We start from the raw sequence: 288,358 nt of genomic DNA on the forward strand, positions 1-288,358 counted from the left end.
AAGCCACCTCTTTGGTCTCTTCAGATGGCTCAGGAGTTAAGACAAGCTGCCCACTAATGCATTTGGTTCTCTTTCTGAGAGAGCTCTGATACACTTCAGTTTCTATTGTACATAGATATATATTATCTTACAAAACCGCTAAGCATGCGGTAATAAATTGGAATTTATTTCAATCATTGAGTGATTTCATTTTTTAATAATTGAGTGATTTTGTTATATGCATTCTTTAAAAGAAATTTCTTTATTTTGACTAAACAAACCCAGAAGTGGTCTGTTTCTTATTCTCGGCTGTGTCTCCATGTCTTTTTCAAATACCCAAATGCACAGTGACTTTGGAGCACCAGTCTTAGGAGCATGAATGAGGATGCCTCAGCATCATCGGCAACAACAAGGGAGCCTAGAAATTTCTTTAATGAGCATAAAAGGAACAAGTTATGATTTCTCGCCCTTTCACGTAATGAGACGCTGCTCAGTGGGGAACCATGTATGCTGAATTATTGTTACAACCAGGAACACTTTCTTCAATGAAAACCTAAAGCAGGTTATCTTGCAGCAGCTCCCATCCATCACCTTAATTTAAAATGGGATGCCAGCTGTGGGCGGTGGGCAAGGACTCTGCATCCTCTCAGATGGACCCTCAGTGGTGGACAGGGGTTCTCCACCCTCTCAGATGGACTCTCGGTGGTGCACAGGGGCTCTCCACTCTCTCAGATGAACTCTCCTACTGGGTTCTCCCAGTTGTCCATTCTCATGTTGATAAAAGTCTCAGTAATGTTTTTCTATATTTCTGACATGGCCACGTGTTCAGCTGATCACATCACTTACCTGTTATCACAAACACTCCCATTGACTGAATTAATTACACGTATATATCATTTTTTGTTCTCTAGCCCAGTAAGATATCTACTGTGCTGTTCATCTTAATGTTCGTGCTAGAAGACACAGGCTTGTTAACCATCACATGCATTAATTATTTGAGATTGAAGACAGGAAGGAGGCTTCTAGATAATAAAGACAAAAACATGACCAGTTATGATGTGTGTTTCAACAAAATGGTGGAATTTTCCAAACAATTGTTGAACTGAGAAGTTTCTCCACATTCTGAGCAGTAATCACTAGCTTGTGGTGACCGCCACAACACTTAGAGAAGGAGGCTCACATTCAGTGTAAGGAATTTCCATGGCAGTGGGTTTGCTCATGCCATCACTCATATGGTATTATGAAGAATTTTGAAGCAAACCCTTCATTTGGTTTTTCCCATAAGTGTGACATTAAAAAATAAGATTCTAGTTTCCATCATGTAGTTTTATATTTATTTACAGAAAATGACAGCTTCATGTAGTTTTTTTTTTTAATTAAATGCTAGCTTGACTAAGAGGGGTACACATACATAACATTGCTTATTGTTTATCTAGGCAAAGGCACACATACGTGTGTGTGTGTTATAAACATGATTATGTATATATACATGAAGATGATCATAGATAATACAAGTGAAAAACTAAAAACAAGAGGTTTATATAAAAGACAAGAAAGGATGAATATCTTAGGGGAGTGAAAACAACTTAAAATTAAGCTTTCAGGGGCTGGAGAGATGTCTCAGTGGTTAAGGCTCATGCTGAGACCTGCATTTGGTTCCCAGCAAAACTGTGGAGCACAACTGTTTTCAGCTCTAGTTCCAGGTGATCTGATGCTCTCTTCTTGCCTTCCTGGGCACTACATTCACATGGTACACATAATACACATACATACATGTAGGCAAACATTTCATAAAAATTACAAAAAATATTTATTTTAAATTAAGCTTACAAAAGACATGTAGCTGCACTTCTGGGTAGGATTCTCTGTAAGGAACTTCCTGTGTTCTGAAGCAAGAGCCAGCAAGGGATAATATGTGGAAAGATTGGTTCCTTCTTCCTGTCTTTATAAATAAAGTTTTATTGGAACATGGTCATATTCAGTTGGTCACATTTTTTTGTTGCACCATGAAAGCAACAATAACAATATAATCAAATTTCAAATTCCAAAATATTAATATCTTGTTGTTTATATAAAAATATTAAGTTTAATCTCAGACTACAGCCTGACCATGGGCCTCTTCTCAACACAAATTAAAGAAGCAGTTTAACTTTGACTCATCTGACAAACTTACTAGAATCTTAAGAAAAATAACACTTTATAAAAAGCAAGATTAATAACATGGGCCACAGAAAGTATGAATCTCAACTTGACAAACAAGAATGTACACGTTCTGAGATGGGTACCAATAGGCAGGTTGATTTGATATATAGACATCAGAAAAGACAAAAACAAAATTCATGTACAAGTTATATAGTTGAAACATTTGTTACTGGCTTAGTTAGAGTTACTGTTGCTGTGTCGAAACACCATGCCCAAAGCAACTAAGGGAGGAAATGATGCATTTGCTTTATACTTCCACATCCCTGTTCATCGCTGAAGGAAGTCAGGGCAGGAACTCAAACAGGGCTGGATCCCGGAGGCAGGAGCTGATGCAGAGGCCATGGATGGGTGCTGCTTACTGGCTTGCTCCTCATGACTTGCTCAACCTGTTTTCTTATAGAACCCACAGCCACCTGTCCAGGTATGGCCCCACCAACAATGGGCTGGACTCTTCCCTGTCACTCACTGATTAAGGAAATGCTCAAGACCTTATGGAAGTGTTTTCTCATTTGAGGTTCCCTCCTCTCAGATGACTTTAGCTTGTGTCAAGTTGATGTAAAAGTAGCCAGGACAGCCGGGCGGTGGTGGCGCACACCTTTAATCCCAGCACTCGGGAGGCAGAGGCAGGCGGATCTCTGTGAGTTCGAGGCCAGCCTGGGCTACCAAGTGAGTCCCAGGAAAGGCGCAAAGCTACACAGAGAAACCCTGTCTCGAAAAACCAAAAAAAAAAAAAAAAAAGTAGCCAGGACAGTTATGAAAAAAATGAGTTGAAATGAAACATTAGTCAGTATTTAGCTGGATATTCCTCAGGAATGAGCTAGCCGCCTGAGCAAAGGAATTAAGGGATTTTCCCTAAGACAGAGGAAATTTTCCCAAAGACAGAGGGAATGCTAGACAGCTGTGGATGACAGATCAATACCAAAGGGTACAGTCATCCCTGAAGAAAAGAAAGTCAGAAAAAGGAAAGGATTTGAAGAAACAATAGTGATAGCCCTTCCTGACCAGGAATACATCGAGCTGCTATTTTATCACTTAACTTAAATTACAGTTTTATAATATTTCTTAAAAGATCCAAGAGCTGGCTCCATACCAGCATTTACTGTATGAAGTCTGGAAAAGAATGAGGCCTCAGAGAGGTTAGCTGAGTTCCAAGGTAGTCCTGCAGGGATACTTTCTTTTCAACTGGCAAACCTGGTCCTCCCTTCAAGGTGCCTTTGGATGTGAGAGCAAAGAGCTCCACAGAGGAACAGACCCTAGTAGGAAAGGAAAGGCCTCTTTCTACCACAGCCCAGGCCTAAGTCCTTAGATAACTAGACAGACCGACTTACTCACCCTGCCTTCTCCACAGGGAGAGAAACAGATGGTCATGCAGGACTAGGCTGGGAGAGGGTTTGTGTGTGTGTGTGTGTGTGTGTGTGTGTGTGTGTGTGTGTGTGTGAGTGTGGGTGGGTGGCTGGGGGTGGGGGGGCAGCAGTGAACAGTCGAAGCCACAAATGGTTCTGAAGACCACATAACTAGGATGGTATGGTAGAGATAAAAGCAGATTCAAGTCACAAATTACCATGTTTTTTGCTTTTTTTATTAAATAAAAATCACTTTATGGTAAAGACTCATTTACTTTTGACTCCATCTTGCTAATAATGTTTACAGTCCAGATATATATTATATTTGCTGAATGTCACATGGTCCTTATGACTCAGTAGTAACAGAAAATGGTTATCAGACAAACAGTGTCAGTGTGTTAGAGAAAAGCAGGAAACCTGGTGGGATATTTTGTGATAAGAAAATCTAATTACCCTGGTTTATAGTTTTCTTCCTGTAAATAAACAAGCATAACACTATTTTAAATGACAGTTTAAAAGGTTTTAAAATAAAATTTAAATGGAGGAAAATTAGATTTTGCTCTACCCCCCCACTCCCCCACCTCCCAGTGTCTCATGTAGCCCAGGCTGGCTACAAACTCCCCATCATCCTGCCTGCACATTTTTTTTTTACAGATCCTCTTGTGTCTGAGGTTGGCCTTGTACTCTTGATTGTCCTGTCTCAACTTCCCAAGTGCTGGAGTTAGAGGTGTGAACCACAAGGTCAGCATGAGAATAAGTATGTTTGTAGTTTTGGGAAATTATATAGCATTTCATAAAGTCCTGTTTTGTCATGGTGAATATTTCAGTTTCAAGGAAACAAGTGGTTTCAGATAAAATGATAACCCAACAGGATGGTTGTATTTAATTGTCAACTTGATACAGCCTAGACTAACCTGGAAAGAGAGTTTCAGTGAGGAATTGTCTAGACCAGGTACCCTGTGGGCCTGTTTATGAAGGGTTGTCTTGGTTAGGTTCACTGAGGTGGGAAAACTCACCTACTGTGGGTGGCACAATTCCCTAGGCAGGAGATCCTGAACTGTGTAAGTGGAGAGAGCTAGCTGGACAAACCAAGCAGGCATTCATTCTCTCTGTTCCTGGCTATGGTTGTGGTGTGGCCAGCTGCTTCCGGTTCCTGCTACCCTCACTTCTCTGCAGTGATGAGCTGTGACTTGGAACTGTAAGCAAAAACAAATCCTTTGCTCTTGTCAGGGTATTTTTTTAAAGTCAAAAAGCAGAAAACAAAGCTAAGACAACCAGTGACACCTAATCAAAGAATTATCAGATTTTCTTCACAAAAGCAAGAAAATCCCAGGACTCAAATATCAGCCACTAAAGGTTTTAAATGAAAGTGAGCATCTCTGTCCCAGCAAGACCGGCTACATGACCAAATAACCTACTATAAAATAGTATTGGGAAAGCAGAGAAAGCTAAATATTTGCGATATTGACATTGTCAGGCACAACTTTAGCGGAACATTGAAACTGTGCTTAGTTTGTTCACAGAAGTAGCAAACAGTCCTGCCAGTGTTGTTAGAGTCCCGGCATCTGTGAAACAGCACAGCAGAGTAGTCACATGGAAACAGTTACCAATTTAACCCAAAACTAAGTGGACATATTTAGAAGTACATTAGACAGAGCTGAAGACAAGGTTTTTAAACTGAAAGATGAGTCAAAAATATTCAGAATTAAACAGAGAAAAAATAAAATTAAAATTATTAAGATGAGACATAGACATTACCATGAGACATAGAAAAATGAACATTATGTTACATACCACTTTTTAAAATAAAAAATTGTACATTTGTGTGGCTATGGTGTGTGTGGGGGGGAGCACACATGTGCCACGTGGAGGTAAGACAGCAACCCGTGGAAGCTGCATGTCTCCTCCCACCATACTGATCTCAGGAATCAAACTCAGATCCTTGGGTTAGGTGGCAAGTGCACTTATTCACTGAGCCATCCCACCAGCTCTCATATATGTTATTGCATTTTATTTATTCTGTGGTGTGTGTGTGTGTGTGTGTGTGTGTGTGTGTGTGTGTGTGTGTGTGTATTCTCACATGCCACAGCCCTTATGTGCATGTCAGAGAACTGTTTTCAGAAGTTTGTGTGATCTTTCCAACTTGTGGGTCCTTCGTGGATCAAATTCAAATTGTCAGGTTTGGCAGCAAATGCCAGCTGCAACGTAAAACTTCTGAAAAAATAAAGTAAATAAAATAAAACAGAAGAGTTAGAACCATGAAGGACACATGGCAGTTTGAATGAAAACTATACTCAAAGGTTCATGTATTTGAACACTTGAGCCCCAGCTCATGGTGCAGTTTGGGGAGGGTATGGAGCCTTTAGGAGGTATGGCTGTGCTGACAGAAGTATGTCACAGAAGGTGGGCTTGGAGAGTTTATAACTGGCTCCACTTCCTTTTCTCAGCTTCCCATGTGTAGTTAAAGACGTGATCAGCTGGCTGCCAGCTTCTGACGCCATGCCTCCTTGCCATTATAGACTCTCTCAGAAGCTACAAGTCAAAATAGACTCTTTTCTAAGTTGCATTGATCATGGTATTTATCCCAGAGTCAGAAAAGCATCGTACACAGTATACAAACACAAACATAACTGACCATACTAAATAGGAACAGACTGAAAGTTCTAGGTAAGATATAATTATTTTTTAAGCAGTTGAAAAATCCAACAAACAAAGGCAAATGATAACACCATGACAAACAGAGTATTAAATTGTCAGGATGCAGAAAATAAGATGGGGAAAAAAAGACAGGAGAAAACTCCACCATGATGGATTCAAGAAGACTGACTTTGTGTGTAGGAGCCGATTTCCAGGACAAACACACTGTTTGGGAACAAGAGAGTCTTAAAAAGGCTTTGTATATCCTTATAAACCAGATATGGAAGTGGATGGGGACATCTCTGCAGAATAAGGTGTCATAGGGAGGGACTCCTTATCAATGCAGGAAGCTCATAGCTGAGTAAGAGGCTTGCTAGATAAGAGCTGTGTTGGTGGGAAATGAGATTTTTTTTTGTGGGGGAGCCTTTCAGAAGTAGGAGTAGCTTTGCTAACTTCTTCCTGGGGAATTGAAGTTTCACAGAATTGAATTTAGTAGAACTTGAACTCAAATTTGATCTAGAAGATATTTAAATTCCTTTAATAATTAGTTCTTAGTCATATCTGCACAGGAGGACACAATTTTTGTCTTCAGCTGTGTTAGTTTCTTTGTTCTCATTTGCATAAAGTGCTTGTCTAATTATGGGTAGGCCAATGCAGCACCTTGAGGAAAATTAATAGCTTTCAATGTGCATATGAGAAAATGTAAAAAAATCATGAAAAACTGAACTAAACATTGAGAATATACCAAAAAGGAAACAAACACAGACAAAAAAATTGCAGAGTTCTTTGTGATGCTAGGGACCTGGAAGTGAGCTGTTGTCTGACTGCACAATGGGGTGGCTTGGCCACTGTAGGTACAGACAGAGCAAAGTGCCAAAGTCAGAGCAGCAGTGAAGGGATGAATAGAAACGTGGGGGTGTGGTACAACAGGCAGCAGGGTGAATGTCACGTGCCTCAGCTAAAATGCAGCACAGCTAAAGTGGACTTTTGCAAGACCACTTTTGCACTCAGGAATAGTCTTTCACTGAGGCGGCTGCCTCTGGGGAGTGAGGTGTGGTGAGCATGAAGGAGATAAGGAGGAGTGCAGAGTGAAAGAGCAGAGTAAGGATTGCAGCGGCCACTGTGGAGGGAAGGGGAGAGAGGGCACGGTGGGCCTGGAGGTTGAGAGCGGACGGGCAGTCAGTGTGTTGGTTACTTTTCATGTTGCTGTGACCAAATGCTTGACAAGGAGTAACGAGGTGATTGTTCAATGAAGGTGGGAAGGTATGACGGTAGGAGCCAGAGACTGGCTGCATCCACACTCGGGAAGCTGAGAGGGAATATGTGCAGGGGGTTATAAAGCCCCAGGGACTGCCCCTAGTGACCCACTTCATCCATCAAGACTCCACTTCCTAAATTTCCACATCTTTCTCAAACAGAGGGAGCACCATGTGCTCGAACACTTGGGCACATTTTGGACATTTAAACCAGAATAGAAAAGAACAGAAATTAGAGGAGAGAAAGAGAAGAAATGATGGGTGTGGGGGGGAGGGGCTTCATCTTAGTCACTTTTCTTGTTGCTGTGGGAAACTGGCTTGTTGCTATGGGATAATGCTGTTTAAGGGAGAGTTTAATTTGGCTCCCAGTCTGAGGACCAGACTCATCCCAGCCACAGGAGTAGGAGGCAGCAGGTCACGCCAGACAGCAGAGCAGCTAGGGATGATGTTCAGCTGAGTTCTTCATTCTATTTGGTCCAGAAGCCCAGCTCATGAGATGGTGCCCCCCACACTCAGGGTGGGTTTTCCCACCTCAGTTAAACCAGAAATTCCTCACAGACGTGCTCAGAGATTTCTCTCACCAATAATTCTAGATCCAGCCTAGTTGATGGTCTTCACCAGAGGAAGACTGGATTCAGAGAGGAAATCTAAAAGAAGGGACGAGAAGAGGAGAAAGAGAATTGGAGGAAGGTAGGAAGAGATTTAGCCCCAGCTACAGATGTGTTAGAAACTGAGGAGCGTGGTCCAACTAATTGTTGTCACTTCTGGCCAAAAAACATAGAAAAACATTGCGGATACTGAATTAAATGGTTGCAAGAGTGTGTTCATAGCATAGCAGAGCACCACAAAATCACTCGTCTCAATATATCTATGAAGTTCAGTGACTTGTATTCTCTGATTCCTCACATGCTTGGGCACAAATGTATGTCCTTATTACCCACTGACACTGGTGAATGACTTCTCCCCCATAACCATATGTTCCAGTCAGTCACTTATTCTGATGAAGCAGAGACCAAAACTGAATTGGGGAGGAAAGTGTTTATTTGGTTTGCACATCCCCATCACAGTCCATCACTGATGCAGGTTGGGGCAGGAACCTAAACAGGACCACGGATAGGAATCAGAGGGGGATGCTGCTTACCGGCTTGTTCCCACAGCTTGCTCAGCCTGCTTTCTTACATAGCCCAGGACCACCTGCCCAGGAGTGGCCCAACTTATGCATCAAATATTTATCGAGAAACTGACCCACAGACATGGCATAGACCCACTCGAAGGAGGCAACCCTCCTTCCTCAGCAACTCAAGCTTGTGTCCAGTTGACAAAAGCTAACCTGCATGGTTCCTAGTTGGCTTCTAATTTCATTTTTGTTAAAAACTCCAACTTTAACACCATTTTCATAAATAATTAAGGTAGGAAAAATAATTAAGGTGGGTAGAAAAAATAAACTATATTTGTTTGGGTTTGCTGGAATACAAGAGAAAATGTACAGCTAGGAATATTCCTTATATCTTCCTTCTCTGGCTGCATTACATTTGACAGCTACTTGTGAGTGTGTTCCATGGTTTTAAAATATATTTCATGTATACAACGACTTTGTGTCTTTCTTTCACTTTTACAAGAAGAATAATGGTTTTTTGTATGTATGTATGTTAGAGCGATGTGCTTGTGTGTGCTTGTGTATGGATGCAGGAGGTCATAGGACATGTGGGTGCCTGTCCACTCTTCCCACCTTGCGAGGTCAGAGGATGTCCTGGGGTGCCTGTCCACTCTTCCCACCTTGGGAGGTCAGACGACATCCTGGGGTGCCTGCATACTCCGCCCACCTTGGGAAGTCAGAGAATGTCCTGGGGTGCCTGCCTACGCTTCCCTCCTTGGGAGGTCAGAGAATATCATCCTGGGTGCCTGTCCACTCTTCCCACCTTGTTCCAGCCTGCTTCTTTAAAAACACTGCATCCTTCAAGGTGCTTGGCCTGGTTTCCAGGGATTCTCCTGTGTATGCCTCCTATCTCCCGCTAGGGGTCGCCAGGGTTACAGACAACTGTGCTGCTCGGCCTGGCTTTTAAATGGGTTCTGGGGATAGAATGGAGGTGGTCAAGCTTCCCTGGCAATGCCTTTACCCAGTGAGCCATCTTCCCACCAGGAGGAAGAGAAATTGTACACATATATTAATGATAGTGTACTATGTTAACACAGCTCTAGCAATCTAAGGGAGACAATGAAAATAAAACGTAACAAAAGCTTCATTTCATGTTTTATACTAGACATTCTCTATATTTCTTTTTAAATTACATACTAAGCATACAAAATTGTAGTTTTGTGTAGAATTATCTACAAATGAGTAGATTGTATCATTACGTAAAGTTAGTTTAACTAACCATATCATTGCTTAAATAATTTGTGGAAATCTTCTCTCGGAATTTTCCAAACAAATATTTTGGGTCTGAATATGACCCATTTTTTTGTATTGCTTTATTTTGTAAAATGAAGACTATACACTTATTTCACAGATTAAACAGTTCATTTCACAGAATGAATTAAATTACCTGTTTTCCCAAACTAAATTCACCGGCAAAAGATGTTAATTCCATCCTGTCGAGCTGTGAAGGCATCTCACATGTTCTCCAAACAGACGCCAGGCAAACCAGCAAAACCCTACCATCTCCCCTAAATATATCCGCGTGCTTTCTTTCCGTTCTTATGTGTCCAAGTATTGAACCGCACAGGATTAGAAAACAAAACAAAACAAAGTCTTCTACAATCTTCGCACTCACAACCACGACTTGTATTAACTTGTAGATCCAACTTTAATCTACAAATATCTCTTGGCTGAATTACAACAAAATAATGGCATTAAGGGGCAAGTAGTTGGCAGTGATAAAATAATTTTGACGGGGCTTAAAAGCGTTTCTTTTTTTCTTTTTTTTAGTGGAGGTTAATGATAGGCGTTCAATAGTTATGTAGTCTGAAAAATGCAGCAATAGAGATAACTAACTCTCTGGTCTGCGTCCAATTCACCCTTCACGCTATAGGTGTGGAAGAGGCAGGAGCCAATGTTCTAACTAAACAAAGGAATTCGCGATGGTTTTAGAATCAGGCTCCATCCTTCCTCCGTTTAGGTTTCAGGCGGTTTGCATTCAAGACTTGAGTGTGCTGTCTTCTCTATCGCTTTTGATTGTTTTCTGACCTCACACAAGGAAAGGCAGTAGGGGATCCTTGCAGATCCTTTTCTTTGCCCCCATCCCTTGGCAAGAAGGAGGAATCAGCTCTGTAACCAGATCCCCCAGTCTGCGTTTAATTTAAAGCACGAAACCAGCGACTGTCGCTGCAAGACTAGCTGTAACCAGCAGGGGGCAGTGTTGGCCCGCGCTTAAACAATCTCCGGGCGCAGAAAGTTTGAGGTTTGGAGGGATTCCTGTGGCAAAATTGTATGACATATGCCCTATATTTGCATTGTTTGGCTTCAATTCATATTTTGCAAGTTGGTTCCCTTAAAGGGGAAAATTATTGACCCGATTCCTAGTCACGTTTTATTTTTCTTTTAAAGAAACCTCGCGTGCACCACACAAATAAGATGAGGCAGGGGAATCATCTGAGCGCAGTCAGTGATGTGTGACACTTAAAAAAATTAAATTTAAACTTCATTTCATTTATTTCTATTTTCTTACAGCTATTCTCCCCCCTCCTCCCGCCCCCCAGACCAAAACCGAAACCAAACGTTATTAGATTTCCTTTGACTAGAAAATGTCGGGCGGGGGAGCCCACCGGGGGTCAAAATTCCAAACTGGGTTTGTAAGAGGAAACTGTCCCCGCAGAAGCTGCCATTGTTTCAGCTGAAGCCTCAGGACTGATCTGTGGACTGGATTCCAGTTGTGAGACTAACCAAGCTGCGGGTACAGGCGTGCCCCTCTCTTCCTTTGAGAAGTTGGAGGGCTGCAGGCATCGAGGCCTTGATGTTCCCTAGTCTCGAGAGACAGCAGCTTGGGGCCCAGGTTCACGAGTAGGGAAGAGCTGGGGTTCTGCGGGGTCCCGTGGGCAGAAGCTCGCTCGGACACTGCCCCTGGCTAGGGCACGAAATGGTTAAAGCTCAGCAGCGGCGCGCATTCCCAGACAGGCTTTGCCTAATCCTTCCTCCCGCGTTAACAGACCCTCGCCCCCAGCCTTTCTTTCATTTCCCTCGACCCCCTCCACCGAGTTATTACCAGCCTAACAGCCTAATGGCACCCCCAGCTCCGGCCACTAAACTTATTTATTTCCGAACCTGACCCCACCCCCATCTATTCCCCGGCTGCCTCTTGCTGTGATTGCGCCGACACCAGCCAAGGTTTGACCAAAAGGGAAAATAAATAAATAGAAAGGAGTTGGGGGGTGGTCGCCCCTTCTTTGCGCCTCTGCCGCGGGGCTCGCCCACCGCCCGCCCACAGCCTCGGAGGCCGCGGTGACGAGCGTCGCCCCAGCCAGTGGCGGCAGGAGGCGAGGGCGGCGGGGACGCCGGGCGGGGCTGTGGCCAATGGGCTGTAGCGGGGCAGGGCCCGCGGGTGACAGGACCAGAACAGGGGAGTGGCGGCCACTGGAGTCCGGGAGCATCGAGGGGCCAGCAAAGTTTCTCAGTCTTGCTCGCGATCGCGGACAGCCCTCCCCCCTCCGTGTGTGCGCGCGTGTGTGTGAGTGCGTGTGTGCGCGCAGCGGGGAAGGGGCGGGGAGAGTGCGAGGGACCCGGAGAGGCAGCGGGGGACTCGCCGGGCTCCAGATCCGCCGTGGTGCCACCTCTGAGCCCTGGCTGTGGAGGAGCGCGCCCACCCGGCGCCCCGTGCAGCTGCACCGCACCTCCGAGTCCCCGTCGTCCTCGGGGACCGCGAAGGAGGGACCCACCCCTCCCCAAACACAAAGCCTAGCGGATTACAAAGTGAAACTGACCCGGGACAATAAAAGCACAGATCCCAGGACAAGGGCGAGGCGCTCCCGGGGGCTCTGGTGCCCGCTAACGCCCGGGGAAGAGCCCCTGGCATGGTGAGGGGAGGGGACTCGGGGAACCAGCGCTGCTGCTGCCGCCGCCGCTGCTGCTGCCCGACCCCCGCGACGCGGAGGGGGAAGGGGAACCCGCGCTCTGTGGATGTACTATCGATGCCGGCGCGGAGGTGAAAGATGCCGAGCAGTGCCTGCAGCAGCTTGGGCTGGACCTCGGGCTCCAAGCAGCGGCTGGCTCAAAGGCAGCCTGGGCAGCCTGGGATACCAGCGAGGGGACGGAGCTGAGCGCTGTTGGAGACGCGGTGCCCCTGCTGCCTCCGCGAGGGTGCCCGATCCAGAGACGACCTCCCCAGCTCCCCCGGAGCGAAATCCGAGAAGAGTCTGCACCTCCACTTTCGGGTTCTCCCGGCGTCCCCGCTCTGTCTCCGGGGTGCAGGGGCTTACGGCCCTTGGCTCTGTCCTGTTCGGCGTCACGCTCTGGGTAAGTTCTAAAGTTTTTGGAGAGACGTGCGTGCAGTGAGTGACTCCTCAGGTCCTGAAATCCAGGCCGCCTCTCGCAACTCCTATCCGCGGTCAGGACGCTCAGACTCGGGATTCCAATCCAAGTGTCTGGAGGCCTGGAAACTTTCTCGGGAGAGCCCAGGGATGCCCCGCCGCTTGTCGCCTCATCCTCCCCTGCGCTGCGCGTCTCCCTGGCCACCAGGAGCCTTCTCCTGGGCAACTGCCCCTTGCTCACTCTTCTAAACTGCAGAGATCTCCGGCCAAACTGGCTTTTTACTGGCGCCACTCAGAAGCCCTCCGGATCAGCCCGTTTCCTTCACCTTGTTTCTCTTCCTCTCGCGGTTCCTGGAAACCAGGACCATGAACTTGGCCGCAGACCCGGCTCCCGGCCGCAGGCGGCTCCCGCTACTCTCTCCATCCCTGTGCCAGCTGCTGCGAGTCTGGGGGTTGTTGTCTCTGCTCCCGGGCCCGGCCCGGGTCCAAGCGGCAGAACAGCGTCAGGTGTTCCAGGTGATGGAAGAGCAGCCCCCAGGGACTCTGGTGGGCACCATCCCAACGCGCCCAGGCTTCACCTACCGGCTCAGCGAAAGCCACGCCCTGTTCGCTATTAACAGCAGCACCGGAGCGCTGTACACCACAGCCACCATCGACCGCGAGAGCCTGCCCAGCGACGTGGTCAACCTGGTGGTCCTTTCCAGCGCGCCCACCTACCCTACCGAGGTGCGGGTGTTGGTGCGTGACCTCAACGACAATGCCCCAGTCTTCCCAGATCCCTCGATCGTGGTCACCTTCAAGGAGGACAGTGGCAGCGGGCGTCAGGTCATTCTGGACACCGCCACGGACTCTGACATCGGCTCCAACGGCGTGGACCACCGCTCCTACCGCATCGTCCGCGGCAACGAGGCGGGTCGCTTTCGCCTGGACATTACCTTGAACCCCAGTGGCGAGGGAGCGTTCCTGCACCTGGTCTCCAAGGGCGGGCTGGACCGCGAGGTCACGCCTCAGTACCAGCTCCTGGTGGAGGTGGAGGACAAGGGTGAGCCAAAGCGGCGGGGTTACCTTCAGGTCAATGTGACTGTACAGGACATAAACGACAATCCCCCGGTGTTTGGCAGTTCCCATTACCAGGCGGGGGTGCCTGAGGACGCGGCTGTGGGCTCGAGTGTCCTGCAGGTGGCGGCGGCGGACGCAGACGAGGGCACCAATGCGGACATCCGTTACCGGCTGCAGGACGAGGGAACCCCCTTCCAGATGGACCCGGAGACGGGGCTCATCACCGTGCGAGAGCCGCTAGACTTTGAGGCCCGGCGACAGTATTCGCTGACAGTGCAGGCCACGGACCGGGGCGTGCCCTCGCTCACCGGGCGCGCGGAAGCGATCATCCAGCTGCTGGATGTCAATGACAACGACCCTGTAGTGAAGTTTCGCTACTTCCCCGCCACCTCGCGCTACGCTTCGGTGGATGAGAACGCGCAGGTGGGTACCGTGGTGGCTCTGCTCACCGTGACCGACGCGGACTCCCCGGAAGCCAATGGAAACATCTCAGTGCAGATTCTCGGGGGCAATGAGCAACGCCACTTTGAGGTACAGAGGAGCAAGGTGCCCAACCTGAGTCTCATCAAGGTGGCCAGCGCCCTGGACCGCGAGCGAATTCCTTCCTACAACCTCACAGTCTCCGTCTCGGATAACTCCGGGGCGCCCCCTACCGCCGAGGTTCAGGCGCGCTCCTCCGTGGCCAGCTTGGTGATTTTTGTCAATGACATCAATGATCACCCTCCGGTCTTTGCGCAGCAAGTGTACAGAGTGAACCTGAGCGAGGAGGCGCCTCCGGGGAGCTATGTGAGTGGGGTGTCTGCCACCGACGGTGACTCTGGTCTCAATGCTAACCTGCGCTACAGCATCGTCTCTGGAAATGGGTTGGGCTGGTTCCACATTAGTGAGCACAGTGGTCTAGTGACCACCAGTGCTGCGGGGGGCCTTGACCGTGAACTCGCCTCCCAGATTGTACTGAATATCAGTGCCCGAGACCAGGGGGTCCACCCCAAGGTGTCCTATGCCCAGCTTGTGGTAACTGTCTTGGATGTCAATGATGAAAAGCCCGTGTTTAGCCAGCCTGAAGGCTATGAGGTGTCTGTAGTTGAGAACGCTCCAGCTGGGACTGAGCTGTTGATTCTAGGGGCAACCGATGGGGATCTGAGCGACAACGGGACAGTGCGCTTCTCCCTGCAAGAGGCTGAGAGTGACCAAAGGCTCTTCCGCCTGGATCCTGTATCTGGGAGGCTGAGTACTATCTCCTCCCTAGACAGAGAGGAACAAGCTTTCTACTGTCTATTGGTTCTAGCGACAGACTTGGGCTCCCCTCCCCAGTCATCCACAGCTCAGGTGAATGTCAGTCTTCTGGACATCAATGACAACAGTCCTGTGTTCTACCCAGTCCAATACTTCGCTCATATTCAGGAGAATGAGCCTGGAGGTAGCTATGTCACCACAGTGTCTGCTACCGACCCAGACATGGGTCCCAATGGAACTGTTCAGTATAGTATATCAGCTGGGGACAGGTCGAGGTTTCAGATTAATGCTAAGAGCGGGGTTATTTCTACAAGAATGGCCCTAGACAGAGAAGAGAAAACAGCCTACCAGCTGCAAATAGTGGCCACTGATGGGGGCAATTTACAGTCTCCTAACCAGGCCATAGTAACAGTCACGGTGTTAGATACACAAGACAACCCACCTGTATTCAGCCAGGCTGCTTACAGCTTCGTGGTCTTTGAGAATGTGGCCCTAGGGTACCACGTGGGCAGTGTTTCTGCCACCACCATGGACCTCAATGCTAACATTAGCTATCTCATCACTACTGGGGACCAGAGAGGTATGTTTGTTATGAATCCTGTCACAGGGCAGCTGACCACAGCAAGTGTGATTGATAGGGAAGAGCAGTCTTTTTATCAGCTGAGAGTCGTGGCCAGTGGGGGAGCAATAACGGGAGACACTGTGGTTAACATCACAGTTAAAGACTTGAATGATAACGCTCCCCACTTCCTCCAGGCAGTAGAAAGCATAAACGCAGTGGAGAACTGGCAGGCAGGGCATAGCATCTTCCAGGCCAAAGCCGTGGACCCTGATGAGGGTGTCAATGGCAGGGTGCTCTACAGCCTGAAGCAGAACCCCAAGAACCTGTTTGCTATCAATGAGCAGAATGGTAACATCAGTCTGCTGGCTCCGCTGGATGTCCACGCTGGCTCATACCAGGTAGAAATCTTGGCCTCTGATATGGGTGTCCCCCAGCTCTCCTCCAGCATCATTTTAACAGTTTATGTCCATGACGTAAATGACAACCCTCCAGTGTTTGACCAGATTTCCTATGAGGTCACACTTTCTGAGTCGGAGCCTGTGAATTCTCGATTCTTTAAAGTGCAAGCTTCCGATAAAGATTCTGGGGCAAATGGGGAAATAGCATACACTATCACAGATGGGAACACTGGAGATGCCTTTGGCATATTCCCAGATGGCCAGTTGTACATCAAAAGTGAATTGGACCGTGAACTTCAGGAGAGATATGTGTTATTGGTTGTTGCCTCTGACCGGGCAGTGGAGCCCCTAAGTGCTACTGTGAATGTCACTGTGATTTTAGAAGATGTGAATGACAATAGGCCTTTGTTTAATAGTACCAATTACACATTCTACTTCGAAGAGGAGCAGAGGGCCGGGTCATTCGTCGGCAAGGTCAGTGCGGTGGACAAAGACTTCGGGCCTAATGGGGAAGTAAGGTATGCTTTTGAGGTGGCACAGCCTGACTTTGAGTTGCATGCTGTCACTGGGGAAATCACCAACACTCACAAGTTTGACAGGGAGTCACTCATGAGGAGACGGGGGACAGCAGTCTTCAGCTTCACAGTGATAGCCACAGATCAGGGCCTCCCTCAGCCTCTGAAGGACCAGGCCACCGTGCATGTCTACATGAAGGACATCAATGACAATGCCCCCAAGTTTCTAAAAGACTTTTACCAAGCTACAGTGTCAGAGACGGCGACCAATCTGACCCAGGTCTTACGGGTGTCTGCCTCCGATGTGGATGAAGGAAATAACGGCCTCATTCACTACTCTATCCTCAAAGGAAACGAAGAAAGACAGTTTACCATAGACAAGTTCTCTGGTCAGGTGACTCTTATAGGTAAGTTAGACTATGAGGCGACCCCGGCCTATTCCCTCCTCATCCAGGCAGTGGATTCAGGGGCCATCTCCCTCAACTCAACCTGTACTCTAAGTATTGACATTTTGGATGAAAATGACAACACGCCCTCGTTCCCGAAGTCAACACTATTTGTGGATGTCTTGGAAAACATGAGGATTGGTGAACTGGTGTCCTCTATTACTGCCACTGATTCTGACTCAGGTGTCAATGCAGACTTACACTACACCATCACAGGATCAAACAACCATGGGACTTTTAGTATTAGTCCAAACACTGGGAGTATCTTTCTTGCCAAGAAGTTGGACTTTGAGACACAGTCTTTATATAAATTAAACATCACAGCAAAAGACCAAGGGCGACCTCCTCGGTCATCCACAATGTCAGTGGTGATTCATGTGAGGGACTTCAATGACAACCCCCCAAGCTTTCCTCCGGGAGACATTTTTAAGTCTATAGTGGAGAACATCCCTCTTGGTACATCTGTCATTTCTGTGACAGCGCATGACCCAGATGCGGATATCAATGGGCAGCTGTCTTACGCCATCATCCAACAGATGCCCCGAGGCAACCACTTCAGCATAGATGAAGTCAAAGGAACCATCTACACCAGTGCTGAGATCGACCGGGAATTTGCCAATCTCTTTGAGTTAACAGTGAAAGCCAATGATCAAGCTGTGCCTATAGAAAGTAGGAGGTATGCTTTGAAAAATGTAACCATTTTGGTGACAGACCTCAATGACAATGTCCCAATGTTTATATCACAAAACGCCCTGGCTGCAGATCCTTCAGCCATGATCGGTTCTGTCTTGACTACCATCATGGCTGCAGACCCCGATGAAGGCGCTAATGGAGAGGTGGAGTATGAAATAGTCAATGGAGACACAGAAACCTTCACTGTGGATCGCTACAGTGGAGACCTTCGTGTGGCTTCTGCATTAGTGCCTTCACAGCTTATCTATAACCTCATAGTATCAGCCACAGACCTGGGCCCAGAGAGGAGGAAGTCAACCACGGAGTTGACCGTCATCCTCCAGGGCCTTGATGGGCCTGTTTTCACACAGAACAAATACATAACCATCTTGAAGGAAGGGGAGCCCATTGGTACGAATGTCATATCCATAGAAGCAGCTAGCCCCAGGGGGTCAGAGGCTCCAGTGGAATATTACATCGTTTCCGTTCACTGTGAAGAAAAGACTGTTGGACGTCTCTTTACCATTGGACGGCAGACTGGGGTCATTCAAACTGCAGCCATTTTGGACCGGGAGCAGGGAGCATGTCTCTACCTGGTGGATGTTTATGCCATAGAGAAGTCATCTGCCTTTCCCAGGACACAGAGAGCAGAGGTGAGAGCTTGTATTCCTTTATTATCTACTCTGGGTGGACTTTTTCTAAATGACTTTGTTGTTGTGATTACTCTCTATGATTTAACTGTGTTTTCATGGCTATGTTTATAAACAGGGACAATTTAGAAAATATTGTCACACACTGACAGTTTCAGAAAAATGCACCTATAATCCAGGTTACAATAAATAATGAACTTTTTTTAAAAAAATGAATGTTCCTTAATTGCAACCATGAGTGTTAGGCTACTGACAGAGCATTTGCATTTGCAGAAGTAATTAAAGCCCATTTGTGTGAGCAGAGGCACTGTACTCACATAGAACTCTCTCAGTAAGGAAATCAGCTGGGGGATGGGCGGTCTCAGAGTTAGGAGATCCCTGTTCCAAGGTGAAGAGTTTTCCTAGATCCCTGAGTGGGTTAGATTTCTGAGCTGGGTTGTGCTGGAGCCTGCGTGGCAGTTTACATCAGAACAGCATTGACCTCCCCATCCTCAGCAAGCTTGGCAGATTCTTTATAGACAGTGAGTAATCTCAACGTGGTGAGCCAAGTTTGTGGAGATTTCTCATTTCTTCTGCCTGAGGAGCTTACAAACTACCTCCTGGCATGGAGCAAAGGCTTCTCTTTCTTCCTAAACTAACTCAGGTAGCTGTGAACAGTTAGATCTGAAGTTCCACTCCGACTCTTGGGATGAAAGTGTGCTGTTATGCGATGATGCAGGCGCTTGTCCTGTCTCCAGGTGGGAAAGGTTACTCTGGGCACAAATCAGTACCATGCCCATCCCCCAGAAGGCGCAGGCTGGATTGTGGCCTGGCCCATCTTACTATCCCTGATTGACATCTTCTCGGTTAGGCTCCTCCCTTCCTGGGCTGTGTGAAAATCGCCAAGAACTGATTCCGCTATCTTCTAGAATGCTTGATGGATGTTTTCTGAGTCCTCCCTCCTGCTTCCCACTCCCCTCAGAGATGTCCTAGCTTCTGCCCCTCAGCCAAAAACTCAAAAGATCAAGTGTGGTTTCTGATGCGTGGCAGAGGTCCAAACACAACACGGTGGTGAAATAGGGGCTGCTATGTTTATTTGCTTGCTTTCTCCTCGGGGGAGACCAAGGATGCTTTCATTTTGAGGGCTTGTTTTTATTGTTATCTTTTGAAATTCTCCGTGATTTTATTTTTTCTGATTGCTAGCTGTTGCATCCTGTGGCTGGGATCAGAGGGCATGAGTGCTCATTAGAAATATAATTCCCAATGGTGATGTCATTGTAAATGGATTTCAATTTTTCCTTGCACATCTTTGCCCGAGAGGCTTCAGAGTTAAATTGTCTCCTTATGTCTACTTCTTTAGAGGTCTTGACATGAGAGGTCTTTGGCTTGGATCAGGTCATGATTTATGCCTAAATCATTATTTGATTAGAGCTTATTCCATCTTTCACTTTCTTCTCTGTAGTTATTTCTGAGATGAACAGCTTTGATTAGTTTGAAAACCAAAATATTTACTGAAGGCTGGCAATTAAGTCTCTCAGATAATGGCTGAATTTGTTAAGCAGATGACCTGATTAGGTGTTTATTTCACTCAACTGCTTTTATTAGAGGAGTGCAGAGCATGGGAAGGAATGCTCATGGGTGCCATTAGAAGATCCATTACGCCTGTGATTTATCTATTCAATAGGGGAAGATTGACTTGCCATAAATGTGCCGGACAGTGATGTCTCTGAAACAGGCATGAAGTCTAAAAATAATTATTATTACAAATAACTTTTGTTAGGAATGGGAGCAATATGCCCACTATGTCTTTACTCTAACCTCAGTTAATATGAGTATGAAACATATTCTTTCAGACTTCTAGGGTCCTCTGTATTGACAAACCAAGGGAGAATTGATCTGAAGACTTGTGTGTGTTTGTGTGTGTGTGTGTGTGTGTGTGTGTGTGTGTGTGTGTGTACCTGTATGACCGTACTTGTTTCTCTCTCTCTTGTACACACACACACACACACACACACACACACACACACACACACACACACAGAGAGAGAGAGAGAGAGAGAGAGAGAGAGAGAGAGAGAGAGAGAGAGAGAAAGACAGAGACAGAGAGACAGAGACAGAGATGGAGAGACAGAGACAGAGAGAGACATAGAGACAAAGAGAGTGAGAGAGCACACTCACCCATGGATCAGGATACCCTCTGTATACTAAAGTGCAGAAATTGTAAACCAACTTTGAGTTCCCAAGTTACAGCCACTCCTGAAATTTAAAAACAAATATTTTATTTGTTATGCCCAAAGAATACTGAAAGCAGTAGTTTGGAGGTAAAATTCCATGTTATTCTTGATTGTGTTTTTCCAATATGTAAAGTAAGCTAGTTTTTTTCTTTTGCTCAGTTGGTTTATTATGATTCTGCAATGAGAAGACATAAAGCGTCAACGGCAGAGGTGACTTGTACATTGTTCCATTCCAGGTTCAGACTTCTGAAAGTATTTGAAAACATGCATTTGTCTGACCTGATAGGTGTCTGGGCTGCTTGCTTGGGACTCAGGCCAGTGTCACAATGTCACGCATTCTATGTGATGAGAGGGTTGGACGATTGGTCTGCATTCTTTTGGGATGGGCATGGGAGATGTACCTTTGATATTGGTCACTCTGGACACTTGCCCAAAGGACACATTCTCTCAATCTGCCTGTCAAAACTGAAGCTTGACAGGGCAGGAATGCCTCCAAAGGCTGTCTTCTGTAATATGTCAATTATTTAATGAATTTTAATTAAAATTTAGAAATCTGTTTTATTTGCAAACTTTCAGTGTAGAGCCTCAGTTAGACCTCATGATGACCAGGGACTTGGTTATATTGGTCCTTTTTATTTCAGTCTCATTTATTACCCAGCATGCAGTAGGTGCTGCAAACTTGTTACACTGAGTAACATGGTAGACGAACCAAGATCAGAACACAACTCCTTTGAGGAGTGAGTCTAAGAAAAGCCGTGGGAAGGGAGGGTGTAAATTTGACGACCCATCAGTTGAATAAGGACAGAGAATAGTAATTACTTCTGCTCTACAAATGAAATGAGGATCGTCAGAAATGGGAAGGAACAGAGGGAATAAAGGGTGGTCTGACATAGGGCGACTGTGTGAGGGGAAGGGGGACTGCACCTAACCAGGGTCACATAGGCTGCTTTCCAGGCCACTGGCTTCTGGATCCCCTTATGTTCCTCTGAGACTCCTTAAGGGCCTCCTGGTTAAGGGTGCACCTTAACTAGTTTTCTTTATTAGTTGTGGTGATTTGCATGAGAAATGTCCCCCACAGGCTTCCATACTTTGGAAATTTTAGGAGGTGGAGCTTTGGTAGAAGAGTCTTTGGGGAAGGCTTAGAGAGTTTGTAGCCGTGACCCACTTTTAGTTTGCATCTCCGCTTCCTGTTTGCAGTAGAGATGTGATCTCTCAGCTTGCTGCTCCTGTGGCTCGCTGCCATGCCTGTCCATCATGGTGGACTTTGATCCCTCTAGATCCATAAGCCAAGGCAGACGCTTTGTCTGTAAGTTGCTTTCAGTCTTGGTATTATATCTCAGGCACAGAGAAGTAACTGAGGTGCTAGTTTTACCAAAACAACAGAAAAATAGAGGATACTGGCTTGTTAACATCACATGGGACATGATGTTCTTTTTTGTCTAAAGATGCTACATGTTCAAACTTGAAAATCTGAAGTAATGATATCTTGAATTTAAAAACTCTCTTTGACTCATGACTTACAGAATACAGTAGGCATCTCAAACCTTTTTTTCCTGGTAGATTGCACAGTGGTGTTTTGTTTTGTTTTATTTTTCAGTTAAAATATCTGAGATTACTCCATTCTCAAATGGGTAGGTTGAGTAGAGTACTGGAAAAGCATTTTGGTTTAGTCCTGTCAGGTAATTATTGATTTTACCAACCCAGGAAGGACATTGCCTTGGGACTTACAGGAAACACAGCAGGATATTGATCAGCAGTTGTACCCATGTAGTTACGTGAAAATCTGCGGTCTGTGCTGCCTTCCAAGTGGGTCTCTGCCTCTTTAAGATGTATCTGTCAGCCATTTGTAATTCAGAAAATACTGGTATAAATGATGGAGACTCTCTCAGACAGGATTTTTTTTTGGTAGTTTATTTCATAAATTTCAAATATGCTTGTTTTAAATGATGGATAAATGAAGGTTCTGAAAAATATGTTTGTATGTGTATGAGTGTGTTTGTGTGTGTGCATGCATGTCTCTGTATGTGCGTGTGTTTATATGTGTGATAGTGTGTGATTTATGTATGTATGTGTGTATGCATGTATGTATGTGCCTTTATATGTATGCATGCACGTATGTGTGTATGTATGTTTATTATGATGTAGTCAAACCTTGCTACTCTGTCACTTTATTACACAACACAGTTATTTTGTTATGAGAGTCCATAGCTCACAGCTCCTTTACATGTTTCACAAATATACTGTATCATCAGCCATTGTGGTTGCCTTGCTGTGTGTTAAGTCTCTTGAAATACTTTCCTCTTAATGGCAGTGGTGTAGTTGTGACACAGATCTGACCATCTCCCCTCCAAGTACACCTGACTCTGTGAATCCCACTGTACTCTCGTCTTACGCCATCAACTCTCAGGTCTGAGTGAGGCACACAGATCATGTGGCATCAGCATGTGCTTGGTGAGTTCACTCAGCCACACACCCTCAAGGCTCATCCATGAAACTGCAGATTTCAGGTCTCACTATTCTGACAACCATGTAGTATCACTGTACATGTGTCATGTGTACCTTAACCACTTAGCTCCTGATGCTCCCAGGGGCTGGTTGGCTTTGTATCCTGGCTGCTATACAGTGCTCAGTCAACAAGGATGTGGACTTGTCTCTCCAAGGTCTGCATTTCCTCTGTCTGGACACATCCAGTGATGGGTTACTGTAACCAATGGCACTTCTCTCTTTAATGTTTGTACATAAATTCTTGTGTTTTCCATGATAGAGCCACCAGTTCGCATTCCACTGCTGCAGTTCAGATTTTGTTAGCTTGGTCCCTGTGGTGTCACTACTGAGGTATGGTGGAATCCTAGAGAGCTGCAGCTTTGTGGGGGGCATTTAGGATATTCAGAATGTCCTTAGAGGAGGCCAGTACCCATGATTCCTTCCACTTCCTTTTTGTTCTCTGGCTCACGGTATAGCCAGTTCACTCTACCTTGCACTTCTAACCCGATCTGTTGCCTCACCACTGGCCCAAATCAAGGATGCCAATGGGTCATAAACTGCAGCCTCCAAAACTGTAATCCACAATCAACCCTTTATCCTCATAAATTGATCAAGGGATTTCGTTATAATCATGGGGAAGCTGTTTAACCCACCAACTAATGGTCATGTGAGTAAATTCTTACAGCCTGCAGCTCTAATCTTGTCTTTAGATGGCAGCCATTCTAATTGGAGTGGAGTGTCACTGGAGTGGAGTGTCATAGCCTGGGCTCATGTTTGCCTGGAGCTCTTCGATGTTAAACATTCTTTACAGACTTGGCCATCTGTCTGTGCATCTTCTTCTGGAACTGTCTGGTCTTCTGCCCACGATTTAACTGTGTTGCTCCTTTTGATGCTATTGATGTGTTTCAGTTCCTTGTATATTTTCATCACTAACCCCTGTCAGATCCATCCTTTGTGCCTGTTTTCTAATCGATAGGTCTTTCTCTCACTGTGTTGGTTGTTTCTGTCATTCTGAAGCTTTCTTAGTCTGATTTGTATTTGCCTATTTGTTGTTTTATTTCATTGTCAGTATTTTTGAGCTTTTAATTAAAAAAAATGGACAATCACTATTTTGGAAGGAAGTGCACCAGGCGAAGTGATTTATTCTAATGCTCACTTGAAGGTCTGGCCTTTCGTCTTCAGTCCGTTTTTACATGACAAAGAATGATGGTCTCGCCTGATTCACACTGCACATGAACAAGGCTTCCCCCAGCACCATCGACTTTTCCTTCCCCATGGTGTGTTCTTGCAGACCTTGGTTACTGCACGTCAGTCCACTGGCAGCCTGTGACTTTGTCTCTGCACTTGCTGTCCTCCTTCAGTGATATGTGCATCTGTTTTTATGGTGACACATGACATTTGGCTTTCAGAAAACTCTTTGCATGTATTAACTCTCAACTCCCCGGGGATGATCAAAAATTATTCACAATTCAAAGTTTTGCTTGTTAGCTCAAATCTTACCACTAACATCGTCGGTTATTTTGCCTGAAGTGCCAGGCTCCCTTCACTCATTATACAAGTGAGCAGCTTCTTTTAGTGGCTCTTTGTGGTGGAAATGGGCTTCCCCAGACAGCGGCTTCTGAGGCTCATGGCACAGACAGTCCTTATCGGGGTACAGAGCACTGCTTCTCTGTGTAATCCCGTGTAACACAGAACACTGATAAGACATTGAGACACAATGGATAATTGTACTGTATTCTAAAGAACATTTTTCAATTTTTAGTGAAACTAGCATTCAGGTTTACTGTGAGTACTGGTGTGAACCTGATGTTGACCTCTGACCTCACACAGGTGAAAATATCCAGATAAACACCTATGTACATGGTTGGACTGTGTTTAATTAAGACTACAAGGAGCTTTAGCAATTGGATAATCTATTAATTTTCACAACAAAGCCATACTGATTACCAAGAGAAGGTGGAGATGCTGGGTGCTGGACAGTAAGTTAAAAAATGATTTTATTCTAGGCAGTTTAGAATTAGAGTTGGTTAGTGTTAGATGAGATGGCTAAATTTGCCAGGCATGGACTTGCCTAAGAACTAAGGCAGCTAGACAGTGTATTAATGGGGCAGGTGTTACAGTCTGGCTTTTCTAAGTTTTAGTGACTAACAGATGTAGAATCCTCATTCAGGACAGTAATAACTGGCAAATGACTGAGGCCAATGTACATTTGAATGTTCCTTAAAGTATCCATAAAATAGAATATGATGATATTTCCATATTTGGAGAGTCGTTTTAAGACAAGGGTTCTCTGTGTAGCTCTGGCTGTTCTGGAACTCACTTTGTAAACCATATTGGCCTGGAACTCACTGGACCTCATCTGCTTGCCTCTGCCTCCTGAGTGCTGGGATTAAAGGTATGCACCACCACCACCCATGATGGTATTTCCTAATGCCAGACTTTCAGTAGTCTGAATAAGAGCATCCCACAGAAGGAGAGTGGGATACAAAAGACAAGGGGAAATTAATTATTACATCAACCTTCATTATAAGATAGACACAATGAGACATTAGGGTGACTCAGTAGGTTAAAGTCCTTGCTCCTTACCCCATGACCCGAATTAGATCCCACGGAAGGTAAAGAGAACCAGCTCCAAGGTTGTCTTCCGACTCCTACACACACTGTGGCTCGCTCCCAACTAATAATAATAATTACAATAATAACAACGATGATACATATGTAATGATCTATTAGCAATATGCTCCTATTGTACAAAGGGTGGACTCCCCCCGCCCCACACACATGACAGATTAGATAATGAAGTCATGTTGATTAAACAGGAATCTGATTGGCAGATAATTTACATAAGGCCAAGAACTGGCTCTAGGTCTTCTTCACAAATTTAAGAAACACATTGAGTGAAAAATCAAAGAAGTCTCTGGTTTAAGGAGATGTCAGGAGCCACTTAGGAACCTGCTGGTGTGACTGCAGCCACATAGGCATTTGTTCCCAGCAGCCCGCATCCCTGCTACTTGTTTTAAGAATGACATATTCTTTCTCACTTTTCTAGATATAGGGTTCTAACTGTGTAAAGCATTTCCATTGTTCTAAAAGTTTCCACACTGCTGAAGGAGAAAAATCACAGGGTTGCACCTGGGTGCTGCTCCAGGGGCAGGGATGTAGGGATCTGACAGTCTTGCTAAGGTTCATTATGACCTCTTCTGGTCTTATTAAACTCAAGCAGGAGTGACTTCCGTGCTTCCGGTTCACACACTCAGTTTTCCAAAGGAATCACTTGTTTTTATTTTATATCTGTAAGTTTTTTGCCTGGAGACATGTGTTTGTAAAAAGTGCATGTAGTATATATGGAGGCCAGAGAGGACAAAGGATCCCCTAGAACAGGAGTTATAGGTGATTGTGTACCTCCATGTGGGAGCTGGGGACTGAACAAAGGATCTCCATGAGAGGAGCAAGTAACAGCTAAGCCACCTCTGCAGGCCTATGACTCCTTACACATTTTTATTAGATTGTATTTACTCATGTGTGTATGTGTCTGTCTCTCTGTCTGTGTGTGTGTGTGTGTGTGTGTGTGTGTGTGTGTGTGTGTGTGTATGTGTGTCCATCCATATGCATCTCTGTCTGTATAGTCTGTATATCAGTGGGCAATCTTCAGATGTTACTCACTCTTTTTTTTTTTTTTTTTTTTTTTTTAAATCATGTGGATTCCAAGTTTGAATTCAGGTCACTAGTCTTGGCAACAAATGCCTTTACCCACTGAGACATCTCAATGTCTGCTGACTCATTTCTTAAATGTCCTTTTGAGAACACACTTTGAATGAGTTATCTATACTGCCCACTTGTGTTCTGTCTACCTCCAATGTCATTTCTACCAGACCTGAACAGTGAACAAGCTCTGATGAAATTTTTCTCACCTAGGCAGCCATGATGAGCATGCCATTTTTCACGTTGGCATTGCAGATGCTTGTCAGATTTAATCTCCTCAAAGTATATAGTCCTAGTCATTCACATCTGTTAAATGCCTCCTTCACTCAGCTTCCATGTCACTAATACCTGTGACTTTTTATTTTATCCCCTTTTTATTTCTTAGACTACCCCCCCTCCCCCACAGCTTCTCTCCATCTTCCCACACCATGAACATGGTAAATTATGGAAGTGAAATCTGGCAGCCGATTTGTGAATGGGAAGAGATTCCAGGGGCTCTCCTGGGGGAATTCTCTCTCTGTACCTGGAGAAGGTCCTGTTGGTGTTTTCCAGTGGCTCTCCAGATTGTCACAGGAAACCTGACGAAGGAGCTTTTCAGAAAAACTGTAGCTTAACCTACAGGGGACCATTTCTTTTTTGTAAAGCATTACGCAGTGGTTAAAATACTTGATATTGTCTCTAGTCATCTGTGGCCTAGAGTGTCTCCACTCATTAAGAAATAGAAACCGCTAGAGCTGTAAGCTAAGAGAACCACTGAAGAGAGGATGCTGCTTTAGATATGTGACACGGTTTCAAACATTACAAATGACTCAGAATGACTGTTATATCCACTCATCCCCTGGAGAACGTCTGACCTACCGGGGCAGAGTGACAGTTTAGAGAAAGGGGCTGAGGATGGGAGTGAGGCCCAGGCTTTGAGTGTTACCAGGACTTTGCAGCCTCAGTTGGAAATGATAGCAAGATGGGCAGTGATTGGCAGTCTGCTCACCTGACAGATGTCAGTGGCAGAGATGGCACAGAGTGGAAATCACCCACTTCCCAGCCTCCACTCAGGGCTGACCCCAAGCTTCAGCCTGAGACTCCAGCAGGCCAATGAGCCCCACAAAGACGTCTCAAATGAACACTGAGTTGAACTTGAAGCTGGAAGTTTGACTGTGAAAATTCGGCTCACAGACAATACTTCTCATCACCTCTCCCCACTCTATGAAACTGTCACGGTTCCAACCAGATCGCTGCTCCCAAGACATCATTTAAACTGAAAAAAAATGGATGTAACCCTCTTTTTATACTATAACACCTCTGAATTTTCCAAAGAATCCTCAGAAATTTACATTTAGTGTTCTGGAGAAGCTGTGTGTCTTTAAATTTAAAAGTATATTAAATATTGTCCTGATTATTTTAAATTTATAGCAATTTTCAGATTTGTGACATTTTTACTGGAGGTAGTATATAAAATGAGTCCTGTACTTTATCCATTGCTTTAATGATAGTTTTAAGTGTGATTATGTCAAACTGTGTAATAATGGAGCTTTGAACCATAATTGCCACTAAATGTTACTGAACTGCTTCTGTTTCTCTGTCAGAGTGATTTTTTTCCTCAGTAGGAGCCACTCAGAGTCCTGCTATTGCTACAAAAAGTTGAGTCATTGTCTATTTTTTAAGATAGTGTATTAAATCACGCACTAAAGCCATTAAAATAGCCGCTCATGTTTGTGTCTATGTGGGCCAGGGCTGCCAGTGTTGCAAAGCCAGCTTACTGTTTTATTACTCTGCATAATAAAAGACAGAAGTTATCTTTCCATTGAGGTTGGAATTAGTTGGAAGTAAGTAATGAATCTTTAGTGTCCTGAGCCCAGGGCCAGGCAAACTGAGAGCACCACTTGACCTCTGACTTATTGAGAAATGAAGGATGTGGGAGAGGAGTTTTCCTTTGTGGGATAAGATGGCTTTGGACAGGAGGGTCAATCTGGCTTTCCAAGAACTTGGGTCAAACCAGCACAGACAGCTGATGAGAAAGAGGTGGCCATCCCTGTGTCCTCCGCTCTGTGTATAAGCACAGACAGCTGATGAGAAAGAGGTGGCCATCCCTGTGTCCTCCGCTCTGTGTATAAGCACAGACAGCTGATGAGAAAGAGGTGGCCATCCCTGTGTCCTCTGCTCTGTGTATAAGCACAGACAGCTGATGAGAAAGAGGTGGCCATCCCTGTGTCCTCTGCTCTGTTCATAAGCACAGACAGCTGATGTGATAGAGATCCTGTGTCCTCTGCCCTGCATATCTGTGGGGGTCCATCGATGCCTTTATACCCATGAAGAATATTTGTCACTGAGCACCCAAGATACACATTAGACACACTAAATGAATCCTCTTTTGCTGTGGATATCGCTATATGTAAATAAACTCTGATTGGCCAATAGCCAGACAGGAAGGATAGGCGGAACTAACAGAGAGGAGAATTGAGAAAGGAGGAAGGAAGGGAGACTGCCTGGAGCCGCTGCCAGGACAAGGAAGATGTAAAGTACCGGTAAGCCATGAGCCACGTGGCAAAGTAAAGATTAATAGAAATGGGCTAAATATAAGAGTAAGAGCTAGACAATGACAGGCCTGAGCTAATGGCCAAGCAGTTTAAATAATGTAAGAGTCTGTGTGTTTATTTTATAAGTGGGCTCTGGGACTGGTGGGACTTGGTGGCGGGAGCTGGAGAGAAATTCTCCAGCTACACTCTTTGTTTAAGAACGGTGGTGAATGCTGGATTGGGGGGTGGTGCTGGGGGTGAGCTGTAGCAACACAGGAAAGAGTGATTGTGTGGGACAGGACTTTGGCATGCTTGCTTGGGGTTAACTTCATCACGTTACACACTTATTTCTTAGGGCATTTCATCCTCCTGTCTTAGGCGTTGTCTGTAGGAGACACCCCAAGCAGACTCCTGGAGGTCACCAGCCAGGCTTCCCAGCCTCTTAACTCCAGTCTAAATATGAAAGTCTATCTCAAAAACTCAAAGTGGATAGCAACTGAGAAACAAAGCTGAAATTGACCTCTGACCTCCATACCTCTTAAATATGAATGGGCACCCATAAACACACACATACACACACACACATAAATGAAAAGTATTTTTAAAAAGTGCTCTAAACACATTCTATTGGTTGATATAACATGAGACAAAGTGTAAACAACTGGAGAAATAAAACACAATTTAAATTTTATCTCTTTAAGTTTGGGATTTCCTAAAGTCAATTTTTCCATTCTCCATTAATGAACTTGATATACATTTCAATTTTGGGGGGGGGCCTCTCTATTGTTTTTGATATTAGGTACGGAGGCACACTGCATGGTGAAGTGTTATAGTCAACAGAATTTGAGGTTTATTTCTTTATATATTTTATATATACATGAGTACTCTGTTTTCACATACATCTACGTGCCCCAAGAGGGCTGTGGATCCCATTATAGATAGTTCTATGTCACCATATGGTTGCTGGGATTTGAACTCATGAACTTCTAGGGGAGCAATCAATGCTCTTAACCTTTGAGCTATCTCTCCAGTTTCCTGGTCAACACATTTAAAAAGGGAAGTAGCTTGTCCAAAGCCCTACCTGCCGCGGGAACTTCAGGCTGATGCCCAGCCTCTTTAAGCCTTGTGCCTTTGTCTGATAAAGGGAAGACAATGTAGCCTTTCAGTGAGGCTTGGGAGGAGAATGTGCCGCACAGCAGTATAGACTGGGCTTGAAGGTTGCTCGGCCCACAGTCGAGGCTCCTGCATTCGACTATTTACTCCTTGTGTGGTCCAGAAGGCAATGATTTCACAAAAATGTAAACAACTACTGGTCAAGGAAATAGCTACTGTTCACACAGGGATGGTGGCGACACGTCTAAGGACACTGTGTGGACGGGAATAAACCAAGCATTTAAATGTAAGGGAATTATTAAGGATGCACATCAGAGTATCTTCATGGTAATTTTCTTCATTACTTGAAATCTAGCACAAAAAAAAATACAATTTAAATGACAGCAAATGTCCAGCGAGCTGGAAGGCAAAGCTCAGAACAGAAAGGATTTTAGCTAAAAGAGGGAAATGACTCCTGGTTTTGAAATATTATTTTTTGCAAACATTTACTTTAGGTAATTAACAAAATTTGTCTTGTATTTTTTGTAATGCAAACTCAGATGGGCATTCTTTAGTTCATAGTCTGTGTGGATACCTGTTTGGCACTGAAGCCATCTTTAAGTTATATTCCATCTAGGGGTTGCTATGAAATACTGAAAGGGACATTGAAATTTCAGCGACTATGTCATAAAGGAGACTTCAGGCCATGTTCAGGCTGTAAGGACCTTTGCTTTAATTTAATCACTTATAGGGAATATTTCCTAATGGTAACCTTTGAACACCCTCGCCTGATGGCTGCACACTGCAATTTCTGAGTTGTGTATTTATGAAGAATTATGGTGGAAAGTGCCCATTCTGTTTACAGTTGTCTCACTCCCGTGCTCTTTTTTGGTGCTGTAGTGGAAGAAATAAAGCAAGAGTCTTCTTTTCTATTTGCTTTTTTTTTTTGTCCAAACAACGTCTCTCGAAATAAAAATGTTACATTTGCAGTGACCCTGAAGGCAGAGCTGGACGCCTACTGTCCTGAACAGACTTTATGGCTGACTTGACACAACCTGGAGTCACCAGGGTAAAGGGAACCTTTCCTGAAGAGTTTATGAGATTGGCCTATGGGCCTGTCTGGAGGGCACTGTCTTGGTTGATGATTGATGGGGGAGGGCCCAGTCCACTGTGGGTGGCACCATCCTTAGGCAGAAGGTCTTGGGTTATGTAAGAAAGTCAGCTAGCTGAGGATGAGCCAGGAAGCAAGGCAGTAGGTACTTTTCCTCCATAGCTTCTGTTTGAATTCCTGCTATGACTCACTCAGTATTCTTCACTCAATAATGGACTGGGACCTGGAAGTGTAAGATGAATAAACCTTTCCCTTTCAATGTTGCTTTTGTTTATGGTGTTTTATCACACCAATAAAAAAGGAACTAATGTACCCTACTTCACACAGAGGTTATGAGCAACCATGACCACGGGAGCACATTGTTTTGGATAGACTTGGATTCAAGTTCATTTGTTTCCAAAGCTTTTGCTTTCTAATACACCCCTCTGCTCTTACTATACATCGTCTTAAGTCATCACATGACAATAAGATGAAAAGATGAAGCTTCAAAAAATGTTCTTCACAGCACTCGGGCTGGCCCGTGTTGTAAATCCAACTTCCCATTTCCTTTGTAGTTGAGTGAAGATTCGCCCGTTTTTAAGTCAGAAAATATATTAAACCAACATTTCTGTGAAAGAGTTAATAGTGCTCACTTTCAGAGAACGTGAATATATCACATTCAATGAAGCATTAATTAGTTGCAAAGGGAAGTATAAAGTATAAATCAACACGATGAGGGAGGATGGCCAGCTCAAGGCTTGCCTGGGCTTCAAAGGGAGACTGTGGGAACAAAGTAAAACAAAGGGAGAAGAGGAAGGACATGCTTAGGGAACAGAAAATGTGTCTTTTCTCTGGGTCGCATTTATAGTTAGCTAAATTAAATTTGGATGTGAAGCTGACTTTGAAGGGGCCGTCTCTACCATGAATATAACTAAGTATGTCTCCTAATCAAATGCTCAGACATGAATGAGTTGGTTTTTGCTTTCTAGTAGTGGTTGTGGGGAAGAAAAATCCACCTTCTGTAGGCTAACTGTTAATGAACACAGACCTGTTAGTGGTGGAAGAGATGATAAGGAGCCTAACTGTAACTGGGATTTGTATCATGCCGACATGTTGCAGAGGCACATGCCCATCACACCAACAAAGGCCTGTGACAACAAACCCAGACAATGTGAGGGCACAAACATGTAGCTGCAGAGAGGCCTGCCTATGGATGATTGGTCAGTAGCTTTTGGGTATGCTTGGTAGGCATGGCAGCAGGAAGCACAGAGTGTAGTGGAATGCTCACCTCAGAGCGACCAAGAAATGGATAGAAGGAAGAGGGGACCATGTCCCCTCATAGTGACCAGGGAACAAAGACGGGGATGAGGGGACCACTTCCCCTCATAGTGACCAGGGAACAAAGGAAGGGATGAGGGGACCATGTCCCCTCATAGTGACCAGGGAACAAAGACAGGGATGAGGGGACTACTTCCCCTCATAGTGACCAGGGAACAAAGCAAGGAATGAGGGGAACCACTTCCCCTCATAGTGACCAGAGAACAAAGCAAGGAATGAGGGGAACCACTTCCCCTCATAGTGACCAGGGAACAAAGCAAGGAATGAGGGGACCACTTCCCCTCATAGTGACCAGAGAACAAAGCAAGGAATGAGGAGAACCACTTCCCCTCATAGTGACCAGGGAACAAAGCAAGGCATGAGGGGACCACTTCCCCTCATAGTGATCAGGGAACAAAGCAAGGGATGAGAGGACCACTTCCCCTCATAGTGACCAGGGAGCAAACAGAGAGAAGAGGTGGGCCTATTTCTCCATATTCCCTTAGAACACTCAGTCAATACCTGAGACTCCCTACTGGGCTTATTTCTTACACTTTCCTCTATTTTCTCATATCCTCGAGCTGAGGACCAAGAGTTAGATGGTTGACTTCAGACCTGGGAAATCTCGACGAGAAACAAAGACTGTCTGAGGCTATGCAGAGTAATGAGGAAAGGAAGTGTTGGTATCTTTTTGCATCTGGGCAGGGATGCCTTTGTGCAGTCCATAACTTATCAGTTGGTTCCTTTTGGAAGTTTGTTCCATATCGCTGCTTTGAGATAAAAGGTGAGCACAGCCATGGGAGTCAACTGAAACAGATTTCATCATCTCAGCCTTTAGACAGAGCCAGTGTCGAAGAGTTTCCTTGGGTTTTTTCAGCCGAGGGTGGAAACCACTTAGCATTTCCAGTTTCATAGTGAGATGGAAGACAGAGACAGGAGGATACTGGCTATACTCCCAACCCTGGCCTTGGGTTGGAGTCTGCTTGTCTGTAAGCAATAGTCAGAGACTTCAGAACCAGAGGGGTTGCATTAGAGTCTTATTCTCATTTTTATTGTGAACAGTTTGCTGTGACCTCCTGGTCCTCAATCTCACCCCATTGTTCACTCCCTGGAATACTGTTGAGTACTGTGGCATCAATCAGCTCCACTTCAAATCCACACCTGCAGCATACAGTAAGTCTATTGTAAAGACCCTAGTCTCTTGTCAGAAAACCTAGAAGACTGCACATTGAGCGGTGTTTCCAGTTGATTTCACTGACTCATTATTTATCCCACACAGGCTTTTAGTGTTTATGGTAGATAATCTTAGTTGTCAACTTGACCCAAGTGGGAAGAGGGACCTTTCCTGAGGAACTACCTGTAGCATGAATCTTAAAAGTTCTTATCAATAAAATCAAACCTGAGGCCAGTTATTTGGGTGAATGTTGGAAGATCAGAGGAGCAGAACAAGCCACAGCTACCTCATCTTGCCAATTCCTCAGCTCATCCTGTTTCCTCAGACTGGATGCCTCTGAGTCCTCATCCAGAATGAATCTCAGCTGAACTGCTGCTCTAAAGCCTGAAAGCTTAACCAGCCAAAACGCTTCTAGTTTCTGGTCCTCGCTCTTATATATCTTTTTGCTTTCTGCCATCACTCCCTGGGATTAAGTGCTCACTTTCTGGGATTAAAGGTGTGAATCACCATGCCTGGCTGTTTCCAATGTGGCCTTGAACTTACAGAGATCCAGAGGGATTTCTGCCTCTGGAATGCTAGGATTAAAGGCATGTGCTACCACTGCCTATCCTCTATGTTTAGTATTGTGACTGTTCTCTTCTCTGACCTCAGATAAGTTTATTAGCATGCACAATATTTTGGGGAACACAATACCACCACAACTACCTTCATCAGATTGGCCCTTGGGTATATCTGTGGGTCATTTTCTTAACTGCTAACCTATGTAGGAGGGCCCAGCCCACTGTGGGAGGTGCTAACCCCTAGCCAGGCCATCCTGGCCTGTATAAAAAAGGCAGCTGAGCAAGCAGGAGGGAGTAAGCCAGTCAGCATTTTTCCTACATGGTCTCTGCTTCAGCTACTGCTGACCTGCCTCAGTGATGACCTGTTCCTGCAAGTGTAAACCAAATAAACCCTTTCTCCCCAAGTTGCTTTTATTTGAGATCACAGAAGCAGAAAGCAAACTAGGGCAGTGTTAGATTTAGAGAGGGATTTCTTGGATTATTTGACCTGAGTGAAATGAAATTGATTTCTTGGTCTCCATAATGTGACATCTGCTAGAAGATGCCTATCTTTGTTCTTTCCTGTTTTTCAATAATTTAATATGCAACATCATTATGTAATTAAGTGGACACCAGCTTCATTCAAGAGGTTCTCTCCTGCACCCAGGTCTAGGTTGCAGTCACTTCGAATGCCTGTGTTTCCTTCTTGCTTGGGTCCAGGCCCACTCTGTGCTACTGTGATCACTGCCTTTTTCCTTTCCTTCCTGTTTGAAACCAGGTCCACCCTGTGAGAGTATAATCTCTGCTCTCCAGAAACTCTTCTTCCCCCAGAGGCCCTGGCCATTTGCCTACTTAGATACCATATTTGTAGAGCTCACTCAGGAAATGCAATTAGTCATTGGTTTTTAGCATCGTTTCTAGTTATACTAGTAGTTAGTAAGCAGTTACTATGCACTTATTGAACAAGATCATTGAGCAATAATATGCTACTATTCCTGAGAAAATAAAAACTAGCATTCAGTAACAACAGATGGCTACTTATCCTCTTTCATTCAAACTTAAAGTGATGCTTAGAAATAAGTTCTGTTGCTGGCATCATCTTGCAGATGGTGAAATGGAGACACAGAGAGAAAAAAGTAACTGCCTTGAGCATACGCTAGAAAGGGGCGGGGCTAGGCTTGAGCTGTCACTCTAGACAACTGCACATTCTGACTGCAATTTTTTGTTGTTTTTTTTCTTTTTAATAACTATGTCAGGAAAATGCTTAACTGCTATTTTCATTTATTTGTCATACATTGCTATTACTTTTTATTGTATGTGTTTGTAGCATAGATTACAAATATCACTTGAAGTTCTTTTAGAATGAGTTACAATCAAAAATGATTTAAACACAGAAGTATGATTTTAGTCAAGTGTATGAGGAACGCAATTGCTAAAATCCTGACTTATAAAAAGTACTGAAACTTAACAAAATATTTTTCTCAAATTTTTTTTTAAGTCAAGGCCTCTTATTCTTTAATCTATATGTTTTTTAGTAGATATATTCAATTTAAACAAAGTCAAATTTAAAGTTTAGAAAAATATTTGACTTTTGTGTGCAAATGTTTTAATTTGATTCATTCTCAAATGTTACTATACATGAGAATCCCTTATGTGGACATCTATTTATAATGTAAATTATTCTCAAAAGTTTAAGGAAAATCCTTGGGGGAAAAATGTGAATCAGAACTTAAGCGGTGATGATGAAGTAGCACCCAGGGCATCTTAGCAAAGATCCTCTTAGGAAAGGACTCTTGCTTATTAAACAGGAGGAAAGCACACACTTGCATATTTGGAAGAGCAGCTCAGAGAGCAGCCAGCCTGGCTCTGAAACAGCATTTGGGGTAGAAATGGAAGCGGTTGGGGCACCAGTAACATCTGCACCAGCGGTGTGGGGCAGCAACACCAGCTGAACCAGTGGTGTGGGGGCAGCATCAACAGCTGCACCAGCGGTGTGGGGCAGCAGCAACAGCTGCACAGCTGTGTGGCAGAGGAATTCCAGTGGTGCTGGAGCAGTAATGATACTCGGAGCTACTGCAGAAGGAGCAGCCCCAGTACCATTAGGGATATGGCAGCAGCAATTGCAGCAGGTGCTCCAGCACATGAAGAACAGCCAAAGCAGAAGCACTGGGGCTGGAGCAGCATTTGCAGAAGCTTCCACAGGGAGGCAGGCAGGAAGCTTGACCATGGCAGGAGCACAGAGAGCATGAGCATGAAGATATCAATGGGAAGTTGTTTTTTCTGATGTAAATGCTTTTCACAACTCCCGCATTATTTCGGCATTAGCTGACCAGCTATTACAAGTGTCTGTTGTCACAATTGTTTTTGATGTCTAAGGGGAGCTTAGCTGATGAAAGGAGAGAAGAAGAGGTGAGGAGAGTGCTTTGTTTCAAGTACAGGGAACAAGGCCCTGTAAGATGCCTGAGGTAAGCATGTAAGATGGACTGAAATCAGAGCTTTTCTTAGCACTCATTAAAAATGCCACTTTAACTCCTTTCGGAATGAGCTAATGTATGCAAATGGTTTCACTGTGTGGGATGTACGAATTGTTTTAAAAAGCACATGAGGTGCCCTGAGAAAGTCACGATCTGGATTTTTTTCTAAGATTACAATTGGAAATGGACGTGGTAGATGGAGGACTGAACCAGCAAACCCATGAGAAGACAGTAAGGTCCATTTAAAAGGAAGTTGGTTGATGATGGACGAGAACTTAGACCTTATCAGAATCGATCACATCCTCAGATGTGTTTTAAAGTCTGTACCAATGTGTTGTTAAGGCTTTGGGTTCCCTTATGTTCTTCCCTATCTAAAGAATACCCACATTTACATATAAGAATATAGTAGCCTGCAACCGTCAATGCACAAGCAGTGGTTTTTAATGTAAAGTCTGTGTGTGCAGGGGAAAAGAACACTTGAGGAGAAGCAGAATTCAGCATAATTGAAACGTGGTTAGCCATCTGGAGCACTCGGTGCAATACAAAGACATTTGGTGTTTTAAGTAGAGGATTTAGAATTAAAGCTGAGTTCTTTTGTGTCTTTCAAGAGCATTGATTTATTGAGACGATGCATGGCTTTCCATCATACATGAAAGATTAATGGTGCTCTAAATTCCTTTCATTCAGTTTATAAAATGTTCAATACAATTAAGCAAAACCAAATCTTTGAGGGTGTGTAAACCAAAGAGACAGGAAATATCCAAAATATTTTGTTCCAAGAATTCACTAAATGGTATAAAACGTAAGTTTTTCTCTAGAAAAACAAAACAAAAAATCCTAAAAACCAAAAAATCCTGGGTATTGTGAATGTTGGCCAAACAATGAATAAATAGATTTATGATTTGTCAATATTACACTGATTTTATGAAATAAATTTCTTTTGTTGTTTTTCGAGACAGAGTTTTTAGTAAATCTAATGATTAGTCTATGAACTTCAACAATTTCATAATAGTAACTGGAGTTGAAGAACTTAAGGCATAGAGTTGACATGATTTTAAGTGAATTAATCCATTTCAGTAAGACATTTCATGAATAAAAATTTTTCTAGGCTCAAACAATTCTGAATCACATTCCCGATGATTCTAAACTAAATTTTATAGAATATGATTATCTAGAGGTGTCATTATCCTAGTCTTTGGCATTTCAATTATTGAGTTATTTTAATTTGCAGCAGAGTTTCATTGCTGAAATTACAAATGTATTATTTACATGTTTTACTTAAGTCAAAGTGGAAACCTGGCCACTTCTTCAGTGATCCACTATTATTCAAAATTTACATGTAGTTACTCTACATGTAGAAGTAAGATTTTGTTATTTCTTCTTATAAACACATGAACCTCCACCATATTTAAATTGATGTGGCTTCCTATGGCACCATGAACGTAAGATAAGATCGGCACCAAAAAAATAGGGAGAATAATTTAAAGACATCAATTCCCAGAAAACTCACTTCAGGGTGACTGAATTTACTCATCTCTTTAAAACAATTGTTGTTGTTGTTATTGTTCATCATCAATCTCAATGACCAATAATAAAATAATCTGAATCAATAATTACATTTTTTTTAGAATTTACAGCTAATGGTTTTATTTGTTTATTCATAACTAAAACAAAACACTACAAGACTTTAATCTCCTTGTTTATGTTGTATGGTAAGCATATTGATTTGCTAGAGTAGTAAAAATTATTTTTGAAAATAACCAAAAATGCATAATTTTAACTCATTCTTAGGAGAATAAGTGAATTGTAAGGGCATGGTTTGAAGGTTGTATTTATGTAAGTGAGTACATTTGTACATGATGTATTTTCTTTACTTTTATAACATTTTAGTGGTTGTGATAGGAATGTGTGTAATTGAGTCTGAGGTGTGTTGTATATACTCAAAGCAGTGCTCTTTAGTGCTCCATGGCACTCTGTTCCTAATGTATGAAATGTTGCTTTGCGGTTTTCTTCATATTGGAGTCAAATGTCAGAGCTTATGCTTTCTAAGTGGCCTCCTATTTTGGGATGCTAAGGATTACTTCTCTCTGTTGGAATTTGAAACGTCCTCATTGGAAGGGAAAGATGGCCACATTACCTGGTTTGATTTTCTGCATTCTCTATCAGACAGCACACATGATAAAATACCTCATTATACTTGCAAAATATTTTTTTTTCTAAGACTTGGGGCTTAGGCTGCTGTTCCCACTAGCAAGAGCAGTGTCCAGATCTGCTAGGAGAGCTGTTTCCCTGCATCTATCTAGCAGATACAATTGTGTACATAAACGCAGACACACATCACATCTATCCCATAGTTCAAAAACTTGTGGACGGACACACACAAACACACACACACACACACACACACACACACACACACACACACACACAGAAGGTTTTTCACCAGCTAGTGTTGCTGTTTGGAAGATTGTAGAAACTTTTTGAGGTGCGTTCCTGGTGGGGTAGACCTGAAGGATTAAAATCTGAGTTTGTTGTCTGCTAGAGGAACTTTCGTGCTCTGTGATAGAAATTGAAAGTGTCACATATGTGGAGAGAAGCTGCTACAGTACAGAAAGACCCATCCGGCGCATGTGATTAAGGTCAGTGAGTGAATATATGAAGAACAAGTTAGATAGACTCTAAAGTCTATTAAATTGAAATCTCCTACAAAGAAGTTTTGTCTTGTGATAATATCAATGTCATGTAAAGAGACAAAGTATGAGGCATCTTTAAAGGTGAACTCAGCCCAAAATAATGTAAAAGAAAGCAAAAGCAGACAAGACAAAACCATCCACCAGAAACTGAGCTGGTCGGTCCTCCAGTCACGCCCTGAAACAGAACTGGCAAAGACTTAGTTCGTTATATGAATTAGGAGTGCCAGAAAAAGGTATTTGGGTAGGTTTCCTTGAAAAACTGATCAACTTAAATTTTTGCAGTTCTGGGAACTTGTAGCTCAACTGCTATAATGTAAATTTTTCTGACAGCTATCAAGCAGTGCTGTAAGTTTGGGCAGAACATGCCCAAAACATGCCCTGGAGTAAGGCGAGCTGCTTTGGAGGGTTATCCTTTCACTGCACTGTGTGCATCCTTGGTTCTGTTTCCTGTGCTAAATGGATTTCTGAAGCACTTGGGGAAAATGTAGGTGAAAATTGGTTAGGTAAATGACTTTCATAAAGTACTCAGCCATACACCAAGAGAAGGAGCCTTTTGCCATCTAAGCCCTCCTCCTGTGAGCTTGCTGAGGAAGACTGGTCAGTAGACCCCAAATTTTCATTTACTAGAAAATCCCAGAACATGCCCCAAACAGATGTTTCATGGGTAATTTTTATTTTTCCCTTGCTCGTGATGGCCAATCTCATTAACCTTCCTGTCTGGAGGATTCCTTCTACTCTTTGAGTAGGTCAAGGGTGCAGCTTTGGGGGAAAGTGTCCTTGGTTGCCATTCAGATAGAATCATTTGCCCCTCAGTTCAAATCTCCTTAGTTCAAATCATTTTGTTAGCACCACAAATGTTGTGAATTACACTATCTGTCTCTACCACCACCCCCTCCAGATTACGGTCTCTTTGACCTAGTGTCCTTCTCCATCCCTGGGTCCTTCACATCCATCCACAGTGTTGACTGCCAAGTAGATGCAAAGAGACAAACACATTGAAGTCAATTGTGTACATGTGAGCAGGCCTAGCTGTCTTTCTGCAGCCTGTAGAAGACCCATGTTGCGTGTATGTATGGATAGGCATTTCTCCTGTGCGGTCTGCATGCAGTTTGGTCATGGTGCAGATTGCTTGCAGCAAGGAGCACCACACTGTAGCCCAGGAGTAGCAGGCTCTTGCCTAACACTTTATGGGTGACCAGTATGTGTTTACAGTTGCTGAGCTGAAAAAAAAAAAAAGTCCTGGAGGGAACATCAGATGTATGAACCATCTTCTGCTTAATTGTGTGGATGTAACTGACTGTGGTGAAGAATGGAAAAAAAAAAAAAAAAAAAAAAAACTAAGAAGAAAAGTACTGGGCATTTCAGGTGCTGAGTTTGCCCTGTCTGAGATTGCAGTTTGGGGCATTTCATGTTTCTTCCCCTGCTGATCCACAGATCCACAATTTTAGGCCAGAGAGAATCATACCAGAAGTACTTGCAAATGACTGAGAAGGAAGGAGGAAGATGGTGGTGACGTGTAGTATTTTCTTTTAAGTAAATTGTTTTCCTTTCATTTTTTTCTTTCTGGGATTCAGAACTGTCCCCAAAGCTAGCACTTAAATAAAGGTCACTTTTCTCATTACTCCTGGTGGCACCTCTCAGCTTTCTCAGCCTGTGTACCTCCTCTCTTCCTTGCATTATTTATGAACTTGCCTTCACATTTGCATGCTGGGATTTGTTCAGCCTCTGGTTCGGCTCCAATGGGGTGTATAGACCTGACCTAGACATTTAGCTATAGTTTTTTCTCCAAAGTCTGCCCTGTGTGTGCTGAGCAAACCTCTAGAGACCAGGCCTCTGATGTTAACCAGGTAGATTTTTCTCTGCTAGAGGTGCCAGACTGCAGGCACTCTCTGGTCTATGGCACTCTCTGGTCTGTCCTTGCTCAATGAGATCAGTTTTTGGAAGAAGGCAAAGGGGATTTTCTTAGTTAATTTGCTTCCAGCGAGCTCCCCTCACCCCTTTTCTTATATTTGAAGTAATGCTTTCTTAGTTGGTCATTAGACTTCGGGAGTTACTCACTTTGTTGGCTCAGACACTAAAACCTTCTGTCTTTTAACTCTGATTAGTGACACTTTAATAAAGTCATTTGAAGTTCAGTGGACTGAATTTTCTAACTTTTCTGATGTTTCTATGGTCACAGCAAAGCGACCTGCATTGAAGCCTGTGTGCAATCTTTTACATGCAAATTTTGCAAAACCATGCATAATTTTGTATATCTGACTTCCACCCTACTGCAGACTGTGAGGGATTTGAATAAAAGTAGCTGCAATGCTTCCTGCCTTTGTTGTTTCTCCAGTTGGGGTGCAGCAGGCTGGGAAATAGAGGGGCTGTCAATTTGCTGTCAGCTGTCTGAATTTGGGTCTTTCAGGATCAGCAGTCTGCTGATAAAGACTTTTATGGTTATACTTTAGGTTTTCTTAACAAACCAATGTTGACACCACCTCATTTTCTCCCCCTTGATTGGATAATCCTGGTAATGCATGCTATTGAAGGAAGTATTTCTCGGAGTAAGGTCAATGAATTTTTGGTCGAAGAGGTAAAGAGAGTTTTGTCCGATGGCTGTAATTAAATCATGCATGGTGAACTGGTTTTGGGGGAATTGACGTGTTTTGTATTGCATTACAACCTGAGTGAACACTGACAACACTTGAGAACGGAACGGATGAAAAATTATGGTTGTTTTTTGGTTCCCAAGAAGCCAGCGAGTCAGGTCATTGACTTGATTTTCATGGGAAGCCTAGCTCTGCCCTGCTCGCATATTCAGGGTCCCAGCAACCTGTATTGAGTTTGGGAGGGAGCAGGCGGCAGCATTGTGCCAGGGTTTGTTGAGGAGAAACAAGGCAAGATTTAAAACAAAGCCCTGAATAGGAACAGTAGGCCTGTGTCTTGCAGCTGACCGACTTTTCCTCGGTGCTGTTTCATGCAAGTGCCCCCTCCTTCTCTAAATAAGGCCACACTGTAGTAAGAGGAATATTTCAGATATAATCCAGTGATCTGTCAGAGTCGGAGCAAACACTACAAAAGGAAAAAGTAAGTTGGAAGTTGTGGACTACAGATGTCCCAGAGTGTGAGCCTGAGAGGGTATCTCAGAGCCAGGCAAAGACAGAAGACAGCAGATCTAACTAAATGAATAATGAATGGACCTTGAGCATGTTATCTTTTTCTAACTCATAGTAAATTTATGCATCTAATCACATAGAAAAGACAAGTCAACATTTAGTTATTGCCTCCATCAATTTTAGAGAGCTCTGTTAATCTCTGATATTCTGTATAGATTAATTTAATAGAAACAAAATCAATGTTATCATAGACAGGATCTTGGCAGCAGTATCAGTGGAATCACTGGGGATCTGTGGCCTTTGCTTCCCTGAGTGGGAATGTCAGTGAATTATGATGGGGCAATGGTGGAGGACAGTGGCTCTTGGGAGCTGTGCTGTATTTTCAATAAATAATAGGAGAAATTAGGCAATGATGGAAACGAGTATTTGTAATTAATGGCCTTCTGAAAGCTTGCAAAAGCAAAAATGTTGTTTTTGAATTTTTAGAATTTTTTTTGCATCAAATAATATTTGTGTGTATTCATGAAGCACAATGGAGTGTTTTGTTTTATGAGTCACTGGTTAATCAGGGCAAATGGTAACTCTAGCCCCTTAAACCTTTATTATTTTCTTGTAATCAATACTCAATTCTTATTTTTTTGTTTCTTTTGAGAGTCTCATGTTATAGATCACTCTGGCCTCAAATTCAATGAAGTACTTCTGCCTCAGCTTCTCAAATGTTGTAATTATAGGTAAGCATCAATATGCTTGCCTTACATTACTAATTGTTAAGATTCATTGTGAGGAATAGCTGTATAAGAAATTCTTCATTTTTGGTTTCCATGGTTTTAATTAACGATCAACCAATGGTATGCATTATCAACAATATTGTATAAACTCTTTATTATCATGATATGTAGTTGTCATAGTTTGAGCTTCTTTTGCTGTGAAGAGACACCATGACCTCAGCAACTCTTATAAAAGAAAGTGTTTAACTGGGGCTGGCTTAAAGACTCAGAGGTTTAGTTCATTATTGTCATGGCAGGAAGCATGGTGGTATGCAGGCAGACATGGTGCTGGGGAGGTAGCTGAGAATTCTACATCTGGATCTTTGGGCAGCAGGAAGAAAGAGCCACTGGGCCTGGCTTGAGCTCTTGAAACTGCAAAGCCCACCCCCAGTGACATACTTCCCCCAACGAGGCCATGACTACTCCAACAAAGCTACACCTCCTAATAGTGCCACTCCCTATGAGCCTATGGGGGCCATTTTCATTCACACCACCACAATAGTATTGTGTATATTTTATTTCTATGTCTCCTTCAATCTTAAGACTAATTCAGAAAATTTATAGAGAGACATAGAGGTACAATGGATGCTACTGAAAAATGGAATGATGGCAAAAAAAGGGAGAAAAAACAAAATCGTGCCATCCACAGGGTTCTTTAAAAGCAAACATCAAGGGACCGGTAGGATGGCTCAGAGGGTAAAGGAACTTGCTACCAAGCTGACACTCTTACTTTCGTCCCCACGACCCACCTGTTAGAAGGGGAGAACTGACTCCTGCAACCTCTACATATACACTATAGCAGGAGTGCCACCCCTCAATAAAATAGATAAAAATGCTATTAAATAGTTAAGCAAATGCCAAAAGAATGTCTGGAAAACTTTTTTTTGTTGGTAATTCTATAGTTTGTTGGTATATATGAACAATAGTTGTTAATACTAAAGCAATAACAGTCATTTCAGAAAAGAAAAAAAAAACTTAATTGGTATGTTTAGATGTATTTTCAATATATAATTTGGACTATATATACAAAATGCATAGACTAAATACAATCCTTGGAGATATATATATATGTATATACATATATATATATATATGTATATATATATATACAGCACACTGTACCTTGTAATTATATTGAATTCCTGTTGAGGAAAACCCATTATTCATCAGAACCATGTAAGAACCAGTTGTTTGATATCACTGTGGATCTGAGTACACATTTCCTAAAATTTTGACCTTTGAAAAGACTGAGACTTCATAGTTTTGATTTGAGGTCACGTGATTGGATATTATTGGACATTTGGATGTGGTGCGTGACTGACTCACTTGTTCACTGCTGCACTAGGGATTTTCAGTGTACTCACTCTGATGTTTAGGAACTTATCTATCCACCATTTGGGATGTCCAGAAATTGAAAAAAAAAAAAAAACCACAATATAACTCTGAAAAGCTAGGAAAATGCTGGATCTGGGAATCAGAGGGTATGAGTTCAAACTTCAGATCACAAACTCTGTGGACTGGGTCAATGATATTGAGAAAGTTGCTAAATATTTTTTCATCTTAATTTCTGTATCAATAAAACAAAGATGTTGCTATCTGTTTTTATTTAGTTCTAGTCCTAATTATTAATAGTTAACCATCCCAAACACCCAACCAGGGAGTTTCCATATAAGCATCATACTCAAGGGAAGATCTGTTTGTTGTACACATTAGAATGTGTCTCTGGTGTGTAAAATAACATTTACCTCACCATCTTCAATTTTAGAGGACATTGGAGCCATGCTCTCCTCAGCCATGGAATGAGGCTCTTTGTATGATGTGTTCTCTATCAAGTAGAATTCTGGTTTCTCCTGCTCCTTACCATGATCCCAGGGCTGAGCCCACACCTAATGCATAGAGCAATCTATCATGCTTTATTAAGACAAGGAAGTGGAGTGGAAGGAAGTTAATAAGAAAATTGTGCTTGTAATCAAGTTTATAGCCTAAAAGGCCTTCTGTGCCTGTGTGTGCTATGTGTATATGTATGTATATATGTACATGTATGTGGTGTGTGTGTGTGTGTGTGTGTGTGTGTGTGTGTGTGTGGAGAGAGAGAGAGAGAGAGAGAGAGAGAGAGAGAGAGAGAGAGAGAGATTAAATACAGTATGTGTCTGTGTTAAGATTAACCAAGACTACAGTTCAATTTATACTATAATATTCTGTCAGTGAGGATAATCTCCATGATGATACTGATAATGGTGATTGAGCTTATTATAAAATAAGCTCAGGGAAACTTGCAAACACACACACACACACACACACACACACACACACCCCATATACATGTACATATATCACATCTACAAGAAAACTGAAGGAATACTTTTTGTTGCCAAAGAGGGTGGAGGAATGTAGGAGTTGGTAGGCAATTCTCTAAAGACAGTGAGCTGTTACATCTCCAATATCCAACCAAGGCAGAAAGATTAGAAACTGAATAAATCAACTAACAGTAAGGACTCTATGTAATGGGAACTAAAGGCAGTTGGCATTAAGCTTGATGACTAAAGTTGGATCTCTGACTTCCAAACCAGTAAGAGGGGGCCAACTCCTGAAAGCTGTCTTATGACTTCCACATGTGTGTAGCATGGCATGTGTGTGACCACACTCACAAAAGCACATAAACAATAATGACAAATAAAAATAAAGTAAGATAAATAAAAATTTGGATTCTTAATTCTGCAGATTGAAATATAAATGACAAAGTCACTGAAGATTTTTTAAATATTGCTTTATGTTACTAAAATGATGAGCAAATTATACATAGTGGCTACACCTTGTAGCTTGTACCAGATGTGGTAGAAGTGTAGCACATTTATGTCTTTGTTATAAGAGATGAAATGTGTTGAAAATCTAAGTTTACAGGAGGTTTAACTTAGTTGTGAATGGTTTTGACAGCCATCTACAAATGGCAACATGTTTCCCCCATCAGTGGATGAATACTGAAGCAAATGTCTTATGAAATCTGAAGTTCTTCTGTCCCAATGTCAAAGTCCATGCTTCGAGAGAATTACAGTGACTTACACAGGGAAACAGCCTAATGGAATTATACGTTATATCTATAGCATGTGCTACATGTTTCCTGTGTGTGTATTTGTATACACACACAGGAATCCTCTGGGGCATCTACCACGATTGTTTTCTAGAGTTCAACAATGAAATAATTTGGATTATGATTTTGCTTGCCTTTTATGTAACATTGGTTAGACTTACACATTATAAAGATGCCCTGAAGTATTCCACAAACAGAACTTTCATTAAGTGTCATTAAGTGATTGCATGCGATCACCACTCTAGTCTGACTAGACACTGTTCAGGGCACGAGCTCAATGGGAAACCAAAGACACATCCTACGTCTAAACTTGCTGACGCCATTAAAACTGCTGTCAATTTGTGTGTGTGTGTGTGTGTAGACTGATTAATTTCAGTTAAATGTGAATGCAGAGACTTCTATCCAGTAAAGCTTGATTACTTGGTATTTAAGGAAAAAAATTGTACGTTTTGCATCGTGAGTGAAAATTTTCTTTAAGGTTTTTTTTTGGGAGAGAAGAGGAGGGCAGCTTTTTGCAGAAACACAAAGGATCATAAATTTGGATTCTAGCAGTTTCTGGTACTTTACAGCCGTTAAATGCACGTGTAGCTTGGTAATGTTTCTCTGTGGTCAGTCGGTGTTTTCTTTCTTTAACCTCACTATGATGAGACATTTGGAGTTTTATCCCTGTGTGGGTCAGGCCAATTAAGAAAAACATGGGAAAGTCATAGAGTTGGACTTGACTTTACTCATGTCATTTTATTTTTGTTACCCAAATATAAAAACCCAAACTCCATTGTCCATGCTTGATGACCATTTTAAAGTCCTGTCCTTTAACACTGATTTACCCAAAGTGCTTCTCCCTGACTTGGGTTTTTTGTGTCCAGCAGGAAGAATGCATTGTAAGTGTGAAAGCATAGGAAGGAAGTGTGCCTTGTGCAGCCAGCATTTCCAGTTGGGAGTTTTCGCTTTGTTTACTGTGTTTCTCATTCAGGTCGAATGTTCCTATCTCTAATGAGCTTTGGAGCAGCACCTTTGTCCAGCGCTGGCCTCCAGGAAGGCTTGGAACCTCAAAAGCTGGGAGAATGAGTCCTGGCTGCCATCCACAGGAAAACAGTTTTACAGATCTCCTGCTGCTTTCCTTGAAAGTCCTCAGCCCTGCAGAGAGCCATTTAGTGTTACTGGGGAGGTGGGGGAAGGACTGAGCAGAAAGGTTGCTGAGCTGGCCCCTCAGCCTTGCCAGTCACGTCCCCCAATGCATTTGCTAAGTGTCCAACCTCCAAGGTTGCTGTCCTGTTGCATTCCCTTTGGATATTATGGAAGGAAAGAATCCCACGTTATCATGGCTGTTGGATTAAAGGCAATAGAATGTCCCTACAGGACTTCCGACTTAGTCCTGCATCATGTAGTCTAGATCCACTCCAGGGGTTAAACTATAGGTCAGGTTGCCTAAAACCTCATCTCTAGTTTTCTAAATTCTGTGCCGATTCATCTTTACACAGCAAAGTTACATTTTAAGGCACTGGATCTTAAGACCGTCTGAATTTTAGGATTTAAATCTGCATGACTGTAAATTTCATGCCACTGACTTAGAATTAATGCACTTATTAAATCCAAGAACCGACCATCTCTTACCAGTCACCAGGGCTCACTTTGAAAAGTGTCACAAGTTTCACTTTGGTGTGGAGTTTGATCAGTACACTTTTGTCCATTTAGTTGCAGAGCAGTTAGTTCCAGAAGTATCTATTGCTCATAGATCAGCAGACAGTGCTCCACTATCCTTTGGAACCATGAGTGTCATAGTGTGTTTCCCTTGGCTGTCCTCTGCTGGTGCACCAAGAGTTCTCTTTGTCTGTCAATTCCTGTTTCATTACCATTGAGATTGCTTCAGCATATTTGCTACACTGTGGATCTACCTTTTTATTTTCTTTATTAAGAGAAATTTGATCTTAGTGTGTGCTAAAGAGAGCTGTTCAAAGTTCAAGCTTCTTGGGTAGTACTGATTCCTTGGCTGGGTCTATCCAACTGAAGTGCATATGATTGTGGGGTTAGGCATATCACAGATGGAGTGAGGAATCTGCTGTGACTTTGCAATTTTTATTAATGGATGTTGAATTGGTTTTAAACTCTTCCATTTGAGTATGACCCCATTAACCACATTCTCATAGTCGAACTCTTCTGATCATTATGTGTTCTCTGTTTTAAGCTAGATTCTTCAGAATTTCACCATTTGTTACTAAAGTCTGGACTTTCCTAACTTGGGGTGAAATTGGCTTTAAGGAACCCAGGCTTTATGGACCAGAATTAACACTGTAATGTCTCTCATTTCAGAAAAGGAGACAGTTAGTGTTGGTTATGCCGCCGAGCTGCCCCTCCGGGCTGGTCACCGCCCGTGGCGGCCATGCCTGCGGAGGAGTGTGCTGATTAAAAGAATCATAGCCATGGTTACCTTTTTAGAGCTTTATTGGGGGGGGGGAGACAGAGAAAGAGAGAGAGAGAGAGAGAGAGAGAGAGAGAGAGAGAGAGAGAGAGAGAGAGAAGGGGGGAGAGGGAGAGAGGGGGACCAACAGGGGGAAGGAGCGCAAAGGAGAGGGGACAGAGAGAGCCCACAGAGGGCTCAACCACCTTTTTAGGCTGGGAAGCCGGCGAAGGCTGATGACGTAATTAAAGGACGTAAATAAGGACCAAATCCTTACATCCCAGACTTTCCCTTATTATAAAAAAGCAGGTAGATGGGACTAGGGGCGTCGTTCCTCTCAAAAACTGCTTCCAGCTGACTTTTGGACATTGGTTGGCTCTTGGGGGAATGGAGAAGGGGAGTCTTCCGAGGTAGACAGGCGTTGTGGGATGCTGTCTGTCATCCGTTTGCTCTGGAGACATGTATCCCTCTTGGCTGTGGCTGAGAACTTTCTGTTTGACAAGATGCTGGTGACACAGAAAAAACTTAGAGAGATAAAAGAATCATTATTTTTTTGGAGTTGGCATTTATCTGAGGTAGATCCGGCCTGTCCCTACGGATTTTGAAACATGTTAAGCTTTATCAGAGACAGATTATTTTAAAGTACCTGTTTCCTTTACTGGTTCAGCATCTAGGAGACAGGTGATCAATTGTTAAAAGCATCTCATAGTAATAGATGTTTACATTAAAGTCTTTTTGTAGCGCCCAGACGCTTTTGGGTCTGGGGGTGCAAATACCTTTTAGCTGTTACAGTTTCTTATTTGATGTTCTCTGGACTCCGGTTCTGTGGTGGTCCTGTACCATTAGCTGAACAGTGAGTTAGAACAGGGAACTGGGAAGAGAAAAGCTTGTGGTGTATGAGAATTTTTTTTTTTAATTAGTGACAAGGCAAAGATCAGGGCCCTGTCTGTATGCACATGAGAAACACAGGCAGTGGATCTGGAATGAAGCAATGTGCTCTTATTTTAGGTGGAAATCTTTTTTTATTAAGTAACTATGAAAGTGCAATTAAATCAGATGAGGTGGTAAGGCTGTCTTCTGTACCCAACAATAAAGGAGAGGTGGCATCCCAAAACTCCCAGTACTGAGTCAGTGGCTCTGGTGTCCAGAAGGAAAGAATCGGATCACTTCCCTGCTGCGTTCTGGGTTCCCTGCCATGTCTGTAGCCAAGCCTAGGTCTGCTGGAGGTCTTAGCTTGATGTACCCATGCGTCTTGGCGCCTGGGGGCAGTCAGCTGACTCTGTCTTTCTAGGTGGCACTTTTAACAAGGTTGTCGATGGCCTGGCAGGGCATTTGCTAGCCCGTGGCCTTTTCCTCACTTAAAACAGGGACCCAACAGCTTTTGGGAGTCAGCGAGTGCCAGCACTTGGCAATTTTGTTTTCGGACTTTTATCTCTTGCCTGGCACACCTTAAATGCCACAGATGACTCTTTTGCCTGTGGGGTCAGGAGCCTTGCTCTCCAGATGCTTAAGATTAGTCGGGGAGATCTGGGGAACAAGAGACGGATTTTACTCTACGTCCTGAATTTTTTTTTCCTGCTGATTGATGGCTTAAGGACAGCTTTTGGAAGATCTGCCAGTAGGCAGACTATAAACCAATCCTTTCTGGAAGACTTGTCTGAGGCTATAAGCAGTTTTTTTGGCTTAAGAGCCATCCTGACTACTGTAAACTTATTTGTATGGATCTTAGCCGCTTTTAGACCGGTCTGTGCTTCTCTAGGCAATTTGAGAATGAGTGGGTGGAGTTCAGGTGAGTTAGGGCGAGTCCTAGAAGCCGCCCAAGCCCGCCCATTTGAGCCCGCCCACTGCCCGCGGAAGTCAGACAGAAAAGGTTGCACGTGGCAGATGCAGAAGTGGGGAAGGAGAAGGGTTTCAGAACTTTAGCAGAAAGCTTGGAGATAAAGGAACTCTTATTTGCCCATTCTCTGGCAGAAGTTCCCACGACTCTGTTATGCGGCCAGATTTACGCTGTTATGAGGCCAGGTTTACCGGTGCCCGCCCCTATCCACCAATATATCCGCCCTTTTGTCGCATGGCTGTAGCCGAGAGAAAAAAAAAAAATTAAAATAATAAACCGGGATCAGACTACAATCTTGGGCATCCCCAAAGAGTGGAGAGAGATCCATGAATCAGCTCAAGTTCACCATCCTCTTCGTCAAGGGATGTGAAGGGCTGCAGCTGCACCACAGTTGATCCACCCGGTAGACCAAGACAGCATTTACTTTCTTGTCAGAAACAAAAATGTGCCGTTGCTGGTGCAGCTCGAGGACAACCCCCGGGGTGTCTGTAGCAAATAATATAGCTCAGACTACAAACGCGCGAGAACGGCGGACTTACTGTGGTGAAGAATCATGGCGGTGGTGGTGTGGGGGTCCAGCGGAGGTGGCGAGGAACGCGAGCTCGCGGTCTCGCTGGATGGGGGAAGAGGCGGCAAGCAGCAGCAATCAGCAGGTCCTCCGTGTTCGGTGGTGTATCCCAGTCTGAATGGCACCAATGTTGGTTATGCTGCCGAGCTGCCCCTCGTGGCTAGTCACCGCCTGCGGCGGCCATGCCCACCGAGGAGCATGCTGATTAAAAGAATCATAGCCATGGTTACCTTTTTAGAGCTTTATTGGGGGAGGAGAGACAGAGAGAGAGAGAGAGAGAGAGAGAGAGAGAGAGAGAGAGAGAGAGAGAGAAGGGGGGGAGAGGGAGAGAGGGGGACCGACGGGGGGAAGGAGCGCAAAGGAGAGGGGACAGAGAGAGCCCACAGAGTGCTCAACCACTTTTTTAGGCTGGGAAGCCGGCGAAGGCTGATGACGTAATTAAAGGACATAAATAAGGACCAAATCCTTACAGTTAGTCCATATGCAACATTTTTTTTGCAGTGGCATTTCCACAAGCAACAGGTGTTTCAGCTTTTAGATTTGCTACAATCCAAATCTTCTGCCTTCTAATAAATGAAGAGTTTATTTGAGGCTTACAATTCCAGAGGGACAGAGTCCATCACCATCATGGTAGGGAGCATGGCAGCAGGCAGACAGGCATGGTGTTGGAGCAATATCTGAGAGCTCACATCCCCATTCACAAGCAGGCAGCAGAGAAAGTTAACTCAAGATGGTGGAAATGGTGTGAGTCTTTTGAAAACTCAAAGCCTACCCCAAGTGACACACCTCCTCTAACAAGGCCACACTCCTAAGCCTTCCCAAACTGTTCCTACCAAACAAGGACAAAGTTTTCAAGTAAATCAGTCTATGGGGGCCATTATCATTCAAACCACCACACAAGCCATTTTCTGAAATGAAATTGGGGTTATCTGCCTTTTATTCCCCCAATTTTGGCACAGAAGGACAAAATGCCAGCTCCAAGGTCTAGGAAATAAGACTATGTGAAAGCTTATGCTGTTGTAGCAGAATTAGAAGAAAGTTTCTTTTCCATATTGCTCTACCCCCAGGCAGAGTGCCCTGCACACAGCTGAAGAATATGTTTTTAATTCCAATTCACTGTCTTCATACCGAATTGTTAAAATATGAGTCCACTCTAACTTGAAGATGTTTTCCAATCCTTCTAAGATTTTAGAAGGACTCAAGGGTGAATTCTTAACGACTAATAAAGATTTCAAATGAACCAAACCAGATTTTATTTCTCAAGAAATGTCTAGTTCCATAGAAAGTTTGGCATTTAGTCAAAATGACATTTTTTTCTTCAAGCAGTTTTACAGCAATTCAAAATGAAACCCAGCGGTGTCTAGTGACAGTCATCTACAGAAGCCATACCAACTCAAATCCAACATGAAGATGCTGTTCCTGCCCTGCAGGCATCATCACACATCTGTCCCCTGTTGATTTGCCTGGTTTGATGTTGTTTAAGAAGATGTTATGAATTAAAACATTTCTTTATTTACCCTCCAGTTTACAACTATGTCCCAGATTGGAATTGACTCAGAAGTGAGATAATTGTGCTTTAAAGCAAACACTTTTCAGATATATTTACAATCCTTTGTCAGTCTTGGTTAATTTAAGGCTTGGCACCAGGTTTAAGACTGAAATTGGCCTATTATAATAGAGCAATGCTGTGTCAGATCTTAGAATTATGGAGAGTCTCAATGCTGCTATGGTCATAAAGGAGGCCTGTTGATTCTATTGTGTGGTTAATCCAACTTTACTCTATTAAAAATAGATGTTTGTCTTACTGTTTAGAGTAAACTGTATGGTCTCAAAATTCAAAATGAAGATTAGGCAGGATATGCATTGGGTGGACCATTGTGTTTGAAAATTTACAAAGCCATCATTACAGACTTTATCTACCCAAAGGCCTTATAAATATCCGATCATCAAGCATTGCTCCCCAGGACAGATTAACACTTAATCTTCATATCTGCAATCTTACTAAAACTTTCCAAAATGAGTAAAATTCACAAGATAAACAAGGAAGTCTTCAAAATAGGGTATGCTTATAAGATAAAGGCGAGAAATGAGATTATAGTTTAGGTTAGAAAAAGAATCTCAAAGTGTTATTACTAAGAGGTTTTATAAGATTTGTGATAAGTGGGAAATGACCAGTTTAATCTCATCCACTGACGTCAAAATTAACTGCACTTTATTTTAAGGTATTTGTGAATAATGGACATTTTTGTTTGTGATACTGAGTTCATATTGATTGGGTTTGGAACTTCTGTTCTCGTTATGAAGAAAGGAATATTTAGGATTCTCCAGGTTGTCTTTGCAAATGAAGTCAACTTTCATGATTTTCATAACTTTTTAAATGTGGTTGGCTGAAAATGGGCTGGATTATCTCTTGATGGTGGGCTATGAGAGAATTATCTTTCTTTCTCATGTGGTGTACAACACAGTCAATAGCTACATACCTAACACAACTTCTAGGCCAACAAATTTATCCAGGAAGAGAAACTAAACCATCTTTATCAAGGCCAAACTCAGTGCCTAGGAAACCACACCAAGCCTCAAACCCAACCGGGAAAATCTGTGGAAACCGAAGACAGGGGACTGTTGAATACAAGCTGTCAAGTCAGCCATGCCAAGTTCAAGGACAGCTACTGCCTGACCGCTGTGGGAGCTAAAGGATGAATCTAAAAGCTCAGTCTTCTCTCTTTTATTTTCTTGTGTAGCTGTCTGTGTGGTGCATACGTTTACGCATGTTTGCATGTGTGTGAACACTTATGTGCTTTTGTTCTCATACAGAGGCCAGAGCTCGACTGTAACTGTCGCCCTTTCTTGCTGTTTGCCTTACATATGGAGGCAGAGCCTCTCACTTGAATCTAGAGCTCAGTGATGCCACCCATCTATCCAGTCAACTTATGACATGTCAGTGATACTAGACAGGAGAGTTAAAGAAATTTTGAAGAAATATTCATTTCTGCTGGGTGGTGGTGGCGCATGCCTTTAGTCCGAGCACTGGGGAAGCAGAGCCAGGTCGATCTCTGTGAGTTCGACGTCAGCCTGGTCTACAGAGCGAGATCCAGGACAGGAACCAAAACTACACAAAGAAACCTTGTCTCAAAAAACCAAAAAAAAAAAAAAAAAAAAAGAAGAAGAAGAAGAAGAAGAAAAGAAATATTCATTTCCAAGCAAATGGCTTATAAATTATTTTTAAAACTAATTCTAAAAGGTGCTTGCTTCTCTACAGGAAAAATGAAGTCTCTTTTGAGGAATGTATTACTGCTGCCCAATCATAACAGTAGATTTGGAGGGTACACTTAGTATATTGATATTCTCTATTTTTTTAAAGTGCAAATTATTCTGCCTTTTCTCAGAGTACATTTCAGTTGAGACCACAAATGTGTTCAAAAGTTGGAATGCAAGTGGCCCTGTACCAACTGGGAAGAATGATACACAAACTTCGTTTAAGCCTCTTTTTGGTGTGATTTTTCAACTTTTTTAAAAATCTGCATGTGGGAAACACCTGTGTTCAGGATTTGACATGGCCAGCATGTTGCTATACAACTTTCATTATACAGGTGAAAAACCTTACATTTATCTCATTTGTTCTACGATGTGGAGACAGCGTTTCAAATCTGGTTCCTCCTCTCCCAGCTAATCAATGAACTCAAAAGAAGTAGAACCAGGGGTGCCTTGTGGAAGAGAAAAACATGAACAATTACAGTGAGGACAGCAAAGGTGATTTCTAGTGATTTTCAAAGCATATCTTCCTGCAGGGTCAGCTTAGATACAATCCACAGACCCACGACACCTCCCTCCCTCTAGACTGTCTGCACCAGGGCCTTCACCTAGGGCAGCTGTGCTCTTTGATTGGCATTATTACATCTCCGAGGAGCACCCGCTGCTAGGACCTTGTTTGGTTTTCTGTCAGCAGAGTGTTTTCCCTGCAGTGGTCAGAACTGCTTCTGAGTGGGAGTCTGTGCAAAGCAACATACCGAGCAACTTCAAAGAGCAACGACACAACCCTGATCTTGTTCATGGGAGCCACTCGGGTGGTCTCATCACATAACAGTGTCTCCTGGCTCACATTCCCCAGCTCAGAGAGCAAAGTCACCCAACAGCCATACAGCCTCAAAATGTCGGCATGTCTTCAAGCTGGATCTGAGATAGAGGGACTGACATCTCTACTTCCTTAGGGACTTTGTCTTCAAAGGCAGGATAGACGGGTACTCTACAGATTTATGACATGCCTGAGCCAATATTTATTTTACACAGTCACTTGAATGAATCATATATAACGTTGGTATTACAGAAGCAGCTGAAGTTTCTTTGTTTTGCTACTCAAGCAGAGGGGCCTGACAGGGATGCTGCTCTGCTTGGAGATCTAGGTCTGCTTATTTCTCCATGCTTTTTATGGGTTGTGAAATAAACTTACGCATTTCAACAGATGCTATACAAATCAAGTGAAAAAGTGATTTGGGGGGTTTGAGGGATTGCTCACTGGTTAAGATCACTCACTGCTCTTGAAGAGGACCTGTGCTTGGTTCTCAGCACCACTCAGAGGCTCACAACTCTGTAACTCCAGTTACAGGGGATCAAACTGCCTCTTCTGGCCTCCACAGACACTTGCATGCATGTGGTGACATATATATGTCCAGGCACACACATTCTTTTGTAGTACAGGTGACTAGACTGATACTATAAAAAAGTTGGATATAATTGAGTCACAGAATATTCTAATAATTCAGTCAAATATTGAGTCATGCAATATTCTAATAGTTTAGTCAAATGTCAGGCACATTAGATTAATATTGTTTGGGTAAATAGGAATACATGTCTATCATTTATTTCTGTTGACACCATAGATACAGAGAAAATGTAATAATCATATAATATATCACAATGATTTGATTGATACTGTGATAGCTGCAGTGTAGACATTTACCAATTAAGTGATAAGACATTCTGATAGATGGTGACATTACCTTATACCTACAGGAGTTTTATGACAGACATTCATGAATGTGACACTGTGGAATTAGATTTTCTGTGGACATGACTATGTCTGTGTGTTTCTTATATTTTATTTCATCATAGATGCCTCTTAATGAATAAGTAAGAGGTGAATGTATCCCATGATGTTTATAAAACACCAATGCATTTTTTATGAACAAAATTGAACTTACTTATGCTCAGCTACAAATAACTGTGTCTCTGGACATATGCAACACAAAATAATTATTAAGATCATCTTATAAGCCATAAGATCATAGACTGAAGTGCCAAAATTGTTTCCAGAGAATGAAAATGTCTGAATAAGGTCTTCTAATTTTGTGATGACTTTAGGCAGAGACTCAACTTCTTGACCCAGAGTCAAAATCGTCATCTGTTCTCTCACATTGATAAGATTCATATGAGCAAAGGATTTGCTCAGCAAAGCTTAGAATAAATGTTTCTTAACCCAGAAAATATGTAGATGATTTGGCCCTAACAGTACCAATAGCAAAAAGAAGAGAATCGAGGGGAACTTTGATGATCGTTATTTTACTAATATGTTCGTAGTATTGGCTAAATGAAGTCTGTTACCTACCTCAGCTGTTCTGACAGTACTGGTCTCTCCATTTGGACCAGTCTTCAATAAGAACTTTACTCTTTCTCCTAAGTGGAGAGAAAATGATGTCTTTCCTTATTGTAGCTCAGATTGAAAGGCCTGGTGGTATGTTTGATTCAAGGGTTTGTGCAAAGGCTCAGTCCTTCCTCTTAGGGGGTTGTCACTGACTGTCGAGCATTCTGGTCACTGTGCTGAGTGGCTCCAGGTTGCATCATTCCTGCTTATTGTAGTTTAATGATGCAATGGCCACTTCTGAGGGGAAAGCCTCACTCCTTCCCAGGGTTCATGAAGATTCCCTTGACACTTGGCGTTAGTTTCCTTTGTAGTCACTTACCATTTACGTAAACCTAACCAGCCTTTCTAATGAGTCAAGGGAGCTAGGCGTGGGGTATTCCTACCATGACAGGGTGCATCTAAGAAAAGGCATGGCCCTTCACCCTGATTGTATTCATCGTTTATGAAGAGAAAAATGTGTGTTTAGGCATGTTGCCTTTTACGATGTGAGAGGTGTTAGCTTCTGTTACCATAAACTTCTGTAGTCTCCTGTTTTGGGGGTGTAGGTTACAGGCTTGGGGGCCAACACTCCTATCCTTTGGAAGGGAGAAGGAAAAGTCATCTTAAGGGAAAAAAATGCTGATTCTGCTTTCCAGATTCTGTGTCCCAGGCATCACAGATCCTCAAGTGTCCAATGGACCAAGATGACTAAGTCCCACTCCTGATCCATTGGGAAACCGAAGTGTCAGAGATGGTCACTATTGCAGATTGGCTCCTATTAGCATTACTGTCAGAGTTGGACTCACGTGTTCACGAGATAACAGGTCATATCCATCCTTTGAATCTTTCATCATTGTACACCAAAGTACATTGGGTGAATGCATGAAATCTTCAAAAAATAAATAAAAATATTTTAAAAATCATTCTTTAAAATGACAAGGAAAATGGAAAAAATATTCAGCTTTGTAAATATAATTGTTAGTAAAAATAAAATTAACAAAATAAATATTTTGCTTATAAAATATTACATATAAAAACATTTCACCTTGCAGTTTGCACTCTGGATAACTACACTGAGATTTAGATAGAATTTTAAACACTGAATGGTCATGCAGAAGATAGAAATAAAAACATTAAAATTATGATAATTTGTCTTAGAAACAAGCATAATAGAAACAGCATAAATGGCCAGGAAGCATTTCCTGCAGTCTGTCCTGCACACAATGTGCTCCTTGCTCCTGGGATTTCTGTCCTGCACACAGTGTGCTCCATGCTCCTGGAATTCTGTTCTCCCCATTTCCCTAGAAAATAAATGAATGAGAGGCAGGTGGGGAAAATCACCCAGTGTTACTGAGGCCAAATGTGAAACTCCTACTCTGGTACTCACTGGGCACTCGTCAATCCTTCCTGGTACATGAGTTTCCTATTAACAGAACCCTAAATTAGCCATGCATACTAAAGGCAGGTTATCCCCCAGGCATCTCCGCTAAAGGAACTTTTATATGCACACACATAGGCACACATGCAAGCATACACATCTACTTCAAATGTAAATCTTCCAGTGCAAACAATCTTCTAGACAGGTGGGTAGGTAATCTAAGATCTATAACACTTAAGAATGTAGCTCACTTACTGTTAAACTGGAGAGATGGGTCAGCACTTAGAAGCACTATTTTTCCAGAGGTCCTGAGTTCAATTCCTTGCCCTCACCTGCCTGCTCACTACTGCTTGTAACTCCAGGTCCAAGAACTCTGATGCCCTCTTCTGATCTCTGTAGCATCAAGCATGCACACAGACCAAACCCTCATACACATAAAAAAACTTAAAAATATTGGAAAGTGATTAAGTATCTTCAGCCCATTGTAAGAAAACTTAATCAGTGTTTGATTCCCCCCCCCCCCTTTTTTTGGTAGAACTGGGAACCAAGCACAGAGCTTTTTTTTTTTTTTTTTTTTTGCTAGGCAAGCACTCTGTCACTGTGATATATCTTCAGCCCTTTACATTTTCTTTCAAATGAAAAGCATGAGCCGTCTTCCTTTTGGCATGAATACAGTCTCAAATGAAGATGCTTCACAGGGAAAATTGAAAGACAGGAGAGTAATTGTCACAGAAAACCAGGCTCAACTGAAATCACAATGAAATGTCACATCAGCATTCAGGGGATGAGGGCTCTGTGGATTTGTCTATTTGTATGTTTCTGTTTGTTTCATTTCCTTGACCATTTATCTTGTATGTGTGTGTGGAAACCATAGGTTGATGTCCCCCTTTCTCTCGGTCTCCCTCCATGTTCCTTTTTGAGATGGATTCTCTTACTGACCTGGAACTCTCCAATAGGCTAGTCTTGCTGTCCACAGAGCCCCAGGGATCCTTCTGTCTCCACACAACCAGCACTGGCTGTCTCGTGGGTTCTGGTGACCAAGTCAGGTCCTCATGTGTAGATGGCAAGGACTTGACTGAGTCCCCAATCTGCATGACCATCTTCTGCTTACAGGTTCAAACCTGGAGCTTCAAGGAGCAGTTCCAAGTTCAGACCTTTTACTCTCATTCTCAAAGCACTGTGCTCCCCTTGGGTGGAGAGCTGCCTGTCTACTGGGGTGCTCTATCCGACTCCCCTGAGAGGATTGCTGTCTTTCCACTAGACAACTGTTCCTCACATCACCTCACACAGGTGTGCTGAGGTCCCACTGTCTCCCTTTCATCTTGGCATTACCTTGGTCCCTGTGTATCCAGAGTGTTCGCCACATGCCTTGTCACAGTCTTCTCCTAGTCTTTCTCTGGCTCCAGTTCTCCCACTGCCTGGGGAGTTCTTACCTCCTTCCCCTGTCCTGAGTCACCATGTCTGGTTCGCATCCCACTTACCATAATCCACTCTCTCTCTCTCTCTCCATGACTTTAGTCAACTCCCTCTCCATCAACTCCCTCTGATCTTCCATTTCTCCTGCTCCAAAGTATGGATGGGAGAGATATAAAGCCATGTAGTGACCTCAGTGCCTTATCAAGGAATTTGGAATACAGATTGAATATTAGCTGTTCTTACTTCTTCACTACAACACACTTTGAAGTCATGAGTTCTCAGCTAATTATGAATTGAGGAGCAATTTAATCAGACTTGTCATGTCCAAGGACCCAAGGGATAGCACCTGTCTTCCAGGAGCTCCTTCACAATCTGCATGTGAAGATGTGCAAGAAGGACATCTGGACTGTTTGCATGGCACACAGGGCATGGACATTTCAGTTAGTCCTTGTCTTTCAGGTGTTGAGGGGAATCTAAGCATGGTGAATGTGTCTCTATTCTTCAGGATTTTGTCCATTCTTAGCCAAGCTTCTAGGGAAGTTCTACATACGAAGCCGTTCAGGGTGGTGAAACCACAGAAGCATAAAGCACAGGAGAAATAAAGGAATGGGCCTGGCACCTTCCTCTGAGGAATGGCATGGGTAGATCAGCCCTGGACAATCAGCAGGATTGCTCTTGCAGCAGAGTCAGGAGAGGCTGGAGAAATAGAATGTCATCGTGTACTTAGGAAAGATGCTGTGCAGTTGGAAATATGGGAAGCAACTGGCATGCTCACTCAACACCTGTGAAATAATTTAAAGAGAAATGCAAACAGAGGGGACAGGTAACTCAACCGTTACTATAAAGTTTTCTTTTCTTTTTTGACTAAATTTGAGTTATTGGTAGTTGCAGAAACTGTCCAGGGAAAGGGCAACTCACTCTGTTGATAGGTCGCACAGGATCTGACATGCCTGACTCTTCTGTCTGTGGTATCATAGATGATGTATATTAATATAGATTTAATTTAAGGAAGAAGAGGTGAGATGTGGGCAGAGAAGGTTTTCCATACAGAAAACTGAGTCTTCTTGTTCTTTTGTGTTTTCCAATCACTTAAGTCATGAGTGGGCATATCATTTCAAGGGTGAGAGATCCAAAGTTTGGTGAATTTTAGAAGAGAAATGGTTCCTCATTTGATAAGATGGAGAAAATGGATAACATTTTTTTTTTTAAATATACGAATGCAAAACTGGCCAGAGGTTTTCTTCAGTTAGGAAGCTGACTACAGAGACAGATGTCCAGCCAATTCCATGAATGAGTACAGAATGGGTTTATGAGCAAAATATTCAAAATTACTATTGATAGAGAATGTATTTGTCTGTTTGAATTAAATGATTATTAAGTAAAAAAAATAAATAAATAAAAGAGGACATCCTTAAACACACAAAGTTCTTCTGGAGGGATCCAGCTGTGACAGCATCCTCCACAGAGAGGAGGATCGTCTTCTAGTTTGGCATACTTGATTAGTTTATATAAAAGTTGTGAAGCCCTCATAGCTCAATAGGAAAATGCAATTGTCCAATTAGGAAAATGAATTTCTGTTTTAGTTCAAATTATAACCAAATAAATAACACTGAAATCGTCATGGCAGAGGAGGCATTGAGTGCTGTGCATGCAGGTGCGCACTTAGATGGGAATAAGCAAGCTTTCCAAGAGGTGTGACTGGTGCAGCTGGAGAGATTGTTCAGTGGAAAAGAGTACTCAGTGCTCTTGCAGAGGACCGGAGGAGTCTGACCCCCAGCAACTACCCTTGGTAACTGTCAATCACCTGCAGCTCCAGCCCTAGGGTATTTGATACCATCCTCTGGCTTCCAGGGGTACCTTCACTCACAGGCACACAGAAACATAACTAAAAAGATCTTCTTCCTTTTTTTATAAAAAAAATTGTTATTTTCGTATTGGTTGTCATCTCAGATATAATGAAGCAATAGACTGATGATCAGAGAGGAGAAAACAGTGTGTGTGTGTGTGTGTGTGTGTGTGTGTGTGTGTGTGTGTGTGTGTGTATCCATCTTAGGTAGACAGGTATTATGGACAAGAGTGCAAAGGCAGTTTCTTACCTAATGATGTGGAATAATGTAGCCCCGCCAGGCCTATGCTCTGTCTGCTTCTGTTTCATAGGACTTTCCTAGTAGATCTTGTAGTATTTGTTACTAGCATAGAAATTAGCTTTCTGGAGGGAGGATGACATGCTAAGCATTATAGGTAAACACTTTGGCAAAGAAAAGGATTCTGAGGTGACCTTTCACTTTGTTGAAGAACTTGTCCTGTCACTGGTGCAGGTCTGGGAGGAAGGGTTGGGAGGGTTGGGAGGGATGGTAAGCTTGGACCAATACAGGTCTGAGGTGGGGCTGTGCAAGTTCTTAGGGACCAAGGATGCGATTCTGAAGGTCATTCACTCCAGTGCCATTTTGTGATTATTTACCTTGGTTTTTAATGTCACTGGTTAAGAGGAAGACCCCACAACATTGCTAGTAAACCATCTATGTTGCTAAAATATGGAAAAGACAAAAGAAATGCAAACTGGAAAGATATTTTAGAACAGAACTGGAACAGAGCCATTGAGATTGACTTGGTGGAGTCTTTGGAGGGAAGCCAGGGAGTCTATGATATTTCCCTAGAGTACATGCCACACACACACACACACACACACACACACACACACACACACACACACACACACACATGCATATCATTGGATGAAATTTAACTCTTTCCTTGAGGTTGAATTTGAAACTTTCTTGATTTTGAAACTGAAAACTGAGTGCAAATTAAGAATGTTTAAAGTACGAATAAAAATACACCACATGCCCACTTGACTTTTGGCAAAACCTCGAATCTCTCTAGAAAGTCAAGATAGGAAGATATCCAAAGCCTTTCCTTCTTTTTTTAAGGAAAAGTTGGACCATAGCCAAATGCCTGCTGAGGAATTCTTAGGAGAATTTGTGGAAACTTTAGTTTTTAAGGTAATCATATTCTCCATGCTTTTCTGGCCCCAAGTATTACTGGAGTGGTTTTAGAGTCTCATTTATTTGTCTTGTTCATCCTGTAGACTTCGGTGATCAGATTTCACTTTGGCAAGGTGACAGAAGAAGAATGTTGTGCTTGGCCCCATACAGCCTCCAATTTCTTCACAAATGAATGCGCCAAGGAGGGGTATTTTGTACAGCTTTAGCTAGATTTCTTATATTTGATGAGTACGTCTCTTTGTGTTAGATCAACCCAGACCATGCTTTTGCTTTCCCACTAAACTTGAACACATGGCAGACACTGGATACACGTGTGTTATGGTTGGAAGGCACAAGAGAGATGAGATTTCAGGTAAACCAGCTGTGTCTTTATCCCAATTTAATTGTAAAACCCTTTCTTTTGGTTGAGCCTGTGTCTCATGTAGCCTAGGCTGGCCTCAAACTGGCGATGTAGCTCAAGATGGTCTTGAAACTTCCAGCCTCCCATTTCCAAGTGCTGGGGTTGGTGGACAGCAACACTACACTGATTACTGTTCAAAATTGTGTGAGCACAGTTGTCTCAGCATGAAAGAGCATTGCAGTCAGTGATGGCCCAGAGGGAACAAAAGCTCCTGGCTTTCCTGCGACGATTTCCACGTCTACTTCCTTCCTTCCTTCCTCCCTTCCTTCCTGCTTCAAAATAAATGATGGGAATGTGCCATGGCACTTTAAAAAAATTCTGATAAAATACACATAACCTACCACTTTCCATTCTAACCAATGTTAAATATATTGTTCGGTGACATTCAGGACCCTCCCAGGGCTCTGTAGTGGTCATCACTATGTGCTGCCTGTGTGGTTTTGGCTTCTGACACTGAAGTCCTACTCTGATGAGTTTTGACTGATTTGATGACAGGCACAAGGAAGGGGTTTGTTTTATAGTAGGTTAGTAGCTGGATCATGTCACTTGGATAATATCTGTTTTGTGCATATTGTAGCAAATATCAGTTTGGTTTCTCTTTAAAGCTGAGTGACAAGTATTATAATATTATATTATGCACACACAGCACGTATTGTTTAGCTGGAATGGATATTCAGGGTCCTGAATGGTTTGCTGCCATGGCCCTTGAGATCTGAGATCTATGAGTCTAAACCAATGTAGGGCTGAGGTGACAGGACCACACTAGATTTACAGGCATGACGGTAATGTTGGTTCTTTGTGATGTAGGTTTCTACTCTGTATGGTGGAGTTAAAATTGCCTTTCATCTTACCATTATCTTTCCCCCCTATTGAACACTCCCCTATCTCACCACATTCGAGATGCTTCCTTGTCCTTTCCTCCTGCATTCAGATGAGAAGCCCGTGGGCTATCAAAGCCAAATGGCCACGTAAATAAACTGTCCATTGAATCTGTACATTTGTCCTGGTAGTAAGGCCATCTTCACAATGTTGATTCTGCCCATCCAGAAACATGGGGGGGGGGGGGTCTTCCCATCTTCTAGCACCTTCTCTGACTCCCTTTTCAGTGTGCCAAAATGCTCACTGTCCAGTGTTTCTCTTCTTTGGTCAAGTGTATTTAACTTCTTTTGGAGTTTTTATGAATGGATTATTTTTCTTAATTTCTTGCTCTAGGGATACATAGTTGGTGCAAATGAAGGCTGTTTTTTTTATAGTGATTTGCATTCTGCAATGCGATTAATGTGTTTACTATAGTAGATTCTGTAGGGCTCTTAAGTACAGAACCAGGGCATGTGCAGACAGGGATTGTTCTCTCTTCTTTTTATGTCTTTCTCCTGTCTAACTAATATAGCCTGAGACTTTGAGCCCTTTATTAGTAAGAGCATGGAGAATGGGCATCCTTGTCAAGTTCCTGATGTGAGAAGAAGTGCATAAAAGTGTAGCTGACAGTGGAGGTGTAAAACCCTCATTGAAGCTTTATGGCTTCAGAATTTCCATTCTAACTGCAGAGTTCACTGAGATGCCCAGAGTTCAGGACTGAGTATATGATTGAGAGGCAATATTAATCTGTTATGTGGTGTTATTACACCAAAGTGATTTTCAGTTAATTGGCCAAAATAAAGTAAAAAGCTGCCCAGCACTGAACAACATACAGGGTTATTCTCACTCACCACAGAGTGCTGACAGGTGCTGAAGTCCAAGCACTATCCATGAGCCTGGCAATGTCACACAGCCTAGTGGGCTGTGTGAGAACGTGTACCCTGGAGTGAAGAGTAACGTGAACAAGTGCGGAACAGTGAAAGAACAAACGCCTGAGTGGTCTGGGGTCTTAGAGGCTGAGACCTGCAGCTGGCTTTAGTTTCTAACATATGTACAGCGTGCTGGGCTTCCCAGCAGCACTGAAGTCTCAGTGATGGAGAGGATGTTAGCTCTAGTACTAAAGCCTTATGAAACTGACCCAAGTACTGATAAGACCTGAGTTCCCTTATGGATTCAAGCCATGTACACTGTCTAACATTCAGGGCATTCAGATGGACCCCCATTTTCTCTCTGTGCCTCTGTAAGAACATCTAGCCTAATGAATGGTGTGTTGGTGGAAGGCACACCTTCTTACAGTGGAAATACATGAATTCCACTGCATGTATGTAGCACAGTTTCATCAGCCACTCATCAGTTGATGGACATCTAGGCTATTTGCACTTCTGGACTATTGTGAATAGAGCCACAGTGAATAGGAATGTGCAAGAGGGATATATAATTCTTTGGGTATATGTCCTAGAGTAGAATAGCTGACTCATATGAAAGATCTATTTCTAGCTGTGTGGGGACCGCTACACTGACTTCCATAGTGGCCGCATCAATTACATTCCTACCATCAGTGGGTAAGTGTTCTCCTTTCCCCACATCCTGGACAGCTTTTACTGTCCATTGTTTATTTGATGCTAGCCACTCTGAATGGAGTTAAGTGGCTCCTCAGGACAGTTTAAAGTTGCATTTCCCAGGTTAATGGTCTTGATGATATTTTCAATGTGTATTTGCCACTTGTATTCCTTCCTTTGAAAGCACTCTGTTCAGATTCCTGGCCCAGTTTTCAAAATTGTGTTGTTTCCCTATTTTGTAGGTTGTTTCTACACTTGACAGTTTCCTTTGTTGTGTCTAGTCTTGTGAGGTTCCACCTGTTGATTATTACTTGTATCTCCCGAGTTGTTGGGATTCTATTTAGAGCATCCTTACCTATGCCTGGACTGGGAAGCACACGCCCACTCTTTCCTCTATCAATTTCAGCTTCTCAGGTCTGCACTGAATCCTGTGATCCATCTGGAACTGATTTCCAAGCAGAGTGAGAAATAAGGATCTAGTTTCATGCTATGAGCAGCTACCCAGGATTCCAAGGGCCATTTGTTGAAGATGCTGTCTTTTTCTACTGTGTATCTTTGTCATGCATCTAAAAGAATAGGTGGTTGTAGTTGTGTGGCCTTGTGTCCAGGTTCTCGTGTCTATTCCTCTATTCTGTTTTATTACTGAGTCTGCGTTTGTGCCCGTACCATGCTGTTTTTATTCCGATGTCTCTGCAGTGTAAATTGAGATCAGGCATGGGGACACCACTGGCAGCATCCCTTTTGCTCACAATTGCTTTCCTTCTCAGGGCTCTCTTGTGTTTCCATATGATTTTTAAGATTTTCTTCTATTTCCATGAAGAATGTCACTGGAAACTTGATGGGGATTCATGGAATCTGCCCTTGTTTTGGGGGGAGATAGAACTTTCAGGATTTCGATTTCTGTAATCTGTGAGCACGAGAGATCTTTCTGTTTTCTTCAGTTTCTTTGTTCAATGTTTTGTAGTCTTTATCATAGAGGCCGTTCCCTTCCTTGGTTAGGTTTATTACAATGTATTTTTTTTAATCATTTTTCTTTGAGGCTGTTGTAAGTGGAATCGTACACCTGATTTATACTCAAAGTTTTAGATCTAACGTCAAGGTCTTTGATCTATTTGGAGTTAGTTTTTGTCTGGGGTGGGAGATGGGGATTCTAGCTTCATTTCTCTATATGTCATGTCCAGTTTTCTCGCCACCATTTGTTGAAAAAGCTGTCATTTCCAGTGTGCATTTTAGCACCTTTGAGTCACCACTCTATTCTGTGGAAATTGACATTTTAGTTGGTATCATGCTCAACATCAGTGATGTTTATTCAGGTATCCTGGAGCTTTCATCTGGCTGCCCTGGACAGGGGACACGACACATTCACTACTGCCGTACCTCATCCCCACAACAGGCAGCGGAGAGCAGACTGGCATGCTACATATGGCGGTAGAGCTTATCAACAAGCTCAGAGCAATAAAATATACCTCGAGTACCAGGCATACCTCAGGCCATGAGCCACTGGCTTTTTTCTCTTTATTGTGTCTCATCAACCATGACTTAGAACATTAAACTTATGGACACAATTCAGGGAGTAGTTCCCTTCTGTTCCTCCATGCACCTGTTCAGCTTGGCCCAGTATTGTTTCACAGTGAAAAACCCTGTACCTGACAGGGTGACAGGGATGCACTTCCTCGTGCATCTCTGGGTAGTTGTCAGTGTGGCTGCTCTAGGCTATGATTCAGGCAGGAAGCTCTAGTTTGGGCTACAGATTTCTCATCTCTGACAGCTCCACTGAATACGCACCATCCTTTTCCCGGGTACCAGGAGACTAACTGTTCAAGGACATTTCAATCTTCTCCATTTGTGACTACCCTACCATTCAAATGGAGTGTCATAGATGAACTCCTAGTCGGGAGTCATTGGGAGAAATAACAAGGTTAGTGGGAGGGACGCGTAGTTATTTTTGGAGAGGGGTGAAGAGCGGGGGCCAGTCAGCCAATCGGTGAATAACCACAGCTTCTGCTCTTAATACAAGCCTGACATTTCCAGTTTTCAGTAGTGAGCATGTGTGTGTGTAGCTGTGTGTGTGTGTGTGTGTGTGTGTATGTGTGTGTGTGTGTGTGTGTGTGTGTGTGTGTGTGTGTGTGTGTGTGTGTGTGTAGAGGACAACATTGGCTGTTGTTCCTTGGGTGTTATATACTTTTGCCTTTTGTTGGGTCAGTCTCTCTCTGGCTGGAGCACATCACTCAGGCTAGCCTAGCTGGCCAGCAAGTCCCAGGGGCCTCCGTCTCTGCTTCCCAAGCTCTAGCATAACAAGCAAGCACCAGGATGACTGGCTTTCTTTTGCAAGGGTTCTCGGGCTGGAAGCCAGGGTCTCATGCTCATGAAGCAAGCCCTTCATAGGCTGAGCTGTCTCCCACCCCTTCAGGAGTCTGCAGAGACAGTATCACTGCTTCATGATGTCGAGAGCCCACTAAGCAGGGAAAAAGTGGGTTCACAAATCTTGACAGAACTTTTTCATTTGTTTGCCTTTTATTAAAATTTCCCTTTGATATGTGTTTCCGTTATTCAGGTCAACATCTACCAAAAAGAACATTCTGGAATGCCTTTGCAGAGTGTTTGTTTTGAAGAAACATAAAAATTTACTTAAGTTCCACATGAAAACCACACATCTTTTATTCCATCTTTTGCTCTGCATGCGCTTTAGGGCATGTGTAAGAATCTGGGTAAATGTAGAAATTATGCAGTTTTGATTTCAGGAGGAGTTGACGTGGTTGCGTATGGTGGCCTTAGAACTCCTTATTTGGTTCTGACTTAAACAGTATTGAAATTGCCGCAGCCCTGGCTTCTTGTTGTGTCACCACACACTTAGTGAGCTATGGAAAGCACGCTGCCTGCAGAATGGACATAATTGCTTTGTGCCTGCACCCCTGGCCACCCTCATCACCACTGGCTCCTCTCCAAGTCTGTCTGTTACAAGTATTCCTTTCCTATGAGAAATGCATCAAAATTCCAAGAACATATGCTCCCGACTGCTGGGAGAGCTTTAGTGGTGAGAGATTAGCATAATGGCTTTGGTTTGAGAAATTTAATTGGGCATGGTCACATCCGTGTTGCGTATATGGGTAATAAGCTGTGTCTTGAAGCTCTTTATGTGATTTCCAATTTGCTTTTAAAAGTGAAACTAAAGAATTGAAAAGGCACATGTTCCCTCTTCCCTGATATTCAGGAACAACTGGACGAGAACAAGTCACCTTAGTGTGGAGTAATGGACACGTGCCTACCTGAACCTATAATTTCATTTATACTGGACAACGTTTCAAATGCAGAAATGCATAATAGCCTTGCATCCCCAAAGCAATCAACTACTACCTTCATTGTTAGCAGGCAGATTAACTTCTGAATCGCATTTCTTTTACTAAAGTGTTTTCTGTAAAACAATGTATAGATGCAATGACAGTTAACTATTCATTTTCTAGTAAAATCCTAATGCATTTGCATTTTGTATATGAATATGTGTGTTATGTGAAAGTGTGTGTGCAGCTTGCATGTATGGGTATGTTTGTGTGTGAACAGAGGTGTGTGTGTGTGTGTGTGTACGTGTGTGTGCCTACCTGTGTGTGAATGTCAGACAACTTTGGGTGTTGGGTCTCCGAAGTGATTCACTTTTTTAATAGTAATAATAACAATGACAACAATAATAATGATGATAATTATTATTATAAACTACTTGAGACAGGGTCTCTTGCTGGGACTTTGCCCAAAGTCTAGGTTGGCCAGCCAGGGAATTGCAGGAAGCCAGCTATCTTCATCTTCCCAGACCTGAAGTACCCACCACCTTGCCCAGGCTTTTCACACAGATCCTGGGTTGAAGTCAGGCCTTCATGCTCATGAAAAGAAGGTCAGTAACTGAACCATTTTTCCAGTCTCACAGAATTTTCCTCCAGCTGTCTGGTTTAAGATGGGTCTTGTTCTCTAGCCTGGGCTGACCACTCTTTGGGCTGCCACTTGCCTAGGCCTCCCGAATTCGGGAATTATGGTTCTAAACAGCCACGCCTGGCTTTCTTCAGTTCTAAAGTGGAAAAGATACCTCAGGGCTGGAAAGAGCAGTTATGAGAACTCACTGACTGCTCTTACAGAGGACCTGGATTCCATTCCCACCAATGGTTACATTGCAGCTTTCAACTGTTTATAAATCCTGTTCCAGGGGATCTAACACCCTCTTCTGGCCTCCTTGAGCACCAGGCATGCACAAAATGCACACACATATATGCGAGCAACACTCATACACTTAAAAGAAAAAGCAAATGAAATAAATCTTAAGAAAAAAGATGCCTAAATATATAGAATTACTCTTTGGTGCCCCCTGAGACTTCAATAGCTTCTGGTCCTGTAGCAAGTTTCAGATCTCAAGAGTGTGGGGTTCACTGAGGCAGGACATACTTTGTGGCTCCCCTTGGCTTTCCTAACAGCTCACACACAGCCCCTGCCAGGCTCTCACATGGTGGGATGTGAAGTCTTTCCTCCAAAGTCTGATTTCTCCCATCAGGATTCCAGTCAGCCGTCGAAATGAGACACACACTCTTATCACCGCAGACTGTGGAACTAGGTCGGTTCTACACGATAAATAAATAAATACCTGAAAGTATTGCTCATCGACTGACATGACCCTGTGTGCCTCCACAGTCCAAACACCGCGGTCCTGACATTTGGGCATTTAAATGTAAGCTGTTCCTTGTTAAGACCTTCTCATAACTAAAATGTGAGTCACTCGTGAACTGTAATGCATGTTGGCTCTGTAGCACGATGAACTGTTCAGAACACAGGGAAAGCTTCCCCCAGACTCATGGCAACAAAATTCCCAGTGGTCACCCCAAAGAGGGAAAGGATTGAAGAACAAAATCAAAGCAGCTGGGTGGACCCTGGAACCAACCTTTACAGCTGTGCTAGTTTTCGTTTTAAGATGCGAAAGTACGTAGAGCCCAAAGCCACACATTACAGTGTCAACAGGGCTTGGATTTTTGCTCTATTGATGAAGCCATCTGGTTAGTTCATCTATAACCAAAAATGAAAACAAAACTAAAGCAGAATGCCAGAGTTCTGGCTGATAATTAGCACCTGAGGGGAGGGGTATTATAGCAAATGTAGGCTTTCATATGAATTTAATCTTTGCTCCCAGGGGCTCACAGAGCAAAATCAATGAGCCAATCCCATTGAATAATATAAATCACATAGTATCTGGTTCTAGTCGGAGTAGATATTAACACATTACCTCTAAATTTGATTATCTATCTGTGTTTCTAATGAGTCCCCCTGCTGGCTGTGTAATAAACAGTACTCTCTAGTATCCTGGGTAGATGGTCAGGTCCTGTGTCCCAGCAATCCTGGCCTTTCTGCACAGCTGAGCCCAGACATCTTTGGGAAATGTAAAATCCACATGACATTTCAGGTCAGGCAGGAAAAGTGGCGTTTTCCTCTTCAGGGCCAAAGGAAGTGACTGATCATACATGAGGACTGAATAGATCCTGGAGTGGATCAACCGGACCTCAATGTGGAAGAGGGGGTGGGGCCTCCATACAGAAGAGGGGGTGGGGCCTCCATACAGAAGAGGGGGTGGGGCCTCCATACAGAAGAGGGGGTTGGGCCTCCATACAGAAGAGGGGGTGGGACCTCCATACAAAAGAGGGGGTGGGGCCTCCATACAGAAGAGGGGGTTGGGCCTCCATACAGAAGAGGGGGTGGGACCTCCATACAGAAGAGGGGGTGGGGCCTCCATACAGAAGAGGGGGTGGGACCTCCATACAGAAGAGGGGGTGGGGCCTCCATACAGAAGAGGGGGTTGGGCCTCCATACAGAAGAGGGGGTGGGACCTCCATACAAAAGAGGGGGTGGGGCCTCCATACAGAAGAGGGGGTGGGACCTTCATACAGAAGAGGGGTGGGATCTCCATACAGAAGAGGATTGGGATATCCATACAGAAGAGGAGCTGGCAGTTTTCCAGCATCTATATCACTCTAATAAAAATAAAAACTGTGTTCAGAGTAAGACTAGAATATTTTCCTCAGCGATTTTCAGTAGTGCATACCCAGTTTACATGCCTATGACCTAGGTCTCATTTAGCAAAATGTCCCTGGAAGGACAGCCTGATGGCCTGGTGTGGGCCATGCTCACTGTGCTACTCAGCTTGGTTGCACCTGTCGTGGTGCTGGGTCCCGCTGAGGATTCCACATGCTCTCTCAAAGGGAACCCCTTCTGCACAGGTCGCAGTGATGTTTGTCTCAAACTCTGCTAATGTTTCAGCCGTCATTACTGGCATGGTGTCAGTAAATTATCACAGTGCATTTAATGCCACCAGGAAGACACTTGGTGGCCAGAGGAATACAAAGGAGCTAAGAGTGCAGCCGGATTGGGGCGAGTCTCGCTATCATGACTTAGAAGACAGCTTCAATCAGTGTACTCCTCATGTTCCAGTAGGAAGCCCCTGCTGCAGACACCTAAACACAGGTTTGCTTTAAGGACACATCCCTAGAAGAAAGAGGCTGTTAGGAAGGGGTAAGTAGTAAATATGAACAAGCCAGATTCGTCCTCTCCAAATCTCAGAATCTAGAAGTCACTATTTGGAGTGTTACTAACAGTTTTGGGAACTGGAGAGTCTCAGTGACAGGCTAAATGTCTCTACTCTGACAATCTAAAGTACTTCAAAACACACATTTTTTGGAGCTTGGAAATGCTGCCACAAATGGAAAATTCCACACTTGCCTCTGGGAAGCAGTCGAGACACAGGCAAACTGAAAATATGCCATAAAATATATGTGTAGAGGATACTTATGAAACAAAGTGAGTGTGGTATTTAGACTTGAGTTTCTTGCCCCAAGTATGTCATTATAGCCATACAAATATCCCCAGTTCTAGAAGCAGCTGCCCACCAGGAAAGCGCCAACCCTAAGCATTTAGAATAAGCATATCTCCGTCTCTACCAACTTCAGCAGCATATGGATAGATGTAGAAAATTTAGAGCCATAACCTTCTGTTATTGAGATATATTTTAGCAAAAACAATTCATTAAAAGTTGTACTCTTAGGGCTAGGGTGATAGCTCAGAGGTTAAGGGAATACACTTCTCTTTCAAAAGGGCCTGAGTTCAGTTCCCAGCACCCACGCTGAGTAGTGCACAGTCACCTGTAACTCCATTCCTAGCTCTGCAGGTACTGTATCTATGTGCATGCACATGAGTGTGCTCTTCTCTCTCTCTCTCTCTCTCTCTCTCTCTTTCACACACACACACACACACACACACACATACACGCACAATTATAAAATACTTAAAAATTGTACTTTTATATAATCTTGATGTAATCCCTCAACATCCATAGAGGTAGTACATTTGCATGTGAACTCTAATTTTTATTTTTGATGCAATGCTTTCCATAATTTATACAATCCAGGTATCTAAGAGTCCACATGGGATTTAATTAAAGTGTTAGTTCCACAGAGACAAAACGGCCGGGATGTTCTGTCTTATGCTTGCCGCTCAGCCAACGGCCTTTTCTGCCCTGACATAGTGTGGCTCGCTATTTCATAGTGTGTGTACTTTCTGTCTCTCCAACTATTTAGCTGTCAGTAATTTCTGAAATGGTTAAAAGGATCTCAATATTTAGGAAGAAAGCACATCTTTCTGATTTTGAAAAGCAATCAATTATGCCTGTATCTACACTACAGCTCTATTGTATTGTATTGTAATATACACCTCGAACTTCCTACTGAGTGATTGAACTTGAAGACACACCTATCTGAATATCTTTCCACAAGCCACAGATGAAATATCCTAAATTTGGGAAAATTGGATAAAATCCTCTCTCCTCTCCTCTCCTCTCTTTTTTTGTATTCTATTCTCTCCTCCTTCCTTCCCTTCTTTCTTCCCTCCCCCTCCCTTCTTCTCTCTTCCTTTCTTTCTTTTCTCTCTCTATTTCACTTTCTTAACCAATTGGCTCTTCATGCATCTCTTTAGGTATTAACTTCCTCAGACATAATTTTCATGTTATTTTTGAATAAGGACTGTAGCACAAATCCTAAATGGCCTTTTAATAAAAATCCCCAGAGCCAGATATCAGGGTAAATGCTGAAAGATCAGAGAGACAAAGGAACAAGCCACAGCTACTTCTCACCTCACCAACTCCACGAATCCTCTGACTGAATGTCTCTGAATTGGCAGTCAAAAGGGCTACAGCCAAAAAGAATTCTAATTCGTGTCTCCTCATGCCTTATATACCTTTCTCCACTCAGCCATTTCACTTCCTTCTTAGTGCTGGGATTAAAGGTGTGTGCCACCACTGCCTGGCCTCTACCTTTGATCTAATGGCTTGTTCTGTCCTCTCATCTTCAGACAGATTTTATTAGGGTACACAATATATCACCACAAAGGACAAGCTTTGAGTGTAGATTTCTGCTTTAAAACTAAGGGCAGAGACCAGTGGCCTTGGGTACATCATCAAACCAGCTCAGCATTCCAGACTCTACACTCAGCTGAGGAAAATTCAATGGATCCTGGCCCTGTGGCCTCTCATTGTTTTCCTTAGATAAAAGCACTTGACGTTTCAATGCCTTGGCTCACGCTCTCTGTAAAATAAAAGGAAGTGAGCACGATGCTCTTCCAGGTTTCTTAAATGTTAATACATTTTATAAGTGAATAGCTCTCTGAGCTTTCAGTGTGCCACACATTCTATAAGCTTAAAAGGACACAAAACATTTTCTCCACTCATTGAGAATCGTTTTGCAAAGGCTCATGCAGGCAAAGACTTTGAAACAGGCTTCATGATGCCTTAAGTGCATGAACTGGCTAACAGGCTTGTGTATTTTAATAGTTATAACAAACTAGCACACATGCCACACATTGTTTTAGGCTGTGTGTGTGTGTGTGTGTGTGTGTGTGTGTCCCCGCATGCATGTGCACATACACAAGCATGCACAGCCTTCTTCACGGGAGTCAGATCCTGGGCTTAGTAACAATCCAGAACTATGGTGCATGTCAGCTTCAAGTTGTATAGAACAGTGTGTTACTATGAAAACCTGTGTGTATCCAACAAATACAGTGAGTGATATTCAAAAAATATAGCCAAACTATAACCACATTTTCACACATTCACAAATTATTCTCTTCTGGAATCTGGACTGCTTTGCCTGTGGTATGTTCACTCACTCCAACATTTATCATCCAGCGTTTTGGTGTTTATGAAGTGCTGGGCCTGTGTTAGCCATGAACATCACAGGAGAAAATAGGACAAGACACTGTTCATTAAGGGAAAAGGTGAAAGGTGCTTATAGATGGATGTTCAAATTGAGACATTGAAATCCTTCCTCCCCAATTAGAAACCTACTGTTGACAACTTGGGGAAAAGAAATTTGTCTCCTGACCCTGGGGATTTCTCTGAGCTGCCTTTTCACATTGGTGCAGTCATTTCTCTCAGCGAGTACAGAAAGGACTGGGCTTGGCTCACTGTCTTGACTCCTATGTTAACTGTTTTAATCTCCTGCCTGGATGAAGATGTAGAAAGGCTTGTTTTGAACTATCATATAAAACACAGAAATCTATCATTGGAAGTTTTGCAAATATATCCAAAAGCATAATTAACATAAAGATCTCTTTCTTTCTAAATCTGATTGTTTTTTTAGATGGAACAATAATAAATAGTGATTTATCTGGAATGCTAAAATAGTTCATCAGATTCCTGAATGGAGAGAGTACAAGTTGAAAAATACTTTCTGTATTTTCCCTTAAAAGACAAAGGAAGGGCCACTGTGGATCTGAGATCTGTCACTGGCAGCTAATTGTGCTCTAGTTGTTCTGGGGGTTTGAGGAGATATCTCAGGGGGTAGAGAACCTGATGTGCTAGGGTGAAGACCCAAGTCCTAATCCCTAGAAGTAAATTGGGACACTGTAGTACATTTGTAATCCCAATTCCCCAGAACTAGACAGAAAGTGGAGACAGGGGAATCTCCAGGTGAGCTAGCAAGCCTGGAGTATTCAGTGGTGAACCAGGTGGAAAGTCAGGACCAACACCTGAAGCTTTCAGCCATAGGAGACGTCTCTCTCTCTCTCTCTCTCTCTCTCTCTCTGTGTGTGTGTGTGTGTGTGTGTGTGTGTGTGTGTGTGTGTGTGTGTGTGTGTATTTCTAAGTTTTCCTACGTAGACTTGATTTTGGGATGAGGGATAGAGGCCAAGAGACATGAAGTGTTCAAGTTCAATTGGGCGAGGGGCAGAGCCCAATTTGTTTGTAGACCCATGGCATTTATAAGCCTTCAGATGCCTAGCTTCCTCTTACAGCTGCCATGGAGGCAACTGTAATGTTCAGAAGGAGGGTGGAGAGAGCCCTCACTGGTGGAGAGGGAAGCTGCGGGTTCCTGCTGGCCTCTCTTGCCTTTGCCTGGGAGAGGCTGAACTGTTTGCTGGTGAGCAAATCTCTTCCACTAAAGGTAGAGCGAGACTCACAGCAATTATTAGATATTAAACTCTGTATATTGTTTTCTTTTTATCAATTTTTCATCCACTTAGTTGTCTAAATTGTCTGAGTTTTCCCCAACATTTTGGGTCAGAGAGTGACATTGTGCCCACCTAATGCTCTCTTCCCCTTTCCTGTGTCTCTTGAGGAAAAACCATATTCTCTGCTGGCCCCCTTCTCTCCTCAGTTCTCATTTTAACCCCTGGATCTGATAGGGTCTTCACAGGATACCTATGAATAATGACTTCTTACAGAACACTGATTCTGTGAGAAATACTTCCTTGCTGACTGGCTGGGTGAGTTTTTCTCCCTGACTTAATTTGTGATCTTCTCCAAGGAAGCCTTTACTACACTGGCAGCTCTCTTCCCTCTTCTCAGAGGCTCTAATTCTCACACCCAACTCAGATGAGAAACACAGGGACTGGAAGTTATTGTTCAGACTTTGTAGATCTTTACTTTAGAAAATGTCTCTTAGGTAGGGAAATTAGCTCTAAGATCTTTCAAAGACGCACTTCATACTTGTGATGTCTGGAACGTGGCTTTTGAAGGGGGGCTTGATGCATTTTTGTTACTGCAAATGGGAGTCAAGATGGAAAGTGTGTAGTTTTTGTGTTCCCAAATTAGAGGGTTGATGTTACATGGAGAAATTTCAAGAGCTTCCTGAAACAATGTGTTACTGTCTTAACTTCCCACAGGCGTTAGTTAACACTGTGCAAACATTTCTGGCAAAACTGTTTATATCACCTCCAGTGTCACCTGACATCATGGGTTGCAAGACAGATGGTCCCTGGTTTGGGGAGAGCTTTAAAGGAGTTCCAGTGACAACTCTCGGGGACATTTTCCAGTATGAACTCCATTGTGACCATTTAAAATCATTTACCATCAACAAATCAGATGCTGTTTGATTGGCCTTATTTGTCCCTATGAATATTTTATACCCTTCCTTCAAGGAGTCCTGCTTTTTGGGTTGTTTTTGATTCATTTTGGGAAGGATAGTTGCATGGACTCCAGGTCTGCATTTTGGGTAGAGCCCTCATGTATGGTTTTGTTTCCTTTTTCTTTGTAGGTAGAAATAACACTTCAGGATATCAACGACAACCCACCAGTGTTTCCAACAGACACTCTGGACCTCACTGTGGAAGAGAACATTGGAGATGGCTCTAAGATTATGCAGCTGACTGCTGTGGATGCTGATGAGGTAGCTCATGTCTTTAGAATCTATAATAGCAGTGACTTACAGAATCTGAAGTGCATGCTGGGAGCTCTAGTGTGCAGTGTCTAAGGTTACAGATATTGTGTTCTTTCCCAGACAGCATCTATTAGTTTGCTCTAACTGTGATATAAGAATGCAATATGCTCAGTCTGTAAAGTGTATGTTTCACAAACATGAAGACCCAAGTTCAAACCTCTTCACCTTCATAAAACTGCTGGGTGCAGTGGTACTGGCTTGTAAACCCAGCACTGGAGAAGCAGAGGAAGGAGGGTCTCTAGGACAGATTGTCTGGCCCATCTAGACTATTTGGTGGGCCCCAGGTCTCAATGAGAGACTCTGTGGTGAGACTGTAGAGATAGCTCAGCAGTCAAAAGCACTGGCTGCTCTTGTAGAGGACATGGATTCAGTTCCCAAGCCCCACCTTGGGCGGTTCACAGCTGCCTGTAACTCCAGCTCCAGGGAATCTAACATACTCTTTGACCTGCATGGACACTGCACCCATGTGCATGTACACACACACACACACAGACACACACACACACACACACACACACACACACACACACACACACCAAAGAGAGAGAGAGAGAGAGAGAGAGAGAGAGAGAGAGAGAGAGAGAGAGAGAGAGCAGGCAGACAGAGAGATGAAGAGACAGAATTAAAAATTTAAAGTTGGATAACCCCCGAGAAACACCCAAGTTGATCCCTGATCTTCACATGCACTCACACACACCTGCACCCATGTAAGCCCATACCTACCCTCCCAACACAAACAGGAGAAAAAGAATGAGAATATGAGAATAGACAAGGTCGGTTAGGAGGATCTTTCTGATCAACAACTGACAACTCAGTTGTTTTTCCTTTGTGTTTTAGATTTCTTGGTCAAGTCATTTTTTTAAAAAATTAAGACATTGAAATTGGATTTTTATTCTTACCTTTTCTTCATTTCTATTTGCTTTCACAGAACCAAGGATCTATTTTTATTTCATTTGTAATTGAAAAAAAATTAAAACTAACAATATTTAAGGTGACCTTAAAATCTTTATACTTTGAAATAATTGTATATCATATATATATATATTTATGCCTATATAAATTAAAAAATGTGTAATATCTAAGGCTGTCATGCAGAAAAACTAATGAGTTTTTCAATTTATTGTAATAAACAAATTTCATACCTATTGGCAAATGTTAAATTTAGACACAATATAGATTATCATCCTCTATATTTTATTTTAAGTGTAGACACACAATAGCCATGCTACCAATAGCCTGGGAGGTTACAGAGTTAATTTAGTGTTCCCCACATAAAAGCTCCTTGCTTGGTTTCTCCTTTCTTATGCGTGAAAGGATTAATTATTGCTCTGATATCTAGTGGAAAGCCTTCCCAAACACCAGAACATCCTCCCATTATCCCTCAACCAAAGCCCCACCCAGAACTGTCTTTCCTCCTCAACCCCAGGAATGTCTAGACATTTGATTTTTTTAAACTATGATTAAACGGTTTACAGATTTTTTCTTTAACATTGAATAAGTAGGTAGAACAAGAATGCATTTGGTGGTGGACACTTTTAATCTGGAGGCAGACAGAGACAGGTGGATCTCTGTGAGCTGGAGGTCAGCCTGGTCTACCTGGAGAATGCCAGCATCTAGGATTATGCAGTGAGACCATGTTTCAAAAATACATAAATAAAAAGGTAAATAAATGAACAAATAAATAAATAAACAATAGAGTCAGAAATATCATAGCCTAGTCATGATTAATTTCATAAAATTTAGTAAAAGGAAAGAGAATAAAACACAAATTTTTAGATAACTGTAGTTTTCTTTTAGAAAACATTTGATGATTTCTGTTAGTGTCTACTATTTTATTTTCTGTAGAGAAATATTGATATTGATTCCCAGGTCAGTAATCACTGACAGTTGTGAGCATGAACACCTGTACTGATTGATTCTATGTAACATCTGACATGGTTTAGCAAATAGTTCACTTTCTTAAAGCTTGTCACTGATAGAATATATTTAGCTGTATCCATTTATGAAGTTTCATGAACTCCAATTTGAATATAACATCAACATGAATATCATGCGGTTGATGTAAGATAATCAGCACTGAATGGCTGTAATGGCAATTGAGGAGGAGAGAAATGTAACTCATTTGTTTGAAATGTTTTGTTCTAATCACTTCAGAAAAATGAAGCAATAGCTATGCTAATTTTAATAAATATTTTAGTGGTATGGATGTTGACTCTGTGGGATATTATGATTGATATGGGATTGCTCAACCCAAATTAGGGTGGATTGCAAATAAATTGTGTATGGAAATTTGATTGTTTTCATCAGTATATGACTCTCCTAAGAACTGTCCCCTGGGGACTATCAGAGCCATCGTTAACTATTATCTTGAGATGATTATCCTTACACTTCCCTTTCTAGAGCACATGTTATTGACATGAGTGTCATGTTGTATGCATGGTATGCTTCTCTTGGGGCTTTGCTATGCCTGAGAGTGAAGAGTGTATGCAGCTCATGCCCAGCGGCCTTCAAACTCATCTTTAAGATGTAGTCATAGTGACATTTGAGGAGGAGTAGGAGATTCCATATGTCTCTAGTTATTTACACCCAAATTGGTTTTCATACATCTTGTTTTACTTTTGTTGAGAGGTGGTTTTTAGATTTAACACTCAAGTTAGTATGCAGGTATGGTCATGTAGACACCTCACTTTACAAAGACATGGGATGTAAAGATGTGGAGTGGAGCAGCTTGTTCAGGGTCAGGCAGGGTGAAGGTATAGGAGGGTAAAGCAGGAATAAATAGCTTGGGGGCACTTGTCAGCTGGTCAAGGCAGTAGAGGGAAAACATTGGGGAGAAGACTGGGGTGCCACAGACTCTAAGGGCTGTGTGGGAGGTTGTAGAAAAGCATGGTGTCAGGGAGATTGAATCAGCAAACCCACAAGAAATCTGAAGTCTGCATTAGGACTGTTCTTTTCTGGTTTTGTTTTTCAAGACAGGGTTTCTCTGTGTACCAGTCCTGGCTATCCTGGAACTCACTCTGTAGAACAGGCTGGCCTCGAACTCACTGTTCTTTGTTTGAAAAAGATGGAGCCAATTGAGATTCTTTCCTCCTTCAATACATCCTGTTCTTAATAAGGGGAAATTCCCACAGCACCAGCATATTTCAGCTCTTTTGGGGAGCCAGCATTTCTTGGACTGTATAGAGCAGGATAATCCCTCAGTCTATGGGCTTTGCTTTCTCAGCACCTCACCTCTTGGTTGGAATGGAAACAGCTCATGGGAATGTTTCCTGTCCACTGAAGCCCTAGCTGCACTTTGCTTTGTCAGAACAGTCTTGAAATGCAAGATGCCTCTTCTACTCTGTAGGGACACAGGAAGTTGCTGTGTTACCGACTGAGGAGAAATGGGCATCTTCAAGGCACTGAGCATGTAGATGTTGCTGGAAATTTCAATCATCTTATTGATTTTTAATCTATACACTTCTCTTTAATTAATATATTTGTTATATATTATGAAATACTCATGTATAATATGTATACTTAGATATATATTATATGTTATATATATAATATATTACATATAGTAAGACAATATATATGATATGCAGATATTCATGTTTTAGAGAAACCACAGGCCACTGAGTAAAGTGATCCGTGTCAGAAGGCCACATTCTCCAGTTACCAAGTCTGCATGCTAAGAACAGCTCAGATCATTCAAAAGTTCAGTTTTTGAAAACAACACTTCAGGTTGGAAAAGTCAACTGCACGATGTTGTCATTTACCTTGAAATCCTCCCGTGGGGCTCTGCCTCTGGCTACACAGGGGTAGTACTTTAATGGTGTGTCCCCACTTGACAGGACTGAGATGTTAAACAAACAGACTTTACAAAACCCCCACCTTAACCACGAGACATTTCAGCTGTTCATGAGTAAATAGCACCAGCTGATTCTGAAGGGGAACAGATTGCTGTATGGACATGGTCTTCACTTCCTTTCAGGAGAACGATTACCATTTGAAGAACATTGTTTATTATCCTGAGTCATTTTGTAGATGGGGCTTTTCTAAGTATGGAATCATTTGAATAATGGTTTCAAAATGTTCCTGTTTCTTCAAATTCTCTTAGCTTACTAGTCTATCACTTGGATGGTTCAGAATGGAGTGTAGATGTTAACCATGGCCATGGTTCCACTAGAGTGGTGGAATTCTTCGTGGCATGGAACAGTCCAGAATGTGGGTAGATCCACAGCAGAAAATGCTTTTTGAATGCTTTTGTTCACCCATAAAACTACAGTGAATATGTTAGATACAGGTGAATCCACAAAGAGAACGTGTCAAACTCAGGCCTTCTCTTATTAAGTTATGGGAGATTTGGAGGCACTTTCTTTATTAAATTTAAGACTGGCTTTGGAAACACATTGTAAAAAAGCCTATAAAGGACACTGAACATAAGTTTTGAATGAGAGTGTTTTTGCCTCACGCTGTCAAAGATGATCTTTTTACATGAATGGAAAACAGAAACACACACAGTAAAACATCAAAACCTCTGACATAAAAGCTGTCCAGGAGCTTAGGATCTGTAATCCAGTCAGTCTGCTTTTGATCTCCACCTGACACCATTTGCTTCCTAGTATTGCTTGCGAGAGTTCTTTGAATATTTTAATGAATCAATTTCTGGATAGTAACAAATAAGAAAAAAAATTCCTTACAGAATCTGTGTTTAAACCAAACCAGGTTTATAAAACCAAGAACTCCAGCCATACTTACTACCTTGGGGTTCTAGTCAGTGGTTATAACAGGGCATCAGACTTACTTTCTGTAGGAGAACAGGGACTCTTCTCTCCAGTTGCAGACGGCCACATCATCAAATACTTCCCTTAGAAAATGAAGGATATGGTCAACTAGTATTTTCCTACATCCTCTCTCAAGGATCACTCTACCTGTGAAAATGGGTATTATCCAATTTCATCTTTGAAACAGCACTATTTGGCAGGTAGTCATGTGATTCCAATTATGCCTACAAGGATGGCTAGGCAGAGAGAGGACAGTGTGTGGCCCAATGCAGCACAGACGTGCTAGAGCAGGGTTCAGCCTATGACAAGGAGCTCCGAGGATGACACCCCAACCTGCACAGTGTACACTTGGCACTTCTGTCACAAGGCACACAGCTTAGAATTTACAACTTCAATTGCTTTTTAGTTTCCAAGGACAGCAGTGTATTTATGAGACACTCACTGCTGTGAAGCCAGTACCTCCACTAACAAATTGGCATGGTCTTTAACTTTGCACAGTCTCCTTGCACTCGAGCTTTGCTAGCATACCCTCCTCTGAGGCCTCTGCATCGACCTTAGGCAGCCAGCCACCTAACCCTTCTCTCCGGCCCCTCTTCACCTTTTATCCCTCATGGCTCATGACCCCCTGTCTGCTCTTGAGCAGCCAATGCTTAGTCTTGGCCCTGCTCTTTCTCATGTACTCTGATTTAAATTCTCTCATTTGGGGACTCTCACCTCCTACCTCGATCTTCTTAGATGTCATGTCATTCTCAATCTCTGATTGCCAGATTGCCGTTTCTGTGAAGCTGTCCTTGGTTACCACATCACTTCACCAGTTATTGGGTAAAGGAGCAGCAATCTCTTTGGCTACCATTCTACTCACTGTCTTCTCAGCACTTCCCCACTGTAGGCCATCTCCTTGTGTCTACAGTGTACCCGTGTCTGTATCCCCAGCTCCCTCTATCTCTATCTGTCTGTCCATCAACACCTGCTTCCAGGTGAAACAGAATCAGATTTCAGGGCTATGGAATTCAAGCCAATCTGTGCTACATTTGAAATTCTCCAACATATACCCTAATGTTTTTATCAAGACCGTTTGATCCGAGCTCTTTATTTGCCTTGTTTACTTTCTCTCTGTGAATATTTGCTTACACTCAAGACATTTCCCGCACTCTATGATACTCAACACAATTGTCCTCTTTGCATTATATCTTCCTGAAAGCAACCCAGAAGGGCCCCTCTCTCTTCTTTGCCTTTCTATTCTCCAAAGCCCCTCCATTTAGCACTTGGCCTTTAATTGCCATTACAGCACAGCACTGGGGGGACATGAACTGAGTCTGGCTGATGGAGCTTAGGAACCCAAACTGACGCATTCAGTGGAACTGGTGTGTGTCAACTGGATCTCCACCCAGCGTCTTTCTCTCTAAGAATGGGAGGAACTGGCAATTCCTCACTACCTTCCCAGCCCCAGGACACAGCACTGTACTTCCGTCCCTTGACTACTTCAGATGGCTCATGTAACTGATGTCATGTGACCTCCATCCTCTGTGAGTGACATCTTCAAGCTCTTTTGAGTGAAAGGATTTTCTTTTCTGAACTAATAACCCTGCCCGTATAGACCACATCTCTTTTCATGTCATCTCCCAACCTTGACTGTGGAAAACAGTGTTGTGATGAAAAGGAAATTGTCAACCTCTTTCTGAAATACTAATTTTGGTTACTTCGCATAAATACTAGGAGTAGAATTGATGAATCCATTTTCAGGCTCTGTGTGTGTGTGTGTGTGTGTGTGTGTGTGTGTGTGTGTGTGTGTGTGTAGACCCTTCCTATTGTTTCTATTGCATTCCTCCTGACAGACAGTGAGCTTCTTATTTCCGCAATTTCTTGGCATTGCTTGTCTCTTGTGGTGCTCCGATGTAACTGTCCTGTTAGGTCTGAGGTGGCACATCTGTGGACTTTTGCTTGAATCTCCACGGCAGTTAGTGACATTGCACACTTTTTACACACCTGCTGCTGTCCCCCACTTCTTTGGCGAGATGGCTACATGAATCCTTAGTTAGTCATTTGTTTTATTAAAACAAATATTTTGCAGTCTGTGGGTATTTCAGGAATGAACCTTTTGTCACGTGTACAGTTTGCTAACATCTGCTCTTCTCACAACCATCCACCCCTTCACAGAGTAGAAGTCCTTCACTTTGATGCCACCTCCCTTACCTCTCTGTGGTTTTGTCACCTGCATTTTCAGTGTCATGACAGTGACAGAATCACCAGGACCAATGCCACCAAGAAGAGAGTCCTCTGCATCTGGTCTTGGAGACTTAGAGTCTCAGGTCTCATGTTGAGGAGTTCACCTGATATGTGCTGACTTTTGAGCCCTGCTCTTTTCTTTGCCATGTAAACAAACATGTTTCCCCACACCATTTGCTGAATTGCTTATTCTTTCTGAGTGTATAGAGGTCAGCTGACCACCCCCATGGATTTATTTCTGAGTTTTCTGCTCTGCTCTGTTATGAATCTGTCTAGGAATACAGTGTTATCACTGTAGCTTTGAAATATAGTATGCAGTCAGGAGGAGTAATGTCTCCAGCTTTCTTCTTCAACACTGATTTGTCTCATTTAGGTCCTTTGTGTTTCTACGTGAATTTTAAAGTTGTGTTCTTTTCTATTTAATGTTTATTTTTATTTATGTGTATGTGTAAGTGTATATGCACTACATGCATGTAGGAGCCTATGGAAGCCAGAAGAGGGCATCAGCTCTCCTGGGACTACTGGAGTGACAGGCATTTGTGAGCCTCCATGTGGATTCTGGGAATAGAAGCTAGGTCCTCTGCAAGAGCAGTTAGCTCTCTTAACTGCTGAGCTATCTCTCCAATCCTCTGTGTTATTTTCTATTTCTATAAAAAGTGCCATGAGGGTTCTGAAAGAGCCTATATAGACTTTGTAGATTGCTATGGAATGTGTGGACCTGGTAGCCGTATTAGGTCATCCAGTGCACAATATCAGATGAATTTTTGGTCTTTTATTTCATTGATGATTTTTAATTTTTAGGGCACAAATCCTCCCCACCTTAGTTAAATTTCTCTTCCCCGCCGTTTGAAATTATACACTGCTACATGCAGTCGAAGCCCCAAGGTCTTCCTTTGTCAAATTCATGCCCACTGAAAACATCAAGAAGCGACACTCTTGACTCCAGCAGTTCACACGCCTGGTCTTTTTCCTCAGGGTGCAAATGCTCTGGTCACATATGCTCTCATTAGTGGAGCTGATGACAGCTTCCGAATTGACCCCGAATCTGGAGATCTCATAGCCACCAAGAGGCTGGACAGAGAGCACAGGTCCAAGTATTCATTGCTGGTTCGAGCAGATGATGGCCTTCAGTCCTCTGACATGAGGATAAACATCACCATCAGCGATGTGAATGACCACACCCCCAAGTTCTCCAGGCCTGTGTATTCTTTTGACATCCCAGAAGATACAACCCCTGGTAAGTGACATGCCCTGAGAGTGGAGGAACCACTCTTCTGGTTGTTTTAAGCAATAAATAGTGTTTAACACATGTTTACTTCCAGCTGTGAAAATATATACTTCACATTTTGTGATCTTCTGCATAACATCTTGTGTGTAATTCCCAAGAAAATGATTAACAAGTTAGAGCAGATGAGGTGAGCTAAGTTCGTAATTAATAACTACAGACATTTCTGTTTCTGAATGTACCTGTGCCTTAGGTCATCAGCTTTCACAACAGCCAGCTCCATTCTCTTTTTATACTTTAAAAATGGATAAAACCCAAATGAGTGTGTTAAAGACTGTAGTTAGGGGTTCTAGGCCTCATTAGCTGTGTGACCAGGCTACTTAACTCACTTCTCAAGCATCATTTTCTTCTGTAATATGGAGACAATAATTATTAGAATCCACAAAGTGTTAATTTAGAAGATAAATGTGAAGCCGGGTGTGGTACCCTACACCTGTAATCCTAACACTCAGGAGGTGAGGCAGGGAGACAGCTGGGAATTAGAGGCCAGCCTTGACTACAATTTGTTTCTGTCTTCAAAAATCAAAACTCAGCCAGGCATGGTGGCACATGCCTTTAGTCAGCATTTGGGAGGCAGAGGCAGAGGCAGAGGCAGAGGCAGAGGCAGAGGCAGAGGCAGAGGCAGGAATCAGTCTCTGAGTGTGAGGCTAGCCTGTTCTACAGAGAGAGAGAGAGTTCTAGGACAGCGGGGGCTACACAGAAAATTGGATAGAGGTGACTCCCTGGTAATCCCTTTCCCTGACAGTTCCCCCTTCATTTTCTAAGCTGATATGCCCAGTCCTTAATTTCTTAGCACATTTTTTTTCTATATTAATTACAGTAGTGACCACTGGTATCATAGGCTGCCAACTCTAGGACACACACATGATATTGTTTGGAATCCCAGTTCCCCACATTAGCTGTGGACTCCAATGATTATGCATTGACTTATGGATAAGTGTATTGCTTGGTAGCACTGGGTGGAAACAGTGTTAGAAGTAAGATTACTTCTCTGATAACCCTTGCACTACAGCCTGAGCTTCATGGGGTGCTTGCCATGGTCCTTGCATTGTGGTTTAAGGGGATGGGTGTGTCAGTCTAGAAGTCAGCAGAATACCAAGCTCCTTGTTTTACAGAAGCCATCTATTTAAAATCCTTGACTATAAAAACACTTTCTTGGTCAGTCTATACTTTTAGACTTACCTTAGTACCCCTTGTTACACTAACTCTAGACTTGGTTTGTCATTCCGGCAGGTTCTCTGGTGGCAGCTCTTTTAGCCACAGATGACGACTCAGGTGTGAATGGAGAAATCACATATGTCGTGGATGAAGACGATGGGGATGGCGTGTTTTTCCTGAACCCAGTTACTGGTGTCTTCAACTTGACTCGAGCCCTGGATTATGAAACGCAGCAATATTACATACTTACGGTCCGTGCTGAGGATGGTGGGGGACAGTTCAGCACCATCCGAGCCTACTTCAACATCCTTGATGTCAATGACAATCCACCTATCTTCAGCATGAGCTCCTATAGCACATCCTTAATGGAAAATCTGCCTCTTGGATCCACTGTCCTTGTGTTTAACGTCACTGACGCAGACGATGGTATGTCATTTCTGTGGTGTCCTTAAAAATTCCACTAAAGTAGAGTGTATATTTTAATGACTCTAATGTTATTATCTTATTAACTGTTTTATTTATTCATATTTATTTATGAATGATATTCTATAACTATGTATCTAAAGGTGGGAATTTGAGTTTTGATTTAGCTGTAGAGGATTTAAAAAATCAAGCAATTTATAGTGTAATTTTTCATACCAATCATACTATTGATTATAAGTTAATATCCTTAACAAATTTTATCTTTAGTTTTGCTTTAAGTGTTTTAGAAGCATTTTAGTTCAGTAACCTGGTAGTCAAAGATTCATTCTGAGTCTGTGTTAGATAAAAAAAAAATCTCTGTGTGTGTATTGCTCAAACTTTTAAATTTGATTTTTATATTTATTGATTTGCTTTGTGTGTGTCTGGGTATTATGGATGCATGTGCCATGGTGTGTGTGTGTATGTCAGAGGGCAACTTGTCAAAGTAGTTTTCTCCTTCTACTACATGGGTCCTGAGTGCGGACTCAGGCCATCAGTTTTCATAGGAAGCAGCTTACTCTGCTCGGCCATTTGACTGGCCTGTATGTTACTTAGACTTTGAAAGAGTAAAAATACAAAGCAAAAGGAGAAAAAAGTCTTAAAGAAAATATTTTATAGTGAATAACTAAATTATGTATTATTAAATTAAAAGTCTAATAATATTTTGGCAAGCATTTGTGTTTTCATTGACTGGAAAGGATTGTTTAGTTTATAGTATATAATAAAGTTAAGGATTTTAAAAGAGATTATTTTATTTTAATTTGTCTGTCTGTGTGTGTGTGTCTGTGTGTGTCTGTGTCTGTGTCTGTATGTGGATGTTGCACATGTGTGCAAGTGTCTCTGGAGGCTGGAGGCATTGGGTCCCACAGACAATTGTGAGCTGCTGCCCGAGATGGGTGCTAGGATCTGGATTCAAGTCCTTTGCAAACTTACATCACTTTCATTTATTCTAACCATTCCAGAACACAAATATGGAGCATTTGCCATGTCCTGCACACATTCTTGAGTTAATTTTTCTTGTGGCTATGTCCACGTATGCATGTGTTTATGTGGTTACATGTCTGTATGTGTTCACAAGCGTGGAGGACAGAGCTTAGCCTCTGGTGTCATTATGCAGACATGTGCACCTTGTTTTGTGAAACAGAATCTCTCACTGGCTGGAAACTTGGCTTGTCTGTCTGGCCATGGATTCTGAGATTTCAAATGTCTCTGGGTCCCCAGCATGTGAATGACAAGTGTGTACCACCAGGCCTGGCATTTTTATGTTAGTTCTGGAGATCAAACACCGTCTGCATGCTTGCAGGACAAGCTGTTTACTGCTGGAGTCATAACCGAAGTCCTGGGGTCAGCTTTCTATGCTGAACATTTTTCTGCCTGGTGCCTATGTGGGCTGGGGTCTGTTGAAGCCCCAGCTATCCTCTGGAACAAATTTCATTTACCCTCAAAATTAAATGTAAAGGAATGCGAACAAGATTAAAAGGCACCGGTGTATGAATTTTTCAAAAAGTTTCTGGAACGATTCCCGCATGTGCAGTCACAAATCTTTTTTCTTTCTTTTTAAGGGTGTTTCCCCATTTAATTGTGCTGGTTAAAACTGTAAAAGTTTCAAACTGCTTTTAGCCATTGTTCAGCCTGAATACTTTTATCAGAGTCATTTCCTGAACCTTGACTTAAAATAGAGGACACAGTTCCCATTCCTTCTGGATTTGGAGGATAAAGATAAGAGTGACTTTGTTTGTAAGCACACCAGCACAGTTACAGTTGAACACTTCCCGTGTGTCTGCAAACGGGACACTCAGTTTAACAGGTTCAACTTGGCTTCTGTTCAGAAAGTTCCCAGTCGGGGACATTGCTGTCTTCTACAGAGATGAATGCTCTAGGAGAGGGACTTTGACCTTTTGTCTTGTCTGTGTATGTATTCAGAGTTCAAACTTTAACACTTTGGGTTACAGAATCTTATCAATAAGGCAAATCTTACATTGATGTCAATACACAAGTCACAGCTTTATTAATCCCAATGTGTCTATGAATATAGTTAGCAAGTATTATGTGGAACAAAAGTTATAGCTTAAACATCATGACAATATGCAGGTTACTGCTGTTGTATCTTTCTGGAAACCATGCCCACTTGAGGCATCGTGGCCGTTACAGGATATTTGAACAGTGACACACTGTCACTTTTTCTGAATGACTTTGTCCATTTATCTTTGGTGCACAGCTGAACTAATGCCCATCCCATAGTCCAGGTCCCTGATGACCTTGTTAAAAGTGCTCCCTGAAGATGAGTGGTAGCCCTGTCAATACTGTACATCTTTGTCAGGCCACAGGCAAGCAAATATTAGCCCTTCACATACATAGGACAAAATCTATAAATTGTGACTAAATATGTACATTCATAATCCAGCTAATTTTATCATTTCAGAATGTGTTGCATTACTTATATGTATTTATATAATGTTCTATAGTTCTTGGGAATAAACCATATAGCAAATGCCATATCATATGTTCACAATCAAACATGCACACACACTTATCCATATCTATGCACATCTCCCCAAACACAGACACATGTACACACCTTTAGCAGATGCAAAACACTCACACCAACCAATCCCAAGAATATTTATGGAACCACATGACTTCCAGCAAGTTGAACTTGAATGGTTGGAAAAACAGCCCATATTCAGTGTAGTTATCTGCTGGATTGCAAAAGCCCCTAAATAAAAATGTTAAGGTATTACTCAAAATTAAGTATGTATTTATCATCTTATTGTTCAGACACTTGTTGCAAAGAGCAGGGGAATGATGAGATCTTTGATGTTTTCCAGACAGGGCCAGTGTTGGGAGGTTCTGAGTCCCTTTGGGGCCATGTGCTTTGCCAAGGTTGTTGTATTTTAAAAACGGTGGGAAAGAGTCACACCATACAACAAGGCCCCCATGAGAGGTTTATTGAGGGGAGGGGAGAGAAGAGCAGAGAAGGGGCCAGAGACTGGTCTCTGGGGATGAGAGTGAAGGAAGAGAAAGAGATGGGAGGTGGGCAAGGCCTGCCTTTTATAAGGGAAAGTAGTGAATGCACACTGGAGTGCTCTTAGTGGTTGCAGCTGAGGAACTATTTTATTAGGACCCTAAGGGCAAGCCAGTACAGATGCCTAAATGCTAACAAAGGTTACCTGATGAATTAGACTCTTTAAAGGGAAACATCCCTTCTTAAAGTGCAGCTCTCTATTTTCCACTATCCAGTTCTGATTCCAGTTCTGAGATAAGACCTATTTCTCGCCTCACACTATTTAGTATAATAACAGTTACTTTTTGTTTCAAAGATCATAGTTATATGTGGTTTATTTTAAATGGCAATCCTTAATTTATTTGTGATTATAAAGTAAATATAAATGTTTTTATTCTCAGTGATAGTTAAAGGTTCACACTTATGAGTTCCATAGCTGATCCTTCCTGTCATCCTTTCCCTTCGTGAAAGGGCCCTTTCTGCTCTCTGTGGGGCCATGAGACTGTGGCTTGCTCTCTTTCTTCTCCACAGTTTAACACTTACTTAAATGAACACCCATGATGAACAAGGATTCTCAGATCTTTGCTGTACTGGCTACCAGTCCGACTGAGTTGTGCGGCTCCCATGGGTCACCACTGAAGTTGTGTAGAATGTTATTATTGTTCCTAATTTCCATTGATCTTGACTGTGAACCATTTTGTATGTCTGCACAGAACTGAGTTTTTCATGGAGGTTCTTTGGTATTACTTTGACTTCTGTGTTTTGGTGACTGTGGATCTCAAGAAGAACAAAGATTCCACATTTACTTCTGACCTTTGTGTTAGGAGACTCAGAAAATGGACTTATAAAACTACACTTTATGTAAAAAGCACCCCTGACATATTCAATCACACTTTATAGCAGAGTAGGTGGAACCTTTCTCAACCTGGGCAGATGTAAGACTTGGTGAAGCTTTCAGCTGACCTTGTCTGCTCTGGATTTCCCATCCTTTCTTCCCTGCAGATGGATTGATATGTGGCCCCTGAATTGTTTGTATTTTTTCCTGATGTTCAGGCTCCTAAGCTTATAACCTCTGCTTCATTCATCTGGGAAGAGTCTGCTGTAAACTGCACAGATGAATGACCACATGGCATAGTCTGTGTCTCCAGAGATCTGTGCATCAAAGCTCACACAAGAAATTCTAGATCAGTCCCTCCGTGCCCAGATTTGCCTTCTAAATGTGTTTCCTTATTTTTGGCATGTGAGGAAAGATGCTAGAGAGAGATCTTCAGGTCATAGAGACAGAGTAACAGGACCACATTGGAGGAGGAAATTCCATGACTTGGGTAATGTGCCTGAAAGGGAAGATGAGATTGAAAAGAAGTGAAAAGCAAATGTACTCAAGTGTTGGCAGATCGCTGAGGAATAGCTTTCACAACAAGTTAGTAAACTATTCTGGGAGGCTCTTGGCAAAGAGCAAACATTGTTCCTTGTAGGTAGGACTCAGAACGTTAAAACAGTTGAATTTCCTTCAGATGAGATGGGAGAGCCTAGGTAGCATTGTGAGCTAGTTGGGACAACACTGCTCTGAGGCAGAAAATCCAGCCTGTCTTGGATTTCGTTGCTTATGTAGAGTCTACCCTTCAATAACTTATTAAAACATAATGGCAGATATGCTTTCCTCAGTATCTTTGCTATAATTATTTCTGCAACTTTTAAAAGTGAGTATATAGTTTTTAAGTTAAAAAGTTATATATATATATGTGTGTGTGTGTGTGTGTGTGTGTGTGTGTGTGTGTGTGTGTGTGTGTGTGTGTAATCTAAGCATGTGCCAGGGACAGCATGAACCTTTCTGCCTGAAGACTTTCATGTATAACTTTATTGCTAACAGTTCCTTTAAGGGATACTTTTTCAAACGTTTGAATGTACATAAACCTTGAGAGGGGCTATTTCCTTAAAGGATGTTGCTTGGCCAGATGCTTAATAGGAATTAAAAAGTATTTATTAGTTCTGACAAGAAATGTAAAAGGAAACTTTAAGCATCCATGACTAATGTCCAACATCAGAACATTTTATTACCCTTCTCTGAAAACTGGTGTCGGCCTCAATAAATTACTGAAGTTATAAATGTTTAGCTAATAATATAGAGAGTGACATTTGTAGTGTTGGGCCCCAGGGAGTTATGTGATAGAAACCAAGAAAAGTTTAGAAAAATATCTGCTCTCTGGAATGTTTTCTTCCTCTTCACTTTGGTAATTTAACATTTCAACATTGCTCTAAGTAACACACTCTGTTATAGATCATTTGTACACCAGATTGTAAATGCCTTTCAGATCAAAAGCTCAATGGAGAAGAGTCATGTGTGCAGCAGTATTTACTAAGGGTATTTAGCTATAGGTAAATCATTCACAATCACTTTGAGTGATTCATGTGGAATCACTCAGGAAGTCATTATAGTAGGTAATGCATCAGAAATGCTCTAGTACATGTCAGACCATTTGGTGTGGCTTGGACTACAACCATCACCTGTTTAATAAGCTTAACTTTTCCTCTATCACTTCTAGGTGTCAACTCTGAGCTGTCCTACAGCATTGCTTCAGGTGACAGCCTTGGGCAGTTTGCAGTGGATAAGCACGGGGTCCTCAAAACCCTCAAGACTTTGGACCGTGAAAGCCAGTCCTTCTACAACCTGGTCATTCAGGTCCATGACTCCCCCCAGCCTCCTGCCTCCAGGTTCACAAGCACAGCCCAAGTCTCCATCATCTTGTTAGATGTCAATGATAATCCACCCACGTTTCTTTCCCCCAAGTTGACGTATGTTCCAGAAAACACACCTATTGATACTGTTGTCTTCAAGGCTCAAGCGACAGACCCAGACAGTGGCCCCAACAGCTACATTGAGTACACTCTACTGAACCCTTCGGCAAACAAGTTCAGCATTGGGACCATCGACGGTGAGGTGCATCTCACTGGAGAGCTGGACAGAGAGGAAGTTTCCAATTACAGCCTGACAGTGGTGGCCACAGACAAAGGACAACCACCCCTGTCCTCCTCTACAGAGGTTGTGGTTATGGTCCTGGACATCAATGATAACAACCCAGTTTTTGCTCAGGCTGTGTACAGAGTACAGATTAAGGAGAACACCCTCACCGGCACAGATATAATCCAAGTGTCAGCAACAGACAGTGACGAAGGCACCAATGGGCAGGTTCGCTATGGCATCCTGGCTGGAAACACACAGCAGGAGTTCAGGATGGACTCTGTGACGGGCACCATCACAGTGGCTAAGTCTTTGGATCGGGAGACAACCCCTGCTTACACTCTAACTGTTCAGGCTTCGGATCGGGGCAGTAGCCCCAGAACGGATGTTTGCACTGTTACCATCACTTTACTTGACATGAATGATTTCGTCCCTGTATTTGAGCTGTCTCCGTATTCTGTGAATGTCCCTGAAAATTTAGGGACCCTGCCCAGAACCATTCTTCAGGTCAGTATGTTTAAACACAACAGGGCTTACCCTGCCCTAAGACATCAAACCAAAAGACTTCTTGAACTATGTTCAAGACCCCTTCCTCCCTCTCACTGCCAGGGGGAGATAGATGCAGATATAGAAAACCTTGAAAATCAATGCTTACGAACATTGTCCCCGAGATTTAGTAATTTCCTTTGTGTATACTCACTTTGTACCCATTTGTTCATTTGAGGAGGATTTTTCAATTTTGTTTTACGATAAGAATAATATTCATGCATAAAATGATATCAAAATTTGGAAAAGTTCATTAAAATTATTGTTCTACCTTCCTTCTTTACAAAAAAGAAAAACCATACTGTACATTTATGGGAAGCCTTCCTCGAACCCTATGTGTTGGCTTTATGCAAATATGTGTAATAATACGTTACTATTATTTACTACTTTAATTACAAAATCTTTAGATTTAATTTTACTTTATGTGTGTGAGTGTTTAGCCCTCAGGCATGTATTTGCGTGTTACGTGTATGCCACATGTATGCCTAATGCTCAAGGAGGTCAGAAGAGAGTATCAGATCCCCTAGTACTGGAGTTGCTGATGGTTGTGAGCCACCACGTGGTGCTGGGAACTGAACCTGGGCCCTTTGCAAGAGCAGCAAAAGCTCTCTCAGCCACTGAGCTGTCTCTTGAGCCCTCAATTTAGAAATTTGAAACTACAGCCTTGTAGCACTGTCTCGCTTCCCATGCCCTTCCTGTTGTCTTGTGATGACACATTTGTCTCACGTTAGATGGCACATTACAACCATGTGACTATTCGCCCCTGTAGGTGGTGGCAAGAGATGATGATCAAGGGCCGAATAGCCAGCTCTCCTATGTTCTGCTTGGTGGAAATGAAGACAATGCTTTTGCCCTCACGGCCAGTGGGGAGCTTCGGGTGACCCAGAGTCTGGACCGAGAAGCAAGGGATCACTTCGTCCTGGTTGTCACAGCTGCTGATGCAGGTGCGTCCTGACTAGTTTGCTCCATTGTGAGTCAGATCCTCAGGAGCATGAATGTAGTTTAATTTGTAACTGGATCACATTTATTGAAATTTACTAATGCTTGGAATAGTTCCTAAATACATTGAGTACAACTAGTGAGATTTCAGTGTAAAATGGCAAGAGATTTCCCATATCACCACTGAGGGGCAGCTTCTGTGCAGAAAAATTTCCTTGCCGTGAAAGCTACCTGAGCACATATGGGTGTGACCTTCTACTCCTACACACTGAGTAAGGAGGAATTTGAAGCATCTAGATAGTTCTAGGAGATTCTGGAGATGAAAAAGGTCCAGATTTCTATTTCGCTCTTATAGTTTTCTAAACGTCGTCATTATTAAGTGTATTTGCTGATCCCCAGAGTGTCCATGATAGTCTGCCTTGATAAACTCCCACAGAAATACACCTAATAAAAAACAGTATTCTCTAGCCTTCAGTTTTTGAAAATATCTATGACATAAATTGTTTGGCATGTAGCAACAGAATGCCCAAGTTTTACAGATGGTATTGTCTACACTGCCTTGTTTTGCTTGGTAGACGGTTCATACACACAGAACACTTGAAATTAAAATGGAAACAACTAAATTTTCTAAAGAATTTTTATGCCTTGATTGACGGAGTTAGAATTGCTTAAGTATTTATTAAGCAAATGTCTGACTAAACGTTTGAGTTTTCCAAAGATAATGAATTAATTATGGGATGATTGCCTTGTATACAATTTTTTTCCTGAGAATGACTGCCTTATATCCAATGTTTTAATTATGTTGATTCATTTAAGAATAAATATTGGTTGAAATATTCAAGGCAGTTTTGCTGTGACCTCAGATAACTGAAATGATATATGTATATAGCCACATGTGCATATATTAGTGTATGAAGGTATGTATGTTTTTCAGGTGCTATAGATACATAAGTATCATTATGGAATATTGAAAGATTTTGAATGGGCTCTTTTACTGTGAAATTTTTTTATATTAATACAGCATGCTGAAATTCTTGTTGAATATGCTCAGTTCCATGCAATCAGCATACTGGTTAAAAGCCCCACTCAAAAACCAGTGGAGGACTTTGGGATTACAGTTAACAACAAATTCCAAGGACAGTGCCACTCATTTTTAATTGAATACTACCTTCCCTTTTCTTGCTCTGGCCTTCACTTCTAACCTCTTGGGGGAAAAAAGTATTATCCCTTCTATTTTTGGTGTGTATGAATTACCTTGTTACATTGTATCAAAGCTTCAAAACCCCAGGGAGTGAGGAACAGAATTCGGTGTGTCAGCCACATACTTAATCCAAATTAATCTGAGACCTGTTTGTCACGTCCGTGTTCTGTATCCTTTACAGCCCTCAGACTCTAGGTGTGAGCATCCTTCCATAAAACCAACAGAAACTGGCTGTGCAAATCAGCCAAGGTCCCTGGAGAAGAGGGACTGAACTTGGTGGAAACTGGTAGGGAGCTGGATTTTAGAACCAGGGTTTTATTGCTAAGCTAGGCCAGCCCCAGCTGTCTTCACTTGTTAGAGCTGGAAGCATGTGGCCAACCCCAGACACTCACAAACACAAATACAGTTTGTGGAAACAAAGTGGCAGGGAGCAGAAACTAGAGGGAGGAACGTAGCCCCTCAAGGATTCCTCATAAAATTTGCTGTACCAGAAGGGAGTCCAATGATGGTGGACATTCTGGCTGGCGTGTGGGAGGGAAATAGGATTCGGAAGTGCAGTTTGGAGTAATCTGTGATGGGCAGGGCACAGCACACAGAGGGTCCTAGCAGGGGTGTCTGACTTTGAAGTATTCCAAACCAAGAGGCATGGCAGAAAAAGACCTTCCCACGTAGGCCAGAACGCCCTTCCCTCTAAGAACTCCCAGGGATTAGAGAAATCAATGGGCTTGGCAGCAATTGAGGGGATATTGGGTAGGTAAAGGGATGTTGTTTCTTTTTATAGCTACTTGTGACAATAAGTGCAAAGTTTTATAGAGGTTAGCCTTTTCTGCACAGGATTTTTGTTACCATCTCTATTATCCACAAGCAAGTTTAAAGCATTTGATCCTTGCTGAGTGACACATAGCCAGTGAATGACCATGTCAGAATGAAGCATGGCCTCAGAGCTCAGGATATTCGAAGACTTTAATGTTTGGGAAAGGGGTATTCAGATAAAATATTCATACCCAAGTCATCTGGTAGATAGCCAGCCATATCACAGCCAGCACAGGGAAGGGGTGAATGTTTTTTAATTCAAATCATGTTTGTTTGCATTCTGGTTTCTCCATCATCTGGGTGGATTGTATCATCATTCTTGACCTTCTGTGAAATGGTGTAATGGTTTCTGAGTTTTTATTCTTGTGGCTGTGCTAAAATATCCTGAAAGAAACAATGTAGTAGGAAAGGGTTGGTTTGTTTCTTAATTTTAGGTTACAATCCCTCATTGTGAAGAGGTCAAGGTGGCAGGAAATCTGAGCTGTTGGTCACAACACATCCACAGTCCAGAGCAGAGGGCAATGTGTGAACACATGATGCATGGGAGCACTCAGTTTGCTCTCTCCTCTCTCTTCAGTCTACGGCTGAGCCTGTGAAATGGTGTTGCCAACAGACATTGTGGGTGGATCTTTAAATTTCAGTTAGCCCAATTAAGAAAATACCTTACAAGCATGTAGACAAGCCAACCTAATCCAGGTAGTTACTCATTGAAATTCCCTTCACAGGTTATTCTGGATTATGTCAAGTTGACAAAAACAGACCATCACAAAGAGTAAATATAAAAGTCTTCCTGTGAGGTGTAATCATGTGTTATATGTTAAATTGTTCATTTTACTCCTACTCGGCAGTACACACAATAATTTAATAATAATTTCCACTAGAGTCACTGGTAGCAAAATCCCCGATGAAGACTCTGAGCATCACTCACTCCTGTACCCACAGACAGCAAGTAGACATCATGTTGAACATCTGTGCCTAGTAAGCTCAATTGTCAACTTGATATGGACAGTCCAGAGTCATCTGAGGGAATGTCAATTGGGGATCTGCTCAGATCAAATTGCCCTGTGGCCATATCTGTGAGGAATTGTCTCAATTGTTGGTTGATGTGGGAGGGTCCAGACCAAACTTAGACAGTGCCACTCCTAGGCAGGTGGTTCTGGTATAAGAAAGCAGAATGAGCATGACGTAAGGAGCAAGCCACTAAGCAGCATTCCTCTGTGGCCTTGGCTTCTGTTCCTGCCTCCAGGTTCCTGCTCTGAATTTTTACCCTGACTTCCCTCAGCAATAGTCATCTGAAAGTGTAAGCCAAATAAACCCTTTCCTTCCTCAAGTTGCTTCTGGTCATGTTGTTTATCTGGGCAACAAAAAGCAGACTTAAAAGAGTTCACTAGAATATTTTCAAGCCATTGACAGTCATGACCTTAATGACTACACCATGTGCCAAAATCATTTCCACAAATATTTATTTGTATTTTTTTTAGAATTTTATTCTTGAATATTGTATTTACCCCAACCCTTCTTTCCCTAATTCCTCCTGTGCTCCCCTGACTCATTCTCAAACACACAACCTCTTCTTTCAATATTTTTGGCACACAGATGTTTGAATATAACCCACTGGATCCATTTAGTATTGCTCATAAGTGTATGTATTTAGGGCTGAGCCCTCTGGCATCAGATAACCTATAAGGGCCTGGTACCTCTCTCAGCAGCCATTCATTGTCTGTAGCTCTTCATCTAGGGGAGGGGTCCTGTGAGATGTTCCCCATCCATGTTGGAAAATTAACTGTTGTCAGTGTACAGGTCTTGTTTAAATAATTTAAATGAAATTATACCACTTAAGAGTCATAGACTACTAAAAGCCCCTGTGTCAGGCATAGGAATCCCCCTTAGGGCTCTTGGTAAGGAGAGCCTGAGGGACACCCAATACAATACAGGCTTTTGCTGTTGCCCTTGGTTTCCCCCCAGAGTTGAAGGTAAGACCCCAACACATTTGATAGAATGAGTAACCCCACTTTCAAGGAAATATAACCATTGATGATATGAGTTCACTGAATCTACAGTTCACTCATATTTTCCAGGCTTGAGATCTCTGACAAGGGACTAAGATGCATACTGGTTGCTATGATTTAATAGTCAGAACAGTAGGTGACATGAAAAAAATTCAGAAAAAAACGAAGGAGCTGAGATGACATGTTGTCAAATCTGTAGTGTTCAAAGATCAGAAAAAAAAATGTTAGAATACTCTTCTGAAAAATGTCTGACAGTTTCATGTCATATCTTACAAATCACTTTGCTTTATTCTCTTGAAACTTTTACCTGCTGGCAGCCTAGGGTTGACCAGCTGTGGCAATATGCTAGGAATTGACGCCATAGTGTATTAACCAGGCAGAGCTCTAACCCCTGGCTTCTGTCCTTTATTTACTGACTGAGTATCCGCAAGGCATGGAGAACTCCCTATCTAATGTTCCTGGGAAGCACCACTCAACTGAAAAACTAAAGCAGAACAGGCCATATAAAACTTCAAGCTCACCTTTCTTGTACCATTAAAATGCTGAACATGCTGCAGCTTAATTAAATGTGATATTCTGCTTGTTTTCAGTCAAAGATACAGGCATTTTGCTTGCTTTATGTGTTGATTGTTGGCATTTGTGTTATGTGATGCTTAATTTTATTTCTTCTTGAGTGTGTAATACAGCAGAGTAGAGGCCTCCTGAGCCTATGTTGCTTCCTCATAGAGAAATAAAAGCCATCCCGGCTCTTCTGGTTGAGATCATGTTGACACATCTAATGTCCTTCATAGGGCTACATGCCCTGTTTCTAAGTGACCTCCCTTGCAAGGGTTTGCCGACCGTGTTCTCACAGTGCAGTACACAAGATGTCTTAGGTATAATAAACAGCATGAACAGAGAAGTCACCACAGTATACTGAAAAATTTAGTATGGAATGCTAATTTATAAAATGAAAAGCCAATCTTGGAGTTAAATACATAGACCTTAGTGTTCAACCTAGGATTAGAGACTTCTTCCATGTTCTAGCTACAATGCTTTGGACACATTGCCTGTAATTTATTAACAATATTAATGCTGGCATGCATTTTTATTGTACAAAACAGGTAAGAGTCTGGGTTATTAGTTCTTGGTATCAGGTCTCATATTTGATAGACATTTCTTTACTCTTCACATTTACATTTGCTCAGACCAATGGTCTCTGTGTGACCCACGTTTTATTTATAAGACTTCTTAACTTCCTTCACCTCCACATCCTTGTTCATATTCAGAGGGCTGTACCTTCAAAATGGATAGAATTATTAACTATTGCCCAAACAAGGTTTAGAATTCACAGTATCTCAGCATACTGAATATTTTGACATAAAGGAATTTGGGAAGGTGGTGGATCAAAAAAGGAAGGCAGCCTACAAAGTCTTCAGTGTGGGGAGAGGCATGGGCCCTGTCTCTGTAGTCAGACTTGGCTCAAGGAAGATTTTAAGCACTTCAAACAATCAGTTTCCTTTGTAGGTCTTACACAAACTGTCATCATGTCATACAGAGAAGTCTGAACCTCAGATACTCCTCCTTGTTAGTTTGAAGCTAGCCAACATGTCTTCACAGCACAGAACCTGGCAGCTGCATAGCATTTGGGTTCTTTGCATCTCAGGATCAGATTTTAGGGCAGATAATACTCTCAGTGGCCCTCCAGTTCTTGAGAGTAAGATTCTGTTGCTGAAGACACCACATACTTGGATCATGGAACATGGGGAAGTCAAGTTGGTACCGATTAGAAGCTTCATTCCTACTGACTAGCTTCACAGTGCTGGAAGGTGATACAAATACTAAGGAGGAGAAAGTAATCACCAATATCACCCAGCTGTGAACCTTTTGAGCTACAATAATGATTGGACAGACAGTGTTTGACCCCCAGGGAAATAGTGACATGAATTTTATGAGAGTAACCAATCATTTCAGACTGGATTTAGGGCCTGTTCTGTGGAATAAACCCATATCTTGCATTGTTATTTGGGCCAAGAATCTTGGCTAGACAGATCATAGGCCCTAGGGGAGAACCTACTGCTATTATTCTGCTGAGTCCTAAAATAACTCCTATTGACTTCACACTATGCCCAGAAATCAGTGAAATGCTCATCCCTCATCAGAGAAGCTTCCCCTTAGCAGCTGGCACAGATGTCCTTAACTGGTCAGTGTGCAGAGAATAAGAGACCACGGAGCGCTCATCCCTAAACAGGACATCTGTATCACATCCTCTCTCCCTAGGCTCAGGGATTTTCATAGTAGATGGCCAGAATGTGAGGGTCAGAGACGGTGGAGGACTTCAAGGAAACTGTGTTTTCTGGACATAACAGGGCCGTTGCACATATGAATTCACAACAATTGTGACCGCTCAAGCCAGACAAAATCCTAACATAGAAGTGGGGTGTGGGCATGAAAGGAGCTAGAAGCTGTTGACAATTGATGGCTATTGTTAGTTTTCTTTGATGTATGGTAGCTTGTCATACTCCATAGCAGGTCTCACACCTAAGAGTAGTTGGGCACCAGGTATAGCTAAAACAAACAACCAACTAAGCCAACACCAAAACCAAAGGCAAAGTTGGATGGTAAGGGAGGTGAGTGTGGATCTAGGAGGAGTTGAGGGAGGGAAGTACATATGATCGAAATATGTTGTGTGATATTCTCAAATGTTTAATAAAATATTATTTTAGAACAAATATTTTATTAGTGGAGATTATCAAGAATTATTTTAGACATGTTTTATTTGTGATATAATGAGAAATCCAGTTAGATAAGTTAAATGAATGCTGGATGTAAACGTTTATTTCTCAGAGAAGATACTCAGGTAGGTACACCTTGGGGTATGATGACACTTTGTAGGTATGAACTCTGTGTACACCTGGGTGCTTCTAAGAAGAAGACAGCGCATCACCTCCTTTACTCTCACAATAGCTAATTAGTTACATATAATCTTCAAAGTTGGCGATTTAAAAATAAAAGCCCAACCCCTGGCTGATTATCAGTGTCAAGGCCCTTGGGTGAGGTCTTTCTTAGCTACCATTTTGGGCACTTCTGAAGATATCAATGACAAGTTCTTCACTGAGACTGACTGTTTTCACCCATTTGCTTTGTCTACCACATTTCCTTCTACCGAGTATCTATGAGTGTCTTCTTTGGGGACTGACATTTTTATTTAGAAAACACTGACTTAAGAATTAATAAACTATTTGCAATTCTACATCAATAAAATAACTCTTGTGGGAGTCTATTTGTAAATTATAGTCTCGCATTTACCATCCTCACCATATCGGGAAATGTACATTCAAGGGTTTCATACAGTACCTAGTATGTTTATATTTTCTTTTTTTTTTTTTGGTTTTTCGAGACAGGGTTTCTCTGTGTAGCTTTGCGCCTTTCCTGGATCTCGAGCTGTAGACCAGGCTGGCCTCGAACTTACAGAGATCCGCCTGCCTCTGCCTCCCGAGTTATATTTTCTACCATGGTATGACATGTGTGATGAACTTTGTCAGTCTGGTTGTGGCTTTGCATTTAATAAGGGAGTGAGATTAATCTGAGCATAAATAAAGTGCTTCATCTCTGATCTATTTGGAGACTAAGAGAGTGCAATAGTCTGACTGCAGATTTGTCCAGAAAGTTCCTCTTTAGAGTGTCTGTGAGTTGGGATAATTAATAGGTCTGTGGGGACAAGTGCAGTTATCAGCTTTTCTAATTAAGGACATTTATCATCTGGCTGAAAGATGGAATGGGCTGCATTCTGAGACAGGGTGAGAATTGTGGTTTTGGTGGAGGAAAACATGTGTTTGCAAAACTTAACATGAACAACTAAAAGAACCAAACACCATGTGTCATCTTCCACCATTGTGGGAACATGATGACATTTTGAGTTAATAATGTTCATCCCATTGCTTAGTCGAAGGGGAGGTCATTGTGATAGGGAAGATCAAGTGGATCTGCGATAAAAAAAGAGGCTAGGGTGGTTGGTACCACCTTACACATCTGAAGAGAGTTTTATTGAGTATTTTGGAAAGGCTGCATTTTGTTAGCACAACTATGCCTTAGGAAAGATTGCCTTGTGTGGTATGGTGGATTTTTAATGATGAAAATCAAATCCATAAGCCTATGAGTGAAACAGTGTTGGAATTTCCTTTAGTTATCAGCAATCAGTTTCATGGAGCTTCCTTCTACCCTTGAGTCTATTGGGTGACTTTGCTTGTGGCCAAATAATGATTTTTTTTCCTTATTTCTAAAAAACAAGTTTTGATTTTAGCCAGGAACTCAGTAACCAGTACTTTAATGATTTTAATTAATAAATTAAAATCTTAATTTCAAAATGATTGTTTCATTTCCTCTCATTTCTAATGAGGCTTTGTTTCATGTCCCTTAGTAACATAAATATAACAATTGATGTATTTAATTTTTTTATATCACCTAGCCTTTAATATTAAAAATTCTTACCATGGAGAGTTTAATTTTCTGGAGATTTAAAAACAGGCAAAAATTTAACTTGACAAACAGTACTAAATCAGACCTAGGATTTCCATTACATTCCATAAGATGAAAACATAATAAAGCATCCCGTACTGTCACTCTTCTGTGAGCTTTGGAGATGGGGACACAAGAACTCTAACCCTGAAATGAGGAGAGACTGTTCCCAGTGTCAAACAAAACTTACATAAACATTATGCACAGCAGATTGTGGCTTGATTTCTTGATTCTGTGAATCTGTAACTTGGCCTTCCCGTTGAGTGGCGGAGCTGATGGAGTTCAGTATTTGCACATCGCTCTGGTGTTTCATGGTTTTGCTCTCTGGGTTTCTGTTTTCAACTCTACACAGCAATTCCTCACAATGCGCTTTCTGTCAGAAGAAAACTTTTAGCTGACGCTGTTTAATTTTATAATTTTTCAACATTCTTGTAAAACGCACATGCGGCAAGATTTTAACCACTTTGACTGCACAGGCTACGATGCCTAGGGCAATGTATGGCCATTTGCAGAGTATTACTATTCCTTTCTGTTCCCCTTCTCTCTGCAGGATGCAGCTTGTACCGACAATCCTAAAACATGAGCACATGTCAAGTGATTGCCACCTGCATATATTTGGTTTGTTAACGCAGGCTCACAGAATGAGTGACTGGTCAGAACACAGTATTTTATGAAATTAAAAAAAAATAAAAGCAAAGCTGTCAGTCACATTTAAAAAGGCTCGTACATTCCATTTGCTGTGCTTTATGGATTCATGTGTAAATATAACCTGCAAACCTTTGATGTCAACCTGGAGTGGCTGAACTTCTGGCCATTTTCAGGGATGACTTGGTAACAGTGAGAATATTTGGCCAGTATCACAGGGACAAATGCAACATCTAGACTTTATTGCATTCAACACACATGTCATCACACGGATCATCACGTGGAGCACGGGGCACATTGTGTGAGGGCGATCAGGAATGAAGTCAGCTTTGCTGAGAGGCAACAGGACAGAGTGAAATTCTGCTTCTGCTCCAGCTCTTCCCACTGGGGAAAAATGTATGTAATGGTGAGGGGCTTACATCAAAGTTCAGTTTGTGTGAGGTGCAGACTCTAGGGATGTAGTCCCAGTGATTATACTGAATGTATGTTTTGTCGAAGAACACTTTTCGGAACCATCTTGTTTTGAAAGTAGTCCTTTAAACTTATTTGAGCTTCATTTTGATGTGTTGGAGCTTACAATGCCACCAGTCACAAAGACTGTACAAATTTAACTAGTTCCCAAATTCACGACTAGAAAATATGACTCAGAAGCCAGGTGTGGAGAATGTTTGCTACATGTTGTCAAAATCTAGGAGGCATCTTACAAATTTACCCACATTAATACATTTGTGAGCACATACATGTGTATATAAATACACACATGCATGTTTTTATATAATATATATAATTTTACAAATTGAAATCTGAAATTCCTTTATCTTCTGATTGCTGATTGCAATTAGACTTTTGGATTATAATTGTTGTTCCAGCTTCTAATTCAAGGGTCCAACTCTGGTAATTACTGGTTCCTGAGACCTTGCCTTCTGCTAGTTTGTGTACTTGGTCTCTTTCATTAGGCCACATTCCACTGGGGGTGTGTCTCTCTATCTGCCTCTTCCCCTGATTGCTCCTGGTTCTGATCAACGGGTCCAAATGACATGGGACCATCTGGCGTTGTCACAGCACCATTATCACATCTGCTGGGGCTATACTTGGGCTTCTCCCTTTCCTGGGATGGAGACTACATTAGGCCTTCTGTGCAGATCACTTAGAAATCGTGCAACCTTTGACCTTTGTCCCCAGTCTTGCTCTCTGATCCCAGCCTGAGGCTGAAGTCTGCCTTAGAAAACAGTGTCACTAAGGTGTTCGGCTCACTGAGTTCCACCCACAGAGTTAGTCTGTAGCACTGACTTCCACATGGAAAACAAAAGCAATTACATTAATCGGACGGCACATAGATCTTCTCTGTGGACCTTTACAAAGATGAGTAAGTTTCTTCTTCCCACGTTCAGCTTCCAAATTAGAGGAAAGTGACAATGGAGAATGAATATGAGCAGTAGGGATGCCATACTTTGACCTCAGATTAATGAGTGGAGGAAAGGTTGTTGAAAGAATTGATAACTTCCTGCTCTTGTCTGTAGTCTGAATAAAAAAAAAAAGACCTAGTCCTTTAAATTTCAGAGTACCAATAAAACTAAAAACAGCATCTGATTCATGTAATGTGCATTGAAATGAGAATTGTCCACATTAAATAACCTTAGGTCGGATATTAAGAATTCAGGAATAATATTGGGCCTGGAGAGTTGGGTCATCAGATAGGAGCACAGAACTGTAATATTGGGGTGGAGAGTGGCTCAGTGGTGTACTGCTCTTCCAGAGGGCCTGATTTGCATTCCCAGCTCCTATGTCAGGAGGCTTACAACTACTTGCAACGCCTGCTCAGGGGAATCTGATGTTCTTTCTGTCTTCTGCAGACACACACACACACACACACACACACACACACACACACACATACACATACAAGCACACACACATATACACATACAGGCACATACATGCACACACATACACACACATACACAAAGGCACATAGATACACACACATAAACACAGGCACTCCCAGAGGTAATACCCACACATGCATGCTGGCACATAGACATACACACATCATAAATATGCAGGCCCATAGTCACACACATCACACATATAGACACACAGATACTGCTCAAGACAGTCACCACACACACACACACACACACACACACACATACACACACCTCACACACACACTGATTTAATAACCTTAAAATTCTCTGCTTTTTTCCCATCTGCTCCTGAGTAAACAAAAGTTGTGAGGATGGATATATACACATGATAATACAGTGGGCTATATCACTCTGAGTGGAGTCCTCAGCTTGGTACAAGGTTCTATGTGGTTTTGGGATCATCTGCAGGACCACTTGTCAGGCCAGGAATATAATCATTGGTTCTGCTTGATGCTTCTTTAAAACTGTTACAAGAAGGTAATTTGCATGGTGAGGACAGTGGCATCGAATGTGCAGTTTTCATGCTTTCTGTTTTTTACTATCTCGGAAAACAGCAGCAGCAGCTGTAGACAAAGAAAGACCCTGCGCGCACTTGGTGATGACTGTGAGTCATCTGTGGTAGGCTTCCATGCTGTGAATCATCAGGGTCTTTACCGTCTTGAAGACGAACCTTCACTTGTGGATTCCCTAGGTCATTTCTCAGCTCTGGTGGCTCATGCCCTTCTGTAGCTCCAGTGCCAAGAGACACAGTGACCTTTTCTGGTTTCCATGGGCTCTGCACACACACAGTACACATGCATACAGGTGGACAAACACTCAAGAACATAAAATAAATATGTCTGAAGGATGAGAAGAGCAATGAGTAACAAGGAATATATTTAATTCATTGTATTGTTTACTGCCCCATTTAGGGTAAGTTCTATTTTTATTCTCTGTTTAGCAAACAGAGTAAAATAGCAGGAAAAGATGTTGAAATAGGCATTGCAGCCGGGCGGTGGTGGTACACGCCTCTAATCCCAGCACTCAGCACTCGGGAGGCAGAGCCAGGCAGATCTCTGTGAGTTCAAGGCCAGCTTGGGCTTCAGAGTGAGTTCCAGGAAAGGTACCAAAGCTACACAGAGAAACCCTGTCTTGAAAAAAACAAACAAACAAAAAAAGATGTTACTTATTCCCATCTGCTGCTGCTGGGACCTTGATCTACTTTTTTTGCTCACACAGATGCATGGATACTTTCTAGCTGACTAATTTTTAGTGAAGCCAGGCAGAGGACTGTGAACATGAGTGAGACTGTGAACTTGCATTTCAATAAACTGAGTACAATTAAGTATTGGTGAAATTATTAAGGCCACTCCACATAGCTAAAAGGAAGATTTATTTAGTGGGTAACTTACAAATGAAGGGATAGATAGGTTGTGGGGTCTGGAGAAGGTGTATTGCAGTCCAGCGGTGTTTTCTGGAGCTCTGCTGGGTCAACCTCCACCGTCAAGGGTCCAGGAACAGAGAGAGCGCTGGCCCATCCAGATCTCGGGTCTCCAGGTGCCTCCCTTGGGCCCGCCTTGTAGGCGTGACAGTTGCCGAAGTCTCAATGGGGGTTGGAACTTCCAGATCAAAGCTGGAATGACTACCTACTACAATTAAGCATCCAAGAAATGCAGCCCAGATATTAGTCACAAACAGTGCTCCTCAAAATGTTTTAGCTGAATACGTTACTTGTGAGAAATTTTCCACCTGAGTCAAGACTGTTGAGTCAATATGCCTCATGGGTTAAAGCAGCCTTGTTACCTCCTGATTTTTGTTCCCTGAGCTTGGGGAGAGCACTGGTGATTTTCACAGATTACCCAGCCATGTGGCCCTTCCAGCAGTTGGCTCCACCTTAGGCTGAGTTCTAGGCAGACTTCCAGGCAGGGACCCATGTTTCCCATCTTGGCTCTGTTCCCCTCTAGGATCTGGGACTTTAGCTTCGCAAAGGTCCCTTGAGATTTTTAACCTCTGTTTTACTCACATGTAAAAAGGAATTCACAGTAGTGTTCTTTCACAGGATCAGGGACAATCATGATGTCAGCTTTGTAAACACATGCATACACATTGAAGAACCTAGTAGAAGCATTCTGTTTCAGATATCAGTGTGTTCATGAGAGGTTAATGCCATGCTTAGAAATACTTCCTTGGGTATATTCACAATTATTTTTGTGTGTGCAACATTCATAACATAACCTTCCTTCTGCCACTTATACTAAGCAACTATTCAAAAGACAGAGTATAGTTTTAAAGATTACAATGGATTATAGATAGAATATGGTGGGAGCTAATTTTTCTGCCCTGTGTGTAAACCTGGTCTCTGATAGGTAGTATTTCTGTGATCATGAAAATAAATGTAAATGAAATACACAATGTAACATAAAACATCTTATTTAGAAGGACACAGACACATATACAGTTTATTACATTGATTCTCAACATATAGCCCCAATTCAGTGGGTTAAGTTTTTGGGAGGGGCTATGCTTCCCTCCACTGTCTACCTTTTCTGCCTGTGAAGCTTTTTGTATGTGACATATAGTTTAGTACCCACATCCAGGACCCATGTATCAGATCACCAGGACCACTGGGTAATTCTGTAGTCTGATCACTGTGGTTCCTACACATCTGACCATACAGTTGTTTGATCCTATGTCTGAGCAGCCACAAACTTCCAATTGAAAGACATTTAAATTGTGTCAAAATAAATATCAGCAAATCACAAGATGGCAAGAAAAAAAAATAACACAGGAAATCAGGGAACCTCAGCATCACTCTGGTGATAAAGTTACTCCATGAAACTTATTCCAGCAACCAGAAGTGTGGCTTTCATCTCAGAACATGGTGGGATAAACATGAAGACCATGTGAGCTTCCTACAGAGGAAGAAATGTTGTTGGCTGTTTTTGCTCTTTTACTCTTTTGCTCTTTGGGGGCTCTTTGGGGACGTGCCACCCAGTTCCCAAATAAATATACAAAGAGGCTTATTCTTAATTATAAATGCCTGGCTTTAGCTTGGTTTTTTTGCTGGCCAGCTTTTCTTAAATTATCCTGCCTCCCGTTTACCTCTGGGCATTTACCTTTTCTTAACTTCTGTATATCTTACTTTCACTCTTACTCCTTGGCTGGCTGGGTGGCTGGTCTCTAGCATCCTCCTCTCCTTGTTCCCTTGCTTTTTCCCTCTCTCCCTCCCAGATTTCTCCTTCTCTTAATTATCTCTGCCTTCCAGCTCCACCTATCCTTCTTTCCTGTCTCACTATTGGCTGTGCAGCTCTTTATTAGACCATCAGGTGTTTTAGACAGGCACAGTAACAGAGCTTCACAGAGTTAAACAAATGCAACATAAACAAAAGTAACACACCTTAAAATAACATTCTACAACAATAAAGCTTTAGAAGAGACAAGTAACCCTGCAAGGAGAAAAGGAGGGAGTCTGGACTGTGTTTTGTCTTAGATAAAGGCTGTGAATTGCATCGCCTTTGTTTTTATTTGGAAGAGTTTACATTTGAAAAGAGTTTACATTTTGAAAGCACAACAAAAGGAGATGATTTTCTCTTCAGTTATGAGGGCAAACCCACAGCATCCCAACCATTCACCATAAGATGAGTCTGCTGAATTTGAGTAGCACAGACATGGCACTTGGTGCTTTGATTAAGGGTTCAATTTTGACTATATGCTGACAACAGCCGAAACAAAATTAAAATGACTTATTTCAAGCTTATATTAACTAGAAAGGATATACAAAGTGACTTTTATGAAGATTATGCTGGGAAAAATAATCTGCAGAGTTTCTCCTCTTTATACACAAGTATTCATTATACAGAAAAGGGTCTTAAACACTTGAGTCTTATTGGATGTTTGTGTAGTAGTGGTGATGGTCACAGCAGTCATGTCATTTGTAGATCTGTACAGTTAGTGGCCAGATCTTCCACTCCTGCAGGCTGTTCCAAGACTTTGCACTATTGTAACGTAATTTCAGATATATTATGGGTAGTGTCTCTTCTGGGTTATTGTTCCCTGCATTGATGAGTCTATACTTTTGAAACAGAACAGGAGCATGCCAATGTGTTTTTGTGGAGTCAGGAGGAGGCAGTTCAGACCTTAGGTCAAATCACATGTCTTACATGTTTAGAAATTTTGCTTCTGTGTTTTATAACTTTTCTCCCACATTTCTGTCTACAGCTAAGAATGGCTAAATGTATGGTTGTGGCCATCTACAAACATTAAGTCTTTATTTTCTTTTCTTCCCAGGATCCCCAGCCTTGACGGGAACAGGGACAATCAACGTTCTGGTAGATGATATCAATGACAATGTCCCCACTTTTGCCAGTAGCATACACTTTACTGCAATTCCTGAGGATGCCCCGACGGGGACAGATGTCTTGCTGGTGAATGCCTCGGATGCAGATGCTGCGGCAAATGCCATCATCAGGTATGTGCACTGGACTGTGTAAGCTAGTTTTTCACCAGATCTGGTCTTTAAATTAACAGAACATGATATCTAATTGTAAGGGGGATTCCATATTAATACACAATACTCTTCCTGTGTCCTGGAATTGAGAATTAGATAGTAATATGATTGCTTCCTCTAAAGCTGTGCATATTAATCTCCGTTTTATCATTTACGGTGCTTAGTGATTGTGCAGCTATGATTTCTTTTGCTGTTTGTTGTTGATTCCCTCTTTTATGTTCTGTGTTCAGCATGGCAGTGGGAGGTCCTGCACCATGCCGCTGCCTGGTGACACCCAGTGATATTTAGCTGGTGTGAGGATGGCATCACATGCACATGCTTTATCAGGGTGGTGCAGATTAGGCTCAGTTTTTCCCTCTATTCTCTCACAGATCCATGACTTGTCACTGTGCTCCTTATGAGAATAGTTGACGCTTGATATGATGACTATGTGTTTCAAGAGCTTTAGATGAGGGTTACTGGTTGTAGTTAAGGTCAGGCCTACAAGTGTCACATATCACTTTCAGAATGTTCTATGTTCAAAGCAGCATCACCAGTAGGATGATACACCCCAGCCCTGAAGGGAGGAACTTCGAAGCCTTTGGGCATTTATAACCAAGCAATAGCTCCAAAATTAACATTCATGTTTTCTTCATTTAAAATTTCTTTATGTAAATCCTGGCAACATAGAGGACAGCAGTGTGGACATTTGTTCAAGGAGATGAGGAGGTGGTCATGTGTTTTGTTTGGCTAACATAGCCCTGTTCTCTTCTTCCCAACTAGTTCTTAATTGATAAGGAAAAAATTTCCTATTTCCAGGGCCAACCCTTGAAGAGAAATTTTTGCAATTCCATGTGGGCGGTGTGGTTAGGTGGCTAAGAACACAGTGACAGAATCTAAAGAGGTCTGACAGTTGTCATAAAAGGCTAACATATGTATTAATATGGGGATGGCTTCATTAATGATTTATTTTTGTCACTTGCTATTAATTTCTCATGAACAAGGGCCTCTGGGGAAACTGGTCTCTTCCTGCTGGCAGAGATAAGGCATAAGAGGCCCCAGTTAATAAACATTGATTTGCTGGTCTGAGCATGTGTCAGATAAGGCAAGAGGTCTGCTTTCATTGAACTTTCCCCCCTTGTCAGGTAGTCAGTGAAATGTGACGAAATAAGATTGTCTCGTGTATGACGTTACCTCAATACAAAGTGAATGACACAATTAGGGGTGTGTGATAGGTGTACTCTAAAGCTTAAAATTTGTCCTTGTAATGGTGGCCATGTTAGTCCCTGTTTTTACTGTGACAGATACCTTCTAGAAGATGTTTCAAAGAAGGAAGGGTTGATACTGGCCACCGTTGCAGAGGTTTTACCCAGGGATCCATGGCTCTGGGCCTGGGATGAAGGAGATCAGCACAGCTGTGGGAACATGTGATAAAGAGGGTTGCTTAGTTCATGGTAGCCAGGAAACAGGCAGGAGTCACAGAAAGGGTCAGGGCCTCTCAATGCACACCCTAGTGACTCACTTCTCCCTGCAGGTCCCACTGCCTATAGCTCCAACCTCTAGCAGTCTGTTCATATTTTATGCTCAGATCATAGGTTTCTTGATCTCTGAAGACACCCTTGCAGACACACCCAGAGGTATCCTTTCTCAGCCTCCAGTGTCTATGCCCAAACAAGTCACACCATTAACCACCACAGTGTGTGAAGCTATAAAAAATATTTCAAAGCAGGGAGCCGACAAATTGCTTTGGTGTATTGCATGCAATAATAGATGCTGGAAAAGACAGGGTCATGGGGTTATCAAGGCTGCAGTCAAGAGGGGATGGTTTCTATGATGGCTCCTGATGCTACATCCTCTGGAGGGGATGCTGCTGCAGCATCACAGAAGGGATGAGCAGATGCAGATGAACATGTCCCCAAGTCCTGTGGACATCAGAGGCCTCACCAAGCACTTAGCAGATAGCCGCTGTCAGGTGATGTCCGTATATTAGAAGGATTAGGCAGAGGGAGGGACATGAACTTGGTACATCTAAAAAGGACACCATGCTAGGGTCAGTGTGACAAAGAGGCTGGAGAGTTAGGAGCAAAAAATTTAAGGCACTCTAAGAGCTTTTGGGTTACAGTGTAAAATTAAGATCTTTAAATTTTGTTTGCATATGGGAGACTGTTGGAATGTTTTAAAATTGAGGTGCAAATAGAGACTTGTGTATTCAGTTTGAATTAATGAAGTAAGGCCCAAGACTGTAGAAAGAAGCATGGAGACCACATAGGACTAATTCACATAGAGATCCAAGCATATGCCAAGGTGGGCTTGCCTAGCTGGTGGAAAGGAAATTGAGAGAGAAGAATAGAGGCGTGATTGTCACTGGAAGTGCCATGCAATGCAAGGACAGAATGAGTGTCATCTGTCAGTCAAGCTTTTGCCTTGAGCACTTGGGCAGACCATGGTAGTGGGGAGACTTGAGGGAGAGCAGTTTTGGAACAAATGAAGAATTTTATTTATTTATTCCTCCCTCTTCCCCTTTATGTGATGTGGTGTGTGTGTGTGTGTGTGTGTGTGTGTGTGTGTGTGTGTGTGTGTGTGTGTGTGTGTTCGTGCAATTCTGTAATTTACATTGTCCTAATTCCTGGAAGGCTGAAGCCCTCTTTATTCAGTTGCTGCTCAGTAATTTTCTGATGGAGATTTTAGGAGAGCTCTCCTATCCTAAAATTTAGTGTTGTAATTCTTTATTACCCAGCGAGAGGAAATCCTCTCCAAAATGAGCATCTAGCACATCGCTGGTGGGTGGTGGGAACTGTCTGAAATGTTTCAATTCCCAGCCTGAGGCTGTGGGCTCACCAGCTGATGCTTTCACTCACTGACCCACAAACTATTATTATTATTGTAAAAAGCTATGGCACTCTGCTTGTTTGCTCCAGCACACATGAAGATTCACTGAACAATGCCTTTCTGTGATTTTCAACCATGGAGCTTGGTTTAAAATTGGTCCAGCAATGCCTTGAGGGCTGGGGTCCAGCCCAGTAGCAGAGCACTGCATGCTAGCCTATGTGAAGCCCTGGGTTCACTCACTAGCTCCACAAGAGTAGAATCCATTCCTTGAACGAATATCTCTAATACTCTACGGTTACCCATTGTTTGTTTGTTTCCAGACAGGGTCTTGCTGTGAGGCCTAGGCTGGTCTTGAACTCCTGGCAATCTTCCTGCCTCCTAAATGCAGGGATTAGAGCTATGTGCCACAACCCTGGCTCTCTACCACAGAATTCTTGAAAGGAGGTTCACACAACTTTAGTTTCCCTCTGCCATTTACTCCCAACAGTCTTCCACTCTGATTTTTCCTTCATTGTGTTACTAAATTACAGACTCTACCAGGGGCTGTTGAGTCTTGTCTTTCTTCCACCTTAGGTAACACTTCATTCATTCTTGGTGCATTTCTTCCTCTCTTTTCTCTGACAAGTGTTCTCCTCACTGACTGCCTTGAGTCATCATGGCACTCTGGCCACACTTCGAGAGCTATCTGAATTTCCCCCTCTTCTACAAAACAGTTTAAACATTCCCCACAGCATTTCTGACACTTCCTTTTTCAGAGGGAGGGAGAGATGGAGAGATGGAGAGATAGATGGATGGATGGATAGATAGACAGCTAGAATATGAAGTACCCCTTCCTTTGACTGTGCTGTGTTTATGTCAATTATTATGCACTATATCTGTACCTGTGACTGTGTGATTTCACTCCTTTGTTTGTTCATTTGTTCCTTCCTTCCCTCCCTCTCTCCCTCCCTCCTCACTACCTTCCTTTCCTCCCTTGCTCCCTTCCTCCCTCCCTCCTTCCTTCCTTTATTCCTTCTTTTCAACCTTCTTTCTCTCCCTCCCCTTCCTCCCTTCCTCCTCCCCTCCCTCCCTCCCTCCTTTCCTTCTTCCTTCCTTCCCTCCCTTCCTCTTTTCTCTCTTTCTCTGTTTCTGAAACGGTCTTATTAGGCCATTCTGGCAAGCCTGGAATTTGCTATGTACTTCAGACTGGCTTCAAACTTGCATAGATCCACCTGCCTCTACCTCCAAGAACTGGGATCAAAGGCATGCATCAGCATGCCTGGCCCCAGGTATGGTATTTCTTATCTTCACTGTACAACCTCACTAGAGGTTTTCCATCTTAATATCACAGTATGATGGGCAAGGAGCATGTTGAAACCACCAAGGCCGTAGCCCCCATCTAGATCAGCTATTTTTGTATCTTGTGAACTTCTTTGTACATAGATTTCCCCATCGATTTAGATACTTCATCTACAAAGATTCTAAGGTTGAAACTAAATGGTTAGAATCATTTTGTATTTCAAGGAATGAATATAGAAATTTTCTAGAAAAGGTAACACAGTAAGATGTTGATCACATGTTGGAAATGTTTAAGGAACAGCATAGACATTCAACTAGTAAAAGAACACCACTAAATGGTTCAATGATATCATGACTGTCCAACAGTCCCTGAGGGCCCCAGAAGCCCAAGAGTCTCCCCGGTGCTGAGAACCCAATGGAGCCTCCAATAAGTGAGGCATCAAACTCCTGGCCCAGACTTTATGTGACAGTCTATTTATAGACTGGCTTGTGTTGCTTTCCTCTCTTCTCAACTTGTAAGCATAAATTAGCAAGCAATGGGTGTTACAGCATACTTCATATTTAAAATAAACTTTTCATGCATTTCAGAATTTAATAAAGCCCCCAACAAGAATCATATCAATATGGTAGTTTTTTTTAATTGAAATATATTACCTATTTTTAAACAATCTTACAGGCAATTCTATGTTTGAAGGCATGGAATAAATGATCCATGTTTTACAATAGGAGCTTCCTTTATCATTTAGTTAAATTTGCAGCTGCTGGGACATGATCTGCCTTTCAACCATTGCTCCTCGTTCTCCACCATGCAGAAAACATGAGAATTCAGATTCTTTCACTTCTTTTTTGCTCACGGTTTTTAATGGGTTTTAGTGGAAGAAATGGTTGAGACTTGATCTTTGTTGCTGTTAAACTGTTGAAGAATGTTCATAGCAGAACAAATCTTTTCTTTTCCTATTAATTATTGGAAAATGCCTATGTCTACCGATGCTACGGTTTCAGAGTAGAAGTCACATGCTTCCATGACCCAGCTCCCCAGGAACTCTCAGAACGCCAAGTTCCTTTGAGTAGTCCACAATCCTTGGTTTGATAACTTTTAGAATTTTGTCTATAAACCTCTGACATTTTTACCTAAAGAAAAAGATTTTAACTGTAGAGGGGTGGTAGTTGTACCTTACTATAAGACTCTTCAACTCTATGAAATACAATTATTTTTATCCTGATTTAGGTTTAATTCTGGCATATATGTATGCCAAAAATGGTGAAGCCCTGAACAATATCACCTACTTTATACATCCTTAAGTCACTTCTCGACCAAATCTCTTCTCTATTTTACTTCTGATTCAGTTTTATAGGACCTCTATTCTTTGTAAATATGAATTTCAAAATGTATCATATCCCTAAAATAGTATAGAAAAGCTGGCATTAGCTTTTAGCTGTGGGCATATTGTAGACTATGCACCTGGCTGTTGTGATGTGAGGTGTGTGGGTATTTCTTGCCCTGCAGTTCCCAGTAGACATTGTCTACTGCTTTGTTCACATGGCCAAACTAAGGCACACCTCTGACTCCAAGGAAGGCACTTATATAAAGAGGGAAGATTTTTTTTTAAAGACATCTACTTTTTCTGATCTGCAGTTAATGGAGTGCAGATTGTTCTGTGAACTTTCAAGTCAGGCTGCTTCTCTGACTGTCGCACTGGACTCCACTTCAGACACAAAACCATGAACAGACACAGATAGCCAGCCTCCCCTTCAGACAGAGAAAATGGAGAAGCTGCACTCAGTGAAAACTCCTGAGAGTTAACTGATCTGTTTAGCATCAGACTGTCCAGGAAAATGTCATCCTTCCCTGGCAGGGAAGCAGTGAGGCCATCTGAGGAATAAGGAATGAGGCAACATGGACAAAGAAATGCCTCTCTGTGCAAACAGCTCTTTTGCTTGTGCTGGATAGCCAACATGCTACAAATCCAGTGTTTTGTCTTTGAGAATAACATCCACAAGTGATCCTCTTTATTACAGATAGAGCAGAGAAATGCTTTTAAAGGTGCTTTAAAAATGTCCACTAGTGACTCTGGCCACCAACGTCAGTGTTAGAACAAGGCATAGGTTGTAATTCCTAGCTTACTTGTTTGAACGGCAGCTGTGTTCTAGGCTGATTTTGTGGCTTTGCAGTGATCTGATCTGAGAGTTCGGAGACTCCTAAGGACCTTGCAGGGCCCTTGTAGTCACTGAACATTTTAGAATAATGATTGCTTATGTGACAGCACAGAACATTTCAAGTAACTTTTCTATCTGGATTTTTTCATTGCTGGTGTTTAAATTTTTTTTTGTTAAATATCTACATTTTGCCATTTATTTATTTATTCATTTATTCATTTATTTATTTATAGAAAGCAGGGTGTCATGACATCATAGCTGAACGTGACCTGCTTCTCCTTGCTCTTTGCTTCAGTTACAGTATCATCGGTGGAAACTCGCAGTTCACCATCAACCCATCCACGGGACAGATCATCACCAGCGCATTGCTGGACAGAGAAACCAAGGATAATTATACTTTGGTCGTGGTTGCCAGTGATGCTGGGTCTCCAGAGTCTCTCTCCAGTTCTACTAGTGTGCTTGTGACAGTGACGGATGTCAATGACAACCCACCCCGGTTCCAACATCACCCGTATGTCACACACATCCCATCTCCCACTCTTCCAGGTAATTCAATAGTGAGATCACTCACGTGTGTGTAACTTATCAGACACCTTCTGTGAACAGAGCTACATACAATACACATAATACAGTCTCATCTGGAAAACCCTCTAAAATTCAGGGTATGAAGTTTAGAACCAATGAAACTGAAGAGAATGCCAATTCTTACCTTGTAAATCATTTTCTTTTATTCAGACTAGCTGTGTACATGACTTCACAACTGTCACAGCTCCCTGGTTTTTAATTCTTATAATGTTTCTTCAACACTGTAAATGAGTAAAATAGATCTCCCTCCATCATCAGTGATGGGACTATTCTGACATATCATTTGTATGTAAGTTCCTAAGAGGGGAAGTATTATCTTTATTCCACATACCAATTTCCTCATGGTTGAAGGAAAATAAATACTTCAATTCTTCATAGATATATTTTCAAAAAGTTGAATTAGTAACTAATTCTAAATATTGCATTTTTCTATCCCAGTCCTGCTTCTCTTCTCAAGCTTATGAGCCCATTATGAACTGTAATCTTGGTAGCAACGTGAATTTATCTTCCTGCATTAAAAAAGTTAGTTTATCATTTATTTTGTAAATAGTGGTATATTCTCTCAGGAACTAAGCAGAGATGCTGGCATTCATTTGTAATTTTTGATGAAATTATAAACAATAAAATATACAAATACCAGTAATATTACCTTCTTTCCTTAAAAATATTTTATTAGAAGAAAAAAATGAGTGGATTCAGTATTTCTCCCCATGATCTTTGATCTCCTAACTCCAGAATGTCTGATACCAGTTGAATGAGGAAAATCTATAAATGGATATGCCAGATTTCCATCAAAAAGAAATACAAATAAGAAGTCATAAATTCCATTTGAAAATCCAGCTGGCATGATAGTGACTGCATGATTCTGATCTATCCAGTGTGATGTACAGAAGAGAATCCTTTAGGCAAAATGAGGTGCTGACCATGACCACTTTTATCTCATTACATTCATATATTTAGCAAGATTCATTGGCTCTTAAGGAAATTCCGGCTTTTCACTTTTGTCACAGACACTTCTGTGGAGATGTGGGCAAGGTTTTCTGAATGAGATATTGATCTTTAAAAAATATCCGTCTGGATGATTCTCTGCATATTTCCACTACAGTCTGTTTCAAGGGCATCCTGCCAGGGGCTGGTTCTTAAAATCCAAATTGAGTCCATGACTTCATTTCTTATTTTTACTACCTTACACTTATTTAAATCTATTACACATATGTGTCTACACACATACTTTATCTCTATTTGGTAGTAGCTCAGAGATGAAAGAACTTTGCCAGGAAATAAAAGGCACAGTGACCCAAAAGCAGTGTTTGGGGATGGAGCATATTTGTTGACAGGCCTTCATGGGGAGCGACCTCAGGGTGTTTTCAGATGCTAGGGAGTGGTGAACACTTCACTGAGCAGGAGAGTGGCTCCTGGCAGAGCTCGTGAACTCTAGTGTCTGTTGGAAGGTGGTACGCAGACAGGATCTGTGATTCCAGATAACCAGCCAGTCTTCACCATGGTACTCTCAAGGGTTTTTTTTGGAAATTACTAAATAAATCTAGCACCTTGTGTGGGGCTGGCTGAGAAAATTAAAGGCCAGTTTCTGAAGCAGTTAGTCAGATTTGACCTGGAGACCTCAGAGACAATAAAGTTGGTGCTGTTCTTTCCAGTAGTGGTGGGATGGTCAAACCCAGCAGTAGCACAGCCTCAGACTAACCAAGGACCCACCCACAGGAGTCACAGGACTCCCTGCAGTTTTAACTGAGAACCTCCTCTCTTGCAGGTTCCTTTGTCTTTGCTGTCACGGTCACTGACGAGGACATTGGATCCAATTCTGAACTCCATTATTCACTCTCAGGAGGAAACTCTGAAAAATTTCACATCGACCAACTGAGGGGGGCAATCATGGCAACTGGCCCTCTAAGTGGAGCTTCTGAGGTGACATTCTCTGTCCATGTGAAAGATGGCGGCTCATTTCCAAAGACTGATTCTACTACAGTGACTGTTAGGTTTGCCAACAAGGCAGATTTCCCCAAAGTCAGAGCCAAAGAACAAACATTTATGTTTCCAGAAAATCAGCCAGTAGGCACACTGGTCACCACCATCACAGGGTCCTCTTTGAGAGGAGAAACATTGTCCTACTACATTGCAAGTGGAAATCTGGGCAATACTTTCCAAATTGATCCGTTAACAGGACAGGTGTCCATCAGTCAGCCTTTGGACTTTGAACAGATACAAAAATATGTTGTTTGGATTGAAGCCAGAGACGGGGGCTTCCCTCCTTTCTCCTCTTATGAGAAGCTTGACATCACAGTGTTGGATATCAATGACAATGCTCCAGCTTTTGAAGAAGATCCATTTGTGTCTGAGATCCTGGAAAACCTATCCCCTCGAAAAATACTTACAGTTTCAGCAACAGACAAGGACAGTGGGCCCAATGGACAGCTAGACTATGAGATTGTGAATGGGAACAAGGAGAGCAGTTTCACCATTAATCATGCTACAGGTGAAATAAGGAGCATTCGACCACTAGACAGAGAAAAAATATCTCACTATGAGCTCACTGTAAAATCTTCAGACAAAGGGTCCCCTTCTCAGAGCACCTCAGTAAGAGTCATCATCAATATTTTAGATGAAAATGATAATGCACCCAGGTTTTCTCAGATATTCAGTGCCTATGTTTCTGAAAACTCTCCCTTGGGATACACGGTTACCCGTGTCACAACTTCTGATGAAGACATTGGCATAAATGCCATTAGTAGGTATTCCATAGTGGATACAAGTCTTCCATTTACAATCAACCCGAACACAGGAGATATTGTCATCAGTCGACCTTTAAACAGAGAAGATACAGAGCGATACAGGATCCGAGTATCTGCACATGATTCTGGGTGGACTGTAAGTACTGATGTCACCATATTTGTGACAGACATCAATGACAACACACCAAGATTTAGCAGACCCTCTTATTATTTGGATTGCCCTGAACTTACTGAGGTTGGCTCTAGAGTTACTCAAGTATCTGCCACAGACCCCGATGAGGGGTCAAATGGACAAGTGTTTTATTTCATAAAGTCACAGTCAGAGTATTTCAGAATCAATGCCACCACTGGAGAGATTTTCAATAAACAGGTGTTAAAATACCAAAACGTCAGCGGCTTCAGCAATGTGAACATCAATAGGCACAGTTTCATTGTGACGGCTTCTGACAGAGGCAGCCCTTCCTTACTCAGTGAGACCACGGTTACCATCAACACAGTGGACAGCAATGACAACCCACCCCAGTTTCTCAAAAACAACTACTTCACTCCAGTTACCAAAAATGTGAAAGTGGGCACTAAGTTAATCAGAGTGACTGCGGTGGATGACAAAGACTTTGGATTAAACTCTGAAGTGGAGTATTTCATATCCAATGGGAACCACTTAGGGAAATTTAAGTTGGACAATGATACCGGGTGGATATCAATCGCCTCTCCCTTGGTTTCTGACCTAAATCAGAACTTCTTTATCACAGTCACAGCAAAGGACAAAGGGAACCCTCCACTCTCTTCCCAAGCAATTGTTCATATCACGGTCACTGAAGAGAACTACCACACGCCTGAATTCTCTCAGAGCCATATAAGCGCCACCATCCCTGAGAGCCACAGCGTTGGGGCTGTGGTCAGAACTGTCTCCGCCAGAGACCGGGACACAGCCATGAATGGTTTGATCAGGTATGACATTTCTTCGGGGAATGAAGAGGGCATCTTTGCAATCAATTCTTCCACAGGTGTGTTAACACTAGCCAAAGCTCTGGATTACGAGCTGTGCTCAAAGCATGAGATGACCATTAGCGCCACCGATGGAGGATGGGTGGCGAGAACTGGCTACTGCAGCCTGACTGTGAATGTGATTGATGTGAATGACAATTCTCCAGTGTTTGTTCCTGATGAATTTTTCCCAACTGTCATGGAAAATGCCCCGAGTGGGACCACTGTCATTCACCTAAATGCAAGAGACGCTGACTCGGGAGCCAATGCTGTGATTGCATACACTGTGCAATCATCAGACAGTGACCTGTTCGTCATTGACCCCAACACAGGGGTCATCACCACTCAAGGCTTCTTGGATTTTGAAACCAAACAGAGCTATCACCTCACTGTGAAAGCCTTCAATGTCCCTGATGAGGAAAAGTGCAGCTTTGCCACCGTTGACATCCAGTTGAAGGGGACCAATGAGTATGTGCCTCGCTTTGTTTCCAAGCTTTACTACTTCGAAGTCTCAGAAGCAGCTCCTAGGGGGACTGCTGTTGGAGAAGTGTTTGCCAGTGACAGGGACATGGGTGCTGATGGAGAAGTACACTATTTGATCTTTGGGAACAGCAGGAAGAAGGGCTTCCAGATCCACAAGATGACAGGGCAGATCTATGTGTCTGGGCTTCTTGATAGAGAAAAAGAAGAAAGGGTGTCATTGAAGGTATTGGCCAAGAACTTCGGCAGCATTCGGGGTGCAGACATCGATGAGGTCACTGTGAACATCACTGTACTTGATGCCAATGACCCGCCAGTGTTTAGTCTAAGCACCTACAGAGTACAGATCAGTGAAGGGGTCCCCATTGGGACCCACGTGACCTTTGTGAGCGCCTTTGACTCAGACTCCATCCCTAGCTGGAGCAGGTTCTCATACTTCATTGGATCAGGGAATGAAAACGGTGCCTTTTCCATTAACCCACAGACAGGGCAGATCACAGTCACCTCGGGGTTGGACCGGGAAAGCCTGCCTGTTTATAATCTCACTGTCTTGGCTGTGGACTCAGGGACCCCCTCCGCCACAGGAAGTGCTTCCTTGTTAGTTACTCTAGAAGACATCAATGATAATGGCCCGGTGTTGACTGTCAGTGAAGGAGAAGTTCTAGAAAACAAACGCCCGGGAACCCTAGTGATGACCCTGCAATCCACAGATCCTGACCTCCCCCCAAATCAAGGCCCCTTCAACTATTACCTGCTGAGCACAGGCCCGGCCACTAATTATTTCAGTCTCAACACCGCTGGAGTTCTGAGCACAACCCGGGAGATTGACAGAGAGCAGATTGCAGACTTCTATCTGTCCGTGGTCACCAGGGATTCTGGGGCGCCTCAGATGTCGTCCACGGGAACTGTACACATCACTGTTCTAGATCAAAATGACAACCCCTCACAGTCCCGCACAGTGGAGATATTTGTTAATTATTACGGTAACTTATTTCCTGGCGGGAATCTGGGCTCGGTGAAGCCCCAGGATCCAGATGTGTTAGACAGTTTCCACTGTTCCCTCACTTCAGGAGTCCCCAGCCTCTTCAGTATCCCAGCAGGCAGCTGTGATCTGAGCTCCCAGCCCAGGTCCACAGATGGCACCTTCGATCTGACGGTTGTCAGCAGCGATGGGGTTCACAGCTCGGTCACCAACAATATCCGAGTTTTCTTTGTAGGATTCTCCAATGCTACGATAGAGAACAGCATCTTGCTCCGCGTTGGAGTTCCCACAGTCAAGGACTTCCTGACTAACCACTACCTTCACTTCCTGCGCATCGCTGGTTCCCAGCTTACAGGCTTGGGCACAGCAGTGCAGCTCTATACTGCCTATGAGGAGAACAATAGAACGTTCCTTTTAGCGGCTGTGAAGCGAAATAATAACCAGTATGTGAACCCCAGTGGTGTAACCACCTTCTTTGAAAGCATCAAAGAGATCCTCTTCCGTCAGAGCGGAGTAAAGGTGGAATCCGTGGATCATGACCCATGCATTCACGGCCCGTGTCAGAACGGAGGCAGCTGCCTTCGAAGGCTTGCTGTGGGCTCTGTGCTGAAGATCCAGGAGAGTCTGCCTGTCATCATCGTGGCCAACGAGCCGCTGCAGCCTCAGCAGTGCAAGTGTGTGCCAGGCTACACTGGAAGCTGGTGTGAAGTGGATATTGACGAATGCCTTCCGGCCCCTTGCCACAATGGGGGGACCTGCCACAACTTAGTTGGGGGGTTTTCCTGCAGCTGCCCAGATGGCTTCACTGGGAGAGCCTGTGAGAGAGACATCAACGAATGCCTGCCCAACCCTTGCAAGCATGGAGCTGTCTGTCAGAATTTCCCTGGAGGATTCAACTGTGTATGCAAAACTGGCTACACAGGTAAGGCAGTGTGTTACTTCCTGTGTGTGTCACGGGTTTCCTTTCAAAGACTTTAGTCTTGGTATGAACGTTGTCACTTAAAATATACAATTTTTTAGTTATTAAATTTTTTGAGAATTTCATACAAGAATACTATATTTATGCCATTCCCAGCACTCTTTTTTCCTCTCCAACTCTTTCCGCTTTCCTCCTGATTCCCTCTCAAGTTCATTATCTCTTCTATAGTTATTATTGCTACATGTCTATACATACACAGATATCAAGTCTATCTAGTCCCTTTAGTGGTGCTTATATGCACATGGATAGGGGTGGGGCCCTGTGATATTTCCAGCATTCATATTGACATGGCAGCTGGTGTGGTCATTATACAGGTCTCATTTAGACAACCATATTGTTGAGATTTCATGGGTACGGCATCCTTGCAATGTTTCGAAGACACCATCTGAAGGCAGGCATCCTGGTCCTTGGGCTTAAAGTCTTTCCATCCCTCTTCAGTCATCTTCCCTGAGCCTTAGACATAAGGGTTAATAGCTTTATTTTTAATTTTTGGATTTCTTTTATTTTATCTGTGTGAATGTTTTACCTGCCATGTGACTGGTGCCCATAGAAGTCCGGAGAGGGTGTCAGGTCCCCGGGAACTAGAATTATAGACTGCGGGCCACAATGTGGGTGCTGGAAATAAAACCAGGATTCTCTGCAAAAGCAACAATTACTCTTAAGTGCTGAGCCATCTCTCTAGCCTTTATTTCTAGTTTTAAAGTGTTAAGTCAAAACTAATGGGCCACACAACAAATCCCAGGCTCATGTATGTGCACATGCACCCCATGGCAGAGTTTACAACAATGCTTTCGCTAGCTACATATGACTTCTTCTTATTTTATAATTCTATTATTTTACATATTCTTTATTTTTATGTAGCTTATATATCACTTGTTAAATAACACCTAATAATTATGTATATTTATGGAGTACCAGAAAGTATTATGTTACCTGAAACAAGCCAGGCACAGAAGAACATATGGAACTAAATCAAAACAGACATCGAACCTTTTTTTTCTTCCCATGTGAATTGATGATACACATATTAAAGCATTTTTATTCCCTAAGTGTCTACTAATTCCTTTAGAGCCCATGGTTTTCTTTTTATTGGCTCACGCTCATTGCACAGTGATGGCCCCTAAACATGTTTTCACATACGTTGTGTATGTTGGTCATTCATTATCCTTTTCTCTCCACTCCCCTGCCCTGCTGTTACAATCCCATTCATTCCCACGGACAGTTGCATGTCTGCTTTTCTGTCATATATAATATATGAATATATATTAATATATAGACATACGGCTTTCATATATATGATTTTATGTATCTCAGATACAGGGGCTGGGGAGATTGCTCAGTAGTTAGAGCACTAGCTGCCCTTGCAGAGGGCCCAGGTTCAATTCTCAGCTCCCACATGGTGGTTCACATCCACCTGTGACTCCAGTTTTCTTTGTCTACTCATCTGCTGATGGACATGTAGGTGAGTTCCATGTCCTGGCTTTTGTGACAAGGGCAGTATGAATGTCCATGCTCTCAGTACTTGTCTGTGAAGTACTGACATACGTCTGGGCCTGACAGAGCTGGAGTTCTCATTCTTCCAGTACGCAGGACTTGCTCTCCTCTTCATCCTTGTGGCATTCTGTATTATCCGTTTGATTAATGGTAACCATTCTGGTTGGGGTGGGAAGTAATGCTGGTTTAATTTACGTTTTCCTGGTAGCTCAGGATTCTCATGTATCCTGGCCACCTGTACCCTCTTTTTTGAGAACTATTTGTTTCATTGGCCTCTCCACTAGGTGGATCATCTGGGTTCTTAGTACTTAAGGTTTTTAAGTTCTTCTGAACCTGTGTGGTTCAGTATTTAGTTCTTTATCAGATGAATAGTTAGTGAAGATCTTCTCCCATGCTGGTTTTTCCCCCACTCCATTTTTTTCATCATCATGCATAAGTTCTAATGTCATGCAACTTTATTTGTGGATTCCTGGTTTTGTTTCTTAGGCTACTGGAGTCATTTTAGCAGCTATTTTAGCCCTAGCTGTTTCTTGTCATGTTTTCCCAATGTCTGTGGCTTACTTATCACATAATCATCAAGAACATTCTCATAGGACTATAATGATTTTTAAGCAAGTTTTTAGTTTTTGCTAACATTTTATGGAAATAAATGTTTTCCAAGGTTCTTAAGAAAATTACTGTAGCTGATATCAGAGGCTAAGGAGGTAGGGGAGAGAGGGATGGAGTGGGGTTGGACCACAGGTGTGAACTTCTTTTGTAGATGTCAACTTATGGCAGTGCCCTTTTAAACCCATGCTTTGTTAACCACAAAATACATATCCCTGTGTATTTTAACAGAGCTGTTTCACATCATGTGTTTTTCTCAGACTCCGTTTAATGCTGTGGATCTTCTCTTGTGTTTTATCTACATTTTTAAAGCCTACAGAATTACAAATTATTACTGTTCAGTGATCCTCATATTTATACATCATATACATGCAGAGGGATAAACAGATAGGAGGGGACAGAGAGAAACAGAGACAGACAGATACAGAGAGACACACAGAGAGAGACAGAGAGAGAGGGAGAAGGAGCAGGACAGGCATTGCTGTATGTCACTGGGCATGGGAAGCTCTGCTAACATTTAGAAGAGGTAAGAAGAGTGAGAGGTTGTGATTGATATGACCCTAGCAGCTTTGTGTGGGGAGAGATCCTGTGTCTGAAAACTCCCAGTAAAGCTGTAAGCATGAAAATGATGGTTATGTCATGGAAACAGGAAGAGGGCACGTGATTATTGTAACATTATCATTGATTCATTACCCAGTTTTATATCCACTGAATTTTGTTTTCCAGTGTAGATATAGGACTCTACACATAATAAACATGTGCCAATTTTTATAGGGATGTATGATTTAAAGAAATTGATCATTATTTTTGTATAACTTAGGTTCCTAATCCTTAGTTACCAGAAATAAAACAAAAGAAAATAAAAATAGTGAGTCTGTGACATCCACCCACTTTCTTCATGGTTCTGTACTAGTGACTTCTGCCACTGCTATGATAAAATGCCCGACAGAGTCACCTTAGGAGATGAGGGTTCCCTTTGGCTCAGTTTGAGGGTACAGGATACCACAGCATAGAAGGCATTGGGGAAGGAACGGGAGGTGGGTGGGCACACTGCCCCCCCCCCCCCGAGTCAGGAAGCGGAAAAAGATGAATGCTCTTCTCCCTATCGCTCTCATCATTTTATTCCGCTTGAGACTCCAGGTCAAGGGCTGAGCCGCTCACATTCATGATCTTCAGTTAAACTTCTCTGGAAACAGACTCACAGTCACACCCAGAAGTGTGTCTAAATCACAGAGGTGACTCCAAATCCCAGCAAATTGATGTTCATGAATAAAGCTAATAGTTTTTTGGTTTAATCGCACTGTGCAATAATTTCAATTTCATGTTACAGAGTGGATTTCTGAGTAGCTGTAGTCTACAAAAGACTAATGAGTTTATTATATGATAGAACACCTGAAAAGATTTTCTAGGTTTTGCACACGTCTGGATGCAGGTCAGGCGTGGCTTTGGGAAGTATGCCTTGGGTTTATTACCATGTGACATTTCCCTCTGCTCTGAAGCATGTCTTGTTATTTCAAGGGGAAAGTAAAATTTGTCCATTCATCACTTTTGTGTCAATTTATAGTATATTTTTTCCAGACAGAAAAAAGTTATATACACAATGTACATGGTAATTTTTCCTAAGGAGCTTGCCAAACATATGCTTTCACAGAATGGACAGAGTAAGAGGTATTGAAAAGAGAATCCCAAGTTACACAAGAGTGCTGTGATAACTGTGTGGTGATAGAGATGTGTGATAGAAAAGAAAAGAAATCTGTGAGTAGTTAGGGCATGCCTTTCTAAAGAAAAAAACAACTTGAAAAAAGCATTTTGATGAATTAAATTTCTTGGTGGCAGCTTTCCCTGGAAAAATGGAAACATTTTATACAGTGTGTAACTTTAAAAGGTTCGAAGGGGGGGAGAGATGACAGCAGCTAAGAGCACTTTTGCTCTTGCAGAGGACAGGGGTTTGGTTCTCAGCAGTCACATGACAGATCACAACCTTCTGTAACTCTAGTTCCAATGGGTCTGATGCCCTCTTCTGAACTCTACAAGTACTGCATGAATTTAGTACACAGACATAACATGCAGGGAATACACTTACACACATAAAAAAAAATTCTTTAAAAATTATTCCAAGCATACATCCTCAGAATGAATAACACATACCTAAATATTAATGAGAAAATATATTAATAGAGTGATTTGCATCTAAAATGGACTGCAATAGTTCCTATATTCCCTTTCTCGTCTGTGTGTGAACATGAGATACGGCAGCATTTCTGGTGGCAGAGCATAGCTGTGTTAGAGAAAGCAGGAAGTCCCACCAACTACAGGATCTCCAAAAAATCCTTATCGACATAGCATGGCTCTGTTTAACAGCCAATAGCTAGCTTAGCTCCACTCAGTTATCAAACAATATATGGTGTTGAACAATTAAGCCTTGAATACTTTTCCTTAATAAATGTACTGCAGGTACTTCCAACAGGGACAGCCTGTGTTCACCAAACACTTCCATCTTCAGCCTGTGTTTAGTAAACCCTCCTGTATTCAGTCTCTCTTGAATGGGCTCTCCCATCTTCAGTCTGAGTTCAAGCCACCTCCCGTCTTCTGCTGCAGACCATGCATCTTTGGCTGAGCACTTCCTGTGCACTTAAACTATACTCTCGGGAGTTGTATGGACACACCATCTAAAGATTACATATTAATGTTCACCTTCGCTAGTGCCCATTTTCCAAAATGTGATCAGAATCTTCACAACTGGAAGCGACTCTCCATTTTTCTATGATACATAGTGATTATCAGCACAGTTAATGGCCAGATGTCAAAGCAGCAAGAGCGATTCATTCTTTAAAATACCTGCTATGATGGTAAATGTGTCTGCACTGAGAAGGCACACTGTAGACACACAGATCTGCTCTGTGCCACTTCCAGAGAGCTTGCAAGCCTCAAGTGTCTTATAGGTACTGCTGATTGACTCAAAACAGTAATTAAGTCAATGAACCAAGAATTGGTTCCTCTCTGCTGCAGCACACAGAGTATCATACCAGGAGATGCTGTAGTGACTGAAATCTGCCATCTCTGACTGAACTTACACCCTTAGCAGAAGCATTTTGCAGGGAGACCCACACAGAACAATTCAGGGTTGACTGTTGGTTCCCATCTGGGACTTAGAGTCTGAACTTTAAACACCTGAGGAGACATTTGGTGGCTCTGTTAGAGTCTGTAATTTAAATTAAATCCTTAGCTTTTCAAACTGTGTCTTTGAATATGAATATATAGCTCTGCCGACTCTTGCAGTACAATGAATTTTAAGTAAGTTTTACTCATTAAAGGAGCACTGAAGAATAAGTTTCCAAATGGTGAATAACTCATAAACTCTGACAAAAACTAACCCTTTCGTGAAGTAACTTATGTATTTTGATCATTATCTTCTAAAAATATTCTGAGAGAGTAAAACTTCTTTAAATTAAAATGCTTAACAAAATGATAGTTTTTCCCCCTGAAAATCTCTGTTTGTTGTGAAGATAATCATTCTCTGAATATTTCTTATTTTCTAGCAACTTTAGCCATGACTGTAGTTACTGTATATTTTAAAATGTGAGATCAGCCGGGTGGTGGTGGCGCACGCCTTTAATCCCAGCACTCGGGAGGCAGAGGCAGGCGGATCTCTGTGAGTTCGGGGCCAGCCTGGGCTACCAAGTGAGTTCCAGGAAAGGCGCAAAGCTACACAGAGAAACCCTGTCTTGAAAAACCAAACAAAAATAAATAAATAAATAAATAAAATAAAATGTGAGATCAAGGTTTATATTTATTTTCGGGTGTTTTTCTGCTCCTCTTTGAGCTAACTTTAATAACCTTTAGTGAACATTTAAATCTGAATGACAAGAAATTCATATTAAATGTGCACAAAAGACACGTGAATTTATTTTATTATTTAAATAGAAAAATTCAAAGATGATATTTAGAGTAGGATTCAACTCGAGTTAGAGTTTGTTTCTTAAGGATTTATTCTATTTTAAATTATGGGTATGTGTCTCTGTGTGGTGGTATGTGCACCTGACTGCAGTTCCCAGAGATGCCAGAAGAGGGCGTTAGGTTCCCTAGAGCTGGAGTTACGGATGGTTGTGAGCCACCTGAAGTGGGTGCTGGGAACCCAACTCCAGTCCTTTGGAAGAACAGGAGCTTCTCTTAACCACTGAGCAATCTCTCTGTCCCTGGCGTAGAAATGTAAAAGATTAGCCTCATGGGTTTAAAACTCCTATTGTTTCTTAACTAGCATGGGAACCCATGTTTGTGATGGTCCAGCCTAGGTTTTCTGTCCTTGCTTCCCTATCTCTGGTCTTTAGGAAGCAAGACTGGCATTTTACAGCTTCCTAATACATTGCCATGATCTGTGTCTTACATTCACTGCCTGTAAGATACATAGGCCTATATAGATAATATATATCACTTTTACTGTTACTCTAAAGGAAATATTCAGATAAAGAAGAGAATAGAGAAACCAAACAGTACTTATAGTGCTAGTAGATGTGAAAATGCCATATTCTTTTACAGTGAAAGAAATAAAAGAAAGATGTAGTGTATGACTTTCTTGTAGGAAAATAGTAGAAAGTTGAGTCAGTGGGACTTATTTAAATCTGTTTTGGATAATGATGGCATTTTAACAAGGAAAAAAAACTCCAAACTTCTACAAAGAGGTATGCCTTATCCAGTAGGAAAATGAGTTGGCGGATGGAGGGGGATGTGTTTCTAGCCAGCGTCGATGGTGTGAAGTTCAACCCAAACTTACAATAACACGGTCTAGCCTGTGTCTCACTTCTGACACACTGGGAACTTATTTTTGGTGCCTCTAAATGTGCTACTTGTTTATTTTCTTGTTCTCTCCTTAGAATTCAGGAGTGTTCTGAAAATGTGCTGTGTTCTGCCTTGTCAGGAGGTGACTGGTGCTGTTTATAAAGGAAAATTTTGTATGTGTGATTCTGTGACACTCAGAAAGTGGCTCACGAGGCTTGCCTGACTCAGATTTATAATGTCAGACTCAAACCACTGTGGCTTCAGAATCAAGCCACAAAAACAAAAATGAGTTAAACAAAAACGTAAGATGTGTTTTCAGCAAAGTTGCTGTGATGTAAGGCGTTGTCTGTGGTCAGCCTTCTCTAACTATGGGAGCAAAACATATCTGGATTGCAAGACACACAAAGTACTCATCCGTGCAGTATAAACAGCTCTGCAGAGTGCTTGCCTAGCATACAGTGGATTCAACGTTCAATCTTTAGTACTGTAAAAGCAATTGAGGGCTGGGGGAATTGGTTGAGACGGCAAATCACTGGCAGTCGATCATGAGTGGCCCAAGTTCAGATCCATAAGACGTGCTTCAAAAGCTTTGAGTGATGATGTGTCTGGAATCCCAAAGTTGGAGAAGGTGATAGGGGAGGATTCCTGGAGTTGATCAGCCAGTCAGCTTCAGTCAATGAACTCTAGGTTCAGTGAAACAGGAGGTCAAAAACTAAATAGGCTGCCTTGGCATAGGAAGACTCTTAGCATAGACACATGGCCTCTATACTCATTTATATATATACAGTGTGTGTGTGTGTACACGCGCACGCATGCATGCACACACTCATGTGCATGCCTACACACACATATACACATTAAAACAGATTTCTTGAAGATGACTATAACAATTAACACCCTAATTTCAATAAATGGAAAGTAACTGGAAACTACATACTCTCACTGTTTGTTAGAATTGGGAAACTAACAATTTTCAAATAGATCTATTAAAATAGCACTTCAACTTTATAGAACAGTTATTCATGTTTACATCAAAGTAAGCAGCAAATTAAGGCAGGATTTAAACAGTGCATTTTGGCTGCCAAGATAGCAAGTGCTTGCCCAGCGCAGTACGAACAGAACACAGAAGCAGAACTTGCTTGGTCAGTGCTATCATCTATCACCTCTCAGGCAGGAAACTTGCTTCCATATTAGTCACTTTTCTTGGTCCTGTGTCAAAGTAGCCAAAAATAGCAACCTAAAGAGGGAAGGCTTTACTTTGGCTCATAGTCTGGGGAAGTTATGTCAGTGGGAGCAGGTGCTGCTGGTCACATGGAACCCACAGCAAAGCAGAGAGATGGACTCTGGTGCTCAGTTCTGGTTTAGTCCTGGAATGGTACCACACTTCAGGTGGGTTTTCCCACTTCCGTGAACAGGATCTGGAAATCCTTCACAGACAAGCCCAGGGACTTGTCCTCATGGAGACTCAATGTGCTGCCAAATCGACATTGTTACCCTCAAACTTCTAAGGACTCTTCTTGTGACGTGTGTCCATCTTTCTTTCCTGTGGGGGTAATCTCAGCTGTAAAAAAGGAAATGATATCTTCAGGGAGCTCCCTGCTTTCTTATTTGCTATTTCTCCATCCATTCCCTGCCCGGCTCAATATTAATGCATCTGATTTAACAAGATCTACCAGAACAGCATTTGTATGCTGGAAATATGCAGCATATTCTTATTCTTTCAGAAAAAAGACAAAGTGTCTATAGCCTGTGGTAGAGAATAAATGAAAGAAATTGAAAGTGTGATTGATGGATCTTCTTATTTCCTATTCTGTTTTACACAAGGCATGGAATAAGTTGAGGGACACTTTTTTGTGGTAAAGATGTAGCTTGACAAACTCAATCCCATCAACTCTCCCTTTCAAAAGTCGGAGTCACTGAAATTCCTTTGACGGAAAGAATGTTGTCGAAAGTTTCAACTCCATTCCCAGCGTGTCAGTGTGAAGGTTCAGCCTTAACATGGGCAACAAGTCAGGGAAATAATTTGAATGATTTCACCATCAAAGTCTCTTGAAATAGGACTCTCTCCTAGATGGTTATGTAAATTATACAAATTGAGTATATCTTTATAATAGCACATCTGGATAGGATACAGAACTCTGAGGTATGGTCCCAGTGTCCTGTTTTGGAGGAGAGAGGCTTCTGTGTCTCCTCTCTGGGATTTAGTCCTGAAGGATGTAGTTTTTCATACAGTTACAGTGGATGTGGTTCGTATATTTATTTTTAAGTTTTCTTAATGAATTTGATACATTTTAGGGAAAATGTGTGAATCTTCTGTCAATTACTGTGAATGCAATCCCTGCTTCAACGGTGGCTCCTGTCAGAGTGGCGTGGAATCATACTACTGCCATTGTCCGTTCGGTGAGTAGAATGTGTCCATTGTCATACCGATCTGGGGATGTGGCTTGGTCAGTAGAGAGCCCTTTAGATGGCTCAGTGGGTGCAGTTACTTTCTCTGCAAACCTGAGGTCTGAGTTCAATCTCTAGAACTGTGGTGGAGAGAGAGAGAACAGTGGACTCCCCAAGGTTGCCCTCTGATCTCCACATGCATGCTCTGTCATACATGTCCCCCTGCATCACATACACACAATAATAATAATTACTATTATAATGACAATAATGAAACGTAATTATGAAAAATCAATTTTACCAATGTCTCTGAGTCTCAGAAATTAAGAGACTTATCCAAAGTCAGAAAAATCTGGCAAAGGATTGCATCATGTCCATTCGACTGGAGAACAGGTGCTACTTGCAACCCACGGACATTGCTGGCATCGTGCCGATATTACAGGTTTTTAGGGTCTCATCCAAATGCCCACAAAGCAGTAAAATTCTGTTCATATGAAGACAACCATTGCCTCAGCTCTCCTATGAGGCCAGTTCTTTGAGATCCACAGTCAAGCTTCATGACTTAACTTGTGTTTTGGAATGAAAGAAAAATAAGTTGGAGTGGAAAGTGGAAAATAATTGTCAAATGACTGACCGAGTGTTTATGGTGTTGGAATTCCTCACCATTTCAAGGCAAGTATGCATATTCACAACAATTAATGCCAAATAGGAAGATAGTTTCCCATATGGTGCTGATATAAAACCCACTGTATACGGGGGTTCAGGGCACGTACCTTGGGACCCAATGTACCTTTCCTCACCCTGCAGACATCCCTGTGGAAGGGAAATAGCACTATAAATTACAGTAGACACAAGGCTGGAAGTCCAGGTCCCACCTAATTCCTTCCAAAGGCAAAACCCAAAAGCACTGTTGAAATGTAGACACTGTCAGCTGACCAGAGAAGCATTTAGAAAGAAAAACAAAGTAAAAAGCCTTGGAATTCATCATTCATCCAATACATTGTTCCAAGCTGCACAGACTGAATTAGAAGGAAAAGTAATTTGCCTTCTCAAATTGACTGTGGGTGACACACACAGAAAGAAACAGCAGAGGGAAATGCCTCAGACTAAGACCCAGGGGTGGTGAGACACAGGGTGGTGACACACGCACCCCAAACACTAGCTTCCTTAGGGTTTGAAGCTAGAAACAACTGTTCTATTCATAGTCTCATCAGCCAAAGATTTGTTCTTTAGATTTTGATACATTTTTATATTCATAGATATGTAGGTAGGTAGGTGTAGACAGATAAGTAGGTGATGGATATGTAGGTAGACAGATAAATGCTAGATAGATAGATAGATAGATAGATAGACAGACACATACATATATACATAGATGATAGACATATAGGTAGATAGATAATAGACTGATGATAGGTAGATAGATGATAGATACATAGATGGATAGATAGGTAAAGGATAGATAGCTTGATGGTAGATAAGTAGATAGATGATAAATACATAGACAGATGATAGAGATACATAGATAAATGGTAGATAGACAGATGATAGAGATGCATTGATAGATGATAGATAGATAGATAGATAGATAGATAGATAGATAGATAGATAGATGATACTTAGCTAATAGATAAATGATAAACAGATACATAGGTAAGTAGGTAGATAGAGAGATGATAGATAGATTGTATTTTAGGAAAACGAGCATGCCTCCAGCTTTACAAGATGACCTAGCCTGTGAGATTTCAGTTCCTAGAATTTTGATATTTTGTTATATGCAAAGGCTATGTGTGTGTAGTCACATAGTAGCCTGTACACTATCCTGTGTATTTGTGTATACCATGTATTATATATGTGCAAATATTATGTATAATTGCTAATTATTTTATGATTATAGAATACTCTTCTAATAAGAGATACTGGGGTACATATATTTAAAGTAGTTTTATAATTTCTCTTGATCTTTATCTGGCTTATTTCACACGGACATTTGGAAGACAAATTTTAAAGATTCATTAAATTTTATTTTTATATTTAAAAGACAAGAAATTCCTTTTTACAGAAATAGTAACAAACACTTGAGGAAAATTTATACACATATTTTCATATTTGAAAAAAAGTGTGAATATTTTCAGTACAATGTGAGAATAGTGTGAATGCAAATGTGAATCTCATCACTTGATATTCATTCACTTCACTTACATTCAAATTTTATCTTTTTATATATTAATTATAAATGCGACAAGACCCACAGAAACACACATTGTAAATAATTTATCTTTACTTTTTAACTTTCGCTTCAGTTACTCTTTGTTTGAAGAAATAATGTACAAAATTATTTCTAATTAATATATGAGCATTACTGCTTGTCTGTATAAGTAATATGTAATAGAAATACATAATACAAAAATAATGTATAGGAGATGTAAATTAATGACATATGAAGCCTATCTATACATTATATTACATATATACCATTCCTCTATTTTTTTCTTTTTTAACTTTGGTTTAAGATTTAAAGTAATAAATTGTACGTATTTCCTAGTTATTTTATCGACTTTTATCTCTGCCTGGATAGAAAATAACAAGATAATCTATGTAGATATTGCAAAATCTTCCAGGCTATTTTATCTCAAAGACTGGCTATAAAATGTGATGATACAGTGAACACAGTTAAGTAAGATCAGTGTATATGGTTTTAATGTTTTTCTCCACTTCCCGTGGTTCTGTGACCTTGGTTCAATTGTAAGTACTCTGTGATAGTGGCATTCATTCCTTTGAGCTGAACAGTTCCCAGACTCTAACTCAATGCATTTACAATAGATATAAAATCCAAACTAAAGAGTGAAACCTTTTCAAAGGTGAATATAAACCCTGACTGCTGCTATGGGTTACTTTCCAATCATCAGTCACATCTCCCAGTGTGTGGAAGAGAAGGCTTTTGCTTAGTATAGTGGCATCAATACAACTCACTTTCAAGTTAGAAAGAGACTGTGCAAACAAAGGGAAATACCAAAACAAAATGATTTCTATGAACTTCCTGTGACTCATCCCAAAGCAAGTTTAAAACTCAAAACAGGAGAGATGGCTCAGTGGTTAAGAGCACTGGCTGCTTTACCAGAGGACCTGGGTTCCATTCCTAGCACCTACCTACATGGCGACTCACAGCCATTTGTAATTCCACTTCCAGAGCATCCGATACCCTCTCCTGGCCTTGGTGGGTACCAGGCATAAAAATGGCGTACATACACAAAGGCAGGCAAAGATCCATTTGCATAAAATAAAACAACATGACTAACAAACTTAAAACAGTGACTTCTGTGCTGGAGGCAGCATATCGTTTCCTCATTTTGTAACCTTGGAAAATACCATTGAGTTGGGGACTGGATTTTTTAAGTCAAAACAAATGAGTCTACCTGTCTTCAATTGAATAAATATGATTTTTTTAAATCGTAATTCTGTATCGTGGCCTTCACAGTGATGAGTGCTTTTAATCCTAGCACTTAGGAGGCAAAGACAGGAGTATCTCTGTGAGTTCCAGGCCAGCCTGGGCTACACAGTGAAACCCTGCATCGATAAAATAAAGTAGAAAGAATAAAATTACATAATATTAGAAAAGTATTATTGTTGAACATTATAGCATTGTAAATTTTACAAACATCAGGAAACTAATTTTCGAAGTATTTTGGGAGAGAACTCTCTTCAAACATACTCCTTCCCATTGTCCTTAATTTTTAAAATGGAGTAACACTTAGGTAAATTCCTAACTCAGCAAACAACATTGGAATCTCATCTCTCTCATAACTGTTCTGTATCTTCTTTTTGCAATTCTGTGAGCAGGGCCTGCTTCCTGCCAAGCATGACCATGGAGCCTCCTCTAGTTACAAGACTGGCAACTTTGGGTAGGACTTGAGGAAGGGGCGGTGACAATAACATTTTGAAGTACATCATTCAATATTATAACTGAAAGATGTTGTTAAGAATAACTCAAGGAAACATAGTTAGACTTCAGTGTCTGTCTTTCTGTCCCCTGCAGGTGTCTTTGGGAAACACTGTGAACTGAACAGTTATGGATTTGAGGAACTATCATATATGGAATTTCCCAGCCTGGACCCCAACAACAATTATATTTATGTCAAGTTTGCAACTATCAAAAGTCATGCTTTATTGCTTTATAACTATGACAACCAGACGGGAGAACGGGCAGAGTTCCTAGCACTGGAAATTGCTGAAGAAAGACTTAGATTCTCATATAATCTGGGCAGTGGGACGTACAAACTGACCACTATGAAGAAGGTGTCGGATGGACAATTCCACACAGTGATTGCGCGGCGAGCAGGAATGGTGAGGTCTCCCTCTTCCCCAAGCCTCCATTCACTACTCTGCAGCAGCAGTCAGCCCTCCTGGGAAGCATGCATAGAGGTCCACATTAAAGGATAGGATGTGTGTTTATTGTGTAACAACTATGCTGTTGTCTCAAGAAAAAAGAAGGATAAGAAGTGAACAGCCTTATGCACTAGCAGCCCACACTTCTCAGAGGTTTGAAAGGCAACCTAGAACTATATTTAAAAGGACTACTCTCTGTCTGGGAGTTTCATTATCCTAACTGAAGAAACAATATAAAGACAAAGGGGGTTGAAACTGAGAAAAACTTAGTAAAAGACAATGTTTAGTATTTTTCACAATGTATTGAACCATTCTTTCTCGGTCTTCTATCTCATTATAAGACATAGCCACAGTTATCTGGTGATGCCTTCTACCTATGGCTGCAGGGAGAGCTGGATCATGCAGCAACTCTTGAGAAATACTAATGTGAAAAGAATATTTCTGTCATTATTAATTCGGTTACAGGGGGAAAATGTATCCTTACTTCGGAAAAAATTTTTAAAGCCCCTATTTGATTTTGAATCTCTTAAGTTCTACATTTCAAAACAAAATTGTTGGAAGCTGGAAAAATCACTAGCCTCTAGGCTTTAACCATCACATAGGCAGACTGGAGATGTCTCAATTTACACTCTTGCTGAGAGGAAAAGAAAGAATATATTTCCTAGAAAATGTAGTATTATGAGGTTGTGTCTATGATAAGTGTTTAAAGAATCCCAAAGATTAAATCACATGAATGACTAGGACTTTAAGATCTTCTTTGATTTTTATCCCCAAGCTTTTACCGAAAAGGAAAATACATTACAACCAGAACTGAAACCTAGTCAAGTACATGAGCACTGTATATTTTGTAAAAGGGTTTTGGGGTCTCTGACGTCAGTATTTTGCATAGTCGTTATGTAGAAGTGTGCTCCCAGAACCAGGTGGAGTGAGTCTATGAAATGCAGTGCCACTTTTGAGACCAGTGTTCCTTAGTTTTTGAGGTAACAGACCAAGGAGTAAACGAAGTGATGAATTAATATCTTGACATGTGATTGGAAGAGTACATTTTCCCCCAAAATGCTAACATTTATTATAGTTTACTTGAGAGGAAAGTGAGAAAAATATTCATGCAGCTCACAAGAGTTTGTAGAGATTTCAATAGCTGCTAGGTGTATTAAAAGCAAATAAAAAGTATGTTTTAATATTAGTGTTTTAATATTCAGTGGACAATAGTGATAAATGAACTGTATTAATAGTTTCTGAGATTGTGAGAGGTTTATGGCAAACTTTTTCAAATCTTGTCTTTAAAAAGCCATGTTTGTGAACAGCCCTCCAAACTCACAAGCGGTGCTGACAAAAAAGTTATTTGCATCCATCATGAATGTGGCCTCATTATAACACAGCGAACCTGGTATCTGCCCTGTTTACATACAAGTGAGATGTGTTGGTGAACTTGCTTCTGCCATTGTGGTGTTTCCACTGTTTTGGAAAATCGATCCCACATGCCACAGTCATGCATGGGAAGTACAAAGCAGTGCCACATTTGTACTTCCCTTACGTGGGTGTGCCACGGCATTAGAATCCACTTAGGAAGACCCCTTTCATTGTACCAGGAGAGGAACAATGTTCATTCTCCCTCTAACTGGGGCTATCTGTCCAGTGTTACACTACACTCGGAACCTCACACTCACAATGCTATTGACTAAAATATGAAAAGCTTTGGCATTTGGTGACTCTTACTGACAATCAGGGAGTGGTCATCTAGCTTCACTATGAAGAACAGAATAATGTGGAAATTCAGTCCTATCTCTAACAACAGTAGTCTCCTTGGCTGTTTCCCATAGGGAAGACCTTGGCCTTGATCCATTCATCGGACTTCTGAACACAATAGTTGGCGTTTTTTATTGATCAAGAGGTATATTCACACACCTGACTACACAGGAAGCTCTGCAGGGCTGTGATCGCTCGGCTTGCGTGGCAATGTCCGTCAGCTGTTTCTGAAACACTTGAGAAGTTTTGACAATACAGCCATGCATTCTGTTAACACAGGCGTGTGCTACTGTTATTTGAAATAATAATTCTTAACACTGATGAGGACACTTACCTGATGTTGTATGGTTTTACAAGGAGATGAGGGAGGGGAAACCATGATCAGAATAATTGCATGAAAATAATTATTTTCAATTATAAAGAAAAAATGTTTAAAACAAATTGCCACATATTATAGTATATATGATATACTTTCATAATCTTTTTGTTAATATGGCAGATAGAATAAGTCTTTTGAAAAAATTTTGAGAGATTTTTTTTTAGGATACTGGATAGTAGGATAGATATTTTTATTGAAATTATAATCTCACGGAGTTGAAGTTTTCCAGGAAGACTAAAGACTTCTTATTCTCTCTTGTATAAATGAGGCACAAGGAGCGGACAATTTCAAGGCAGCCTCATCCCTCTGAGGTGTAAAGATAATTAGAATTAGAGGTACCAAGGAGATCTGTGCCCATAACTTAATATGTGAAGCACATTATGGGATGTTAGGTATACATTAAATCAAGAAAAACATGGTAATAATAATTTCAATTATCTCCACATGAGAACAGCGCTGGTAGTGTCTCCTTGGGAGGCTGGTATCATCAGAAGGCACATGATGATGGTTCCCCTCTCTTGCTTACAGGCGGCTTCTTTAACTGTGGACTCCTGCTCTGAGAACCAAGAGCCAGGCTACTGTACTGTCAGCAATGTGGCGGTTTCAGATGACTGGTAAGTAAAATCATAGCTCCATTCCTGTCATGATTAAAATTATGATTTACAGGAACTTTAATTGTTCTCCACATGGAACGATCATATACTCCCTCAAAGAAATATTCATACTTTAAAGTAATTAGTGTTAGTGAAATATCATTTTAATGTTGGATTAAAAAGTCACAAAGTGCCGGGCGGTGGTGGTGCACGCCTTTAATCCCAGCACTCGGGAGGCAGAGGCAGGCGGATCTCTGCGAGTTCGAGGCCAGCCTGGGCTACAGAGTGAGTTCCAGGAAAGGCGCAAAGCTACACAGAGAAACCCTGTCTCGAAAAACCTAAAAAAAAAAAAAGTCACAAAGTGATAGAGTCGGAAATAAAACCTGTAGCCAGAACAGCTTCAATTTTCCTTCATGAAATGCTTTCATGTTTCTTGAGTTCTGTGAGAGCATAGGGCATGACCGCCACTCATTCAGGCACGTTCTCTTCTCGTTTGTGTGGTAATTAATGTGTGTTTTCTAATAGCACTTCAAGCTGAGTTGCGGCATTGGCCAATCAAAAGCAGAGGGATTTTGTCAGCAAAGAGAAATGGAGATGTACAGCGACCTCCCAACCCACCCACTGTTTTTATTCACACGATGCATGGCTTGCCGTGGCCTTAAAGGACCCCAGAACCTGTAGAAGGAACAGTCTTGGCTTCTGTGCATTTATTTGGTCTTTTCTAGAATGCTTATTTTTGCTAATGACATCGCCGTGTGCATCCAATTTGGATAGTTTAAAATAGAATGTTATAGCTTTACTGTCTTTGTAATATGAAGACTAAGCAACCATGGTAATACCTGCTTTGAGGCTGAGTGCTGACCTCGACACTCATTCTGGGAAAGCAAAGTCATTGATTGCAATGTCTTGTCTTGTTTTTTGAGATCTTTACCCTTTCATGTTCACGTAGGACCCTTGATGTTCAGCCAAACAGAGTCACTGTTGGAGGAATCAGGTCTCTAGAGCCAATCCTTCAGAGGAGGGGGCATGTGGAGAGCCATGACTTTGTGGGCTGTGTAATGGAGTTTGCTGTCAATGGACGACCCTTGGAGCCCAGTCAGGCTCTTGCAGCACAAGGAATCCTTGATCAGTAAGATTTTATTTTATTTATTTTTTTATCTATCTATTTACTTATTTATTTGTTTGTTTATTTATTTATTTGTTGTTTTTTTTCAAGACAGGGTTTCTCTGTGTAGCCCTGGTTGTTCAGGAACTCACTCTGTAGACCAAGATGGCCTCAAATTCACAGAGATGCTCCTGCCTCTGCCTCCCAAGTGCTGGGATTTAAAGGCGTGGGCCACAACACCCAGCAAGATTTTATTTTTTACCATTAAAAAATGCAAATGTAGCCGGGCGGTGGTGGCGCACGCCTTTAATCCCAGCACTCGGGAGGCAGAGGCAGGCGGATCTCTGTGAGTTCGAGGCCAGCCTGGGCTACCAAGTGAGTTCCAGGAAAAGGCGCAAAGCTACACAGAGAAACCCTGTCTCGAAAAACCAAAAAACCAAAAAAACAAAACAAAAAAAATGCAAATGTAGATACTGAGCATCCCGATCCTCCAGGTTGAGGTCTTACCTGACTGACAGAGCTGCGATGTGGCCTGAGCTGTAACTGGTCCACACCCTCTTTCTGGTCACGTTGTCCCTTTGTTTTCTATACCCAGTGTTCCTAGTTCACAGTAGGACTTTCCATTGCTGTTTCCTCAGCCTGGAATGATCTTACCTTGAGATCTCGGTACAAAAGCACCCCCTTACCCTCAATGTAGAGATACATAAACTCTCTAAGCTCACATACTCTTCAGTTTGTACAGAGGATCTCTGTCTAACATGCCACATATTTACTCTTTCCCTTTATTGTCTGTCATTCACACAGGAAAAGAAATCCTTCTCCATGAGTATGTGGGTTTATTTTATTCCCTTATGTCCATGCTTGGTATCATACCTGGTTTGTAATTGGGCAGTGAATAAACCATAATTATGAGCGTCTTTGTGGGGTACACCTGGACCTAAGTAAATATGTGGCTCTGGGCCATGAGAATAAGGGATTTCTGGAGCACTGTGGCCTTATGGAAGTTGTCACCTTTGTTGGTCATTGTATAAGATATTTTTATTTAGCCTTCTTTTCTGATGTGAGGAAGACTAGGTTACGAGATTTCTGCGTCATTATTTGCTGCAGGGTAGCTGGGGCAAGTCCCTCCCTATACTGCAAACCGGAGATTAAGCACGTTCAACAGTCTGTGTCTGCTTCAAGTCAAATTTCCTCCTTCCAGGTTGGTGCTTTACTGGTCTTCTCTGTGACTCTCTTCTAGGTGCCCTAGGCTAGAAGGCACATGCGCTCGCAACCCTTGCCAGCACGGTGGCACCTGTGTGGACTTCTGGTCATGGCAGCAGTGTCAGTGCATGGAGGGCCTGACTGGGAAGTACTGTGAGAAATGTAGGTCACCATCTTCACATTCATGCGATGCTGTCACAGCCCCAGAAAGCAGGAATATGTGCGCCTAAGCACATTACTGCATTTTGACTCTAACATGGCAAATCTTAAGTGTGCCAAATGGGGTGAAATACAACAGTTGTAAATTGACTTTTTAACCTGAAGAAGGGTAGCATTCTCTTAAAGAATTGGATCTTAATTAGTTTAACATTTAGAGGTTAGTTTCACCTTATAACTGTATCACTGGTTTTTTTATGTCATGTATTGGGTAGTTAGGAAATTTAAAATCAGCAACTGTACTCAGGTTGTAGATATGTTCACTGTTGGTGAATATTTCTCTGGTCAGATTTTTATGTTTGGCAGATAAAATTTGCAGTACCACCGAATAACACCCAGCTCCAAACATTGTGTCATAGTTAATATGTTAAAATAAAAACCACAGTTTATTTAAGTTGTTTTGGAGCAGTACTGTTCAGTCTGCTCATTAATTAACCCCCAGTTGCACAGTGATCAAGGCATCGGTGATATTCAAGCCATCAGTAAAGACTTGCTCTCTGACTGGAAGCTGTGTGTTCTAGTCTTCCTCGTGCCCTTGGGACCACCTTTATGAGAACTGCTTTATTTTGAAATGAATGATTACCTCTTAGTTCAACCACTAGCATCTGGTGACTTTTTAAGCAAATATTTGTGGCTACTGTAATAGGAAAATGAGGAGAAGTGAGCAATAACATTGGAATTTAATAGAATCCAAAAGATCTTAGAGGCAGACAATATGGAGGTATCTTAGTAGCTTGGCTATAATAGAAAAAGAAAAAATGAGTTGCCACACAGTATTTCTTTAATGACTGCACTGAGACTTCTTTTTGTAAATTTAAGCATAATTCTGCACATGCTATTCTGTTTATCTGTTTAGAATATAACACCCAGGGTAGAGTTACCCCTGATTCCATTTCCCCAGTTTCCCTTCCTGAGCTATGCTATTGGTTATGTTGACATAAATGTTGTACTTCTGGACTGGAAGTCTTTTAACAGGTCATGGCATCTGATGATGCACCATCCATGGTGATGGATCCAGGGAGAGCAAGTTACAACTAGTAGTCTTTGACTGGACACTTTTTTTGGGTACATATTTCTAAAAATCAGAGACTAGAGGGACTAAAGACTAAAGTTCCAAAGATTTCCAACTATAAAAACATATTTGCTTAATAATTTCAGGAATGCATTGAAATTGGTTCAAGTTTTGAGTTGTGCATTTTAGCACTTGGCTATGTCTTCTATGTCCAGGCTTTCTGTCCCATAGCAAGGAGATTGGATGACAAGTCCCCCAAGTGATTAATGATTGTCATCAAGGATTTTATGTTTCACAGATCCAAAAGGACTCAACCATTGGCAATACACTTACATAATTATTCACAAATGGAAATTATTTTCCCAGAGTAGGACTTCAGAAACTTGAACTTTTGTCATTTTTAATACCTTTTGCCACTCTGAAGAATTTCTCTAAAAATGCCTAGTGAAAGCCTTCAAATTTTCCCCTTTCTTCTTGGCTCTCAGCTGTTACTCCGGACACTGCTTTGTCACTAGAAGGCAAAGGACGCCTGGACTACCACATGAGTCAGAGTGAAAAGCGAGAATACTTGCTGACACAGAGTATACGGGATGCCATGTTGGAGCCTTTTGGTGTCAACAGTCTGGAAGTAAAATTCAGGACTCGAAGTGAGAATGGCATTTTAATCCATATCCAGGAAAGCAGCAATTATACCACGGTGAAGGTGAGAAAGGAGCCCTTGCTTACCCACCTGACAACTCCTACCTGCTCTGGGGCAGCAGTTCCTTCTCCCACAACTTCTGTCCTTTTCTTTCTAACTTTAGAGTTCTGACCAAAGCTAGGCAGTGATCTAATACCATCCACCCTCAATGTTCTCATGGCCTGGGCCAAAATAACAAAGATCTGAGAGGGCCAGTTTCTAAATACCTTTGTCTTGTTTTAGAGTAGAAGCCACTGCCAGCCAGGCCAGCACAGAAAATGTAGTCATGTCTGCTTTGCCTGATAAAAATCTGCATCACTTTGCTACTACTATAAGCAAAGTAAAGCATGAAAAGAATATGCCATGGTATGGGGAATTATTTTCACCAAGAATTATTTTAAACACAGATAATATAGGTTAAATGGTAAGATTAGCATACTTAGAAATGATTGGACTTTATTTTGAAATACACATTCTATTTATTACCTAGGTAAAATCCATAAAGTTAAAATTTTTTGGTATTTATTGTAAATAAAATTTCTTTTCATATCCCCAAATAAGTTTTAGTGGCCAGAGGAAGAAATGTATTTTCAATCCTATGGAGGGATATATTCTCAGTCCTATGGAGACTAGAAGAGGACATAGGGTAGCCTCCCTCTGCCTTGTTTCCTTTAGGCAGGATCTCTCTTTGCATCTGGAGCTCTCATGTCTGCTTTCCAGCACAGACTGACCAGTGTGCTTCTGGGATCTGCTTGACTCCTTTGCAGCTATTGACATGGGTGCTGGGATTTGCTTGACTCCTTTGCAGCTATTGCTGGGGATCCAAACTCAGATCCTCACATCATTACAGAAAGTAGTCTACCTAGTGAGCCATCCCCTTGCCCACTTCAAATAAAATAAAGAATTCAAAAATGTTTTTCAAAATTTGTATTCAATAAGAAGAGTGGATTTCTCTCTGGGCCTTTACTTCACTTTTCCTCGCTGTAGGCAGAAGTCAAAGCCAGTCATCCATTAGCCATGAGCCATTCTTTGCCTACCTCCTGTGACCTTCTGAGAGTCTGAAATGAGAACCACCTTCTTTCATAGACAGACATTAGCACCAATTCTCCAGCAGATCTTGTGTTTAGTTTCATCAACTGTTTCATAAGATCATTGTGTGTTTTATAATTCTATTGATATTATTTGTATTCATTTCAGTAAATTCTTAAGAAAACAAACCCATGATTACTGACCTATTTTTCCTATCAATATTTTGAAGCACACAGAACAGAATTAGCAATTACTTGATTTAATTCACAAATTATATTAAAATTAAAGTTGATGCTCATCTCTAAATTTGAGGTTTGGGTTTTCCAGGTTTCTCTGTGCAACTGACTCTCTGTGTTTTATCTTAGGTGTCTGTTTTCAGTAATGCACACAAAGACCGTTCCCTTTTCTGGTGATCCACTTGTATCTTCCTTAGCCCATCTGTTTCTACATGGGGATGATTTTTACCCCTTTGGTAATTTGACAGTGTTTGGAGATGATTTTTATTGGAGAGATGAGGGTGTTACTACCATGTAGTTGCTGGAGAACAGAGTTGAGCATCCTATAATACACACAGTACCCCTGGTAGAGAATCATGTGGTCAGAAATGTCAGTCAGTGCTGAATTTGAGACAGATCCCTGATTTCCTACAGTGACATCTTTAAATTTTCACTTTACCTTCATTACTTAAATATCCTGGTTACCCAATTAATATAACTTGTGAAACAGAGAACTCTTGAGGTGTTCAAATTTGCTGTTGATAATTTCCATTGAAAAGCAAATTAGAAGCAATCAAGGCATAAGTTACAGAGAGAGCTGTGACTTAAAGACAGTGGGTTCATCTGGCCAGAACACCATGCCCTGCTGAGAGGGGACCCTTGAGTGGCCTCTGCTCAGAGTTCCTCCATTCTGAAAGGCCACACTACAGTCTTTGCATGAGATTATCTGTTAAGCTGTCTCCAAGTCCCCATGCCATTTAAATGACATATGACACACTGCTATTTGCAGTCTCCTTCAGCCAAGAAATTCAGTCAACACACTACATGTCTGAAGAGTGAAATCTTCCACTGGAAAGCAGCTGAGTGATAGGATCTGTCTTTGTTCCTGGGAAGTTCAGCAGGATGGCAGCTTGCACCTCCACAACATGGTGCCACAGAACTAAAAGGAGAATTAGGCAAAATGACCAAAAATTAGCAGCCATGACATTTAGTGAGAAAACTGTGAGCAGCAGGTTTTCTAAAACAAGGACTTTGGCAGATGAAATAAGTAGAAAAGGAAAAAGCAGCCAGTAAAAAGAGCAAAACAGACTCAGAAAGTAGCCGTGATGGGCAGGAGGTGACTGGGTCTGCCAGTGTGGTTGAGGAAAGCTTGGACAGAATGTGCTCAGCTAGTGTCAGCTGCTGACCATCCAAGAACCCAGCTTTTGTTCCCTTTGGATAGCCTTCTTAGCATTTCTTTCTTAAACTCTCCATTTATTGAATTCCCCCTTCCTCCTTCCCTCCCTCTCCCTCCACCTCTCTCTCTCTCTCTCTCTCTCTCTCTCTCTCTCTCTCTCTCTCACACACACACACACACACACACACACACACACACACACACACACACACTAATGCCCATGATAAGGAAAATGAGCAAAGTTGTTGGGTGAAGGAGATCCTGGGTAATTTGAGTACATCAGAAGATAGTTAGAAGAATTGAGGGGAGAATACTAGAACAGCTCTGCTATGGTAATTTAATTTACATATGTATGCAGTGTGTGAGTGTGTATTGTATGCATATGGTGGGGGTGGGCATTCACTGGAGGCCACAGCAAGACACCGCTTGTCTTCTTCTACTCTTCACTGCCCTATTATCTTGAACTGGAAGCCTCACATATTGCTAAGCAGTCTAGCAAGAAAGCGCCCAAGATCTCTATCTCTGCCTTCAGAGCTGTGGTTACAGGGCACATGGCTGTACCCGGCTTTGATGTGGATGTTGGGAATTTGAACTCAGGGACTCATGCTTACAGAGGAAGCACTGAGCCAACTCCCAGCCTATGAAAAATATTTTAAATCTGGAAATATTCAATTAAAATATTACTATATGATTGCTATATGTAACTTTGTTACATGAATTTTCCACAAAGCACAAATGAACAGATTTTCAGTTTTTCTGGAAGTGTTTCTTGCATATAGACAGAGTCTGAGGTGAGTGACACACGAAACTGACCTCTGCTTTCCCTTCGGTCGCTCCGGACACTTCATCTCTGTGCCTGGATGGCAGTCCTATCTGGCAGCAGGAATGGGAATGTGCTCTCTGACCCATGGGCTCATCTTGCCTTACAAATTATTCATTTTCTGAAGGGTCAGCTCAAAATACTGGAAACTTGCAAGTTGGAAACTAGAGTGTCCTGTTACCCAGTGTTTTGCTGGGTGAACTAAAAGAAATCAAATTCCTTTAGATAAAGTGAAGAGACAGCTGTAGTGAAGTCTTGGCCAAATCTCCTTCTTACTTTATGGTATTCCAAATGGAATAATGAGCCCCATTTTTGTGTAAAAATCCAGAGTAGTGGTATATAAAGGTGAAGCTAATTTGTCATCTTTTTTTTCAAATACTCTGCCATTGGATCATCCCATTCACTTTTTGGCTTTGCATTTTCTTGTTTATCTTCTAACTCCTCTAGCCTTTTTACTAAACTTAGTGATTTAACATCCTTCTGTCGTTGAAATACAAATAATCACAATTAGTGTCAATTACTTAGGATACCTAGTTAATACAGTATTTCAGTTTTGTTCTGGAAAGTTATATGCCCCTCAAGTAGCTATTTATAAAATTAAAAACTGTTAGAATTAGTAAATAAACAATCTTGTTGCCTAAAATTACAGTGATGATATATGTAAATGTATTATAATACTACAGACCCCTCATCCATTCCAGCTCCTTTGAATTGGTCAATATTTTCAATGAATTATTTTTTTTGTTTAAGGACATCATGTTTTTAATGCATCTTTCAGATTAAGAATGGCAAAATGCACTTTACATCGGATGCAGGTGTTGCTGGAAAAGTGGAGAGAAGCATTCCTGAAGCATACGTTGCAGATGGCCACTGGCACACCTTCCGGATCTCAAAGAACGGAAGCACCACGATGCTGTCTGTAGACAGAATATACAGCAGAGACATTGTCCACCTCACACAAGACTTTGGTGGCCTTGAGGTGCTTACCATATCTCTGGGAGGAATCCCACCCAACCAAGCCCACCGAGACACTCAGACAGGTAAATGTCTCAGGAAAATCTGCTCCTCAGAATGTAGGTGTGTAGCACGAATCTTAAAAGTTCTTATTAATAAAATCAAACCTGGAGCCAGGTATTGGGGTGAATGCTGGAAGATCAGAGAAGCAGAAAAAGCCACAGCTAACCTCACCTGGCCAACTTCTCAGCTGATCCTGTTTCCTCAGACTGGAATCCTCTGAGTCCTCATCCAAATGGATCTCAGCTGAACTGTGCTGCTCAAAAGCCTAAAAGCTTAACCAGGCTCTAGTTCCTGGTTCTCACACCTTATATACCTTTCTGCTTTCTGCCATCACTTCCTGGGATTAAAGGCGTGAGTCACCATGCCTGGCTGTTTCCAGTGTGGCTTTAAACTCACAGAGATCCGGATGGACCTCTGCCTCCCAAGTGATAGGGTTAAAGGTGTGTATGCCACCATTTTCTGGTCTCTGTATCTAGTGGCTGTTCTGTTCTCTGACCCCAGATAAGTATATTAGGGTGTACAATATTTTGGGGAACACAATACCACCACATAGGTGGTTTGGGTGGCAAATAGGAGGAGGGGGCTAAAGCCCAATTTGTTTTATATAACCCTCTTCCACAGAGTAATTTTATCACAGTATAGTTTTTGCAGGAGCAGTTGGATTTCTGATATTAGTAATTATGAATCCTCTAATTAACATAACCGTCTTCAGAGAGATTGTGATTAGTGGCACTGTCACTTCCATTAACTGCTTTCAACTGTACTGCTGAGATCTGATTTAAGCATGGGCTCCTCTTGATGCTTGGCTTGTCCTCAAGGCCTTTGTCTGTTCAGTCAGTTCATCAAACCAGTCTCCCCAAGTGATGCAGGAGACAGGGGTAACCAATATCAATCAGGTCCTCACAGGATGTAGATGTTATCTTAGATCAGTGATACAAAGGAAAATGGAAACACTCATGAGTTCTTACATCAGCAGGAGGGTGAGAGTGCTGGAAAGTTTAATTGATGGGTAATGTTAACAAAGGAGGCCAAGGCCAGGGAACAGCTCATAGGCAGCTAGAGTAAGACAGATAGTGAAGCCGGAGAATAAAATAGGGTGCTCAGGTTGGAAAATGTGGATGCATTGATTCCACTTGCAGAACAATAAGGAGTAATTAAAATTTTAATTTTAAACATGCAGTAGTGTTAAAGATCTTTCAGGCTGGTTCTGAGGATGAACTGGGGGAGGGGTTCCAGGACTCAAGTGTTAGCGGCCAGTATCTGGAAGGCACTGCAGGAGAAGGTATTGTTTGCATTCTAATGGAATAGCCAAAGAGTGAAGTCAAAGTGGATGGACCTGACTTGTTCTGGGGACCATTTTCAGTAAAAATCAAGGAGAATTCTGAGTTTTCATCTTAAACAATAGCACCACCAAGAAAGAGAACTGCTGAGGAATAGAGAGGCAGTCTCAGGAAAGCATGAAGTTTGCTGTGGGACATATGGCTTTGAAGCACATTTGAAAGGACATTGAGTGGATGACCTGGACTCAGGGTAGACCCAGGAGAGGTGTCAGTACCAAGTAAGTGAAGTGTTGGTGGGAGTGAGATGGTATAGGAAGCCCCAGGTCTAGCCTTGAGTAACTCCAAACCAGGAGGGCTATAGAAAGAAGAGTGAGTCAGTATAAATGTGTGGAACTTTCAAAGAACACAAAATGTCACAAAGAGAAGGGCGAGCCACTAAGAGGAAAGGAAGTCAGAATCAGGGGACGCAGAATCAAGATGCAATATCCTAGGAAATTCTGGAAAAAGTAAATCACGCTGACAAATGTCACTTGGGTGGGAAGGCATGTCAAAATAGAGGAAAACACAAAATGTGTCACAGATGATATCATTAATGCATAAAAACTGAATTCTGGGTCATAAGTTCTTATTTGGTGGATGTTAGAGTATGCACAATCTATTTGGATTTTGTAAGAAATCAAGACAGTGTAGATTCTGCTGGTCTGTTAGTCAAAGTAAATCTTTGTGCCTTCAGATATATGCTTCCTGACATCAAATCCAATGTTCAAATTCAATGAAGGATCTCTTAATTGTTTCTATCATTACCACTCACTACTAACAAACCCCTCGGGATATTTTTGTCTTCTGTCTTCAGCATCCTGACCATTTACAATGTGGGTGCCACAGTCACCTCCCTCCATCCCAGATACCTCCCAAACACTGTAGTGGTCAGGGTTTTTCTTTTGATCTACAAGGGTTCATACCAGTATCTTTGGCAGGCATACAGTCTGTGATTGCACTCCGTGGTCTTGCAGTTGAAGCAACTGGCCTTTAGTTTGCTCTTTCCGTTGTTCATGAAATAAGTTTTATCTCTAAGTAACTCTTGGTCTGTGGCATGTAAGAATCAGACTGATGAATCATTAGATAGATAGATAGGTAGATAGATAGATAGATAGATAGATAGATAGATAGATAGATAGATAGATAGATAGATATCAAGACAATCCTGGTGCAGAGACCTTCCAAAACTTCCCAATTCTTCTCATGTGTCACATAACTCCATGGTTCTGGAGTTAATGTCAGAGGACATGCATTCCCATCTTTGAGGGAGCCTGGTTGGGGACCCTCCTGGGGGACTGTGGATCTTTTCTTCTTTAGATTCCATAACTTAGAGGTGAAATGGTTGATTTTCTGTAAAGCAGCTCTTGCTGTGTTTCCCCCACAGGTTTCAACGGCTGCATTGCCTCGGTGCTCTACGGTGGAGAGAGCCTCCCCTTCAGTGGCAAGCACAGTTTGGCCTCCATCTCTAAAACCAACCCTTCGGTGAAGATCGGCTGTCGGGGCCCCAACATCTGTGCCAGCAACCCCTGCTGGGGCGACCTTCTGTGCATCAACCAGTGGTATGCCTACAAATGTGTCCCTCCTGGTGACTGCGCATCCCACCCCTGCCAGAACGGAGGCAGCTGTGAGCCAGGCCTGCTCTCCGGCTACACATGCAGCTGCCCAGAGTCACATACAGGGAGGACCTGTGAGACGGTGGTGGCCTGCCTTGGTGTCCTCTGTCCTCAGGGGAAGGTGTGCAAGGCTGGAAGTCCCGGGGGACACGTGTGTGTCCAGACTCAGGGCCCAGATGAGCTCTCCTTACCTCTGTGGGCTGTGCCGGCCATCGTGGGCAGCTGTGCCACGGCCCTGGCATTGCTTGTCCTCAGCTTGATTCTATGCAACCAGTGCAGGGGAAAGACGCCCAAAAACCCCAAGGAGGAGAAAAAGCCAAAGGAGAAGAAGAAAAAGGGCAGTGAGAACGTGGCCTTTGACGACCCCGACAACATTCCACCCTATGGCGATGATCTGGCAGTCAGGAAACAACCTGAGGGTAATCCCAAGCCTGACATCATAGAGCGTGAGAACCCTTACCTAATCTTTGATGAGACTGACATCCCCCACAACTCAGAGACTATCCCTAGTGCCCCGCTGGCTTCTCCAGAGCAGGAGATTGAGCACTATGACATCGACAACGCCAGCAGCATCGCGCCGTCAGATGCAGACATCATCCAGCACTACAAACAATTCCGAAGCCACACGCCTAAGTTTTCCATCCAGCGGCACAGCCCTCTGGGCTTCGCCAGGCAGTCCCCCATGCCCCTGGGAGCAAGCAGTCTGACCTACCAGCCTTCTTCATATGGCCAGGCGTTAAGAACCAGCTCTCTCAGCCACTCGGCCTGCCCCACTCCCAACCCCCTGTCCAGGCACAGCCCAGCTCCTTTCTCCAAACCATCTGCTTTCTACAGAAACAGCCCTGCCCGGGAACTGCATCTTCCTCTGCGGGATGGGGGTACCCTGGAAATGCATGGGGACCCCTGCCAACCTGGCATGTTCAACTATGCCACCAGGCTGGGGAGGAGAAGCAAGAGCCCCCAGGCCATGGCATCCCACGGCTCGAGACCTGGGAGTCGCCTCAAGCAGCCCATAGCACAGATCCCACTAGAATCCTCTCCTCCTGTGGGACTCTCCATTGAGGAGGTAGAGAGGCTCAACACCCCTCGCCCTAGAAACCCCAGCATCTGTAGTGCAGACCATGGGCGGTCCTCTTCCGAGGAAGACTGCAGAAGGCCCCTGTCCAGAACCAGGAACCCGGCAGATGGCATCCCTGCCCCAGAATCCTCTTCTGACAGTGACTCCCATGACTCCTTCACGTGCTCAGAAATGGAATACGATAGGGAGAAGCCCATGGTCTACACCTCCAGGATGCCCAAGTTGTCTCAAGTCAACGAATCCGATGCAGATGATGAAGATAATTATGGGGCCAGACTGAAACCCAGAAGGTACCATGGACGCAGGGCTGAGGGGGGACCGGTGGGCACCCCTGCAGCAGGATCTGGGGCTGCAGACAGCACCCTGAAGCTGGGGCAGCAGGCAGGCAACTTCAACTGGGATAACCTTTTGAACTGGGGCCCGGGCTTTGGCCACTATGTGGACGTCTTTAAAGATTTGGCCTCTCTCCCGGAAAAAGCAGCCGGTAATGAAGAAGCTAAAAGCGGGGCAGCTAAAACAGCCCCCAAAGATGGGGAGGCCGAACAGTACGTGTAAAGTGTATGTGTGGGCAAGAAATACTCAAAGCAATATGTGGCTGCCCACTTACGTGGGTCACCTTTGTAAAACAGGCCAGTATAGACCGGTGGCCGCGGGACGCGTTTAAAATTAACCACAAAGCTGCTCACATAAACTCCAAACGACTCTTTAATTTAAATGTGCTTGGTGGAACGGTCCTCCTGCATGCATTGTGTTTTGTGATGAGTTTGGGGGGCATGCAACATTGGGGAGTTTTGCTTTGTGTTTGGTTTGTGGTTTTTACAGTTAATACCATTACAGTTGCAGACAGGAGCTTGTGCTTTCACAGTGGGGTGTGCTTGTTTCCATTGTAGTGTTACGATTGTGTTTTACATTGCAAGATCGCTTAAGCTGAACCACTCCATGCAAAGTGCAGGAAGGAGGAACACTTCCCATCCTGGGATGAAGGACTTCACACTGACACTCTTCAGACATATAGGTTCTTAGGTGACGTTGCTCAGACATGCTAAGGGCTTGTTTCACACGACGGTGGGTACTAAGATTAAGTCATTTGTTCAGCACTTTAAAGCTTGCTTAGAAATGGTCTTGACACTCTGTGTCTCTGTGCGAACAGCCATGGTCTCCTGACTTACCTCAGGCTTCCACAAGGAACAAGATGACCGCATACTGTCCCCAGAACACTGTCACCTTTCTCTTCCGGAATAACGTTCTCAGCGCACTTCTAAGAGACATTTTTTAAAAAAGTTATTTATTGAAAAAAAAGTTCTATGCTTTTAACATGTAACAAATTGACCTAAGCAGGCCCTAATTGGTTTTCCTTTCTAGCCATTCAACATTTACCCCAAGTACCCAGTTTTATAATTTATATAAAGTCAGATTGCAACGTTTCTTACTTTCTGTCCTTTTCTAGGTCATTTTTTAATACTGTGTAAAACTTTTTTTTTTTTACACCTGAGCTATGTTTTTGATACTGATATTTTCCTATGCCGGAAACTTTTCTTGCTTTCAGGGAAGGTAAGAAACTGCGTTTTTTACATTTGTTACTTATGTAACATTCATATTTTCACAGTTTGATATCTGTAACATACTGTATGCTTTCTACCTGTAAATGCCAACAATAGAATTAAAATATTTATTTAAAATACTGTGTCCTAGGGTGAATATCAGTTTCTACCTTTCTCTGTTCTCATATGGGCAATTGAGAATATTCTCTTTTTGTTAGCAAGGCATATAGCAAGATGAACTTCCACGGACCACAACACTTACTATGGATAACAGCCAGCAAAGACATCTAAAAGCCACCCAGTGCATTCCCGATTACAGTGTCCTGGGACTTCCTTTCAGTGTGCTGAGTTTAGACTAGCTGAGTCCAGGAAGACCAATGTTGTTAGGGGCCCTGTTTAAGCACATTTACTATTTAGAAGTTCCCAGTAGAATCTGTTCTATGAGAGACAACTCCAGATGGGACTTATGGCTGTAGAAGCAGCCATGAATTAAAGCCAATTGTGAAAGATCTCTAGCCCTGGTTTTCTTCAAGTGTTTAGCTCCATATTTTTGTTTTGTTTTGTTTTGTAAATCCAAGGCAAGTAAGAAAAATGGCCTCCTACATGTATCCATCTCTAAGTTACTGTCCACTCTCATGTGACATGTCTATACAGTGTGCATGCTATTATTGTCAAGGCTAAGTTCTGTTTTCCAGAATTAAGAAAGCAAAGTGACTCCAAAGAGAGTGGCCCCCAACAGGACCTATTTGTTTATAAAGAGCCACAGGACATTTTTAAATGACCTTGTTCCACATCCCAGAACATTTTAGAATTAAATATATTCCTCAAACCTTGTATTTGTTGAGAGGATTCTTTAACACCAGCCATCAGCACACAGCTGATTGATTTTATAATATAAAAGAAATCTTAAATTAAAACAGCCAAATTGCAATATATCCTGAATTTCTTTCTGGCATTTAAAAAAATTTTGGATTGTTGTTTTTGTTTCAGGATAAGATGTAAAATGTGGATTACAATCTAAATCATGACAGTCATTTAATGTGATTTAAATCATAGTATCAAATGCTGATCTGATTTTGTCTTCTTGGGTCACCTGTGATGGACCATACTGTCTTAGCATTTCCCTGTGCATCTTAGCGTTTCAAGTTTATTCACCCAACATGGGGATGTGTTCATTACTTTGTATAACTCAGAACAGAGAGCTGTCTTCCCTTTGAGGAAATTCTGAAGCATCTCTGAGTCCTCGAGGAAACAAACTCCAATTCAGAACAGAGCTGAAAGTAAACCAGCAAAGAAGATCACCACTAAGGGTTAAGGGCAGAGAGCTGGGCATGAAGAATCCTCGGGATTTCAAAGTCTTCTGCCCTCTCAACTGATCCTAACTAACTTAGGGCAAGTGGCACTCTCATAAGGAAATTCCCAGTATTTTCTCCTCTTAGCTCTTCCCCTCTGAAGCAAGGGCAAGGTTTATTGCAAGGAAAATCAGATCTGTGTATAGTGAAGTCTCACAGAGAATCTAAATCAATACTCAGCTTTCCAAAGTCACGAGGTGGCAAGAATATACTGTCTGGGGGATATGATGGGAAATTTGACAAGGTAACAATCTCAACAAAATGAGTGGCTGATCTTCACTTGAATGTTTGCACACACGATCACAACCTTGAGTTTTAGATAAACTATGAACAGCTCGCTGGGTTTCCTGGAGTATGGCCGCTCCATTAACTCTCTTGTGTCTCTAAGCTAAGTATTTCGATTTACTTTCAAGATGAACCTTAACCCTTCCAGGGGGGAGGAGGGAGGGAATGGGGGAAGAGAGGTGAGAGGTTTGTACTACCAGCCAGGAGCAGAGCTAGTTACCAGGTCTTTAGGCCACAGGCAAAACACAGAGCTCACAGGACTCTGTCCTGAGGAGAAGATCCCTGTGGCTTTCAAGGTTGTTTCTAGAATTTCCTAAGTTAGCTGATTCATCGATAGCTCATTAAGATAAATTAAGACCATTTTTTTTTAAAGGAGAATGAGAAGAGCCTGGAGCACATTTCTCCCCAGCTACATGTTGTTAAGGAAATGCTTACGAACAAGGCTAATGGGAAACAGAATCCTCACACTATTGAAAGTCATGGACTTCATAAATACTTTATTTATAAGAAAAAAAATACATCACAAAGCAACTTTATTCCCTCCAGACATTCCATCTAAGAACAAATCACTGACATCACAGGCAGACATGCATTTTATTTTACTTGAATTTAACATTCTGGCCGAATAAATCAGTGAGAAGTTAGAATGCTTTTTTTTTTTTTTTTAACATTTTTGAATCAGTTCAGCAGAACAGGGTTTTCTTTCACGTTTTATTTTGGGGTCCCAATTTTTAAAGGAATAGTATTTCAAATGGCTGAAAAGGCTTTTCCATGGGAGAAGTGAAATCAGGAATGATGTGTGTTCTAGCCCTTAACTGGGCCTCTCAGTGAGTAGCCTCTTGGTGTGAAGCAAGGTTCTGCTGTGAGTGGTCACTTGGTGTGCAGGGAATGACCGTGGAACACCAGTCACATGGTTGGGCACAGTCCATTTGTCCAAGAAGAGCAGCAAAGTATTTGTATAAGAGAAGCAGCAAGGTATATGTTCAGCAGATTTCTTCGTGTTCAGTGAGGAGAAAGACATTCTATTCCAGTGATTCTGGAACAAACAAGTCAGTATCAGCAACTCCTTCCTTACCATCATACATACGGTATCTGTATGAAAGGCAGTCCAGACAGGCAAAGCTATGGAAGGATTTCACAGCATGGGTGTTCATCCACTCTGCTTTTATGGCCAACTGAGGCTCAGAAGACGAACCAGACAGGTACAGCTGTGAGGAATTCCTCTGGTGACTATGACTCTTCTCTACTGTCCCTTTGAGCATCCTAAACGTCAAGGAAAACCAGCCGAACAAGAATTATCTCCAGAGAGCTGATGGCAAAGGTGTCCATTTTGTTGTCATCAAGGCTTGTGTGTGTGCACAACACCCAGATGAGCAACTCGGAGAAGATTTCATGTTAGAAATTGAGTTTTATATTTAAGAATTGATCAGTTGTAACAAAAATACTTTTCAAAGTGAATAAAACAGATGCATTATCAGGGAAAGAAGAACCCCAAAGCCATGGTTACTAATCTCTACTCCAGCTCAAGACAATGAAGAACCTTGTCAGAACCTTCTTAGGTTTTACTCTGTGATTGGCCTTTGAGACTACATCTTGATATGTAGCTCAGGCTGCCCTTGTACTCATAATCCTCCTGCCTCAGCATACAAAGAGTTGGGGTCACAGGTTACTACCACCACATGCAGTCTTCAAATAGCATCTTAATTAATCTTTATTCATTTGAAATGAGCATAGGTAACTCCATATCTGCATCAGTAACACAGTTGTTTTTTTTTTTTTTCTCAAAGTATGCTGAAGCATCTGTGGGATCCAAGTGGAGTGTGGGGAAATGAGATTAAAATCGAAGGACATATTTTGGTCATTAACTGTGACCAAACTCTTGGGGAAGTCTTTTCATGCACTGTACAACATGCAAATAATGAGTCCATAGTTATAATTAACGAACAGTTCTGAAAATACATAATTGTTATCAACACAGATAAAGAACACTTGCATTTAGTAAAGGAATGTGTTAAATTAATGCCAGACCTTTCAACTCTTCATAAGACATGTGATATGTCTGAAGTAGATTTCCTAGCATCCATCTGTGAGGGAGTCTCCTTGTCTGAAGGAATAGCCATGGAATTTACAAAACTATCCTCCCTAAAGGCAGAGCTTTCAGGTGACCCATTCAGATGTAATTTTATTAGTTTATGAATCTGTTTTCTGAGCTCCCGAGTCAGGTTATGAGGCACAATCTCAGTATTGTATTCTAGTGAGAAGCTGGAATGGTGATCTCCATGCTGTTCTAGCCCAAATAAAATAACCGACTACGGACAAAGTTCCCTGGCAATGTCATTGATTCCTAATTTCAAACTGAAACCACATTTCATGTGTTGCTGATGTTGATCAAAATAAGATTCCATTTTGCCTCAGCCGTCTTCATGCTCAAGTCATCCTTTTCATCTTCTGTCTGCCAGTCCTGGCCTAAAATGTGCCTTAGCAGTTGTTGTTTGACTGAATTCGAAAAACGAAATGTTCCAGGGAAATGTTTCTTTTGAGAAGTGGTATAATGAGAGCTTTTGATCTACTGCAAAAATGTGTTCATTATTTTACAACTGCTAATCCAAGGGATGAGAAACATGGCTAGCTACTGAGTCTGAGGTGATGCCACGCAAAGTCAGGTCATATGGTTGGTTTATCATAAGATCCTGGTAAGCTGTAGGAATAGCTTGAAAAGAAAGTAAAAGGTTTGTTCTCTGTTGCTTTGGCAAACCATCCTTGAGAATCTTGAATTGATGGGCAGCACAAAGTAGGCTAAATGGTTTAATGCACAAAGGAGAGAAGACACAAAGCTTGGTGGGGCGGCAAGGAATGGATCTCAGAGGAGCTGGGGGAGGGGTGAACATGATGAAATACTGTGTATGGAATTCTACAAGAACTAATAAAAGAGAAAGAAACGTGAATTGACAATCACAGTCATCACTTGACAAGGCCCTTTGGATCCTCCATGTAATCCAGGCACCAAGATCAAAATGACATCTACTGCAGAGTGCTGGAACGATGTGGGAGAGAACTGAAACCACACACTTCGCTTCTTGAAGCTCAGAGAAAAGAGAACTGAGTGGCACTCCAAGAAGGAGGAAGGCTTGGGCTGTCATGATGTAACTAAAAAAAAAATGAGTTCATGGAATGCCCAGCAGATTTTAAAGCATCAGAGATAATTGTAAGAGACAAGCTACCTTCTATGCTGATGAAAGAATATCCCCAGGTGTGATGGTCAGCTTAAACTGTCAACTCTCCACAAACTGGAATCACCAGAGAAGAGCTTCTCAATGGGCAATTATCTACATCAGGTTGACCCTCAGGTATGCTAATTGACAGGAGAAGACCCAACCCACTGTGAGCTGCACCAACTCCTAAGCAGAAGGTCCTCAACTCTTTGAGAAACTGAGCAAACAAGCGAGTCAGTAAGTGAGCCTCTATTAAATCAGTGCCATCTTCCCTGGGATGTGGATATGATATAACCAGCTGTTTAAAGGACCTGCTTTGAGTTCCCACAACAGAGAACTGTAACCTGCAATATAAGTTGAAATAAACCCCTGCCATAGTGAGGGTTTATATATTTGTGAAGAGACACCATTACCACAGCAACTCTTATAAGGGAAAATATTTAATTGGGGCTAGCTCACAGTTTTAGAGGTTTAGTCCATTGTCATCATAGCGAGAAGCATGGCAGCATGCAAGCAGACATAGTGCTGGAGAAGGAGCTGAGAGTTCTACATCTTGATCCACAGGCCGCAGGAGACTGTGTCCCACACTGGGCATAGCTTGAGCACATGAGACCTCAAAGCCTGCCCCCACAGTGACACACTTCCTTCAACAAGGCCACACCTCCTAACAGTGCCACTCCCTGTGGGCAAAGCATTCAAACACGTGAGTCCATGGGGCCCATTCCTATGCAAACCACCACAACATCTTTCTCTCTTAAATTGCTTTATATCAGGATATTTTATCTCCCTAACCAAATGAAACTAGAACACATGCCATCCTGCATTCAATGGCCACTTTTGAACTGGTCTTTGTGTTTTATCAAGGAAGGAATAACTCTGCCTTATGCATTATCCTATGAGTATGGGTAACATTCTTTGACTTGCTTGACAGGAGTCTTTAGCTGCCAACCAACACAGAGAACTATGAAAATAAAAGTTGACTCTGACAAAGGAGGACTTGCAGTTTTGGGTGACTAGACTGCCCTTTGTCAAATTTGGTCAAATTTAAAGGCTTCAAAGCCCCTTCTCCCTAGATTATTGAAATATTTCCAAAGAAAAGTATGCTTATGTAAAGACCTGGCAGAAATGAAAATGTTCTAAAAAGACCTTTGTGTCTCTCATTCCCACTACCAGGCTGTTGGAAACATGGACTCTAAAGAAATGAGGAGAAAGAAAGAGCTCCAGCCAGAGGAGGATCTTGTCCCCTGGAGAGAGATGTCACACAGCTCTACCAACTCACCGACCACCTTACAAGACGAGCCTGAAGCCCTGGCAATGGCAGTCAATGGCAGGACCACATCTTGGCCAGGACTGCTGGCTTAGATGGGCCATCCTGCCCACTCTTTAACCTTTAATTTCACTTCAGGTCCCAGAGGTGGACATGGGGGCTTCCCTGTACCACACTGTCCCTCTCCCCAGTGTAGCCACATAGAATAAATCTACTCTTCCTGCTTTCCACTACTATCTTGGCTCTTTTTATTGCTTTATTGACGGTGAGTGTCCTGACACAACTTGAGGTACAGTCACAGGACCCCCAAATTTGATAACCAGTAATCCACAACCCCCCCCCCCCACAGTATCTGGGGTGATCAACTCTTTCAATGGTTTCCTAAGCGGTGGTCCTCAAACTAAGTTTCAAAAGTAATTAACATGTGTTGTGCACTTTAAAGAACAGCTCAGTTTACGATGTTTTCAGTAGTCTTCTGTTGTCTTAATTAGCTAAGAGTGCATTAAAATCCTGATGTTTGAATACTATCCCCATGAGCTAACCCTCCAGGCAGCGACTGTCAGAGCACAGCCATCTTGAAGCGGGTCCCACTGATTTTAGGCGAATACAGTTACAGATTGGGTGTCATCTCCAGGAAAAAAAAATACATTTATTTTCCCAGACTATCATGTTTTGCTGAGTTTGTGGTAAACAAGGCTGCTGTCTGCATTGGTTAAAAGTCCCAAAATACTGAGTAATTACTTCTGACATCTGTCCCCCTGTCTCAAAGCTCCCTAAGCATTGCAGTCGCAATGTTGTTGATTTTCCATTTTAATTTCCCTGGGCTGCTTGAGCTGACACAGGACCCTTTGTGGCTGCAGCCTGTGGAAAGAAGACGTTCAGAATGAAGAAGAGAGATGGGTGACCACATGATTCAAGTATTTTCTGACATGTGTTTCTCTAGTCATACATTTTTCTGATTATTCTGCGGAAGCTGAATAAAATAGCTCTATATATCCTTGCTTCGCAGGAAATTTTCTCTGGCAAATTTGACATAATTTCATTTCCCTTTAAAAGGACTTTATTCTCTTATTAATTATTTAAGATTTTACATTAACAATGTTTGGTGCTATTTTTGTTATAATAATTTTATCTTTTTTAGATTATAACTCCATCATTTCTGCCCTTCCCTTTCCCTCCTCCAACCCCTCTCAGACACACGCCCTTGCTCCTTTTTTCAAATTCATAGACTCTTTTTCTTTAATTGTTGCTACCTACATGTTGCCACATGTGTATATATGTGTGTGTGTGTGTGTGTGTGTGTGTGTGTGTGTGTGTGTGTATTCCTAAATATATAAATACAACCCACTCAGACCCAGTGGTGTTACTTGTATGTATGTTTTCAGGGACGCCCATTTGGTACTGGATAACCAATCTGTGTGCTCATCCTTGGGGAGGACTCTCCCCTTCCCTCAGCATTCTTTAGTTGCTATGTTCTTTGTGTAGGCTTGAGGCCTCCTGGGTTTCCCTTGTCCATGTTAGCATGCCTATCAATGTTGTCTTTGTTCAATACACATTTGAGTAGTCAAGCTGGTGAGACGTTATGGTAGCTTTTAACATTCCTAAGAGACACAATATCTTAGTGGCAAACTCCCTGTCCCTCTGGCTCTCACAATCTTCCCCCCCCCCCTTCCACAATGTTCCCTGAGCCCGAGGTGCCAGAGTTGTGTTGGAGATGGATCCACTGGGATCAGGCTCTGTTGATTGCTTGTGGGTCTCTGTCTGTTGCAAAAAGAAATTTTGCTTTTTTTTTTAGTTTTCTTTGAGTGCATGAGGACCATACTTGTCTGTGGGTATAAGGGTCAATCTTTACGATGTTGTTAGGGATTATGCTCGTTTAGTAAAGTGGTAGTTATAGTTTCTCCTCCAAGATCCATCACTTCATTAGCCCTGGGTAATTGGTTAGGTTTCCAGTACCATACATGCTTTCCCTCTTGTTGAGCAGCTATTAAGTCCAATTAGAGAGCTGTTGGTTACCACCAAGGTATGTGTACCACTACTGCCTCTGTGGGGTCATTGTGTCATGCTGGCCATTGTTACGGCTAGTAGATATCATAGATGTGGTATGGACTGTTGGTTGATTCCTTTCTTTGAAAGCTCTTATGACACCCCTTCTGGTAGGTGCCATGAAAACTTGTCCTTAGGGAGGAGCCTTTCTGGTCAGATCCAGCTCAAGTCTTTCAGTTCCTTGGTTAGGTTTACTTATGAGTCTTTGAGGCTATTGTGACTTGGAGTATGTCCATGATCCCTTTCTCTGTATGTTTACTGTTGTTGTATAGAGAGACTATTGATTTTTGCAAGTTGATTCTCTATCCTACCACATTGCTGAAACTGTTTACATTTCCAGAAGTTTTTTGGTAGAATTTTTTGAATCTCTAATATATTGTGTTATTCATCAGTAAGTTGAAATCATTTGACTTCTTTCCCTGTTTGTATCCCTTTAGTTTCCTTCTTTTGCCTTATTGTTGTAGCTAGTATTTTGAACAATATATTGAAAGTGAGTGGATATAGTAGACACTTTTGTCTCAATCCTGAGTTCAGTGATGTTGCTTCGAGCCTTTTCCCATTTAGTGCTATGTTGACTGTGGGTTTTTCATATATAGCTTTTATTATGTTGAAGTATGTTCTATCTGGCCGTACATCCTCTAGGACTTTTTTCATGAAGGCATGTTGGATTTTGTCAAAGGCTTTCACTGTATCTATTCAGATGACATTACTTTTGTCTTTAAGTCCATTTATGTAGTTTATTACAATTGACTTGCATATGTTGAATCATTCCTGCATGTCAGGGATAAAACTAACTTGGTCACAGTGGCTAAATTTTTAATGTGTGCCTGTATTCTGTTTGCAAGCATTTTATTGAGAATTTTGAAGTCTATGTTCATTCAAGACATTGTCCTGTAGTTTTCTTTTCTTATGTTGTCTTTACCTAGTTTTGATATTAGAGTCATACTGGAATCATAGAAGGAATTTAGGGATGTTACTTCAGTTTCTATTTTTTGGATGGTTTAAGAAGGGTTGGCCATAGATCGTCTTTGATTCTGGACTATGTAAATGGAGAGATTGAGCTGAGCAGTAATAGGCAGGCATTCTCTGACCTTTGCTGTGACACGATCAGCTACTTGCTTGCCAACATGATGATTCTAACCTTAAGCAGGCAGCTAGAACAAACCTTTTTTTCCATCATAACTTCCCTTTTGTCAGGACATTTTATCACAGCAACAAGAAAAGAAACTAAGATGATATCCTTATAGACTGAATTGGAAGAACAAATTTTTAAAAAGTAATTCTTGGTTACACGTTTGATGCTATTGGAAAACTTGGCTTTACTTTGGGAATATACTCACTCAGTTATATTTTGTTTAATAAATAAATCATTCCAGTAGCAAGGTAAATAGTTTATAATTTTGTAAAAAAACAAAAACCAGAAAACAAAGTGAAACACTGAAACAGAGGCAACATGGAATAGTGGGCAGTATTAGAAGAAGAAAGCAGATTGATTGTCATATCAGACCTGGGAAAAATTTTTACATGCTTAGAAATGTAGTCTCTGGCAGATGTCTCAAATTTAGGAGTAATTAAATATTTGGAGGACAATTGCATAACAAGTTAAAAATAAAATTGTGTTCTAGTAAGGTAAAATGATTTCACTATTTTCATAAAATGAAGATTGTTTTAGACTATCAATACACATGGCTGGTGAGAGGGCTCAGCAGGTAAAGGTGCTTGCTGCCAAGCCTGATGACCCGAGTTAGATTCCTGGAACCCACATGGTGGAAGAAGAGAACTCACTCCTGTAAATTGTTCTTTCATTTTCAAATGAGCACTGCTGTACATGTGCACACACTCACAACCATACCTCAAATTAAATAAATACAATAAAATAATTTTGGGGGAGTGTCAATATACAGATAGGATTTGCTAGTAAAGGAAGAGGAAAATAGCACAAATAGTTCAGACATAGGTCCTGCAAAGGCAACAATGGTGTTATATTGTAGACGCATATTTAAAGAGAGTCATGGCATCATTTTTAACATTGAAGCTTTGGTATTTTTGACAATGTGCTGATACTGAGACAAGGAAATATTCTTTGAAACAAAAGGTATAAAGAGTGGATTGGGAGTCTCAGCAAAGTCCATGTTTACTTGGTTCTAAAATGATGTTTCTGAGACTTGGCAGGAGGGAGGAAGGTGGAGGGGGCTGCTAACGAGGGGCCTCAGGGACAGCCTCTGCAGACTGAATATTAAAGGAGGGATTTCAAAGAGAAGGAGCTGCCAGGAGCATAGCCAAGAGAGAAGTCCCTCATCCCAGGAGGGAGGAGAAGGAAGAATCATAGCAGGCCTAATTGCGTTTTCCATAGCCTGAAAAGGTGTGTAAACAGGAAAGCCACTGGAAATGAGGACACGGGACTCACAGCCTTCAGATCCACAGGCTGTGTTCAAAGACAATGACTGGGTCTACAAACCACCTGGACTTCCTTTATGAAACAGGTCATTAAATCTCAATCATACTTTAATCGCTCAATGCCATTCTTTTTTTTTTTTAAAAGAAGATAAGTATAAAGATTGATGACAGTGTCTCATGGCATTTTGCTTCCAAAACACAGGATACCTGCAGTGAAGTTACCTACTCTAAAGAACAAATGTTAGCCTCCATTCTGAGGGTACCCTTCCTTCCCTCACTCACTGAATATTCATGAAGCACTTAATTTGTATAAACCACAGCACCATCAAAGTGTCTACTCAAGAAAACTTCACCCAACACATGACCTCCATCACAAACATTCTAAGAAGCATGAAATTAAAATACTTCCATAAAATTATATTTAGTTGCCCATTTTGGTTCTGTAACTTGGTTGTCTTTCAATGGATGAGAGAAATTGCCTCTCAGCAATTGCAATAGATGGTCCCATGAGGTAGCCACAAAATAGGTAAGGGATCTCCCCAGGCTTACTGTAAGATGCCTGCTTGATGTGCAGCTGGAAGCCATTGGTCTTCAGGCTTCCAAGTACCATTGGTACTGTTCCCTGTGACCCTGCCTTCTGCATTCAGTGTCCTCCAGAGTCCATAGTTAAAAGCAGGGAACTAATGGCTTTCTGCTTCAAGCCAGGCCTCCTCAGCAGCTCTTCTCATTGACTGCAGTTCATGGGCTAAGCCAGCATTTGATGATTGTCTGAGCTGCTGGGAGCCACACACTCAATCTTGACTCCTGACGGTTGTGCAGTGCACACTGTCCATATTCTCTACGTGTACCTGATGAAATGAAATCATATTCTATGGAGCACATCTTCATTCCTAGTAGTTGTATTAAAGGATTAAATCATGTTTGACACAAAAGTTGTGTAGCATGTATTTTTGTTCTGTTCCAAATTCGGGGATCTTATTAAAATCAGGGGTGGGAGCTGACTAAAATTTTGGAGACAGTTACAAAGTGCTATTTCATCTGGATTATTTTTGCTAGTTTTGTTTTTCTTGTATATTGGTTTGGGTTGGTTTGATAGGCCTGTGAGAAAATGGTTAAACTATGTCCTATGTCTAGGTCCTACACGCTGATGGATGGGACACAATCTTTTGAGAGCAAAGACAGTCTAGAGCAACAGTGGTATTTGATACTGTCTATCCCTGTTTTTCTGTTCTATGAGAGCACTCCTCAGATGCCACTACAGGGTGAATTTCCTCGCTCACCCCCTTTAAACTACTACCAACACACCTCCTTCCCTCTTTTGATCTCTCTGTTTGTGACTGATTTATCTAATCTGAGTCCTATATTACCTTATGAGACTAATCGATCAAGAGTGGATCTTACATTTTTATTATTCTTTTTGGTTAGTGTATTCTGTTGTGGCATTCTAATATACACATACCACTGTATTTTATTATTAAGAAATTTTCAATTCATTTTAAATACCAACCACGGATCCCCCTCTCCTCCCTCTTCTACTTCCAGCCTTCCTCCTCCCAAGCCACGCCCCATTCCCACCTCCTCCAAGGTAAAACCTCCCATGGGGAGTCAACAGAGCCTGGTACAATCAGTTGAGGCAGGTTCAAGACCCTCCCCACTGCACCAAGGCTGTGCAAGGTGTCCCACCATAGGCACTGGGCTCCCTCATACACCAGGGAAGGATCTCGACCCTACTGCCAGGGCATCCCCTAAACAATTCAAGCTAAACAACTGTCTTGCCTATCCAGGGGGCCTGGTCTAGTCCCATGGGGGTCCACAGTTCATGAGTTTCCAGTAGTTTGGCCTGGCTATCTCTGTACATTTCCCCATCATGATCTTTATGTCCCTTGCTCATAGAATCCCCCCTCTTTCTCATTGATTGTATTCTTGGAGCCCGGCCTGGTCCCTGGCCATGGATCTCTGCATCTGCTTTCATCAGTTACTGGATAAAGGCTCTATGATGCCAGTTATGGTATTCACTAATCTGATTACCAGAGTAGGCCAGATCAGGCACACTGTCCACTATTGCGAGTAGTCTAAGTTGGGGTCGTCCTTGTGGATTCCTGGGAACTTGCCTAGCACCCTGTTTCTCCCTATTCCCATGATGTCTTCATTTATCATGGTATCTCTTTCCATCAGTGATGCTGGAGTTTGCAAACACAAGCCAGCTCTATCCACTGTAAAGCCTCCTAGGGGTGAGGGGTCTCTATGGGGTTTGCCCTTCTGTCTCTTGTTTGATTATCTGTAAAACTGTTGAGCTTACCACATTTGCTCTCCTTTACTTCTCAGCCGAGTTTAGGAAGTTGACATCCCAACGTAGCTAGAACCACACCTGAAAAACCCACCAACAGGGAATGAGTAAGGACAAGCCAAGGCCTGGCCTCCCAAAGTTTGCAGAACACAACACATGCAATACATTGGCAAAGAATGTCAGTGTATCTGCTCCGACGCTCTCTGAGTGGGCCACTAAGCTCGGACAATGCCCAGTTAGCCTTTCATGCTCTTTGCAAATACTTCTTATTAATTATATAGAGCAAATGGCCAGCCTGAGGTTTTGTCTCACTCATAGCTCTGCCCTGTACAACGCCATTCGGGTCTTCTGAATGGCTGTGTCTTCAGTCCTCAAGAGGTGGAGACCCTGAATGGAAAAGACTGGGTGGACACACACGTAGAGAGAAGAGGAAATCACAGCTATAGCTGGGCCGCCTCCCAGGCACTGCAGCTTCAGAACAACCATCTAATAAGTGTGGCTATTTAATCCTAAAGCTTGTGAAGCCTGGATACATCATGTCCCAGACAAAGAGGGACTAACTTAAGAGATTGAATTGAAATGCCCTTGAAAGTCGTTCTTTATATTTTCCTACTGGAATGTTCCATTGTGCATGAGTAAAGAGAGATGATGAGCTACATAAGGAAGGCCCACTCTTCAAGAGACAAAAAGCACTTAAAATTTTAAGTTATGATTGTATGCATACTTGGGGTACGCGTATGCCTCCTTGTGTGTGTGAAGGTCAGAAGACAGTTTTTGATACTCAATTCTATCCTTGCATCGTGTGAGTCTCTGGGATAGAACTCAGGGCACCAAAGTTGCACATGTACTGTAATTATTACCACCTGAGCTGTTGTGCCAGCACAGAGAAGTGTTTGAAAGTAAAATGACTTTATTGGGTTTTGTTTGTTTGCTTGCTGGCTTTGTTGAACAATATGGATGATTAGTGTCCAGTTCGCTCAGAGAAGTATCAGCTCTATCAGAATATTGACTTTCTGCTATGGGATCTCACAGTCGCTAACACACACACACACATTTTGTGCTTTGTCACGTGATTTCATAGCTCCAGGAACTGTTGTGCTCTGGTCTTGGGAGGACCTCCTGGTGCCTCATGCTGGTTCTGGTGCCAGCCAGGTGCCAGTCCCTCTTCTGGGGCTTCGATGTTGCTCCCCTGTTTATGGTGATAACTCTGTAGGCTGGCAGATGACCTCATACTTGGATCCATGTCTTTCTGCTCTGACACTGCCATGGTATCTGGTAAACAGTACAATGTTCTTAAAATAGTGCAATGACTCCCAAGGAGCGCGTGCTTAGAATTAAAACAGGCCTGGCACAAAGGGTTTCAGTATTGATGTTTCTTTGTTTGCAAGTAATGTTACCATTTTATATCTTTCAAAATGTTTTACCCCATTTGTATATGATATTGCTATAATTATTTAGCATCGATTTTATCTTTCTTCCCAAGTTAAAAAAAAATCACAATAGAAAATGAGCTGTTTCCCAGTGTGTCATAATGTAGTTAAACTCATAATTCAGAATAATAATCCAATAAAATCTCTACCCTTCCATTACCTTTTATGGTATTTGATGGGTAAATTTGTTGAGGCTTTCAATCTATTGTAGAGACATGACAATGTGGGCCAGTGTTATTTTTATAATTATTAGCAATAGCCCCTCATTTTTATGTCACATCCACTTGATGTCCCTGCAAGCACCAGGAATTTTGTTTTGGAGTCAGGACAACTTGGGTCCGTTGACTTCAGAATTTTATTTCAGGTGGCTGAGGGACAGCTCAACTGGCAAAGTGCCTGCCTCACAATGATGAGGACCCCAGTTTATTCTCTGTGTTGGGATGTGGAGACAGGTGGCTCTGACTGGGCTCACTGGCCAGTCAGTTCCAGGCCAGTGAAATACCCTGCCTCAAAACTAAGGTGAAGGGCACCTGAGGACGAGCACATAGGTAGCCTTCTGACATCTGCATACTGCACATGCTCTCACAGGTACACACGTAGGCATGTACACACTCATACACACTCACATGCACACACACATACATGCTCATACACTTGTGTACACACAGACATACATACACCCATACATGCTCACATGTACAAACACACATACACACACATATATGCACACACAAACACATACTCATGCACATTTACACACACACACACACACACACACACACACACACACACGAACTGTGCTTACAGTATTGGCTATATATTTCCAGGGTTGCTGTATGTCCCTGCAGGGACTGTGATCACAGCACAGTGTAGCTTCATAGCTCCCTGACAGCAGGATTGGCCAAGTAAAAATCTTCACCCTGCTAACCATACCTGCAAGTGTGGCATTATAACAGGGCACTTAAGAGCATTATCTATGGGCACTTGTCATTCACTTTTGCCAAGAGAATTCAAAATCAGGCTGCCAAAGACATGGAAAGGAAGGCCCAGTGTGTGAGCAAACAAACCCCCTGCTGTGACCAGCCAGGCTGTCCAGTTACAGGTCACTCTTGCAAAGAGGACGCAAATGAAAAAGTGAATTAAACAAAGATCTGAGTAAAATCAACTTTTGGGTTTAATAACTTAAGATGGCCTTGATGTAGATTGAAATAGAAACAGTGAAGTTTTGAAACCACAGAATAACCCTTTATATTCTCTTAGGGCTCAAACTTGTTTTACTGAAATATCTTGGTGTCTAAGTAATATACATAGATTAACATTAAAAGCCATAATTCCACTTTTATCTCCAGACAAATGAGTGCAAAGGAGAACCATTTTTGGTGGCACATGGTGCCATCTGTTGACTGAATTATTGATGCCTCACGGAACCCACAGTGGTTGTTAGTTTCCTCTGGCGGCAATTGAGAAGCCTCAGTTTGCAGGTTTTGCTTCCTGTAATATTAACTTGATTTACTCTCTATCATTAAAAATTGTATTACAGAGGAGCACATTAAATATTCAACAGAGGCTAATTAGCTATCCATGTTTTATATGCAGTAATAACACTGGAAACCTCTTCAAATTTATTAAGTGTGCACAGGTCGATGTGGAACAAAACTGGTTTTCTGAACTTCACCAGTAATTTCCAGGAACCTGGAGACTTGTGGGGCCATGTAGACTTCTGAGTTCTCTCCTAACTGTCATAATGCTTGGTTTTTAATCAGGAAAGAATCAAAACATTAGAATTTCTTCTGCTGAGGGGCAGATTTCCCCAGTGCCTGTCACCAAACCCAGAACAATCAGCAACATGCCAGACGAGGGTCTACTAGTGGACGCTACACTTTCAGTATTAAGTAAGCTAGTTTATTTTCATATCAAAACTCAGGGGCACTGGAAAGTCAGACTAAAAGGCTCGGAACTCAAGCTCTCCGAAAGAATGGCATTCTGATTAAAATGTTTTATTATTTATTCTAAATTTTATTTGTATGAGTGCTGTGCTCACATTTACACCTGTGTACTAGGTGTGTGCAGTGCCCATGGTGGCAAGAAAGAAGGCTTTGGATTCCCTGCAGCTGGAGTTAAAGATGACTGTGAGCTGTCAGGTGGGTGCTGGGAACTGAGCCCAGGTCCTCAGCAAGAGCAGCCAGTGCTTTGAACTGCTGAGCCAAGTCCCCCAGCTTATCACAATACTGTTTTGTGAAAGGTGTGCTTTTGGTAAAAGACTATTTTGCTTTCACATATAGACAACAATGTGGGCCCCCAAAGTCACAGTTGAAGTCATTTCATTTGACCTTTTTGAGAAATTTCAGTAGCAGACCAGGTAGTTTAAAAATGTGCACTGTGCATTTGACATCTTGGCCAGAGTCTTTGGATTCTAACAGTTGCAGCTAAACCACTCCTGTTGGAAGAAGATGTAACCTTTTCTGACTCTAAATAATTGACAAAGATCTAGCTTTTCCAGGCAAAGACAGCCGAGGAAAGCCTGACATTTTGCACAATACTGACAGAGCCCAGAAGAATGTTGAGAGCAGATCTGAAGTTCCATTGAGCTCCCTTTATCCCAGGGGATGGCAGCTATGAGTCTTGGACGCTAGGCAAAGTTTTTCCACTTTGAGCTCTTCAGGATGAGTATTTTCGGTCTGGCAGTAAAATAGCTCTAAATTCCTGGGACTTTCATTAAAATATTCAAAGGAAACATCATTTAACTTATTTTATCATTAGACTCCCCTTTGAAGCGAGAAAGTCATGATTTATGGCTTTTCTTTGTGTTGTAGCATTATTTTCTCTTATGGAGACATCAATATATTGGGCTGGGGATACAGATCTGAAAGCATCGCACAGCCCGACAAGCAGGTCTGAGGCCATCTGTGACTTCAGTCTCCAGGAGCACAAGAGAAAATGCCCATACAAGGTCCTGGCTGTATGGCCCAGAGGCAGAGCACACACTTAGCATGTTCCAGGTCATCCTTTGATCACAGTGTGGAAAATGGCACTTATCCAAGTGCTCACTCTCTTCCCTGTCAAGAGAATACATTTGGAGTGGAGTGGATCTAGAGACCATAGCACACATGTTCTTATATAGGGATTTTCTATCAGACATTGTCACATAAGACTGTGTCAGTGAGGAAGAGGGTTGAGGAACCCTCTAATGATCTGGGGCCAACTTCCTTATTGTAGGAAATAATTTCTCTCAGATCTAAAGTGAAGAACAGCATCAGATTAATAGATAAAAGATATTTTCAAGGTATATATAAACAAATGGTACTTTGTAAAAATTCAAGCTAACATAAAAACACTCAAATAAAAATTTAGGCTTTTCAACAAGACATTTGTCAAATAAAATAGAACCATTGAATAAAATAATGTATCTTCACACCATATTTATACATAAACTAAAACTATTTCTTTGAGCAAATATAGTTTATGCTTTTATAAAAAAAAATATATATATATACATTTATTAAGAAATTTTTATTCATTTTATATACCAATATGAGTTTATGCTTTTAAATTAGCCTGAAGAACCTTTACAATGACGATCTTTAAAAATAACAGCAAATGAAAATTGCCTTTCATAAGAATGCCTGGGGAGCCAGAGCACTTGATTCCAGCATGAGGCCTAGGTTTGAGTCTTCTACACCTGTATAGAAAGCCAGGCATGGCTGTACATGCAGTATATGCCACCATGGCAGGGGGTGGTATGGGCTAGGCAATCCCAAGTGCTGGCCAGCCAGCCTGGCTCCCAGTTCATTGAGAAACCCTGTTCCAAGGCAATAAAGTAGAGACATATGGATGAAATCTCCCAACATCTTGCACTGTTGTCCACACCCATGTGCACACACAAGCATGGCTACCACACCCCATCCCCACACTTGACATGTGATAAGAAATAGAAACTACCCAGAAACACACTTCTTCCCAGTCTATTACATGAAGAAGAATATTCCATACAGAGCATTATATGTGTTAACAGAGGCTATAAAACAATCTCAAATTCTACCTGATGATGGATGGTCTATGTCAGCAACAGTTGGATGAAGAATTAGGAATAAACTATGAGTGAAAGAGCTTCACATGTTGCTTTCTGAAGGAGCTTACTGGACTACAGGCTGTTATGGGATCAGAGCACTTAGCCTGATGGCTATTTGGGCCTAGGTATAAAAAAAAACCGTTGGTGGTATTAGCCAGTTAGTCCTGCAAGAAACAAGTCATTATGATCCATTGCCAGTAAGAAGTACATTTAGAGCTCACCAGAGAACCACAGAGGAGCAGGAGGCATTAGGCCCCTGTCTTCCCCAGCTCTTGGTGTCTGCTCCTCTAGGTTCACTCAGTTAATCTTGGATTGGAAATTTACAGGCTATCTGCTGTATGACTCAGCCTACTCTCAGAAAAGGAGGGAACTGGGAGACTAGGATATATATGAGATAAGGCTTTTCGTGCTGAACCCATAAGATGCATAATCTGGGTGGGGGGAGGCAATGATGGAGTCCCATGAGGAAGATTGCATCTTCCTGAAGAGCTCAGCCAATGAGAAATTGAGGCAGTGAGCTAATGAAATGAGGGACTATAATAATCACTCCTTTGAACCAAGTTTATGCTAGCCATCTTTGCCTTTTTTCTAAGCCAAGGTCAGACTTTGTAAGGTTATAAAATCGCTTGCTTCACTTTTAGTGCTCTGAGAATCCAGGGCTCTTATTATGAAGTGAGGATCATTGATTCTCACAGTCCTAAACCCAACTTCATCAATTTCTACCTTTCTAAAAATCCCTGGTGTTCATTCTCCTGTAACATTTCCATCCATTTAAGATGTGAGGAACTTGCAGATCCTGAAATCCAGGCAGTGGGGGAGGCGCTGGCCAGTCAGATGTGTAGGTTGCTTGTGTTTGCAGTTGTCAGTTACTTAATTAACATTTTTGAAGAAGACAGGGGTGGGGGAGGCTTCATATATCTTTCCTCCCATCTCTTCTTTATTTAAGTCTCTCTGAAGACCATTCTGCATCGGACAGTGTGGGTAAGGATTAAAAAGCTCACAGCAATGACATACTTGGAATGCCTGGAAGGCATATTTTTGAAAATAATTAGCTTTTCATGGAACAAGACGGTCACCCTATTAAATCACTTTTTCAAATGAATCTGTTTACCTTCCTCATTTCTAACCTAGCTCATCTGTCCAACAACTATTTACTAAGTGCCTGGCTGGTCCAGGAAACTAGGGGCAAAGGAAGCACAATCTTAGAAAAGGCCTTCTTTCCTACACCCAAGGTCTAGAGAGAAAGTCCCTCATTGGAGGGGAGGCTGGTGTATGCTGGGAAATGGAAGGAGATACTGTCTTGATCTGTCCTGTAGCAGGGTGACATCAGTGCAGAGACGCTCATGAAGTATGTTTATTTTTTATTATTTTTTAAAGGTTTATTTATTTTTATTATTTTTTGTGTTGGACTGTTTTGACTGAATGGGGTGTGCCTGTTTCATGTGGAGTCAGAAGAAAAAATTGGAGCCCTTGGGACTTGAGTGAGAGATGGTCATGTGCTTCCATGTGGGTGCTGGGAATTGAACCTGGGTCCTCTGCAGAGCAGCCAGTGCTCTTAACTGCTGAGTTGTCTCTCCAGTACCTCTTTGTGCCATTTTTACAGCGAGGAGCATCTCTCCTCTCTCTGACCTCTGCTTCCTTCGCTGCATCTTCTTTCTGTGACACTAATGCTTCTGCCTCCCGTGTAAGCATCTATGTGCTTATATTGAGCCCAGTTAGAAAATCCAAACTAATCTCCATCTCCAGATCCGTAATTGCACTTTCGATGCTTTACTTGTAACATACTCACGAGTGGACTGGTGAGATGCTCAGTGGGTACCTTACAAGCAGCAGCCTTGAGCGATCAAACCATGTTAACAGGAAAAGGGGAGGAACTACGGGAGGAGCTACAGGAGGATAAGCAACAGCCCAAGCAGATGTGAGCGATTTAAGCAGTTGGTGACATGGATAAATAGCTAGAGTCTCATTAATACAACTAGGAATGCTCAAAGATTTTGTTTGTTTGTTTGGTTTAATTTAAGCAAGAAATTTACATGACCTAATTTGTGTGAGCTGTAGTGGCCAAGGAGTACAAAGAAAGGCTCGCTTGTTTTCTATATTTTCATCTGTTCAGTTGGAATAGAAAGTGCTCCTTAAATGAAATAAGTAACGATTAAGCTGATGCTTCAGAGATAAAATATTTTCTTTTACTAGGTTTACTGTAAAAAGAACATTGACTTCTAGACACTAGACTAGAAAACTCATTTACTGCAAAGCTTGGGAAACTAGTCACAGCACACATTAGATTTTTCCTGGGTTTAGAGTTCATGACTAACAGAAAATTCATAGACTGCTGGAGACAGTTAATTGAAAAAAAAGTAATTCCAGCATTGTGACCTTACATAACTAAAGCAGTGGCTCTGAGGTCATAGTCACAGCCCTTCTTGACCACTCTGAATTTTAATATGATGGCTGATTACTTAGTGGAATCGTCCCAGAATGTGGAAATGCCCACCTGATGTTCCAGCACTTGCTTTTATGGTAAACTGGTCATGCTTGGGGCTGTAGATTGGCAACTCTGAATGTCTAGGCCCTGCGATGTATGTATGCAATGTGTCTGGAAACACTTGGTCTCAAACTGAAGGATGTGATGTATCCCGTGTGTGGGTATCAGTGGCTTCCACACTGCTCCTGATTCCTGCTGCGGTTCTGCTGAGCCATAGGAATACTTGAGGGAACAACTGTATGCTGAAGATGCCTATGTTGCCTACCATTCCAACAGGAATGTCCCCCAAGTAGTAGCAAGGCTTCTCTGTGTTCTGCCTCCAGGTGGCATCTCACAGAACCTGAGTTCACTGCTAGGACGGAGGTTCTATTCCAACCTATGCTGAAGGCTGACAGTTGACTTCCATTTTAAAGAAAATAAAATCTGGGTGGTTTTTGAATGGTTTTACACTGCTCGAACTGGAGACATTGAAGAAAGATGAATAGCATTCAGTCACCAAACTACACAATTTCATAAGGATCATGCATCTGCTTTGTGAAGGTTCCTTGCACTGTCATAATTGGCTTATTGTCCCATCAAACACCACCAGGACGTACCAGGCTTTTGTACATCCTAACGCAGGAGAGGTGGTGTACACTGAACTACTCTGTGCTTGGATCTGGCTGATGAGGTCATCCAGTCCTGAACAAATGACCATCAGCTTAGACTCACTGTAAAGAAATGCATACACAATGAAGACTAGACACAATGCAATACTGTGCAATACCATTGATAATATGGAGCCCTGATGGCCACAGTCTGCCCTGGCTCCTGTCCCAAGGCCTCTTCATGGCATTGCATACTCCAACAAGGACTTAAGCATGGATGGAAAGGATCAGCCTCCTGTCAGGACATTTTTCTTCTAGTCAACTTACAGGATCAGGGTGCTTAAAACTGACAGTTCTCCAGTTACTTGGAAAAGTTCAAACAAGTGAAGAGATTGACTTTTGAAACTCTCAACAGAATTTGAAGTCTTGTGTCTTGAGGTCTTAGGAATATGCAGTTTCTCTGGATAGCCAGTTCTCACCTAGTGGTTAAGGAGTCTGGCTCCAAACCACCCAGCTCATTGTTTTTATACCCACAGTGTGAAAGAAAAACCAGCTCTGTGCCAACCCCACATCACATAAAGCTCTAACAATGTGTGGAGTGTGACTTAAGAGCCCATAATGGATTTCTCATGAAGGTAAGGAAAATGCATTAAGGAGATTAATTTGTGTTTGGAGAGCCTCCCCTCTACAGCCAAAAATATTTGTTCTGTTAAGTGTGGTTTGCCCATACACTAGATAGCGCTGCACCCCAGTAATGACGCTGTTATTGGCACCACTATATTTCTGCAGATGGAGCATTTGTGAATTATTAAACAGCTCTTTCACAAAGCGAAATGCTGATTTGGTGCTAAAGCTTTTCTTTGGCAATTACTGTAGCTAAAAGTTTTAAGAGGGGGTTATCCCAAGCTGAATTATTTCTTCAAGAATTCTCTCTCTCATTCTCTCTCTCTCTCTCTCTCTCTCTCTCTCTCTCTCTCTGTGTGTGTGTGTGTGTGTGTGTGTGTATGTGTGTGTGTGTGTGTGTGTAAAGCTCCTTTTCTGCACCAAAGTCACGTCACAGTCGTTTGCTGTTATTCAGTAAGAGCTTTCTGAAAAGAGTTGGAAATGTCTACACTGCACTGTTTAATTGTTTAGGCTCATGGCTTGGATGTGAAAGGACCCCTACGGCTTATGCTTTGTAGGCCTGAATCCCCACTGGTGGTGCTCATTTTGAAAGTTGTGGACCTTTGAAAAGTGCAGTTTAACTTTAAAAAGTGGGTACCTAAGATATGCACCTTGACGGTGATAGCCCCTTCAGCTTCTGACTGAGCTATCTCAGCATCCTGACCCACTCAAACGTGAACAAGTAACGGTGATCCCAACACATAGCTGCAAGCCACTCCCACTGCCATGTGGTTCCCAGCCCCATGATGATGGAGTGCTCCACCATACTGTGAACCAAAGGCCATCCCTCTTCCTTTACATTAGCTCTCCTCATCATGGCAGTGAGAAAAGTAACACGTGGAGCAACATGTGGATTCAGCCATTTGATAGACTTGAGGAGAGATCATTGATTTGAGTTATATTCAGTAGTGAAGAATTTAAATGTAATAAAATGGACCCTTTAGAGTGCAAATACTTGGAGTCCTGCAGACTCATGCAGTGAGAAAGACGGGAGAATGCACAGCTTTAACCTGATTCCAAGTGCCAGCTCCAGTGTTGACTGAAGTGTGCCACGACTCGCAGCGTCCCTCACTGTCACCTGTGGCATCTGGGGAGTCTGGCTGTCTGTTGGGTTTCTCCTCTGTCTGGTCTGAGACAGGGTCTGAGGATTAAGACTGACCACTCCAGGTAGTTCCATTGTCCAGCGACAGGAGAACAATGGCCTGAAAGAAGTCCCTGCTGGACTCAGACAGGGCAGAAGAAGAAAGGAGTGAGCTCCATGAGTTTACTTCCTTTCCTCTGCTATTACTTTCCAACCAGCATGGTTTCTTTTCTACTCAGGGATTTTCTTATGTCTTACAGCTGCTAAATTTTGTCAACTATGACTGTTACATACCCAGGGCACAAGTGTCTGGTTTCCATAGCTACTTTGTGCACAGGCCTCTAAGGGATGCTACACGCGCTTGTTCAAGGCCATCTGAGTACAAGGGCATACCCTGGTGACAGACCTAACCTGTACCCCTCCCAGAGCCCATCCTCACAAGGAGATCACCTCCTTCCTGAAGGATGGTGACTTCATTTTCATTCATCCACAGTTGCTCAGAAAGACAGTAATAGTCCTGAAAGGCCTTACAAGGACTAATATTGTTGGGTTAGTCAACAAAAAGTGGTCTGTATCCACCTGTCTATTCTACTGTCTTCTAGGAGAGAAAGGAGGTGCCTTGAACCAAACATCAGATGCCACACATTTATCTTGGGCTTGCCACATCCATATAGATGCCACATCCCCTCAGAAGCTTGGCTGAGATCCCTCCGAAGCCAGAAGTAAAATGAGCACAGACTATGCATCATAGATCAGCAAAAAGTGAAGTAGTAGGAACTTAAGAGTCTGGTGTGCAATCTAGCCATTTGCTCTCCCTGTGTTCTAACTTCCTTTCTATAAGTGAGGAATGCCATGTGTAGGCATCACGTGTTTGAGATAGCTCCTTCACTTGTGGGTAAACCCAGGCAGAAGAAAAGTAATCCTAAGTCCCCTGATGGAAAGAATGACGTTAGGTACATATGATACTATAAAATTTATCTCTTGATAGACATTAGATATGCAGACTGCTATAAAATCTATCTCTTGATAGAAAGAAATGACTTTACATGCGTAGAATGCTATAAGACCAGTAAAAAGTTCTAAACACACACAACACAATGTAATTTCAGAACAAGAACACTGGTGTTAGAATTTCTTGATGCTTTAACCGGGCTGTATTGGAATAACTGAAAATTGAATATTATAGTAAAGTGATTAAAAGCATAGGCTTACCAACCAGGTTAAATTAAACTGATTTGGAGTGACTTTGTGAAGTCTCCATGACAACTCATATTCTAGGGCCCGCCTTTCTGCAATGTGACTGTGTAGCATGAACTAGTCCACAGCTAAGCTCAGAGCTTTACACATGGTCGAATACTACAAGCTGATCATTACACATTTTACGAATCAGTTCCCAATCTAACTTTGAAAAGGACCCCATTAACACTGGTTCTTTGCCAACATAATGCAAGATGTTCTAGAATAATTTGTAATAGAAAGTAGCCTTCCTCACCAGGGGAGTTCTTCCTTTAAAATTTTTTCAGTTTAATAAAATCACAGGCTTAAAGAATGATGGCTTTCTAAAATGTTGGCAAATGGCCTGGAATTTAAAAATAATAATAATAATTCTTATCACACTTTCAATCACGGGACCCACTGCAATCACTGCCAAAACATGTCTTTGTTACCATAGAGACCCAGGGAGATATTCATATATTGAATAACAGTCATCATGTTGCTCAGCCAGAATAGAATTGAGGACAATGCCCTCTGTTCAGGTTTCAGAAATATGTCTAGTTTCACCAGACAGTGGACAGGGTGTTGAACACAGACTGGTTTCTACAAATGCCACCATCAAACAAAAGTTGGTCCTCAAAATACAAAATAACCAGGATATTGAATCAGTAGGACATGTGGGCCATTATTAGAAATGTCCTCTGTTCTCTCATGACTCTTCTTGTATGTCATGCTCTATGGAGCTAATCCTTGCCTTCCTTGGTGGGTACAATCAACAGATTTCTGGATACTCTGACCAAAACAGACTTCGGTGACCTTAATCCACCCACCAGTCTTAATTCATGGCATATTTTTATCATGTTAGTTTTTCCAGCATTGTAAAATAATAGCTCAAAGTCCTTCAGAGGCAAAGCTTATATTTTTCTAGCAGCCTTTTCTGTGTGTATTGTTGGCAGGTGGAAACTTAGTCAAGAATAAGTTTATTGTCTTCTTGTCCAAATCACCACCATTTTGGCCCCTCAGGTTTAGCCTCCACAATAGTCTCAAAGACGAGCTGGACTAAGAGCGGAGAACACAAGGCAGGCGGCCCACTCCTGCTATGCTCTGTGCACTGTGCTCCTGAGCCTCCAGACTTGGTGGGCAGCTGAGGTTCTGGCTTCTGAGCCTTAGGTGAGGGGTTTTCTCTAACTCCTGCCTAGGCTTGGCCAGGGGGGAGGTATTTCTTCTTACACAGGAGAAGGCCAGATTATTTCTAAATCAGATTTCTCCCTACTGGAATGTTCTGTTTGGTCATACTTACTTTTGTTTGCATTCTTCTAGTTAGTCAAGTATCCGTCAATGGAATGCAGTATTTTTTCTTTTGCTTTTTTTTCTTTTTGAGAAGAGAATGTGAGACATTATTGGAAAGAATGAATAAAACTCTAACACACTTGAGCCCCGTCCGTATTTTGTGTGTTATATTTTCTTTACTCTTATATGTCTTCAACAAAAGTCATAAGAGCATCAGTTAATAGCTGAGTGATCAAGTATACACAGTAACCCTTGAGATGTGGCTCCAATAAACACTTAGAAACATGCTATAATCCACACTCCAAGAGCAGAGCCTGAGGACCACACACTGGAAGCTCCAGCCAATGCTTCAGGAAGTTAATTCCTCCTAAGCATGCTCCTCGGCTCTCATCTTTATCCGTCACTGCTCTCTGCAAGAACCCTGCTGAAATCCTGCAAAAGCTGCCATGAGTAGATCTTATTATTTCAAGAAAACTGTTCATGTAAGAATCTGGGAAATGTTTTTGTCCAATTGAAAATATTCCACTCTGTCTTTACAAACCGCAAGAGCAACACCTCCCACCTGTCAGGGCTACAGATATTCCACAAGAGGGGCTAATCACTTTCCCAAGCTTGTGTGGCAGGCTCAGGCCCTCCTAGCAACATACAATGTGGACAAAGATGCATGCTTGGGGCAAAGAGACTCATTAACTTTGTGGTGATTTGCAGCTCAAAGTAAAGATCCCATGCGAGATGCAAAAGGTTACTCAACTCGCGTTTTAACCAACATTTCAAAATGTTAAAGTAGACTTGTTTTCTTTTTAAAAGGAGAAGGGGAATAGAGATAATTCCTGCTAATAGTGTCAAATACACTAACAGGCAGACATTCGGGAATAAAGAACATTCTCCTGTACAGCCTTTCAAGGACTTTAAAGTGTCTCCCATAAATGTATGCGCCATTAGCATTCACTTGCTATAAAAGCTTTGATCTTCCTTTAAAAGAAGCATGGGGAAAAAGGAAATTAAAATAGAAAAAAAAAAAAAAGGACGGCGAAAGCCTAGCTGTCAGCAGTTTGAATGCTGCCAATTATCACACCACTTATAAAGAGCTAATTAAACTCGATTGCTTCCCAGAAGAATCAGCCTTTCTCCTTTTATGGTCCATTTTTATTTGTACTGTAAAGAAACTTGATTATCGATAAGACCCACATTGCAAGCTGGATTGGGAATGTTTCTTTTACCTCTCTTGGACCCAGTGTGTATGGCATTTCTGGCTTTGGAATTCTACTCTCAGATTTTATTCAGCTCTAAGTCTACTTTCAATCATTTGCGAACGAAGTGTAGACTTAAAAAATTTGTATGCATAGAATTAACATATATATATATATTTCTGTGTTCTACCAAAGCATAGGAATAGTTTCATATTTCTAGGAAATATTTTGTAGCCATAAACCCAAGACCTATAAAACCCCAAAGCTATCTATCTTTCCTTGGCCTTACCTCCCGCCACCCCTACTCATCCAGTAGGCCCCATTTACAACACACTCCTTTCTCTAATGTTTCCTTCCTTTTGGGATGTGCTGTCTTGTCATTGTGTGACCCCATTTCTTCTCTTGGGAATTACAAGAATCCACTCTCCATGGCTGCTTCCCTTCTCTGCATGGTAAAGGGTTGCTTTGATAACACCCTTCTTACTTTTGATTCTAAGACACTTTCAAGTACTGTATGAGTTAAATTAATGCCGCAGAATAGAGCAAAGATGTGCTGCTTTCACTCAGGGGGCCTATCTCAGGGTGAGTGTCTGAAGGATGGCCACTGTGCCGTGACATCCAGCATGGCCAGAGCAGAATCCCCCTTCATCCGATAAACCTCTATCCAGATGTTCTGCTTGCTCTGTATAGGATGTTCTTTTCTTGTTTAAGGTGCTCTGGTCTCTCGAGGCTTGTGGGTGGCAGACACATTGACCCTCTCCTCAGCCCACTTTTGGCCCTCTTTGTTTCTTCCGTGACCCAACGTGTACAATATTGAGTCCAATGTATCCGGCTGTTCTTTCAGGGTGATCAGATTACACCCTATCTTAGTCATTTTCCCCGTTCCAAGAGTGTGGAGACATTCTTGCATGCCACATTCTAGAAACTTCTCATTTCAAAAATCACACTCAGGCCTGCAGTCTACCCTAAACTGATTATTGCAGTCAGGTTTTGTCCTCGTGGACTTCCAATTTCCTTTTATAACTTTGTTCTTCTTTAACTGTTATTTTTCTGTCTTTTCCTCTTCTATCATAATTTTGTTTCCCATTTCCCTTATATTTATTCTCTCTTTCCTCACTCTTCCTTTCCTGCTGTTGCTCGTGCTGTCGCTAATTCTTTTCATCTTTGTTTGCTTTAAAACTTTTATTTTATTTTCTGTATCTCATTTCATTCTCCATTTTCTAAACCTTTCATTTTCCATTGTTCATGCTGCTATTCTGTTGTTTTAATTTTTTCTTTCTGAGGAACTAAATTGAGCCCAGACGGGCTCAGTGCACGTCGAGTGGGTTCTCTGCCATTGAGATGCATTTCCAGCCCTGCCGAGGGGGAGCTATGCCGAACTGCAGGCCCAAGCTAGTCCCACCCAAAACTTGGCAGATTTTTCAACTTAAAAAAACAAAAGGAGCCAAGTCCCCCGGCTGATGATAAAACCACACGTTGGCACAGCTAGGAGAGTCTGACATACTGGTTTAGGATGAGATTATGAGATTGGAGAGGTGTTACTTGCCAAGTAAGAGGCCATGATAACCTCAGGCTTCCTGCAAATTAGGGTTTAAGCTGTAGGAAAGAGGCGATCTGACTCACTCCATATAGTTTTCACAGCGATTACCACAGGGAGTGGAGAGAATTCACGTAGGAGGCAAAGGAAAGGAAAGTTAGCCAGGAATTGTTGCAATAACCCACAGAGAGGTGATATTGGCCTGAACTAGAGTGTTCCTGGAGGAAGGTGTGGGATGTAGTAGTTGGACACTGCTAGAATTTCAGTGTTCTACCTCCGTGTCCCAAACTGAGCTCCCACATTGCCTCTGTGGGCTTCAGTCTCCTCTCGGGAACCAACAAGCCCATTCTTTAACTGTGGAGGTCTGACGTCATCAAAGGCCCCCTTTCTCCAGCACCGCGCTCCTCAGCATCAGTGCGCTGCATTTGTCTATACTTCAGCCAGCCTTCTATTTGCTTCCCTGGAGTCCCCTGAGTCCAGAGTTCTGTTGTTTTTGCTTACAGCATTTGACAAATTTGTACAGTTCTCTGGTTTTTCTTCATTCCTGCATAGATCTTTTTTGCCTGGGACAGGAAGAAACGGAAGAAAGGGAGAGGCTGTGAAGACACACAGGGTTCTGTCAGTTCTGTGGTTATGATCCATCATCATCCATCATCACCCATCTCTTACAGAGGGAGCTGAAGCTGACCGCCCACCCTCTCAGTCACCTCACCCCCATCCCCCGGCCTTCTCATCTCCTCTTGTCTCTCTTCTCCTCTATTTTCATTTGTAACTATTCCAAGCACATGCTCACCTCAGTTGTTAATAGTTTTTCTCTGTTTGAAATTATCTGTCTTAAGAAACCCACATGAGGGACTATCTCATCCCCATCGGAACATTAGCCCAGATCTTTGCTGTCCTCTCAGGCAGACAAGACTGAAATGGAAACTTCCAGGCTCCTCTGAGTCTTCCTCTCTGCCTGGTACAGTACGAATTTGCTTAGATTATTTTTTAATCTCACCTCTAAATTCAGTTTAGATACCATCAGATAAAATATATTTCACTCAACTACGTGTGATCTTTCCACCACCATAGTAACTTGTGACATACTATAGATTCTGCATATTTACTTGCTAACACAATTAATAGTTCATGATAATGGATCTGACTTCTGAGAATAAATCAGAGAGTGCACAGCATATCTTTTGCTATTAAATAAATGTACTCCTTTTAGTTTGGGAAAGAGAAATAAAAATTTTAAAGGGGAGAAACACACACACACACACACACACACACACACACACACACACACACACACATATAGATTTGCTGACATTTGGAAAATAGTTAAGAGTCCCAGGAGTTTTGTTGGGAGGAGATAAGAAAATGATTTTACTGTGCATAGAGCTTCAGAAGCAGTATTTTCATTTACTATTTTAAAAACATTTGATGCACACTAGCAATGAAGGATTGCAGTTGCTTGACTGGTCTTGCTTTATGTTCTATGTCATCGCTGCGTTGAAGTGCTGGCTTGCAGGGTACCAATGTCACGCTCTGCTTCTGTGAGTTTCAGCACATTCTTCATTTTCTTTCATCTCATCTTTCTCATTGGTACGATCAGACTCGCTGAGCTTAACGAATGCATTCACATCTGTAAACGGCTAAGGATGCTGTTGTGAAATCACAAGCTGTATTTTAATTATATTGGCTTACATCTGTTCCTTATTTTTAAATATTGATTTTTTCAGTCATGTTTGTGTTTGTGTGTGGTTTTGTGTGTGTGAGGGCAGTGCCCACAGAGGCCCTCAGAGAGCATTAGATCCTCTGCAAATGCAGTTACAGGTTATTGTGACCAGTCTGACCTGGGTGCTGGGAACTGAAGTCAGGTCTCTGTAAGAGCAAGGTGCATTCTTACCTACCGAGTCATCTCTACAACCCTACATCTATCCTTAGTAAATTAATTTTCTTAACCATTAAATAATTCTGAGGACAACTGTAATACGAATACATGATTAGATAATATTACTTAAACTATATAAAATTATGGAGCTTTGACAACAGTGTGTGGAAACCCCTCCATTGTTGATGGGGATGCTTTTTCAGTATTTCAGGGAAATATTTTAGGGAAATTTTTGTCACAAGAATCAAGAGGTTGTGTAAGATACTGTGGGGATTCTCTTTCCCAAACAAAAAGGAATACATTTATTTAATAACAAAAGATATGTTGTGCACTCTATGATTTATTCTCAGAAGTCAGATTTATTATCATGAACTATTAATTGTGTTAGCAAGCAAAAATGCAGAATCACATAATTCCTAAGAACACATGGTTTGTTCAGAGAAGAAAGAAATTAAAAAGATATTCAGTAACATATGAGGACAAGTCTAATGTAAGGAAGTTTAAAAGTTATTGGCTTAATCTTCCAGATAAAATGGCAACTCTTTCTAAGGGGTTCATTTCTTAGAAATGTATGATTTCTCTTGGTACTGGAGGGAACGCCATGACTATCAGCAATGAGGAGAGCTGCCCAAGTGTTCAGTAGTGTTGGCAATTAGTTAAGGACAATATTTAAAACATGAACATTTCCTGAAATGTTACAAGGAGAGAAATGATGACCAAGACCAACAAAATTTAGGTAAGGGAAGAAAGCAAAGACGTTTCCTTTTTGGCAGTTGAAGTTCTAGAAATCGTGTTGCCTTCTTTACTACAAGATAGTAAGGGAAACAGTCACTTGAGGCCATAGGATCCCAGACAAAACAGCACCAGAGAACCCAGAGATCACAAAAAAAATGTTCACTGAATTTCAACATGAAGCTAAAAGACAAAAGTAAAACCATGCTATTAATATGTGGGGTAGTCAACCAAATCAAACTGGTAATTTGATTGTTGAGAGATTAAGTTATTAGGTTTACTAATTTAATTCCATATTCTTACTCTGTCACAAGGAACAAATATCCCTTTAAAACATTACATTTTCTATTAATTCATGTAACCTAGTATTAATATGTGTAAAAATTCTATAATGTTACAGATACTTAATAAATTTACTTTTAACTGAGATTAATTACTGGTGTCTAAATTTCACATAAAATAAACATTTGTGGTACTGGTAGGTATTAAAAATGACAAAGCATAGTGAAGTTTATGGGTGTAACTTTTGAAATTGAATTTTCCAGTATGGTCAAGTACAGATGGTTTGTCGAAGTGTAGACTGTTTGTCCTTTATTGTTGGTGTTTGTTAGAAACTAAACTAACTGCTGATCTGTTTGATAGCCTTCCTTTGCAGGGTGCACTTGAATGATGAATTCTTGCAGCATATTGGGGCAGATGTATGTTTGCATGGGAGCTGCGTGCTATGTCATTTTCACGGTCATCTTCCTCCCATTTCAGAGCAGTTTTGGCTTTTCTCCAGCTTCCATCTACTTCATTAGTCCCCTCTGGATTGTCCAACATGACAGTTATTTGATTTAACCAATTCAAAGGCGTCCTACTGGGTAAGCAATCAAGGCTTGCCAATTCACAGTGCACTGTGAGAGTAACTGTTTCCAACTGTATGATCTCTCCGAACATAGTTAAAAACACATGCATTTTAAAGCTTGATAAAACTTGACAATTTTTCAACAAAAGTGTCCAATGAGGTAAATCCCTACCTACTCATGAGCAGAATATCAAACCTTGACCATTTCCTTTGGAAATAGATTGCTCATTTCAGTCCACAAAATGGCTATATTTAATGCAACTTAGATATTTTCAGAGAAAAGCATCTTTGACAATTTAAATATAATCATAATGCCAGCATGTAAAATTATCTAATAAAATTAGAGACTTTTGTTGGTGTTTGTCTGTGATTGCCGTTTGTACGTGGTAAGATTCTGGGCTCCGTTCCACAGGTCTGCAGGTTATTGCAATGAGATATGAAAATTAAGCTGCTTCTAAGCTCCATCTACACACTTCACCCATGAAACCAGGGCTGAGAAAAAGAAGCTAACTGTGGACACACCAGCAGCCTCTTCCAATGGCACTTTAGACTGTCACAGAAAACAGCCCTTTCTTTTCTGCCTATCAGTTCTCATCCAGCCGCAGAGGGCTGACTCCTGCCTTGTGTTCTTGTCATGGCAAACGTCTTTCCTTCCCAGCACTCACTCTGGTCTTCATGTGCAGTCTTCATTATCTTGGGCGTGGGAAAGGGAAGGGAAGAAGGGCAGAGCTGCCTGTCTGCTCACTGGGGTCTGGCCAGGCCAGAATGCACTTGTCTTGGGAAGACTTGTGATTAAACCACTTTCTAGTGGCAAGAGAATGATGAGAGGCAAACACAGGAGAGTCACCAGCAGCATCGCCATACCTGCCATCTTCTTACAAACTGTCAGGAAGCGCATGCTTTTCCTGTTAAGTTGGAGATGCAATAGGCAGAATTACACATGTCCAACTCTCTTCAAGAAGGATATTTTTGAAGAACTTTGATTTGGGAAAGAGTTCTTGAACAAATACATGATAGACTGTAAATAAACACTGATAGAATGCACCACCTAAGAGTGAAATGAGGGGCACGGCTCAGCAGTTCAGAACTTATACCGCTCTTCCAGAGGATACACTTTTGTTCCCAGAATCCACACTTGGCAGCTTACAATCTTCTTTGATTCAAGCTCTGGGGACTCCAACACCAGCTTCTGGCCTCCAAGGGAACACACTATACAAACAAAAACAAAATCTGTTATTAGAGTAAAAAACAACAACTTTTAAAGCTGGGGAGGGTGTGGGTGGGAGTGGGAGAACACAACATCCTCATCTAGTTCATATTTCAGTCAGGGCCTCTTTACCTTGGTACCAGATGTTTGACTGAAACATTTTTAAGTGAAAAAACCGTGAAACTTCAGGAATTTGCCACTCCGTGAAAGGAAAGTCATTTTTATTCACATTAACAATATAATGAAATACGAAATATTAAAGGAATTTATGTTCTGAATGTTGCCTCCTCAATTCCTACTGTAAAGCCCTAATTCTCAATATGATGGCCCTAAGAAGTGGGATTTTTGCAAGGCAGTTAGGTTTAAGTGAGGTCCTCAGAGCATTGTGATGGGACCAACTCCCTCAAGAGATCAGAAAATACCAGAGATCCCTGTCAGCCATGTGAAGATCATTGAGTGGAAATCCAAAGCCAAGAGATGGGTTCTCTACCACAAATATACATCTGCAACCTGACCACGGCCTTCCCTATACCCCTGAAAAATCAATATCTGTTTTATAAGCCATATAATTTACAGATCTTCATTATGTTGGACTTAGCTGCTTACAGCATCATTATATGAACTAACATACTAAACAACACCTCTCTGTATCTCTATTTTACTAGTAATGCAGAGTCCCACACAGGTGTGGTACCTATACAAGTTGAAAGAGTAAAGAAGATCTCCTATTAGTGTGTGTTTTACCTCGTGAAAACATTTCACCCACACAGACTAGTAGACATTGACCTGTGTTAAAGACCACATAAATTATATTAACTTCTGAATTTTCTTTTTCTTTCCCACATGTAAATTATACTGGCATTTTCTACTTGGCTCTGAAGACCCAGTGTAAGAGTACTTGGGAGATGCTTAAATGGACATGCCTCTCTTCTATCTGTTAGTGCTAAGATCTTACTCATTTTAAAAATCCCTGAAGATATATGGTCAAAATATCAACATGATGTCATATATAAGTTATCAAGATATTTGGTACAAATTTTCAATGTTTTTTGGATTTTTGTTGTGTTACTTAAAATGGAGAGGTGAAATGTAAGTCAGTCATAAGAAACAGAAATTTACATGTACAGGAAACATGCTGATTATATTCTAAAGAGAAATAAACCCTGAGTGAGGCAAGAGGCACTTGGCTAGATCATAAACTCTTTCCTTTAGGTTGGAGGGAAACATGTCAGGGTCCAAGAGTGTCTGGAAAGGAAGGTCATGATCATGTAGCTAATTCTAGAAAAACTGGCTCAGAATTTTGGAGAAACTAAGTCAAGTAGAAAAAGATGCCTCCTTGTGTTTATCTATTGATAGGTGTCATTAGCTGACATGGTGGCTAAGAATAAGATTTATAATCATTTTTCAGTGCATGAATGTGATGAGAAACAGATGGGATGGGTGAACCTTATCAGAAAACTTCATAGTAGCAAGTGATGAACAGCAAGATGCCTCTATCCCATAGCTGCCAGTTGACTCTGGCTACCATTTATCTCCTCAGCACTGTGTGGTGGGGTATCTGCATGTGACTCTTCCTGTGGTGGTACCATGTAGTCACTGGCATATAGACGTATGCTTTCTCTAAGCAGAGTAAGAATGCACTAGCCGTGCCTTAAGTGTCTTCTATTTTTCTCTTTTGGCCAAAGGAATCAGATTCTGCTTCACCTTCTTGATGAGAGGTGCATATAAAAGTCTTTGTCCATCTTCAATCCACCATCGTTTCTCTCAGGCTTCATTTCATGTTTTTATTGGCCCTAAAAATGTCAAGACTTCAAGGATTCATCCCAACACATCATAAGCTTAGAGTCTTGTCTCTAGCCAACAAAATTAGATGCAGGTGTTATGATGGCCTATGATGCCATTTCTTGAGTATGATTCTTCTTCAAAAAAACATGTTCAGTAAATTGACAAATTATCTGTCAAATAACTCAGAAACAGCAACCCCCAAACAAACAAAAAGATAGAACATAGCATGGATAACAAGACAGAGAATGCATCACCACACTAGACCTTGTACTTCAGAAGGAAGTTCCTCATTGACATAGGCAGCCCTTGATTCACAGAACCGCTGGGATTCAGTTAGGATTTCTCCAGCTCCTTGACAAGGACTGTGCTCTGCATCTGGATGGTGAGTGCTTTTGTGTGTGTGTGTGTGTTTGTGTGTGTGTGTGTGTGTGTGTGTGTGTGTGTGTGTGTGTGTGTGGTGTGTCTGATACCACATGAGTACCAAGGAGACTATGAGTTCTAAGACTTCTTCACTTTCTTTAAGTATTAACGTCACAGCAGTTATAACAGCCATTGCAAAAATCTCTTAAAATGTTTAGTAATGTTATCAGGTGACTTGAGCAGAAGGACTTTTCTCTGTCTTTCGAATGACCCCTGGGGAGAGTGATTGAGAAAATGTCTTAGGAGTCTTAGGGGCTCTAACTTAGAAGAAATCAGCCAGGTCATTCCTCAAGACCCTTTGACAATTGACTAGATAAAGGGATATGTATCACACCACTATTGACGTTTCTGATCTCCACATGAGGGGTCCTTTCAATACATGGTGGACTTCCTGAAGCCCTTTCTGATGTGGAAAGAGTTGAACAGGAAGAAAATGTGGCTAAGGAAATGACATCCTGCTCCAGGAAGCCGTGGGGATATGTTCACAAGAGGAACAGTATGTCCCCAGTTCTCACCTCTGTATCATGCATGTTTCCTCACAGACATCTTGAAGTGTAGAAGTGTCTTAGATCACTTGAGGGGGCCCTAAATAATCACATATCCTTTCAGCAGAAAGGCCGATAGGACTTTAGCTAAACACAGAGAAGTCCCTATGAAGTGGGGAAGAGAATAGAGGCTCCTGAGGCTGGTGGAGAACAGAAAGGGGCCTTTTCAGTTCTGTGGGTGTCATCCTCACAAGATGAAAGCCTTCTGAGACCAGGCACACAGTCGTGTTCACACACTTGATGCTTCTGCATTAGATGTGGAAGTGTTTCAAGGGTTGATCTGAGGTTACGTTTTTAAAGATTTATTTAATTATTTATGTGCATGTGTTCGTCTACTTTCTTAGACACAATAGGATCTGTCTCAGTGTCATTGCATGTCTTACATGAAATGCTGAGGCAAAATGTCTGATGTAGGGTGTGATTTACAGAGTGCTTAGTGATCCAAGCTTCTCTCATTAAAAAGGAACACAGAAAGAATAACACAAGAAGAGCAAAATACCTCGAGGCCTGAGCCATTATAAGCACTACAGCTTATTGGAGGCAACACTGAGGAAACGCCCAACATCCAGTCCAGTTCCCTAAGCTCATGGACCTCCCACGAGCACAGAGAGATGGAAGATCCAACCACTAAGGGGCCAGGTTGCTGGAGCCCCCCACCCCTGCCCCCCACCCCAAGAAGCCAAGCAGTACTTGTGGGTTGGAGGCCAGTACAAAGAAACATCATTCATTTATGTCACTTCCTTTTCAAATAGCCTGATAAAAGCGAGGCTAAGTAAAGGACTGGAAAGAGGAGGGTCCTGATGACAAAGAACAACGGGTTTTAGGAGCCAGAAACAGAAACCTTCATGCCCAGACTTTAAGGTATATTGCAGGTCTGATGTAAGACATTTTGTGGGTTTTCGTAAAGCAAAGAACATTTAGCATGCATGGTGTGTGTGTGTGTGCGTGTGTGTGTGTGTGTGTGTGTGTGTGTGTGTGTGTGTGTGTGTGTGTCAGGGGTGGTGGGGGGCAAAATTACAGCATCTACATTTTTCAAAAGAGTGACATCAAATAGAATCAAGTGTTGTACATGCTATTTTCTTTTTTTAAAACTTTTTTATTAATTTATTTGTTTTTTTTTACATCCCAATCGCAGCTCCCCCTTTCTCTTCTCCCACTCTTTATTGACTCTTTGGGAGTTTCACATCATTCTCTCCAATCCCGTTCACCTCAATGTCCTTCTGCTCCTCATCCCAGCAGCAAGCCCTCCCAAAAGAACCATCCCAAAATGAATTAAAAACAAAACAAACAAAAATTACCCCCTCGCACCTCTGTCTTTACAACACCACCTCTTCATTCATCCTAGCAGCATCAGGAGCTGAGGCATACCCTTTTATCCAGTCAGTCCCAACCATAAAATATTCATTGCAATGAGTCATTGGTCTGGTTCAAGGCCTCTGGTACACCATCATCACTGGTCCCTCATGGAAACTCCTCTTGGATGTTTGCTGTTGCCCCAAGTCATGGAGATCCTGTGGTCATCATTCTGCAGGACCAGTCCCTTCATACACTCCATCAGGTCATAGATGCGGTAGATGTTAGGACGGGCCAACTCAAGGCCCAGGATGTGGGTCTGGGTGGTAACTGAGCTGATAGGTTCAATTCCCTCAGGTGAGGGACAGAGCCAGCTTTCCTAGGCCCTGCCATTAAGGCCAACTCTCCCACACCTGTGCAGGATTGGTGAGACAGCTCTCCCATGGGGGCAGGACCAGCTCTCTTGCTGTAGTGTCCCGTGAGGGGCAAGGACAGCTATCCCAGGGCCAGTGAGGGACAAGGCAGGTTCAACATGGCCCTCAAGTTTCAGCACACATTGTCCTATGACACTCTGCAGTAACACAGGCCATAGACACCATCACAGGCCCCAACTGCAGCAGGAACATGGACCCAGACATGGCCCTTGGTGGCAACTCTGGCCCAGCCATTACCATGACCCTTGTGACAGCACAGGCCCCCCCAGACCAGTATGGCACTGGCAGCAGCAAGGCCCTTTGTAACACAAATTGCTAAACGATCTTATTAATAAAAAACCTGGAGCCAGATATTGGAGTTAAAACCTGAGAGATCAGAGGAATAGGAAAAGCCATGCCAACCTCATCTTACCAGTCCTCAGTCTCCAAAGAGACCTACTTCCTGTCTACCCACACCTATATGCCTTTCTGTTCTGCCATCTCATTTCCTCTCTGGGCCCAGCTACATCACTTCCTCTTTCTGCCCAGCTCTGTCATTTCCTGTCTGTTTGTACAGACCTCCAGACTTTTATGGTTAACTAGTTTTGGAATTAAAAGCATGTGTTACCATGCCTGACAATGTTCCCAGTGTGACCTTGAACTCACAGAGGTCTGGATGGATCTCTGCCTCCCGAATGCTAGGATTAAATGTGTGTACTACCACTGTCTGACTTCTATGTTTACTATAGTGGCTGGCTTTTTCCTCTGATCCTCAGACAAACTTTATTAGGGTGCACAATACATTGAGGGACACAATATATCACCACAGTCATTGAATACCAACATGGTCTCAGGTGGCAGACCAGACCCTGGGCATCCATATGGTCCCAGCTGTGGAAGGACCTCAGACCCAGACATGGTCCTCATAGCAGCCTGAGCTCAGAAGTCAGCATGGCCCCATGTAGCAGGACAGGCCACTCAGATTGTCAGCGTGGCCCTCAGACATCAACATGGCCCCAGGTGGTGACCCACACCTCTAGCATTGGCATAGCCTTTGATGGTATCAGGAGCCATGGACATCAACACAGACCCTGCCTGCAGTAGGAACATGGGCCCAGACATGGCCCTCAGCAGCAGCCCTGGCCTGGATGGGATGATACCATGGCCCCAGGTGATAGCACAGGTCATTCAGATTAGGGTGGCCCCAGAGGCAGCATAGCCCTCTGGTTGCAACATGGCCACAGGTTGCAGCCTAGCATGTGGACATGCATGTGACTCTTGGTGGCACCATGGGTCATAGACATCAACACAGACCTCTGTTGTGGTAGGACCACAGACCTAGAAATGGTCCTCATCAGCATACTAGGTTTGGATTTCACCTTGGCCCCAGGTGCCAATGCAGGTCACTCAGATCAGCAAGGCTCCAGCAGCATAGTGGCCCTTAGACACCAACATGGCCACATGTAGTAGCCCAGACCCCAGGCATTAGCATGGCCTTTGAAGGTATCAGGAGCCACAGACATCAACACAGACCCTGGCTGCAGTAGGGTCACAGACCCAGACATGGCCCTCAGCTGCATCCTGTGCTGGACATCATCATAGCACCTTATGGCAGTGCAGGTCACTTAGATCTGTGTGGCCCAGCTGCAGCATGACCCTCAGATTCCCACCTGCCTTGAGGTGTCAGCCCAGATCCTGGGTATTTGGTGGTATTTGGTATTGATACCACACGACCTTCAGTGGTATCAGGAGTCACGGATATCAACCCAGACCCTGGCTGTGGTGGGGCCACGGACCCAGACATGGCCCTGTGCTGCAGCCTGGGCTTGGTGTACATGCTATTTTCAGTCTTACTTTATCCACTTATTTGGTGAGATTAAAATCATTTTAAAACAAACTCTGGAGGGGGGCTGGACTCAGTACCTAGAAAGCAATTCTTAAGAACAAGATTATGCACATGAGAGTCTTGGTCTCTACTTGAGAATGAAAATTATTCAGCATCACGGGCTTTGAAATAACAGCAGGCTCCCCTCCTTCCCCACTCTACTTCCCTGCTGTGTTTTCAAGTGCCTTCTTCACATGCAGCCCCGATCAGTGAGCCTGTATGTGGCGAGAACAGATCACCACAAGCCGTTGTGGGAGTATGGCTTAGAACCATACTACCTTTGTAGGCTATTATTTTGCACTTATAAAATGATAAATTCACTTTCAGTAGAAAAAATTTTTTTTTTTTTTTTGTTTTTCGAGACAGGGTTTCTCTGTGTAGCTTTGCGCCTTTCCTGGAACTCGCTTTGTAGACCAGGCTGGCCTCGAACTCACAGAGATCCGCCTGGCTCTGCCTCCCGAGTGCTGGGATTAAAGGCGTGCGCCACCACCGCCCGGCTTAGAAAAAATATTTTTAAATGCTGTTTGATTTGTCCCGAGTGAAGGAAGCAGGAATCCAGCTTTAGTGATTTTCTGTTCTGTTTAAAGAGGTGCTTTATGGTGAGATTGGCAAGCTGGAGAGGGCCAAAGCTAGCTTTCACCCACTCAGTAAAAGACAATTCTTAAGGATGATGAATCTGTTTGCTCAGCTGGGCTTGTGGTTTTAATTATATTTTCAAATCTATCTATCTATCTATCTTTCATCTACCTATCTGTGTGTGTGTGTGTGTGTGTGTGTGTGTGTGTGTGTGTGTGTGTGTGTGTCTGTGTGTCTGTGTGTGTGTGTGTGTGTGTGTGTGTGTGTGTGTGTGTGTGTGTGTGTGTGTGTCTGTGTGTGTACCCTATTGTGATCATGCAGATCTTTCCCGAATACATACCTGTGACAGCTGGGAAAAGTGTTCTGACCCCTGAGTTTTGATATGGCAGCAGGCATTAGCCTGCAGTTTCAAGGGTGTCTAACTAGTCGGGACACCATGACCCTGATGCAACAGTTTCCCTGGCTTCCTCCCATCTGATTCCTTGTCTCCCAGCTTCTGTCCCACCGAAGAACTCCTCTCCGCTAGGATGAGGCTTCAACCTATGAGTTTCATGGAGCCAGTCATGTTCCCAGTAGAGTGGCTTCCCTCTGTGCCCTCACAGGCCAATCTCCATCGCTGGGGTCCTTGTCAGCAGACTGACCCCCTCAGTGGGCATCACGTTGTCCTTTAGTCTGTCCACTTTATTCCTGAACGCCTCTGTTTTTCTACATCACTGAACTTCTCCACTCCCCCCATAATGAATTCCCCAAGCATGTGACCAGTGTGCTCACACAAGCAACTCTACTTGTCAGAGTTTTCTGTCTGATATTTCCACCACTGTGACAAAATACCGAAGAGAAGCAACTTAAAGGGAAGATTTAGGTTCACAGTTCCTCCAGTTTGCAGGCTGTGGTCCTCGGGTTGGCTAGTTTTTGGGCCACAGTGAGGCAGGGCAACATGGCAGAAGCTTGCAGTGGGAAAAAGCCACAGAGAGAGAGAAAGAGAGAGAGAGAGAGAGAGAGAGGGAGGGAGGGAGGGAGAGAGAGGGAGGGAGAAAGGGGGAGGGGGAGGGAGGGGATCATGTCCTGACCATGCCTTCCCTCTTAAAAGTTCTGTTATTCCAGAAGAGAGCCATGTGCACACACAAAAACCATTACCACACAAGACTTTGCAGACATATCGGCCTCAATCTTAACACCAGAATCTCTCTTTGCTTTCTCATCTTCACGTGAGTTCAGCGGGACATTACACCTGTGCATTCTCTCATGGCTTCCTGTCTGTTGTCTATAGCTTTGTGACTGTCAACCCCTTTGAGAGATGACCTTATTTACTGCAAGGAACAGCTTGCCACCCTCAAGCTTCGTTCTGTTTTAACTCACAGCCAATAGGGCAATCTTTAAGTGAAATGTGTGGCCCTCTCCTAAAATACTGTAACATGTGATCAATTTTACTGGTTGAACATGAACCAACTCATACTGACACTCACGACATTCATTTCTTCTCCTTCTGTCATCACACAAAGAGAACAACCTAATTATTTACTGGTGATTTTTTCTAATATTTATGACCAGTAAGTCCAAATGGACTGGCTGCTCTGACTGCTCTGAGTGCTCTCACTGCACTGACTGCACTGACTGCTCTCACTGCACTGACTGCTCTCACTGCACTGGCTGCACTGGCTGCACTGACTGCTCTCACTGCACTGACTGCTCTCACTGCACTGACTACTCTCACTGCACTGACTGCTCTCACTGCACTGGCTGCACTGGCTGCACTGACTGCACTGACTGCACTGACTGCTCTCACTTCACTGACTGCTCTCACTGCACTGACTATCCTCACTGTACTGACTGCACTGACTGCACTGACTGCACTGACTGCACTGACTGCACTGACTGCACTGACTGCACTGACTGCACTGACTGCACTGACTGCACTGACTGCACTGACTGCTCTCACTGCACTGACTGCACTGGCCGCACTGGTAGCACTGACTGCTTTGTTGCTCTGCCTGCTCTGGCTGCCACAGTTGAGAGCTTGAGCTACCTCACTCTAGAATTCCGTTTCTATCCTCCACTCTTGGATTAGCCCCATTGTGTAGGGCACACCATCAACTTTACCTTCTGAACCCACTGGATTGCAGTAGGGACCAGTTTTCCAGTGCTCTCTCCTTGGTTTTGGTCCTGTTTGCACCCCGCTGCTCCTACTGACATGTGCTGGTGTCTGAGGGGGTGGGGCCTGGCACCACTCATTTGAGAAAAGCCTGTATATATCTTGTGCATGTATGTGCACTTAGCAGTTTGAAGGACACCTTCCACACACAAAGATGTTTCACAGAATCACTTTCCTGCTGAACACTTACACAAAGCCATATGTAAAACCAGAAAGAATATGTGGAAAAATGTGGAAGACATCTGAAAAGGGGTAAGCAGAGTGTATTCTTGCTATTTTTTATTTTGTGTTTCATGTATTTAGATCATTTTTGTTACTCATAAGAAATGTCTTTTTACAAAGATTCAGCTGAGTTACATTCTGACCTTTTATTTTCTTACTGAGCATTGTGAGAGAAGTTTACAAACTCTCTTCATATTATTTATGAAAGGAAATACATAGTATTTAAATAACATATTAAATAACACAGTATTTAAATGAATGTAAGAATTACATGAAGAAAGTTGTGGTAGGGAAAGTCATTCATGCCTTAAGAACAGACAGTTCTGGGGCCTGCGGAGATGGCTCAGTGACTAAGAGAGTGAGCACACTGTTCTTGCAGAAGGTCCAAGTTTGCTTCCCAGCACCCATGTGTGATGGTTCGCTTGCCTTGAACTCCAGCTGCAGGGAGTCCAACACCCTCCTCTGGCCTCGGGGTACACCTGGACTAAAGCATGTGCCCATACGTACTCACAAACATTCTCATAGTTAAAATGAAAGAACACATTTTCCTTCCCTGAATTTGCTGCTTTTAAACTTAAATCCACCAGAATGAGTGTGAAGGTTGATGATCACATGCTGTGATTTTGAGTCCCAAACACTCTGAGAGCAAGTTTTCAGACCTTATGGAACACAAATATAAATATTCACAAGCAGAAAGGATAATTTTTTTCTGTTTCTAATTTAAGGATTGTGCTTTCTATACCTTTGTGCACATTCTAAGTGGAAATTTTTAACCATGTCTTTGATTTTTTTTGGATATTTAGCTTTCAGCTCCAGCAGTTTCTGATAAGTTTTTTTTTTTTTTTTGGTTTTTCAAATGCTCCTGTGACTTTCTCAACCCTTTGCTTTCTCTAACCAAAGACTTTTATTTATATATATTATATGCAACTTCACACTTGCTGATTTTTATTTTATAATCACCGAATGGTCTTACCAACACTACTGCATGGTCTTGAAGAATAAACATATCAACATGTGTGGGACCCTTGATGGGTTGCAGATACGTTAGCTACTGAGAGATACTATTATAATGAATTCCAGTGTCAATAACATCACATGTATAGTGATCTGACATCCACTTCACATTCTGTGTAGAAAGTGCTGAGAAGTGCTGCTGTCCCCATGATGTACAGATGGGCTGTACATAGCACCAAGAGAAAACACACCCCACCATGATCAGATTGTTCAGGGAGTGACTTCACCACTGAATAGGGGCTTGCATCTCAATTTCTGTAAATTCATGTGCATATTGAATTGTGTTTGAAAGACATTGGGAATATAATCTATTTAATTCACTTAATGTGGGAATTACATTTTATCAAGTTTAGTTTTGTTAAGAATAGTAAGAACAATAAAATCCAAGCAACTGTGTTTCATTAAATGTTTATGCAATTCAGTGTCAATCATTAAGACATTTTAGTGAGTATTTCATATTAATACATAGTTATACTTCATTATTAAGTATATATGAAACATTGATAATACAAAATAAATGCGCCGGGCGGTGGTGGCGCACGCCTTTAATCCCAGCACTCGGGAGGCAGAGCCAGGCGGATCTCTGTGAGTTCGAGGCCAGCCTGGACTACCAAGTGAGTTCCAGGAAAGGCGCAAAGCTACACAGAGAAACCCTGTCTTGAAAAACCAAAAAAAAAAAAAAAAAATACAAAATAAATGCTATATTACCACAAATAAGCATTTTAATATGTAGAGGATTGAAAAAAGTCTGTGTCTAATACTTGCATGTTGCCATCCCCACACTTAGAGCTGATCTTTAGGCTTTCTGCTTCCTCAAGTACCTGAATTTGTGACTTCAGCAATGGAAAGCAGAGCATCCTTAGGAGCAATCTTTGTGAATATTACATCTACCTAATGTGAGCCTTGTTACCACTTATGATTATTAATGGACCTTTCAACAGTTGCTCATTTTGTTGACATTAGAGTTACACTGTTTAACAAAACATAGCCTGATAGACAGCAGTCCTTCATATTGTTATGTTTTCAAAACTCATGTCATGTCTCAGAAGTAAAATATTTACACGTATGAAATGAAGCCCTTTTGATTTCAGCCTCATCTGCATTACAGAAGCCATTTACACAAAGCAACACAGTAAATGTGTGTTTGCAAATAGAAGGTTTGCCAAATATCTGTGTTCCATTGACAAGGTTATCTGATTGTGTAATGGAAAAACCCTGTCTTGGCTATAACCACAGTGGTTTCAGATGACTGTGGCAAGTCACCTTCTAACTCCTGAATGACCAGAGGACTAATTAAATATCTCATCTTAACACTTTTTAAAGTTTGTTACATTTAGACTTTGTGTACATGGCATTAAATAGAGTGTGCATAGGAGCATACAAAGGTCTGTGATCACATATGTGCAGGCCCACTGCACACATGTAATCTGTGGAGTCTAAACCTGCCTAAGGGTCCTCACCAGAAATGACAGCATGTTCTAGTATGAGCACTGAGAGTCCAAGGTATGAGAGCTAAATAATGTGAGCTTCAGGGAACAGCCTTCTCTGCTGTCTGTTCATATGGAATGGACTAGTTTTAATAACTTGGCAACAAATAGGTTATTGTAATCAACTGTCAATGTACTGAATATTTACTAGCTTAATTAAATTTTGGGACAAATTAGGATTTTCTGAGAGAAACAGAAGTCAATTTTCTATCAACTATTTCAATATTCTTCCAACTGTAAACGTGATTCATTGGCTGACTGTGCCCTTGAATTAGAAATATACTTGTGGTTGGGAGTGGTGGTGCATGCCTTGAATTCCAGCATTTAGGAGGTCGAGGCAGGTGGATTTCTGTGAGTTCGAGGCCAGCCTGGTGTACAAAGCAAGTTCCAGGACAGCCAAGGTTTTTTCACAGAGAAACCATGTCTCAAAAATCAAAACAAACAAAAAAAGAAATACACTTGTGAATCACAGACACAATTGTGCATCTATCTGCTCAGCCATAGCATCAACAGTAACATGAAAGTCAAAACCATATAAAATCTGCTTTGTTAGGTACATCAGTCTCATGTAGATTTCTGCTTCTGAATGCCGATGGGAACACAGTATGGAAAATTGTACCAGGCATTTTTAGTTCAAACCATCTCCTTGTGGATCTGAAAGATGTGGTGTGATTTTAAAAAACAACAGCAACGACAACAACAAAACACACAGATGCTTAAAGACAGTGGCTTGTGACTGAGAGAGAGAGCAAGAGAGACTGGAGACTGGCTGGCTTTTCTGGACCAGGATGCTGTGCACAGAGTTGAATGCATTGAACAAGAGTGAAGAGGCTGAACACATGAGGAGCTCAGTCAGATCTGGGAAGAGGGATGGTTGTGAGTAAAAAGATGGTGGAAGGTCAAAACAGCTCTAAAACCACAGTCCACAGACTTTGGTGCACCATAAAGCACCCAGGAACCTTCAGGAACAGAGGCGTCAGCTTCACGTTCTTTAAGGAGTCTGGACCCGTGTTTTTGATGAGATTGTCAGGTGATTTTGATCCCAAATCTTTGAGGACTGGCACAGCAGGGTAGACAAACACAATAAGGAGGTGGAGAATAAATAGAAGCATGAGATTCAAGACATGTTTGGGTGGTTGAAAGAGCCCACTTAATGATGTGCACGGCTCTTTGGACACTGGGGTAGATGAAACCATGAAAAGGTAGGGAATGATACCGGTGAGGAACAATACAGTTAATGATGGTGGACAGGAGAGAAGCAGGGAGTGGAAGGAAGGCAGGAAAAATCCGGACCCAAATCTTGGAAGGATGAGAGGGTTCAGATCTAAGTATCTCTGCCAAGACGGCTGTGATGAAAGGGGGAATCTCCTGCCCCTGAGGGAAGGTGAGTGAGCTAAGACTGTGGGTTTGGGCAGAAAGGAGAGAAGGTTCAGTCAACTCTTTAAGCTTCTCTTGACCTTCTGAAATTGAAAGTATGTGCAAGGGTGTGAGATTTTAAGACACTATTTGCTAAACATAGACTACTTGCAAGAAGTTGTGTGAGGAAAAGTTCAAAGAATATCAATGTTTGAGAAATTTGGCTGCAAAGAAATTTCTATGAAGAGTTAATGCCACATATAAAATTTACTGCCATGAAGGAGACGCTCAAAAATATTGTTTGCTCTGGGCCATTGAGGATTGAAAGTTGGGCTTTCATACTGGCTTTATTTCCCCATCATCCTCTGAGGTTGTTCTTCAGATCATTAATTCTTATGGTGTTAGATGAATAAGCTTCATAAAATAAGCAAGGGAAGGGATTATGGGTTAGAGTTTATAAAGTTCAATTCTATGATAGAAATAATGGCTTAGAGTAAAAACACATTTTCTATTTTTCTTAATTACTACCCCTTAACAGCCTTTGGCAGCCAATGCTGAACTGAGCACCTCAGGCAGAGGTCATCAGCTTGGCGTCTCAAATGACCTTCTAGAGTACATGAAAAGGCTTCCTAGGTTTCACTGAAAAAAAATAATAATAGTCTTTCAATATTATTTCTTTCCTACTCACTCCTGCTTCGTGAGGGCAATGGCACTAACTCAGGCTCTGGAGTGAGCAAGAAGAGTACGAACCGCCCAGCAGAGCTCTCTGTTTGGGTTTGGGGAAAGCTCTTCTTCAGGACTCTCTGTTAACAGGCATGGGCAAATTTGACAGAAAATCACAGTGTTCCATGTGTTCCATGGTCCAACCAATGCACAGCATCCCCTCATCCCCTCCTAATCACCCCACCCTAATACAACAACACTCATGAATGACATGGAAGGGTCAAGGGTCTCTACACACAACTGCTGATCATCCTGGGATTCTGAAATTAGCCAAAGGGAAAGGAGTACTAGGTGGAAACACTCCCCAAGAAAAGGGAGAAATTGAAAAGCAAGCAGGAGAGAACAGACAGTAGGCTCAGAAAACTGTGCCATGTGGAATGCATGGATGGAACTCTGGAGTTCTATCCAGTGTCAACTACAGAGTGTTATCTGCTCCTCTGTGTGCCAGGTTCTGTTCTAAGAGATCAGGCCACAGTAAAAACCAGTGACAGACTTCTTCCAGTCATGAAGCTTGTGTCCAGAGGCAGGGATAAGTTACTACTCATGTGTGTGTGTGTGTGTGGGGGGGTGTACACACATGTGTGCATGTGTGTTTGTGGAAATGTATGCATGTATGTGTATATATGAGTATATATGTTCATATGCATGCATATATATGAATGGGCATGTGCGTGTATGAAAATACGCATGCATGTGAAGTCCTGAGTGAATGTGTATTGTTGATATGAGTATGACCATGTCAAGGACCCCAGTGCCTCAGACCTACTGGAATGGCAATGTCTTCCCTGGGTCAGGCTCAGGGAAATAAGAAGGCCTTCCCCTGACCAAGTATAGATGTTACCAGTGTGTGCAGAAAGTACCAGCCCCAGCTTCCTCCATCTGAGTGACTGCTGTCTGAGACTGCTTCACTCCAGAGACCCCCTAATTTCTGCCATAGATAATAAACACTGAGTTTGCAGGTGCACCTCTATCAGAGTGCACGGCCCATCTGATCCTCCTTTCTGTACATTCGTCTATTGGTCCATTTTTATCAATTATCCTGTTATGTCAATCCCAAAGCTATTTGGGTTATTCTCTCTCTCTCTCTCTCTCTCTCTCTCTCTCTCTCTCTCTCTCTCTCTCTCTCTGTGTGTGTGTGTGTGTGTGTGTGTGTGTGTGTGTGTTTTCTAAGTTTTCCTTGAAAATATAATTATGAAAGAGTGCAGCTCTCTGTATTGTTAAAGTCGGGTCTTAGCAGTAATGCTACAATTGAACACAGATCCACAACAGGTAAGAAAGCCATGAAGGTGACTATGGGAAATCATGCTAGGTAATGGAAAAGGCAAAGCCTTTTAAGCCAGAACCACTGGGCTGTTTAAAGAGTAGCTAGGGTATGAACTTGCCTAGAGACAGAATTAGAAGACTGTGGAGGGGGGATGTCAGAACACACACTCAGAGCAGGGACCACAAGAATCTGGAAGCCAAGAAAAAGAGAGAGCAAGATAAGGGTAACATAAGGGTTCAGGCTTATCACTAGCACCAAAGGAGCCTGCTCTTACTTTGAAATCTGTGCATTTTATTTGTTTAGTGTGGAAAGTTTTGTTCTGGAAGAATTACTGAAAACTTTCAATCTCTTTCACACCAGTTGGCATGATGAAAATTCAAAGAATGTGCTAGAACATAGCTGGGATGCTACCATCAACAGTCATTGTATGTCCGGCTTATTGGGAAAGGCAGCTATGCAGATGGAGTAACACTAATTCTTAACCAAGACAGATTGGAAACACGAAATTTGGCTGGTGGTCAGAACCAGTTGATGAAGAATTCTTATTAATTAGACCAGATGGAGACCAATAATAGCAATACTTTATGAAGGAGCTAAACTAAAGTAGCAGTGGTTAATTGGTATCAGCAAAACATTTCTAAGATTAGAAATTTTTTTTTCTTTTCAGAAAGTTAACTTCTTTAAGTGACTTCTATGATTTTGCTCCTGGGTTCTCCTTTTATAAATGTAAAGTACTCCTGTCATGAACATTTGCTCAGTGTGTGATCACATCATGAAGGGCTTCATTAGTTTTAAAGATTCATTGAAAGCTGTGTGTTGAGTATGCATCAAGTCACAGTAAAGAGCAGCAGTCATTTAAATGTCCTGGAAGAGATCAGAGTTCTGTGTCACAGGAAGGAGAGAACATGTAACATTTAAAAAAATGACACAGGACCAAAGTGATCTGTCATTTTAAAAACAGAAACAAATGACCTGTGTGAACCATACGTGTTGTTTGTTCTCGTGCCTAGATGGCATGCAGAGTGGAAGTGAATTTGTGGTCTGGTGTAATGTAAAGCTTCTTCATTTGTTTCCCGTCCCCTTTCCTTCCCTTCTCTCCTCTCCCCTCCCCTCCCCTCCCCTGCCCTCTCCTCCCCTCCCATTCCCTTCCTTTTCTTTCCCCTCCCCTCCCCTTCCCCTCTGCTTCCTCTCCCTTCTCCTCCTCCCCCTCCCTCCCCTCCCCTTCCTTCCTTCTTTCCTTCCTTCCTTTCATCCTCTGATTTTCATCATAAATTTTTATGAAGAAAATAAAGTTTGTGCAGAGGAAAGGAAAGATTGTATGAAGTCATGGCATTTGCCCTTGAAGATTCTTCAGAGAATGTCATGTGGTGGGATTGGCAGCTAGGCTTTCATCTACCTGAAAACAAAACAAAACAAAACAAAACAAAAAAACAAAAAAACAGCTCTTCCCCCAAAGAGAATGAGAGATATTTCATTCTGTAGCCAAATATAAATGACCATGATGTACCGTGCTCTGGTGTAAAAACAGTGTTCGTGAAGTTTTTGTGGTAGCAGAATGAAAAAAATAAATCATAAATTAAGACATTTTCTAATATATCAGTTCAAACATCACATAGGTTACAGAAAAGTGGGAAACTCTGCTCACAGATCCTTAGCCTTTATCTTAATATAAGCCAAGACTCTGTTCCTTCATGATATCACAGGGATGTTAAGTCAAGTTCGGAGCTATATAATAAATGGCTACCAAGGATGAGCCACACTGAGGTCCTGGGACCATGCACACACTGGGTGGTCAGGTGGCTGGTAGATGAACCAACACTATTGCAATGAAGTGTCCTCTTGTTTATTAGGTCCAGGTAAGGGTGTTATCCACTCTTTCCTCAGTTTGGTGCATTTGATAAGTTCTCAGACCTTCACTACCTAGTATAATTTCAATACTCCCATGTGCTCAGATGGTTCCAGTTTAATCAGATTTATAGGATGGTTCCTTTCTACATTTGAGGCGTAAGTTATCAATCAGTCTGCACATTGTGAATGGTGTCAGACTGAGAGTTGGACAGACAATGCTGTTTATATGTCCACCAAGATTCAGTCACCTTGCCTTGTTTTTTCTACTCAAATGAAATAAAAAAAAAAACTGCTTATTAGGTGGAGTCTATCAGTAGATATTTTTTCCAGCACAATGGCAGTCAGGAACGAGGGAATACCACAAAATCACACCATGCAACAAACTTCACACACAAGATTTACTGGGGAGAAGAACAGAATTACAGCTGTCTCTGAATGGGAAAGGAGACAGTCAAGGGCTTGGTGGAGTGACAAGCTTTTGCAGGGTCTTTGAAGCATGCATAGTCAGCTAGCAAAAAAGCACAGTGGGCCAGTATTGCTCAGCCATTAACTCTGAAACATGGTTGCTTGGGGCAGGGTGATTTTCCCTTGGCCTGCTCCCCTACTAGGTCTAGCCCTGTCTCAGACTACCCCACCCCACTGTATTGCTTCAAATTATAGAGGTATGGACCAATATTTAGTGCTGTCGTTGGAATGAGATGATCTCCACGCCCTGAGATGATCTCAGGTATTTGAACACTTAGATTCCTGTTGGCGTGCTGTTTGGGAAGGTTTAGGAGCTGTATCCTTGTAGAGGAAGTATGCTACTGGAAAGCCTGCTGTTGTGTATCTGTTTCCTCTGGATTGGAACATTCTAACCTGTAGGGAAACTCTTTAAGCAGGGAGGTAAACAATTCAAAACAGTTTTAGGAAGTCCCTGAAACTAACCAGATTCACTAGTCACCTTCTGACAAGAGTAAACATGTTACACTCAGACAGCCAAGCTGCAAAGAAGACTCTGAGAACAGACCAGCTGCCTGGAAGAGGTTTAGATCCGAGTCATTTGGAAGGATACTCTCCATCCTGTTGAGGTGCCTACAGTCTGCACAGTGTACTCCCAGTTTCCAGCCTTGTGAGCTATCAGTCATGTTAGGGAGGATTTTGGTGATGCAGATGTCTTTGAGTCACTTCTGCTCCTGTAGGTAACTCCCCACCCATAGTCCTGTAAGTAACCCCAATGAAATTCATTGTTTCACCAAGTTAGGCTTTGGTAGTGTCTGCAGGGCTCTAACAGGCCGGAGCATGGCAAACAGGCCTGAGCATGCAAACATGGCCTTGGCAGGCTTGCTCTTCCCTCATTCCCTCTGCCTTGCTAAACTATTCAATTACATTCCTAAAGCCGGCCACCAAGGTCCCTTATTTGGCCACTTTCTCCTCCTGAGTCTGACCACCAAATCCAGCTGTCAAAGTATTGAAGTCCAGCAATCAAAAGCCCTCTTTTGAATACCTCAATTAACATGCCCAATCAAAAGTAAGCACCTCATCCTAACATGGGGTTTCCCCTTTTCCCTTTACAAACTACTGTTTGCCTATGGGCCATATGTGTCTCCTCTCTATCCACAGGAAGTCCTTTGTCCCTCTGGGGAAAAGTCCTTCCCCCTCCCTCCTTTCTTTCCCACATCTCCCTTGTCCTGTGTCTCCTGTCTTTGTCTCCTATTCCCCACCTCTTGTCCTTCTGAGGCAAATAAATCTCCTTTGTACTGAGAACTTGGTCTTGGTGTATCCTGTGCCCATTTCAGGCCTTTCAGTACCTATACTTGGCTCTGTGGAGGACTCCATATCCGGGGTGAGTAGATGTGTGTGTTGCCTATGTCCAGGAAAAGACTTGTCATACAACAACTGCTTTGATGTTTCAAAGCCTCAGAAACGTCAAAGTCCCATCCAATCCCCAGTGTTGCTTTCTCTGCTTTCTGTTGGAGGTTCAAGATGAGAGCCTTCAGCATGCTGCTCCATCCCTCAGGCCTGCCACCTCTCAGCCATGATGAACCCTTATCCCTCTGCACCATGAGCCCAAATAAACACTTCCTTTGATAAGTTGCCTTGGTCATGGTGTTTTATCATAGCCACAGCAAAGAAACAGATACATTAGTAAAGCTGAATAGTACAGATAGAGGAAGAGAGGAATAGTCCCCTGCCCAAAGCTGGACATAACTCTTTGGGGGAGGGGACACAAAGCAGAGACTAGGTTAGGGACTGCTTACAGATTATTGTCCATGACAAGATTCTGTGTCTCTGTCTCTCTCTCAGTATGTTTTTAAATTTATTTCATGTGCCGTGTGTGTGTGTGTGTGTGTGTGTGTGTGTGTGTGTGTGTGTGAAGTATGGTTGATCTATTAAGGCATCTCTCCAGCATTTCTTTGTTGTTGTTGTGTTAGCTTTTATGACAATTGCATTCTGTCCAAGGCTGGCCTGGAACTCACGACATAGCTCATGCGAGCCTTGATCTCTTGGTGATCTTGCTTCAGTCTCCATCCTGAATACTGACACTATAGGCATGAGCCTCTGTTCCTGGTTTATTATGCACATTATTAAAACTAACTCATAATACTTGTGAAAATTTATTCAAAACTTGAAAGTGAGAGCTTATGATTTGAATTATTATTAAATTAAAAATCAAGCTATTAATGAAATTTCTATGATATTCCAAAGCAAATGCTGAAGGTATTTTCAATGTAGACTGCTTGGGAAGCATTAGGGACATCCTGGGCACCAATCCCAGCATCAGAAAGACAAAACAAAACCAAAAAATAAATAGAAATGAAAGTACAAGAATGGTTAATGTCATTATTTATAACAGTACTGCTGCCACAGCCACAGTCTGATGGTGGCCCCTTAACTTCAAGCTACTAAGAGATTACCAATGGATTGTGTGGACTTCTGGAAGGAAAGTCATGTTAATTTCTTTTCTCCAGGTTCCATCTGAGTGTCACACAGAGTTGACATTTGATAAATATTTAGTGGAAAGAGAGGGGTAGGGAAGAAGAATGAGGCCATAAAGAGAAGAGACACAGGGTGGTGGCTCAGAAGGTGATGTGCCTGTGGACAAGCCTGACAATCTGAGTTTGATTCCTAGACTCACAGATTGGAAGGAGAGGAATGATTCCAGTAAGGTGTCCTCTGACCTCCACATGTACCCATCACACACACACACACACACACACACACACACACACAGAGAGAGAGAGAGAGAGAGAGAGAGAGAGAGAGAGAGAGAGAGAGAGAGAGAGAGAGAGATGTTTCTTTAACAGAAAGCAAGAAAGAGCAAACTTTTGACTAGTCAACAGAATATTTTGTGTGGGTATGTGTGCCAAACCCTAACATCAGCAAGATCGTAGATATTTGATTCCAATTTAAAATTTGTTTTGGGAGAAAGAGCCTTTTGCATAGTGAACTGCAGCCTTTTCAACTTCATGGCAGAATTGATGGTCTGGTGAGCCCTTGAGACACTCTTTCCCCAATAAAACTAGCTCTTGGCTTTGCTTTTACTGTATACAGTTTTGATTTACTGAGCTGAGTGCTGCAGTTGTAAGCAGAAAGCGTTCTAAAGGGAGTGACTCCTGCTGGCATTTATATTTCTCGTCTAGTAACAGGTGCTTTCGCTTCATCAGAGAACAGGGTTCACCCTGGAAATCTTCCACGGCAGCTTCTGGTTTTGCTGCCTTATGTTGGCTTATGCTGTGCACTGTCAGATCGGTGTCGGGCATTTGCCTATCACCTGCCCCAGCGAAACCAGAACAGCACAAATTCACTCTTAAAACTAACCAGTGCCAATGACTGTGTGTGGCTCCGTGGGGCTTCTCATCTTCAGTGAGTTTTCAACTTTATCTGAGACAACCAGATTCTTCAAATATGTGCCCCGTGGATCAGATTGTCTGAATTTCTTATGTATTTTGTGAAGATAGTTGTCAGTCCTTGGGAGTGAATGAGGATGACACAGCAGTCTCCATTGCTTTGAAGACAGTCTGTTCTATACTATGTAAATTGTGCTTAATATGTTAGAGTAGTACTGTGGGATTCCTGAAAATATTACCACTCTAAGAAACCTCAATTGTTTGAGTTTTAAACATAAAACTTCATTCTTAAGAAGAAATAATTATGATCCAAGCATTTGGTTTCCAGGAGTGGAAGTTAAATGGCCATATTCTTTATTTTATCATAATAAAATATGAGATTTGTGATAATATGACCTATGCCTCTGACATTTAAAAAGCCTAACATGCTTCATATAACTTAGCAGGAGATATTTTTTTAACTTGTTTCTAAATAATACCTCATTTGGAAAATGAGGTTATTAAGGAAATAATATATTGATAAGACAACTCTTGCAATATGAATAATGAAATGACATCCAATATATGCTTACTTTGAAATAAGGATGTCATCATCATTATGGGGGACTCCATACTGCATCCCAGCCTGGTGTTCTTCATGGGGTACATAGCAAACAGTGGACAGAACTGCACAGACATACAGTGAACTAGCAAAGCTACTATTTGATATGCATAAGGAAGAAGGATGCTTCTCTGGTGGCTGAAAGATGGGGTGCTGTGTTCTCTGAGATACACACTCAATTGTGGTGTCACTGTGTTTTGGGAACAGTTCTTCAAAAGGCTTTTAGACAAAGAATATTACTCATATACAAATAACATGCATGTATGCATCATTCTTACGAATCACAAGCTGCAGTTTCTATATTTGTTCTGTTTCCTGTTCTTTTAGAGTTTGCGTTTTTCTCTCTCACTACCTTGCTTACTTCTCAGGCTCTTGAGCGTCCCCACAGTCCCTCACCTGAGCTCACTGTGCTCTTTCTCCCCACATAAACATTGCAGAGCACACTCTGGAAAAGGCCAGGATACTGAGGGACAGTTTGGAGCTTCTGTGACTAGTCTTCTCAGATGGTCTCCTGAATTTGACCTCAGATATAATGTGGGGCAGTCAGTATGAGTTGATTTGTTGCTGACCTCACCTTGACATTGTAATCAGATGCCATGTGAAAGGGCAGTGGAGAAATCCAGCATCAAATGACCTGTGTTCTGGAGTCACATGAAACTTCATGACAAGAAGTCTTTACTAGATGCTGAAAGAGTTGGGGAGGGGAATAGAAAGAGGCTGGACAGTGGGTACTAAGCATAATTTTATTCCTTGGGACTGGTGTTACAGATGGTTGTGAGCTGCCATTGCTTGGAATTGAACCTAGGTCCTCTGGAAGAGCATCCAGTGTGCTTAACCACTAAGCCATCTCTCCAGTCTGATAAAAGTTAACTTTAAAAATACAACACATTATATAAATGTAAGCAAAGGAACATGGGGGCAGTTACTAGAAGAGAAACTCCATTCTTTCACTTGGAATTTACCGTCTTACTGTCTGAAGGGAACCGAATTCTTGAGGAAGTCTAAGAAAATACTGCAGGCTCAAGGTCTCCTGTAACACAAATCAATTTCCTCATAGTTTTTGATCTCGAAAGGGTCAAGGTTCTGGCTGCTCCAGGTTCTTGTAAGGGAGAGTCTGTGTCTGGCTTTCATATGACTTCCTTTTTATTGTGACCTGATGGATTGAGATCTCTCATTCTCCTCTTATGGGGGACAACAATCCTAACAATTCTGTCTCTTTAGTTTGGATGAGTGCCTCAGTTTATGTGTTCTTCATGTCTCACAGAAAGGATCTTCACACATACATAGCAGGCATGGTGAGGGAGGTCAAGTGCACAGAATGCCTGTAGCAGCTCTCTACTTCTTAATGCTCTCACTACTTCTCAATGCTCTCACTACTTCTTAATGCTCTCACTACTTCTTAATGCTCTCTCTACTTCTTAATGCTCTCTCTACTTCTTAATGCTCTCACTACTTCTTAATGCTCTCTCTACTTCTTAATGCTCTCACTACTTCTTAATGCTCTCACTACTTCTTAATGCTCTCACTACTTCTTAATGCTCTCACTACTTCTTAATGCTCTCACTACTTCTTAATGCTCTCTCTACTTCTTAATGCTCTCACTACTTCTTAATGCTCTCACTACTTCTTAATGCTCTCACTACTTCTTAATGCTCTCACTACTTCTTAATGCTCTCACTACTTCTTAATGCTATCCAAATCCATTCAAAACTGTAAAGCTAGGTTATGCTGTTCATCTGGTTAGTAAGAATTATGGCACACTCCTACCATAAAATTTAGTAACAATAATCTGCTACTAAAACAAGTGAGACAATTTTATGAAAATTCTTAGTTTGGCTCATGGATCTGGATCCCCAGTCCAAAACTGAAGGAGAGGCTGCACTTTGTGGTGGAATTCAATTATGGGATAATTCATTTACTCCAACTTAGGAAGTAAGAGAGAGAGAGTGTAGGAACTGAGTCCTCTGAAAGCCATCTCCTTCCCAACTTAAGGACCTCTCCAAAGTCTTAACTGCCCAAATACCTCACCACCTCCCAAGAGTTGTACCCTTGGGACTAGTCATATGACATGTTGGCCTTTGGGGGACATGCATCCAAGCTAAAAATGATAATAAAGCAGTAAAGGCAAAATTATAATTTGATCATCAAACTTGTGACAGCTTCCATGATTTATATTAATTTCAATCAAGATTTCAGGGACAGGTGTGCTTTCCTTATATAAAGACAAGCAAGGACCAAGGTTGTCATGCAGGACGTGCAATTACACAGGTTTGAAGGGTAATAGAATGGTGTGTAGCCGCCCACTCGGGTTACTACCTAGAACAGGAGGAGAACTAGGGAAACTTCAGCAAGTAAAGATCAATGTGGGGAGACAATCAAACTGTAAACAGAAGTCAAGAGAATTGAAAGATGAAACAAAGATTGGAAGAGGATACTTGGGACTCTTTTATTGGGCAAAGGATCACCATGAAATCTCCAGAGAGTGGAAATCTGGAGCAACAGGGAGAAATGAACACAGCTTTAAAAAGCCTAAATCGACATTTATTATCTGAAGGGTGAAATAAAGTTCAGTTTCCCAAGCCTTAGGGGGGCTGAGAACTTTCCAATGGCTGACCAACCTCCTCCCTAAACTATAGAAATAGTCGTTATGCATCTTTAGAAACATTATGGCTGTTCCCAACAACAGAAGGAACAAATGAATCTGATTGACTGGACTGAAAAGCTTGCATTGTATATTGATTGACAATGATGGAACATTCAAGAAAGCTCCTAATCTCTAAATACTGATTGTTGGAAATTGTAATTATAACTTGACAGTGAATGTTAGTACTGTCAATTTTTGAAAAATAACCCAAAGTCCACACTTAGTGGTTTTGGAATAATTTGAGTAAATTCTAGAAGTTCAAGGTAAATAACAAAACACCAGACAAATACTGAGACCATGGCTGAGAGGAGGGACATGATTCTGTAGGTGTTGGGGCTCAGGTAGAAGCAGAAGCTAAGCTACAGCTACTCTGTGTTCAAAATGGTTACTCTGAAAACCAGCCAACTCCTGTAGATCCAAGAAGTAGTTAAAGTAAATGGTGGGATTCTCTAAGGATAGTGGGGCATGGATATTGCCACAGAGAACCAAGTGAATGGGCCCTTGGCCTCACACCATGCCTGGGCTGCCAGGAGGGGCAGGAGCACTGTCCCCCAGCTTCTGCCACACTCCCTTCTTCCTATAATCTCCTAGAATCCTCCAGAATAACTACCATACCAGGAAGCTAGGCTTGGCTCCTCCCCCACCCACCCCCACCCACACAGTCTCAGTCTTCTATCCTCCAATACATGTTGAGGTCTTGGGAACATGAAATCTGAAGCCACCTGCTCCATATGAGTGTGAGTCTCAGTTTCCCAGACTTCCAGTAATATTGACATGTCACTGATGATAAAGAGAAAAGAACACTAAAGGCAGAGCATTTTGCTGGGAATGCTCTGGAAGCCACAATGGCCACATGGCTTTTCACTCTATCTATCACCTCCCGAGTGACAGAAATTGGCTGAGAAACTCAGGGAAAGTGTGGGCTAAGGGATATGCTTTGGGGCTAAGATTAGTGTCCCAGGAATTTCAACCTGGATGTGGCTGGGCTTCAGCTGGGATTTATGGTTTGGCTTTCACTTGAGCATCCTAAAAGGAGCCCAGGTTCTTTTATATAGTGCTGGGATCATATACACAACATACCTTGAAATTGGTGTCAAGAATCTGCCAAAATTTTCCTCCTTTCAGTTCAACACCAATAGTGTTTTTTAATTGAAGCCAAATGTATTGATTTACTGCCTTCATCCAATGATTCTAGGTCTTTCTGTGGGGTTTGGATCCAATAAATACAAATGTTATTCTTCTGCAAGTTTTATAATATCATCTCCTCGACATGATGGTGGTAGATTCTCTCATCTGCTCATACCCCTGTGATGTCCCTTTAACGGCCCCAGCCTCCTCCATCCCTCACTGCCAATCAGCCACTAAGAATGAAACACAATGTTGTGGGAGGCCTTTGTCTTCCTTGAGCTTCAAGAAGGTAGTTACATTGGAACACATGTTAGTTCACAGAGCAGCATCTCTAGAAGACTTCCTCTCTTCCTCCTGAGATCAAAGAAACTTGCTTTTTATCAATTTCACACACCTCCTTAGAAACTGGTATGAACAAACTATGATGTATCTTGCGTTTATTTGAATTTCTATGTATTTATGTATATTTAGGTGTCTGTGTTCATGTGTGTGGACATGTGTGTGTATGTGAGTGGAGGACAGATTTTGACACTGAGTGCCTTCTGTTGCTTTTCATCTTCATCTTGTGTTTGAGACAGGATCTCTCATTGAACTCGGAAGTTACTAGTTCTGGCTGGCTGGTGAACTCTGTGGATCACCTGTCTCTTTTGTTCTCCTTCCCAGACTGGAGTTACTGTTGCTTATTGCTGTATCCAGCTTTCTATGTGGGTGCCAGGGATCATACTCAGGTCCTCATACTTATGTGATAGGCAGCATACATATCACCCATCTACATTATTTCTTCTTACGACATTCTTGATTCTTTCAAATCTTTAACTTGAACCTTGTTGTGTTTCTACCATGTCAGTTCACAAATGTGAATTTCTTAGCTAGAGTGTTTATTTTTTCCCTCTGAACTTGGTTCTATGCTTGTTTCTTATGAAAACTGACTCACTTGGTTCAAAGCATTATTTGAATTGAGCCGGGTCCTTGGGTTCAGTTTTAATATTGGACTCCATGGGGCAGCAAAGAGGTCTTGGTGAGAATCCAAACTGATTTTTTTTTTTAAGTAAAACATCCCTCTTCTATATTGGTGCATTCAATACTGTGTTGTGCCACCAGATACAAGTACATAGAGTCATTGTCACTGAGTCTGAGTAACTTAGATGAAAAACCAAAATCTGATCAAAAAGTAAAATGAAAGCAATGGATGCTGAAGAAAAAAAATATATTGTTATAACAAGAGCTGGAGAGGGTGATACAATAAAGGACAAACATGTCAGTTACAAAGATAGATAAACTATCTCCAAACAATGAGGTTAGCATTTCAACTCATGTGTGATGGTTAGTGTCAACTGTCAACTAAACATAGAGTCACCTTGTGAGAGAGATTGCCTTAGACTATGTCTATAGGAGATTGTCTTGATTAGTTTAATCAAGGAGGGTACAGCTGCCCACTGTGAGTGGCATTGCTCCCTAGGCAGGGACCCAGGACTGTGTAACAGTAGTGAAGCGAATTTGGTGTCAGCATATATACATTCATCGTGTGTTTCTTCTGCCTTCAGACATAGCATTTCTAGGTACTTCAAGCTCCTGCTGCTGTGGCTTCTTCACTGTGGACTGAAGCCTGGACCTTTAAGCTACATAAACCCCTTTTCCCTTAGGTTGTTTTTGTTGAAGGTTTTTATCACAGCAATAAGAGAAGAAACTAGAATGGAAACTGGTACCAGGAAGTGGGCCTGTGGTGAGATTAGGCAAATTGAACAGGTTTCTGGCTATAACATGAAAGGATGTGGTACTTTGGGCAAGAATTAAACACTGAATGATGGAAGCAGAACTTATTGGGTTGTTCTAGTGGGAGTTTGGGAGTCACAAATACTGAGAGAAATGTGGACTGTACTCATGTTTTTGGAAGGGCTCAAATGTCAACAGAATTGGGGGCCATCCTTGTGGTATTTTGGCCATGAATCTGGCTTCATTCTGTTCATGTCCTGAGAACTTGTATGGAGCCAAATTTAAAGATTGTTTACTGATTTGCTTGTCAAAGGAAATCTCATCAGAAAGATAGTCAAGCTGGTGCTGAAGAAGCACCTGTAACTGGTGGAGAGAAAGAACTCTTGTGATACCAGGAGAATGAGGCTCCCTGATCCTCAAAAGCAATTGCCTAGGAGTGTTTCTCAGTACACAGAAGAGGATGCAGCTGTGGTCCAGGGTGGTCAGGCTCCCTTCCAAGCCGACAGCAAAACTTGGCAGCATCATTCATGCAGTATTGGTTTTGAAGGCATTAAAGATATAAGATTGAGTGGGTCATAGAGAGCAGATGAAGCCATGCACTGTATGGCAGGCTCAGAGGCCCAGTGGGGAAACACTGAGAGGCCATTATATACAGCCCCAAAGTCTTAACTGCAGGAGCTGCTGGAACCAAAGAGTGTCTTCTCTGTGTCACGCATGTAGCAGAGCTAGAGAACTGGGCTCCCTGAGCAGTTTGGAGCTCAGGAAATTACATTAGGGACCCCAGATGGTGGGCATGCAGCTGTGGGATTTGTGTTTGCTCTGCTGTATTTTGGTTTTGTTTGTTATTCTTTGCTATGCCACCATCCTTCCCTTTACAAACAGGGATGTTTATCCTGGCATTACATATATTGAAACCATGTAGCTCTTTTGAGCTCACAGCACTTGGGATTTTAGAAATGTTAAAACTATAAAGAATGTGGTAAAGAAAGTTGGGCTATATTTTATATCATAAGATAAATGTGAGACATTAGGGGCAAGAGGTCAATGATTACAGCTTAAAATTTTTGTATTTGTGTTCCAAGTTCACAGTGTAAGAGGTGGAATTGTGAAGTTTAGTGGTAAGTTTTAAAATTTTTATTATTAATATTTTATGTGTATGGGTGTTTTTCCTGCATGTTTGTCTGTATGCTATGCACCTGGTACCACTGGGGCTGAAGGAAGGCATCAGTTTCCTTGAAATTGGAATTACAGACAGTTGTGAACCACCATGAGAGTGCTAGGAATTGACCCTGGGTCCTCTGGAAGAGCAGCCAGTACTCTTAAACACTGAGCCATCTCTCTAGCTTCTGGTGTTTTCAACTTGGGCCTCCAAGTATGTCTGTGGGGGATTATCTTGATTATGTTGATTGAAATAGGATGACCTTTGAGTGCTGGGATTATAAATACAAGCCACCACGCCCAGATAAAAGATTACTTTGTTTAATGATTTTATTTTTAATTGTGTGTGTGTGTGTGTGTGTGTGTGTGTGTGTGTGTGTGTGTGTGTTGAATGCATGTGAGTACATGTGTACAAGGAGGCTTGAGTGTATCTCCCTGGTGCTGGGTACAGTTATGTGCCACCTGACATGGGTGCTAGGAACTGAACTCAGGTCTTCTGTAAGAGTAGTAAATACTCTTAACCGCTAAACCATCTATCTAGCCCTGGAAACTACTTTTAATACACATAGATACATACATGGGCACACACAGAGAGATGGATCTTATGTGGGTGGCTTGGAGTATTGCTGTCCATGACTAGTAGTTATTGAATAAACATCCACCATAAATTATAAGTTTCAGATATGAAGAAATGAAGTTGACACTGATGATTTTCTTTTTTTGGTATTATCCTAATCAGATTTGACCTACTTATATCTTGTACTGTCATAGCTTCAATTATCAACTTGACACAACCCAGGAGTCACCTTCGAACAGGGAACACAGCTGAATAATTGTGTGTTGATGGTTAATCAGGACTATGGCCACACCTCTGAGACACTTCCTTAATTGCTAATTAATGGATGAGGGCCCATCCCACTGTGGACTGTGTCATCCCTAGACAATCAGGCCTGGGCTGCAAAGAAAGCTAGCTGAACAAGCTAGGGTGGAGCAGGTCAGTAAGCAGTATCCTTCACTTGTTTGTGTCTCAAACTCCTGCCATGACTTCTCTATATGCTAGATGGTAGCCTGTAAGCCAAATAACCCACCCCCACCCCCATTGCTTTTGGGCAGATTGTATGATCACAACAGAAAAGCTAATTTGGACAAGTAATTTGTGCTGAACTAAGGGTAATTATATGTGTAATCCATTTAGCAAAATTGTGTTTAATAATTTTGCCAAATGCATCTTTGTGTTCATTTTCTTTTTAAAAAGTAACAACTAGCTCCATTTTTCTTTCTAAAAAAAGGTTCTCTTAAAGGAAGATTATTAGTAATTCGTGTTAATTGGTTATAAGCTAAACAACCAAAATATGGATCTCAGGGTTTACTCAAGACTGAGGTATGTTTTTTCTGTGTAATATTTACAGCTGGCAAACAGCTATGTGACTCTTTGTATGGCTAATACCTGGCCCAATGCAGCTCTTTGTCAGAGACTCTTTATGTCAAAGAGCAAGGGAAAGGGTCATTAGGGATGGGACATTCTCATTGGGAGCGAGACGTGCTACATATATTCCAACTTGCGTTTTCTCACTTCCAAAAGGAAGACTCATGCTTCTTGGGTACCAAGTATTGTTGGAAGAAGCATGGAGCATGCAAATGGCCATAATTAGTAGCAAAGATAGCTTGGAAATGTATTCTTTATTTGATGACCAGAGATCCAGCTAAGCTTTTATGACTAAGAGTTCCAGAAAAAATATCAAAGAATAACTAGGATTAACTACATACTCTAAAAAATATATATAAAAGGAAAAATGGTGAAGTTAACCAAATGCCTTCATAAATTAATTAAAGAAAATGCTCTTTTTAGTAGTCAAGCCATAAAATGTGTGCAGTGATTGTCAAAGTATTTCCTTCTAGTCTTTTCTCAGTTTTATCCTGGAATGTTTAATTTCAAATGAAGATCATGGCTCATTTGTGCACAAAACTGAGAAAAAGAGATGTGGAAATAGCTTTTCCCTCCCTCTAATGCTTATAATTTCTCCTTTTAAGGTAAAAAGAAAAAAAGCTCAAAATGATTTAATCCAATTCCCCTAAAAATATTCACAAGTGTTAATTTTGGGGATTCTCAAAATGTTTTGATAGGCTTAAAACATAATGAAGCACGCATGTGCTTTTCCTCTTTGAGAATTCAGTCATCATGGGTGATTGGAAAACAAGGCTCTAAAGACCTTTCTCTAGTGTTGTCAATCCCCAAAGAGAAAAGGGACTTTTTCCCGGGGTGAACAAAGTATATATACACCTGAAAATAAGGGGGGAAAGACACCATAAGTTTTGCCTATGTTCTGTAGCCCCGGGGTAAACTGCAAATCTCACTGCTTTGATTGACTGAGCCCATGGCTGGAAGCAGACCTAGAAGAGAAAAAGTGAGCTATTAAATTGCAAATAACTGCCAGCTTCATGGCCATGTCTAGAGAGAGGCCCCTTCCTGACCATTCCCCCTCTTCTGACATCGGGTGCACAGAGTACTCCAAACACTCAGAGACGTGGGCCTTTCAGTGAAATAGAGGTGAAACCCACAGAAATGGAAACAAAGAGGGAACGATACTTTCCACAGACCTCCATGTTAAATATACATCCCTCAGCTGTCAGTTCTCAATTTACTTTCAGAATAATATTCTCGACCCAATCTCCATAGCAGGTCCCACTGCATGAGCAAGTGAGTGTATCCCGCCTTGGAGCCTGGAATAGTGAGTTAATTTGACAAAGAAATAATCTCCCCTTCTCTTTCTCTCTTCTCTCTCCCTCTCTTCCTCCTTCCCTCCTGCACTGGCCAATATCAAACTTGAAATATAATACTCAAGTCACATATAAACAGATTTCTCAAATCTGAATAGTTGGAAGAGTCACACTAAGTAATCTACTTGGGGACAACTGTGGTTATCTAATCAGGCAGGTTTGGACTATGTACTACACAGAACATAGAATATCACAGATGTCTGTTTTTTCTTCTTAAAACTCCGAACACTTGCAGGCCTCACCTTGCATCAAAAGATGGGTTTAGAGTCCACATGTCCTCAAGTCACACAGATGGCAAAGTGCAATGTGCCAGCATTCGGAGGTCATAAGGTGTTTGATTGTAGAGGAAAAGGAAATGCAGGCAGGGGTGACTGGCCTGCTTGGCGTGTTGATTTCTTTTCTCCCTTCTGGTAACATAAATCCAATGCCAGTTTACCATTTCTGCCTCAATTAAATGTGGAAAGAGCAATTGCTTAGAGAAACTCAGAGGCCTCAAAGGGTGCATGTTCCATTTACAGGGTCACTCTGAGGGTCTAGCTGTCCCTGGAACAGGTGTGGCAATACAGACGCCACCAGAGGAGTTCCCAGATCTTCCACTCAAGCTGCTTTGTCTCTCAGTTCTTGCTTGCATGCTTGTCTTGGTAAAAAAAAAAAAAATGAGGCAAAATTGCCTTACTTTACTTGACAATACAGTTTTCTCTATTTTTGATATCTTAAAAAATAGGATTTGAGAATTTCATACATACATGTAATGTGCTTTGGTCAACCCAACCTCCTTCCCATCTCAACTTCATGTGGTCTTTTTTAAAGCCCAGAGTCCACTTAGTGCTGGCTGTGTGTGCACACATGTGGGGCTATCTACTGGTAACCAATATCTCAGGGGCTGCATCCCCAGAGAAAGCCAGTTCTCCTTCCCTCAGCAGCCATAAAGTTTCCAGTAGTTCCTTAGTTAGGGACGGGACTTGTGAGCTCATGAAGTCTTCTCCATGGGAAGATTTTGTCTAGTTTGATCTTCCAGGTCTTATTCATGCTGTCATAGATACTGTGGGTTCATCTGTGCAAAGGCCATGTCATATCTGGTGAGTACTTTTCACTCTAAATGTCTATTACCTTAGACTCTTACGATCTTTCCTTCTCATTTGTAATTATCCCAGAGGTTTGGGAGGAAGGATGCGGTGTCATGTTTCAGTTAGAGCTGATCTTTTTGTCTCTGCACACTGAGTAGTTGTGGGTCTCTCTGATGAGGTTGAGAGATGAACTAATCTATTGGTATAAAGCTAAAAGCTTAGGGGGCAGTCAATTAATATATGAATTTAGAAGAATAATAGGATTGGGTTTTTCTCCTAGATCCACTCAGCCACCATTAATGGTACTAGGCGTAAGTTGCATAAGAAAGTGGTTGGGTTTTTTCCATAAATGTCTATGCTATTACAGGACCACAGACATGTCTTGCTAGGCCCATCCTTACTGTAGCTTCCAGACTTCACATTTGTGTAAGACTGTTGATTATTTTTCTTCCTCAGTAGCTCTCATAGAACCTCCCAGCAACATGAAGGTCATTTCTTCTTAAATCCCTGGTGTTTTATTGGGAGGTGGGAGGAAATCAGAGTACTGCAAAGGCTTTGCAGTGACTAGGCTTTCTGATTACATGCACTGACATTCCCTTAATCTTGGATGACAGTTGGCTACCTCTTGCCTTTGAACATTTTCAACAGAGATTAAAATATGTGAGTGCTGAATGGAGAGGCATGGCTGATGATACATCTAATCCATCCCCCCCCTTCCTGCATCCCTATACTCTAGAAAAGTGCTTGGTATATGTAAGCATTGATTCATATTTGCTAAACAATCAAAATCTTTAACTTGGTTTGGTTATCAAATTAAACTAGTGTCATAAGAAATAGGCACTGCTACCTGGAACTTTCCTTCATATCATTTGATCTCACATCATTGTTCATAGTCATGTATCCTCTCTGAAGCACACATTCTGAATTTGTGTGACTGTTAATAAGCACCTACCTAGTGCTATGGGATGTTGTGTATTCTGTGAATGTGTTGCTCTGATCGGTTGATAGATAAAACACTGATTGGCCAGTAGCCAGGCAGGAAGTATAGGTGGGATAAAGAGACGAGAATTCTGAGAAGTGGAAGGCTGAGTCAGTAGATACCAGCCCACTGTCCAGGGAGCAACATGTAACAGCACAAGGTAAATCCATGGAACATGTGGCAACATATAGATTAACAGAAATGGGCTGAGTTTAAATGTAAGAGCTAGTCAACGGTAGGCCTGAGCTAATAACCTAGCAGTTTTAATTAATAGAAGCCTCTGTGTGTTTACTTGGGCCTAAGCAGCTGCAGACTGGGCAGGACACGGGAAAACCTAGCATCTCACTGTGAGTTATTTGTAGAACTTCTTCCTAAAGGAAGTTGACTCATCTCAACTTTTCATGCTCTGCTCTGGCTCACTTACACCAGGTTTCCATGACAGTGTTGCATTCTAGAATTTTCCTTAGAAAGAACAGTATTGCACGTAAAATTTTTTCTTTCTCAACTAAAATATTTTCAAGCAATGCATCAGACTCAATCTACATGACTTTCAGTGTGGCCAAGGCACTTTCCAGAAGGGATGGTGTTAGTCAGTGAACAAGCTGCAATCTGGAAAACAGAGAGTCTCACTTGTTCTGTTTTTATTTCCTGAGTTTTCCTTTTGCTGTGCGGTAGAAAGAAGCCAAGCCAAGGTCTTCTGCATGCTAGGCAAGTGTCCCGAAACTTAGATTTATCTAACTTCCACATATTGGGATTTTCTATGACCACCCTGTTCCCATCCCTCCCAAAGACATTAAGCACTGAGCATCTTTGAGCACTATACATAAATATTAGTGTGAGAGGAGAAGCAGTGAAACACTTTCCAGATGAAGATGGACTGTGGTCTAGGGACTTCCCAGCTTTTCATATTGCTCGATCTCAGAGGCTACTGTCCTAACTTGGTACTTAAGCCAACCGTCGTCATTTCACATCGTGCTACCTAAGTCTTTGGGACTCTGAGCCTTTTCCCCTCTTGTTGAGGAAATCTGTGTGGGGTCTGGAGGCCTGGAACTTCTCAGTAAGTATCCCCAGTCTCTTCCATGCAAATTTTGTGTTTTGCTTTCTTCTTTCAACTTTCTGTTTTACTGTTAAACTGCCTCACATCCCACTCTTTCATCTTCTTACCTAGGGCATGGTGATGCGGTCTGCAAACTGTTATTTCCATAGAAAATGAAGCATAAGGGATCTAGGTTACAGACAAACTCTTTGCTGAGTGGTTTTGAATCAAGTGTGCTCATTTCCTTGATATGAAGAAGGAAGGCCCAGCTAGAGCATTCATTTTATTTCTTCCATTTCCTCATTTCTGTTTTAAGAGTTTAACATTAGCACTCTTTAAAAAAGTTTAGAAAATAATATTATAGTGACCTGACTACTCACTGACCACCTGACCAGACAGGGTTTTTGTCCTTTTCCATAGAAGGACTTAATATAAGATCTCTCCTACCTCACTGGTGGCTTCAACTTGGGCTGCTGCTGTGTCCCAAGGATCAGAATGTGAGTCCAGTATCTCTCAGATGCTAGCTCAGCAGTGCCACATGGGGTCCTGACCTTCCAGAAACCAGGACGCTGGATCCTACCAAAGAGAGCTTGCATGTCCACGGTCTGTGCTGCCCTGCTCAAAATAGCTCAAGAAAGGAATCAGCCTAGGTTTCCGGGAGCTGAGAAGCAACTATTGAAAGTGTTGCACTGTACACAACGGAATAGTATTCAGATGTCAAGAAGAATGAAGTTGCAAAATTTGCAGAAAAATGGAAATATTGTATTTAGAGAAGTAACAAATGCTCAGACAAACACAAGTTCTCTCTTATATGCAGATCCCAGGTACTAGGTACTAATTAAAAATAAATATTTATTTATGTCCCCCATGCAGAGGGGGAATATATGTCACAGGGAGTACAAAAGTCAAAAGGCAACTTTGGGGAGTTGATTTGTTCCTTCTACTATTGGTGAGCCAGGGACTGAACTCAGGTCATCAGCTTGGCAGCAAATGCCTTCACCATGTGCTGAGCATGTATTTATGAAGGAGACAGTAGAGTAGAGGTTAGGAAACTAGAAAAGAGACCTGGAGTGTGGGGAGCTTAAAGGAGCCTGGTGGGGGAGGTGCTAGGACATACGTGATAAGAAAGTGTGTAAAAACGTGAAAGGGTGCAGTACAGATGAGAGCAAGATATAGAAGGGGTAAGGGTAGGGTGCAGTAGGGGTGGAGTAAGGAGATATGGAAGTTGAGAGGGAGTACAACCGAAATTAAGTATCTATGAAAATGTCCTGAGGAAACTGATTACTTTGTATACTAATTAAAAATAAACAGGTTTAAAAGTCTAATAATGCAGTTTTAAAACAAAACCCCAACTTTCACTTCATTTGAAACCAAGAAAGGCTAGGGCACATGAGAAGCTCACCAGTGACTGGGCATTCTGGTGCTACATATGCTGGGTTCCTGGTGCTGTCAGTAATAAACCAGAGGCTTCAGGAGAGCAGTTCCTGGCACGTGGGTTCATGTGGGCGAGGCTTCACTCCCTGGGATCCATCAGTGACCATTGCAGCTGGGAGCTCATGGTGAGTAAGTGATCTACAGTCCCTTACCTTTTGCAAAAGACCACTAAAGTACTCATTGAATCTGATTTCACTTGAAACCAATCAGCTTGAAATCCTACAGACCAATCCTTATATAACTTTGCTGCTAAAATCATAAAAAAAAATATAAAGAGTGTTTTAGAGCAAAATGTTTCACGTCGAACTAGAAAGTGTGGGTTGAGGTAGGTACCTTTTCTGATGCAGGGGTGAGGTCATCCATGGAGACTGTGCACCTGTGTAGAGCCTCTGAAGCTCGTCTCATTTCCCTTCCATCCTCTGACGGGCTGGAGATGAGACCCAACTGAGCGAGGGTCAGCCTCTGTCTCAAGCAGAATACGGTACTGAGCGGCTCAGAAGAGCTGGGTGTTAGAGAGGAACACAGTGTCAGAGGGTCTTGGGGATCTGCTGAGATGGTTCTACACTGAACCAGGAACAGTGTTTCCAGCTCTATACCTCCTCTTCTTAATTTTCTTGTTTGTATTACTAATTCTTTGAGAATTTCATACACTGTATTCTGATCATATTAATCCCTAACTTATCCCTCTGATTTCTACAAGATCCATCCCCACCTCCTTACTCACCAACACAATGTATTTTTTTAAATTTAATAACCTTCACCTCCAGTTTGCACTGTCCATATGCTTCTGCATATAGAACTTGTCACAGGGGTCAAACCCCTAAAGAAAACTCATTCTTCCCTCTATGAGAAGCTATTAAGAGTTCCTAGCCTAGACTAGGGGTTGGGGCTCACTGGATCCATGCTAGAATATTGACAGTCTTGATCTTCTATAGTTCTTGTGCCGACAGCTACAGCTACTGTGAGGTCATGAGTGCAGGCAGTGGGGTTGGTGGGGGGGGGGCTTTAATATCCAGAAGAGATTGTCCTTTCTGATTCCTGGCCCTTAAAATCTTTCTGCCTCCTCTTCCGTGATGACTCCTGAGTCTTGAGAAGGGGGAATGATATAAATATCACACATGTCATGAAACATTCTACAGACACATACTCTCTTCTTCCACTAGCTGTGAGTTTCTTTGTCTACTGCAGAAAGAAACATCTGAAGAAGTGGGAGGATTGCATGCATCTAACCACAAAAAGATACAAATTTGGAGGGCAGTTTGATACTACGTCCATTAGCAAAATGGTGGTAGTCTGTAAACTCCTCAACCATGGATTCCTGGTCAGATTCCAGTACCAGGGACACATTTCCTCCCCTGTAGTAGGCCTTAAACCCCATCAGAAAGTGGTTGGTTACCTCCATAACATTTGTGCCATTATTATACCCAACATCATGTCTTGCTACATTGACTGTTAATTGCATTATGTGCAGGGTTCACTACTGGGTAAGACTTTAATGACTTTTTCCTCCCATCAGCCTGCATAGTACATTCCCTTTCTGTTCTGTGAGAGCCAGTCAACAGGGAGGAAATGCGGGGGTGAGGTCATCCATTTGGTTAGTACCAAATTTGATTTCTCCGTGTCCTATGGCCAATGTATGTGGTGTCCTCAGCAACAGAGTTTCATACGAGTTCTGGTAGGCAAGCAAAAGTAACAGCAATAGCCTGTATTGTTTGGCGAGTTTGGGGAACACTTCTGACCAACAACTCAAGGACCCCCCACACCAAATCCTGGTCGTTTTATTTGGGAAACTGCCTATCTTCTTGCTCCACTCATTTCTATCCACTCCTTCTTTAATATTGTGAAACAGAAACTGGGGTTGTTTCTCTCACACTTTTCTGTTGCAATGTCAACTACCACAGCATCTGCTAGACACAGTATTTACCCCATCATGTCTGAGAGTCATCGTCCCCTTGCTTCCCAGGACCTGCAAACCTATCTGTGCTGTTTGCTTTTCCCCAAGGACTTGGGGCCTCTGCCTCTTACAGACTCACATATGTCCTCATATACATGCTTCTCTTTCACCCATCTCCCATCCTATGTCCACAACAGGGCATCTTCTGTGTTGAGTTAGTGGTGATGCGGGGACACTTAGGAGCTCTCTTTAGTCTTTTTCCAAGTCATGAGAACTGTCTCTGCTTAAGACGTTAAACTTCTGGGACTCCAGAGTTGGGGACAGAATCCTTTATTCTCCTGCTTGTTTGACAAAGTCAGTGTGACAAAATGCCTGTGAAAATCAAATGAAGGCTCCTGGCTTCAGAAGTTTGGGTCCATTTGGTTCCATGTCTTTGGACTTTAGTCTAGATAGAATATCAAGAAGGAGAATGTTCAGTAAAGAAACACTGCTCCCCTCACGATGGCCAGTAAGCAAACAGAGAAAAGGAGTGAGGCCCCAAAACAGCTTTCCAAGACCAACTTCTTTGTCCTGTGCCCCACCCTATAAAGACTCACTGTCTCCAGATTATCCCCCAACTGGTACTGAATATTCAATGCATATATTTGGGGAACATTTAAGATTCAAAGAATAATAATATTATTTTGTTCTTTGAGTAGAACAGGAACACGTGGACAAGCATTTAAGCTCAAGGAATGGAAGAACAAGGAAATAAAGTATTAGATGGAGAAAAAAGTAGCATGTAGCTGAATTACTGGATCAGTAAGTATTGCGTTTTCACTAGATACTTTTGCTCAGTGTAGAGGACCTAGTGACTTCCTCACAAAGACATTTTTTCTTCAATATTAGATCCAGAAAAACATTGAAATTATACACAAACCAGCAAAAAGAAAATTCACAGTCCATGGGAGGAAGATGTAAATTAGTAGAGAAATGGAGGGGGACTGAGACCACAGAAGACAGAGCGGTGAATTCAGCTAGTAAAGAACCTCAGGGCCCAGTGCAAGCATCTAAGAAGATTGTGTGTTTAAGAGACAAGATCTCAGGACCTAGAAGAGTCAACAGAAAAGAAGGACCTGGAAACTGGAGCGAGAGGCTTAGAATAAGGTCCTAATACAGTACTGAGGGGACAATGGTTCCCCAGAGGGTAAGCAAGCTCTACAGGCACAGAGTCTATCATACGCTCCATCTACTCACTTTATTGAGTCTATTTATGTATTACTTATTTGGGGGCACTGAGGATTGGCCTCAGGGCCTCCCATGTGATGACCATATGTTCTGTGACTGCATCTACTTTCCATTGTCTTTAAAATCCAGTGTTTGCAGATATATGCCTGTTTGATCCAGTCATCTCCGATTCTTAAGCACAAGAGACAGAAGAAAATGGAGAGGCAAATCTGTTCTTTGTTTATCTACCTTTAAAAACATGTATTGTGTGTATAATGTGATGTATCAGCCTGTTTACTTTGAAAAATGTTAGAACAAACATATATTTTGAGGCTACATGCATCTCAAATAACATTTCAATTATTATATAGCTAAGATACCACTACAGTTTGGATCTGTAATATGGCCTTAAGGCCACATGATAGATTTTGGTCCTTGGCTTGGCACCTGTGGGAAGTGGTGGAAACATTAAGAGGTGAGGCTAGTGAGAGGAATCCCAGGCTCTGAGATGTGCTCACCAAGGAAGTACTGGCATCCCAGGTCTTACTCCTCTCCTGCATGGTGGATATGGAAGCTGTGTTCCAACACAAGCTTCTTCAGTGATGGGCTGCCTCCACACAGGTCCTAAAAGCAAGGAGGCTTAGCTGGGTATGGTGGTATACCTGTATTCCCACCATGTGGGAGGATGAGGAAGAGGGGTCACAAGTATGAATCTGGGCTGCACTGTGAGTTCCTGTCTCAAAACAGCCAACCAAACATACAAACAAAAAACAGAACAAATGCTCAGGGCTGAGTGAGCAGGACGGAATCCATGAGCCGGATAAACGTCCTCTCTTTATAAATTAACTGTTAGGTATTTGTCACAGAAAGCTGACTAGGACATCTCCATATAGAGATGTGACTGTTCACACAATGTTATCACCCATTTATCAAAGCACACATGGGGAGTATGGTTTGGGCACACAGCCGTGACGAAAGTATGCTCTGTACACTGAGTCTCATGGTCATGGACTTAAGCTTTAAAAATGGAAACAGTTTTAAGTTTTTGTCCCTGGTACAAGAGGGAATATGCATGACACCTGAATAAAAGTTTGAAATATAACCCATCAGGCAGAACCTCTTATTGGGTCATAAAATGATTTTTAAGGAAACACCCAGAGTGCAGCAGAGAAATGCAAACAAAGGAGCTGCTGATGTTAGCCAGGGTTGGCTTTGAAACAGCTCTGTATGTGCGTAGAACATCAGTGTTTGATAGTATCAGCTGTTAAACTTATACATGAGGACATTTCATATAAATATTTAAAATCAGAGGGAATGAAGGAAATCCAAACAATGGAAACAGATAAATAATGCTTTCACATGCTTCAAAATGGTAGGGCTTGGTTATCGTGCAAAGAATAAATATTTGAAAACAAAAAATAATCAATCTGAAGTATGAATTTTTAAAGATTATCCCAAAATATATTTCCATGCTGTCCTAGTTAGGGTTACTATTGCTGCGATGAACACAGTGGACAAAAGCAACTTGGGGAAGAAAGTTGGCTTCCGTTTCCACATCACTCTTCACCAAAGCTGATTATAGGCTTCTTCTCCCCATGGATGCTCAGCCTGCATTCTTATAGAACCCAGGATCACCAGCCCAGGAGTGGCCCCACCCACAGGGGCTGTCCCCGCCCCCATCCACCACTAATTAAGAAAATTCCCTGCAGGTTTGCCTATAGCCTGATCTAATGGAGGCGTTTTCTCAACTGAGGTTTGCTCCTCTCAGATGACCCTAGCTTTTGTCAAGTTGGCCTCCAACAAGTCAGCACACAGACTAATTTGTAAAACTCAAGCCGATACTGGTTTGCAGTGCACTGATACTCAGTAGAAGGTATGTTGTCTCTGCAATCAGAACTTTGGGGCTTGTGGTTTATTTAGTTGTTACTTTATGCCCCTTCCATTGAGTGTACGCCACCCTGTACACACGGCCTGCTATTGAGCCGTCAATAGTTTCAATTCTATCACAAAAACAGCTTTCGTGATAGACTTGTCACCTTGTTTTTATGTGGTTCACATACACAAATGAGCCCTGAACTTAACACACGACCTGGCATAGGATGTCCCGGCAAAGCGAGGCAATTCCAAAATTCTAGCTTATCCTCCCCACTAAACCGAAGTAGAACAATGCAGCTCTGGTAATGCTTCATTATTAATAGACTTTCCCAGAAATTTATTATTTGGCAGACTTGAGAACAGGGGTGTTTTCTCAGACTCTGTGGCAAAAGGGGGGGGTCTACAAAGCTATTACAAAATACTTGTCTTTTAAAATATGTATAAGACTGTGCTCTCGTGTTTCAAAAGAGCTCTTTCCTTTGCACCCCAAATACAGCTCCTGTTTGCAGGGTGATCAGATGAGTTAAACCACTTTTATGATCCAATAAATCAGCTTTAACAAAGGCTAATTTGTTTCAGTAAATTGCTCACCCCCCCCCCCAAATTAAAAGAGCTTATTTTCTTTCCTTTTAAATTGAAAAATGGAACTTGCTCCAGGACACTCATCTGTCAATCTAGTGTATAACTCCGAGAATACGTGTTTCTCATCCATGGCATTATCTCTAAGAACTAGTATGTAGGGGTGGGAAGATGACCAAGCCAGTGTCACTGGCTCTGGGACAGTCTTAATAACCTGTGACAAGCAACCATAAAGACTGATTTTGCTTCTGGTGCGTCTTCACTGGACACTTGATCAAATATATGTTTAAATTTCCCCAACACAAATCTTAAACACAATCATAGTCACTAATAACAAAAAAGCCTGGATTCAATTTCACACACACACACACACACACACACACACACATACACGCACACGCACACGCACACGCACACGCACACACACACACACACACACACACACACTCAGAGTCAATTCAGAGGAAAAAAAATATAATACAACCCAAAATACACATGAAGAAAAACACAGCTTCAGAAACACTTGGGTAACGGCAGCTATTTCCAAAATAAAGCCTGTGTAACACAAGAAATTGGAGTCAGACCACAGTGGAATGAAGTAACCCCAAAGAATTTCTTAATTATCAATGCACATCAAAAGAGAATTTGTCCCTAGACCTCCTTGCTGGAAGAGGAAACTTGAATTATAGATGAGGCTGAAAATGTCCTACTTAGATGAACAGTTCAGACAAGAGACTGGAAATTTCCAGTGCTTCTTAAAACATGGGAGAGCTGGCTGGAGAATAGACCCAGCAAGTCTTGTGAATCCACCACAAGACTGCTTCCTGGAGCCAATTTCAAGCTGCTGCCATTGGTGGAAAAGTCCCACTTAGCTGGGTCACATGGGTGGTGCCCTGCACTTCCGTAGCAGGTAAGACTTCCAGGTCTGGGCAAGCCAAGCGGGGTGTTTGGGTGTTGTCTTAGGACGCTGCCTTCCCTTCCTTTGGCAGGTGCTGGTGGTTGAGTGTGGCCTTTTCCTCGGTTGTCCTCTCAGCCCTCGGCCGGCATCTTAGGGCCTCCAGGTGCCCCTCCCCCCATGTCTCTGGCTGAGGTACCGCCATACACTTCTTTCCTCTCCTCCAGAACACTACATGAAAGAGAGGCCTCTGCTGTGCAGTCGCTCACAAGTGCACCCCTTCTCTGCTCAGACAAGCTCCACAGCTGCACCACATGGGGCTCCAGCAGCCCTGTTCTTCCATGTCCAGTTCCTTCTTAGGAACCTGGATCAGGAAAAGTCATAGCATCAGTGACCCCCAGGGAATGACACTCAGGCCACTGGGACCTAGCCTCCTCAGCTTTTCAACAGCTAGAAGAAATTTTTTTTTTTTTTTTGGTTTTTCGAGACAGGGTTTCTCTGTGTAACTTTGCACCTTTCCTGGATCTCACTCTGTAGACCAGGTTGGCCTCGAACTCACAAAGATCCGCCTGCCTCTGCCTCCCAAGTGCTGGGATTAAAGGCGTGCGCCACCACCGCCCGGCTGAAAACACAGTGACGTTCTACAGGAGCCTTATATGACAGAGGCACTCACTAACCTAATTGCAACTTTTCAGTTAGCAGTTCTTTTCTTCATAGCAAACACTGAGAATAAATAGCAAATTGCCAGTCCTTGTGAGGAACCCAGAATTCTACCATGGCCTTTGTGTGTGGAAGTAAAAACATTAAATAAAAATAAGTAAGTGGTAACAAAGCAAGGATGAGTTCTAACATGCTTTTAAGAAAAAGATGATTATGGAATTCACTTTTTTCAGGAATAATTTTTTGGAAGACATTTTTCATGGATCATAATTCTTATGGTTCATTTTTGTTTGTTATTAGGAGATTTCAACATAAAAAGATGTTCCTGTTTCTCCTCAGTACCATATCATTTACCAAGGACAGGATGCAGGGTAAGCCACTAAGTAAAAGACCGGAAGCCCATGTAGAGACTGTTTCTCAAGAATTCAGAATTTTCACTCTTCATTTTTAAAGGAAATCTGTTAGGATCTCAAAAGCCCACAGTAAAAAGCTATTAGTATTTCACGTTTGTTCCCTTAAGGAATTCTGAGGAGTAATTATACCGCAATGTTGTTTTGCTCAAATGAGGTGTTTTGGTTTTCTTTAAAAAGAAGAGTGTCAAGTTGAAATGTTCTTTTTCTTTTACTTATCAGCTTTAAAAAGTTATTCAACCAAATCAAGTCTATGAAAGAAAACAGTCCTATTTGCCTGTGAACCCAAACTTCTTCACATGCCCAGAAACCAATGCTAAATTCCATTTTAATCAGAGCTGATCAATTTACAAGGATGGATTGCTATCAGAAGTATCTCTGAAAGGACCAGTAATTTGACTCATAAAAATTCATGGGGTCATTGCCCTGGTTTCTTGTACCTACTTCCTCATTAAGCTAAATTGCTTAAGTCAGACTACAACCACAGGTAAAGAAAGAAAACCAAAACATGTAAGAGTGGTAGTTCATTTGCACAACATTTCATTCTCTTCTTTATTGGTGCCTTTTGACCAACATGATTTTAATTTGGGCCATATATCTTATTCAGATACTATAGACATGGCTAATGACTATAATGTTATAATGTCCTTTTTTTTGTAGTCCCCAATTTAACTCTCAGTATTTTCAAAATTTCATCCATAGTTCAATTACAATTAATGTTTACCATTTCTATGAGTGAAATTGTGACTAGAGATAGGAAAAAAGAAGTCAAATATTTTCCTTTCACACATTTCAGATCCTCACATACAATTTATTTCCCTAAAATCTGCTGGTATCTTGAGAGTTGTTTTAGTGAGTAGTTCCTATGTATTTATTGCTACAAGTTTAGAATATGTTTTAAATAAAATTTCCCTAGATACACAGCATGCGGTTAGGCTGCTTCCACAGTTTAATGGGTTCTGGTACAGTGGACTGAGAGGACTGTGAAGTGAAAGCATTACTATTTTCAGTTTTAGAGTGGCTTTTGAGAATCTCGAACTTGTATACGAGGTCCTATGGTTGCATGCTGATCATGCTCCCACGCCTGCTGACCGTTCTCCCCCCAATCAGCTCCTTTCCCTGTGCCAGTTCTTAGTCTTTTGTGCACGTCTCGTGCAGGTGGTCATAGCTGCTGTGTGTTCATGGTAGCTCTGGCTGAGACACATTCATAGGACAGCGGTTGATCGCAGTCTGTCAGCCTTGTTTTCTGCAGCATTTTCTGGGCCTTGGGATGGATGATAGAGATGTCATGTTTAGGGGTGAGCACTCAGCCCTCCTTTATTCTCAACACTTGGACCAGTTCAGAGTCTTCCCAGTACTGGAGTATGGTCTGTAGACTCATCGCTGCTGCAGTACTGAGTTTTCAGTATTCAGCACTGCTGCATTACTGCGTCTGTAGTACTTACCATGACTGCAGTACTGAGTCTGTAGTACCCACTATTACTGCATGCTAGAACACTTATCACTCCCTTGTTCTTAGCACACAGAAAAAAGTAAGGCAAGGAGTGGGAATGCAGTAAGTACTTTTGACCAACTGGGTGGATTTCTTTTGGTTTTAGAGGAGTCAGGCTTACATTCAGTATAAAGGTCTGGTTGGGCTCTAAGCATTTGGTCCCCCACAGGATTGTTGTTGTCCCCCTTATTCAGCCACTACCTCCTCTCTTGTGACCTCTAATCCCACCTCCTCCAGATCTTCTGTTTCTCACCTCTGTGTTTCATGGACCATGTCTCAGCCGTCAAGTTCATACTCGGTCCACAAAGTTCTTGTCCCACTCTCACCTCAAATCCATTTTCTCAGTCCTGGGTGGCTCTAGTCCTGCATGTCTGGGGAGTCCCCTTTACTCGTCACCTTTGTGTGGCAATGCACCAATCCTCAGATCCTCTCCCCTCCTCCATTCCCCAAACCCCAACTTTCCTTGACTCCACACTTCCCCTCGGTACTTTAATAAAAATGAATGGGGAGGTGCGTGAAGGTGGGCTGAGTGTAAGGAGTCAGGCGGAATGGCCGGCTGCGGCTCCTGGAGGTCTCTCTGTGCCACTGCTGGTGGTGACATACCTTCCCCTGCTGATGTTTCCTTCCAAATGAAGGCAACTCAATTAGCCTCATTGCCCTCACTGATTGCATTATACAAGTTAACTGGATTCTAAATGTCATTGCTTCCAATTATGACCCAGGAAAAGGAAGGAAAGGGAAAGTTACTGGCTAATTTCCCACAGGTATAGAACTTAAATAAGACTCCAGTGTTCATCCAAAAAGGATGATGAGAGTCATTTAATAAAGATGTTTTAAGGACTGTTCCTATGATGGTTGGGGGTAAAATGCCATTGAGTCTTCATCCTTCCCACTGACCTTCTCAGTTTCTCAATGTTGTCATCGATTTCCCTAATAGGAAGGGATCAAATAAAATTCAAGCAATGGCTTGAGCACATACTCACACATCACCTTGTAGATCTTTGCAACTCTGTTGAAGCCATGTAAGACTGAGGTAGAACAGAATAGAGTCACTCTAAGCATTGGACAAGTTGAAGGGTGGTCAAGGCAGACACCAGACACCAGCCTCTGGCCTCTACGCATGTCAAGCCACACAGGTGCCCACAGACATGCACCCATATGCATGCACACTACACATACAAAACAATGACAATATGAGCTGTTATAAATGACTATCGTAAATAAGCTTTCTAATCTAGCTTTGACAAGGCATTTTGCAAAATTTAAATTTATAGATGCTGCAAGCATATATTAACATTTTTCTAACATGTTGTACTTACACTTAAAATAAATCATTTAATCCAAAGTTTGACTTTTCATCCAGCTTGAATGAAGTTGGCCTGGGAAGTGGAGAGGAGGATGCTTACACTGAGTAGGACTGGCTGCTTACACTAATGCTGTGTCCTCCAGTCTCACGATGCAGTTTGGAAACAAGCACCACCCTTTGCCATCAGCTCTGGGGAGAAGAGGGAGTCCCAAAGCTTAGATTAGATGGCTCTAAGTTCATCTAACCCAGTGACCAGGTGTCTAGTCATCAATCTAGTAAGAGATTCCTTTTAAACAGGATCGCAAATGTAAGTGCTATAAATTCAGTTTTTTGTTCTCATTTTTCCCAGTAGCACACTAAATCTTGCCACCATTTACAGATCGACCTGTGTGTAGGTCTGTGTGTGTGTGTTCATGTGGATGTGGGTACACCAGTCTGCTCATGCATGTGAAAGAGGCCTGAGACAACCTTGGCTGTTGAGTTCCACCTTGTTTGTTGAGTCAGGCTATCTTGTTGGCCTGGAACTCACCATGAGACGTAGACTCACTCACCAGCCAGTGAGCACCAAGGAACTGCTTGTCTCCCCTCTCCCCCTCCCAGCACTGGGATTGAAATGGAGTGAGTGCCTGCCATGTTATGTGGGTTCTAGAAATTGAAACTAGATTGTGATATTGCCTGTGGCAACCACTTTACCAACTGAGCCATCTTTTTAGCTTCATCTTTTACACTAAAAAAAAAACCTTGCTTCCTTTGTGCAGAAAAATTGACAGAGTATAGTCCATTCACTCCTCAACTGTAAATTCAGAGACACGGGAGCCCAAGCTATGGCCTGGCACACAATGGGGATGTTATCAGAACCCATTCCCTAGGTGGCAGGGATCATGTGCAGACAGGGGTCTGCCTGTTCTGGAAAGTAGAAACAACAAGGTTTCATGAAAATACTAAAAATATAGATTTACTTTTATTTCATAAAATGGCAACAGAATCTATTTTTTAAAAAAGTGCTGAAGGCAGCGTTTCCATGGTAGGAAAAAAATATATATATAAATAATCCCTCCATGGAAGGAGAGTCAGAATCAGCAGCCAAAAATTAATAGAATGCTGTTTCTATTTTGATGATATTTCATGTCAGGAAGGTCCCAGTCTGGTACTCTTGAGGATTATCTATTCTTTAAATTGTCATTTAAGAGCAGAGAACAGTCTCAGAGGGTTCTTGATCTTAGGAAGATATCTTACAACCGATCTTTCTTCATAAACATCTTTAGATCTAGAGCCATGTAAATGATCTACGATAGTGCTCCTCCAAAACAGGGATGCAAGTATTTATAGCTCTCTGAAGCAAAGACACTGATGAACAAAATTGCCTGTTTATGTCTGCCTTGAGGAGCCATGTCTCTTCTAATGTGAAAGATGTAAAAAATATGAACTCACTTGCTTTTAAGGAGAGCCAAAACATGAGTTTTCCTTGAACTTGAATATTCTATATTTCATGTTCACATACAAGCTATGCCACCCAGTTACCTCAGTTCTGTGTGAAATGACTCAAAGATTTGCAGGTTCTATAAATGCAGAAGTAGCTGAGAGAGACTGAACTAGTGTGTGCATCTTCATAACACTGTCAACAAGACTGCTGAGTGATGGGGATGGACACAGACACATGTGAAGACATGGCTAGCTCTGGAGTTTGTGTGTCTGAGTTCCTTTTCTGATATTGTGATAAAATGCTAGATAACAACAACTTCAGGGGAAAGGATTGAAGAGGGGTTGCAGAGGGGACACACTCCATCATTATTGCTGGGTTCTAACAGCTCCCTCAGGGGAGGGGGTGAGAAGGTGCAGTATCAACAGCACAGAGACAGGGAGTCAGTTGAAGGCAAGCAACAAACTTGCTTACTTAATAATGAGGAAGGCCTTATATACCCTCCTCTCAGTCTGTGCCACAATCTGATGGCATTGTGTGGTCATCCCTCATTGGCTGGGCATGACCAGGAGCTCTGACAGTGCCTGTTGCTAGGCCTTCAGGCAGACTCCAGGTTGACTCATAAGGAAGTACATTATGTGCAAGCCTTGGTAACTGGTTTTAGCCAATTTCCTGGACCCTATGGGTGTGTTCTACTACACATCATAGTGGGGAACTCCATGTAATCATGTAATATGAGTTTGAGGGTGACCAAGCACTCAGGAAACAGAGAAAAGGAACAGGAAGTCATATCAGGATATTAGACTTCAAAGCTCAGCCCTTGTGACATGCTTTCTTTATCGAGGCTTTACCTCCTAAGGTTCCAGAACCTTCCCAAATATACTGCTAAGCTGGGAAGCAACTGTTCAAACACATGAGCCTCTAGGGGACAAAGAACAACATTGGGTCTTTAAAAGTGTTGACTATGTATGTGGAGTTTAATCATGTTTACTAGAAATGAGTTTTCTTGACTATTGGTCAATTCTGGCTAAAGTACTAGTACTTAAATGGTTTATCAAATTTACCAAACTATTTGGATTCTATATTACCTAAACTTCACGTATTTTTTACATTTGGAGTTAGAAAATGATAAATTATCTTTCAGACATTTCTGTACTCCACAGCACACTACTGCAGTCTTGTGAGTTTAACATGAAAGCTATTCAGAATCTCAGATGAAGTGGTCTCAAGGGATGGGGATGTGGTCAGCAGCAGAGCAATTGGATAGCATGTGTGTAGCTCTAAGTTCAGTCCCTTGCAAGGGGAAAAAGGTGTTCTGAAATTGATTGTTAGCCTTCAGTAATGCTGTAAGACATTGGGGAGAGGTGCTGGCTGGGGGGATTGGGGCTGTCACCTGCTTCTATTTTTATTGTGATTACAACGATCTTGCTCTATTGTTTCTGCCCAGCTGCACCTCCACTCCCCACGCCCAATATTCCTATTCTCCTTTGTTAACACGTTCTTGAAGCCACAGATGTGGACTTATAAATGAGTGGGAGATAAAATGAATGCCCACCTCACACCCTCTCCTAGCGCTAACACAGAGCACTGCAGTGTGATTTCCCACTCTTTGATCGGGTCTGTGTAATTCCAAGGAGAAATACTTTCTTAGCTTCAGTTATCCTGACTTTCAGACATCTCCAGTCTCTTGACAGATCCACAATGGACTGGGTTTGAGTGAAAATGACACAAATGTGAGGTGAGTGACCTCTACCACCTATGCTCTTGCAGGCTGTGGAACTAATTCACTTTTGCACTGTCATTAAAGATGGAAGGAATGAGACAAAGCTACAGACACACACCATTCACTCTGCTCATTATGCCCACCTCTATTTTCTGTTTGTGAGGATATTTGATAGTTGTTTCTGTTAAGAATTATCCCAGTTTTCATTAGTGAGTTTTGCAGCTGTGTGGAGTTCCTGGCAGGCAATGCGGTTGAGGCTGAGTGAGTCTAAAATGTTTCCCCTGAATCTCAGTTCATATTGAAAACAGGCGCACACTCTTGAATGTTTAAAGCAGCATTGTTTCTGGCCAAAATTTCAGTGTCAACACAAAATACTGCAGAAGAAATTACATTTCAGTTTTCTTTGTTTCTTTTTAAGAACTCAAAGGGAAAAAAGAAAAGAAAAAAGAGTATTAAAAGTAGAAGATGGAGAACAAAGGAAAGAAGTGGAGAAAATGCATGGATTAGCCCAAGATTTACATGGATTGATTTTAAGTAAATTGTTACAAATAATCTATTAAAGTTTTCCAAGGAGGTTCATTTTAAAAAAAGGATGTAACATTAAAAGAACATTTCCTCCAAGAATGTGAAACTGAAGAACAAAACAAAAATATGAAAGGTTTACTATATGACCAGGTTAACCATTCCATGTTCCTGCTCACTGTCTAGTGTCTGTATCAAAAAGCATAATTTGAGGGCTGAAGATAGCTCCGTTGGTAAAATGCTTGCCTTGAAAGTACAGGGCCTGACTTTAATGATGAGAATTGTCATAAAAAGATGGGCATGATGGTGAGCAGTCATGGCAGCTATAGGAGAGGAAGATGGGCAGATGTCCAAGCTGCCTGCCATGTAGCCTAAGCTAATCAGTGAGCTCTATATAGGCAAGTGCATAGTACTTGAGGAATGTACTCAGGGTTTTCCTCTGAGCATGTACATACACACATGTGTACACAAGAGCATAAAGTTTGATGGTTTCCTTTCACTTAAACCTTATAGAAAAGTAACTGCCAAAAACAATAGGATACGTGGACCTAAAACCACACTGCCTTCATCTATGTGACCGTCTAGAACTGTATTGTGATGGGAACATTTTAACTTTAAAAGGCAAATTCAAGCGCATTTAAGGACAGAGCTTCCAGACTGCTGATATGCCTGATTGACTCCAGCATCCCTGATACCTCTGGCATCCCTGTCATCATCCCTGATGGCTCCAGCATCCCTGCAAGACACAAGAATCTGAAAATTGAGTCTTTTATTTTTTTTTAAAGCATAGAAGCAAATATTTCCTTGGCATCCATTAAATGATTTGTATGTTTCTCATCTTATGTGGCACAAGGCAAGTTCCATGGACATAGCTGTTATACTCTATAACTTAGGGAGTCTGCCCACGTGCACTTCAGAAGCAATTATTGGATCACACCATATGGATTTGCTGGTTTCCCTTGGTTGTAACATGATACCTGAGAGAGAAATGAAGAAGGAGGAGGATTATTTGGGATCACAGTGTCATTCCCCGTTGCCTTAGTTCTGGTGTTCCTGAGCCATGGTGAGACAGACAATGATGGCAGGAGTATGGCTCATCTCATTGTGCCTGGGAAAAAGATAGAGGAGGTAGAGAGGGAGACGGAAGGACAGAAAGACACAAAGGGAGAGAGAGAACAGGAAGATGGTGAAATGGAAAGTCAAAGAGGAGAGAAGTTGAGAGAACAGTGAGAGAGACTGAGAGAAAGAAGGCCATTAGAGGGGAAGGATACACTGAGCAATGAATTGAAAGAAAGAAGACAAAAAAGAGAAATGGAGAGAGAGGAAAGGAGAGGGAAGAAGAGGAGAGGGGAGGACAGAGGGATAGAGGAGGAGACAGAAGGGGAGGGGAGGAGAGGGGAAGAGAGGAGCAGACAGGAGGAGAGGGGCCTTGGATAATATGTGCTTTTCTAAACCATGCCCATGACTGCTTCTACCAACCAGATTCCATTTCCTACAGAGCACTCTGTGACCACATAAATGGATTAACCCACTGATGTAGTCAGTGTCCTACAGGTCCAGTCACCTACAGAAGGACTACATTCTCATTACCAAATCTCTGAAACATGCATCTTTGGAGCAGGGTGTGTGTCTTATTGAAAACAAGTAGAATTTCTGAAATTTGAAATTTGCCTGAAATACTGTAAAAGGCTTTTTATTGGCAAAGTTTGCTAATAAAATATGTATAATAAATATGATGCAAGCCATGTGGGAAGAATAAAGACGGAAACTATAGACTCAAACACAGATGTAAGGTTTTTGAGAATCAAAACTAAACTTCCCTTTGTTTGGAAAATAATTTTCCTTCTTGTTCTCCTTGTTGTTGTTATTGTTTTGTTTTGTTTCTTACACATGCTTTCATGTATCCAAAGCTGGCCTTGAACTTGTTATGTAGCTAAGGACCTTGATCTTAGGATCCTCCTGCCTCCTCATCCGGGAATGCTGGCATTACTGGTAGCTCAACACTGAATCTAAGCAGTTTAGGGAATCAACTCTAGGGCTTCATGCATTCTCAGGAAACTTTGTCAACTGAGCCATACCCAAGCCTTTCTAATTCCATCCTACCAAACAAATGAAGCAATCAAGGCAGCGTACACTAAGCCCTCCCTCCTTTTAGTCATAATACAATGATTGACACCTTGAGAGAATGTCCTGAGCCTGAAATGACAAGATAAGAGAGGAATGGGGCCAGACATATGATAGCCATTGGTAATCTTGTCCTGATGAGGATGGGCACAGCAAAAGCCATTCAAATGATGCCTAAGAGGAAGGATCTCATGCACACTGGGCTCAAGAAGTGGAAGATGGTGAAGAAACTGTTTGGGAGCTTAACAGATAAAGCCAAATTCATAGGAGTGCTGCCTCACAGTGGAGGAGGTAGAGAAAACCCATTGTTAACCCACCCATTGTTAACAGGAGATGAAAAGCACTCATTCCCTGCTTTTCCTCTGGGATAAAAACTCTCATTATTACCATCAATATTTCTCCTGACTGTCATCATGCCCCAAATTTGATCATCATGGATTCAAACCAAGGTAAACCAGGGACACTACACTTACTATTAACTGTTTCACTGCTGAATCCAAGAAACAAACGTGGTAGTTTGACCCTTTTGGCATCATCTGTACTAAGAACAGATTATAGGATTCCCTGGGAAAGCACTCCACCAACACCTGGCAGGGTTAGCAAAGACTTTGTTCTTAGTGACTCACAAACCCAAAAGATACTGCATGTGAGAGAAAATGATGGATTGGCAAACACAGGAGAAAATGAAGAGGAAAAAAGACCTCACTGAAACCATTCCTTGGAGAAGCCAGATCTTGTGTGGCCAGCCCTTTACCCACTGCGTCATCTTCCCAAACCATCCTCCTCCTACTACTACCAACACCACATCCTCCTCCTTCTCTTCTTCTTTTTTAAAATAGCTATAGCTAAAAACAGACTTTCCTTATACTGCTCTGCAATCGTGTTTTTTAAGATGTCTGTAAATGCGGGCCTCTCCACATCCATGGCTTCCTAAACTTCCAATGTAATGATCTTATTTAAACAAACTTAAATTCAAAGCCCAGCTCAGGGAAGAGGGAAAGCAGTTGTCTCCCAGGCCTGCACTCAGCTCTTGGTTTGGTGTCATGCCAGAGGCAAGCCAGGGCGTGCCGGCCTCCATCTCCCCACGCTGCCCTGCTGCCAAGCTTTCCAGGTGTCAATTGCTTTACTTGCGTTTTGTTGGAAAGGATAAAAAGAAAGTCACCGGGAAATACTGCCAATTAAGGAAAACAGATTTTTTAATGGGGATGTGTTATTTTCTACTTAGACTCCCCGGGACACTGAGCTTTCCAGCTTTCGTATGTTTTACACATTCAAAGATAACTTTCCAGTTTGGCATATGGTATAGTTTGGCTACATTTGCATATGTGCATGAGAAAATATATTTACGAGAAAGATCATTTCTGGCTAATGCCATGTTCTCTGTCCTAGGCAGGAAACCTCTACTGCCTCTACTGGTTAGTGACCTCTTTTGTGTCTTGTCACTTACTCCAAGAGTCACACATAGTAGGTGTACAGGGAGCATTTGAACTAATGCCAAGTGGCACGTAGCTAATCAAGAATTAATAGAGGATGGAGCTGTTTGATCTTTAAGATGTGCTGCCACCCTTCAAACTGTGATGTTAGCTGGGCCTGTCATATTCTTTCTCAGGAATCTGAAGGACTGGTAAGGTGAGTATGAAAACTGGTTGCAGAGAAAAATCAATGTGCTCTGCCTCTTCAGTTCTCCCTCCCTCCTCCCCTCTCCCTCCCCCCCGTGTGTGTGTGTGTGTGTGTGTGTGTGTGTGTGTGTGTGTGTGTGTGTGCCCACATGCGAGTGTGTGCTCATGTTTGGAGGCCAGATGACATCATTGTGTGTGTTCCTTGATTGCTCTGCACTTTATATTTTGTGACACTATCTCTCACTGACCCAGAGCTGGTCCGTTTGCCTAGGCAGGCTGGCCAAAGGACCTTCCTTCTGTCTTCACTTCCAGCTTTGGAATATCAGACATGCCATCTTAGCTTTTTGATGGGATGATGGGGATCCAAACTCAGGACCTCATGGTTGCACCTCAAACACTTCATTGGCCAAATCCTCTCCCCAGACCCTCAATTCCCCCTCAATATCAGGTGTGTGCACTGAAAATGACTGTTATAATGCCTGCCACACTAAGGTTTATCAATATATCAGGCATTGAATGTAATAGATATGTTAAAGTATCATTTTGCCTGATCCAAGTTTCTGTGTTCAGGATTGCAAAACCTCTTCTAATTTGATTTGTGGTGCTTACAGTTCAGCTTGAGTGGCTGTAACTGAATTACATGGACTGCATTCTGGATTGCAGAGTCCAGAAGACTTTGGGTTGCTCAGCTGGGTTGTGAACCACAGCACAGTCTTCATCACACATAGAAAACTAATGAGGACTCATGCTTGTGAATGAACATACAAAGGACACCTGAGCCCACTTCTCATTGTCCCAAGTTGTTATACTATGTCTATGTCCTTGGTTAATCATACGGCACACATTCCATAAAGCCATGCTTGAATTCATGGCAGGCTGTGGCACTGTCACTCCCAAATGTTTGATTCAGATTTCCTTTGGGGCTGCTGAGATGGCTCAGAAGTTAAAAGCACACACTGTTCTTCCAGAGATCCTGGTTTGGTTCTGAGCACCACATCAGGCAGCTCAGAAATATCCCAGTGAATCAGTCACTCTCTTTCAGCCTCCACAGACACGCAAACAGTGGTGTACATACATACACTCACACACATAGACATAAAACACAAGGATATTTCATTCCTCCCCCCTTTCTTCCTCTCTCTCCCCTTTCTTCTTCCCCCCTTCCTCCCTCCCTCCTTCCCTTCCTTCTCTCTGTCTCTCTCTCCCATCTCATCTCTCTCCCTCTGAAAAGTTAGCCTACTCATTTTCTCATTCAAATGTGCACAGCAAAAATCCCATTAGAGCAGTGGGGATCCCAGCAGAGGCAGTGGGGTTCCCTGAATCAACTCTTGTCAGAAAGGAAGAGACACCTGTACTCGGACCAAGTCAGATAACCCATCCATCCATCCATGTGCCAGTGTGGAAGAGTCAAATAGATAATGCCTTCTCACGGGGAACGGCACCATTTGGGAAACAAATATACACAAAAAACCATGAAAGAGGATTGGTTACGCTGAGGATTAAAACAGAACTATAGGCAAATTGCAAAGTCGTCAGAGCAAAGGACAGAGAGGTTGTTCTGGGTGCTGCATTTTTTCTCAGCAGACGTGCAATACCACATCACTCCAACTTTTGTTTTTGACTCACATCTGACTGGATTCACTCTGGTGTCCTTCATATGTTCATAGACAATCCAAGATTCTTCAGAATATCATTTTCCCTCTATCTGGCGTCAGTTGGGATCTCTCTTCATTTTAGAATTAAGCTTCAAATTCCAAAGAGTATTCAGATATTTCAATTCTGCTTCATGCTTAGTTTTCTTGGTTCTTTTCAAGTTTCTGGTGGAGAATATTGTTGTCATGTCCCTCTGTTTTTTTTTAAATTAATAAAATGACCCACACTAAATAACTTGTGCATACTTTTGTTTTCAACTTAACCTTTTGTGTGTATATGTGTATCATCTGTATATATGTGTGTATGCATGTGTGTATCTGTATACCTGTGTGTACAAATGGATGAGTTCAGGTACATCCCTGCTCGTGTGTTTGGAGGGCAGTGGAAAGCCTTGGGTGCCAGTCTTCACAGTCCACCATGTTTCTGCAGGGATTCTCCTGCCCCTGCCACCATGTCACCTTAGGAGTGTGGGCCTGCACCACTGAGTCCAACTTCACCTGAGTCCAGAAATCTGGACTCAGGATCTCATTTATAAAGCCTGTTGAGCCATCCCCCCAGTCCCCATCTCCAACTTTCACAATTAGTGCCCTCATTCTGTTTATACTTTATACTCGTTTGTTTGGTTTTCTGAGATAGGTTTTCTCTGTGTAGCTCTGGCTGTCCTGGAACTCTGTAGAACAGACGGGCCTCAGACTCACAGAAATCCACTTGTCTCTGCCTCTCAAGTGCTGAGATTGAAGGTGTGTGCCACCACTGCCCAGCTCTACTTTACAGTTTTGCTATTGTCTAAATCGGCATGTTGCTCTGAGTCAAGGACTGTCCATGGCCACTGGACCACATCTCTTCTGTCCCACTGTTCACTTATCTGTCATGAACACAAAAGGAAATGAAAAGCAGAATTGAGGCCATTTCTAACCATACTGGCTTTTCTCAGTTATTTGAAATTTCAATCAAATGGGTTAGATTTAAATAATTCAGATTATTGCCCAAATAGTTGCTTTTTAAAGTGAAACTAAGCTCCCCATGCTAATATGTGTAGGGGAAAAAAATCTGCCAACTTTTGTTGTGTTTATGTACTGAGGAATACCATTAATTCTTCTGAGATATTATTTCACACATTATAGCAGTACATTAGGGACAATCACAGACTGCCCTAAACCACATTGAATTGAATTGAGGCTGCAATTAAGCTGAAAGTTTTATCATCACAGAAAAAATATCAATTTTCCTTGTGTCTTACAATCTTCCTGGGGAAAGTTCTTGTGCATTGATTGCCTCCCTGGGGGCATTGAGCCTTATTGTATTTGTGTAATCTTTCCAACCATGCCTGTTATTATTATTAATGTTGTTTAATATACTTTAAATGGCAACACACTGGCTTCATAAAGCTCAGAAGCCTCTGGGCTCCTCATTGCTATGAGACAGGAATAAGTGGAAAGAAAAGTAGCATTGATGGACATGTGTGCTCTCAGTCCAGACGACAGTTACCAATCTGTGGGGTCTCAGCCAAGCTTCAGGAGTGTGTGGCCATCCTAGAGTGAATGTGTCTACTCTAGGAGCAATCATATCCAGATTCTGTCAATGATTGTAGTTTCCTCCATCTGCATTGTGTAAGGAGACTTGCGGAACAGTTCACTAGACAAACCCATGCTGGTGTACTATGCATTTGATATATGCACATTTTTGGAGATTTTGGAAAATGCCCCTTTGCTAACTTTCTTTGTCTGGACTTGAAATTCTCCTAAGACAGAGGCGAAGCTAGGGAGTAAATGGATCCAAGGTATAACCTGATGGACAAGTGTGAGAATCCAGCTTGCTTTCCTGCTCGTCCCCATTCTGCGTCTGAGTCATTGTCATCAGCAACAGGAAACCCCTCATAGCACCCTCCCAGATGGAGACAGTGGTGAACCTGCCACCATAAGACACCTGTCACCCAAAATTAAATTGCAGGCCCAGGCTACAGAGGGAATGGAAGAACAAGGAAGAAATCTAAACGCTTAACAAAAAGGACAAAGCATGCTACATGGTAAACATATAGTTCTACCATTATAAATAACTTTCAAGTGAACATGTCTATGATCCAGGAATAGGTCTTCATTTTTCTTGCCAAAGTCATCATTATTGCATAGGCTTCTCAGAAAAAAAAACTGGAAAGGATATAGACATTTAATTGAATATAGATTAAAGGGAAAAAATGAGTGATTTTCTATAAATAGTTCCTGTACAATTTAGAATTTTGTTTTGTTGGAGCTGAAAGTGAAGTTACACAGAGTGGAGAGTGATGGAACCTTGGAGCTCATGTGGGTCACTTTCAAGGCTGAGTGACAATCAAACAAAATGGCAACTTCCGAGTCACTGTCTGGAACTCTCACATCATAGTGACCTCAAGACCAAGCATGACAGAGACTTAGATACAAAATTCACTCAAAAATGAAGGTTTCTGTACAAACACTTACACAAGAGAATGGTTTTATATATAGTAACAGTGAAGTCCAAGCAATACTGTGTGGTTGATGACTAGCAGGAGTATTATGTCATCTCTAGAAAGTTCTTTAGTTCCCTAGCTGACATGAAGTGTTTGTGTGTGTTAGTATGTGCATGTGGGTACATGTGTGTCCTGTGTGTATGTATTCATATGTGTGTGCCGTGTTTTGCATGTGTATGTGTATGCATATGTGTGCGTCTGTGTGTGGTCCTGTACATATCTGACTATCCTAGGTGCCTGCATATTTCTATGTGCAAAAGAGAGTAAGTATCATTTATTTTAATCATTGGGTGCACGGTTCACCATCGCTCACATTAAAGGACTCTGTTACATAATTGCTATGGTCTTATTGTGTAGGAGTGATAGAGGAGTAGTCATGAGAACAGCAATTCCAATGCTGAAGTACATTTTTAAAGTAATTATGATGCTCTGGTATTTCTTATTTAAAATGAAGTTCATGTGAAACCACTGATCACAGCAAATGTATAAGACAAAGAACAGGGACCTGTCACCAGAGGCTGATCCTCTGGGTGCTGGTCACCACTGGTCACAGCATTACCTTCAACTGTCAGAACGCATTGTTGAGCATCAGTATCACAAGCTTTGAAGGAGGGAAATGACTTGTGACAGCCCCGCTGACAATGTCTCATCTGATTTCACCACAAGCGTCAGAACAACCAAGTTGCTGCCTGATTTTATGTATTTCACAGCTGTAAAGGAACCTCTGTAATGCACGAATGATTTAGACTATGCTGAAAACAGCTTATAAGGCTGTTCAAGCTAGTTTGTCGGAATGCGAAGAAATGATGGTCTATTTCTCGATGACTCCCCACTAATCTTATATGGGACGTGTTTTGTTTTTTTCTCCTGTGAGGTGAGCCTTTCCCAGAGCACCTGCGTTGCCTCTGAAATCTGACTTGACCTTGTCTGCTCCTTTGTGTAGAACAGGCTTAGTTCAGAAAACAACAAGTGGAATCGTCAAAATATCTTTGTTTTTCCCTTTTGCATGACAACATTTCGATAGTTTTTCTTCTTTTTTAGAATTATATTTCTAATTGACAAATAATAATCATGTGTATGTGTGGGGCACAGACAATGTAGAATCATCAAGCCTGGGTATTAGGCAAATATATCATCTTATGCACCCTAAACATATTTTGTGTGTGTGTGTGTGTAGAAACATGTAAAATCTACTCTTTTAGTAATTTTGAAGTATGCGATTCATTTTTTTGTAATTATAGCCAAGATTCTGTGCAGAGACCATCGCTTATTTTCTACTTGTAAATCCTTAGTAATGAAATATTTTTATGAAGATAATATACAATCAAACTTTATTTCTGTATGATTCAGTGTATTTTTTGTTGTTGTTTTTGTTGTTGTTTGAGACAGGGTTTCTCTGTGTAGTTTTGGTGCCTGTCCTGGATCTTGCTTTGTAGACCAGGCTGGCCTTGGACTCAGAGATCCGCCTGGCTCTTCCTCTCAAGTACTAGGATTAAAGGTGTGTGCCACCACCACCCGGCCTGATTCAGTGTATTCAGAGTGAAACCACTTAGAAAACCTCACCTGTCATGTTGGTAGTGTTACACACACTCTGTGAAATGGTGTTAGCCTATGGGGAAATGCCTTTGGGGATACTTTATTTCCAAGTTACAAAGTAACTTCAGTTGTACTATTTATTAGACTTAACACTATTTTTCATATGTGGAAATATAACTATGTATAAGAAGTCCATTAGAACCAATGAATGTGAAGAATCCAGCCCTCCCTTGCCACGCCATCAAGAATGTTAGCCCACAAACAATAGACCTTTCTTAATCACTGTTCTATTGCTGTGAAAATACACCACGACCACAACAACTCTTATAAAAGAAAACATTTAACTGTGGGCTGGCTTACAGTTTCCAAGGTTCAGTTCATTGTTATCATGGCAAGGAGCATGGCAGCATACAGGTAGACATGGTGTGGCAAATGTAGTGAAGAGTTCCACATCCTGATGTATAAGCAGAGAGTAAGACTCTGGGCTTGGCATGGGGTTTTGAAATGTCAAAGCCCACCCCTACTGACACACTTCCTCCAACAAAGCCACACTCCCAAATTCTTCTAATCCTTTCAAGTTGTGTCACTCGCTGGGGACTAAGCATTCAAATACTGGCTCCTATGGGAGCCAGCCTTATTTGAACAAGATACAAACCCAAGCCTCTCTGAGGGGTTTCCCTGTTACTTGTGTTGGACTTTTATGCAAATTTTATACTGAGAATTAAAAAAAATAAACAAATTTGATTTTAGTCTAGAAAGTTTAATAGATAATAATTTGTAGTTGTATTATCAAAATACAATTGAAAATAGTTGTATTTTAGAAAGCTGTTAAAATACCTTTCACATCTTTAATTATTCTAAAATAATATACCTGAACATGTAGTGAAAAAATTAAATGTTTAATACTCTTTTTTTTTTTTGGTTTTTCGAGACAGGATTTCTCTGTGTAGCTTTGCGCCTTTTCCTGGAACTCACTTGGTAGCCCAGGCTGGCCTCGAACTCACGGAGATCCGCCTGGCTCTGCCTCCCGAGTGCTGGGATTAAAGGCGTGCGCCACCACCGCCCGGCTTTAATACTCTTTTTAAGAATATTTCTGATTGCTGGGCGGTGGTAGCACATGCCTTTAATCCCAGTAGAGGCAGAGCCAGGCAGATCTCTGTGAGTTCAAGGCCAGCCTGGTCTACAGAGAGAGATCCAAGACAGGCTCCAAAACTACACAGAGAAACCCTGTCTCCAAATAATAATAATAATAATAATAATAATAATAATATTTCTGGAGTCCAATGAAAGCAGCTAACATGCAAACGCAGCCTGAGTGAAGCTCTGTTAAAAGTCGGCTTCAAAGTGAAAACAAAACAAAACACTTTCTTTCAAAACCTTTCTTACACAAACAGTAAACACAAAACAGGATCAGTATTTGACATGTGCCAGTCATTCCATTAATCATTTTATAGCTGTCAAAAGGAAAATAATGTTTTTCACAAAAGGTCTAATACTGAATTGCACATAAGTTAGAGATGGTGGTGAGTAATTACTGAGGGGAATCCTACATGTAGGGGGAGGCAGACATGAAGCTGGGAGCCGGGGCTGGCTGCTTCCCAGGTGCACACTCCCTCAGCCAGGTTCCAAGTCTGTAAGGTCCCTTGTGCTTTGAGAAGAATGGGGACCAGAAATTTCCTCAAAAACTGCAGTCATCAGAGCTGAGTCAAGTCCTCAGAACCCATGGGGTGAAGAGAGATTGAGTTCCTCAGAACTGCCCTCTGATCCCTACTTGTGTGCATTAGCATCTCACACACACACACACACACACACACACACACACACACACACATACAGATAAAAAGATAAAGACATAGACACAGAGGTACACACATAAAGATGCACATACACACACAGACACTAACATAGATAAAGACACACACACACACACACACACACACACACACACACACACACATACACACACACAATAAATGTTAAAAAAAAAAACAAAAAAGAATGGTAAACAGGCCCATGGCTTAGTTGGGCCAACCCTTCTGCCCTTTCCTTCCTATGACTATGCAGCCATACGTAGCAAGACATGCCCCACTTGAGGCCAAGTGAGCCTTAATCTTGAACAATATACAGACAAAAAAACTAAAGATGTATTTTCCTAAACAAACAACACACATGTACTGTGGGTCTTCTGGAAGTTTCCTTGTGCTGACTCTGGGGTTCTGCTGTGATACCCCGTGAACAAATCCATCTGTTTATTTCTTGTCATTTATCCTAGTTTGAAGTAGAGGAGTTTATGAAAAGACAGCTTTAACAGATGTTTTTCATGCTTTTAGTTCTTTGAGAATTTTGTACAGTATATTTTGGCCGTCTTTGCCCCTCTTCCAGTTCCTCTCAGTCAGAGCCACACCCCACCTACCCATCCAAAACAAAACAAACAAACAAAAACCCACCAAGCAGTCTTGGGTGTGTGGCCACTCCCTGGAGAGTGATAGATCTACCTGGGTTCACACTCTTAAGGAAAGCCCCTTCTCCCCTGGCAGTAGTCTGTGAATTGCCAATAGCTCCTCAGCTAGGGGTGGGACTTTGTGCCCACCTCCCTTTAAATGCAAGGAATAAGAGAAAAAGAATCACATAGCAAGGAAATAAAGAGCATGGTGTGGACTTCTCTTCGTCTTTACAATTGACACACATGGGTTTGTATAAAAGGGACCCCCAAGGAATTTAAATGAGATTCCAGGGTAGCTCTTAGGGACACCTGACAGAATTACAATTGACAAGGGAAAGTCTAGCTCCCAGGGATGCCAAAAGCTAGAGTTGGCAGTCTTGTTTGAGGTTCCTAGAGAGTGTCTCAGGAGAGGAATGAGATACTCAACAAGGTCACATAGACCCAGGCTTTAGCCCAGCTCAATGTCATTTCAACAAATTCTCTGTTGGAGGCCTTCACAATAAATGGTAATTGTTCTGGGATTCTGGCTTCTCAGCTGGTGAGAAGCATCACCCGGACCTCAGAACAAGAGCTTTGTCTTCCATGTACCCATCATTTCTCTCTTTCCTGCCTCAATTACAGCATGCATCAGAAGAAGCTTAGAGAATGATTCTTTGGTAAAAGTCAAAGTGGCAAAGATTCTTCTTACATATTCATCATACAAAGCATGAGCCTTTCAGGAGGATGGCTCCAAATCAGCGCTGCTTGTCCTGCTGACCCTCCACATGAATCTCACATTCTGTGGTGAAGTACATAAGCCATAATACGGGAAAATGCTAGTGTGTGTGAGAGCAAATATTTACAATGCCTTAAGTAAGTCCATAATTTTCACTTGCAGAATGTGTGTAATTACATAGTAATTAGCATCAGAAAAAAACATTTCCTGTCAATTAGAGTCTGATTCAAAAATTTAGAAAGGTCCCTAAAGTTAGGTTACCTTGGCCAAAAAGCTATTCTTAGTATCTCAGGAAATGCCCTCGCATTGGTGGTGACTGGAATTAGAAATCTGGGTAAAATAATTTAAACATGATTTTGTGGCTGGTAAGGCCACACAGATGAGAAACTCTCTGAAATGAAGTGGGGCATTCTAAGAGCCTTGGCTGCTCAGAACCTCCAGCATGGGTTCTCACCCTCAGCAAGACTGATTTCTTGAATGAATTCAGTTTGTTAGGAGGGCATGGCACAGCAGTATCTCCGGATTCTACCTACCAGATGCTAGGAGAACCATGGGTCATGATAACTGATCTTACTGACACTCCATTCCTGAGGACCAGGTCCAAAGCTCCATACTCACTTGTCTTCATGACTGTGGCCTCCCTTCTGACAAGCTCCCAAAACATTGAGCATGACATATGTAATGTAGGTGCTTGTACAGCTGGCTTGTGCTTGTCAGTGTGGCTAATGGGGACAACAAGCTTGCCTGCCCGTCTCAGTAGCCATAGTTGTTAACCTCAGAAGAGGGTCTGAGGAAAGGTGTCCAAACAGAACTCCTCCCTTCTCCAGAGTTGTGCCTTTAGACCTGCTCAGAGCTCCTTGATGACTCCATCTACCCTGCATTGTGGAACCTCAGGATTCAACACAAACACCATACTAAGTGAAGCATCCAATAGTAATATGTTTTGGTAACTTCAAATAGGAAAAAAAGCAAGCAAAGAAACAAACAAAAACATGAAATGAGTTCAGCCCATAAAGTATTTGTAATAATGATTGTTTACATTAGTCATAGCGGAGATAATATTGAGCAGCCATATGGAATTTTATAAACTTATTTCATGCTTAAACAACACAATATTTTGTATGATTTTAGATACACCATTTGAAAGCAATTAACATTAGCCCAAATAACTAGTAATCTGAATTTCTGCATGTGTTCTGAAAATGCTGACAGACTATAAACAGTAAGGCTCCCTTTATTATGTGATGACTTCTTCAAGGACAGCACATGATCAAAGAGGACCTTCCGTGTGTCCAAAAGCAGTTGGCCGGCATAAGAATTCATAGACAGAGGTGGGGAGCACCAAAGGCAGAGAATGATGATGGTGCGTGTCGTGCATGAAGGGTGTGGAAATGGGGGGAGTCAACAAGCTTTATTGTCACCAGTGTGCTGGCAGCATGATGCAATGTTGACCAGAGAATATTCTTCCAGGAAGAGATTTTTGTTAGTATTGGACCTCTAAATGGCTAAGTGCAAATGTGTGTATTTATATATTAATATTATATATAGTGCATAAACATACTGCATACACATGTTTCTGATTGATACTATATTTATTTGCCTTTACCTCTATTTTAAGAACTATTCTTTGCTATTTGGGATAATTTACAAATTTTTCAGTTGTATTATTCTGAAAATTATAGACTCAAATATATAAACTGTATTTGGAAATAACTTCACAAGGGCATGGAGTCATTGGCTCCGATATCCAATAGTGGTATGTTTCAGTTTCTGTCCCTGTGATGAATCAAGTTTTTATGTCTCTGCATTTGAGAATCTGAAGCTTATGCAAAAAGAACATTTCCAAAAATCATACATCATGATAACACAAGAATTGTAAAAGTCAGACACAGAGTTATTTTAAATCCTTCAGTCCATATGATAACTTAGAGTTGTTGTTCATCTTTAGATGAGGCAGCCACAGGACTAGAGAGATGGGTCTAGAGATGGTTAAGAACACTGCTGCTTTTCCAGAAAGTCAGTTCCCAGCACCCACATTAGGAGGCTCACACCTACCCATAGCTCCAGCTCCGGGAAACTGAAGCGCTCTTCTGGCTTTCCCAGGCATCCCCACACAGGTGACACATACTCACACTTGAGTAAAATAAAAATAAATCTCAACCAGTGCTTGAAGCATTTGAAATTTGTTATGATAAAATGAAAAGAAATGGAAGTGCAGATAATGTTTCAGTTTCTGTCCTTATTGTGAAATCAAGTTTGCAAGTTTCTGCATTTGCGAATTTGAAGCTTATGCAAAAGGAACATCTCAAATTGGACTCAATGAAAAGTGTTGATTTGCTCTGTGAGTGATGACAGGTTGTGAAATCTGTCTACCCTGTGTGGAGATGGTCAGTTTTTACAAAGATGTAGCTGATTAGAAATTTAAGACTCAAAACCTGAAGATGTGTGGCTTTTATTCATTAATACAATAGACCAAGATGTGGTGATTAAGATCCCTTTCATGATTAATCAAGACACACAGTCTTGTGGTTGAAAAGCACTAGCCAAATGTCTTGGGAGATGATATAGGGCAAAGAGCTTGATATACAAGATCTTATATTAAGATCTGTGTTTGAACAAAATTACCAAACCAAACCAAAGCTTAGATTTTCATTTTTTTGTTTTGTTTTGTTTTATAAAGGCAAACGTGTGTGCGCACACAAACACACACACACACACACACACACACACACACACACACACACACACACACACACACACACACACATACTCAAAGACAGAACATGAAGTTGAGGCTTTGGGAACCAAGAAGGATCTGAGAGAAGTTGGGTGACAAGAAGAAATGTGATAAAAAATACATTGCATTAGAAATTGAAAAAAAAAAATCTGAGTTTGGATTCCCATCACCTGCTTGCCAAGCTAGGCATGGGTATGCATAGCTACAACCTCAATGCATAGAGACAGAGACAGACAGATTTGGGGACCTGGTTGACCAGTTAGTCTAGCCAAACAACAGCAATCTCTAGGTTGAGTGAGAGCCTCTGCCTCAAAATAACTGAATAAACAAATAAAATAGGTGGAGAAACAATTGAGGAAGACATGTTGAAGTAGCCTCAGACTTCCACATACTTTCACACTGTCTTTGACACTTTTATGTACACACACACACACACACACACACACACACACATATGCACACAAACTCATACAAAAACTGCTAGCCAAACACTCTTTTCCATTTAAGAACTTTAAATGTGATTCCATACATTAAATATAATAGAAAAAGTTTCCACTGACTATATTTCTTTTTTGTTCAAGGCCCTGAGTTTGATTCTCAGCACTACAAAAATATAACAATTTAACTTTTGAGCAAGTGAGGACAAGAGACTCAAACACAGGTAGAGTTTGGACTCAGTGACTTTTCCTTCTTAACATATTTATGTTTTTACTCTGTAGTCCTCTTCTCACTCACTGGTACAACATTCTCATTCTATCTGAAATAAGTTCATATTAAAATCACAGGAACCACAGGTAACTGACAGGATAATGGCTGCCATATTTAGATCTCTTTAGGATTCCAGATGTTAAAAAGGTAAATGTATTGTTTATAGTAAGCCTGACTCTGTGTGTGTGTGTGTGTGTGTGTGTGCGCACATGCACACACACACACACACACACACACACACACACACACACACACACACACTTTGTTTCCAATGGCTATAATTTAACCTTTTAGGTTTGCGGGGGAAGCATATAATTTCACATTCCCTTTCTGCTTCATTAACAGTCTGTTTCACATGAAAGGACAGACAGACTTCTGTAAACTTCATGAGCCACTCTGTGCTCTAGATGCAACGATCCATGTTTTATTGTGTGTGACATGATCAGAAGCAAGCGCGGTTAATGCCACCTCAGGTGCAATAAACATCTCACATCAAAGCAAACACCGACCTGATTTCCACTATTACATGGTTCACAAGCAATGCAGTTGCTAGATCTGAAGCAGCGGGTGAAGAGGAAATGCAATATTGCTTAACAAGGGATGCAAAAATTGCTTGTGGAGGAAAAGTAAATTTTGAAGGAAAGAAGGTGAGAAATATGTGGGAAAAAATCAAGTCTGTTGGATGCTTGATGCTGGCCTGGGTCCTGCTGCTTTTTCCTTGAGCCTCTGAACCATGAACCCAGGGAAAATAGGATGAATAAGTGCCTTGTGTGAGAAGTGCTTGTATCAGTGATTCTCAGACAAACTGTCTTTCGATAAAGTTTTTCTGAGTGTCATAGTTATCTTCTAAGCTGCAAGAAAACACAGTTAGAAAAACTGATAAAGTCTTTGGGAAGATTCAGGTTTAATAGTAGGGGTCTCACTGGCAGACCTCTCAGGACAGGCGACTAAAATCAAGAGATTTTCACTGATGAAACCGTCCGTGAAGAAAGAAGAGAAAGTATGGAAAAGTTCGTCCTTGCTTTGAAAATACAAAATGCATCAGAGATGTCTGTCAATAGAGAAATAAATAATGAAATGTGGTGGGTATACAAAATGGAACTTTATTAAGACATAAACAAGAAACTATGAAGTTTGAAGTAAAATGGGTGTAACTATAAAACACTACATAAAATGAATTCACTCAAGCCCCAAAAGACAAACATGGCATGTCCTCTCTCAGATGCTGACCTTAGCACCTATGCTCTACGTAAGTGTATTTGTGTGTGAGTGGGTGTGCAGAGGCCAGGCCAGGAAACTGGAAAGGGCTGTGAGAGGGGAGAGAGAGGGTTTGTGGGGAGGTAATAAGGTGATATGAACATAAAGGCAGAATACTGGGGTGGAAGGGGTTAAGTAGGCATGGGACCAAGGGATGAGGACAATGAGGGGGGATGGTTAAACAAAGCTAGACATGCATGAAAATCCCATAATGAGACCTACTTTGTAAGCTAAGCAAAGTAACCCGAAGGGTGCTTGGGGTGGTGGTAGAGCTGCTGCCCTACTACCACAGCCAAGGCTGTAGGTTGGGTCTCTAACATTGAAAACACATGACTTTTTCTGAGAAGGCTGGACAAGGGGCAGACCGACATCGTTGGTAAAGTGGCAGCCAGTCTACTCAAGTGATTTGTTGACTGAGTTGATTTCAAAACCACCTGTTCAATTACTGAAACTGAAGCTACAAGACAATCTCAATATGAAAGATGCCAATTCTGGAGGACGGCAATGATTTCACGATTGATAAATAATCTAGATGAATAAGCAAGGCTATGGAGATGCTTGTCTCTGTTAATGAGACAGACATTTGTTTGCACTAAATGGAAAATTCCATTGTTTGTTAAGCTACAAAATTATATTTAATTCAATGAATGTTTATTTCAATACATAATGGGTTTGTCCACTTGCACTCTAAGCTTAACATTTGGAAGTTAGAAAATAGAGACAAAAAGCCCAAGCTTTCATTGTCCTTAGTAAATACAAATTCATTTCTGTGATGATACAAAACAGGGAAGCAGAGGAACTTTTAACTGATTTACTTTTCTTTATGGGCTGACAATACGTTCAGCATGCAAGGGTGTGTTGCCGAGCCTGACAACCTGAGTTCAATCCTGGATCCACAAGGTAGAAGGAAAGACTCCTGGATGCTGTCACAGGCCCCATAGGTATGCCCTAGCTTGCACTGAGAGTACAGAGAGGGGGCATTTTAATTCTATTTTTCACTGTGTGTGTGTGTGTGTGTATGTGCGTGTGTGTGTGTGTGTATGTGTGTGTGTCTGTCTGTCTGTCTGTCTGACTAGGCAGGTAAACACTGAGGATAATGGTTTGTTCTGTCAGCAGGTTGGTTGGGCTTCAGCAAAGACAGGGGAAAGTAAAGGTCGGAGATGAAAATAGCGTGGAAGATGATAGAGTCAAGGGGAGAGATTGCATTCAGTCTCTCCCTCCCTCCCTCCTCTCTCTTTCTCTTCCTTCCCTCCCTCCTTCTCTCTCTGGCTCTCTGTATCTCCCTCCTGTGTGTATGTGTGTGTGTGTGTGTGTGTGTGTGTGTGTGTGTGTGTGTGTGTGTGTGCATACTCACTTGTATATGCGCATATGTGCGTATGCCAGAGTGCAATCTTTTCTGTCAATTCATTAAGTGCCTTCTACTTTTTAATTATTTATTATTTATATTGTTTTGAAAGGGTCTTAGCAAATAAGATAGACTAGCTGCCAGTGAGCCCTAAGGGTCTACCTGTTTCTGCCTCCCTAGTGCTGGGGCAACATGCACAGGCCACCACAACTCCCATCTTTTACATGAGATCTGGGGATCGGACTCAGCCACTCCTGTTGACAAGGCAAGCCCTTTGCAGTCTGAGCCATATCCGAAGTCTGCATCCACTTGTGAGTGACAGAAACTTGAGAAGCTTTAGTGTGGGGACTAAGTGGCACCCAGGTGATCTGAGAGTTGATTCTTTTAGTTTCCCCCAAATCTTGTCTCATCTATAGCTGTTGGCTTTTGTGCATGGTGTACATGATGCCATGACCGCACAGCTGCTGCTTTTCCTACACATGTATGCAGTAACATGACCACACAGCTGCTGCCTCTCCTGCACACCTATGCAGTGACATAATTGCACAGAGGTTTGAAGCAGAAAACCAAGGATTTCCTAAGCAAGATCTCCCCACTGGGGTCTTCCTTGGTAGAAATGTCAGCCTTAGAGGCTGACCTTTGGAAATTCTTCCCTGAAAAATGCTCAATGTTGTAGTTTAAAGATGCCCAGCTTGTTCATCAAGCATCTCTGAGCCATTTAACATGCAAAAATGGGCCTTGCTGAGCTTTCAGCATTTTTATTATCACAAAGATATTGTGGCTGTTATTAATCTTTCTTACGTTAGTGTGATGCTTCCTTGGTGGCTTTTTGAGGAGATTAGCATGGGTTTATACTTTTCTTGTTTCTTTGCTCTTGTGTACTAGTCTTTTCACATTTTATCCATTTCTACTTACAAGATTAGACATTACCTTTGCCTTAACTCATGGAATAGAGAGAGAGTTCTAAACCCCAAATGCCATACTGAATTTAGAATTTCGACATATAAATCTGGAAGAGGTGACTTAGCCACAGAGCAGTCTACATTTGCTTGGTTTTGTTTTTCAGTTGAACCAACCTCACACACCACTGAGGTCTTTCTGTCCATTTCTCATCACATACTGTTATCACGAATCAGGCAAAGGCCACTAGTCAGTTGTTTTTCGTTATATAACAATGACCCATGGTCCCTGATGTGCACATAACATCTGAGGCCAGGGAAGTAGCTTTCCTTTGACCTTGTCATCCCTCTATGCACCTTCTAAGCATCCATTCCTGCCAAAGCAGGATTGTGAATCTCAGTCTTATACTTTCTTCATTTTTCAATGTTTGTAATTTCACCGAATATGTAAAGCTTCCTCAGAAAATCACTTTAGAAACATTACCACTATAACATGGACCATTGTGTGTGAGTGGCTTAGGCTGTTTTATACCATAGAGTCAGGATGCATTTGCTGGATTTCACTTGCTTCCCTTGCTGGGAACCTCACTCATCCACTCTCTGCCTGGAGAGTCCTCACCACAGGTCACTGCTATTGAGATCAAGGATGCTGTGGAGATTCCTGTGCTGTGTGAACACATTTTCTCATGTGCATTCAGTGGCTCAGTGTCTACAGTTCAGGCCTACCATACAGCAAGTGATTGGCCTGGGGTGTCAGCCAGTTTTCTCAAAGATATGAGTCACAGCATCCTTTATTTTTATTTAAAAATATTTTCTTCCTTTTCCAACTTCTATTTATTTCATGTGTGTGGGTAGAGAAGAGTGCTTGCTAGACTGCTCTGGTGAAGGTCAGAGGTCAACTTGCAGCAGTAGATTCCTCACTTCCCCAATGTGTGTCCTGGGGATCAAGCAAACTCAAGTGTGTCAGCATGGCGGCAAACCCTTTATTTGCTGACCCATCTCGCTGGCCTCAACAGCCTCTTTATAACTAAGGTCTACCAGGAATTTAAGGGCTTGCAAAAACACGCAGCTTTAACCTCATGATTGCTGTTTCTTCTCGCATTCGCATTCTCGTGAGTTCACTGATGAGCAAGGTTGCTTTTTGTCCTGTTTGGATAACATTTTAATGTTTGAAGTTCCCATAGAGAGGACTGGGTTCTATCGTGACTCTCCATACATGCACCTTTACACTTCGCTCCTACTTCCCTCATATAATCCCTCCCTCTCATTTGCCTTTCTGAAGCATGTACTTCCCAGTCTCTCTTTCTTACATTTATTACTGGAGTACTTTGTGCCGTGACTGGACTGTGAACTGCCCCACCAGCTCATGGAATTTCCACACTTGGTCTTTGCCTGGCACTGTTTTAGAAGGCTGTGGAACCTTGAGGAGGTGGAACCTCCCTGGAGGAAGTGACTTCACGGAGTCAGGCCACTTCCTGACTTTGGATGCGATGTGACCAGATTCTCCCGCTCCAGCCTCCATGCTTCTCCTACTAGCTAGCTGCACTGCGTCTGCTCACACTCCAAGCAAATTAAACTCTGCCTCCCTTAAGTTGCTTCTTGTCAGGTATTCTTCAGGTATTCATCCAGTCACATCGGGGTAAAAGGAATCAGTTCATTCCCCTCCCTCTCTCCGACTTTCTAACTTCCATCAGAGACTGAGGCACAAGTTTTCGCCATGGGAGTGCCCCCCTCCACCCAAGAATATTTTAGTCTCTTGGTCTAAGTGCTGCCTAAAGTCTCATAGATAAGGATTCCTTTGAGAGAGGTGGGATAATCACAACCTCACTGAGTTGTGACAAGAAGACCCGATCTGGGTCATGGTTCCAGGAACGTATCCAAACTCCCACACATAATCTATTCCTCCATCCACAGGCGGCCAGAAGCGCAGCTAGGGACGACACCAATTGTGTGTGGTCAGGGTCTGGCTTTCCGGACGGGACGCCTGTGTGTAGATAAGCACTCTGAGGCCAAGAGAGGCAGTGAGGTCCGGAGGGAGAAATGCAACAGGAACAAATGAGGAAAGCCTGATAAGGAAAAAGGAGGTGAAGGAGAGACCAACCAAAGAGAAAGAAGACAAGAATGTTTCTGAGAAAAATGCTACAAGAATTTTTAATAACTTAAAAATACTGGAAATTCAATGTTCTTATTTTCTGGGATTTAAAAAAAGATTATTCAGTTCTTATAAACATTTATATATAAACTAGTGAGTATATGTATTTAAAAGATTTTATATACTGTTGGGTTAATACTACCCTGAGATAGAAAAACATTGCACACACATTGGGAGGTAAAGGGCTTTCTGATTTATAGATCCATAAATATTCAAGCAGACACTGATAGAAAGTTTATAGCTTCCATTCTAAAGTTTCAGCCTGAGTTAAACATTAAAACAGAAGTACAAGGCTTACCAGCACAGATAGCCACTTTCCAGCCACTTTAAGCATGGAATTCTTAACTAATTTGAGATAAAATAGACAAATCAGCAGCAGAAAAACCTCACAGACCATTCTCCACCACTATTCACGCCTGTGAGATGAGAGTCCTAAAGACCTTCAGTCCATCTGCAGAGGTGGATGAGGATCTACAGAATCAAAGAAGCCAACACATGCCAGCCTTGGGACCCCAGTCACCAGCCATGGGACCTCAGTCATCACCAGTGGGTCCTCAATCACCAGCAGTGGGACCTCATTCACCAGCAATGGGACACCAGTCACCAGCAATGGGACCTCAGTCATCACCAGTGGGACCCCAGTCACCAGCAATGGGACCTCAGTCACCAGCAGTGGGACCCCAGTCACCAGCAGTGGGAGTCCAGTCACCAGCAATGAGACCTCAGTCACCAGCAGTGGGACCCCAGTCACCAGCCGTGGGACCTAAGTCATCAGCAGTAAGACCCTACTCACCAGCAGTGGGACCTCAGTCACCAGCAGTAGGACCTCAGTCACCAGCAGTGGGACCCCAGTCACCAGCAGTCCCTCCTGCACGGCAGCAGGTAAAAGTCTGACCTAGGGTTTTGGGGTTGGGCTCACCCTCAGGTTCCAGAATGCCACCGGGGAAGGAACACACACAGACTGTGAGCTCTGTGGAGAAAACAGGGTCAGTAGGTGGGGTCTAGAGCTGACAGGGCCACTGTGCCATGACCAGGAAAGGAACACACCCTGGGGGCTACCATTTCCTGTACCAACGTCAAATGCTCACAACCACCACCAACCCCAGAGATCCGACATTGTCTTCTGGCCTCCATGGGCACTGTGTACATACTTCACACACATACTGGAAACAATACAGATGCAGACACATTAATAAAAGTAATTCAAATAAATCTTAAAGGAAAACTGAGTTGCATTCTGTATGTAATTAACAGTATATTATTGTACTTAGAAAACGATTAATTTACCTAAGTTAAGACACTTCCAAAAGAACTAACCTCTTTTGATGAGTAAATGTAATATTATTTTTAAGAATCACTCATTTTAGAAAGAAAGAGAAAGGCAGTCATGTGGCATTAAAACCACCGTTTGATGGATTGCTACATTATGGGCATAAATATTTTTGAGGAACTATCAAGCAGTTGTATTTTTAGAATTCTGTTTGGTTGGGATACAAAACTATAAAAAGAGTGAACTGGTTTTTTTTCCAGATAGGCTCATTTCTTCTTCACAAGTCTGAAGCAATGAAGTAGCTATGTTTCTGTTAAGTGTTTCAGTGAGAAAAGTAAAAATAAACAGGACACCTTCTTAGCACTGTGTTCTGTTATAGTAAATATCATCATGAGCCATATACCCCAGTTTCTTCTTTATTTCTCAATCTGTTTTACATATATATATATATATATATATATATATATATATATATATATATATATATCCCACACATCTGTTGAGTGTGGGAATAGTAGGAACATCACAATTATAGCCATCAAATCATTTTTTAATTCTATATTTACAAAATGCTTTGTTCTGAAACCAATACAAATTACATATGTTACTTAAGATTCTCTAGTCTCAATTTGTGAAGTAGAAACTATTTCAGTAAAATAAGATTAACTGATGAGCTACATGCATGAATAGTTGGAGACAAATAACTCAATTTTCCCAAACTTATCTAGATACTGGCTGGAATAAAATACTGTTTGATACCATTATTAGCATGTATATATGAGTAGGTAGAGTTTTTCTGTGTCCTGGCAGCTGCTCCCAAATAACCACTCAGAGACTTATTATTGATTATAAATGCTTGGCAAATAGCTTAGGCTTGTCTCCAGTCAACTTTTACAACTTAAATTAACCCATTTCTATTCATCTATACACTGCAAGGAGGCTCCTTTACCTCATCAATGAACTTCCCATGTTGCTTCTTGCATATCTGACTCAAGACTCCTCAGACTCCACTCTTCTTCCTCCCAGCATTCTCTCTACCCTGAAAATCCTGCCTAGCTATCAGCCAATCAGCTTTTTATTAACAATTAGAGCAACACATTTTCACAGTGTACAGAAGGATTATTCTCCAGCATATATGAGTTGATTCATTTTTATAGATTTTGTTATAATGAACATGAGAAAAATATAGAGTCACTTGTAAGTTGCATTGATTTGTATTTTCACATAAGAGTATAGTGTTAATCTTATTGTGTAGTGCTGTGGGATGGTCTGTATATCAAGTGTGTTGCTGATTGGTTAGTAAATAAAACACTGATTGGCCAGTAGTCAGGCAGGAGGAAGTATAGGAGGGACAAGGAGGAGAATAAAGCTGGGAAGTGGAAGGCTGAGTCAGAGACACTGCCAGCCGCCATGATGACAAACAGCATGTGAAGATGCCGGTAAGCCATGAGTCACGTGGCAACTTATAGATTAATAGAAATGGCTTAAGTCAAGATAGAAGAAGTAGATAACAAGAAGCCTGCCATGGTCATACAGTTTGTAAGCAATATAAGTCTCTGTGTTTACTTGGTTGGGTCTGAGCGGCTGTGGGACTGGCGGGTGACAAAGGTTTGTCCTGACTGTGGGCAAGGCAGGAAAACTCTAGCTAAAGTGTAGTTGTGATTAAAACTTACATATGTTTATAATATATAGCATGGTAAAGCTGTTCATCATGGAAGCCCCACATTATTAAGAGAGGCAAGAAAGCCACAGTCTTTCAAGGGTCTGACCACAAAGTACAAACAGTTGCAAGTTCAGTAGGGCTCTGCCCTGACAATGGAGGGCTTATGATAAATTCAGAGAGGTAGATAATAAGGACATCACTGTGCATTGTACTAGTTTGTTTTCAGTTGCTGTGCCAAAACACCATGACCAAAAGCAACTTGTGGAGGAAAGCTGTTTTGTTTGTTTGTTTGTTTGTTTTTCTTTCAGATTACTGCCTTTAGTCTACCATGGAGGGAAGTCGGAGCAGAAACTCAAGGCAACTAATGTGAATGCCTAAAGTGTGCAGTGTTACAGAGTGAAAGGGACTTGGGGGTCCTAAGCTGGTATTGAAAGGGCTGCATCAGCCAAGTCACTCCACATAAGTAGAACCAGGGCCAGCCTGTGGTGCTGACACACTGGGTTCTTCATTAGAGGCACCATCATTTTCAAACATGTGATGTATTATCTCTAGGTGGGAGAGGTACAGGGGCCTGCGAGGCAGAGAGGCACTGGAACCATGAGGACTTGGTGCCTCAGAGGCATTTAAAGGTTAGTGAAGAGAGCATCTTCCTTTGCTACCATATTTTAAGCACCTGGACATGCTGTGATGGAGAGTTTGGGCATTATCACAAAACCACATGGAACCTTAGGATTCCAATGAGCCAGGGCATGTTAGTTCATTCTTTCAATTTATTGTTTCTTCCCCTCTTTCTACTTTAAAGATTATCTCCAAGATAGAAAGAGCTAGCCTTTTTAATTTATTAAATATAATAAACAGGAAAAAGGCAAGAATCAAATTTAGGGCAAATTTTCTCTGGTTTGTGATAGCCAAATCATTGAATGTCTAGTTTGGTTTCTTTTTGTAAAAGAGTATTTATGATTTCCTTTCTTGAATCTGTCACCTTTTAATTTTTTCTTTCTCCTTAATGTCCATTCCTTTCTAGGTTCTCTGTGTTTAATTAAATAAGGGGAAAGATGTGAGCTATCCCCAGGTTCCCCGAGTGAGTAAAAGTGACCCTGGGCAGGAGACACATAGGCTTATGAGGCGTTCCTTAGAAGGGAGAGTATGCAGCTAATTAGCATCCACTGAAACATCAAGATGTTCTAGGCGCTTTGATATTTGCTTTATAATGTATTTTAAAGGCATAACTAATTGCTAAACATTGTACAATTGTGGTTTTGGTTAGTCTACCTCATAATTGTCTGTTCCTCATCCCTGTCCTCATCCCAGCTCAAATCTTTAACTCCCAGCATGCTCTCTCCCTGTTCTCTCACTTCACATCTGTTCTATTGTCTCCTATCATATTTTTATTGGGCATTAGGATTATAGGTTTCCATGTAGCTTCTTTATGAACATTTCAGGTTAGCTAAGCTTTCCCCTGCTCTCTGCTCTCCCTATCCCTACCACTCCTCTACTTGCTTGAAAATTTCTGCCTCCAGGTATTCCCACCTTTGGATGTATGAAGAAGTATCCTGCCTGGGTGAACACTGTTGACCCTACAAGACACTGGTTATTATAAGAAAATTTCAATGCCAGGCCAAGAATATTTTCTTATTGATGCAGTATTGATCAGGGATCCTATAGTCACTCAAAACAAGATAGGCTATTAGCATTGCTATTGGTTGCCCATCATAAGTAGATGGTAAGACTTTTGCTGAAGACATCACATACCAAAGTAACAGAACACAGTGAAACTAGTCTTGGACCGACCAGGAAAGGCACTCTCTGCTGGATAGCTTTCATGGTGCTGGAAAGTGCTATGTAGGCAGTTAAAGGAGAAAAAGTATCAATGGTTTTAGGTATCACTGTACCCTTCATGCTACAATATCAACCTGTCCAGCAAGATATGTCCATTGGTGTAATAGTGGCATGACTGTTTATGGAATAACCACTGATATCTTGATTTGATTTGAGGTCTGCTCCGCAGAAAGGAATAATGCTTGGTTATGTAAATATGTAAATCTGTTCAAACCCATGGACAGGGATGTTAGAGGTCCTAGGGACCTATTGACTTTATTTTTCTAAATTTTTTCTAAATATTTATGTTTATAGCCACAGATTGATGCTGCTATAATTTTAGTCAGAGGAATACCTTATTGCAGGGAGTAGTAGTAAGTACAGAGACTCATAACCATTTAAGGTGTTGAGAATAAGCAACTGAGAGAGGAGAGAGATGGAGAGAGAGAGAGAGAGAGAGAGAGAGAGAGAGAGAGAGAGAGAGAGGAATGAGAGGGAGGGAAGGAAAGATAGAGAAAGAGAGAGAAAATGAGAGGGGGAAGGGTGAGAGAGGGATCCAAATATGCATTTATATCACCCCCCCCCCCAATGGCTTTGGGAATGTAGCAGACAAGAAGGCAGAGAAAGTGTAAGAGCCAGAGGATGGGGAAGGGTGCTGTGGATGCTGTCCTCTGGACATGACATGGTAATGGTATTTTGAACTCACAGGAGCTGTGTTAATTTACACAAGACCAAGCAAGCTAACAATTACAACACAGAGGAGAGTCTCATGAGGTCTCTTCCCTAGCCAAGAAGCTAAGGGCAGTCCATGGCTGTAGGGGGAGAGAGAGTCACTTTTCTTTGGGGGTGGGTGGATGATGGCAGGTTTCCCTCATTCCAGTGCTTTGCCCCATACCTGTGCACATACACACAGCACTAGTTTAGACTCAGTGGGCTATAAATAAGGAAAAGAGGACAGGCAGCTCGGGGGGGGGGGGGTGCACTAGAAGGCATAGGGTTGGAGTTGCTGGGGGGTAGTTGGGATTGGTTTTGATCAATTATACTGCATACATGTGCAAAATTTCCAAAAATAAGTAAATAAATGTTCTTCAAAATTATACAATTTCATCAGTATCTTCCAAAGCAACATTTCTGATAGCTAAGTTATAGAAACTAGCCAGGTCCCCTCCATAGAGGAAACACCTTCTCCTCCTCACATGCTTCTGAGACTTCAGCTCTGACTGCTATTTGCAAGGTCAGCAGCTTTAAGAGGATCCATCAAGACAACCTCTACACAGCATTCCTCTGCCTTCTATACTGGAAACGCTTACCATTCCTCTGACAGGTTCTGAGCTTGTTATGAGTTAAATTGCTCATGCAATTCTCCTCTGTACATGGAAAAATATAACATACTCCCTTTCACTGTGGCTGGGAACAGGCCGAGGCAGTTCCCAGGCCAGATAACAAAAGCATAATTGTTTGTTTCAGAGTTCAGCTTCATTCAACAGCTATCACAGAGGACTGTGTTTGGAAGCCTGTGGTTAATGTATGGAAAGATATGATGGTCCACTCTGAAATTCAGTGTGAGAGTCTCTGATTTCTAGTTTGATTATTGGTTTCAAAGCTTAAGGATGGCCTGCCAGATAAGCAAACAAAAATCCATTTTTATTCTCAGTTTCACTAGAAATGACTCTTCACATATGTGGAGGATGGATGTCATGATTTTGTGAGCTATGATGCCATGGCTGTGTGCAGTAACTGTTGGATACCTTGCAGCCGGCCCAGAAATCTGCAGCAATCTGGTTTTCCTGGATACTCTGGATTTCAAGGGCACCACTTTCCTATGTTTGAATTTCTTCTACTATGTATATATTTTCCATGTAGCTCAGCATCCAAGTCTCACACCTAAAGGGTCAATCCCTTACTGTACGCAATTTAAGTAAAATTCCACATCTCCATCTACACTGGTGCCTGTACCATAGGCACGCACACCCTATTGGGTACTTTCTCACTTATAGATTATTCCTGCAGACATGGGGACAGTTTCCTGGTTGCTAATGATCCACACAGGCCATTCTGTTTGACTGTCTCAAGCATTTGATTATTCAATCCCCATCTCTGACTGTGGGATTTATGAAAACGGAACCCCGCTCCCCTAAACTAGAATGTCTTCTAAGGAAAATGATGCCAAATTGAAGTAGCTTGGGTCATCTGCACAGACTTAGAGCCACCTGCCACTGTTTGTGTGTTTGTCCCTCAAAAGGAGTTAGAGGACAGATGAAGACCCAGGCAAAAGGACCAGGCCAGCCTGACTTCCCACCCTGTCATTGTTACAGTCTTAGGGTATGGATACAGAGGCAGGGATCAGAAGACTTAGTCCTAGGTTCCGTTTACATTTTCAGAAGGTCAAAAATGTGCCTGGCAGGTACCCATTCTAACTATCAATGTTGTTAAAAATGCTTTGTGTGAGTCTCAAATTCTGCCTCATCGAATTTTCACTCATGATTTCATGTGTCAATGCACAAAAAAAGAATCACCCCACAGTGATTTATGGGCATTTTTAGAGATCATCAAAGATCTAGACAAAATTCTTGAGGTTTATGCAAGCTGCTGGGTAGAATAAAAAACAAAAGACCAAAAAATGTGGAAAATGGGATAGTACATTGGCCAGAGTGCCCATACCAGGCCAGGGACTTTACCTGATATTGTCCTAGACACTAGACTCCCATTAACTGTCTCTAGCTCATGGTCCAGTGGAATGTGAGCAGCTGGAAAATTATCAATGAAAACTCATCTGATTTCTATAGCAGTTTACAGACAGGCCTTTGGAAGCCGATGGGGCCTCGAGGCATGCAGTGTGGAAGACTCAGTTACTTAACTTTCTTTTCTTTCTTTCTTTCTTTCTTTCTTTCTTTCTTTCTTTCTTTCTTTCTTTCTTTCTTTCTTTCTTTCTTTCTTCTTTCCTTCCTTCCTTCCTTCCTTCCTCCCTCCCTCCTTCCTTCCTTCCCTCCCTCCCTCCCTTCTTCCCTCCCTCCCTCCCTCCTTCCCTCCCTCCCTCCCTCCCTTCCTCTCTCCCTCCTTTCCTTTCTTTCTTTTCCTTTTTTTCCTTTTTCATAAAGATATGCCCAGGAGTAGAAAGGCAGGTCCAGCATAGGATGGAGAGAATAACCCTTTGATTCACATTTCTCCGGGTCTTTGCTGGTCAGTCTACACCCTATGAAGGAAGGAAGTGCTAATTCCCTTTAGTTTTTGATGAATTGTGCTCGTGTTATGTGGAAGAATCCTCATATTTGACCTGGCTTCTCTTCGCAGTGACAGAAGCAAATGGAGTCACCTAGTTAGTCTAAAGATCTGAGCTTTCATTATTTTTACTGAAGCGTTTCTTTAAAGGCAACGCACAGACTAACAACTGTAAGAGATAAAGTAAAATGGGGCTGTATATATGAAGAAAGAACTTCTAAATGAATCACATCTTTAACCTTTAAATCACACTGCAAGTGTGTTTAGCTGGGCTCTATTTTGAAATATACAGCTCGTGCTCATGCATAGATGAACAGTCTGCACATGGCTAAGGGACTCATTGGGTGGTGCTACAGCCCATGCATGTATTAATTAAGGTTTCTTCTTTTAATTCTCCCAGATCCACTCTGCCTTCCATACCCGTCCAGATGTGTGTCTTCTCTTTTTGTTTTAGACCCAACAAGTCCCATTCACATTTCCCATACACTCTGAGATGTGTGAGATCCAATGGAAGACGTTCAGCTTATCAAGGACCACAACTTTAAAGAACACTGACTCTGTCTCATTCTGTAGCTATCAACTGTCAAGAGCTGCTCTGCTAGTGGTGGTATTTCATCTCCACCCTTCCCTTTTCATACATGGATTTTATATGGCTCTAGCTTGTGTAAGTCTTACGCATGCTGTTGCAACCCCTATGAGTTCATGTGTGCAGTTGCTGTGCCTGAGAAACAGTCTTTCCTTACAGCATCCACCAGCTCTGGCTCTTAACATCTTTTCAACCCATCTTCTGCAGTGATCCCTGAGCCTTGGGAGGAGGGCTGTGATATTAATGTCCCATTTTGCGCTGGGCATTCTACAGTCTTTTATTTTTTGTACCTTGAGCAGTTCTAGGTCTTTTTATGGTCATCTGCTACCAAGAAGCTTTTCTGATGAGGGTTGACAGATGCACTAATTTATGTGTATAATGATAAGTCATTAGGGGTCAGCTTTATACTATGTCAAAAGTAATAGTAGTTTGCCCCCAAGGCATATGAAATGTTTAACTACAGGTTCTTGGCTCTGAGAACAGTGACAGGTATGGGTTTCATCTAATGGGGTAAATATTTTTGTTTACTTTTTTGTAATTTTTGAAGTCATAATAACATTTTCTCTTCCCTTTCTTCCTTTGAAACCCTCCCATATAGACTTCTCTGTTCTCTTTCAAACTCCTGAAAAAAAACCAAATCAAGCATAGTCTCTTTTTAAATTAATTATTGTTACAAGTATATATGTTATTACATGCATATATTGTATATACACATATATATACATATGTAAAATACATATTTATGAGTGTGCCTCAGTGTTCCCACCAACATGACATCATTTGTTATCATCTACTTGTCTTAGCCTCATGACTAGGTCGAGATGGATTGTATTTTAGTTGCAATTTTGGAAGAGGTCTTCTGAACAGAAGAGTGCATGCTTCTGGCTTCTGAATCATGTGATGAACCCATCCTAGACTCTGCTGGACATTAAGGCTCCTCCATTCCTCTTCAGATATCAAGTGACTTTTGGGTGCTTGTCTGGGAAGTTCTCCAGGTAATCTGGCCTGCCAGTGTTTATCTAAGTTTTTGTCTAAGAACTAGATCTGCCTGTGGGTCATGCTGTAGGTATAGAGAAGAAAATGAGTAGGAAAGCTTGCACAAGATTATTTGCACCTCAGGCCAGTGCAACAAACAGACTGAGACCAACTTGTGTGGTTTCTTTTTATCTGCTTCTTAATATCTTACTTATTTAGGCAAGATATTAAAATATTAAATGTTCCCTCCCCAAATGATAAAGATTTTGAGTTGATGAGATTGCCACTTGCCCCAAGCCCAGTAGCTTGAATTTCCTTCCCAGGACCGACATGGAAGAAGATAACTGATTGTACAAAGTTGTTCTCTGGCCTCTACCTGTACACCAAGGCACATTTATACACACCACACACATGCACACACACATACACACACACACACACACACACACACACACACACACACACACACACACACACAAAGAAGACTAAAGAAATAAAAATGAGATTTAGAGGATTTTAACTATTTCCAGGCTAAAACCATACAGTAACACCGATCTTTTGTTAGGAATATCTTCCTGTCATGTTGTACCTCTTTCTGTGTAAGCATGCTTGTGTGCAATACATGTGTTACTCTGCATTTGTATGCAGGTGTGTGTGGATGTGATATGTGTTCAAGTTCATGATGGGGCCAGAGAACATCTTCAGGTGTGGTTCCTCAGGAGCCCTCTGCCTTGTTTTTTGGGATAGAGTCTCTCACTGGCCTAGAGCCCACCAAGTAAGCAAGTTTGGATGGCCAGTGAGCTCCTGTATTTACATGTCTAATGACATAGTTACAAACATGGACCTCTGCTTTTTTGTTTGGATTCTAGTGCATCTGATCATGGTCTTCAGCAACTACTTCACCCACTTAGAATCTGCTCGGTCTCTCATGTTCCTTTTATTCACAGAACCATTTTTCCTCTGCTGTCCATGTTTCAGGTAACTGATGATAACCATGAGGCCTCTCCTGTAAGCCAACTGGGAAATCATTTGGTAGCTAAGGACTCTTCCTCCTTCCACCAAATTTGGAGAACTCTCCTTGGCATACACAAGCGGGAAACTCGAAGCATTCTAGCTTCAACCTCTAGGAGGATTTTCACTCAGAGAAGAGTCAAATTTATTTTTCATAAGTACTACCTGGGGAAGAAAGAGGAGAAGGAGGAGGGATGAAATATTAGGAGAAGGAAGATGCCACAGTGCGCAAAGCAGAGTTTATGAAGTGTTTCTCTGCATGGCCGTATTAGACACCAAAGGGAGAGAACACGTGTGTAAAACCTCTTCCTCCAAGTGCAGAACCTCGGAGAGCACAATTAAGTTTCTCTGGACATGTCTGCAAAACAATCCCTTTGGGAAAAAAAAAACTTACAAAACCACTTTAGAGAGATTCCAACTCTATCATTCGGTCTACAATCAAGAAAACCAATCACTTAGATGTCAAATACATACTAATTCTCATCTGACTTTTGATGAAACATACTTTACACAAATTGGGGATGCATGTGAAATTTCACATACAATATTACAAAGGTTCCAAGTGGCCTGACAGTGAAAGCTAACACTTACCATGACTGAAATTCTACATCCTTCTTGCCTTCTTGTAAGTCCTGTGTTAGATGTTGAACTAGACTTACATTCTCTGCAATTTTACTCTATAAATGTATTTCCTTGAAAATCTAATGGTTTACTTTGCTCAATTTTGAATTATACATGAAAGAAATATTTGGTCTATGTTTGGTGATTATGGTGCTTCAAGTAGTTCTGGTTTTCAGAAATAATTATTTTCAGTGCATGAATGTGAATCATTTGGGATTTGGTTGGAAGGTTTCAGAATCACTTACTTACCCATTGTCTTCTTGACAGATGTCTGGACAATCAGTCACCTTTCTAATAAAATGGAATTTATATATATTATTATGAATTCTTCTAAACATGGATACTTGTCAGACACAGCCCAAAAATGGAGCCCTGTGAGAGGAATTCTGAGTGCTTGTGAGAAAACTCCAAAAAAAAAAAACAAGACAAGAGTCTTTTATCTCAGTTTCTTCAAAAACATGGAATTGTTCTTGGAATGTGCTTTTGTGCCCTTCCCAGGTGTAGTAGATAGAGGTGAGTTCACTTTAAGTTATCATTACAACTGGCTGTTGTTATTTATTTGTTTGTCTCTATGGAAAGACATGTTTTTGCCACCTGTGACTTTCCCTTGAGATTGTACATCTTACTCACTTGACTCTTCTTTACCCTTAGAGTATAAATTGTCTGATGCTCTGAATACAGTTGTCTATTATAGTTGGAAGTTTTGCTGTGTCCTGCCCGGTCCGCAGCCACTCAGAACCAAATAAACACACAGAGGCTTATATTAATTATGAAATGTATGGCCATTAGCTCAGGCTTATTACTGACTAGCTCTTACACTTAAATTAACCCATAATTCTTATCTAAGTTTAGCCACATGGCTTGGTACCTTTTCTCAGTTCTGCCTTGTTATCTTGCTTCCTCTGTGTCTGACTGGTGACTCCTGACTTAGCCTTCCAGAATTCTCCTTATCTGCTTATCCCTCCTATACTTCCTGCCCAGCTACTATCTAATCAGCATTTTATTTATCAACCAGCCAGAGCCACACATATTCACAGCATACAGAATGACATTCCACAGCAGTTTATTGTATGAGACTTTAGTCTACCTCATTTTTAGGCCCCACTCTCCCAAGTTCACACCACCAATTAGAGGGGTAAACAGATGCATAATAATTTTCTGCATATATCTCTAGAAATGTAAATGAGGAACATACTATAAACTCATGATGTACCTTATGAGTGTATGCCAAACTCTTTAGTGACATAACTGTAGCAGATTATACATACTCCTACCAATAACTCAGAGACACTTGTCTTCTCTTTTGGAAGATATTTGGTTAATTCATTTGCCCATTTACTTACATTCCAGATGCAGGATGGATAATAATTCTGAATATTAATTCTTGGTTCCTCATAGTACAAGGACTCATCTTTACACTCTCACTCTTATGCTACACAGACATAATTAATTTTTTTAAGATTTATTTATTTATTATGTATACAGTATTCTGCTAGCATGTATGTCTGCAGGCCAGACAAAGGCACCAGATCTCATTACGAATGGTTGTGAGCCACCATGTGGTTGCTGGGAGTTGAACTCAGGACCTCTGGAAGAGCATTCAGTGCTCTCAACCTCTGAGCCATCTCTCCAGGCCTGACACAATTAATTTTAATGAAGTCAAATTAATTACTCTTAAGGATATACATAGTGGGTTCTATGTAAGAAACCTTTTCCCATTAAAGCTGATCTCCTGCATTGCCAGGTGATGTCTGAGGTGTTTGCCTTTGCTGTGCAAGTCCTTAATGGATCCAATTGTTATTTGTTGGTAGTTGGTGACAGGAATTCCAACCACACCCCATGGTTGCGCATGCCCAGTGGGACACTTAATCATGTCTGCCTAATCATTCATGGGTCCTGCGTGACCCATGCCCCATGGTTATGCGGTCACATAGTCATGCGGACGTGACCGCATCATCTCTGCACGTGGGCCTGTGTGCACAGGTCTGTGCCTCTCTATCTGTGTTTCCTCTCTGCCAGGCCTGGCTCTCTCTATCTCTCCCCTTCTCCTCATAAAGCTCTAAAAGGTACCACTAGGTTCTGTTGTGATTGTGACCTTTCTATGAGGTAACCAGTGCCAGCCACCAGTGCTGTTATCCTTTCAGTTGGTAGTGATGAGCAGAAAGCACCTTCCCCTTACATGTAAAATTGGAACACAGTGCTTACTATGCAATCCATCCTTTAGCCTCTATCTCATGATGTGCTTTCTATGGTTAACTGGTCATGCCCATGCTGTCATATGGATGTGTTGATGTCACATTGTCCTGCTTACTGTGACTATGATGTAATATCTTAGTATTGAGCAAGGCACATGTCTGAACTATATTTGGGACTTTTCCCCCTTTTTTCCTTTGTACAAACTCTATATTAACATGTTAAATGCTGTCCTGAAAATCATGATAACTGGGCATAGCTGATTATTTTAGATCAGCTTGCCATAGGTTCTCTCTCTCCCTCCACTATTTCCTCTGTCTCTGTCCCTCTGTGTGTGTGTGTGTGTGTGTGTGTGTGTGTGTGTGTACACGTGTGTGTGTGTGTGTGTGTACACGTGTGTGTGTGTGTGTGTGTGTGTGTGTGTGTGTGTGTGTGTGTGAGAGAGAGAGAGAGAGAGAGAGAGAGAGAGAGAGAGAGAGAGAGAGAGCGCTTATTGGACCATCCATGGAATTGAACCTCACAGTCCCTTGAGGCCTTCATTCCCCTCTGGGAGCAGCTGACTTAATGGCTGCTGTATGGAACTGCTTTGCCTACTTGCTATACAAAACATTTTTAAAGATTCTTTTAAGTGCCAGGATTTATTTCTAGTAAAAATACCCAAGCTTTAAGTGATTCACGTTATATTAATTGAGGTTTCAGAGATATTTGTTTCCATTTCCTCATTAAACAGTAGCAAATAGCTATGGATACAGAGCAATAGATTTCTCTAATTATCCACTTCAGTGAACTTGCAATCATTCACATGAGAGGAGCTGGGATGACCTCTAAGTACCAGTGGAAGATCTGCACCATGTATTTTTAAAGTTGCATGTCTTTAGGCAGGAGAACACACAAGAAAAAGAATGCATTCAGTTATGTGTCCTCCAGAGGCCAGCGGGCATCAGGAAGAGCAGGCAGGAACATTGCTGAAAGACTGACCTGGCCCAGAGCAGACAATCACATCTAGCAAAGGACACTGGGGGTGTATTTCAGACAGCTTATTTAAAAAGCAGAGGGTAACAGCCTTTCGCAGACCACACGCTGCAGGGCCTTACCGCTGAGTTCGAAATCCACAGTACTGAAACTCTGTCAAACAGCCCGCGGCAAGAGCTGTGCTCTGCACGTCAACTGATACAAAACAAACACTCCTGTGTTTGGAGAGCAAACTCATTAGCAGGAGAAACACTGGACCATACACACCCAGAGGACATGAGAGCTTCAGTCCAGAGAAGTGTCTTTCCCAGAGAAGGGAGGAAAGGAGCTTTGTGTGGTTTCATTAGCATAACTATTGGAATTCTATTAAGTGAGTTGGGGCTGATGAGACCTCTCAGTTTAGGGAAATACCTGAATGAGTAATAAAACTGACCACAATTTAAACTTCGAAGGGCATTTTCTTCTTCATAAATGTTTTCAGTTTTTCACTTTTCATTCCAGAATCTTACCCTTGTTTCACACAGAGGAAATACACACTATCATAGATTGGACTTCCCAGAATTTTGTCATGGAAATCTGTGAGTCTGGAATTGATTAAGAAGTCCATTTAGATCGATACCTGTGGGAGGGCAGGGAAAGAAGTGGGCTCTGTGTAAGATTCTGGGAGCTATGGGGCACCCCATCGAAGAAGCCTGGAGGACATAGATAGGATCCTGGGTCTCGCAGACTGCTCCCAGGAGGACCTGAATGGCATGGTGCCCATATCTCCCTACCATGGCCTGGCATTCAATGCAGTCTGCCCCTATAAGGAGGCACAAACACCTAGAGGGGCAATTTCTACAGTTTCAGTAGTCTCTGAGAGGATATCTGTGCTGAGGGCATTTGTGTAGTATCATAATACATGGCCTCAGGAAATGAATCCTTGACTCCAATGGGGTTATGTGGATGATACAAGCTAGCATCTACCTCAGAGAGTGTGAACTCTTGAAGGTAACACCTGCTGGTACCAAGACCAACCAGACTGGCATCTGTAAAGTCTATCTGTGAATTACTATGCCTTTGTAACTCCATAGGAGCCATTTGTAAAGTTATTACTACTTCACTAAGTTTTTGAAAAATTATCTCTTTCTCTTTGTCTGTCTATCTCTGTCTCTCTCTCTCTCTCTGTGTGTGTGTGTGTGTGTGTGTGTGTGTGTGTGTGTGTGTGTGTGTGTGTGTGTGTTTCTCATGTACAGGTACCCTAGGAAGCCACTGGAGGACATCAAATCCTCTGGAGCTTGAGTTACAGGCAGTTGTAACTGGCTGCATATTAGCCCTAAGAACTGAACTGGGATTCTGTAGAAGAGGAGTGTGGGCAAATTAACTCCTGAGCCATCTCTCCAACCCCAATTGTTCTATCATTTTCTGTCAATTTACGTGAGTCTAGTCGCTGCTCATAAATTCACCTAGAATTAGGTTTTATTTGAATAGGGGTTGCTGGGAATGGACTGCAGGGCTTTCTGTGTCTTGGTCAAGTGGTCTTCAGCAGAGCTACACTCCAGATCCAGAATGGATCTTTCCAAGACCATCCAAGTATAAGTGAAGGCTTTTGTTTGCATTATTAAAATGCAGTAATACTATAATAGCAATAATTATTTTTTCAGAATGCTCATTTCCTAAGCTGATGATTGTGCTTAAATGTAATTTAAACCATCCTGTGTATCTGCCTGTTAGCAGCATATGGAAATTTAAATGACGGTAATTTTTGTTCGAAGCATCCACAGGAGGTCAGAGATTTATAGGAAAGAGAATGCCACCTTACAAAGAACAAACCTATTATGTACGCCCAACTTTCTTCCCCTCTGATAACTAATGTAGCAATTAAGCTGTGAACCATGCACTTACTCTTCAGCTAGAATACCAGGACATCTCATGCAGCATGCTGGAGTAACAGCAGCTCATTCTTGGGGTACACATCCAGCTTTATAATCCTTGCTGCAAGTTAGACATGTGTACAGGAAGATAAAATTGCTAAGATTGCTTATAGCTTGTTCACTCCTCATAATCATTCCATATTTAAGTGAAACCATCAGAATAAAACAAAGTATTAGAGAAATAAATTTGTGAATTCAGAATGCGTACACAAAAATGTCTAGGAAATTCATTTACCAAAGAAAAGAAGTCTTCAGTCAGCCAATCTACATAGTTCAGTGATTCATTAAAGAAGTCCAGGCAGTTCTCAGAGCCACTGTAGCATGAGAAGTTCACCTGTAGATTAGACAGAAATGGGTGCCCTGCCTACCTTGATCATGGGAAGCATGACTTCATAAAAAACTGGGAGTTTCTTGTAGGGAGTATGAAAATTCAGTGTGTGTGTGTGTGTGTGTGTGTGTGTGCGTGTGTGTGTGTGTGTGTGTGTGTGTATGTGTGTGTGTGTGTGTGTGTGTGTGTGTGTGTGTGTGTGTGTATGTGTGTAAACTGAAAGTTTGATTTGATTTCAGGCACACTGCTCAAGGCAGAGGCTTGAGTAAGCATGAGTAGACACAGCAGTGGACCAATACTCTAGGTGTATATGCATTTTGCCAGATTGCTTTACTAGCACGTGCAGAGGCTCTGGGTTTTATTTCCAGCATGACAACAAGGTAAATGAAATGAAAAACAAAAATAATAAAGTAAATAATAAGGCACATTATTTCATTACTAATGAAAAGGCCAAGTAAGGACTTTGAAGGAAGTGGCTCAGATGGTCTTCAGGCACAAGCAGTTTGGGTTGCCCGTAGTGTTAAGCGTAGTTCTGGGTAGTTTCTAGAATGAGCATTGAAGTTCTCTGTTCCACATGAAGGGAAGCTATTGGTAGTCACAACAAGATGTTTGGGGAAGGTCATTGTTCTCCAGTGGAGAGAGCATGAGCTAGGCTTTCATCATCAGCTCTGGTTGGTTTCTCTACATCACTGGTGTGGACCTTCTGCATCATCACTGGTGTGATCCTTCACCATCACTGGTGTGGACCTTCTCTATCACTGGTGTGGACCTTCTCTATCAGTGGTGTGGCCCTTCACCATCACGGGTGTGATCCTTCACCATCACTGGTGTGGACCTTCTCTATCATTGGTGTGGTCCTTCACCATCACTGGTGTGGTTCTTCACCATCACTGGTGTGGTCCTTCTCTATCACTGGTGTGGTCCTTCTCTAACACTGGTGTGGTCTTTCTCCTTCGCTGGTGTGGAAGTTTGGACCTATCCCTTAATTTTCCCCTCACTTTTTTTTCTCTATGATTGTCACATATCAAGGGTATATGAAGATGAAAGAGCCAATCATACAGATCTAATCTGATTTGTGGGATATTATTTCCCTCATGTCCTTTACCAGCCACTGCACAGACTTCCCAGATCCACCCATATTAACCTATTTAAGGTAAATATGAGAGGATAAGGAAGAACAGAGGGTGTACTTGATTATAAGGTGTATTATTTTCAAGTGGCCATGCTATCAATAATTTGTGGTATGCATGTATGTGCATGCATGAATATCTAGACTTTTTTTTTAAGTTCATGTCTCAGTTAACTACTTAAAAGTAAAATGAGACATAGATTGCCAGAAAGTAGAACACATGAAAAATGCTGTTTCTACTTGGTCCACTGCCAGACACTGTCCTAGTTACACGATATTCTCATGGAGCACCAACTCAGGATTGTTGACAGTCTTCAAAACCCATTTGAAAAACATGGCCATGAAATGTCACCAATTAGCAATGTAAAACGGGGTCAAGTTGCTGTGGAAACAGAGCAGGGCCCACCACACCCAGCTCAGGTATTCCTTTGTGCTTACAACACATCTCCATGAGAACCTGCTGTGAGACAGACTGTTTAAACGATAGGGGTGAAATGATGAAGAACCCCAATCTTCCATGCTTGATCTAGCTCTGCTGGGCAGGGGAAGTTTGTGCTGTGGAGGAAAGGGTGCCTTGAAGGGCCTCCTGGAGGAAGCATCAGTTAGTATGGTCCAAAAGAGAAGTCTGCCAGGCTGAAGCCTGGGAGTCCTGGATGTCTTACAGTTTGGCATGGCTGGATGAGGAACAATGGAAGGCTGATTAAAGGTTTGTGTGGTATATAGCTGCAAGGTCCCATGGCTGCCAGTCCAGTGTTTGCTGGGGTTTTATGTTTCATTTGTAAGATTGTAACCTTATTTAAAAATCTCTTTCCAAATCCAGCCATTTTCAAGCAAATCCTGTGATTTCATTTTCTTTATAGCTGTATAATATTCCATTCCATATATGTATAACATTTTAAATATCCATTCTTTTGTTCCTAGCACCTACATGGTTACAACTACTGGTAACTCCAGTTCCAAGGGATCTTGTGCCTTCTTCTGGCCTCTGTAGGCACATGCACTCACATTCACCTACACAGACACACATACACATAATTAAAAATAAATATTTAAACAACAACAACAAAAAACAAAATCCTTAATGAACTTGACAGTAAGTAAATTCAAGGTAAAATTAATAAAATCAGGATGTAAAACTGGTAAGAAAAGAAAAAAAAAACAAAAAAATCCCTCAATTTAAACCCAGGTCATCTGTTTCTGGCTTTTTTGTTTGTTTATGTGAGACAAAGCCTCTCTGTGTAGACCACCCTGTCCCTGAACTTGTTTCCAATCTTCTCTTTTGCATTTCTAGCACTGTTGCTATAGGTGGGTGTAACGATTCCGTCCTTAATTACGTCATCAGCCTTCGATGGCGTTCCAGCCTAAAAAGTGGGTGGACACTCTGTGCATCCCTCTCTTTCCTTTCCGCTCCTGTCTGTCCTCTCTCCCCCGCTTCTTCTCTTTCTGCTCTCTCTCTCCCCCCTCCCAATAAAGCTCTAAAAAGGTAACCATGGCTGTGATTCTTCAATCAGCACTCTCCTCCGCAGGCATGGCTGCTGTGGGCGGCAGCCAGCCATGAGGAGGAGCAGCGCCACAGGGTAACCAACAGTGGGCACATCAGACCTGCCTCAAATCCAGATATTGACACTGGCTAGAGTCAGCAAGAATAACTTACATAAACTTTCTAAGTCATTGCTTTTGAGTCACTTAAAGGGAACATTGTAATACTACTCAACACATGAGGATTGGGTGAGGATTAAATCAGGTGCTTCTTGTATGAACATAGCATGTAGTAAATGGGAACATTAGCATTTCCATGTTAGTATTTCTAAAGTTGAATATTCTATTACCTCACTTTCATTGCATCTGAGATTTTTAGCACAGTTTACAAGGGAAAAGCTATTGACTGAAATTCAGCACTTTCCTGGCATCTCAAGCTTGGAAGGTGAGAGAGATTGTCACAGGAAGGTCACACTCCTAACCAAGGTCAGCAGCTTGTGCCAAGGGCAACTTGGTCCTAGGGATTAAGGCAGGAGTTTGTGAGAGTGTGCTATGGACTCGTCAATTCCAATAGTCCTTTGTGTCTGTGAGTTTAAGGAGTTTTCTTTAGTTAAAGCTATTTGTTCTTTTTTCCAGAAGAATTACCCTGCATGCACAGGAACAAATTATTTGGCAGTTCCTGACCTGGCAGTTTACTAAGTGGCACTTTGTACCGGCACGCCATGGCTCTGTGAACTTTGCACCTGTGCACTGTGGCTCCGCGGTAGAGCAGAAGCCCGACCTGTATTCATGAGGTAAGAGTTGGTCATTTTGTTCACAGCACCTGCTACATGTTAGAGAAGTCTGTGTAGGAGGGTTCTACCCAGGAATTGCTCCTTCGGTTCACACTGAGATGCCTCATTCTGCTGTCTCCTACTGGTGCCTCCTTGAATCCATTGCTCTATTTCATGCTAAGACACTATGGATTTTCATAGTAATGTCAATCAAACAATTAGTATTCCCAATGATTTTTCTTATAATCATCTACCGCTCTCTGCAACATCGGCTTAGGATTACTTTTCCATTAATGAAGTAACTGAAGTCTGGGTAGTTTATATTATTACCTCAAGTACCCAGACAGTTAATTTGCTTTCTGTTGCAGTAATAAAACATAGACCATAACTAACTAGGGGAGGGAACAGTGTGTTTTGCTTACAGGTTACAGTCCGTCCTTGAGAGAAGTAAGGTCAGGGACTCAGGCAGGAACTCAAAGGCAGGAACTGAAGCAGGGACCTTGGAGGAATGCTGCTTACAGGCTTGCTCAACGTGCCTTATTCGCCTTTCCTTCTTATATAGCCCAGGACCACCTACCCACAGGTGTAACCACCTACAGTGGGAGTGGTCTTCCTACATTAATCATGAAATGAAGAAAATGCCCCATTGACATATCCACAGGCTAATCTGGTGGAGGGAACCCCTTCATTGGGGGTCCCTTTTCCTGGGTGGGACATCTAGAACTGGCTGTAACATCATAATTAATGACAAAGTTTCTTTAAATGCAATTGCTGAGCCAATCTCCCCTCAATCAGAAATACTCAAATGTCACCTGTTTCCTCCCAGAAAGATCAAGACATATTACTCCATGATATGTGTGATAGTTCATTCTTTATGCACATTTCTTAAATACCTGATATGGTGTAGGCAGGGCTGCAATATTAGGAGTTTGGTGGTAAGATACGTAAGTAGAGTCCATGATCAATGGCTTTTAAACTCTGAGGTGGAGGCAGAGAATAATATAGTAGACTCAAGAATCAATAGTATAAGTTCTGACATTTGCAAGTGCTTTGTCTGAAGAAAAGAGAAAAACTTGAAAAGTTACTAAGGTGGGCCAATCGTAGATAGTATGTCAGTGTCCAGCTTACAACTGAATGTCTGTCTGATGAGAAACTATATTGTTGTTTTCAGTGTTAAGAAGAAAGCAGATAAACAAAATTGAAAAAACAGTGAAAGAATTACAAGATGTAAGATAATGTCTAACATGGGGTACCATTAATGCTCTACTGAAGACATGGACTAGCATGCAAAGGAGAGGGCCAGAGAAGCAGGTCACTCACTGAGATGATAGATTCCTGCAGGGTTCTGACCACAGTGCAGAGAAGGGAATACATGCTAGAATGTTCTGAAAACCATTGCAACGTTTTAGACATTAAAAATCACACTGCTTTCCTATTTTGTTTGAGCAACTTTGCAGCAACATAGAAAGCTCAGGAGTGGCACAACACCAGAGCCTCTTGCCCAAGTCTAGGCAATGGTAAACATCAAACATTTCACAGAACAATTCACCCTGGAAAGCACCTCCTTCACAGACATAGTCATCTGATGTCCTTCCATGGTTTCTTGCACACTGGACACATGAATCTTGAGTGGGGACCATGAATGTCCCTGGAAAAGAGGAAAGGGAAGAGACTGCCCAGGCTTCTTTCTGCCTTTGGCATACTCAGTCCTTCACTAGTTTGGAGGAAATTGCCTGATTTTCCCTAGCTCTTTGCCAATGCAACACAGCCTTGGTGTGTTAGCACTTTTTCCTTCTCTTTTTCATCTTTAAAACTCATAGATCTGTTCCAGATGTGGGCTTACAGAGGAGTGGCGAGTGAGCAGGATCTCCTGGAGCTCAGGCTGGCCTTGGCCTTGAGCCTCTGCTCCCATGGTGCTGTGTTGCCATGTGCATCACCACGTGTTCTCAGTGGGTGTCTGTGTAAGTTTTGGAATAAGCCTGACTTCTTCACTATTTTCTGTTAAAGAGCTTTTCAAAATTTTTGTCAAAAATGTAATCTGGAAGGTTATGTATAAGACAACTTCATTTATCTCATCCAGTGATTTCTAAAACCCTTTTTGGCAGTTTGCTTTTGGTGGAACTCAGAACTGTCCTGTGTAAGAGTCTACTTTTGTTCCCCTTTCATATCATTTCTTTCTTCTTTCTTTGTTTTTGTTTTCTCTTCTTTACTTTCTTTCTTTCCTGGCTTCCTTTAGGCTCCCCTTAAACTTCTGCTCCTCTAAGCTGACAGGTGTGACCATGCCCACAATTCCTGGCTGTGTCTTAACTAAGCCATTAAATTTTGCTAATACACTCTCTCAGTGAACGATGACCCTGTTTTGCCTTCATAATCAGGGTCCTAAGGGTCTAATACGTTCTTGGTGTCGATGTTCTTAGGTCTTGTAGCTCTAATACATTGTGGTCCTAAAATAAGAGTCGACCTAACTTAAGATTTTTAAATTTATTAGATTGGCAGAGATAGAACAAATAGGTTCACCCTCAACCATATCAATCACCAGCCAAAATACATTCTTAATTATGAAAAGTAGCTTTGTTAGTCATTTTTCCATGACTATAACAAATTCCTGATATAATTAACTTACAAAGAGCAAAGGTTTATTTGGCTCGTAGGCTTGGAGATTTATTTAGCCGTGGTTCTTTGGCTGGAGTTGGTAAGCCTGTGCCAAGGTCAGGGGATACACACTGGAGAAAAAAAATCATACTGCTTTCCTGTTGTGCAGCCCCCTCACCACCTGGCCAACGTGTAGAACAGAGAATCAGGGGAAAGACTTGGTCCTGCTGTCCCCTCTACAGGTATGTACCTGATGACTAGACGACCTCCTCCACTAGCCCCCTCCTCTCTATGTTCCCCACACCTCCCAACAGCACCTGGATTTGGGAATAAAGCTTTTACCACACGGTTCTGGAAGAAGCACATAAGATCCACCCAAAATGAGCAGTCTTCATCTCGGATGATGACATTTCTGTGTTTGTCATGTAGTTAAGGGGTCCTATGAACGGAGGAGGGTTGGGAAGCTATTTGGAGAAGGCCAAGGAAAATGATAAGACTAAAAGAAAATAAACCAAAGAAAGAAATGAAAAGTGTAGTATTAAGGGGAGGACAGCATAAGAGGCCTTGAGAAATCAGGATAGCAATTTGGGGACTTACGAGATAGGGCAAATCAGAAACACCTTGAAGATCCCTTGTGGTGTGGATTGTAGTGACAGTGTCCTCAGAAGCTACAGAACGGACTGGAAAGTTGATTTAGCTTCTTGCTCTTTAACTTGAGGTTGGCTGACATTGGCAACAGCACACTTGTGAACTTGGTGGGAACAGGAAGTTTGCTTCCATCACGGCCCTGAGGCCTCCCAAGAGAGATCTGCATCTCAGTGAAGTTTCAGGTGATTTGTACATGCATTGAAGGTGGAGAAATGCTGAGTGATGATTAAATGTGGTGGCCACCTTCAAAGTCGGAAAGAAAACAACAACAACAAACAACAACAACAAAAATATTTGGAACGGACAAAGCATTTACTATAAACAAAACAGCAGATACACATTTCATAGCTCTGATTCCACAAGTGAATATACACTGTCAACAGTTATGGAAGGGGGAGGGGCTCACGGAGTCCAGTCTTCACTGACCAACTGTTGGCTGTTGGTAGACTCTGGGAAGGGTTACTGACTGCCATTCATTATAAACCCACTCTTGAGCCCACCAGGCTCCAATGGATAGTTCCAATAAACTCAGTGGGTGAGAAGCAATAGCTGTGGCCATGAGAGATATTTGTGTATGGTGGGAGGTCACACAGAGTTTGGGGGCATTGGGCAAGAGTCTATTCTATGTACATGTAACTGAAAGCTCAATGAAAAGAAGTACCTGTGCGTGAACAAAGAACAAACCATAAAGAAGCTGACTGTGTGCGGAGAAAATGAAGGAGAAACTTGAGCAAGGATGGGATCCAAATCTGTGTCCTTCTCATTTGTGCCCGTTCGTCATCTGGATCTCTGCAGCTATGCTCACACAGGCTCTGCTGCGTCTCTGGCTCCACAGGGTTTGCGGGATCTCCCCCCCACACACACCCGCCTGTGCACCTGAGGCCTGATGGAAACACTATCTGAGCTCTCCACACCAGGCTTCTGCAGAGGAGTGAGGGCTAGGTACTGCCTTGTTGCCAGCCCTTGGATCAGTCCTAATCAGAAGTGAAACTCTGTATCTGTGGAGAGTGACTGCAGATGGAAATGTGAGGGCTCTTCTGGAAAGAGGGACCAGGAGGTGAGGCACTCCAGGCAGCTTCTCCCTGGATTAATAGCGCTGGTCCTGTAATGAGCCACATTCACGTTCTCACAGCTTTTAGAATAGTTGAGCTCAAATGCAGAAGTGATATGGCTTTTGACACAAGGGAGAATGGCGCTAACACTCTTGGAGCAGATGTCATAGTTAACACTACTGAATACCAAAAGGCCCTGAGGGCTGAGGGATTTGCAATGGAAAGAGGGCTTCTCTGTTAGATAATGTGCCAGCTCTTCAGTCCGTGGGGTTTTATGAGCTATGACCATGTGACTTTTCATGGTATCCATCTGTTTTGAATACACCAACTTTATTTTCATACATGTGTATGAGTTCATGCACGAGATGGTACATGCATATGTGTATGTGTACAGGCTAGAGGGCAACGTCACCCGACATCCTAGGAAGACCCTTCACTTCCTTTGAAATGGGGTTTCCCATTGGCCTAAAGCTTTCTAGGTAGGCCAGCCCCTGAGTCCCAGGGGTCCTCCTGTCTCCACCTCATCATCACTAGAATTATGAGTGTGCCACCATATCTGGCATTTTTTGCTTATGTTCTGGGGATTAAATACAGGTCACCCTGCTTGCAAAGCAAATTCTTCACTGACCTAGCTATGCCTCTAGGCCCCGTTTTCATTTTTAAATTGCATTACACGGTGAATCTTATTGCACCCACAGTGGTATGCTCTGGGCAAAAGTAAAATGTGGGGGACCGGGGAGGGTGAGAACAGCCCAGCAAGCCTGTCTCACATTCATGTCACCAAATTTCTAGAGGTTTGACACATGAAATGCAATTTTTTCTTAGGCAAAAGAGAGTAAGAGACAATTCTGAATTTTGCAGCCAAATGTTGTGCTCTTTCAAAAATGCTGGCACAATAATGTACTTAATTTTGACAGGGATTTTAAATGAATCCCATTCTGAGTCCTGTTCTGCAATCATAATTTAAAGGCTACAGTAATAAAGAAGTATTTTTAAAAGAAATGAATGTTCAGACAAAAATACTATTATGGTTTGAATGTGTGAAGTTCAAAACATTTCAATGAGAATAGGTAAGCGTTGCTGTAAGTAGGCAACTGAAACCATTTTACAAAGTGTTTGTAACTCAAACCAGATAACATTTATTAAAAATGTGCAAGTAGGCAGGATATCAATTTCAGAAAAAAAATCACTACTGGATTGGCAAAAATTGTTCTAAAATTACTCTCTAGATATCAAATATATACCACACCTGCACAAAACTTGAGCTGTTTTCAGTAACCTTCAGTTAAATCCATCTAGTAACTGAACTCGAAGGTAACTATGGCAGCCTGGTTGCTGTGCCTTGCAGTCAGGGGTGATGTGGTGGCCTTGCCCCTCTCATTTCCTCTCCACACTTTCAGGAGCACATCACACAGGTACAGCTTGGCAGACTGGCATGGTGATGCTGATAAAAGTTTCTAGAAAGCACAGAGGATGTATTTTAATTGTATGTATGGATTCCATATTCTATATTAGATTCTTAAGAAAGAGAGGACAAGCTTCCTTTCACATCTTGATCAATAAACACAAAAGAAGTCTGATGGAAGCAGGGACTAAAGAGAGAATTCATTGGATAAAGTGCTTGCTGTATGAGCATGCAGATCTGAGTTCAGATCCCCAGAACTCCCACAACAAAGGCAGGAGTCAGGTGTGTGCATGTAATCTGTTAGCTGGGAAGTCAAAGACAGAAGGGCAGCTAGTCTGAGTCAGTGAGCTCAGGGCAGTGAGCAGCAAGGTCAGTGAGGGACCTTGTCTCAAGAATCAAGGAGGAGAATGGTAGAGGAAGACACTAAGTATCAATCTCTGGTCTCATGTGCACGTACACACACACACACACACACACACACACACACAGAGAGAGAGAGAGAGAGAGAGAGAGAGAGAGAGAGAGAGAGAGAGAGAGAGAGAGAGAGAGAGAGAACAGAAAACTATACTTAATCAATATAGCCTTATTCAGGCTTCACATATGTAGAATCAACTTGACCGAAGTTCAGATATGTTCCTAAGGGTTTTTTAAATGTTACAAAGAAGGAAAACCATCAACAAAAGCTTTGTAAAAATGTCCTAAACGTGATCTACACAGTATAGTAAAAATTTGTTTGACAAGACTCAGCACTTGTCTTTCAGAAGGGCTGCCAAGAGCTGAAGTAAAAACACTGATGGAAAAGACCAGGGGCAACAGGGCAGAGTCACCCAGTAACCCTTTCCACATGTTTTTGAGCAGCTAGCTTCAAGACCTCACATTTCTGGTATAGCGTCATACCCTCACTGAAGGCCTGGAGTTCAAATCTGAACGGAAAGATTTTTAAGTGCAGTAGGGACTATAGGGATAGGTTGTCGATTAAGAGTGTATACTGCTCTTGCAAAGGTCCTGTGCACCATACCCAACACCATAGCTAACTGGAACTCCAGCTCCACAAGATCCAATCCATGCTCTCTTGTGGCATCTATGGGCACCTGCACTCACATGCACGTTCCCAAGCATAGACATACATGCATATACATTCAATTAATTAATCAATTAATCAAAAAGTGAACCTGTTTGAGGTGAATGTCTTTCATACACAGTCATAAAAATTTATATTATTTTGTGTAAACTATGTACTTCAATGTTGTTTAAAAAGCCTTCATCAAAGAACAAACTGATTCTTTTAGAGACACTGGAGACTATCTCAGCTGTACAGGAAACAGTGTCAGTTACCCACAAACACACTCTTATTGATACTAAGGACAGCATTTGCAGGTTAGAGATATAATTACAATGTCTTTCCCCAAGTAATGGAAAACACACAAATGAGTTTCGTATCTACAAGGAAACTGTGAATATGATCCACAAGGAAATTGTGGATATGAATATTGCATGGAAAATACAGAGAGAACTGACATGCCGCAGCAAAGCAAAGCGTGGGAACTTTGTTCATGTTGTTCTGGGGGTGTGATGACTCTCCTGCATCCATTTCAGAAAACTAGACTCACAGAACCAGAGCAAGTTCTCCTAAAGCATTGGCTTGTGTACTTACCATTTTTCCTGTTGTGTCTCTAGCTGGAGGCTGTTCCGAGGCCCTACAGAGAGAGGACTAGTCTGTGGACCACCTGTGGCTGCACTGCTGGAGGGAAGTGCCAAGTGGAGGGGAGGCGACAAAGCCTGATCCAAGACTCCCAAAGCTTTGTTTACTTTCCCCGGTGCGACCTTGGAGGTGCTGTTTTTGACAGGGGTGGCTTCCAAATCCTGCAGCTAGAAAATCCCCAGCCCTTTGACTGCCCAGGGTAGAGGCGTGAGCTGACTATGCAAGCATCTAGCTGAGCTTTGGAAATTCCAATGCCTGTGAGCAGCCCCGGATGCCTAGTGCTAAAGCTGAGACAATAGACCTCTCATCTGCATAGCTACAAGCTGCTGAAGGAGTGCCGCTGTCTCTTGGCCTGACCTTTAACTTCTACTGACTTCTGACCAGGCTGAGAGCAGGTCCCAAGCATTTTGCAATCACGTTTGCTAGCCTGACTGAATCCATCCCCAGAACCTTTACTCAATGCTAACAGCCGAGGCTCTGTGAGCAAAACTGCAGACATTGATACATTTTTGTTGGAGGCTTGGAGTGGCTGTCTGTGAACTCTGCCTGGGGGTGAGATATTTTATTTCTAGCTCTTCCAATTTCACAGAATTCTCTTCTTCCATGACAGGGTCTTATGTAATTTCATGTAGCCTAGGTTGGCCACAAAATCACTCTATATTCAGGGATAATGTTAAATTCTTAATCCTCCTGCCTCTACCTCTGGAGTGCTGGGATCATAGCTGTGCACCATCACTTCTGTATATGTTATGTTGGGTTTAATTCAGGGATTCACGCACAACAAGCAAGCCCTCTACCAACAAACAGGCATCCCTAGCAGTCTTACTGTGCTCTGGAAACTCTAAGTGACTCTGCGTGGCCTTGACAGTGAACTAGTTTGCAGAAACTCAAAATTCACATTTTGAAGTACTGGTAGTAACTCTTGGGTTCTGAAAGTTATACCTGCTGTCTTGGTTAGGGTTTCCATTGCTATGAAGAGACACCATGACCACATCAACTCTTTTTTTTTTTTTTTTTTTGATTTTTCGAGACAGGGTTTCTCTGTGTAGCTTTGCGCCTTTCCTAGATCTCGCTCTACAGACAAGGCTGGCCTTGAACTCACAAAGATCTGCCTGCTTCTGCCTCCCGAGTGCTGGGATTAAAGGTGTGCACCACCACTGCCCGGCCACAGCAACTCTTATAAAGTAATACATTTAATTCATGCTAGCTTACAGTTTCAGACATTTAGTCCATTATCATCATAGCAAGAAGTATGGTGGCATACAGGCAGATGTGCTGGAGAGGTAGCAGAGAGTTCTACATCTCGATCCACAGGCCACAGGAAGAGACAGCCACATTGGGCCTAGCTTAAGCATCTGAAACCTCAAAGCTCACCCCCAGTGACATACTTCCTCCAACAAGACCACACCTACTCCAATAAGGACACACCTCCTAATAGTTCACTCTCTACAGGGGACATTTTCCTTGAAACCCCCACACCTGCTTTGTTTAATTTCTGTCTCCAGGTCATTGACTTAAAGTACTTTTCTCTCTTCCTCTGAAGAGAGTGACATGAAATGCTTTAAAGACTTGATATCTCCATACAATTAGAGGACATATTTCTTATGGGTATATGTTTGCTTTATATTAAAGTTTTAATACCATCCTTTTATTTTAAAGACACTAACTTAAAGCACTTATTAATTACTAAACATTTTCAAATTTTTATTTTATCTTTTTTGAATTAGTTCTTTGAGAGTTTCAAGTTTCTTACAGTATGTTGTGATCATTTTCTCCCCCACAACACTTTCCAGACCCATCTCCTACTTCCCTATCCACCCAATTTTGTGTTCTTTAAAAATGCCTTTCAAGACCAAGTTGTACTACCCAAAATATTGTTGGGTGTGTGATCTTCCACTGGATAGTGATCAACATGTAGGAGGTACACTCTTCGAGAAAATTGACTTTTTCTATGACCTCATATTTAGGGATGGAATTGTGTGCCCATCTCCTGTCTTCAAGCTGGGATTTGGTGTGGACTGGGCTTGCACGGGATCTGTGTAGTTCTTTCAAATCTTCTTAAGGTTTCTCACACCCTGACAAAGACAGGAGGAGGTTCTGACTTTTTTATTTTATGCCTTCCAAAGGTACTTTTCAAGCTGTTTTATGTTTTGAGGTACTGAAATTCTATACCACTAAGGTCATATTTTTCAGTCAAGTGGGTATACAACAGTTTCCAAAGTCAAGCATACACCCTAGACCTGACGTGGCCTGTGTGAAAGCACAACTCTAACCAGCTAAGCTGTTTCCCCAACAGATCCCTAACTGAGATAAGCGCTGTAATGCATTTTAGACCAGGTTTTCCAAGCACACATTATTCGGGCAATACTTAATTTCTGTGTACCTAACAATGTTTTAAGTATTTGTTGAAAATGGTATATTTTATGATTTTGAATGCTGATACCTACCAATTTGGGGCTGTCTATTACATTCTCCTTTGTTTCTGAGCCTCGTTTTGTTCTTCAGCAAAATAGTATCTCTAATATGCATCAAGGAAAAAATTTTGAAAATAAAATTATGTAGTGTGTGCAAATAATCTAGCTAGTGAGGAGTTTTAGGGGAGTTTCATGGCCCAGTGATTCCCCAGTTTCCATCATCTATGGAAACACCATCACTCTTAAATTCCACCAATGGTTCGGATTACACCGTAGAAAACTCTACTATTCAGAGCAGAGTTATGGAATTTCTTTATTTAGAAAAATCTTCAAATTTCTAAACTGAGATGTATTTCACTTCTGGCTGGTTTCCTTTTCCTGGTAAAAATGGTTTCCATGGTCTGCTGTGTCAATTTTTCTCAGTTGTATAATATATACCCCCTTTTAATGGAAAACGTTCAACAGGGGTGCACCTTAAGGCACAATGCATAATTCGCAAAGTGTTCTTTCCATCTGGAACATGTTATACACTCTTTACTTAATTTTAGTGAAGACTAATTAGATTAGCATTTATCTAATTAAAATGCTCTTAGTTGCAAAACAAAACCAACAGAAGCAAGAATGACTCTAACTTGTGGGAAGAATAGCCCTGTTCAATTTAACAGCACCATTGAGCTTCCCCTTGTGATTCTTAGTTCAGCCCCAGGCTTGAGACACATTCGTAGACTTTGATACAGGAAACGTTCTGCTGCAGTTCTGGTGAAAATACATCCTCCTTAGAGTTT

The 288,358-nt window shown here is 42.0% G+C and overlaps 1 protein-coding gene and 1 pseudogene across 1 annotated transcript; one reads left to right on the top strand and one right to left on the bottom strand.

Moving 5' to 3' along the window:
- The first annotated feature begins 13,158 nt into the window (after positions 1-13,158).
- Positions 13,159-153,887, top strand: Fat4 (FAT atypical cadherin 4). Its single transcript, XM_052730403.1, has 17 exons — positions 13,159-18,418; positions 77,239-77,370; positions 85,392-85,653; positions 86,935-87,285; positions 92,869-93,791; positions 94,600-94,774; positions 110,129-110,309; positions 116,887-117,137; positions 118,945-123,294; positions 132,523-132,627; positions 136,652-136,959; positions 139,658-139,743; positions 140,672-140,851; positions 142,068-142,192; positions 143,744-143,961; positions 147,957-148,218; positions 150,899-153,887. The coding sequence occupies exons 1-17, from the start codon at positions 13,244-13,246 to the stop codon at positions 152,758-152,760; spliced, it is 14,946 nt and encodes a 4,981-aa protein (XP_052586363.1). The 5' UTR covers positions 13,159-13,243; the 3' UTR covers positions 152,761-153,887.
- A 113,265-nt stretch (positions 153,888-267,152) lies between these two features.
- Positions 267,153-267,425, bottom strand: LOC128105950 (cyclin-dependent kinases regulatory subunit 2-like; annotated as a pseudogene).
- Between the last annotated feature and the right edge of the window lie 20,933 nt (positions 267,426-288,358).

Source organism: Peromyscus californicus, unplaced genomic scaffold (assembly GCF_007827085.1).
Source record: "Peromyscus californicus insignis strain IS unplaced genomic scaffold, ASM782708v3 Scaffold_9__1_contigs__length_137607984, whole genome shotgun sequence".
NCBI lineage: Eukaryota > Metazoa > Chordata > Mammalia > Rodentia > Cricetidae > Peromyscus > Peromyscus californicus.

Excerpts from the sequence above, each read along its gene's own strand:
- Fat4 (XM_052730403.1), top strand. The coding sequence starts at position 13,244 with ATGAACTTGGCCGCAGACCCGGCTCCCGGCCGCAGGCGGCTCCCGCTA. Across the intron at positions 85,654-86,934 it reads CCCAGAAGATACAACCCCTG|GTTCTCTGGTGGCAGCTCTT; the intron begins GTAAGTGACATG and ends TCATTCCGGCAG. Across the intron at positions 139,744-140,671 it reads GTGGCGGTTTCAGATGACTG|GACCCTTGATGTTCAGCCAA; the intron begins GTAAGTAAAATC and ends ATGTTCACGTAG.